The sequence below is a fragment of the Rhinolophus sinicus genome, linkage group LG05 (genome assembly GCF_036562045.2).
Source record: "Rhinolophus sinicus isolate RSC01 linkage group LG05, ASM3656204v1, whole genome shotgun sequence".
Classification (NCBI taxonomy): domain Eukaryota; kingdom Metazoa; phylum Chordata; class Mammalia; order Chiroptera; family Rhinolophidae; genus Rhinolophus; species Rhinolophus sinicus.
In genome coordinates, this window is record NC_133755.1 from 49790928 (window position 1) to 50079285 (window position 288358).

Consider the following 288358-nt stretch of genomic DNA (forward strand, 5'->3'; position numbering starts at 1 on the left):
CACTGGGGATGGGGCTACTGACATCTAGTGGGTAAAAGCCAGTGATGCTGTTAAACATCCTACAATGCCCAGAAATCTCCCACAACAAGGAATTACCCGGCCCAAAATGTCAATAATACATTACATACGTATTTTATGGATTTTTGTATTTCCTGTGGCATAGTGATCTACAGTGACATTTTTATCATATTAAAGTTATTATTTACTATTGCGGTATGAATAAAACTTGACATTTTCAGAAGTTCATAAAAAAGATGTTATAACTATTGGGAGATAAATCTCCATGGGTTTTGTGTTTCTGTACATCTTCCAAGCAAACGGCATTGACAGTTTTGTTCAAGGATGTTTGAATAACAGGCAGCTTTGGAAAGATAAGGACAGAGACTCTCTGTAGAGAGATTTGGAGATGTCTCTCCCTAGAGGTATTCCAAGGTAGCAAAGCTGGAGACCTCGGCCTTATCTCCCTGGAGAAGATTTGCTTACATTTCAGGGTAGAAAAGATAAAACCTCTCTCTGGATGGAAGGGCAGTGTTGTTAGCAGTCTCCTTATAAGATTAGGAGATTACTAGGTTCATTGTTCCTCAGCTACGACACAGATCACTGTGTGCCCAGTATCCACCTGGACCTGCCCCTACACTGCCCCCATGGGGCTTGGAGGCTAAAGGGAACCTAGGTTGCCTGCTGTACTGTGAGTAACAAACTGTCTAAGTCTATTTGGGCTTGTTGTCTCCTTACCGGCTGAATCTATAGAAGTGTATTAAGATGATCTAGCAGCAGCAGTAATCTCTGCTGCTTAGTGATTGTTTGACAGTGACCCATTAGTAAGACCTATCTCCAATGTAGGAAGGGGAAGATGCACCGCTAATGTCATAGGTGTGTTTTCTCTAGTGATGGTGTAGTTTAGATACGGCAAAATTGTGTCTCAATCAAAGGTTCCAAAGACCTGCCCTTTAAGTAGATGGGTTTGAGGTGCTGGCCTGAGACACGCAGAGGAGCCAACAGCCACCATGCCACTGTCTATCTTCAAATTCACAACTTAGTTGTACTCTGATCAAAGGCCTACCTGGGTCTACCAGGCTGCCAAAGGAATAGTACAAGGCTTAGTTTGATCCCACTCAATACTTGAAACTTATTTCCTGGAGGCTGGGTCCCAGTGCTGCTCTTGGGGTCCTGGGTCCCATACAATGACTGGATCTTTGTTACTTAATGAGCTTCAGCATGCCTGGCTCCTTTCCTCCTTCTTGCATGAAGTTTCTCAGACCTCTGGTGGACCATTCCCACCAACTTTCCAGAGCTACCCAGACTTGCCTGAAACTAGCAGGGGCCACAGCCTCAGTTCGAGCTAAAAGCCCCTACACAAAATTACAGTAGAAGATGGGCTACCATGGTAACTTTCACCCTGTACTATTTGCAGCTGCTGTGATTTTGTGATTACTAACTTAACTACAGCCACTTCAGACCTGGAGTCTTTTTGAAAACAAGTGAGGCCATGTGGATTCCTATAATCCAAGCTAATTCTCATAATGATGGTTCAACTTCACAAGGCACATATATGATCTTCAAGACAGCAACAGGAAAGGTACAAGCTAGAAGAGCAAATGTTTAAAAAAGTCAACAATCTTGAAGGAAAAATACCTTTCTCGGCAGTGACCATGCTTCTGAGTCAGATGAGGGGTAAAGGTGGGGCACACATCTGGAGGCAGTGATCTGCAAATGCGTTGTCATTTGACTGCCAAACTATGCTGAAGCTTATGTTGATATCATGCAAATTATTGACCGCCCTGTGGTCACATCAGGTTGTTCTTCTGGTTGAGCTACTGCAGCTCACAGTTACCAAAGCAAGTTTTGGAGAAGAAAGAAAAGATGTTCCCCTTTCGAAGCATAGAAAAGGGAAAATAGCTAATGCAGCTGCTTTTTCTTCGCTATAGTTCCTGTAGACTATTAGACTACCTCCTGTTGGGGAATGGCCTTTGCTCACTATGTCTGTCTGTTAGGCCAACATAGAGTTCTGAGATTTTACTATCTAGAAGTGAGATACAGTGGACAACAGCTCTTTCCAAACACCAGTGAAGTTCACTGAATGAAGATTATTACAGTATCCAAAGGTTGTGCTAATCTCAGGCATGTGACTCATCTGCAGCCACACTCGCCTTAAATTCCTTAGCATCTTAGACCGGAAGTGAAACAAGCTGTGTTGCGACCTTCTCCATGGAGACAGTTATCTGCTGGCTCAGGTTTGAGGAGATAGGGAGAGGGGAAATGAAGTGCTAATAAAGGTAGTTCTATCACTACCATTGGGCCCAGGAAGGGGCTGTCCCAAAACAGACCTGTCTTCCTGTCTATCTCTTTCTCACTGTTTTTTCCCTCACTCTCAATTTAGCAGGTTGGAAAAACAGGTTTTCTTCAAGAGAATCCCTTATCATGGAGAAAATAAAATGGAACAAGCATTGCTAAGAGAGTCACTTGAAAATGGAGTCAAGAGACCATTGAAGAAGTGGGGCTTATGCACGTCTCATGTCTCAGCTCTTGGAACTATTGTTAAGTTCCTGAACTGTTGCTAAACACAGCTCACAGCCAAACACAAACATCCTGGATCAATGATTGCTACAAGGATATATATGGATTTTACTTCCTCCTCATCATGGTGACCAGCCCATCTGCATTCTTCTCCGTAAAAAGAACAAATCCATTTCAACAGCCAGCACCCTCATTTACATACTAGGTCTAACCAATCCTAACTGACCTAGCCATATGCTTCATTTACTAGGAGGACCTTAACGAGAACAGCCTGTATGGTTTTGCCCTTTATAAACCCTGCTTTTCTTGACTTTGGAGCACAATTTAGGTTGCTACCTGAATCTGTGTCCTGGATTGCAATCCCTCTTTGCTCAAATAAATGCTTTTTATTTTTTATTATACAGCCTATGTATTTTTTGTTAACACCCTCTTGCAAATCTTTCATATTTTTTTTTATTTTTTTTTTCAGCAAACCTAATACACTGCTGTGACTTGTGATTGTGATGCCCTATTATATAACCTCAGGAATCATTGGATTCTAATAGTCCCCAAATTTGTTTGTGCCTAAAACAGCACTAATTGCCTGACAGCAAGAGGGAGAGAAAGAAGAGATAGAGAATTGATGTTCTTTTTACAACAAATCTTGTAGAACTATTTGCCTCTTAAAACTATGTGTACTTGTAACTTTGATAAAAATAAAAGCTATTAATATATTTTTAAAAATTTCGAATATGGGCTGAATAGAAGGGACACAACTGAAAATAGAATTAATGAACTTGTAAGATTAACTCTAAGGATTCTCTCAAACTCAGCCAAAGGATTAAGACAAAAAATCAGTAATGAAAGAAAGGTTAAGTGACATGGAGAATAAAGTCAAACATTCTTACAGCATCAAATAGAAATTCCAGAACAAAAGAATGGAGATAATGGAAGAAAGATAACATCATAGAAGCACGTTTCTGAGTTTGGAAAAGATTCAAGCCTTCAGAGGAACAGACCTTAGAGTGCAAGGCAGGACTAGTGAAACAGGTCCCACTCCTAAACACATTTTTTAAGGGAAAGAGGAAATCTTAAATTTTTTGGTGAGAAAAACTAGATTACCTACAAAGGAACAAGAATCAGTTTGACATCAGAGTTTTCTCTGTTACCAGTGGATTCTGGGAGACAATGGAGAAATATCTTGAAGGATGGTGTCAAAGTTAATTTCCTTTAGAACCCACAGACATGGCATTTATATAATTAGGTGATAGCAAATACTATTGATTGGGGAAGGGAGTGATTGGTTAGAACTTTTATTATTGAATTTTAATTTTATTTGACTGTGATCAGAAAAATAGCCAACACTAATGTAGAGCCTATGATGAGCCAAGAAATCTTCAAAAAATTTTATATATATTAAATCATTTAATCCTTATGTCACCTATGAGGTAAGTATCATTATCCCCATACTACAGGTGAGAAAACTGAGGCATAGAAAAGATAAGTGGCATTCTTAAGGTCACCAGCCAACAAATGGTAGAGCTGGGATTCAAACCCTATTTTGATTTTGAAATTTAATGAGGTTTTCTTTGCTAATAAATATTTTGTCAGTTTTTGTAAATGTTTAGTATATGATTGAAAACAAGGTGTTTTCTCTGTAGAATATTGAGTCCAGTCCGTAATTCTGCTAATTCTGCCTCCTGAATAATGTTATTCTGATTACTTCTGTTTTTTGGTTTGTTTCATCTATGAAAGATATAGCAGAGGCTGTTTAAAATTTATTTCTGCTTTATTTTATAAAACTTAAAAAAATAGTTTCTTCTTTTACCTCTTAGATGCTATATGTCTTTCTTATGTTCCAGAATTTTTTCATACTTCTACATACTTTTTTATGCTTACTCATCTTTGAATGTTAAAGTTTTATGCACACTTTGCATTTGTTCCCAAACAGGATGAGCTCATTCTTCTTGGCTCCCAGCTTGTCTATTTGGATGCTATTAGGATCTTCTTCTCATATCTTAGGCTGCAGAATTGGTTACCTTCCAGCAGCCTAAAAGGATCGTGGAGGGAGCCAACTGGCAAGGAATGTCACCCCTGCAAGATTTCTTCTCAATGTTTTACGAAGCCACTGTCCCAAGGGGCCGAAGGTTCTCTGGCCTTTGTTCTCATGTCCTTTGTGGTCAGCGGCCAGACTGGATGTTTACATCCTCAGTATCAGAGAGGAGCTTGTAAATCAGGGTAAAAACTCCCCTTCTTTATGTGCCATGGGCCATTTCAATGGGTATTGAGAAGGAAGATTCAGAAGTCTGGGCTAACCACCCACTTTTAACTGAAAGTGTTCTTGGTTAGCTATTGCTCCATAAAATAACACCCCCATTTTGAGGTAGTCACATGTTATTGTTACCTGTCATGATTCTGGTGATTGACTCGGCTCAGCTTGGTGCTTCTCACTCAGGATCTCTCATCTGACTGCCGTGAGACAGGGATGATGCTGGAATTATCTCAAAGGCTTCCTCATTTACATGTCTGGCAGTGGCACTGGAGAGTTCAAACGTCTGGGGCTAAAACAGCCAGGGCTTCTCTGCCTCTATCTTCAGGTGGTCTACATGTGGTCTCTGCAGCAAGCTGGCTTCGGGCAGCTGAATTTATTATTACATGGCTGCTCAGGGCTCCAGCGGCCTATGTTCTGAGTCAGAGAACTAGATGGAAGCTGTATTACTTTTTAAGACCCAGCCTTGAAAGTCATATAGGTTTACTTTTGTTGTGCGTTCACAGAAGCCCACCCAAGAAGCCCACTCAGATCCAAAGAGAGGGGACAGAGATGTCATCTCTTGACCTGGGCTAGGGGGCAGGGTTTTTAAAAGAGCATGTGAGAGTGAATATGAGCATGTGAGACTGAAAACTACAATGTGCCACAGGAAGTTTAATACAATTTTGTTGAATTAATAAATGATTGTATACCATCAATAGTAATACCAATTGATACCTACTCTATGTAAGTATCTACCTCATAGAGCTGTTTTGAGGATTAACTGATTAAAATTGTATATCTAAAGCACTTAGAATACCGACTGGCACATTGTAAGTGCTTATACAAATGTTAGCTATAGTCTACAGTTAAGGAAAATTAGAAATCAATAACTGTATTGTTAATTAACCACCTTTCCCCGCTATTCAAATTTCAGTTGTCCATTCTGCTGTTCTTTTTTTTTTAACCTTCTTGGTTTACCTCATTTTGATGGAACACACCATTCGAAAGCTTCTTAAGAAACAGTATATGGAAGATAAAATTTTTAAAATCTTGCTTGTCTGAATATATCTTTATTTGCTCCTACATTTGACCAATAGTTTGGATTGGTCTGAAACTTTATGTTGGAAATAATTTTCCCTCAGAATTATAAAGGCATTATTCCATTGTCTTCCAGTTTCATGTGTTGCTATGGAGAGATCTGATGCCATTCTGGTTCTTGATCCTTTATATGAAACCTCATCTTTCTGCCTGGGTGCTTGTAAGATCATCTCTATGTCTTCAGTCTTCCGAAATTTTATCATGATGTTCCTTGTTCTGTTTTTGTCCATTATGCTGGCCTCAGCAAGCACTTTCAATGTGGAAACACGTCCTTTAGTTCTAAAAATATATAATTGAATTATTTAGTTGATTTCTTCTCCTCTGTTTCCCAAAAGTTCTGGACTGGATTTCTAATTTTCTTATCCTTTCATGCCTCTTTCTCTTCTTTTTGCATTTTGTCTATATATTCTAGGATATTTCCTCAACGTTGTCTTCCTACCACTCTACTGAATTTTTCATTTTTGCTATCACATTTGTAGTTTAAAAGAGCTCTGTTTGGTTTTCTGAGTGTTCATTTTTTGGAGAATCTATTCTATTTTTATTCTGTTTCATTTCTCAAAGGAGGTCAGTAATAGATTGTTCAAAGTTTTTTTCTCTCCATATATGGTCTCTTTCCCCCAAGTTTCTTTTTTTTTCTTTTTCTGTTCTACGTTTCCTGTCATATTCTTCCTTTAAATTCTGATGTCCTTCAGCTGTCCACTCTTATTTAAGAGTGCCAGGTTTAGCAAAACAAAATAAAACAATAGAATACTTAGTTAAATTCAAATTTTAGATAAACAATTTTTAGCATGAATGTGTCCCATGCAATATTTAGGACATAGTTATAATATATAAGTATTTCATACCTTAGTAAAAAATTATTTTTTGTTTATCTGAAATTTTAACTTAATGAAGTGCCCTATATTTTACTTTACAACCCTCAGAGAGATCTAAAATGCTGCCTGCAAACTTTGTACGCGTGTATATGTGGGTGGGGCTTGACTAAAGTGAGTTCACTAAAGGGTTGCTCCAGTTTCATTGAGTAAGATGATAGTTTCTTTAGATCCTTACTCCTCCCCAAAGAAGAGTACAATATTCCAAACTCCCCATCTTAGCTGCCAGTATTCTAGGAGCCAAGTGAAGAAAACTGAGTTGCTCAATATTTATCATATTAAGTTTCATATAGATCTTCAATTTCTGTATAGTTCCCCTAGCCTCACGTGGTAGATTAAAGGTGGTGGCAATTTTCTTTGTGAGTCCCCCCCAGTCAGGAACGGAGCCTAATTGTCCTTCCCTTGAACCTAGGCTGGCCTTAGTATTAGGTCGGTGTAAAAGTAATTGCGGTTTTTGCAATTATTTTTAACCTTTTAAATCGTAATTGCTTTTGCACCAACCTAATAATTTGCATGACCTACAGGATGCAATAGAAATAACATTCAGGGGCTTCCAAGCCCAGATAATAAGAAAATCAGTAACTTCTTCCTGGATCTCTTGGAGTATCCTTTGTGGAATCCCTGTGCCTTCATGTAGGAAATCTGACTACGTGGAGAGTGTCATGTGGAGGGAAGACGCATAGGAGGTGTGACAATTAAGTTTGTGAACTTGTTGCAACACTGTTGCTAACCTTTTTTGATATCAGAGAGATTATTCAATCTGAATTTGTACCAACTGGACAAATAGTTAACCAAGTTTACTATTTGGAAGTGCTGAAAAGGCTGCATGAAAAAGTTAGATGACCTGAAATTTTCGCTAGCAATTCATGGCCCTAGCATCACGACAATGCACCAGCTCACACAGCACTGTCTGTGAGGGAGTTTTTAGCCAGTAAACAAATCACTGTATTGGAACACCCTCCCTACTCACCTGATCTGGCCCCCAGTAACTTCTATCTTTCCCCGAAGATAAAGGAAATACTGAAAGGAAGACATTTTGATGACTTCCAGGACATCAAGGGTAATACGACAACAGCTTTGATGGCCATTCCAAAAAAAGAATTCCAAAATTGCTTTGAAGGGTGGACTAGGTGCTGGTGTCAGTGCATTGCTTCTCAAGGGAAGTACTTTGAAGGTGACCGCAGTGATATTCAGCAATGAGGTGTGCAGCACTTTGTCTAGGATGAAGTCGCGAACTTGTCTGTCTTCATAGGTGCTCTGGTGGACAGTGCCTGCTGAGGCCGGCCTTCCAGCTATCCTTGCCAGTATATCACATGCTGGACATGTGAGTGAATCCTCCAGACTGGCCTCTCTGCCAGCTGAATACCACCAAGTGACCTTTGTTGATACTACATGGAACAGAACAATTGCCAAGGCAAGCCCTGTCCAAATTCAGACCCACAAAATCATGAGACATAATAAAATGGTCATTGTTTTCTTTTTTTTCTTTTTTTTGTTTGTTTGTTTTTGGGGAAGGGGAAGAGGACTTTATTGGGGAACAGTGTGTACTTCCAGGCCTTTTTTCCAAGTCAAGTTGTTGTCCTTTCAATCTTAGTTGTGGAGGGTGCCGTTCAGCTTCAAGTTGTTGTTCTTTCAGTCTTAGTTGTGGAGGGTGCAGCTCAGCTCCAGGTCCAGTTGCCGTTTCTAGTTGCAGGGGGCACAGCCCACCATCCCTTGTGGGAGTCGAGGAATCGAACTGGCAACCTTGTGGTTGAGAGCCCGCGCTCCAACCAACTGAGCCATTCGGGAGACAGCTCAGCTCAAGGTGTTGTGTTCAATCTTAGTTGCAGGGGGCAGAGCCCACCATCCCTTGTGGGACTCGAGGAGTTGAACTGGCAACCTTGTGGTTGAGAGCCCACTGGCCCATGTGGGAATCGAACCAGCAGCCTTCGGAGTTAGGAGCATGGAGCTCTAACTGCCTGAGCCACCGGGCCGGCCCCAATGGTCATTGTTTTAAGTCACCAAGTTTTGGGATAGTTTGTTAGGCAGCCTTCGATAACCAGAACATCTTAACCACACCTGGAATGTCCCATGCCAGAGATCCTCTGCTTTATCCCCTCCAGAGAATGTTTCCAATCTTCTGCCCAAGTTGGGAGGAGCAGTGCCAGCTGTGCAGTGTGGGAAGGGGTGGAGGAGTCTGATGGCTTCTTGTACAGACTTACAAAAAAAATCCTCCTGTTTTTACTATATACCCACTTTCAGAAGTACCTGGTGTAGCAAATTCCTGGGTATCCTGAGATATTCTACAATATCGTGTTACTTCTCACCTTTCCCTACTCCTGTCTTAGGAGTCAGTTTTCTCAAGTCTGCGAAGTCCATTATCACCTGTCTAACTACTTTCCCGTTTCCAAAGTTTTGTTATTTTTTTCCTCTCTTTTCCCCTTGTCCTTATGAAATTAAAAATAAAACAAAACAAAACTACTATTGTTTTAGGTGGATCTCCAGAGGAAGCTGAAGCAAATACATGTGTTAATTCTGCTGTCTTTAATTTAAGGGCTCCTTTGAGTCTTTCATTTCAACAGTTATATTAATTTTTAAAACACCCTGTCTTAGATCCGGTTCCTCGAAGCAGAGCCTGAGATAGGGATTCTTGTGTAAGTACCTTAGCGAGGGAATATTCTCAGGAGAAACCTGTAAGTAAGTGAGAGAAGTAGGGTAGCATACAGGAGGAAGTAGAGCAAAGATGTGGTTTCTGCTGAGATTTAGCCTCACCGTAAGCCAGTGGGAGCTCTGGAATATGAAGGGTATCACAGGTTTATCCCTGGCCTTCTGTACCCCATTAATGTTAGCTTCTGACTGTGGCTTCCCAACCTGGTCTAGTAAGTGATCTTGTCAAGGTGCTAACAGCGTTTGCTCCATTCCTCACCTTTTTTTTTTTTTTTTTTAAGGTAGCCAATTTGTTTTTTTGTGTTTTGTTTTTTTAATTTATTGGGGTGACAATTGTTAGTAAAATTTCATAGATTTCAGGTGTACAATTCTGTATTACATCATCTATAAATCCCATTGTGTGTTCACCACCCAGAGTCAGTTCTCCTTCCATCACCATGTATTTGATCCCCCTTACCCTCATCTCCCACCTTCCACCCCCCTTACCCTCTGATAATTTGTTATTTTTAAAGGGATGCAATAATCTCTCTGATCTCTCTGAGGAGATGAATTGTCTGTATTTCACTCTTTTTTCTGTTTGTCTTGTAATTTTGCTTTCTCCTTAGTTCATACACTGAAGTGCAGAAATTAAGTTTTCAAGCAAGAGAAAACCAGGTCTAGAATCCACATCAGTTTGATCCTTGCTTTTAACTATGTCATCCCACCTCCTTTAGCTACATCTGAATGAAATCACTTAATGCTACCTCTCCTGCTTTAAAGGTGCGAATAGCCACTTGGATTTTGGTCTGTTGGGTAGCAAACACACTTCCCAAAGCTACCTACCCTTTGTTAAATAAAATCGGAATTTGCCTGTAGATTCCACGGATTCATTCTGCAAGCATTCACTGAGCACCTACTATGTGCCAGAAACAGTACTGGGCACGGGTGCAAAGACCACCCAGACTCAGTTGGTGCCTTCAAGAGGCTTGCGTCGGGGAGACAGATACAAACACGTTAAACTGTATTAGAAAGGGCGAGTGCTGCGCGGAGGTGGAACCCAGTAGTTGCTGATTAGCACGAAACCCTGGTAATTTAACAGGTGAAGGCAGAAAGATCCGGGGTTCCTACTAAATCCTATCCCCAAAGGTTTCCCCAAGGAAAGGAAACTCGGTTTTCCTCTAGGGAGATGTGGAACTATTAGGAACTTTTTGGAATGCATGTTTTAACGCGCAAGAGGGAAACGAAATGAGCCACTCTGATTTGACTTTCCACTTTTCCGGCCGGTTTAGGCGTGAACCCCGATGTTGACCGAGTAGGTGCAGTTTTTCCAGGAGGAAGATTTGACTCGCCGCGGGACTCCGGACTCCAGCGCGGAGCTGGGCACGGCGGGCGCAGGGCGGGACGGGAGAGACCCGGGGGCTGGGACCTACGGAACGCGCGGATTGGGGCGCCCAGGGCCTCGAGAAGTGGACAGTGCAGGGGTTTGGACTCCGCGGGACAGGAGCGGGCTGGGCGGTGCGGGATCGGACGCCGGGAGAGCGGGACTGGCCGCCGCCTAGGGCGCAGGCACGTACCCTGTGCAGCCCCCGGCCTGGGGGCGAGGCGGTCCCGGGCCCCGGCTCCAGGTGCGCTCCGCTCCGGAGGATTTTCCGGTCTCGTGGGCAGAGGGACAACCAGGAACTCAGGCTCAGTCTCCACCCCGAAGTGGGGCGGGTCCGCCGGGGATAAGACCCGCTGCCTGGCCGGGACAAGGGTGTGACCTCCGTGGCTACTGAGAACAACCGCCGCCTCTTCTCGGCAAGAGAGGTAAGGGGTCCCCAGTCGCGGGGTCTTGGGCTCGGGGAAGGGGAGCGCCTCGCGGGGACCGCCCGGCCTGCGCCACGCCGCGCCGCGGAGGGGTTCTCGCCGCCCTCCTGCGAGCGTGACTTGGGCAGCATTGGGTGGAGGGGGAGGCCGCGGGCGGGCCGGGACTTGCTCCCTGTGGACAAGAGGGAGGCAAAAACGGCCTTTATCTAGAAGCAGCTCCACAGCAGTTTATACAGCTCAGGATGCCAATCGGGGGCCACAGCTGTTATTTATTGAGTTCATGTGCCAAGCACTATGCTGGGTTTGGTCGTTAGAAACAAAGGACTGAGTTAATATTCCGTGGAATTTACTCAGTCCAACACCCAAATTTTACTTTTTAATTCTTTCCTTGCACCTTTTAAGAACTTGACTCCTTTCTCCTAATTTCTTACCTTTTCTATCCTTCTGGAATATCTAATGCCATCAGCACAATGCCTGACACATGGGGATGTGTTATTATTTAATGAGATCCAAGTCCGCCGGTGGCTCAGTTTCATTATTTTGTCATGGCTTTTACCAGCTGGAGACTTTGGGACCAAAGAGGTGATTGCTTTTCAACAATTTGCCCAACTTTAAGTGCTCCTAAGTTGATGCAAGTGTTCTGTGAGTTGTTTGGAGCAAGCAGAAGAGAAAGGGGACAGGAATCAGAAATGGGTAACCATTGCCACCCAAGACCTATTTACTTCCCAGAGCCCTATCTAGCCAAGGCCAGAGCCCCTACATTCAGCTTAGGTCAGATTTCTATTGCTTTGGGGACATACACATGTACACACACACACACACACACACACACACACACGGTCATGTGCAAACCCACAACTACTGAATCAAGTGTATCTATGTATTTCCTTCCTAGACATTCTTGCATTTGTTAGGGATCATTTTTCTCCGGATGCAATTTATAGTGTAACATGCACAGTCACCGAGCACATCAGCCCTCAGTAGCTGAAGGCTGAGCTTCCTGGTCCTCCCCAGACTCATGTCTTATGGCCCGTTTCTTTGCATAGTTCTCATTTGTTTTCCCCATCGTGCTCCTCTTGTTTGTAGACTAAGCCTGCTCTTCTCCAAGGGAGATGGAGGTAAGTGTGGCAGGCACTGCAAATGGTAGGCGGTGGCCAGGGAGTACCTGAAGCTTCAGGATAAATAAGACGGGAGGGGATTTTCCTTGGGTGTCAAATTTACCGAAATATTTGAGGATAAAAACACCTTTTTATACAATCATAGATACATTCTGGAGTAGAATTCAAAGTTTATATACCTTTTTAATCTAAAACAAGAAACTTAAAAAAAAAAAAAAGAAAGAAAAAAAGAAAAATCACATGGGCCTTCAGCTGTGATTTGGCCCAAATCTAATCCTTGAGGGTTTGCTTTCACTGCAATTAGGGCTACTTCTGGAAGCAGTTTGATAGGCGCTCCAGCGTCCTCCCTGGAGGGACTTTGAGTAACAGTCATCTTAGGTTACTCCTTTAATCTTTATTTCAACCTGAAGTGGGGTTATTAACCTTGTTTTACAGATGAGGATCCCAAGGTTCCAAGTTGTGGTCCTTGGTCAAGGTCAGACCACTTATAAACAATGTAGTCTCTCTGTCTTACTGTGGCTCCGTCAGTGCTCAGTTTATAGTGAGGCGAGGTTTGGGTTTGTGGCTTCCTGGCTTATTGACTAAATCTTGACCAAATATTTTTCTCTTCCTCTTTAACTTTCTTCTTGTCAAGCTGACATGTGAGATATGTTTGAAAGAGCTGCAGCTGTTTCAACTAGAGAGGGTAGATTGAGGTGGGTGTGGGGATATATTTTAATGGCCCTAAATGATTGAAGGGCTTGGCTTGTGGATAAGGGAATCAACTCATTCTTTGTGGCACTGGGCAGAGCTGGGTAGGAGTTTTTTGGATGGTAGCTTCTGGTTGAATTTAAGGAGGTGACTTTTGAAACCCGTAGGCTGGGTGGGCTTGGAGTTGGCAGGAGCTCTCTCACCAGACGTTTCTAGGCAGGGGCTCCACATCCCCTTTCTGATGGAGCTGTGAAGGGTAGAAGGCTAAACTGACGACTTCTAAAGCCATAGTTTCCAAACTTCAGGTACATCTCCAGGAAGCCTGCACAACATGCAGATTTTTGCCCAACTCCCCAAATTTTATATCTAGAATGACAGAGTTGGGCCCAGAAATCTGCCTATTTAATAAGCCTCCTGGATGATTATAATTCAGGTGTTTCTTGGACCTTGCTTTGACAAACTAAGAGTTAGAAACACTTCTATGACTATGTGTATGCCTGATAAAGCATTAGCAAAAACACAGGACTTATGTGAATTTAGGCCTGTCGTCATACTATAAATTCTAGGTAATATGGTAAATGCTGAAACTGTCCCCATTCTCAAACTCTTTATTATACTTATCACATCAAATTTACCCTATAATTTTGCAGTGCTTAACACCTCTACACCAATATGGAGCTCCAACAAAATATTTTTTGTTTGTTTTTATACTTAATTGAAACCAAGGTGGCTCACTATAATTAGATTAATTTCCCTAAGATAAATAAGTACTAGGGATGTGATGTACAATATGATGACTAGAGCTAACACAGCTGTATGATATATAGGAAAGATGTTAAGAGAGTAAAGCCTAAGAGTACTTTTCACGAGGAGAAAAACATTTTTTCTCCTTTCTTTTCTTTTTATTATATCTATGAGATGATGGACGTTAGCAGAACCTATTGTGGCGATCATTTCACAATATATGTAAATCAAACAAATAAAAATAAAGTTTAATTTCCCTAGGAATTTAGGATTTTTATTTAAGGCCTGTTGTTGGTTTTATGAGAGTAACTTGTTAGTGTTCAGTTATGTTTGAACTGGACTGAGAGCTTTTGCTGTGGGAACCTGAACCACCACCTCTGAAGAATTCTTTTTAAAGGTTCAAGATGTTTGAGGTCAGTAAATTGCCATACTGCTTCTTGGTCTGGACTGCTAGGCAAAAAAAAACAAAAACATAGCGATGTTTTATTCATAATCAGCAGCAGAGATCAATTCCAGCTAAAGGCTTGACTGTAAATTACTCTGGAAAAGACCTTTAACTTTCCCCCTCAACACCATTAACCCTTTAAGGCCTAGATATAATGCAGCGTGAGCAGCCTGACTTGTCACAGAGCAGGCGGTCCCACGAATGGCCAGTGAATCACTATGAATTCAAAACTCTGGTTTAAGGCACTCACCTCCCCCCACCTTTCAAGAGGTAACAGTAAGTCATTATCAGAAACTAATGTAGAGGGACCTTGTGGTGAGTGGGAGCAAGGTCCCTGACTTCTGTGTAATTGAGCCATCTCCCCTGGAGGAGATCCTGTTAGATACAAGCCCAGTGCTGTAATCATCCCTCAGCATCCTTCCTCTTACTCCTCTCCAGGTGACTCAGGAAGGCATTTTCTGGGTCCTGCTTAGCACCAGCTTCTGCTACTGTTGTTTATTGATACTGTGTGACGACTTATTGACTCAGTGGTTCTCATCTTTGTCAGAGTCACAGACCCCTTTGAGAATCTGATCAAAGCCATGAATCCTGTCTTGAGAAAACTGAACACACATTTGACATTTTTCATACAGTGTCAAGGGGCTTACGAACACCCTTCTAAACCCAATCATGGACACCTAGCAGGTATGAAAGCATCATGTTAAGAATGGCCCTGAAATTGGGCAATGCTTGTCAGATTAAAAAATGCATTCACCTTTGTTCCAGCAATTTGAATTCTAGGAATTTATCCCAAAGATATATTAGGACATGTGCGTAGAGACATGTGTACAAGGTTATGTACATTGCAGCCTTGTTTGTTGCAGCAAAGGGTTATAAATGACCTAAATATCTGTCAGTAAAGGGCTGATTAAATTATGGAATAGCCATGGAGTGTGATATTACGCAGCTCTTAAAAAGTGATGCAGGGGGTGGCCGGTTAGCTCAGTTGGTTAGAGCGTGGTGCTGGGAGCACCAAGGTTGCCAGTTCAATCCCTGCATGGGCCACTGTGAGCTGCGCCCTCCTTAAAGAAAAACAAAAGTGATACAGGTTGGTAGAAGTAGATATAGGATGATATTGAAGATACATTTTTAAAAAAAACACAAAATATAGGTTTGCATGGTATGCTACCATTTATATAAGAATAATGGAGGTTATCTATATTTTTATATGCTTATTAAGCACTAAATCCTTCTGGGAGGATACACAGGAAAATTATAACAGTAGTTGCCACAGGGCTGGGGGTGATGTTATTATAGACTTATCACTATAGACCTTCTTATACTGTTTGTACATTTTTATCATGTAGTATCAGTTTTTAAAAAATAGAGAGTTACAGATATCACCTGCCCATTCTAACATTGTGAAGAGGAAGAATGAAACAGATGAAGAATGTAAGTTATCAAATTTTCCACCCTCAAAATTAATATATGATCATACACTTTCTTATTTGAATACAAAGAGCTAACATGCAGTTATGCTTCAGTTTCCGTGAGATGAAGTAGCAATCACTCATTCTTGTCATACATTTCAATTTGATTATTTATTCATTTGGCTATACCTTAGCTGGTTCCAAAAAGAATGTAAGATGCCATGAATTGCATGGCGGGGAATGCTCTGTATTGAAATTATCTAATCAGTTCCACATGTCTTTAGCTGCAGAAGCAGATAGAGGAGGTAGATGGGATAAGTCACAGCCTGTAGAGTAGATCGACCTGCTCGGGCAGGGCCCTTTGTTAGAGAAAATCCTAGCACTGGTATCAGATCATGGGGCAGTGAAGGGCCTGGCCTTAGCTCAGAGCCTGGACCGCGTGCCCCCCCCCCCCCCCCGCAGCTAGACTGTGCCTTAGTCTGTGAGGTCTCTGCCTCTGCATTCTGGAACCTCCGTGCTGCAGGTATTAGGAGCTAAGGTTCACCAAGTGTTTCTATGAACCTGACCTTGTGCCAAACTCCTGCAATGTTATTTTATTAAGTTTTCACCCACTTTAGGTGGGTTCTATCATCCCCATTGTACTGATGAGGAGACTGAGGCACAAAGGGGTTGGTTGAGTAATTTGCTCAAAGTCATTTACTAGCAAGTGGGAGAGCCAGGATTCGAACTTGACAGTCTGATTCTGTGTCCTGTGCCACTTTATTGTAACATATAATGAGCTAAAAGTGCAGAATCAGCCAGAAAAGGCAGGGCTGGGAGATTAACTATGGAGCTGGACTCTTTTGGAAGAGTAGGGTCTGTGTCCACACTACTTGTCCAAGATGAACTTGATGTTGACCTGGGTCATTCTAAGTATCCAGGAGATCCCAGCTGATAGGTGAAAAGTGGAGAGCAGATGTCCAACCAGGACAATGTGCCCATAATTCTGGTAGCCCATCCCCGTGGGAGCAAGACTTAGGGCAGCATCTAAGGCAGAGAGGCAGCTCACAGCACCTTGGGGATGGGTCTTCAGGAGCTAGGCAGGATGTCAGTGGCCCCTGCCAAACAGACAAAGGTTCATTTATTTATTATATAATATGACAGGCACTAGAAATTCAGGGATGGAACACAGAGTCCCTGTCCTTGAGGAGATAAACTAGCAAATCAACAAACCAAAAATTGTAGGACTGCACAATAAATGATGTGATACATTATGCACAGACTGCCCTAGAGCAAAGGGGAGGTGCTCCTGACTCCATCATGGGTGGTCAGAGAAGGCTTCCTAGAGAGGAAACCTTTATACTGAGGGTAGATGGGAGAAGGAGGGCTTATGCACAGGCATGGGGATGAGAAAGCAAGACCATGGCACACTGGAGGGGTAGCATGTCACATAATCAGAGCAGGGCTAGTCCCAGACGGCAGAGCGGGAGGGCCCTCAGAAATCAAGGTCATTCTGTAGGCTTGTGGAAGACAGGACCAATTAGAATTGGGGGACAGGTCCTAGAGAGTTCAAGGACCCTATATTAAGAACTACTGGCCTGGATTGTAAATCCTGTTATTTTGCATCTGCTACAGTGCTTAACACAGGTATGTAATGAATGTTTTTGACTAAAACGTGCTGGTTCCCAGGAAGGAAATCAAGGCTGAGATTCAGCTTTGGAGAAACAAGACTCTGCTTCCCTGTCCTACACATGACTGACTGTTCAAGGTTCAGCTTGGACATACCCTGTTTCCCCGAAAATAAGACCTAGCCGGACAATCAGCTCTATTGCATCTTTTGGAGCAAAAATTAATATGAGACCCGGTCTTACTTTATGATCCCACCTTATTGTGTCTGATTACAGGCCTGTGTCCTCCACTCAGCTTTGAGCTCCTCTGAGGACAGGGATCACATAGCCCCCTCTGGCCCGACATATACTGGGTGCTCACCAAAGATGTGCTGAATGAATGTACCATTTCCCATGGATGGAAAATTTAGTTCAACCTTTAAGCCCAGCCTGCTACAAAATGACCCAGTTTTGAAAATTCCTTTCCTGGCCTTTGTTTCCCACTGCTCTCTTAATGTCCTTAATCTTCGTCCCGACTCCAAACTAAGTACTCTTTTCCAAGTAAGTTTTACCATTCATAATCATAGCTAAGGCTTCATTTTGATTGTACTCTCTGCCTGCAAAACTCTTTCCCTATTGAACTCTTATTGTCCTTCTAAGCCTTAGTCAACTGAGAGCTCTTTGGAACTCTGGAGGGGGGGATGACTTTGTTTTATTCCCCCCCCCCCCCCGCAAATCTGGTAATAGTTACCACATGCTGCTTTGCCATTGGATTAGTTATGCACCTGTTTTGTTTCTCTTACTAACTTCCATGCTCCTTGAGAGCGAGATCATGTCTCCTCCTTTGTTTCCTCCCACAATGTTTAGTACCTGATGGGGACAAAATGAATATTTAGGTAAGGATTCTGAGTGTCTGTACACACGATGAGCTGCAGTTTTGGAAATGGGGTCTCATGCAGGGACCACCTGCGTGGCACTCAGGGCCTGGAACAGGGTGTGGGAGAATCATGGGGGTACTTACTGAAACCTGATTAAATAAGGCCTGTGGGCCCCACCCAAGATTTACTCAAGTTGTACCGTTTAGCATCCCAAAACTCTGTGGTATTTCTGAATGCTCCCAGGTGATTTTTGTGCACACTAAAGTTTGAGAACTTTCCCCAAGTGCCATGGGAGGCATTTACAGTCTGTATTAATCAGGATCCTTTTGAAGCCACAGCTTCAGATACAATGTCCTGACAACATCCAAACACAGAAGAAAGGGAGGAGTTAGCAGGTTGTCTTTTTACCTGGGGGAAATTTCTTTCTCAAAGCCTTTTGGCAGGTTTGTCTTTATTTCTCATTGGCCAGAAGTGGGTCACATGGCCATTCATAAACCATATGTGGCAGTTGGAAGGGGTTTGCCTTGGAACAATCATTATTTCCTCCTGCAGCAAGTACCTACTTCTTCCTTTTCCAAGCCTAGTCCTTAAAGTCATGAAGGTTCTCTTAAAGAGGAAGGAGCGTAGAATGGAGGTTGAATGTTGTTGCAGAAACCTGGCTCTATAGTCGCTATTCTCTGAGCTTGATGCTAGAATAAAGTAGCCCTCATAGACGGAGTTAAACCTGGAGGGCAAAGCAGGGACTGGAACTCTGCCCTTAGTTTTGGATTCCTGGCCTGCCACCTCCAGGCTGAACAGTCAGCACTCGCATGTGGGAAGATAATTGAATTTGGAGTTCCACAGACATTGTGAAATAATAGATCGGGCCTACCAGGAGTGATGCATGTTTGCAGTGAATGGTTTTGAGAACTCTACTGTTTAATCTTTGGCAAACACATATCTTGAAACATATTTATGCAGGTATTTTTTTAAAGAGTTAATGTTATAACCTCCCCCCGTTATTATAATTCCTCCTGTTTTTTCTTGTTGTTGTTGTTTTTCCTATTCCCTCATACATCATAGAAGATCATGAATGGGAATCTACACTTATGAAATACCCATTGGATGGTTTGGGAACCTTTTTAGGCATCAGTAGTTGGAATCTAGAGTCATTACTCCAGAGCAGTGGTTCTCAAGTTTAAGAATGTGTCAGAATCACCTGGTGGGCTTCTTAACCAAATTGCTGGGCCCCACCTCCGGAGTTTTGGATTCTGTAGGTCTGGGGGTGGGCTGGAGAATCTGCGCTTTTAACAAGTTCCCAGTTGGTGGTGATGCTCTCCGTCAGAGAACCGCTTTCACAACCATTGAGGTGTGTGAACTTCTTTTAGGTTGAAATACTGATGTGGATTTATTGAAAAGATAAACATAATGAGAAAGTCAATCTGCACATGGCACGGTCTACCCTTTCCAGGTTCTTTGTGCTCCCTATTAAAGGTGCCCTGGGGCCTTCCCATCAGTGCTATGCTTTGAGTGGACACTTCCTTGAATCTGGGCTAGGCTTATTCCTTGGAAGTGAGAAGGTGGAGGGACACCCACACACCCTTCCTCCAGGCCAAGCATGCTTGTCTGGACACCAAAGGTGGCCCTCAGTGTTGGTCTTAAAATCCTTCTTTCAACTTAAAAGGAATGAAATTCTGATACATGCTCAAACATGGATGAACCTTGAGAACATTATTCTAAGTGAAATAATCCAGACACAAGAGGACAAGCATATGAGTGCACCGATATGAGGTACCTAGAATGGTCAAATTCATAGAGACAGGACGTAAAATGATGGTTATCAGGGGTTAAGGTGAGGGGGAATTGGGGAGTTAGTGTTTAATGGATGCAGAGTTCTGTTTGGGATGATGGAAAAGTTCTGGGAATGGATGGTGGTGATGGTTGTGCAACATTGTGAATGCAATTAATGCCACCGAATTGTACACTTAAAATGGTAAATTTTGTTATGTGTATTTTACTACAGTTAAAAACACATTATGCTTTCATGACTGTTCTGTCTCCCAGTGGTATGCTGGAGCGTCCTTTGCATCCTTGTATCAGCGGAGTAGAGCTGATGGTTAAAATTTCAGGGGTTTTGTGAGCTGATTGTTAAGTATAGCCATTGTTAAAAAGTAAATAAGTAAATTATATGAACTTAGGAGTAAATAAATTATATTAAAATATAAATATTTATAAATGTTATATTTAAAAAACAATTCATCACTTCCGATTTTACTACCATTTGCTATTATATATGCTCTTGAGGTTATTTATGTCTATCATGTCTGTGCAGTGGAAATACTACACAATGGTGCACTACTGCCTGTCTATTCCACTCTCTAAGGTCAGTGACAACACATTAGTAACTTGAAAGCAGTCATGTTGGAAATATTTACACCAAAGAAATGCCTATGAATCAGGGATTTCTTTTCTTAGAGAATCAGCTGTTAAATTTATCAGCACATCCTCGTCTGACCCTGTCTTACAGATTGGGGAGGGTGGGAGTAATTTTGTAGGAATAAAGCCCCAGCTAGTTAGGATCTTCTAGCGAAACTTTTTAAATTGAATTCTAGCCTTTTCTAAATAGCCCTGCCTTTGGGTGTTTTTGCTGTGCCTGAAGAAGAAGAGGCTGTGGCCAAGTTTAGTGGGTGGGAAACAAGATGAGTCAGTAAGAGAGTTGCGTTATCCTCCCGGGCAAGAGTTTCCTCAACTGGGAACATGAAAGGGGTGGGAGAAAAACTTGTAGAAATTAAATTCACTATTCTAGCAATGGAAAACAGATACTTTTAAAAAAAGTTTTTATTATGGATATTTTTCCAACATATAACCAAGTAGAGAATAACAAAATGAACCCCAAAGTATTCATCACCCAGCTCAATAGTTATGAACATTTCACCAAAAAAGAGATTTTTCTAATCATTGAAGTAATAAAAGGGAGGAGTGCAAAGGAAAAGATGGATAAGACTGATTTAAAATTTTTCTTCCAAATTTTTACTATATTAAAAAGAGAATATTAAATTATGAAAATACTTAATAAATTTTAGATATAAAATACTGAATTTTATAATATTTGCATCATTTCTATAAATGTTAGTAAAGTACCAAGATCTTAAATATGGGCAAAAAATGCAAATAGGTAATTCATAAAAAAGAATACAAACAGAAAAAAAAGAGAAAGATTCAATGTTACTACTACTAATTTTAGAAAGCAAGTTAAACCAATAGTAGGGTTCAATATTACACCTAAATATTAAATTATGAATAATAAATAAAGCAAATATGCTTATGGCTGCTGGGCTTTGAATATTCTTATAAATCTGGAGGACAACTGGAAATATTCATAATCACCTTATATATCACAAGGAATAGGTAAAAAAAAGAATAAAATATCTACAAAGGTAATTACTATAAAGGTTGTCATGGTATAAAAAACATCAACAACTAATAGTAGGGACATTGAATAAATTATAATATATCAATATGATGGAAGAACATAAACTTAGTAAAATGATAAATGTGGTGATTGTGTGTAATGTGGAAAATTAAGAGGAGAGAGTAGAACACAAAATTATCTACATACTGTGATCACAACTGTTAAAAGGTTGGAACAAACAGAAAATGAAAGTAGATGGTAAGTTTACATTGTTTTAAAATGTCCTTTTCAGTGCTTAGAGTTGATTTAATAACTTACAAAATGAAATGAAAGGGGGAAATAGACGATTGCTAAAGGCCTTATAGTCTCTAAAATTCTATGAAAGTTAATTTTTTCCATTCGTAGACATTGCACAGATCCATAATTTTCAGCATTGCAGTGGAGCAGTCTGCCTCCACCCACGTTCTTTCTGCGGGTTGGGAAATAAGTTTGTCAGATCATCCAGGCAACTTAAATAACAGCTGGAAGGAAGAAGTTAATAGTCACAAGTAAAATTAGCACCAACTGTCCAGGGTCCATACTTAATTGTTGCCATCATAAAATCCCGAGGTTGCTAAAACAAATGAAAGGAGACAATATATTTTCTGCCATGTACATTTATTATCCTTAATATTAAAAATAAATAAATAAAGGTTATTTTTTAAAAGCTAACCAGCATATTCTGTTTCATCTTTTCTGTGATTTCTTGAGGTGTTAATATTACATTTTCTATCACTTCTGCAGATAATCTCTATTTCTTTTAGAAGGATTCATGCTGGAGGATTATATTTTTATAGGGGGAAAAACAGTTTAGTTGAAACCAAACAGTAGTGAAAAGAATGCTATTTAGATATGATTTCTTTTAAATATTCTATGGCTTTGTTCCTTTTTCCTTGTTCTCTAGCATTTTGTCACAGTGTGTTTTACTTTCTTTTTTTTTTTAATAAATAGGGAAATGAAGGCACTAAGAAGATAAACATTTTTTTGTTGTGAGACTTAAAGTGATAATCTGAATATTCATGTAGTGTTTAGAACGGTATCGGATACGTAATAAAATAAGTGCTCAACAATAGCTGTAATAATTATTAAATAAAGTGAGATATGTCTAGAGCAGTGCTATGCAATAGAAATATAAAGTGAGCTACAAATGTAAGTTTGGATTATCTAGTCACATTTTAAAAAGTAAAAAGAGAAAAGTGAAATTAACTTTAATAATAGCGATTATGTTACCCAATAGATCCAAAGTATTATCATTTCAACATGTAGTCAATATAAAAATTACTAATGAGATATTTTACACTTTTCACACTAGGTTTTAACAGCCTAGCAGCCTGATATGTAATTTACACTGAGAGAACATCTGAATTCGAATACTAAATTTTTATCAGAAATACTTGATATTTAGATTTTATAAAATTTAGTTTTCACATAGTTTAACATACCCAAATTATTTCAAACATACTTAAAAGTTTTCCAATATCTGAATTGAGTACCAAAAAATAATTTTCCTTAAATATTTGCATCCATGTTGAAAATATTGGTTCATCTTTTTTAGAATTAATTTGACTTTGAAGCTAAAAGCATAACACTTTTAAAACTGCATCTAAGTCTTATTCCAATTCGGTCTCTCTTATTCCACATTAGTGACATGCCTTGTTTAAATTTTAAAATATGTCCATACTTGTTTTTTAAACTAGAAAATAATTTGTGATACTTAAAATAATAAGTATCTAAATTTAATTACAAATAATTTTCATAGATGATCACTGTTAACTTGTTACATATGTAAAAACATACAAATAAACACATTAAAAGTGTTGCATCAGTGCAAAGAAAAATATTCAAAGTGAATAAATCTGTTGACACCAACTAGGTTGGTGATATGATTAGATGTAATACTCAAAAAGATGCAATGGGCCTGACGTGTGCACTGCACCGTGCAATGTTTAAAGGAAAAATATTTTATACTGCTTCAATTTTAAAATTTAATTAAAATTAAACAAAATTAAATATTTGGTTTCTCAGTCGCACTGGCCACATTTGAGTTGCTCACTAACCCACGTGGCTGTGTACCTCGTACAGTGCAGCTATAGGAACTATATCTGTTAAAAGACAGGGTGAGCAGAACATCTAAGTCCCACCCTGTGCACCTTTTTGTGTTGACATCAGCCTTAAGCAGGAGAGAAAGTTGTTTATATGGTGTGTTGTCCAATTCCCAGTTTCAAGCTGGTTTTCTCTTTGTTCCTCCCTGCCTCTGACGCAGCATCTTTTGCTACCCCCAATGCTGGTCCTCTGAGCTAAAAATAGCAATAAACTTAATATATACCTATAGTACTTCCCAGCATGCATTTCTGCTAGGGTTCTTCTCATTGATGGTGTTCACTCCCAACATCTCTTGGCTGGTTTGGGCATGACTAGGGTCAGTAATAGGTCCATCTCACAGCTCAACTCAGGTGGTAGGCTGGGGTGGGGTTTTCTAGATGGATTCCCCACATCAGGCAGAGCTGGTAGAGAGGTATAACCCATCTCTTCTCTTCTCCCCTCTCCTTCCTCCCCCTCCTCGTCCTCCCCGCCCCTCCCCCCCAATCTGCCTTAACTTAGTTTCAGTTCTTCTCAGCTTCTGACGAGATAATGTCAGTCCTAGTCTTTTTTGTTTTGTCATGACTTTCTTCCTTTGCTTCCCCATGCCTACATGAAGTTTTTAATGAAAAATTGAGAGAGGCTGCATCAGAAATAACAAGTTCCCCATGTGATTCAGAAATCCCCTGTGGAAGCCTTTTAACAGTTCTGTTTTTGTATTTTTCTGCCAGAGTCAGCTTGAATTCTGGAAAAATTTGTAAATAGAACCCTGTCCTCACCCACTGAAGGAGTGGCTGATCCAGGGGGAGGGGGAGATGCCCACAAAGCTAGAATATTTGCATAGCATGGGAGGCATCGGAATCAAATGGGACACTTGAGAGCAGTGTTTATTGTCAGCTCACTTCCAGATCTCCATGGTTGAGCCAGTGTAAATCTACAAAGGAAAACTCAGCTGCTTTTCCTGCTCGTCTGGAAAGATGTTTCATCTCTTATGGCAAATAGAAGTGGTCATGTTGGTGAAGAAAGGACTGGGCTGCGTAATACCTGTTTTCCTACCTACAGGCAAATAAGACTTAGGACAGCAGGAAGCCTGGCTGCATGTTTGGCTTTCTCACCGGACTCACTGCAAATCCCTTCCCTCCTTGTACGGTAGTCCCCCCCTTCTCTGCAGGGGATACATTTCAAGATCCCTAGTGGATCCTTGAAACTGTGGATAATACTGAATCTGATATATACTGTTTTTTCCTATACATACATACCTATGATGAAGTTTAATTTGTAAATTAGACACAGTAAGAGATGAACAACAATGACTAATAATAAAATAGAACAATTATAACAATATACTGTAATAAAAGTTATGTGAATGTGGTCTCTGTCCCTCTCTCTCTGATAACCGAGATAGCTGCTAAGTGACTAACAGGCAGGTAGCGTGTACAGCGTGGATACACTGGACAAAGAATGAGTCACATCCTAGGCGGGACAGAGTGGGTTAGTGCGAGATTTCCTGACGCTATTCAGAACTACACACAATTTAAAACTTATGAATTTTTCATTTCTGGAACTTTAAATTTAGTATTTTTGGACTGTGGATGACCGTGGGTAACTAAAACCACAGAAAGCAAAACCGTGGATAAGAGGAGACTACTTACTGTATTTTAGTTTCTTATTCAGGTTTAGTCTGTCTATTTCCTTTCTGTATCACAAGGATTTTGTAAAGAAAGATGGAGTGGATTTTAGAGTCTCTGGGAAAGATTATATGAGAAAGACCAGATACTAGATTCAAGGTTCTTTTTTTCTGATGAGGTGCTCCTCTTGTTATATCCCTAAGACTTCTGATTGCTGAGGCAACAGCTATCAAGAGTACTGGTTAACCTTGGAACTTAGGTCTCAGGATATGATGGCCTGTAGTTTGTGATTCATAAGGAGAGGCCAGAGGTGACCCAAGTGCAGGTGGACATATGAGACTTCCTGGTAATAGAACAGACGAGAACTGGAGATAATGCCCGTATCTTGTGATCAACTAGTTGGGGTTCCCGCTTTAGATTCTTACTTGCCTGGAATGGTTTACCTGTGGTGTTTCTGAAGGAGGAACATGGAATTAAGTTACCTTTCATGTTTCCTTGAGGATATTTGACTCTAACAGAACTCTGAAAATGGATCAGGAAACATGATATAAACTGTGGCAAAACCTAACTGTGCTGGACAGATTTTTTTTCTTTGAATAATTGTTATACCCGAGGAGACATGATTTTACCCATGATGCTGTATGCTGTGCAAATCTATATAGATTTTTGGATTCCACTGAGTTTGCCTTAGAAGTTTGCCTTAGAGTGGATATTGTTTGCCTTAGAAGTTTGCCTTAGAGCGAAGGGTAACAGCTATATGCTTTCCCTGAGAGGCCACTGCCAACCTATAAAACTGAGGCCATAGCCTCTTAGGTTATATATATATATATTTTTTTATATATAAAATTTATATATATTAATTATATATTAATTATATAATTATATAATTAATATATAATATATATTATAAAATATATATAAAATTTTATTGAGCTATAATTCATATACAATAAAATGCACAGATTTTAAGTGGTTAGTTCAGTGAGGGTTTTTTAAGGAGTTCACATTTTTTAAAAAAAAATTTGTAAAATATACAGAAAATAAAATTTACTGTCTTAACTATTTTTAAGTGTACAGTTCTTAAGTATACAGTTAATTATTTTTAAATACATTTACATTGTTTTGCAACCATCAACACCATCCATCCACAGCACTCTTTTCATCTACAAAACTGAAATTCTGTACCTGCTAAACTATAACTCCTTATTTGCCCCTTCTCTCACCCCCTGGCACTACCATTCTACTTTCTGTCTTACGAATTTGGCTACTCTAAGTACCTATTTTAAGTGGAATCATACAGTATTTATCCTTTTGTGTCTGGCTTATTTCACTTAGTATCATGTCCTTAAGGTTTATTCATGCTGTAGCATGTGACAAATTTCTTTCCTTTTTATGGCCTACTAATATTTCATTGTATGTATGTACCACATTTTTTTATCCATTCATTTGTCATTTGACACATGGGTTGCTTCCATGTTTGGGCTATTGTAAATAACACTGCTGTGAACATGGGTGTACAGATATATCACTGAGTCCCTGCTTTCAATTCTTTTGAGAGAAAAAAATACACACACACACACACACACACACACACACACACACACTGGGGGTGCCAAAAAAATGTATGCAAGTGGACACTTTAGTCAACTTTGCTCAAGCAGTAGTTTGCCATAATCAGAAGTATCTGCACCACTTTGAGCACCTCTTGTAACTGCAGAAATCAAACGTGACTTGTATTCATCTTTTGTTATTGGTATATATTGAGTACTACAATTTTAACAGTTTTTCTTTCTTAAAATGTGTATACATTTTTGGCACTATATATATATATATATATATATATATATATATCCAGAAGTGTATATATATCCAGAAGTACATATACCCAGAATATATACCCAGAAGTGGAATTGCTGGATCATATAGTAATCATTCTGTTTTTCAACTTTTTGAGGATTCAGCATGCTATTTTCCATAGTGGTGGTACCATTTTACACTCCCACCAGCAGTACACAAGTGTTCCAGTTTTTCCACATCTTCACCAACTCTTGTTATTTTCTGTTTTGTTTTATAGTAGCCATTAGAATGGGTATGAGGTGAGTTCAGTGAGTTTTGACAAATGTATACATCTGGGTACCACTACCCCAATCAAGATGAGGACCATTTTGATTACCCCCTAACATTCCATTTCGTGCTCCTCTGAACCCTCTGCTTCATCACTTCCTCCCCAATCCCTCACCCCAGGCAACCACTTGTGTTCCTTCTAGCAGTATACATTAGCTTTGCTTGTTTTAGAATTTCATATAAATACTTTGCTTGGCTTCATTCACTCAGAATAATGTTTATTTATCAATATTGTCTTTTATGGCTAGTGTTTTTTTTTGTGTGTTCTAAGAAATCCCTGCCTACCTCAAGATAGAGAATACATTCTCCTATGTGGGTGGAAGATAAACCCCAGTGTAACTGGAGTAATCAAAGCTATGCTAAGGTTTCTTTAGAGAATACCACGGGGCTCAGAAACAAGTGAGAGGAGACTGGGGAAGCCTGGGAAGGGCCACGGGGGAGAACAGGCCTCCAAGGAAGCCCAAGGAGCCAAGGCAATTAATAGCGTTCCTCTGGCTGCAGGAGCATCTCGTTTCATTAAAGTCAGTAGGCATTTCTTGTAGGCACACAGGGTGCAAGTCACTGTTAAGAATTAGAAGCAGGAAAGTGGGGGTCCAGGATGGGAATATGGTAAGTACCAGGGAGAATGATGTCTTAGAATTTAGACCACTGTGCGAACAATGATTTTGTCAGAGGACAGACACACACAGAGGACCTCATTGACTTGGTGGCCAAAAGAACCATAAGGGAACCCTGGTTTGATATGTTGGTAGACATGAAAGCCTGAACTCTGTACACCACAGCTGTTTTTAATGTGAGTAGAGTTGGTAACCCACACCTTAACTCACTAAACAGGTGCTGCTAGAATGTGAAGCTGTGGGGGATCCTTGGAGGGAAAAGGAATAAAAAGAATAGCTAACATTTGTTGAGTACGTATTGTGTGTGCCTTTCTAAGTACTTGACGTGATAAATAACTTGATTACTCTTTACTACAACCCTATAAAGTAATTATTGTTATTAATTCCATGTTACCAATGAGGAAATTGAAATACAGAGAAATAATAACTTGCCTCAAACCATACAGCTAGGAAGTGTGTATAAGAGGTTTCTGAACCCAAGTGTTGGGGCTCTGAGCTCCAGCCACTTTGTTGTGAAGGAAGGGTGGTGTGGTCTTAGAAGGAGGACATCCTGCCCCTTCGGAATGGCCATCGTGTGAAATTAGCAACCAGGCTGTGAAGTTGGCTGCACCGACCTCAGATTTGGACCTACCCGCTGCTGTTTCTCATCAGAAGGATTCTCTCTTCCTAGTGGAAACCTGTACTACACACAATGCCAGCACCTGCCAGACCTCAGACAGACGAGCAAACCTAACACGTTATTACCACACACATTACCCACCACTTAGCTGTAGACAGGGCTGTTTCCTAGCTACAAAACGAAGGGGTGGGCTGGGCACGCTCTAAAGTCTTCTTTACCCTGACAATCCAGCAGAAACGAGCTCTCTTAGGGGCAAACATCCTCTCTCCCCGCATTTCTATTCCTGCTTTCTTTATGTACATAAATTTCAGCCTTAGAATTGCTCTCACCTGTGGTTAGCCTAACATTTTGATCTAGAAAAGGGTTAAAATCAAGTCTGGAAGAGCAAAAGAATAGTTGTGTGTTAGGTCTGGAGGGGCACTGCCTCTAACAACATAAGTAACTGCCATCTAAGGCTTGAGAGAACATGCCAGGGCTGTGCCAAAGCCATAGCTTTAAATGAAAGCCCATAATATTTTTGGATCATAGCAAAAGCTAGGGGAGCTATTTCTGGCATTCCTTCTTGCTCTCCCTACTGGTGCATACTGGTTAATATTTTTATTATATTAATATGGTTAACACTAGTATAAACATAATCAAACAGGGTCACTATTTCTAATCTCCTTTGAGACTAGCTCCAGAGCACAGAACAAAGAGTACAAGGCCAGCTTTCCCGATACTGAGCCACTTAGCAGTGGCCGAGCCTGCCCCGTGAAGGAGTGAGTCCTATGACCAGAGGAAGGATGACTCAAGGTTGTGAGATGACCATTCACAAACACTGTAAAGAAGCCTTGCACTGAGAAGGAAGTTCAACGGAGTCATCAACAGCCTTCAGGGTATTTTTTTAACGAGAGGCTATTCTTGAACAGACAAGGCATAGAGGATAATTTTCTGTTATTGCATAGAGTGTATAAGTAGAAATTAAAGTGTGCCTTTTAGTGCCTAGAACAATACCAGGCATAGGGCAGGCATTCAGATAATGTTTGTTAAATGAATGACCATGAAACATCAGTGAAACTATCGTATCAGTCTCATGACTGTGAGCAATAATCAGTGTTACGAGCAAGCAGCAGCTTGTTTCTATGGTCACTGGCCTGAGAGGAGGGGAATCTGGTTTATCTACAATGAAAAGGCAGAATAGTTCAAAAACCCTACCACCAACAAAAAACCAGCCAACTAGAGTTCCAGAGTCTCCAGTTCCCAGGTGGTACCAAGAGTCCCTCGGATAAGAAAAGAATATCACTTAGGAAAGTCTGAAGCACTCTGCTATGCAAACTGAATACAGTATCCAGAGAGCCCAAGTTAGGGTAGCTACATATAATTTATTAGAATATGCTTTGAGTTGTTCCCTACCTGAATTGTGCCTGGGGAAACCCAGGTATTAAGTGAAGTAGAAATATATTTAGCAAGGCAAGCATTGAACAGGGTGCCGGACACAGCCAGCTCCCCATCAATCATTTCGGCCATCTCAGCGCTCTTTTTATTTTTCTAATCTCCATGACTCCAAAGGTTATTGAGTAAACTAATTAAGATAATGTAGAGGAGTATTTAATAATGTTCCTTTCCTCCTTCCCCCGCCAAAGGAATCATTGGAATAGAGTAAACAAAGGAATCATTGGCATAGAGTGAAAACTTTAATAGACTGGCCTGATACAGGGATGCTAGAGAAGGAGTGGGGATATTGTCAATTATATGTAAAATATGTGTTTTAAAATTATTTGTGGATCAAAATTATTATTACTATTGTCCCCCACAATGCTGTGAATAAGTAGCTAAAATCTGAACAAAAGTCTGTCAGTAAGTTACTTGCCAGGTGCTGAGTTGGAATAGATTCTTTTCCAAGGTTACTTAGGAGGCAGGCTTCCAAATTTGTCTGCATTCATTTAGCTTACACACTTGGCCTTTGAAAATGTTTATTTCTCTGGACTCAAACTCCATCACTGCAAAAAAAAAAAGAAAAGAAAAAAAAAGCCACAAAAAACAAACTTACTTTACCTTTAGAAGAATCCAAGTTCCAAGGAAAAAGAGTTGCTTTCATGTTCCTATTTCGTAGACAGTTTTGAAAACCCTAGTGCTCAGTCACACCCTCCACAAATCCGCAGCCTAGAAGTTTAAATTTGTCTTTCTGTGGGATGTAAAATGAAACCATGTACCAAAGAAAAATGGTGAATGACTCACTCACATGTGTTCTTCTGAGGAAGCGAGAGATTCAGTAAGAATGTGCCACAAGGACAGCAAATCCCTTCATAATGAACGTTATGGTTTCCAGTCCTGGGATGTGGGTCAATGTTACGAATTTGAATGGAGGTCCCAAATTAAGTCAGGATCTTAAGAACAGCATCCAGTACCAGGGTGAATTTATTGTGGTGCCACATTCAGCAGAACCAGAGAAACTGTATTCATCGGCACATCAAGAAGGGATTCAACACTTAGGGACAGGTTCATATTTATGGGCTTACCACACACACGTATTCACACGCAATTACACACTCTGCTAATTTATTTACATTAAGAAATAGAATTGTTACTTAGACAAAAATCCTCATGCTCCAGTACTGTGTAGACAGGGCTATATGGGAAGCCAGACTCGAGTCCAGAGGTTGGTTGGCAACCATAGAAGCAGAACAAAGGTTTTAGGTGGCTAAAATTCATCTTCACATATCTGACCCTGGACTGTTGGATCCTGGAGCCAAGCCACTCTTTCCTTAGGACATGGCTTTGATGACTATGTCAGAGTAAGCCTCTCTGAGGACTTTGTGTGGAGCTTGCATTGCCAATGGACACACTTTTTCTTTAAATATGCTAATACCTTTCAGCAAGTTGGCTTTAGCTCAGGAGCCATTTTTTCTCCTTGAAATGAATTTGTGTATCTTTGTTTTGATGGTTATTTGCTGATTTTACTAGTCTAATGCTCAGGGAACAATCTAATTTGTCTGCTTTCCAGATTCTGGGTGTGTGGGGAGGAATGTACCACACAGATGCCTCCATGTATGGTGTACTGAAATATTACTTGAAATCAAAGGTCCTCATTCCATATACCTGCCGTATGCCACAGGGACATAAGGAACTTTATACTTGAGTCAGAACCTGGCTTGTCAATTTCTGGCAGTGATACAGTAGGGCAATTTGTGGGATGGTGTCATAATTACCCTTCTAGACATTCAACGGAAAAACATTATGGATGTGTTCTCGACATACCTAATTTTTCTTTACAAATCCATGATAAGAAATGATTCCTGCAAATTTTTGTAGTCTTACCTGATATAGGTTGAACTTATTTACAACTTATTATAGCCTTACATCACTTCTATTGGGGTGGGTCTCTTATGTTTAGTTCTCAGGTTTCTTTTCAGTTGCTCTAAAACTGTATCTTAAAAGCTTCAGGAGCCCTACCATGAGCCCTCCTTTTAGAGTTCTGATATTATAAAGAAGTTGCAGTTTCCCACCCACATACTGCCTAATCCTTAGGTTTGTTTTTTTTTTTGGATGTTACAAACATATGGTCCCTTCAGTCTCCATCTTTCCATCTGGAAGAGTCCTGGTGCTTTTAGGGTCATTTGAACCACACCCCATCTTGAGTGTGTTTGCATTTTACAGGGGTCAAAGCTGAGCCACAGTTGCTAATTATTTTGCCCCACCCATGAGCAGCCAAGGAGCTTTTCAAACCCCAACACAAAATCTGAGCCATTGTGCACTTGGTCATATTGTTCAGTTTATGGAATCGTAGGCCGGCCTTCAGAGAGAGGAAATAAATGAATCAAGGAAGCTGAGGCAGAAAAGGATTCCTGTCAGGAATCCTTGGTTCTGCAGGGCGGTGGGAAAGGTGAGAGGACTTACAGGTGGAGCTTCAGGGAGAAGGGCCTTTTGTCCCCTGGGAGCTGACCATTTGTGCAGTTAAGAAGGGGCCTACAGCAATTTTGTATTTGGGGGAGGGGTTTGAGGGGTTCCTTGCTCTCCTTTCTGCTCCTTCCCCATACTTGCCAAGAGTTACTAAGACTTGAACTGGGCGCCAGACGTTTGTGCTAGTAAGCATTTGTGTGGATTCACTTTATATGGATTATCTGATATCTAATGAAAGAATCAAGGAGTACCATTTACTGCATTCATTTCTCTTATTTAGAAACTTGTTCGGTCCTAGTAAATGAAAAATATACAGTAGCTGTCTCTATATAAATTGGCTTACACTGTGTGCTGTCCAAGTTTCAAAATAAATTGTCTGGCTAAAAGCACCCTGTATTCAAGTATGATACATTTTTTCCTTTAGTAAAATATTTCTAGCTCGTTGAATATTAACACTCAGTATTTCCAGAAGGCTCTGCTCAAACAGTCTTTCCACTTCTTGATGTGGTCAAAAGGACCAGGAGTGTTTGTATTATTGTCTGGCTTTTGTGGGAGGTGTCCCCATTCCCTGCCTCCTTATTCCATTCCCTTCCTTCTCACTCCTTGTCATTTAGTCCAAAACTGCATGGAAGCAAAGGGAGGGCCCTTAGTTCTAAAAGCTGCGTCTGCCAGGTTGTCAACCAATCAACAGCAGTTCAATCCAACTCACATATTACTTATATTAAATATGGATATGGGACTATTTTGATAATTTACATGATATGAAATAGGGCCTCCAGACAAAGGAGTGGCTAAGGCCCATTAAAGTCTCAAAAAGTCCCATTCACGGCTTCCCTAGTACATGCTGGGCAACTGAGAAAGACGCACCTGTTCCAGCCCCCATAGTTGGTCCTGGCCCTTCTCCATCCCCATCTCATGCTACTCTGACCCTTGTTCTTGAAGCTTTTGTCCAGCCCTCAAACATGGTAAGTTTATTCCTGCTTCAGGGCCGTTGCACCAACTGCTCCCTCTGCCTGAAACTTCTCCAGAACTTTGAATGGTGAGCCCCTTCTCATTCAGATCTTAGCTTGAATGTCATCTCCTTGGAGATGGCTTCCCTGATTGCCCTGTCCAGGCCAGCTCCTTTCCAGTAACCTGATTCCATCATCTTCCAAACCAGGGTTCAGCAAACTTTTTCCGTGAAGGGCCAGATAGTAAATACGTTGAGCTTTCTGAGCCACACAGTCTCGGTCACAACTACTCAGTTCTGCTGTTGTAACTTGAAAGCCGCCATAGACAAGATGTAAACGAGAGAGAGTGACTGTGCTCTAATACTATATTTATGAACACTGAAATTTGCATTCATATAATTTCATATGTCATGAAATATTGTTCTTTTGATGGTTTTGTCAGTCATTGAAAATGTAAAGACCATTCTTGCCTTGCAGACTGCACAGAAACAGGATTTGGCCCATGAGCTGTAGTGTGCTAACCCCTGCTCCATTTCCTGTTGTATTTCCATCTTGCTGGTATCTGCAATTATCTTATTTACTCATTTGTTTATTTGTTGTCTGTCTCTCCTGGCAGACTGTCAGCTGTGTGAAGGCAGGTTCTTTGTCTTATTGTCTCCATCAAATACAGCAGTGTCTGGAATGTGGAGGTGCTTCATGAATATTTGGTGATTGAATGAATAAATCCATATAGCCCATGCACCACTAAGTCCAACAAAGAATTCTGCCACATCTCTCTCATGTGTGTCACACACACCCTACCCATGTCTTCGCCTCTGTCTGTCTGTCCCTGTAGTAGTATCTCAAGCCTTCCTGACCCTTTGTCTCTCGTTCCAGGCTACCCTGCAGTATAGTACCTTGCTAACGTCTGTCTTTTGTTGTATCATTTCTCTTCAAAAGCCAAAACCTTTTCACAGTTTTCCCGTTGCCTACAGTATATAGTCCAGCTCCTCAGTTGGGCTCTTACTAATCAGTTCCCTGCCTGCGTTTCCAACCTCATTTCTGAGCCTTCCCTGGAATGAGCCCTCTGCTCCAGCAGCCTTATCTCTTCACTGTCCCTGAAGCCACTGCTCATTTCCACCTTTGTTCAGGCGGTGCCCCAGAACCAGTTGGCATTTCGCCGCAGGAAGGCATTCCCTTGTGTAACCTGAGGTAAGTCTGCAGTGAATGATGGGAAATGGGAAGAATGGAAATGAACCTGAGGAAAGCAGGAAGGTGAAAAGTGAATGTGGCCAAACGTGAATTAATTGATAATAAAGTGGGTTAAGTAGGATTTAGTTATTTTGGAGGAATAATTGAAAAGTGCTGTTTGGTAGGGTTGTCTGGGCCAGCGCTTTTCAAACTGCTGTGCAGACAAATATTTGGGGAATCTTGTAAAAATGCATATTTTGACAGTGGGTCTGGGGTAGGGCCTGAGATCTTACATTTTTAATAAACTCCCAGGTGATCCCCATGCTTCTGACTCTAGGTTGATTCTTGGAGTATCAAGGATCTAACTAAATGCTTAGGAAAGGAGCCTTTTCCACGGGACTTAGATATGGAAACAGGAAGTGAATTGGCCTGCCCCTGAGAGGACTGCCTATATATCATGAGAAGCCCCTGAGAGTCCCAGCCGACAGTGAGACATTTCTTACATTCTGAATGACTGAGTAGACATCTGATAATTCAAGTCTTCTTGATGAAGGAGGGGTTGCTGAAGAGAACTAAGGAGTGTATAAGGCTGCAGCTTAAAGGGAAGAAGCACCTTGAAGTCTTGAGATGGTGGCAATGAAAGTGGTTATTAGGAAATGAAGAGTCTAATGTTGCTTGGGCTGCTGGCCAGTCATTCTCTCTCTCTCTCTCTCTCTCTCTCTCTCTCTCTCTCTCTCTCTCTCTCACACACACACACACACACACACACTCACTCAGTGTAGGCTGGAGTGCAGTACTTTTTCCTGATGCTGCTGGATTACCTCTTCTCTCTAGGGAGGCAGCTCTTCTGATCTACTTGTTTAGACTCTAGGCTTGTCTTGAGTACACATAATGTCCTTCAAGGAATCATTTCTGTAATGTGTATCTCCCAACAGAAAAGCAGATAGGAAAGTATTTTGCTGATGTAATAGACTTACCTATTCAAACAGTTTCTTTTTAAATTATTAGCCTGGCCCTTGTATCTTTGGCTGATCAAACAGCTGGCCTTTTGATGAAATTGGGTGTTATTTCCCTGTGGTTTAACTTCATGCGAACTGTAAGTTATCCAGATTAATGATTTTAATGACATTTCCCTCATCACAGTTATTTCCCCTCTGTTTTATCACAGAAGACCTTCTGCTTGTGTGACTGAACTCCGACCTTGACGCAGAGTCATGGCCATGGTAAGTTGGGGAGTGCCTCACCCGACCTGGTGCCAGCCGCAGACAGGTACAGGGTGCTTCCTCAGGGGCTGTTGGCTTATGTAAAGGATTGTTTGCTCAACAGAGGTGGGGAGGAGGAAATGAAAAGGCAGTTTCTTTTTTTGTTTCTTTTTAACAACACCATTTTAATTTCTTTCCGGGGTGGTGAGTAACTTGACCCTGAAAATTAATTCAAAGAGAATCTTTTGAATGCTTCTAACATCCTGAGATACAGAAACAAGTTATAGTTTTCTCTCTCCAGAAGCACTGCATGTTCATTATGGAAAATGGAGGCAAAGAAAGGAAACACTGAAAATCCTGTAGATTCTACAACCAGGAGATGAGTGCCGTCCAAATTTTGGTGGAACCCCACCGTTACAGGCTCATCAAGAAGGGTGTATCTAGTCATAGGAGCTTGTCATCTGCCGTCTGCTTTGGGCTGTGACCAGACTCCTGGGAGCTTGGTTATCTGATCTTTGAGACAGGCAGGGAATCAGATCCCTTAGAGAGCTCCATAAAGTTCAATGCTGAGGTGGAAGCTGAGCCTGTTAACTGCAAACATGGCTACGCCTGAAGCCGGCCATCTGCTCTCCTTCTCCCACCCAAACGAGGTTTCTGAATAGGCGGGTGATTCTGATCCTCACTCTTTCAAGAGGGAATAATAGAAGTAGAGTCTTGTACCTGGAGAGGAACTAGAGATCCCACCAGTTCTAGATGCCTTCTTTTAGGAAGGTAGATGTGTAAACTATCCTGAGCAAATAGTAATGTACTCTTAATTTTTTTCAATTAGGCATTTTAGAATTTTCTTCATCATCCCTGCCAGTCAAAGGCAGACTCATGTCTGCCCCAAATCTCTTAGACTTTAATTTAAAATCCATTTCTTCTTAACTGAGTCTCCCTGGTCATGGCGGACATTTATTCAGAATTGTTTACAGTGCCCCTATTTTGTGCCAGACATGGTACTTGGCTCTGGGGACTTAAAATTAATGGGACACTCTTCCTGTCCTCTACAAGCTCACAGCCTTCCTACAGGTGATGACTGTAACCAAGTGACCCTTTAATGTACTTTCCACTTGAGGAAAATTATCTCAGTTGCTCTCATCTTTCCCATAATGACTATTATTTATTGGACAGATAAAGGATATTTTTAAAGGAAAGGAAAAGCACACGTAAGTCACAGTATTATAATTCCCAATTATTTTCCATCATTTTACTTTAGACCCTACTCATGTGTATAATGGTTTTTAAACAGTAGTAATAAGAGCATAAATAACAGTTAAGTATGTATTTAATCTTCTCTATGGTAACGTAGCTTATTAAAATTATTTACATGCTAGAAATACGAATTTTTAATTTTCTTCTTAAATTAAAAAAATTTCAAATCACTGCAGTGACTATATGATACATTTCTAAAAGGAAAACATGTTTTAATAGATACTATATTCAAGTATTTTAAAAAATTTTTTATAGAGATTTCATTTACATATAGTGAAATGTATAGCTTTTAAGGTTACTGGTAGGTGAGTTTTGACAAATATATGTACCATGTAACTTACTCCTCTATCAAGATAGACCATTTCATCACTCTAAGAAGTTCCTTCATGACCCAGAAATGCAACCATTGTTTCGATGGTTGTCACCATAGATAGTGATTGTTTTGCCTGTTCCAGAACATCCTATAAATGGAATCATAGAGCATGTACTCTTTGTGTGTGGCTTTTATTGCTGAGCATTATATTTTTTGCAATCCGTCCATGTTGCTATACATATCAGCCGTTTGTTCCTCCATTCTTTTTTATTGCTGATTAGTATTCCATTACATTGTGTTCTAATCTTTTTGACTTTTATCATTTTCATTATTTTAATAACTGAATATTTCATTAATTGTATAATACACCTATTTCTACGATTCGTTTTTGTCATTCCTCCCCATATCCTCCCTGTTTTCTTTGCCTGCTGCCACAAGAAGCCTTTCTGGGGTAGAATCCCCTGCCTTCCCAGAATGGGTAATGGTACATTATGCCCTGGAATTTAATCGATATGGACACTTTAGAGCAAACAGGAACAAATTTCCCAAGCTTATCTTTTTCCTGGAAAAAAAGAGTCTCTAGGAATGCTAATTGATAAGCTGAACCATGTTTGCAAGTCCCTGTATTGATTCATCTTGTTAGGTATTAATTTTAATCCCATGATAGTATCCCTCAGCAATGCAGTTTGCTTTAAAGTTGAATTCAGCAGCGTTTGAGTACCGTTCAAAATGTTTTCAATACTGGAGTTCTAAAAGAACATTGTGAAACATTTGGCTAAGAAAGCTGTCTCATGGTGGGCCAAGGGCCGACTTAGGCCATGTTGGAATTTTGACAGAAAATCTCTAATTTGCTTATTACTGCCGGTATGTAGCGGAAGAAAAGAAGTAAAGTGCCTGTGTTAATTTCTTAGGGCTGCCATAGAGACGTACCACAAACTGGGTGGCTTAAAATAGTAGAAACTTGTTGTCTCACAGTTCTGGAGGCTAGAAATCCAAAATCAAGGATTGGCACATCCATGACCCCTCTGAAACTTGTAGGAGATTCCTTCTTTGCCTCTTTCTAGCTTCTCGTGGTTTGCTGGAAATCTTAAGTATTCCTTGGCTTGCAGCTGCTTAACTCCTATTTCTCTGCTTTCACTGTTATGTGGTGTCCTCCCTGTGTGTGTCTGTCTTCACTTGCTGTTTTCTGATAAGGGCACCACTCACATTGGATTAAGGACTCAACCTACTATAGTATGACTTCATCTTAATTTGATTAATTATATCTACACTGACTCTTTCCAAATAAGATCACATTCTGAGGTACTGGGGCTTAGGACTTCAACATATCTTTCTTTCTTTTTTTTTTTTTTTTTGGTGAGGGGAGGTACAATTCAACCCATAAGTGCCTATAGAAATTAACGTCATAGATTTCTACATTCCTCTCATGGGTGTATGAGTGTGATAACTAAGTGCTGGATGCTGACCGTGTCTAGGAGCTGAAAGCCTGGTCTTTCAGCAGATGAGGCCCACCCTCTCTGCTACCTGAGGCCTTTGGATGGGCTTGATGTGGGCCAGAGAGGGCCTGAGAGGTCCAGGCCAAGATGGACTAGCTCATAGAGCTCAAGTCTGACTTGCTAGAGAATTGTCTACGGGTATAAAAACCATCCATTCCTTTAGATGGCCCATAGTACATCCTTGGAGCAAATTAAATCATTCAATTTAATCTTTACTATTTCATCCTTGTCCCTGGATCTTGACCCAGATTCTCAACTAGTGTCTGCATCACCCTACAGCAGCCTGAATGATCTTTTAAACATGTATCTGATCATCTCCCCCATCCCCTTGCTTAAAACCTGTCAGGGACTTCCCACTGCACTTAGAATAAAACATAAACTCTTCACCTGGCTTGTGAAGGCTGCTTTGTTCTGGCTCCAGCCCACCTCTCTACTCTTTCTTTTTTCCTTTCTCTCTTTCTCCCTTTCCTTTCCTTTCCTTTCCTTTCCTTTCCTTTCCTTCTCTCTCTCTCTCTCTCTCTCTCTCTGTCTTCCCCTCCCTCCCTCCCTCCTTCCCACCCTTCTTCTTTCCTTCTTTCTTTGAAAACAAATTTTATTATGCAAAAGTGTAAACACATACAAAAGTAGACCGAATATTAAAAACAGTCCCTTTGTACCCATCAATAATTATTAACTCATGGTCAGTGTTATTTCTTTTTCTCTTCATTTATTTCCCCCCACCTTTGTTATTTTGAAGCAAATTCCATATTATCTCATCTGTAAACTATTTCAATACGTATAAGATGAAAACGCTTAAAAACAATCAAAGCATCCCAATACCATTATCATACCTAAAAATGTTAGCACTGATTTCTTAATGTCATCAATATCAAGTCAATGTTTAAATTTCCAATTGTACCATAAATGTCATATTGTTTTTTACTGTTTGTTTGATTCAGGATCCTAATAAAGTTCACCCATTGTGATAATTGAGATGCTTTTTAAATCTCTTTTTAGCTATAGTTCCCCTCCATCTCTCTCTTTTCTAATTCCCCTTGAAATGTGTTTGTTCCCAACCCTGTGGCGTGGGTTAACATTTTCATGCCTCTTCTGTATGCGGTAAGTTGTCTCTAGAGGCTTGATCGGATTCAGGTTTGATTTTCCCCCTTTTTGTGTGTGGACTGTCGTGTAACTTGATCTTACCACTCTCCTTTGCCCACCTACGTGAGCCACACTGGCCTCTGTCCTGCTGCTCCCGTAAAAGCTAGTTCCAGCCGCTAGGCCTTTCCCTTAGCTGTTTCCTCGGCCTGTAACACTTCCCCCCATGATTTTTACACGGTCAGCTGCTTCATGTGATTGGGATCTCAGCCTAAATGTCACTCCTCAGAGGAGCACCTCCAGGACCTGTCTCTCTGCTCCACAGCACTTCTCACCACCTGGCACGCGGTGGAATACGTATTTGTTGGCTTGTTTACTGTCTGTCCCTGCCTCCACTCCCCCCTGAACTAGAACAGTCAGCTCCATGGGAGCAAGAGCCTCATCTCCCATGGTCCCTGCTGTAAACGCAGCACCTAGAATAGTGTCTGGCCCGTGGTAGGTGCTCAGCAAATGTTTGCTGAATGAGATGCCTCTGTGTCAGTAAGTTGCTGCTTCTCACTCGTGTCTTTCTCTGTGCTCAGGCAACCAAAGGAGGCACCGTCAAAGCTGCTTCAGGATTCAATGCCACCGAAGATGCCCAGACCCTGAGGAAGGCCATGAAAGGGCTCGGTAAGTGTCCCACTCTGTCATGTGTTGTGTGTCACAGAGTCACTCAGAGGGTGCTGTGTCCGCTGGCAATTATGAGTAGGTCTCACTCTAAGAAAACACAATGGGAACAAGTTGGCTTTTCAGGACAAATTAGATGGAAGGGCATTCATTACTCACTTTTACTACAGAATTTTTAATTTAATGTACTCATTCTGTATTTTCCCAATTGTTGAAATATGTTTTGCATCACCACATTATGAATCTATATCTAAAAGTTTAGAAATGTATTTGTTTTCCAATTAGTGCTGGGTGTGTATAGTGCCATAAGGTTTACAAAGCACTTTCACAAATATTATCTCAATGGACATATACAACGACCTTGTGATTTAATGAAAGCAGCTATTGCTAATGTTATTTTGCCCCATTTGATGCACGTGAGACCCAGAGAAGTGAAGTAACATAGTAAGTCACATAGTAAGTAGAACTTAGCCATGAGTCACATTCAGCAGAGCCCAGTGCCAAGGTCGGGCTTGCCCACTCTAAGTCCACATTCTTTCCCTTGAGTCCCTCTACCCGTTGCTGTAATGGGCACGGCTGCAGTCCCAACATGCAGTGTGTGGGGTTGTATGTGAGAAAGCTGTGTGTACACAACCACAAGGGCTTGTCTTCCAGTGCGTGACCCTCCAGTTAGCTTCCCGAGGGCAAAGGCCTCATGTACAGTCGTGCAGAGTGCACGGTGAGCTACCCTGGCCTAGTTCCTTGCTTGGGTAGACATTTGGCCCGAGAAGTGCCCCCTGGTTTAAAGCTGCTATTTAGAACCTCCTTGAGATTCAGATAAAAATCTTGACCGTGAGGCCTTAGTTCCCCAGTTGTTCTATCCAAGAAGAGTTCATTTCACTTTGCCCCTGTGCTCCTGAGAGCAACAATAACAATACTAGTCACATTTCTTAAGTTCTATGTGTCAGGCAGAGTGTGAACATGGATTATCTGTTCTAATCCTGAGACAGTTTGTTGGTGAGAACATTGAGATTTAGGGAGGTTGGCTAACTTGCCCAAGGTCCCAGAACTAGTAAGTGTTAGAGTCAGGATTCTAGGCATTTACAGGTAGTCTGACTCCAGAGCTGGCATTTGACCCACAGGGCTATCGTGCTGCCCACCTCCAAACAGAGCACTGTTCTAAATCTATGTATCTAGCTCCTCATTTTCCCTTTTTCATAAATAAAATGGAAAATGTACTGGGCCCACTCTTTTCTTTTCAGGTCTATCCTAATTGTTTGGTATATATCAAGGGCATCATAATTCAGAATGTGGTCCACATGGCTTTCAGAATTCTCAAAATCAGAGTCAGGAGACATTTGACACAGCCAGTGCTTTTCAGTGCCTGCTGTGTGGGGGCCAGTGCAAGGTGGACAGTTGGAGGAGATAAGGTTTGTAAAGCCTAGTCCTTGTGGTCAACTTGTCCATGGATGCTAGGTGGCTAAGGCATGTACAGAAAAAAACTATGACCAGTTCATACTATGATAGCTATAGGAGGGACACAAATAAGATCCCTTTAGGGTTCAGAGAGAAGATCTGAATTCCCACATTTCAAGGTAAAACATTTTGGAGAATGTAGAATTTGAGGTGGGCCTTGGGAGATGAGTTTCAATAACCAGAGAGAAGAGAGAATGTGCTTCAGGAGAATGGACTAGCATGAGCAAAGACATGGGATGAATGTAAGCATTGTCCCATTTTCCAGGTTAGGTCAGGCCTAAGGGCATCACAGTAAATACATGGAAAGGTGGCTTATAGCAAGAGGCTTGCAAAGCCAGAGTTGGCTGTTGGGCAGGTACCAAAGGGAAGTCGTAGAGGTGCTATTGAGAAGGCCACCTATAGACTCACAGACATGGAGTGGAGGGATGGCCCAGAGGCATTGGCCAAGAAGCAACTGATGCCAGAATCACGATGCGAAATGGAGGGGCTTAGGGAGACATAAACCGATAGACTGGTAGTGAAGGAGGTCAGGAAAATGGAGTGCAGTACAGTTGGGTCAAGTACAGTGATGCTAGAGCTAAGTCTATGGATTTGGCTGCCTGGTCTTCTTTTATGTGGCTATGTACAGTACTGAACGGGATGTTGTAGAGAGTCTCAAATGCCAGATTACAGTGGGTGTAGTAAATCCAGCAGACAGTAGGGAGCCATTGTGTATTCCTGGACAGGGAAGGGACACAGTGACTTTTTCTTTATAGGAAAATGAATCTTGCAAAACTTTGGAAACACTATTAGATGGTAAGAATACTAGTTAGCAGACTTTTGCAGTTGTTTAAGAAGAAACCATGAGATCCTGAATGGGTGTTGGTAGTAGTAGGAATTAAAAAGAGGGGACAGATGCAAAAAAGATCACAGAGCTAGATTTTGCATGTCTTGGCAGGAAATTTGAATGTGGAGGAAGAAAGGGTAAAAAAAAAACCCAAAGCTATTTTATGGGTTCAAACCTGACTGACTGGAATAAGGGTGGTACCTTTCCCAGAAAGCAGGTAAGCAAAAGGTGATGAACTTTCTCTCCCCAGCTGAGATTTCTGAAGAAAAAAAGAATGGTTGTGTCTATTACCCTCTTTTTTTTTTTTTTTTTTAACAGAACAGAAAGTAGGTCCCTAGGGTATGTACACTTAAGTTCTATAGTTTCTTCCCTACATCTCACAATTTTCTGGATCTCTAATCTTGCAAGCAATAACTGTGGTGAATCTGTATTTTTTCATTTCTCCCTGAAATATTTCAACAGAATCTCTTCTGTAACCCATCACAACTCCCACACAGTATAAACAGTGAGGAAACGGAAAACTCACCAAACACACATGAACATCCGGCTGTTACTAAGACAAGGGACCAATTTGCAAAACCAGAATAAAGCCCCCCTGTAAAAGCTGCTTTGCTGCAAGAAACAGGCAAACAAAACTTAGGACATTTCTAATTTGTAATTCACATCATAAAGTTTTGGTAGGAGATTGCAGCATGGGAATTCATTGGCAGTTATAAAAAAAGGAGCCATCTGAGATCAGGAAAGGCAGTTTGGAAATGAAAAACACAACTATAGATATTAAAACGCAGCGAATGCCATGAGCAGCCAATTTAGGCCCTGCAAAGTGCCAAGTGAGTGAATTAAAAGAGAAATTTGAATTGTTTCAAAACTCAGAGAAAATGATAAAGAGATTAGAAATGAGAGACAAGGCAAGAACATGGACATAGATACAGAAGATCCAAAGGACAGGGTAAGAATTCCAGAAGAGGAGGGAAAGCATGATCCCAGTCAACATTTATTTCGTAGGTGTTGGGCATTGTGCTCAGTAATTAACTTCATTGTTCTGTTTCACACTTGCAGCAGCTCTAAGCTCGTGATCACTCACATTTATAGATGAGGACCCTGCTGCTCAGAGAAGTTAACAGTTTTGTTCAGTGGTTAACAGCTAATGAAAAAGAGAAGCGAAGACTCAAATCTAGCATCTGTTTCCCCCCCAAAATAGACAAACCCTCTGACCAAACCTCTTTTCTTCGAAAGGTCACTGCATGTGTTTGGGTGACCCCGGTTTGTGCAAGGGAACCCATTTTCTCCTTCCTCTCTCAGATGACACTCACTCACTGTCTGTGCTCCCCCACCGCCAGGCACCGACGAAGATGCCATTATCAACGTCCTCGCCTACCGCAGCACGGCCCAGCGCCAGGAAATCAGGACGGCCTACAAAACCACCATCGGCAGGGTAGGCCTCAGTCTCTCTGATCTATCTTAGATTTTGCAGTGGCCCTGTGTTTTTAAAAGACGGATTTGTTGCCTTGTTTAAAGATGTTCTTGGGGGGAAAAAATGGTTGCAACATCTTCCCTCAGCTTTCCTTAGCAAGAAGTGATTTCAGGGAGCTCTTGATTCACAGAGCTCAAGGCCAAGCTTGGTCTCTTTCCACCCAGGTCCTCGCAGGGACTCGGCTGTTGAATGAACTCAGCCAGCACCCTTTTGAGCAGCAGACAGGGCTGAGCTCCCAGTGTTGCTTCCCTGACCCTGAAGAGGCCTCGTTTAGGCCACTGTGGATGAAGACCCTCCAACCTGACGAAAATATTTAAATCCAGTTTGTTTTAAATGATCTTCAGTTCCTCACCAAATTCTAGAATGGGACTTACATGTTTGTGTATATGTACATAATTGATCAGCTTCTGCTTTCAGAGGTGGTTCCCTCACCATGTTTTCCCCTTCCAGTTTGAATCCCACACCCCTCAGGAATCCTCTCTCTGTCTCTGTTTCAGTGACACACTTAACCAGCATCATTACACCCAATCATTCCACATCACTGAAAACCTACCTTTGTGATTAGCAAGAATCTTTTTATTGAGGAAACATCAGTGAGGGTCTCCAGCCTTGAGATACTCTCCAGCCAAACAAACTGTGGGTGCTTCTCAAAGACAGGCACTAAATTGCTGGGGGACAAGGCCGGCTCAGCTGTTACCCAGAGCATCTGCAAGGTGACCCTTGGCTAGGTACCCCAGTAGGGAATGGGGTCATTCATAGCTCGGACTATCTTCTGGGCATTTTAAACTCCTCTTCATCCCCAAAGAAATTTAATGAGCACAAATAGGCACGAACGTGCATGTGATGTGTGACCTAGAGACCTAAAGCCTGTTGCCACACATATTTGGGGTTGATTACGCTGCTTCAAAACTAAGCTAATCTCATGGCAGTTTGGTAAGATGACCCACATTAGTGGATGAAGCACTAATTTTTTTGTTCATTCATTCATTTGATATGTGGCTGTAACATAAAAATATGCACAATCGATTGAAATACTGTAGTATGTGTGGAATCAGGGTTGTGAGGGTCAGAGATCTGGACGTGCTCCTTATTGGTTGGTTGATCGTATTAAGCAGGATCTTAAACTCTCTGACCTGTCTTAGTAGGAAATGTAGAAAAATGTCTTTAGAATTTGGTCCTTTGTCCAAATAATTATATTTCTGATTCGAAATTGAGCCTTAAAAAAATAATCATGAATGATTCAAAAGATACAACTGTGTATGTCACAGTAGAAAAATAGAAACGGGGACTGGTTAAAGAAATTATATTGCATCTAACTGTAGGAATTTCTGCAGCTGTTAAAAACGTCATAGGTGAATATTGACTTGGAAATACATTCAGGGTATATTGTTAAGTGGACTAATACACTTAAGTCAGAGTTGACCAACTTTTTGATCTCGGGACTCCTTTTACACTCTTAAATCCTTGAGGACTTTTTGTTTTCTGTGGGTTATAGCTATTGCTATTTACTATATTAGAAATTAAAACTGTAAAGTATGTATTTGTTTACTTTTTAAGAAATCAATAAACCCCTCACAGGTTAATATAAAGAACATTTTTATGAAAAACAGCTACATATTCCAAAACAAAACAATTTTTTAGCGAGACAATTGGCATTGTTTTACATTTTTCAAATCTCTTTGATGTCTGGCTTAATGGATGACAGCTAGCTTCTCATATCTGCCTCTGCATCCAGTTTGTTTGCAATATGTGGTTTTGGTTGACGTATATGAAGAAAATCTGGTCTCGCACAGATGCGTGGTTAGAAAAGGGAGGCGTATTTTAATAGCCTTTTAACATGATTGTAGATAATGTCAAGTTGCCTTTGGAAAACTCCACTGTACAACTGTGAGAGAATGACAGTGAAAAGGCAAATAATGTCTTAGTGTTATTATGAAGACAGTTTTGACCTTGAAGGTCCCCTGAAAAGTTCTCGGAGACCCCATTTCTTTGAGAGTGGCTAGTTTAAGTTACTGTAGCAATTAAGCAAGCTGCTCTCTCGCACTGCAGGACCTGATAGATGATTTGAAGTCAGAACTGAGTGGCAACTTCGAGAAAGTGATTGTGGGGATGATGACGCCGACCGTGCTGTACGACGTGCAGGAGCTGCGAAGGGCCATGAAGGTGTGTGCTCCCCTCATGCTCTTTGCGCTGTTAGTGCAAACGCTGACGAGCTTTCTCAAGAAACTGTGATGAACGCCCTGTGAGAATGGGATGGATGAGGGATAGGGGAAAGGTTCTCCTGCATTTATGACACCTTGAAAACGTGACACTACATGATAGCAATTGTGACTGAAAAGTTGTTTTCCAGAAAGTTACGGAATCATTCACTCTTTCCTGTGGCTCTGTAGGGAGTGATTGTAGTGCTTTTGGTGCAGCTCCAGAAACTTCCTTTGCCATGTTAGCTACTTTTGAGATATGAAACTTTACACCTGACACCTTGGGGGTCTCTGGGTCTGCTGTAGGCTCAGAACTGTCATAAAAAAGGGGGGGGGGGATTCTCAGTCTCCCTACATACCAGATCCACGATGCCTTAGCTCAGGGTCTGCCTATTTTTAATGATCAAGTATGAAATTCAAAAACAAGTACTGTCCTCAACCGTATCAATAAATACTCAGTCTTGTGGAAGGTTCTGGGCTAGGCTCTGGGAAAACAAAGAGGTAACAGCCTTTGCCAGAAGATTCTGTCCTTCAAAGGAAAAGTACAAGAGGGGATCAAGGAAAGATTAAGCCCCCAGAGGGCAGAAACTGTCCCTAACCTAGCACAATAACCAACACATAGAAACAGCCCATAAATGTTTATTATAACAATAAACTATAGTAAACACATTGGAATTTGAGCAGGACAATTAAAAGTGAGCCAATCCTGTAGTTAGAACCCTGTGGGTTGTCTTTGTTCTCTGCAGATTCTTGGTTGTATTCCTTCTCTGTCCGGGACATGATTTTGTAAACTGACTCATAAAGTCCTGTCCTCTGGGTTTCCCATTTAGGGCGCTGGCACCGATGAGGGCTGCCTGATTGAGATCCTGGCCTCCCGGACGCCTGAGGAGATCCACCGCATAAGCCAGACCTACCAGCTGCGTACGTAGCATCCTCAGTAGCCCTGGCTGAGGTGTCACTGTGACCTGAGAACTAGACTAGCAGATTTGGGGGGGGCCGAGGGGCGGGAAGGGTTGGGGGTTACCCACTGATCAAACTGACCATGAGGGATCCTCCCTTCCAAGCTCTGCTTTCAGGCCGACCTCTGTCTAGGCAAGTGATTGTTGGAGTCTCAAGACTTCTCAGGAGAACATGTCACTACGTTGGCTACCCAGGGCAGTGTTTTATTACCCTGAAAGCTAGGCAGCTGTTCCTTGTTACCAAGTAGAGAATCAAAGGTGCTGTTGAAAAGTGGGGACACCAGTGAATCTTAGCATTCTAGGACATGGCCTGGAGGGGTTGTCTCACCCAACTTACCTTCAGACTGGAGTGTGTGTCCTCCAGCCACGTCAGAATGATAGCCATTTACTCCCCTCTTAAAAATTTCCATAGAATGATTTAGATGCATACCTTTTTGCCCTAAGAGTATGATAAAAAATACACAAAGGTTTAAATCCCACAGTGTTTATTTGGTATTGGTTACCTTAGCTAAAAATGTCCAACAATTTAGCAGATTGGCTAAACAAAACATGGTACACCCACACAATGGACTATTATGTAGCCAGCAAACTGTATATTAAAGGATATTATTAAATTACATTAAAGGGTATGGTATATGGATAAGTGAAAAAGACAAATCACAAAATAATATGCCATCATCCCATATTTTTAAAGAAAAAAAGACACTATATGTATATGAGGGAAAAGAGAAGGATATTCACCAAAATGTTATCAATGATTATTTCTGGGTGATTAGATTATGGTGAGGTTTTTTTTTGTTGTTGTTTGTTTGTTTGTTTCCCCCACCCCTTTGTTTTACTTCTTTATTTTTTCCTAAATTTTCTTTAGTAAACATGTACTGCTTTGGTAGAAAGAAAACAAAAAAAAAAATAATAGTTTTTTTGGTTGTGTTCAGAGCAGCATATTCTAACCTTGGGAGTTTGGTTCTAGCACCGGATCCCCACCTCTGCTGAATGCAGGAAGTCTCCCCCTACCAGCTGTGACTGTTTGGACCTTATCTAGGAGAAGCTCTTCAGCAAGTGATGGGGCAGAGAAGGCACATGCCAGTTTGGGCTTGGCAGTTCCCTGCTTGTCCCCAAACACGGGTTCTGAGACTCCACTCTATTTGCTTGTCAACGGTTACTGTTCTCTGCGTCACTGAAAACCACATTCAGAACAGACCCCTGGACAGTAGGAAGAGTGAGGATTGCAGCCCCAGCCTTCTTCGCCTCCCATTTTAGAGAACAGGAACATCTTGTTTCCATTATAATGACAAGCTAAACGTATCTTGACCATTTTACCAGAGTTCAGTTTTTTAAAAACTACGGTATGTGAGGTGGGAAGCCTCGTGAGGAGCTGCTTCAGTACACGGGCTGGTCTCAGAGAAAACAGAAGGCTCTGGACTGTGTCACAGTGTTGGGTAGGACTCTATCCTCATGTAGCTAATTTTACTTTCTTGCTAGAATACGGGCGGAGCCTTGAAGATGACATTTGCTCTGACACATCGTTCATGTTCCAAAGAGTGCTGGTGTCTCTGTCTGCTGTGAGTGGCCCCCTCTGTGTGTTGCGTCTGATGGGGGTTGGGTTTTGTTGACATGCTCACTGTCCCCTTTTCCAGGCTTTCTCCTCCTTTCAACCTTCCAAATGTGAATATTCCTCAGATGTTTTTCTTGGGCCTCTCTGGTGTTTTCTCTTCTCTCCTTGAGAGACTCTGGCTAGTCATGTATGCCCATTTGTTCCCATTTATATATATATAAATACCTAATACATTTCTGATACCCTTATTACTCAGTGCATTGAGAGTTAATGAGGATGATTAAGAGGCAGTTCCTGGGCTTTAGAAGTTTCTCTTGTCATAAGGGACTATATCAGGTCCACAAGTTGCTATAGTAAAGGCTTGAAAAGTAAGTGGCCAAGGAGAGGCACTGAGTAAAAGGAAAGTTCCAGGAGAATTTTGGTTGCAGAAATAAAGAAAAGTCTTCATGGCAGAGATCAGGTTGAGAGAGGACTTGGAGGGTTGGTAGTACTTCAAGAAGCAGAGGTGTGGGTGGGTGCATTCAGGCAGGAAGAACACTAAGAACAGTCAAGAAGGCAAGAAACACCTAGTGTGATCAGGGACTAACTGGCTGAGCAGTCAGGTTGGTAACTCTAGGAACAAGGGGAAAGGATGAACTGGGATTCTATGTTGGGAAGAGTTTATACTTTCATTGGAGAGCAGTAGGGAGCCACTAAAGGTATTGGAGCAGTAGAATGATGTGATTGGAAATGTACTTTTAGAAGAGTAATGTAATAGTCGGGTATAAGATTAATTGTAATGGCAAGGAATTGGAGGCTGGGAGACCAGGTAGGCAGTTACCTCAGTATTCTATGTGAGAAATCAAGAAGGAGTGGGCTAGTGTGGGAGCAGGGGTGCCAGAAACGAGCAGATGGATACATGAGCTATTTCACATGACTTCCCAATTGTAGCTTTATCCCCGACCTCCTTCCTGAGTGTGAGACTCATTTCTCACTGCTTTTTAGATGTTTCCTTTTGGATATTCTGCCATCACCTCAAATCAGTCCTCCTACACTAAACCTGAACTCATTTTCCCTCCAAACCAGCTCTTCTTCCTGACTTGTCTTTTTCTGTTAATATGGTTGCTGTTCAAAGCAAATCCCTGGAAATCATCTCCAACTCCCACCTCGTTCTTTCTCTGGTATTTACTTAATCATGCAGCCTGCTTTTCTTATTTCCTACCCATTTTTTCTTTTCCTCCCAGATTTGCCATTCTGCTGAAACATGCTTAGACCATAGACTATTGAGACAGAATAACAATAAAAACAGTGTAACAAACCAGAGGAAAATAGCTTGTTTTGCTGCTCTTTAGCATTCATCTAAGATGTCAACTCTGCCCTCCCAGTGCGTTGGTGTTGGTGAGGGATGGGGCGCTTTCATGTGCTCCTCAAGCCCAATCTCTGGTCCCAGACTCTTTCTATTCTTCTCTGTTCCCAACCCCTATTTGGCAGAATTGATCAATGTAGATTTGCTAGTTCCAAAAGTATGAGTCAGCTGGGAGGATTAGGGGAGATGAGGAAGGGGAGGAGATAATATTTGAGGGAGCAGTCAACAGGCAGCATTTGTTCTCCTTCCCTTTCTTATGTTGCAGAGACACCCATACAATAAGGGCTCGCCCTCTGGTTGGTAATGTTCTCTAGGCTCAGATCAGAGCCACAGGAATCATGCAAGCCCGCTCAGGGGACATCGGTCCTCTCTCCCTAGGCTGGAAGTGTGACCCCTTGTGGCATTCTGTCTAATTGCCATGGCCTTGGGTTCCCAGACATTGTCTTAGCCACATCTTCATGGCTACTCTCTCATTCTCTTTGGTTTGTTTTTCTCATCCCCAGGGTGGCAGGGATGAAGGAAATCATCTGGATGATGCTCTCATGAGACAGGATGCCCAGGTGAGTAGAACTGTAGCTTCTTTCTCTTTTGACAGTAAGATAGGCCTTAGTTGATGAAACCCTTCTCTCATATTTCAGTGTATATTGGCCAGCTGGGATATGTTATTAAAAAGGATTCCCACAGATGACCTTTAATAGCAGAAGTTGCTTACAAAAAAATTGATAGGGAATATAATGTACCAGGAATAAATTGCTCACTAAATTCTTTATTTAATTTAGGATTAAATTAAATCCAACTGCTCAGCCAGTAGTTCCCTGATCACACCATGTGTTTTCTGCCTCCTTGCGTGTTCTTAACATTCATTCTGCCTGGAATGCACCTGGGGCTTGGGGGTGGCACGAGGCATCATTATATGTGTACCTCTGGATTCTAGATTTCTTCACATTGGGACCGTGGTGTGGCTTACCCCAGAGAACCATGGAGTGTCTTCCAAATCACTTGGAGATGAAGAGACCTGCCTTTGTTTGATTCACGTTATATTTGTACTTCCCCAAAGAGAACATTTGATAGGACCTGTGTAATACAGGTTGGCACAGTGTGTACCCTGTTGGGTAAAATTAATACTAACCCCAAGAAGCAGTTGCTTCCTTGGTACCAACCCCTGGTCTATTTACGTGGCCAGATAACACTAATAATAGCTAATAAAAAGTGAATCTTTATTAGGTACCAAGCACTGTGCTAGCTCCTGATATGAAGTATATCACTGCATCCTTGCAATAACCCTATGATGTAAGTATTGCTGTCTCCATTTTATGGACAAGGAAATTGAGGCTCAGAGAAGTCAAGTTCCTTGCTCAAGTTCAGACATATAATAAATGGCAGAACTGGGATATGAACCTAGGCAATTTGGATCTAGACCCTGTACTCTTCACGCTCATACAACCGTAGAGAGGGACTGGTCCCATTCAGTATGTGCGGTATGAACCTCTATGGATTCTGTTGCTTTCGCTAGAAGGAAGAGGGGTATGTGTCATAAGAGTTCTGAGGACTCAGGGAGGCCCATCGCTTACAGGAGACATAGGAAATTGCCTTCAATCCAGAAGCTTTGAGGAGGGAGAAGGCGTTGAAGACACTGGAACTCTTGGATGCTTATGTGAATTTCAGCTACCTCAGGGAGAACATTCTGGGCATGGAGGAAGGAGCCTCCATAGCCTAGGTGAATCTTAAATCAAACGAAGAGGTAGTGAGGAACTTATTCCTGAAACATGATATTCACTATCAATTTTTTGTGGGTTTACTAGGAGCCAGGCATTGTGTTGACTACTTTACATTTTTTCCTTACGATGAATTGGGAAGTAGATATTATTACTTCTGTTTCAAAGATTAGGACATTGATGGACAGATTTAAATAACTTGTCCAAGATCACAAAGCTGGTGGAATTGGGCTCTTTGAATCCAGGTCTGTCTGATTTTTTTGAAAGCATGCAATTCAGCAAACAAATATTTTTCAGCTCTTCAAGGAGCATAGTTCTCTTGGGGGTGTCCAGGTGAAAAAAATGCTTCTAAACAAGTTTAAGCTGGGGAAGTAGAACAGAGGGCATAGAACTCAGAATAGGGTTTTTCTGGATCTTCCAAGTCCTAGCAAGACACAAGGAATTTAACAACAACTCCAGCCAAGGTTTCAGTTCTTCCAGGATAAGACAGTAGGAAACCTTGTCCACCTTTGCTCTTTAATTTGCATCAGCAGCAAGGATATCATTTGCAGACTCTGGGTATTATAACTGGATTTTGATAGAAGAAAATAAATGAGTTTGAGATGAGAATGATCAGAGTAGGTAGAATTTGATAGTAAATACTTATAAAGGGTAGAAAATTTTAAATATAGAGAGGCTATTATTTAACCAGTCCATTTTTACCTGTTCTTGGGACGAAGCTTACCCTAAAGGAAAGAATAGGTACAGTTCAGTAGTTAACAATAGTATATTAGTTAACTGTATGTGCATTGTGCAACCAATCTGCAGAATTTTTTCATCTTGCAAAACTGCAACTGTTAATCCCATTTAACAACTTCTCATTTTCCCTTCTCCCCAGCCACTGGCAACCACTATTCTACTTTCCATTTCTATGAGTTTGACTACTCTAGATGCCTCTTATAACTGAAATCATACAATATTTGTCTTTTGTGTCTGGCTTATTTCACTTAGCATAATATCCTCAAGTTCATCCATGTTGTAGCACATGTAGGAATTTCTTTTCTTTTTTAAGGCTACGTAATATTCCATTGTGTGTATAGATCACATTTTGTTTATCCATTCATGTGTGGATGGCCATTGGGGTTGGGGTTGCTTCCACCTTTTGGCTATTGTTAATAATGCTGCTATGGACATGGGTTTGCAAATATCTTCTTAAGATTTTGCTTTCAATTCTTTTGGATATATATCCAGAAATAGTATTTCTGGGTCATGTAGTAATTCTATTTTTAATTTTTTGAGGAACAGCCATACTTTTTTCTATAGAGGCTATATCATTTTACATTCTCACCCACATTGCATAAGAATTCCAGTTCCTCCACAACCTCATCAACACTTGTTATTTTCTGTTTCTTTTTAATAGCAGCCATCCTAATGGGTGTGAGATGATATGTACAGTAGTTTTGATTTATAAATAATGAAGTTAAAGTGACCAGAATCAAATTCTTGTATTCCTACCTGGTTGGAATAGAAGCGATTACTGATGGGTCCTGGTTCTACTGTGAGACCTTCTGTAGCCCCGAACAAATCACAGATTATTCAAGAGCAGTGTTGTCCAATAGAACTTTGTGATGTAGAAAATGTGCTACATCTGCCCTGTCCAGGATGGTAACCACTAGCCACATATGGCCACTGAGCACGTGAAATGTGGCTAGTATGACTGAGGAGTTGAATTTCATTTTTTATTTAATTTTTTTATTTAATTAAAATTTAAATAGCCACATGCGGTCAATGGCTTCTGTATGGGACAGCCCAAGTCTTCTTTTTAACTCTTTAACATTCCTTTTAACTCTTAAGATAGAACTATGTACTCTGCATGTACAGAGCTGCTGGTGTTTGCCCCTAAGGCTAGGGTACCGTTAGCCTTATACCTAAGGAAAAATCCTAAGTCATTACCACGCATCGCCAATACCGCTTCCAGCTTCATCACCAACAACATAGAACTAAGCCAGCTCAACTCTTTGAAATTCTGGAAATATTTGGATATGTCCTGGCACTTTCTCTATGGTGTTTCAAATTTGTGCTTTGTTTGGCTTCAGGACCTTTATGAGGCTGGAGAGAAGAAATGGGGGACAGATGAGGTGAAATTTCTAACTGTTCTCTGTTCCCGGAATAGAAATCATCTGTTGCACGGTAAGGCACTTGCCTCGTCTTCCAAAGAAACTGTTTAAAAGACACTGAAAACTATATTGCCCATAATTAATTGATAACCTTTTCCCCTGTACGTGATACAAAGGACTGATTGTCCTGATCTGTCTTACATATCTTACCTCGGAAATGTATGAGTGCAACGCAACGACGTGCATGAGGGCCAATTTCTGAAAGATTAATCATGAATAATTAGCAGATACACAATGTATTCATAGAAGTTTGGCATTCCTATTTACAGGAAACTGACCTTCATAGTCCTTTTTCTAAAGCAGCTCAATTTAAATTTAATTACATAAAAAAACATTTTCAGTACATCAGCAAGCAGGAAAATAAAAATGTTGGTTGACATTTATTCCTGTTTAACATCCAAGTTGTAAAACTAGTAGAAGTGATTTCTTTAGGGGAGATGTTGCATCAGACGAATAGTGGATAATTTCAAGTTTTATTTCCTATGTGGAATGTTTCTAATTTGCTTCTGATAATGCTCGTCTTCATAAAGTGCCTTTAACTTCTTTGGGGAAAAGATAAACAATTGTACAATATTCGTTGTCAGGTTTATTTTCTTCTTGTAAACAGCAATAAAGGTTTAATAAGATCTTTCATCTTTTTTATAAGCTCTTTAAGTCTTTATGCTATGTCATAATTTTATAGACCCACTGTGCCCTTATAATCACACACAATTTACAAAACTTGTAGGAAATTTGAGAAGAATGAGTTTTCTAAATTGAAAACATAAAGTAGTTGAAAATTACAACACATTGGAAGTTGCAATTATTTCAGATATTCCACAGTGACAAGAAATAGGTGATTACTCCTGTTAATAAATGTCATGGGCCACTATCTGATGCACTTTCTGACTCAGCTTCTAATTTGCCTTCCCTGGCCGAATTACTAATAACACAAGTCTCCCCCTGGTGGTACTTTCCGAAAACTGCAGGTCCTCAGAAGCCGATTTCATGCAAATCCATTTGCAACTTTCACGTCCAGGCGCCAAGTCAGTAGTTAGGCAGTTATAAAATACTATATGCTTGTAAGTCACTGGAAGAAAATCTTTTAAGCACTCTTTGTATAAAGAAAACTTCATGAGTTTCTTACTAACCAACAATAGTGACGATTCATAAAAACTGAGGTTTTGCTAATACTCTATATTCTATGTGCAGTGCTAAGCATACTGTAAATATTGTTTGTTTCAATATTCCAATGGAGCAGCTATCATTTCCCCCCTTTTACAGTGGAAAAGACCGAGGCTTAGAAAATGTGTCAATTAGATATTTTTTATTCCAAGCAATATACGAGGTGTGATCAAACAATATGGTAAATGTTTAAATTTTTAAAAAATTATCACAGTAAAAGACAAATTGCCATTACTCTGCCTCAAAATACTCCCCCTCACTTCGAACACACTTAACCCATCGTTCTTGCCACTTTCTGAAGCAGTTGTGGAAGTCCTCTTTCGTGAGTGTCTTTAGTTGAGCTCTCCTGGCTGCCTTAATGTCCTAAACCATTTTGACTTTGGGGAAGAGCCAGAAGTAACACTGTGCCAGATCCGGTGAATAAGGTGGATGAGGATACACTGTAATGGTTTTATTTGACAGAAATTGCTGTACCAGAAGCAATGTGTGACATGGAGCGTTGTCATCATGGAAGATGATTTACAGCACACTTTAAAACATACCTTCTCTCAACCATAGCTCACACCCCACTGACTGTACTGAACAAGTTGAAACTTGTCACACACTGTTACTAAGGTTTGACTTGGCGCTTCCCGAATTGAAGAGCCCTGCCTTTCCATTGGATGGCACTCGGCAGCGGCATTCACTGCATTTTGTGATCACAACTGAAAAGCTCCATGATCACACATCATTTCTGGTAAAGCAATTTCTGTCAAATAAAAACATTATGGTGTGTCCTCATCCGCCTTATTCAACAGATCTGGCACTGTGAGACTTCTGGCTCTTACTCAAAGTTAAAATGACCGTGAAAGGTAAACGTTTTGAATCAATTCGGGACATCAGGGCAGCCATGACAGTGCAACTAAAGACACTCACGAAACAGGACTTCTAGAACTGCTTCAGAAAGTGGCAAGAATGATGGGATAAGTGTGTTCGAAATAAAGGAAAATATTTTCAGGGTGATTAATAGCAACGTATCTTGTATTGTAATAATTTTTTTTTTAATTTAAACATTCACTCGTACACTGACTCCAACTTAAGTTTTTTTTTTAAAAAAAGGGAAATATAGAACTGGACTAGAGGGAAAATGAAAAATATTGGTGGCTCATTGCATTGAAGGGAGAGCTAAACAACTCCAGGAAGAACAGAAATCAAAGCAGTTCTGGGGATCTCAGTAGGAGTCATGGATTTTATTTCTAAGGCAGAGTTTCCCTAAGTCTGGTCTCCGTGAAAAATGCTGATTCATGAACCCCTACTTCAGACTGGCTGACTTAGAACCTCTGAGAGGACACCCATGAAGTTTAACAGGTTTCCCACATGATTCTTATGTTTTCTGAAGTTAAAGATGACTCAGTGTTTTTGGCCATCCCCATGATCTACTCAATTAAAAAATTCCTAGGAGGGTAAGACTGATTGGTCCTGGATGGGTGAACTGCTCCCTCATTTGGTAGAACTTATGGTGTATGTTGTGGGGCAGGGTTGTTCCTGGATTGACAGCCCTGCGAGAATCATACTGTTGGGGATGGCAGCACACCAAAGAAGGTGATGTTAAGAAGATAAGTAAAACATATCCATTCTAAGAAGGCTCCAGGAAACAACAAGAAAGGAAAATATGTTCATCACATTAAAAAATACTTGGCAAAAAAAAAGAAATGTAATTATGTTAAAGTCTATTAAAAGATGCAACCAGCTGTTATCAAATGTGACGCAGTTTTGAAGAAGTTGAATTGCTCTAGTTTTGATGAGCCAAAAGGAAGATGAATACATAGGTGATTGCCAAAGCCAAAACTTACAAAAAGGCACATTCAGCTTATTAAGGAAACAATGAGAAAAGCAAATCTCCAGAGGTTATTTCCACTTTGTGTGAGAAAGCAGGGTCTCCGATAAGGGAAAGGACTTGCCTGATGTCCTCCTCTCCTCCGGCCCTTTCCACTTACCATACACCTCCGGGTTCTCACCCACATTGCTAATTAGTTTCCTCTTGAAATATGCTGAAGAATACATAGTGCGGTCTAGTTAAAAGATGTTCATTCTGTCCATAAATTTTAGTTTATTCTTTTTTTTATTATTTGTAATTCCATTCTGTTATTGTTTGTAGTGTTTGATGAGTACAAAAGGATATCACAGAAGGATATTGAACAGAGTATTAAATCTGAAACATCTGGTAGCTTTGAAGACGCCCTGCTGGCCATAGGTAAGCTGTTAAGGGGTGGAGAGTAGAGAAACAAGTGCTTACAGATTTTCCTCCTTGTCACCAGTTTGTTGTCATGGGATGTAGAATTTTTTTTTTCAGGGATGAAAAAAATTGTTTAAAGCACTCATGATATGATCCAAAATTTTAAACAAGAAATATTATCTATAACCTGATTGTTGTTATACCATGTGGCTTTATATATTTTATATCCTCTGTGCCTTTATACCTCAGGACATGGGAAAGATAATCCATACGAGCTGTATCTTGCAAGTCTGGTTAAAACAAATGGTAGAGATGGTAATCATTTTGAAACCATATGCTGCCTTTGGCTTTAATGGCCTTTATTAATCATTTCTCCAGGAAGTTGACAATAAACTGAGGGTACTTCCCATCTGTGAAAATGCTTTCAATATCGCCTATGTTCATAAAACATTGTTTGGCTAAAATGTTTCTGATAAAGCATTGAGAGACACTACTTCATACCTTATAGAAACAAGGAACTGTCACTTTTTTCTCAGATATTTTATCTGTAATCTTTTCATTTCTGTTTTTTATCTCTTGACAGTAAAGTGCATGAGGAACAAATCTGCATATTTTGCGGAAAGGCTTTATAAATCTATGAAGGTAAATGGCCTAATTTTTAGCATCTGAATGTCTCTGATATGTCTTGTGTCCACCTTCATAAGCTTACTTATATCCCCCAGGTTGGCCAAAATCAGTCTGAAATAGTTCAATTTATTAAATACTTCACTGAGTGTCTGCTAATAATAACGCTAGATAATATTTACTGAGTACTTATACTGTATGATTATCGTTCCTAATGCTTTATATATACAGATTAATTTTATCCCCACAGCAGCTTTATGGGGCAAGTATTGTTATCCACCCCCATTTTACAGATGAGAAAACTGAGGCATAAAGAAGATACGCAATTTGCCCACGGTCCTCAGTGAAGACGTAAACGAGCAGGGATGCAACAACTGGCAATCTGGCTTCAGATCCCAAGCTCCTAAGCCTGCACAGTACTCTGTGCAGGCACCCTTGCTGGGAACCATGGGAGGTGCAAGAAAGGTCAAAATGTAGTCCTTGCTCTCAAAGAACTTCTAGCTTTGAAGGGGAGCAGGTATGTGCAAAACACCAACAAGAACAAAACAGAATGTAATACAATAGTTGAGGATCCAAATATGGTAGGAACACAGGGGAAAGGGTATTTTTTCCCCAACATTTGTTTGTTTAGGGGATGAGGATCAGAAAAGAATATAGTTATTCTTTTATATAGTTTTTAAATTCTTTTATATAGTTATGTCTAGTGTTATTATTAGCAGACACTCAGTGAGGATCAGAAAAGAATAAAAGTTATTATGTTTGAGCAGGACTTTAAAGGAAGTTTTATATCAGAGGATTTTGGTAAGGTTGGGGAGGGAAGGATGACATCGGAGGAAAGAATCATTGCAAGTAAGAGAATACAGAGTATGCCTCTTACAGACAGGCTGGAGAATACATGGTATGTCTCTAGAATGACACAGAGTGGTCTCCTCTGGTCAGAACATGATGTGTTGGAAAAGTAAGCTGCTGAAAGCCTTGAACACCATCGCGAGGAGTGATATTCCACCGGTCTCTATGGTGGAGGTACAAAGGGCAGCAACCAGGAGAGTTGTCCGTCGTCTTGTCTTGACAGACTAAAGAACTGCACTATCTGGAAACCAGCTAGTCTTACATGTGGGCATCTTGTTTTCTTCCTTAGGGCTTGGGCACTGATGATGACACCCTTATCAGAGTAATGGTTTCTCGGGCGGAAATTGATATGTTGGACATCCGTGCAAACTTTAAGAGGCTCTATGGAAAGTCTCTATACTCCTTCATCAAGGTACGTCACGGGAGCCGAGCCTTGCCCAGGGGAAAGCTCTGATGAAAGGCTGGGGTTCTGACCTGGGTACTTAGACACTTCTTATCCTCTCCTTGGCTGATAGCATATCTTTTAAAAGTGGTACTCTAATTCAGTATTTCCAGTCTTTCTCCTTTCACACAGATATTTAAATCTCTGCCAGGTTAGAACCTGGCAATGTGTGCCTTGTAAATATAGTAATTATTTCAGGTTGACCCCAGACAGAAAGATTATATTTTAATGAATATGTTTAAGAGTATAGTTTCTTGGTCTACCTGCTTACAATGAGAAATAAGCAAACTGAATCAGTCATCCAGAACCCTATCCAGGGCCAGCTGAGGTATGTTGAAAATATGGGAAAGCATGTGAGTTATCCTGGATTGCTGTTCTTTACCTGGTACCAGACTTCTAGGCATCCCAACATGGCATGGGAGTGATGACAAATGATTCACATTCCTGAAAACCCTTCATTACTGGGATTTTGCTTCTTGAGGAAGCCAGAAGTGTCTCATGAAGTCAGGACCCATTTCCCTAGAAGCTGGTGATGCCTACACAACAAACTTCAAATCAGGGTTTGATCTGTGAGTTAAATACTCTGAATCCCACTGAGACCTTGGAGAGGTACCACTACGAGGTGATTTGAGCTGCAGATTTTCATGGTAGCATTATTTATTCAGGAACTTGTTTCCATTTCCGTACAGCCTATGAGGTAACTTTATTTTGCAGAGCTAAAGTATGACTAACTGTAAGTGAAAGACTTTAAAGATTCAAGGATGACCCTAATGAAGTTACGGGAAAATATATTTGTAACATATAGAGTTAATATCCCTATATTAAGAGCTTCTACAAATCACGAAGAAAAAAGAGAAAAACCCAAAGAGAAAACTGGGCAAAGGATATTAAACATGCACTTCATAAAAGATGAAACAAATATTCAATTTATAAAAAATGTTCAATCTCACTAATATTCAATGAATTGCAAATAAAAACAAGTCATCACTTTTCACCTAATACCTTCACAAAATTTATAGAGTTCATAACCAGCGTTGGGAACAGCTTGGGGAAAACTCATCATCTCTTATGGAAGGACTATCAACTGGTCTAACTTTTCTGGAGACAACTGGCAATAAATGTTTAAAAAATGAACTCTACCTCTTACTTAGCCATTATATGGTTAGGAATTTCTTTAGAGAAAATAAAAGTCCATTAACCCACAGAATGGGAGAAACTATTGGCAAATCACATCTGATAATGGCTTACTATCCAGAATTTATAAAGAACTCCTATAACTCAATAACAAAAAGATAACCCAACTTAAAAACAAGAAAGGATTTGAATAGACATTTCTCCAAGGAAGATACACAAATGGGGAATAAGCACATGAAAAGATGCTCAAAATCATTAATTATTAGGAAATGCAAATCAAAACCACAATGAAATACCATACTAGGATGAATATAATCTTTTTAAAAAAAAAAAAAAAAAGAAAAAATGTTGGTGAGAATATAGAGAAACTGGAACCTCATTCAATCCTGGTGGTAATGTAAAATGGTGCTTCCTCAAAAAGTTAAACATAGAATTACCATATGGCCCAGCAGTTCCACTCCCAGGTATATACTCAAAAGAAATGTAAACAGGGACTCAAACAGATACATGTACACCAATGTAAACAATAGCCAAAGGTGGAAACAACCTTTGTCCATCAACAGATAAACAAAATGTGGTATATACATACATCAAAAGAATGAAGTTTCTGAAACATGGATGAACCTTGAAAACATGCTAAGTGAAATAAACCAGACAAAAGGACAAATACTGTATGATTTCACTTACATGAAATATATAGAATAGGTAAATTTATAGAGACAGAAAGTATTAATAGATTTTGGTTACCAGGGGCAAGGGTTGAGGAGGAAATGGAGAATTACTGCTTCCTAGTAACAAAGTTTCTGTTTGGGGTGATGTAAATAAGGGTTTTGGAAATAGTGATGAAGGTTGCACAACATTGTGAATGTAATTAGTGCCACGGAATTATACACTTAAAAATGGCTAAAAAGGCAAATTTTATTATATAATATATATTTTACCACAATTTTTAAAAATCTATGAAAGAATCTGAATAAAATTGCTTTATGAAATGTGAAAAGTACAGTAAATATTATATTTTCACTGTAGCATTATTTGTTATTTACATTGTTTTACATAATTTATATTTGAATAATATGACATACTTTTATAGTGTATAATTTATTATAATTATTTTTATTAACCAATCGGGGATGACTTAAATAAATTATGGAAAATCCATGCAATGTAATACTATATAGACACTAAAATGATGGGGTACAAAAATATGTATTGCCCTGGAGAAACATCAATATAAGTAAATGTATATTACAATGTTTATATATGTAAGTATGTAAACATATGCACATACACACATTCACACAACACTGGAAAGACTAAAAATAAGGAATGTATTGCCCATTCAATAACAATTGTCAAAAGGATCATAATAGAAATATAAAATATGTAAATAATAGAAAAAAATGACAGAAGGTAAAAATGTTAAGTTACAATAAAAATAAGTAAACTCTCAGATAAGGTAAAAATATAAAATCCAACTCCATGTTGTTTATAAGGAAGAAGTACAGAAAACATTTGACAAATTCAAAAAAGAAAGTAGAGATTACACTATAAGTAAAAAAAAAGAATTTAAAGAGAAAAAGCATTAAATAAGAGAAAGTGGATCACTTTGTATCAATAAAGGCAGGAATTTACAACAGAGTAAATTCTCATGAAACTTTAGGTGCCAAATTGTATGTATTCAAATATATAAATAAAAAACTTGATGCTCTGAAAGAAGACACTGGTGGAAATACTATGCTAGGGAGACTTTAACATATTCTTATTCTTTGGCAGATCAGTGAGGCAAAGTATAAACAAGGATATATTAAGGTTTATTTTAATAGATAAATATTAAACCTTTGAACCCTATAAACAGATTCCATCTTTTCTAGTGCCCATGAAGCACTAACAAAAATTGATCTGTTAATTCAGCCATAAAATTTCTTTGTAGACATCATAGCACCTTCTGGAAGGCTATTTTGCAACCCACATCAAAAGCATTAAGAAAATGCATGATCATTTATCCAGTAATTGCCATTTTGTGAAAATTTATTCTGAGTAAATCATCAAGAAAATGCACAAAAATTTAACTATGTTTATTGCAGCAGTATTTATAAGAGTACAAAATTAGAAACAACATAAGTATCCAACAATGGGGGTGTGATCCAATAAATTATTTTACCTGTGTGCAGTGGATAATTGGTAATCATTAAAGAATGATGCTGTAGAAGAACATTTAATGAGTTAAAATAGGGAAATATTCAGGCTATATTAAGTAAAACAGAATACAGAAGAATACTGCAGTCCCATCACATAGGAATCTACTTGCATAGAAAAAAGTCTAGAAGGATATACACAAACCAAGATGTTAAGAATAGTAATCTCTAGCTGGTGGAATTATGGATGATTTTTATGTTCTTTTATGTCTTTATTTTCTCCATTAAACAAGAATTACTTTTGTAATAAAAATAACACGTGATTAAAAAAACAATCTCAGAAAAATGTAGACAAGCTTAAGAAAGTTAACCTAGATGATTTTGAGCTGTGTATTCCATTTGAAAACTCATTTTTCAGGGAGGAGGGTGGTAGATGAGGGTAAAGGGGATCGAATACATGGTGATGGAGAACTGACTCTGGGTGGTGAACACACAATGTGATACATATGGATGATGTATTACAGAACCATACACTTGAAATCTATGTCACTTTACTAAAATTGTCACCCCAATAAAATTTAATGAAAAATAAGTAAATAAGTAAAATCCATTTATCTGACTGTAACTGATTTCCTTGTCCTCTAGGGTGACACATCTGGAGACTACAGGAAAGTGCTGCTTATTCTCTGTGGTGGAGATGATTAAAATGAAATCCAGGAAAGATAAGAGGATTCCCAAAACTTTGAATTTTTTTTAACTTCCTTTTTCTACACCGCTATTAGCATGATCTCAGAATGCTTATTTCCAAATTAAAACGCCTACAGATGCCTCCTAGGATGTACACTTTCTGTATTATTATTCATCTATAATTACTCATTATGATGTTTTAAAGCGGTACTTGGCATTTCAAAGCTTATAAAACCTAAGAGGAGATTTAAAATTAGAAATAATAATGTACTCCATGTTTTTAACAGACCTCTTCCTCATTTGTGTTTCACAGAAATTGGAATATATTAAATTACTCCATGTTTTCTTCTTGGTGAAAAACTATTGAAATGGAAGACTGGAAGTCTGTTCTAAAATCACTCTTCTTCCCTGATTCTGTTTTTAGAGTGGCTAGTAATTTCTTGATTTGAAATTGTGAGCATCTAGTTAGTAAGAATATTTATCCAATTTGCTATTTCATATAGTTTGAAAGCATCCACGAATGTCCTTCGTTTAGGTTTTGTCAATAACGTTAGTTAAACTTTACTAAATTTGGTGTGAGTTACTTCCTCTATCACATTTTATGTTAAGATCACTTACTCTCTCCAGGTTGGAGTATACCAAAATCACCAACTTGTCTGAATAAATGAAATTCTAACTGCTTATACAGATCATATATGTGTGGTTACCAAACATAAATGCTGAACATTCCACAATATTATGGTTAATGTCTTAATCCAGCTTGAAGATGAATGGAAAAAAATTAAGTGTCAAACCAGGTATTCTGGTGATGTTGTGATGCTCTGAATTGTACTTAAAAGGAAATTTTTTGTGCTAAAAATAACTTTTTAAGTTATTTTGGATTTTGTTGATTTGCAGTAATTTACATTTGCACTGTGCCTTTTAACCCTAGAATTATTCTGACGGTATATCTCGATTTAATTCCAAAGTTCAGTTTGTATACAACATGGAAAAATAATTTTAATAAAACTTGGTGTCTTTAAAATGAGGTATATTCTTTCTCTGACTTTTTCATTTGTGAGTTTTTTCATCCTAGACCCTGAAAGGAGGTATTTTTGCAGGACTTGTGTTATTCAGTTTCTATTAGGAACTACAACATTAAGAAAAAATAACATATTTAGTCTTATGTGCACCTGCTGCTGTAAGACTAATGCTCACATATACCAAATGATATTACTACTTAATGATATAAAATAATGTATATAATTTATTCTCTGAAAATGAGTGATGCTCTCCATTCTACTAAGTAGAACATTTATATTAAATATTTGTCCTTTTTGTTCATTATATAATACCTATTGTACTTTGGTGGGTGAAATATAAGGATTTGTTTTTTGGTTTGTTTCTACTTGCCTATTATAAGTGCTTGAGTTATTGGTGAAAACTATTGCTGTGAATACTTAGTCATTTCAGTTAATTACAGGAAACAGTACGGTTGCTTCGGTACCTACACAGAAGAGTATTGAATTTCCAAATCAACTTCATTTGGCTTTGGAAGCATCACAAAGTTTTTGGTAGCTTTCTCTTTAAATTATATATGGCTTAGCCAAAATTTTAAAACAAATTGCATTTATTGACTGGAAGCTTTCTAGAGGGGAGGATAAAGCCACCCTAAGGGAATGTTTGTTAATATTGAACAAGCATCACGTTGGAATACAATTATGAAGCAACTTTGTGTTTCTCTCCTACTGTCCATTTCTATTTATTCATTGGGCCTAGTTCTTCTGTCTTTAGATGAAAATTCAGATAGAGGATAGAGTCATGACTTTTCTGGTCATTCTTAGATTATAAAAAGTCCTATTGTACAGTCTCTTAAGGTCATAAAACAGTGTCATTTCGGTAATTAATATGTCCAGTCAAAATTCCAAACTTGATTTATAGTTGAGGCTTCTCTCATTCAGCTCTGGCCTACTGCCAACAGGAAGCTGGCTTTTGGGGAAGGGGTTATGGTGGGTTTCTCTTCTTTCTGAACCCAGGCTTTCTTCCATACCCTACCCTCCACCACCCCCAACTTAGACAGGGTTGCAGGAGGAGGAGGGAGGACAGTAAAGGGGAGCCGGAAAGTTCTTACCTGACTGTCAGTGCTGTGGTTGTTGATGGTCAGCGCTGTGTGACGTTGGCAGATGTCTAAAGCTGATTCTTGTGAGCACTCTCCTGGTTTCTTTTATCAATCCACCAGGGAAGAACTCATATTCGGTTCCTCTGGCAAGGCAAATGCAGTTCTCTTTTTTCAGCCCCTAGGCATTAGATGATACCTTCAGGCTGTCTGTGCTGAAGTCTGTCCTTCCACCTGGGCCTCTTGCACAGGCTCTTAGGTGATCCTCAGCAGGATGTCTTATGGTGCCCACACTTGTTTTGTGGTAAACACTTGCACATCCTTTGCGCCTACAAATTCTGGCCATGCAGAATGGTCCTCTTGCAGCAGTCATTCTCTGGTCTTCTCCTACTCCTTCCCCTAAACTGCCTCCGCTAGCCTCTTGCTTCAGATTTCTCAGGGTGTCAAACACCAGTCCACTGGGTCACCCAAACTACCTATACTGCTGATGGGAGTATAAATTGGTTCAGTCATCTCAGAGAGCAATTTGACAACAGTTAAAGTTGAAAGTTCCCAAGAAATTTCACTTCTGGGAATCCACTTGATGAATCTCTTGCACATGGTGTTCATTACTGCTCTTTAAGAGCATTAAAGTAGAAACAACCTAATTCCTCAGTAAGAGGAAGGATAAACAAATCATGGGTTAGTCACACAATGAGCAGTGAAAATTAACAAGAGATTTGTCTGTTGGATAAGTCTCAAAAGTATAATTTTGAGAGGCTAAATGTGCAGAATGATAGGTATAGTATAATTCCATTTAATTATATGTCTAAGCATGAAAAAGAAAATACATTGCTAACAGGTGTAGGTATAAGAACAAGCATGGGAATAATATACACCATTCTCAGGTTAGTGGTCACTATAGGGGAGGAAGAGAGACAGATTGAGATGGAGATGGAGTTTCTACCTATCTATTTAAAAGAATGAAAGCAAGTATAATAAATTGTTTATTAAAATTTATCATAGTTGTGGTGGGTCCATATCATATTACTCTGAGTAATTCATTGTAAATATTTCACTTAAAATATTGCATTAGACATAATTTCATTATAAATATTTTATTTAAAAAGTAGCGGGAGGGGGTCAGGGAGTGAAAGCTGGCTGTCCAGACTCCATAGCAAGGGCTGCATACTCTAGGCAGACACCTTTAGTATTTGCTCAGATACTTGGGTAAGTTTTGTTCGGGCCTCCAGAAGCACTTTAAGCCCTGACAATCCCTGGTACAGACCCTATTCAGACGTCTCACTGTCGCTGGGTGGAAAGGAGTACAGGGAACGTTTGCCATAATCCGTCTAGGAGAGCGGAGACTTGATGTTTAAGAAATCCAAAGATTTAGCAAAGCTCCACCTTCTAGTTCTTCCCTCGGAAAGCCAAGCCCCATTTCTGCAGTGCGTGACCCCCGCACGTCGTGCCTCTTTCAAGGAAGAGCTCAAATAGCACTCTATCTTCTGGCCCCTAGCACAGCATAGGGCACGGTGGACATCTGGAACTCAGAAAAACCTTTGCAAAAACAATGAATGAGCTGTAATTCCCAGTCTAGTTAACACAAAGGGGAGTGCGAAGTAACGTTAAAAGTTAGGTGGGCCCCCAAATTTAGGCTAGAACGAGAGCCAGCAAGACCCGGCGAGGCTGGCCCCGTGTCGGCCGGTTCTGCGCAGGCTCCACCCGCCACGCACACCCACCTTTCCCCGCCCCTTCCGGAGGCTCGTCGCGCGCATGCTCGCTGCGGTCCGCGCTTTGTTGCGAAAGCGGAGGGGGTTAAGGTCTTGCGGTCCTTACGCGCCGCGCGGATAGACGCGGCGGGCGGGGCGGAGGATGGAGGCGGTAGTGTCCGCTGCGACGGTTGGGGCTGCGCGTGAGAAGGTGGCAGTGTAGGCACCCGGGCTGGGTGGAGACCCGAGGCAGCAGCCGGGTCATGGCGGGAGACCGGGTCCGCTGGGCTCCCTGAGGTGCGCTCCCTGAAATCCCAGGGAGCTGTGGCCCATGGGCTTGTTGAGCAGCCGAGTGCTGCGCCACCAGGGGCGAGCCCAGCAGGAGCCCGGTTCTGGGGTGGGGGGCTCGGCCCGGAGGCTGGAGACTGGCGGCGAAGCAGCCGGCCACGGCTTCTATTATTGCCCGGGCAGCCGCAAACGCAAGCGGAGCAGCGGGGCCCTCTGCTACTGTCACCCCGACTCCGAGACAGACGAGGATGAAGAGGAAGGGGACGAGCAGCAGCGCCTCCTCAACACCCCGCGAAGGTACGTGGTGGGATGCGCCCGCACCTGTTGGGCGGCTTCTGCGGCCCGGCCAGGGGAAGAGCCAGGCGCCCGGTGTGCTTGGGAGCCCCGGCGCTCTCAGCCTCTCCGGAACAGACGTGTCCTTGGCAGGGTAAATGGGGGAGCCGGCCTGATGCAGGGCGGATGGGGAGCGTCTTGGGAGACGCCTGATGCCCTGGATTATAAACCACAGACGCTGCCTGGGTGATGTTATAGACCCAAGATGAAACTGAGAAACGCCAAGCCTAGACTTGCGCCTAATTAAACCTTAGACACGACCGGCTGGTTGGTCTTCCCGTAATACACCTTTGTCCTCGCTGAGTGGGTGACACTAAGTTGTTTTGCATCTGGTTGCCTGAAATAGTACAGACACGCAAATTTAGTCTGTGAGATGGGCACTCCTGTGGTCGTCCACTCAGTGGACGGGGAAATGATTACACACAGTTCTCCTTAACTGTAAAGGTAAAGTTTGTCAATAGTGTACGTGTATGTTCTTTCCTAGAAGCAGTCTTGCAGAGTCTCTAGTGCTTGAGCATTGACCGTGGATATGTGTAAGGCTGTGCTGCAGCTTGCTTAACTTTTTTTCGAAGATTTGAAAACCAGGATATTTACTTGTGAACTAGAATGCAGTTTATAAGTAGAATGTGTTTTCACATAATCTGGTTGCTCTGTTTGTTTTTAAAGGTCATCAGTGGGATCACATGTAACTTTTTAAATGAAATTTTTTTTAATTCCAAAATTTTTGCGACACAAACCTTTGTATTGTAAAATAAAAGCATTGTAGATAACTTATGTTAATAGTTCGATTTATAAACTCTTTCATACAGTTTTATGTAAGAAGGCTTGTATTTATTCACAAAAATGGATCCACATTGTCAAATTGTTCAGTTACCTTTTTGAAGAGTCAACGTAGTGTAGTTCCAACAGCTCAGATTCTGAGTTCTAGTCTGTATTCTGCACGTAATAGCCTTATTTCCTCATAAGTAAAATGGAGACACTAATACTTGCCTAATATTTGTAGGGTTTGACAAATATTAGAATGCATACAATGCACAGTGCCTGGTACAGAAGTACTCGATAAATATTATGTCTCCGTGATGAACTGACTCCCCTTATCGTTACAAAATGCCTCTCTTTATCCCTGGTGATATAATCCCTACCATTTTCTTTTGATAAGTGTTTAAAAGGTGTATCTTTTTCCATCCTTTCCCTTTTTACCTGTGTCTTTATATTTAAAGTAGGTATCTTGTTGATAGCATAAATTGGGTCTTTTTTTTTTTACGTCCAATAGGATGATCTCTGCATTTTAATTACTTTTTAGGCCACTTATATTTAATGACATTATTGAAATATATGTGCTAGGGCCTATTTAAAAGAAAGAAATCACACAGTAATTTGAACAGGGAAAATTTAATATAACCATTTTTAGCAAGTAACCAGAAATAACTACTGAAGGTAAACCACTAAGGTAAAGAGATCTCTAAAAAATACAGGAATAGAAAATATAGGGAGCGGTTACTACTAGGGCTGAGACAGAATTCCCAAGGAAGGAACATATTTAGAATAGGGTCACCTTTTCCAAGCTGAGATTCAGAAGTTGGATGAGATATGGCTGTTGCCCATCAGATGGAGGAGAAATTTGCTTAGATGTGGTAGGCTGAGGCTGGCAAGCAGGAAACTGCTTGCTAGCATGCCGACAAAACTTGCTTGGAGCCTGTCTGGCTTACAAAGCTGAAAATATTTACTGTCTAGATCTTTACAGAAAAAGTTTGCCAACCCCTGGACTACATGAGTGGACTGGAGTGGAAAGTCTTTAAAGCAAACCTTTATTAGAAAATGCACATTGGAATTTAGTATATCAATGGAAGATGCTTGGCTTATTTAGCCCAGTGTGGATGAAGGGAGCAAGCAAATACTAAGACCTAGAATTTTGGCACTGATGTGCTTCCTGAGGTGGTCTGGTGTGCTAGCCCACTTCAGCCAGCTACTCCATGAAAAGCTTTGGCTTCCAGGCCTACCTTCCACCTCATACCTTTTGTCAACTGCATGTTTTATTATATGTTAACAAGACTGTTCAAACTCAGCTGTTCTGCAACCAGATCTTGAGTGTTTTATCCGTAGATTGTCTCTAAAACGTGAAATCTAGCAAACAGTATCTGTTACAATAACTGTAAAAAGTGTTCACTGCAGAATCAAGTCGTGTGCTAGGACTACGGTATAAATCACACTTAATAGGCCCAATGTCACAACTCTGTTTTTCTCTTGGAGAAATTTTCTAACATTCTGTCAAGTGCATTAAGTCAGCCCTGTTCCCAGGCCCTGTTATCTTATTGAGATAATGCCTTTTTTTATTGCTTTTTTATTTTCCTAGAGTTTCTGACTGCCTCCCCCCACACCCTCTTTGTTGACAAAAGAATAATTTTCCTTCATCATATCTTCAGGGTTTTTTTATTTTTCCAAACACACCTGTATGGACTCCACTTCTAAACCCAAGGCCTCCCTCCTGGGTCCCTCCACCCTTCTTTTCCAATCTGGATCCATTGCTCTCTAGGTCTGAACTTATCCTGGGACTCACTGTTTTTTGTAGCCTATATCTTTTTCTTTCTCACTCATTTTAGGGAACCACATGCTCAAGTATTTTCTTAAGAAAGGGTACAAAAGGAGGTAATCTGTGCTTATCTAAATGTAAATTTAGTCTCTCACTTTATTCATTCTTTGACTGGGTATGGAAATTTAATTTAAAATAACTTTTCATATCTTTGATGATATTACTGAATTGTCTTCTAGCCCACAGTGTTGATGAGAAATACGATCCTGGTCTAATTCTCTTTTCTTTTTAGGTGACCTTTTTTTTTCCTCTCTCTCTCTTTGATATTTTGGGATTTAACTAGAATGTGCTAAGTGTGGGTCTTTTAATGGTCTTGGTACTTGGTGTATACTTACAATCTAGAGACTACTTTGGTTGGAAGAAACTTTGTTCCATTATTCTCTTCCATAATTTCCTTTATTCTCTTTCTTGGACCCCTCTTAACTGAATTTTGGATTTCTTGGGCTGTACTTCTTTCTCTTTTCTTTTTTCCTTTCTAAGTCTTTTTTGGTTTATGTTTGAGAAATTTCCTTAACTTTGTCATTCAGCCTCTCTTTTGGCTTTTTAATTTCAGTAACCATTTACTGAATGTCTAAGAACTCTTTTTTTTTCTTGTTCTGAGTAATCCTTTATTAGCGTCCTGCTATTTTATAAATGTAATATTCTCAGATCTCTAGATGTTTTAATTAAGAGTGTTTTTGTTTGTTTTTAAGTTCTCTTTTCCCTGAATTATGTTTCCTCGGGCCAGTTTCTTTTAATCATCTTTAATATTGCTAATTTTCCTCAGGTTTGGTGGTCCTTGGTTGTCTGTTTACATTTAAGAATGAGCAACTGAGGTGTGTGTTTGTGCGTGGGGGGGTGTGGAGGTGTGTGGTGTGTTTTCTTTTGAGTACTTAGATCCATTTCTATTAAACCTCTCCTTTGAGTAAGAAGACTGACTACTAAGTTAGATATGAGTGGGGCATGCTTTGTTTTAGAGCAGAGATTCCCGAACTTTTTTTGTTTACAATACCCTTAGTGCCTCAGTAATTTTTTTGGTGGTGCCTCTGGTTCTAAAGAAATACCTCATAGTTAGGTCCAAACAACTTGATAGTAGTGGATTGCAGGGTATCTGAAAGATGTTGCTGTGTTTCCTTCAAATTTAAAATATTCCACATGCTTACCTGAGTTTGCTGTGGTGCTCCAGGTGCTTTGGCACAGTTTGGGGACCATGATTTAGGGTGAATAGGTTGGGAGCTACTAGGCATTTCCCATAAGCTAGAATGAGGATTGCGTCGTCTGGGCACCAACACCAACACTATAAAGTTTTAGGTCTTCTTGATAGATTTGTTCCGTTTCTTTCTAGAAAAACCTTGGAATCTTTGTGCCTGAGTTATTTATACTCTGTTCATAGAGAGTGGAGAAGGCCATTAAGGGAAGAAGTTTCCCCATTTTCTGCCTCACTTCCAACTTTTCCCTTTTGTTTCCCCTGAGACATCATCCTCCCCACACACACACATGCACACGCGCACGCACGCGGGCTCTGAAAGGCAGATGGGCTTCAGCCTTCATCCTAGACCTTCGTGATATTTTTAGGACTGTGGGTTTCAGTGCTCTTTCCATTCCAATTTATTTTCTAACTTCCAGATCCATAGACTTCTCTCATCGGGTGATAAGCTCACCCTCACCTTTTTACTATTGTGGGCTTATTCCTTTCTGTACTTTTATTCTTTTAATGTAAGTTGGGCAGAGTGCTATCAGGAACCGGAAACTGCATTGTCTCATTTATTTCTCACAGTAGCCCAATGAAGTGGATGCTACTGTATCTTTATATCTGGGGTAACTGAGCTGTGGGTGAAACTGGGACTCAAATCTAAGTCTCTCCACCACCAAAGCATGTGCTAATTTTACTGACTGTTGGAAAGAGATGTTAAATACACTGGTTCAAGATACCATCCGAAACAATTACTTCATTTTTAAAAAGATTAAATTTTTTTAACTACTAGGAAAGCTGTCAAGATTGGCCAGAAATCAGCCTCTACCTAAGGCTTCTCTTATTTACTGGACCATCTCAAGCAATGATTATCAAACTTAAAAAAAAAAAAAAAAATTATTCGTGTAAATGAAATCTTACACAGAAATCCAAGATGTTTACAGATAAAATATGTGATGTTGCCCTGGTTGAACTTTGGTTGGGATGCCCAGCATTCACTTTTTGCCTGTCCCTTGTGGCCACTGAGACACTTTTCCATTGAGCATAGTTTTGAAAACCTTTGGTCTAAGGCTGCAAATCAGTTGTCCAATGGGGGGAAGGACGGGGGCATTTTAACTAGATTTTAGAATACTTTGGTACCGAAATAAGATGAAATGTAAATTATTTTTAAATGGATGGATGAAATTTTTGCTCATGTTCTCCATTTTGTAGTTGTGTAGCGGTATTATTGCAATTGTATTGAGATCCTCCATAGTGCTGATTTCTAAATAAAGAAATAAGTAAAAATTACTCTGACTTATTTATTGAATGGGTAATTCACTTAGTTCCAAAATCAAAAATTGCAAAAAGATGTACAGTGAAAGGTCTCCCTCTCATGCTACCCCATCTACCCACTATTACCTTTCTTGGGAATAGAGTATCCCAGGGATAACCACTATTGTTAGTTTCTTATGTACTCTTTCATACATGAGCAGATTTAAATATATAATAAATATCCCTCTGTCCTTTTACACAAGTTGGCTCTATTTAATAAAGTTAAACAAAAGGAGTATTTTGAGTTATATGTAAAATGAGTAAAACATTAAGTTTTCCACATATATAACATTTGCATTTCTTTTAACAGGAAAAAATTAAAGAGTACATCCAAATATATTTATCAAACATTATTTTTGAATGGTGAAAATAGTGACATTAAAATTTGTGCTCTAGGAGAAGAATGGAGCTTACACAAAATATATTTATGTCAAGTAAGTATTTTATTTTTCTATTTGAGTAACCAAGGTAGTCATTTAAAAAAACTCAAACTATTTTTTTAAATTAAATTTAATGGGGTGACGTTGGTTAATAATATTATATGAGTTTTAAATGTACAGTATTATAATATATCATTTGTGTATTGCATTATGCACTCATCACCCAGTTTAGTCTCCCATCACCATATAATTGACCCCCTTTATACCCTCTTCTACCTCCCCCCATCCCCTTTCCCCTCTGGTAACCACCAGTTAGTCTGTGTCATTGAGTAAAAAAAACTCAAACTCTTTTAAGTCATGTTCTTATTGCATTTCACAGTAATCTTTTGCGTGAACAGTGGGTAAGTCCTGTCTTGATTTAAAAAAGCCTTGTTTTCTTAGAAATATGGCTAACCTTGTTAGTGAAAATTTGTTTGGTCTAGAAAACAGATTTTGAATTTGTCATACCAGCTTAGCAATACCTTTTTATTTTATAATAATAATCACTATTTCATTAAGGTGCTTATTTTAGTGCCTTCTGTTGACAAAAGGGAAAAAAGTTACAGAGAAAAACGTTTAAATTGCTGAATTTGTTTATTTTGCATGTGATTTTTTTAATCGGGTAAATTCAGCTGAAATGTTGCTTTGTAGTTAAGATTAAATGTGAATGGAAAGTTCTTGACACTTACTCTTCCTTCTCTGCTGGAAAATGCAGTTAAATTGAAGATAACACCAAAAAAGTATATAGCCTAAGTCATTTAGCTTATACACCTTTTTGATTTGTGTTCTGAAAATATTAATTATCATTAGACAGATTCAAAACTTTCAAAATAAAAGAAAATGTTGCTCTAATGGCTCAAATATTTTATTCACTTATTTTTTCATCAAATTTGTCTATTCTTTCTTCAAATCATTGTTCTAGGCACTGGGAATATAACGTGAACAATTCAGTTCTTATCCTGTGGAGCTTATATTTTCCTTCTCTTTTTCATTGTTTGACAATAATTATCAGTAAAACAGTATAGTTTAAGATTTTTCAGTAGAAATATTTGAAAGGAGTTTTTTTCTAATGTTTTCATTGTAATGTTTTTTATTAATTTTTTGAACAGTTTTGCTTCACCTTAATGTGTATAGATAGCCTGGAGACTATATCAGAATATTGGTGTCAACTTGAGGATATGGTCCACTGTACTTTCTTTTGAATCTCAAAGCAGTTTTGTGAACTTAAGGGTGAGAATGCCTCTGGCTAAGGCTTTTCCTCTCAAGAGAAATAGATTGATTGTAGCTCAAGCCACATGCTAATATAGAAGCTCCTGAGGACAAAAGCAATGTGTTTTATTTATGCTATTCTTTATTTTATGCTATTTATGCTATATTTACAGTGCCTTATATATGCTAAGTACTCAGTAAAATTTTTAAAATAAATTAGCTTGTCCTTGATCCATTCCAAAATCTAATAAGAAAGGTGCTATCTAGAAAGTAACTAAAGACTTCATCCATTCTTCTACCTTTCCAAGAATTCAGGTCCATTCTGGAATTTTCTGATTAGATAAAACTAAATTTTGGATTTTCCCTAATTTCTTGGTGATCATCCTGTTAATGTCAGCTCGGGGCTGGTCTGGACCCTTTACAGCCAGTGAGGTGCAGAAAGGATTTAACAGTTTGAGAGCTTTTAGTCTATTCTTTTCCTCAGTACATTTTTATATATTCAACCTTGTGTGTTGTCATATGTTTATGAGATACTTAAATTTATAAGTTTGAAAGTTATAATATTCAGAAGGAAAACATATACATGTAATCTACTCAAAAATTCTTTTAGCTAAGTAAAAACTTAATGAGGTTCAAATAGTAGTATAGCAATTCAGATAGTGATATGAGAATTTGGTTTAGTTTTCATTAAATTAGTACTAAACTGAAAATATTTTGATACACCTAAAAGTGTCCTTATCTCAATTTCTTTTCTCCTATAGACATTGGCAATTCTTTTTCTTCTGAAATAATAGAATGGATTAGTTTCCATAAGACAGTTGGCTTAAATTTAGAAATGGGGAAATAATTTGGAAGACAGAAAGTACTGGATAATTGTTGATTTTTTTCTTTTTTTTTAAGTCTGGCTACTTTTCTAGTATGTTCAGTGGTTCTTGGAAAGAATCCAGCATGAATATTATTGAACTGGAGATTCCTGACCAGAATATTGATGTAGAAGGTAACCACCACCATAATTATTACCACTATGCAAAATCATAAAAACACAACCTTTTTATTCTTTTGGTAGAAAGTAAATATTTTCTTCTAATCTTGTAAGCTAGAAAAAGCTCCATTTAATACCCCAAGGCAACAACATTATATTGATTTACTCCATAGTTTATCAGTTCTGTTCTGCCTATCCCTAATCTTTTTAATCACGTGGGCCAAATCAATCTGTTTACTTATGTTTATAAATAATATCTGCCTGGGATATGGAGGGTGTAGGGTGAAGGAAGGAAAAGTGTGACCATTTATTTTAATTACATAAAAAAGCTGGTAAATAATATTTATTATTCCCTATATATGAAGACCTTTTCTGGGAACAATAGGGTACAAATCTTATAATCAGTATTGATTTAGAGCTGTTCTTAGATGAGGAAGCTGAGGCCTAGAAGATTTAAGGGGCTTATTTTAGGTCTCAGAGCAGTTTAGTGAACCTAGGTCAGACTGTAGTTCTCCTAATTGATATTCCAGTGCTCCTTTTGCTCCCTCTTTGATAGCCCAAGTGGAAGTACCCGGTACTCAACCACATAGGCAAAGAGAAAAGTTAAGAACATTAATAAAGCAAATCACGTGGGACATAGATGAGAGGAGCAATGGAGAGAAGGATGAGCAGGCGTAGCTAGCTGTGGTGGCTGGGTGGGAGTGGGGCATGGACGGGACCATGAGCTATTCCACACTTCCCAGTGGGGAAGCACTGAAAGCACCAGGGCTGAGGTTATCATTGTGTCTGTGTGCTGCACTTAATGATTGGTCTCCTCAGGGTTTCTTTATAAAACTGTTTCCGACCGCTAAGGTCAAGATTAGATGTAGAAGAATCCAACTCGATTTGGTAAAATAAATGGAAATTTATAGCATTACTATTAAATTAGCATCATCAGTCAGTAACCATTACTAGCATTTTAATTAGTGATACTTCTCTTATCCTTTTAAGTACATATTAGATTTAGACATATGTCCTAGTGTGTGCAGACAGTTGTTGTTATTTTTATAATAATCTTATACATAGATAGTTATTTCATTCTACATGTGTACTTTTGCTTTCAGCCCTGCAGGTTGCATTTGGGTCACTGTATCGAGATGATGTCTTAATAAAGCCTAGTCGAGTTATTGCCATTTTGGCGGCAGCGTGTATGCTACAGTTGGTAAGTATGCACATTATTCAAACAAAGGATCACAGTTGTATCTTTGTTTGAAGTATCTATTCCAAAAACAAAAATTTTTACAATTTTTATAATAAAAATGAAATGTATAAATATGCCATTTGTGATGTCACTTAAAATGCTTAACCCAAAGCAATTTATTATGACTGAAAGGGTCATGATGTCTATGTAAGATGAATGCAAGCTATTTCTGTGTAGATATATAAGAATGATTGTAATGTAGACAAAATTTACTTGTCTAAGTCCATTTACAAATTTCTATTCATTAATGACTTATCTTGACTGTTATAAAACAGATAGCTTATAATTACTAATTTATTTAGCTCATGGGTTTGAAAAAATCCAGTGCTTGCTATGTAAACTTTTTCTTAATTATGAAATAATTGTGTATAAACTACATAAATGTATGTAATCTATTGGTAGAATGACAGATTTGTTCATTCATCAGAATTGTATTGAGCAATGTGCCAAACTAGGTATAAAGATCCAAAGGTAAATTCAGATATAGTCCCCACCTTCAAGAAGTTCACAGTATGATGAGTGTGAAGTCGGGGAAGGAGGGTTGATATGCAGACCCAAGTAAAGGAAGAGCTGTCCAATATTATAGTATGATAATAAATATCCTGTAGGATTTAGTGGATGCACAAAGCAGTTAGTTCAACCTGGTGGTGTCAAAGAAGGAAGTTGTGTTTGAGGTTTTGTCTTGAAAACTGAAAATATATTTCTTTTGCAAAGTAAGAAGAAAGGGAAGGGAAGAGCATTTCAGACAATAAACTAAGACCTAGAGATATGAAAATGGAGGATTAGAGAGTCTGAGTGGAACATGGCTCCAGCATAGAATATAAGAAGGTTTGGAGAGAGAGAGGCAGAGGCCAGATCATGAAAGTCCTCTCTGTACATTTTAAGAAGTTTAGACTTTATATGTAAGTACTTTTGGAAGATTTTAATCAGTGGAAAGGCAAAGTTATGTTTCAGAAAGAATGCTTCAGGAACAATGTGAAGAATGGATTGAAGGAAAGAAGAGTATAAATCCTATTGCAATAATCCCAGTGAGGGCCTAAATTAAGGTTCTACAGTAAGGTCAGCTAAATAAGCTATTGCACTAAGAATGGAGAGGAAACTCTTGAATACCAGAGAGGTTAAGCAGGGATAATCCAGCTTTACCTGGTGACAGATGAGATATTAATAGGAAAGGGGAGGAGTCTGGAATGACTTCCAGGTAAGTTTAAAATCCTAATGGAGTCAATGTTTTATTTTGATCTTTAGAAAAACTTAAGTTCCCTTTTATGTGGCATTTGTATACTGTTTTATTTGAAGCATTAGTTAATAGTTTATGTTAAATATACTTGGATGAAGTCATTTTATTTTTAAAATGTTTTGGTCCTTTCAGTATTTATTTCTACTAAGTATACTTTATTTTCTAACTTTAGTTCTGTTTTGGTTTTGTTCTAAATCCACTTCCTTCATTATCTTTATGACTTGCCTATTTAACTTAATAATATACTTGCATGAATATATTTCAGAAATTTGAGTAAAAAGTGGCAGTATTCTTTCCATATATTGAATAATGTTAGTTCATTTGAGATCTTCTGTATAAACCTTTTAGATTAAATTTCAGTGTAAATGTAAAACAATAATATATTTGATTTAGGTGCATCTCTTAGCTGTTGATAGGTATTTTAAACTTTAATAAACACTTTCTGATGATTAATAGTTTACTTGCCTAGCCCATCAATCACATAGTCAGCTACCAGTAATTGACTATGTAAAGAGGTCTTAATTCTAAAGGAACTGGCAAAACAGACAGAATAATGTTTAAATTTGCAAAGGTCTCAGGGAGGGGAAGAATAGAAAAAAAAGAGAATAGCAATATTCATCTCTACCTTTTACTGCTTTTACCCCCTCTCTTCCATTTTCAACTCCAAGTATTTAGTTGAATACTTGCTCAATTTTTCCAGTATTTTTCCTGGACTTATAAAAAACTTAGGCTTGCTACACTTAATGAGCTTTCTTTCTTTTCTTTCTTTTTCTTTTTTTTTTTTCACTTTTTAATATATAAAAGCACATATTCAGACCTAATTTTTCCCCACATGAAATGGGCCTTTCCAGTGCTTATTTATATTTACAGGATGGTTTAATACAGCAGTGTGGTGAAACAATGAAGGAAACAATTAATGTGAAAACTGTATGTGGCTATTACACATCAGCAGGGACCTATGGATTAGATTCTGTAAAGAAAAAGTGAGTTACCCTTTTTGTTTTTTCTTCCATCCCACTTTTGGGAATTTGGCTGCTTTGGTTTCTGAAGAGAATGTATAGCTATAAGAAAGAAAGAAAAAAGGATAAGTGAATGGAATTTAGTTATTTAAAAGTCCTCTTTTACATTTGGACTAATTAGTAAATTCCTCAAAAGTGTTGTCTTTGTACGTGATCACGGGCGGGTTATACATGCTTAGAAAAACTATGGTCACTCCTTCCAGTAGATTTTTCTATCAGATTCTTTCAATTAGTAAGCATAATAGATGTCATATCAGCAACTATTGACAATGTTTTTAACAATTGAGAATTGCAGTACCCATTTTCAAATAATAAAGACAGTCATGGAAATCTGTAAACCCCTTCATAAACCATTCAACACAAACTTGAAATGAGGTTTTCTCAATTAGAAATGCTCTTATTAATATAAAGGGAATATTCCCATAATGACTGCTGACAAAAGTAATACTAAATTTTAAATTGTTAAATTAAAAAAATTGAGCTTGTCCTAGCAAGACTAATGTTCTGTTTTTATTTTAACTGTAAGTCCTACTTAATAAATGATAAATATATGGTGTATAATGTAATTCCATGTTTTAATTTCAGGTGCCTTGAATGGCTTCTGAACAATTTGATGACCCACCAGAATGTTGAACTTTTTAAAGAACTCAGGTATTTGAATTTTAAATAACTTTCTAATTAATCATTCTAAAATACTGTTTTTCATTTATCAGAGTATGCAAGATATATTTGTGTAAAACAAAAATATATTGCTTATGAAAAAGTGAATAATTTAATGCAACATATCTTGACTGCATCCATGAACTGAAGAAATGCTACTCAAATTTCTTTGTTGTAAATGATATATATTATGTCAACTGTTTTAACCAATTTTAATAGAAAAATTCAGTGCTGCTATAAAATTTTAGGAAAGTCTCAAGTGCTACCTCACTTTTGTTGGGCTCTTAGAGAATCTAAAAGTTTCATTTAAAAACGATCTTTACCATTGAGAAGTTTGAGGAAATAGTTGTAAACTTTTTTTTTTAATGGATGGAATTTTTATTTTTTTTTAATTTTATTTATTTCAAGTGTGTTTTTCCATGACCCATCAGCTCCAAGTCAAGTAGTTGTTTCAGTCTAGTTGTGGAGGTCGCAGCTCACAGTGGCCCATGTTGGGATCGAACCGGCAACCTTGTTGTTAAGAGCACCACGCTCTAACTGAGCTAACTGGCCGTCCCAATGTTGTAAACTTTTTGATAAGCCTAATGAAATTAAATTCACAATTAGGTTGGTCTTTTGAATTAAGTCTGCTTATTATTCCTTCCTTCCTTCTGTAAATCCTTCCAGAATGTCCACTATGTGTAAAGGTCCTCTGATAGGGGCCATGAAGGATTCAGAGATGATTATGTCATGGTCTCTGCCCTCAAGGAGCTTATTTGTAGTAATGGGGGAGTCTGAGAAATTCAGGGTGGCAATGATCTTTTAGAGGCCAGTAGGCTTTACAGTCATTTTCAGACTTGCATTTCCTTGACAGTGGTGCTTCTGAGACAAGGGTACAAATGTCCCTAGTAGTAGGTGACATTCCAATGGAAATGTACAAAGCCAAAGAGTTTATGTTGCATAGCTTCCTGGGATGTCAGGTTTTACTGATTGGGGTTTGGGGGATTGGGTGGCATGGGAACTGAGAGAGTTAAACACATTTACGTTTAAATACATTATGGAATAGAGAAATTTCAAATTTTTTTGACCTTTCAAGATAACATACAAGAATTAATAGAAATGTTATTTTTATGGCTGGACCACCTCCTGGATTCCTGGGTCCTTTCCTTTTCTCTGCCCTTAAGAGGTTCTTTGGTAGGAAAGTTTGAGAGGCATTATTCTACCAAAAAATCATTACTTAGTGATGTCATAGCATAAACAAAGCTCTGCAGTATATTTGGTTTCAAAATCATTAGAAACACTTTAATGTTTTTCTTTTATAATTTCTCATTTAGCTTTTTCAAAAGGAAGATAGATCATACTGGTCATCTTTAAAATGCAAATGCTCTACTGGCTTTTTTTGACTTAAAGGAAAGACAGAAAAAGAGGGACGGGGAGGAAAACAACTCTTGGTACATTTTTACTCCAAATTTAACCTAACACATATTTCTTGATCTTACTCTCTTTAATAATAATAAAAACATGTTTTATGACTAAGCAATTCTCTTAAGCCTAGAGTTTAAAGGTTACTTTGAAGATACAGCTATTTCAATGAATTTTGACAAGTTTTTTTGTTTTTTTTTTAAAACATTGAATGAGGAGGAAGGAAAAGGGAAGGCTGCCATTTTATCAGAGAATACTAAAAGTTATCTTATTTTGGGACCTTGCTTTAACTTGATTAATTAGCAGGCCGAAGCTCTTCGTTTTCCTATCAGTACAAAAAAAGACCTTTCATAACAGACTATCTGAATGATCCGTGTATTCAAATAAGTTGTTTTCTGTCTAAGATTCTTTGTCTTGGGTAAAAAGACTGAGGTAATTTTTAATTCCACATTTCTTTGGATAAGAAAGATACAGTTTTCAGTTCCACCAGGCTCTTTTAGCCTGTGCATGAAGATAAACTCACTACCTCTGTTTTATTTTTTTCTAGTATAAATGTTATGAAACAGCTCATTGGTTCATCTAACTTATTTGTGATGCAAGTGGAGATGGATGTATACACAGCTCTTAAAAAGGTATTGACATAATATGATGTGTGTCAGGATATCACCTCAGTATTGATTATAATAGTGAAAAACTGGAAAGAGCTAGTGTCCAGTGATAAGGGAGTAATGATAAATATAAGAAAAGTAAAACGAAATATGTCAAAATGTTAAGTAGTCTTTACATTTAGTCATTTGGTATCATGAGTGATTTTAATATTGTTCTTTAATATTGTTCTTTCCTAGGAATACATTTCTGTTTTTTCCCAGATTTTTTTTCAACAACAAACATGTTATTGTTATGTTATTTACATAATCAGAAATGTTAAATGTTTTATAGTTGACTCTTGAACAACTCAGGGGTTAGAGGCACAGAAACCACCCCCTCAGTCAAAAATTTGACTCCGTAAAAACGTAACTCCTAGTAACTACTAATAGCCTACTGTTGACCAGACACCTTAGTGATAACATGCAGTCATTAACACGCATGCTGTATGTTACATGAATTCTGTATTCTTACAGTAAAGTAAGCTAGAGAAAAAATGTGAAGAAAATCATAAGGAAGAAAAAATAACATTTACAGTACTTATTGAAAGAAGTCCATGTATAAGTAGAACTGCACAGTTCAAACCCATGTCGTTCAAAGGTCAGTAATATATGGTTTTCAGAAATGTTTTCAGGGTGAAAAGGGAGAAGGGATTAAGAAATACAAATTGGTAGTTACAAAATAGTCATGGGGATGTAAAGTATAGCATAGGGAATATAGTCAGTAATATTGTAGTAACTGTGTATAGTGCCAAGTGGGTACTAGATTAATCGAGGGAGGGGGATCACTTTATTAATTATATCAATGTAACCACTACGCTATACACCTGAAACTAATTAATATAAAATAATATTGAATGTCAACAGTAATTGAAAAATAAATAAATGTTTTTCAAAGTTGAACTTTAGTTGAATTCATGGCTATCTGAGGAAATTTTCACACGTACTTTTTCTAGAAAACGTTGAAATTCTTCTTTTAAAGACTTTATTTGCACTTCAGGCATATGTTTTATGTCATCCTTTTGAAAGGTTTCAACATTTTAAATGTAATTTTAACAACTCTCTGAAGAGACAAAATGACTACTACTCTTTTTTTGTTGTTTTTAACTTTTTAATAGTAATTATTAGTCTATAGATACTAAGACTTAACATTCTTACAGTTACTAAGTGGCAGACTTGGGCACAACCCAGGTATTATCAGTCTTACTCTCTTGCTTTTCCCACTGCATAATTTTGCCTTTAACTTTTTGTACCCAGCGTGGAGTCTGCATTTAACACAGTAGTGAAACCTGGGAATGAGACACCTTCTAGTGTATCATTGTAGTTGTTTGTTTTTATGGTAAGATGAGATTCTTGTACTATTTTTCTTCAAGGAAGTTTAGTAACTGTGTTATCTGATCATTAAAGGAGTAGTAGGCAGCTCATTACTAGCTCTGAGCCACTGGTAGCATTCATTGTTTCCTATTGTTGGCACTGCTTTTGTACCAGCAATGATAAATGCTTAGTGTGTGCCAAGCACTATTCAAAGTACGTTACACATATTGTTTTACTCCTACCATATGAGGTAGACATTATCATGCTCCTTAAACAAAGGACGAAATTAAGGCCAAGAGAAATCAGGTAATTTGCCTAGCTATTAAGTAGCAGGGTCAGGATTTAAAAGTCCATGCTCTTCACTTCTCTGCATACTGGCTCAACAGCAATAAGACAGTAAGAAACTCCTTTTTCCCTTGTTTAATTTCTTCCTTTTATAATCTCACATAGTACATAGTGAAATCAAGTTCATCGGTGAGTAGAATAAATTAGTGTAAAATTGCTAATGTATACATATTAAACTTTTACCTTTTAATAGTGTAACTACAGTGTGTTTGAGACCATAAATACTTTCAAGGATTAGTTTATTCTTTATCACATGCTCACCTAGTTTTTATCATTGGACAATTAATGCCATGATAAATGACATGCTTAAATTAAATCTACTTCTTTCAATTGCTTGTAATGAAAATTAAGTTATTTAGGTATTATGTTTTAAGGTGACAGCAGTTTGAAAAAGTAAAATCGTAGAAAGATATAATCTTGTAATTTTTTTTTCTTATTTACTTTTTAACCTAGTGGATGTTCCTTCAACTTGTGCCTTCTTGGAATGGATCTTTAAAACAGCTTTTGACTGAAACAGATGTCTGGTTTTCTAAGAAAAGAAAAGGTATGCCTGAAAATTTTATTGAGAACTTGTTCATTTGTTTTTTTAATTGAAATTTATTAAAATCAGGCCCTGACTTATTTATAGACCTAGAGAATTTTAGAGCTGGAGAGTACCTTAGTAATTATCTAATTCAGCCCATTTACACTGAGAAAATTGAGGCTAGATAAGAAAAATGCCTTGCTTAGTAATTACTGAATTATTATTCCTTGAGCGAACACCATATTTTTATCCCCCAAATTACTATTTTTCCCTTTTTATCTGACAGAGCTTAGTGATAGCATTCGTCTTTTGTTAGACAACACTGAATTTTCCCCCAACAAATTAAATCCTGTGTTTCAGGTAGCAGTTCTTAACATGGGGGCTTGGGGGAGCTATAAACAGGCTTTGGGGTGTCACTAACCCCTAAAAGTGTATGCAAAATTTTGTGTCTGTGTGTGTTGCATTTGGGGGTATTGGGAGGGAGCTTCTATAGCTTTCATGAGATTCCCAGGAAAGTCTGATCTAAAATTGGTTAAGATCAACTGCCATAGATCTTTCTTATCTAGACAAAGGTGGAGCATGCAATATATTTATGTTTTTACTTTGCTAAAACAGATACAGAAAAAAATTTTAATGGCCCTCAAGTGCAAGGAAGTAGATAAATTACAATCCTTAGTTCATGATTTTCCTAATTTACTGTCATTTTTGGTCCATGCTTGGCTACCTTTTGTTTATTTTTAATAATACATTGAACCTCCAGAAATTAATCTTCAAGTACTAGATCATTAATAACTTCAGTCTACTCGTGTGCTTCTTTCCTTTTGTGTCCTTCTTTCTCCAACCACTGTCTTGAATTTTGCATTTATTATTTCCTTGTTTTAAAAAAAATAATGTTACTGCATTGTGCATGTATGTCTTGACATACCCCTTAACATAAGGGGCGTGCTGCTAAACTGGATCTCTGAAAAAATAATCCCTGGTTTGTAGCATTTTTTTAAATTTCCATTTTACAAATTCTCCCAACATGGCTGATTTCAAACTACCAACATGACATCACTGAATGCAGAGTTGAGAAGAAAGCATACTGTCAACTCCTGTGAACCAGTTCTAGCCAGCTTCAGCACACCCCTGGACAGCGTATCATTTTGTTTTAATTGTTATCGAAGTATTTCATATTGTGGTCTTGATTTTCATTTCCTTAAGATAAAAATGATTGAACAGCTCTTTATGTTTATTGGCCATATAATTCCTCTTCTGTGAAATGTCTGTTCAGATCATTTTCCTATTTTAAAATTGTATTTGTCTTTTCTTAGTGATTTGTAGGCATTCTTTATATATTCTTGAGAACCAATCCTTTGTCATAAATATGTGTGGCACTTATCTTCAGTTTGTAGGTTATCTCTTTTTACTTTCTTAAAGGTGTCTTTTTTTTTTTTTAAGGGGAACAGGACTTTATTGGGGAACAGTGTGTACTAAGTTGTTGTCCTTTCAGTCTTAGTTGTGGAGGGTGCAGCTCAGCTCCAGGTCCAGTTGCTGTTGCTAGTTGTAGGGGGCACAGCCCACCCTCCCTTGCGGGACTTGAGGAATCAAACTGGCAACCTTGTGGTTGAGAGCCCACTGGCCCATATGGGAATCGAACCATCAGCCTTCGGAGTTAGGAGCGTGGAGCTCTAACCGCCTGAGTCACCGGGCCGGCCCCTTAAAGGTGTCTTTTAATGAATAGAAGTTTTAAATTTAGAGCTCTTTGTGTCTTGTTTAAATAAATTTTGTAGAATTATTTTATGTAATGAGATTTCTTAGCTTAGAGCCAGATAAATTATTTTTCTATCAAGTTCATGAATCAAAAACATGTAAAGGACCATATCAATAAAATCTAACTTGATTTACTAAAGGAACAAAATACTAAACTTATGCCTTAAATCATGCTTTAGTGTTACATTATGGTAATTAAAGAGGGGTCAGAAAAATTAGGGATCAGAGAAGAAAATTTAAACAAGCAGAAGGAGAGATATAAAATCTGAAAGAGATAAAGGTAGGTGGAGAAGCTAAAAAGACAAAGGGACTCAACAGAAACAGTAGATGTTAGGTAAACGTTGACATTAACTTATGCTTATTTGAGCTCCAGAGTGATGTGTACCACAGGAAATCTATCAAGAGAGAAATGATTCTGTAGCCTAGGTGGCAGAAACGAGAAGAAGCTGTTGGTCCACTTCTGGTTTTCTCACTGTAGGCTCTCGTCCCCGGCCTTATTAGTGTAAAAGTATACAGTTTAAGATAACTTTTCAGGGAGCCATTTATTGCATAAAGCAAAATATATGTCTAATGCTCTTATTTTGAGGTCATTTCCCATAGCTTAAAAATTATAAAGATGATGAATACTCGAGAAATAGGACAGAAAAATCACTTGTGGTCCCCTCATCCATTATAGTTTGGTTTATTTCTCTTAGGTTTTCTTAATTATTAGACTTTTCAGATATATATTGGTGAGGACTACAAGAAAAAATAGAAATTTAGAAATTTTTTTGCAATCATATGTATAGATTGCTATTGAATTTGGCCAATGCAATTAGTATGGCCACATTTTGGTCAGCTAGAATCTTTAAAATGCATTTTTTAAAATTCCATGAATCCTTACAAAAGTAAATGAGTCAATCTCTTCTATGCCCTTGAAGAAAAGGCTTCATGGGATAATTTCCAGATTTCTATGAGGCAATCTAGAATTAGATTTTTATAACTTGAGTTCATGTGATGGAGTACCTAAGATAAGCACCTAAGCACCTATGATAAGAACATAATGGTATTCTTAGTACACCCCCATGAAATTGGCACATTTAATTCAACATATGAAGTAGAACTAATGTTATCACTAAAAAAAACCAAAAACGATAAGACATGTAAATCCACAGTTCCATGCCTGTTATATAACTAAACAAAGTTAACTATTAATTTTTCAAATGAGTTTACTACTTTCTTGCTTTGTTTGCCTGTAGGCAGGTGCCAAAGGAATACAAAAAATGTTTGGGATAAAAATTTGAAAATTGTGAGAATTCTTTTCATTAACTTGACTGTCTTTTTGCAATTTTCAAGAAAAAATTTATTTCAGTGGGCAACACCTCCTTTCTGGTTCACAGCAAACGTGTGTTCCATAGCATAGTTTGAGACATGATAGTCTTCCGTCGCAATGCTCAGCTTTTTTTTCCCTGTCCTTAATTGCAACAGGGTTCAGTAGTAGGTCTCCTATGGGTAGATCTTGTTTAATAGAAAACAGACTAGGGCTTATGCCTGAGGCCCTGTTTGACAGCAGTAACTCTAGACCTTTCCCTCCCACTCACAAAAGCACACTGGAATGCAACTGGGAGTAAGTATCTATTTCTAGAAATAACCTTAAATTCTCTCTAAAAGAAAAAATTTATATACTTCTTAAACTTGAATTATTTTAATAATAAATACTACCTATGTGTTGCAAATCCATGGCTACAATGTCTTTAAAGTATTTTAATAGAGAATTAATGAATTGGCAAGTGTTCATCACATGTAACTAAAGCATAAGTTAGAAGAATCCCAAGAGACATTCTATATCTTGCAAAGACCCTTGAGTGAGGCATTTGGGCTCTCAAGTTCCACTGGAGTATTCGTTCATTGCCTTGGAGAGGGGATTCTGGAGAGACACCATAATCCTAACTATCCTTCTCAAGCATTCCTTTCCCACCTTGCTGCACTGTAAGCTCCAAAGTTAATTTCCTGCGGCTTTTTTCTAAATCTCCCCAAGTTTTTATCCACACAACTAAGGTTTATAAAATCCTTGAAAACTTTGAAACTAGCTTATTTGTATTCTAATAGGGGTGTGTGTGTATGTGTGTATCCCTGCCCATAAAAACATTTAAGAATAAATTAATAGATTTGAAAAGAATGACTATTTAATTTAAACTATTTTTTTTATAGATTTTGAAGGTGTGACCTTCCTTGAAACTGAGCAAGGAAAACCATTTGTGTCAGTATTCAGACATTTAAGGTTACAGTATATTATCAGTGATTTGGCCTCTGCAAGAATTATTGAACAAGATTCTCTAGTACCTTCAGGTAAGAGAACATGATGAGATTATGATTTTAAGTAATATCTTTCTGATTATAATAGAATATGTATCATAGAAAAGATTAATAAATAGAAATTATCCTTAATCCCAAGAAGGTATACATTTCTATACCAAAGATATTAGGTTGGTGCAAAAGTAATTGCAGTTTAAAAGGTCAAAAATAATTACAAAAACCGCAATTACTTTTGCACCAACCTAATAAGTCATACTGTATAGGTAATTTTCTGTGTTCACATTATATATTTTGGGCATTTGCCCATATCATTAAATATTGTCTATAATATTTAAATAGCTATACAGTTTTCTGTAATATGGGTGTTCTTTAATTTTATTAACCAGTACACTATTTTGGACCAGACTTTTAAAAATGACTTTTATAGAATTATTTAAAGGTTATAGCGGCTTTTTCAATTAATACTCCTTAAATTTACTTTTCTTTTTTTCTTACTCTTAAACCTCATGTCAAAGCAAATGTAATATCTTCGCTAGGCATAATTTTAAATTTTTTTAAACAATTACTGATTTAATTTTTCTAAGTTAAATTTCTAGTGCTTGTATAAGATGCAGTTTAGTACTATATATACTTACAAGAAATATAAAATAGAATTTCTGTTTGAAGATTTATTTGTAAATTTGTAAACAGTAATTAGAGTTATCGATTTATCTGAAAAGTTGTAATTATTTTGATACCCCAATTTTTAATATAGCTGTGTGTTTATAAGTTTAAATTGTTCTTGTAATCTGTGTACTTAATTTGAAAGGTATTGAATTGAAAGCAAACCTAGAGTTAACACTTCTGGTATATTTGAAAGTAATGCATTTTTATAAAATCACTTTAGCAGGTTTATAGGCACTATTTTTCTGTTAATATTGTATAAATCATTTTTATAGTATTAATTTTAGACAGCCAAGATGAGAGGATATGTATTATATTTGCATGGTTGTGAGTTTGTTTTTTAAAGACACAATTTCTCTGAGGATTATATTCTCTATAATACAGCAGTTCTACAGTAGTTTTAGTATGTGTTATACACCAGGCCCTAGCAATGGTGTAATATTAGATGCCAAGGCCAGTTACATTCTAATTATACTTTTTAAGACTCTTTAGAAATGAATTTTCAAAGAGGTTAAAAAAAAGTGTCTTCTAAAGTACTTAGGTATGTCTGTGATTCAAGTGGATAAGCTTTTGTATTTTTCCAATGAGAGATGGATACAAGTATTTTTAGTCTGAAATATTTTATTCAGTATAAAATTGAAAAGAATTTTGATCCTATAGCTGACCAGATTTCAGCTATTTTTTTTTTTTCTAACTTAAAATTTCAGAGAGGGGTGTTTTTTTATGTTAGTATGTCCCATGTTACACATATAAATGGATAAATAGGTTTTCCTATATATCCAAGTAAAAGTTATAGTTTCAAAAGCAGAATATAAATTAAAATTATTTCCCATGCTGTTTGGGAGGGTGGCAAAAAGTGGCCACATAACTCATGCTCAAGATAGATTGGTGTGTGCTCTCAATAGCAGTGTAGCCTAGATTTGAAATAAATTAAAATAATTTTGGTTACTTAGCTAAAGTACAATGATCATTTTTTAGAAATAGTGCCAGTCATATATATAAACATTATTCAAAGTTATGCATTCTGTGGAGTTTTAGTACATCAATTTTGACGTCAGAAATTTTAGAAATATGTTTAATTCCAAGTTAAATCAGGACTTTGTATAGAAACATTCCATTTTAGGATTCAATTGTGTTAAGCACAGTTGCACTCCATTATGTCAAGGAATTAGAGTTCTCTTAGGTCAGCTCATTAAATCGACTTTATTCCATACTCAGTTATACTTCCCTCCCCCTTGATAACCTCTGACCTGTCTTGTCCCATTCCTCCCACACCTTTCTGTATGTGCTCAGGAACCAGGGTCAGCAAACTCTCATAACTTCATTTCTTCCTTCCATTTATTTAGCTCTTCTAGAAGATACTATTTTCTCTCTATATAGAGAGCTTTCCATCAGTTAAAACACCCTGCCCAGTATAGGAGTAGGATCTCCCCCCACCCCACCCTGCCCCCACCCCCCATGTATTAGCTGTCAGCATCAACATTACTTTTGAACTAGTGTTCTGTTGACTTATTTTTGGGCTGCTGCTACTGAACTACCAGTGACCAGAAAGATTTCTAGTACAACTTTTTACTCTTTTAGATTAAGGCAGGAAAGGAGGGACAAAAATATGTACCCACGTTTTTAACTGGTTAAAATACTTTTGGTTTTAAAGGAGATTATTCAGTTTTGGAACTTAAATTTTAAATCATTTTCATGGGATATTATCGTAGATGATATTTGAGAATATATATGTGTAAACTTTCATTCCAATTTTATAAATGAATCGTGAAAAGCGATATTCTGTCTAGCTCAGTGAATTTCAAACTGCAAGCGTAACCATTAGTGAATTGAGAAATAGTTTTAATGGGAATGGATCCGCTTTTTAAAAAAAATAAAATATAATAGAACAGAATTTAAAAATCTGAATGCTTTGCAAATAAGAGACAATGTGTAGTATGTCAGCTGAGTCACATAAACTGCTACTAGTCTTTACCTACTGAAGACAAATATATTTGGCAGTTATTCCTTACAATAGCAAGAATATTATTTTGGGGGAAAGACAGTCAAGATGTATTTATAGGTTTTGAGGAAAGATACCAACAAGTCGGTGCAAGTCATCTGTATACCTTTATTAAATAGAGACTTATAAAGTGAAAACCAGATTTTAATTACAATAGGGTTTCCCCCTTCCTTTAGGTAAAGATTGATCACTTAAAAAATGGAAAAACTATCCTTTTGGTTGGGAATCAGAGCAGAAAAATAAATACAGCGCTAAGCCGATTCTGCTTATATTTTTAATATATATGTTTTTATCTAAAATAATTAAAATTTCAGCTTACACAGACTTGTTTTGTGGAAAAATTATGCTTATTATTAAAGGAAAATATGTATAATTATAATTTTTATTCCATTTAGAATAATTTAAATTAAAATCTTTTCTCTTTAATAATAGTCATCTTAATCCAGGATGCCAAAATTATTTGAGTGTGCATAATTCATCTGACAATTTAGAGATGGTTTATTTCCCATTAATTAGCTATTTTTATATAATTTAATAAAGGAATAATCTATTAGTTTTCTGTTAAAGCTTTTGTAAAAACTGAAATATTTAGGTATGTTTCTCACAAATGAAAATTAATATGAATTATGAAAGGGAAACTATTAGTGCTTTAATATGAATTATGAAAGGGAAACTATTAGTGCAAGGATATACTTTTAACTAAAGATTTAAATTCTAATTTAAATGTATATAATCTAAGTAGAATCTATCTTAAGGCAAAGCAAGATGATATTTACCATTTTGAAAATCATTAAGCCATATTGTTACAGTATATTTGTAAAATATAAACTACCGGCTTTATTGCTATTTTAAACTTGAATTTAGAATTAGTAACAATTTTATCATCATCTTAAAAATTTGAAATCCTTTATATTCTTCCGTGTTTCTTATGATTATTCTTATTATATTTATTTATTTTTACATTTTAGAATGGCTGTTTTCCGTGTATAAACAGCAGTGGCTTGCTATGCTCCGGGCAGAACAAGACAGTGAGATGGGGTAAGTACGTTACATCATATTGTTCATTAGGAAAAAAAGAAACCTTTGGTATGAATTTTTTAAATGCATTCATTGTATTGAAAAATCAAAAGCTGTTAAAGTAGAAAAGATCGTGTGATCAGCCTTAATTTTTATATTTCTATAACATTATCAATCTTGTAAGTATTTATTTTTCTCATCAGTTAGTATAATGGCATGTTTTAATTGTCATTTGCTATATTAGTGAAATTGAGTAATGCATATTGTTTGACCTAGTGTTACGATTTTCTTTTAATGTATTAAAATATTACTTGGAATAATGCTTTCGTAAAGTATGATTTTCATTTTATGTATAAGTAAAACTAATTTTCTTACTTGTGGTAGTAGTGTCAAATTCTGATTAATAGGTTTTTTTGAAGACTTTTGAGTCTAAAATGAATTAACAGCATCTGGTTACAGATGCCGTCCCCAAAAGCATATGAAGCCCTGTAAAATATTTATGTACTTCCTTCATTTTAAGGGAAAGAAAATGATCTGTTCTTTCTTGTAGAAATACTTCCACATTTATTATTTTATCTTTATGCTAGCTCCTTGGTATGGGCAGCATTTAGGGATAATCCATCTGAGATATAGAAGAGACCTTAAGAAGTTTAATTTTATTGCCCCTGATCTCTTTTAACAATTTTTATATACCAAAGAACTCCCTAAAAAACTGCCTAGTTGTGTTTATTCCAGTGATTGTAGGAAAGTGCTGAAAACTCATGATAATGACTATGAGATTATCCAGGGTTCTTAGTTTCACTTTATTTATAATGTAAATCCCATCTTTTTCTAAATACATTCACAGCATACTTACTATGTAGAAATATAGTAAGATGGTTGAAACAGAAATAATCAAAAACTTAAAAATGAAAGTTAATGGAATTCATATTTGAAGCATTTTGTAATGTATAATGCATTTTATTAGTCATCCTACTTCTTGTGTATATTCGGTTTTTAAATGTTGGACGTTCTTCATTTTTTAATTCTCATCTGTATCCTTATTGAGTTTAATATAGAGTCTCACCTAAGAGACTGAGCTAGAATACGTGGTTTTCTTGTTTTCAGAAGCATGTAATCATATTACCCCTACTGAAATGCTCTATCCATAGTTAGTAAACAACTGCTCACTCCTGCAGGGCGACTAAAGTGAGGACTATATTTAAACAATGTGATCTTATTTTTATCTATACCACAAAAAGTTTAGTTTTAAATCTAGTAGCATGTTTTTCTGTTCTTTTTAACTCAATTCTTTTTCAATTAATAGTTTCCTATTTTCTGTGAGATTTCATGTTTTATATATATATATTTCTAGGCCTCAGGAAATCAATAAAGAAGAACTAGAGGGAAATAGCATGAGGTGTGGTAGAAAGCTTGCCAAAGATGGTGAAGTAAGTATGGCTTGTGACTCTTAATATTCTCATACAAATTATTGTACTATTGGTGCAAAATACACTTTCAGTTACAATCATGGCACCTGTCCTACTCAGAAGAGCTTTTTTGATACATTTCTGTACCATGATCTCCTGGACAAGGAGTTACACGCTCAGTGGTGATTGATTATTCAGCCTTGCATCAGAGTGGTGAACTTTTTGGGTCCCTTTAAGTGATATGAGAAGGGTATTCCCTCAGCAATCCTGAAATTAAGATAAGAAGTTATATGGGAGCTATTACGTAGTCTTAAAAGTAATTTTTTCTATTGTACAATTACCCTAAGTCAAAGACATTGAAACCCTTTGATAGCTACCCATATTAAGAATTGTTTTTTCATTACCACCCAATATAAATGTGAAACAAAAGTATTATAATCAATACTTACTGCTACTGTGTCCAAAGATTCTATTTTCTATTTAATTTTTTAAAAAAGCTGATTGTGACTCATTAAATTGATTTCACAAACCACTAATAGAACATGAACTACATTTTTAAAAACTCCACCCTAACTAATTATATTTTTCATCTTTAACAAAAATTAAGCCTAATGTAGATAACCATTTAGTTATTTTTCTCCCAAATTTTCCCTCATTGTAACTTTTTAATTTTTAAAAGTTAATTATTTTATGTTTGCTTTCATAATTGTGACAGATGTTCTCCCTCCTTGTCGCTGCTCCCATACCTTGTCCCTCCCCCGAGCGTACCTGATCCGCAGCTCCTGTGAAGCACATACTTCTATGACACCACTCACTACCCTCACTGTGGCCGTCGTTCACTGGGTTCACTTCTCATCACTACTCTTGTTATTGTCTTGGTGATTTCAGTATCTCTGTTCCCTGGCCTTCCTTCCCTCTTGATCTCATGCTCCCCCCTCAGGAACCCATTTCTTATGAGTATATCCTTGATTTTTGCATCACTCATTAATACACCCCTTTGAAAATCTCCATTTTCAAGCATACCATTTTCAGACTTTACCTCCTATTATCTCTCTAGCACTCTCCTGGCTCCAAAAGCTTACTAACTCCACTGGAATGTACAGTACATTGTTCATATTACTTTTTTCCTGTCACCCTCTTACTATATCCCTACTCCTTTCTTTACTTGACGCATTCTGTGTTCCATCTTAAAATTGGATTCTGGCTTACACTCTTAACTTCTCTTTCTCCTTTTTTCACTCTGTCAAACTTACCTGGTTAAATCCCAATTCTTGTTAAATCCCAACTTTCCAGACATTCCATGCCTGTTTCCAAACAGATGAATGTGACTAAAGAAAACACCATGCCCAAGTTGATTTCCTTGTATTTGTAACTGTAAACAGTAAGCAGGCCTTTAGTGTTACATGGCGATCCTCCTACATTTCCCTAGTGAATGTATCCTCTCACTCTTTGAGTAACTCTCATACCTTCTCAAAAGGGCAGTGCTACCACCCTCATTCATATGTGATGGTCTTGCTTCTTTCTTCATTCAGAAAATAAAAGCAATAGGAAGAGAATCTGTACATCCTTCCATCAACACTTCTGCCAATCTCTCTGCAAGTGGAGCTGTGTGCTGTGCTTTTCCTCTTACTGGAATGGATGAATTGTCTGCTTCTATCCCAGTCCATCCCCTCGTGGACTCCATCCCTTCTCACCTGTTCAAAAGCTTGGTTCCTACAGTTATCCCCTCCCTCTCCTGCATCCTCAGTTTTTCTCCTCTAATAGATCATTCTCATTTAGCGTATAACATGATACAGCATGCATCACCCATCTTAAACCATTCTCTGACCCCACATTCCTCTCTAGCTACCATTCCATTTCTCTGCACCCCTTTGAAGTAAAACTCACTGAAAAAGTTGCCTGTATTTGTTGTCTGTACTTCCTGTTTTCTGATGCTTTCTTGAATCCACTCCAGTTCATTTAACCCCAGCAAATTCCAGCGAAACTGCTGTGCCATTGTCACCAGTGATTTCCACATTGCCAAAGCCAGTAGTTTTTAGTCTTCAGAAAGCTCTTGGCAACATGACACATCTGTTCACTCACTCCTTGGAGATATTCTCCATTTGACTTCCAGGACAGCAGACTGTACTGATTTTCTTCCTACTTCATTGGCTGCTCCTTCTAAGTCTTTGCTAGATCCTTCTCCCTTTTCTTGACAAATGTTGGTGTGACTAAGGGCTCAGTACTTGGACTTCTTCCCTCTGTATGTTCACTGCTAAGTGATCTCACCTAGTCCCAGAACTTTACACTAATGACTTCTAACTCCAGTTTCATATATCCACCTACTCTCTTGACATCTTCCTTAGGATCCTAATAGCATCTCAAATATAAAAGTCCCAAGCTGAACTCTGATTTTTCATCCTCAAACTTCCTCCTTCCCAAATATTCTCCAACCCATAAATGGCTCTTCTGTTCATTCATTGCGTGAGTTCCAAACTTTGGATTCTTCTTTCTTTCATACCGTACCTGGTATCCATAAGAAATTCCTCCAGGCACTACCTTCAAAATACATTCTTCACGTGTCTACCACTAACACCCACGTCCAAGCCACCATTACCTCTTGCTTGGGCTTTTGTAGTAGCCTCATAACTGCTCCCCTGATTTTTATTCTTGCTCCCCTACATTCTATTTTCTGCACAACAGCCAAAGTCATCTTTTTAAAACGCTAGTTAGATCATGTCACTTCCTTCACTAAAAGTTCCCATTAGCCTCATCCCACACTTAGAAGAAATCCAGACTTTTCCTTACTATGGATTACTAGGCCCTACATTTTCTGTGCCCTGATTCTCCGAACTCATCTCCAGCTTCTGTCCCCCTCAGTTATGGCCCTAGCCACGTAGCCCTTCTTGCTGTTCCTCAGATATGTTAAGTGTGTTTTTACCTCCAGAGCCTTGTACTTGCTGTTCTCTTGGTCTAAGTCACTCTTCCTCAGATAGCTACCTGGTCCACTCCTTAGTTGACTCAGGACTCCACTCACCTAGCATCCCCTTAGACTTTCCCTGACCACCTGTCTGAACAAGCAGGCTCCCCACCTGCTAGCCCCCACTCCTCTACCCTGTCCCCCTCTCTTGGAATTCTGTTCTGTTCCCATCTCTTTCATTCCATTCCATGTGTATTATTCATCTACTCCTTTTCACACAAACATGTACACATATTAAAATACACAATCTCCTAGGGCAGAAACTTAATTACTGCTATTTTTTCAATGCCTAGACAGTACCTGGCACTTAATATGTTCTCAATACATATCAGTGAACTATTGAATTAGTGTTGTAATTCAGAGTGCCAACCAAACACTTGAAGCCCTAACTTTACTTCACTGTACCACACCATCTTACTTAATAGTCCTTCACTATTAGGTGATAGAATAAACAAAGTTGTGAACCTCATGATGGTACTTAAAATACCTCAGTTGTGTATCTGTTGGTTAATTACTTAAGACATTTTAGAGTCTTTTTGAAGCAAGGTATATTTTTAATGGGTTCTTAATTACCTCCATCTAGTCTCCTAATTCCCTAAGATATACCTACTTAGAGTTGCAGTGAAAAGCCATATTACTTATGATAGAATTACAGTGTGAATATATAATGAAACAGATCATAAAGAGGCAATAGTAGGAAAGTATCTTAAGGAATAATGATCATAAAGGCTGCTATTCTGGCTTTGATGTATACTATTCCTGTGTGGTAAACCTTTATATATATATTCACAGATATATTCTGTGTGGTAAGCTTTAAGGGAAAAGCACTGACAAAAAGTAGGGAAATATATGGAAATACATGGAATGAGTTAAAGGGAAAAAACATTTGTTTGTTCTTTGATTTGTTAGCATGATAAACTGAAGTAAATCTTTCTCTTTTGTATTTCTTAGTACTGCTGGAGATGGACAGGTTTTAACTTTGGCTTTGACCTGCTTGTAACTTATACCAATCGATACATCATTTTCAAACGCAATACACTGAATCAGCCATGTAGTGGATCTGTCAGTTTACAGCCTCGAAGGAGCATAGCATTTAGGTAGGTTGAGTTTCCCCCTCCCATTCCACTCACTCCAGAAGAAGTGAAATAAAACCCTGATAATTTACATCAATAATAGAACTTTGTTAAGATTCCGTGTGTGTGTGTGTGTGTATGGTCTTGCAAGGAAATGATAAGGCTCCATTCTTATGTAATGTGTTAATCAAAATCATAAGATCTATATGTAGTTATGTCAGGGAGAAAGAATAGGCTGGAATACGAGTGATGCAGAATTGATACTGGGCTTGAAGCTGTTGTCTTGCTGTTATTCTTAGCAAGTAAAAGGTCCAAACTGGAAATACAGCAAGGTGTATTTCCAGGAAAACATGTCTGGTATTTATTATCCTTCACTTTCTGTAGAATTTATGTCTAACTTTGCCTGATAGTTGAGCTGGCAGTATTTTTCTGGAGAGGGTGCTGACAAATTGGAAAATCGCCTAATAAACACATTTTTTTTAAAGTCACATATTTATACTTTATATTGTATACAAAAATTAATAAAAAATGGATCAAAGACCTAAACATAAGAACTAAAACTATAAAATAACTGTTGGAAGAAAACATATATGGGGAAAGCTTCTTGACATTGGATTTGGCAGTGATTTCTAAAATATGACACCAGAGCACAGACAAAAAAAGAAAAAGATAAATTGGATTTCATCAAAATTAAAAACTTCATCAAAGGACATTATCAACAAAAAAGCAACCCACGGAATGGGAAAAAATACATGCTAACCATATATCTGATAAGGAATTAATACCCAGAATATATAGAAATTGCCTAAAACTCCACGACCAACACCACCAACAAAAAACCCCCACCAGATTAAAAAGTGGGCAAAGGTCTTAAACATTTCTCCACAGAAGATACACAAATGGTCAATAAGCACATGAGAAGATGCTCAATATCACTAATCATCAGGGAATGCAAACCAGAAACACAAGGAGATACCACCTCCCATGCATTAAGATGGCTACTATCAAAAACAAGACAAGTGTTTGTGAGGATGTGGAGAAATTGGACCTTTGAGCATTGCTGGTAGAAATGTAAAATGAGGCATCTCTTGTGGAAAATAATATGGCATTTCCTCAAAAATTAAACATATGATCCAGCAATTCCTCTTCTGGTTATTTACCCAAAAGATTTGAAAGCAGGAACTTGAACAGATGTTTTGTACACTCATTTTTATAACAGCATTATTCACAATAGCCAAAAGGTGGAAGCAACCCAAGTGTCCATTGACAGGTGAATGGATAAGCAAAATGTGGTGTCTGTCTACAATGGAATATTATTCAGCATTAAAATGGAAGGAGATCCTGACAAATGCTACAACATGAACCTTGAGGACATTATGATAAGTGAAATAAGCCAGTCACAAAAGTACAAATACTATATGATTCCACTCACACGAGGTACCCAGAGTAGACAAGAAAGTAGGATGGTGGTGTCAGTGGTTGAGCTCGGGGGAAATGGAGAATTCGTGTTTACTGAGTCCAGAGTTTCAGGTGGGGCAGATGAAAAAGTTCTGGAGATGGATGGTGATAATGATTATAGAACAATGTGAATATATTTAATGCCAAGAACTGTGCACTTAAAAATGGTTAAAATTGTAAATTTTATGTATATAGTACCACAATAAAAAGACATTTATAAATTGTTTTAATATCATATATGTATAATAGCACAAGCTTGTAAATCTAAATGGAATCAGTTTATAGTTTGAAAAGGCTTTAAAGTCTTTTATCAAACATAAAAGACTTATCAGACTATGAAAGAAAAATTAATATTAAAGTGAGAGGGGGCTTGTTTGATCTGTAGTTTAAAAAAATCCTTTGTTTGTTTTTTTATTTGTGGTTTTTGTATCCTAGATTACGTTTGGCCTCTTTTGATAGTAGTGGGAAACTAATATGTAGTAGAACAACTGGCTATCAGATACTTACACTTGAAAAGGACCAGGTATGTTTATTTGCTTTTCTGTTGTTTCATTATAGTATTTGTCTTTTGAATCCTCTTTTCTCAATTAGAATTAAAATTCTTAAGTAGAATTAACATTTGATTTAAAGATTGGTTTGAAAGATATTTTGAAGGTGAAGGTGGAAGCACCATGTTCACTTCTGCATAATTTACCTCATTCGACTGTAAGTGTTAATTAAGACAAAAAACACACACAATTTGATTTAAAGGGCAGAGAAAAGCTTATAATAAGAAAATGATTGTCTATCCTAAATATCATTTCAAAAAGTAATGAATTTTGTTTTATCCATTGTGTTCATAAATGCAATTACTTATACATTAATAGCAGCACCTTGAAGACAACCCAGTATTCTCCATAGCTGCTGCATAGTAAGAGAACGTTAGCCTCTAGCACAATAAGTTTCTAAAATGACAGACATCTGTAATGTTCCTATATTCTCTCTAAAGCTATTTGTTTCTTCATATTTCACATGCATGTAGAAGTTTCAAAATGTCATGATGAGAAAGTAAACCATTTTCAAAAAGTATAAAATATTGATGTTTACGTATTTCTATTAAAACTAACCACCATTACAAAGGACATACTGGTTTATTAAAGTTCAAAGCCAATAGTTCACATAAATTATTAGAAATTAGCAAGTTTCTTCAGACTGAAAAGACTGTCATAGAACATCTGAATTTAGCATTGCAAGGAAACCTAGAAGTGGTCGTTCTAGCCTCACATACTCTGAGAGAACTCCTTGAACTGCATTCTTCCAGAGGGTCCTCCAACCATTGTTGGAACTCTGGTAACAATGCGGGAGGTAGGATTTGAGGAGTTAGGTATATAAGATGAAAGTTCAGATCTGCCGCTGTTGGAATTCTCTATTGGTCGCTCTTGTGCCCTCTGGAGCTGCATAGAAAATGGGTATCTTTACTTTCTACCTGGAACTTCATATGAAAATACTGTTGTGGCTCAAAGCAGCCAGAGACTTAAAAAGCACTAGGCCAGCATAATAGTTATATTCCAAGTATTCCTTGATTTGTTCATTCAGCAAACATTTGTGTCCCTACCACATGCTAGAGCTCAGAGTATTATGTGACAGAGGGAGAAGTCTTTAACTCTTACTAGGGGGTTGGGGGCTGGTGTGGTTATTGGGGGAGAAGGAGAACAGAAGACAGCTCAAGGAAATCCTCTCCTGGAAAAGTTGGAAAGTGAATGGACACCTGAACCAAGCCTCAAATGATGAGTAAGATGGAGGGAGGGAAGCATGTGTGTCGTTCAAGGAGCTAAAAGGTTTAGAAGAGTTCGGTAGGACTAGAGCTAGGGTGTGATAGGTTGTGGATGGAGTTTAGACTTCTTCCTGAGATCTGTAGAGTTATGGAAGCATTTTAGTCGGGGAGTTGTATATGTGTGTGTTTCATATAGGTTATAGATGTTGTGAAAAAAATAGAAAATATAAATAAGTGGAAATAAAAATCATACATATCCCACTTAGAGATGATACCAAAATTAGATCTTACTGTTAACTACAGAGAGTGCCAAAAAAATGTATACACATTTTAAACAAGGAACAAACTATTAAAATTACGCTGATGGTAACCACTTTGAGCACCTCTTGTAATTGCAGAAGTCAAACGTGACTTGTATTCATCTTTTGTTACCGGAAAAATTGAGTATTACAAGTTTAATGCAGTTTTTTCCTTTCTTAAAATGTGTATACGTTTTTTTGGCACCCTCTGTATTTTGTAAGCTGCTTTTTTCCCCACTTTGTTGTACATAGCTTTTCTTGTCAATAAATACACATCCACAACATCATTTTTATTACGTACTACATGATATTAGTTACTTTGAATATACCATAATTTAAATAATTCTTCCTTTTTTATTTTTCTTGGGTTTTTTCACTATTGTAAAAAATTTACGTATATCTTCATATATTTTTCTGATTTTTTAAAGGACAAATTCCAAGAAGTAGAATTCTTATCAGATAGTGTATACATTTTCTAATAGCCAAATTGCCCTCCAGAAATACTATCCAAATTATAGTCCCTCCAGCAGTATAGGAGAGTATACCCAACATAGTATATTATTCTTTCGAGTCTTTTCCCCAGTATAAAAAGTAGAAACAAATTATATTTGTTTTAATTTTCATTCCCTTGATTACTGGTATAGTTGGTTTTTTGTATGCTTATTGTATATATTGTGTAAATTGATACTTTGTATTGTTTATGTTTAAATTTTTAAGGTTTGTTTTCTTAATTTTTAACAGCTTTTATATATTAAAAGTAATAACATTTTGTGATATGCTATAGTTTTCCCATTTTTGTTATTTGTCTCTCAAACTTCATGCAGTCTATCACTTGAATGATTTCTTTTGGTGTGATGCTTAGTCCTAATTATTAGGATTATATAAATAGTCATTGTACTTTTTCCTACTCCTTTTATTTTTTACATTGGAATATTTTTATGATATATCTGAAGTGTATCAGATGTATCATTGTATTTGAAATGCCATTTTTATCATGTACTAAATCCTTATATACTTGGTTTCATTTCTAAACTTTATGTTATGTTTTATTGATGTCTTTGTTGTGGAGGCAACAATATATTGTTTTAACTAGACTAACTTTAAAATTAATTCTAATTCTAGTAATACAAACCTACCTTCATTGTTCTCTTCAAAAATCTCTGGGTTCTTTGTGTATAATTATTCTTCTGCAGGGGTATAGAATCATTTTGTCAAATTTCCTCTGAAAAATTCCTATGAGGACTTTTGATTTACATTTGTTAAACATGTAATTTGTGGAAAATTGATATCTTCCTCTGGAATATGGTATTTTCTACATTTATCTAGGTTTTCTCTTATGTCGCTAGAATTTATCATTTTCCTCTATGTTATTCCTGCATATTTCCTGGAAATACAATGCTTAGTATTTTATATTTTAATTGCTAATATGAAATGAATCTCTTTTTTTCTAATAATTTTTGATAACATATAATGATGAGAACCTTAATACCTTAATTTAAGGAAGGTAGCATTGGGGATGAAGAAATTTGACGGGTTCTAGAAATAAAGCAGAAATAAAGAAATATCGATGGATTCTAGAAATAATTGCGTGCAAGGATGAAAAAGAAAGTAGTCAAAGATAGTTCCTGATTTTCTGAGTTGGGCAACTTGATTTACAATAGTAGTTTTTCCTGAGATTTCAATTATAGGAAGGAAAATGAACATGACTTAAAGATGAGGACATGAGGAATTTGGTTTAAAGCATATTTAATTTGAGGGCATTAAGGTGAAAATTTGATAGGCTAGTGGGTAAATGGGTCTGGAAGTTACAAGCAATGCCTGAGTTAGAAATAATGATTGGATGACATAAACTACAGGAAATGTGTAGAGAATATGATAGGTTGGAAACCTAGGGAACACTGGTATTTATGGGGTGGACAAAAAAAGTCACCTGGTGAGACATTCAGGAGCTAGGATGGGAAGTCAAGTTAATAAATATGCCTTCACCCAGGTTATTGCTACAAACTTTGACTAGGCCAGGGTAACTCAAGCATCTAAAGGCCACCTATACTTTGATATCATACATCTCTGCTAACCCTATTAGCACCAGCAGCACAGGTGATTGCCTCACCTGACACTTCATCTTACCCATCTTATTCACATTTCCTGTTTTGGAGAATATTTATTTATAATATAGAGAGAGAGAGAAAAAAAGAGGGAAGGAGGGAGGGAGGGGAGGTGGAGGAGAGAGAGAGAGAGAGAGAGAGAGATTGTGTATTATTTATATATAGAGATAATGTGTGTATATGAGGGACATTTGTATTCCCTACCTTCTTTATCCAAATTTATCTTATTGCTCCTCCAACACAGAAGCTATGTCCAGTTGAGCCTATGTCAGTCATGCAAATGTTCCAGTTTTATTCCCTCTTCATACTAGAGCACATGCTTCAGTAAAAAATTAAAAACTCTAAATTTAAAGTGTTTAGTATATTCTCTAAAATATATAAAATAAGGTGAAACTAATGCATATTATTGCAGAGACTGTATCCATATATTCAAAAAGTAGAAGTTATCATTTCAATACTGCTGCTTTTACTCTGATGATGTATTTTGTTTACCAAGTGCTGCTAGTAAAGGGTTCCAAATAGGTCTGTAGCACAAGTGATTTGTGGCTCTCAGACGTAGTATCATCTCCTGTTTCTGGGATTTCAAGGCATTGTCACATGTATCGAGGGAACTGAACCTGAAATTGATTTTACATGATACTTTATGTTCCAACAGGCAAATAACATGTCTGTATTAGAGGCAGTGGGAAATTTTAGACAAGAGTGGGAACCATGTTTGTTGGTGATAATACTGACCTGCAACCTTCATCCCAATTATTTGCTATACATAAGAGCCATCAGAAATTGAAGCCAAATGAAAAGTCTACATATTTCTGGACTCTTGTCTGTTCATGAAATATGTAGGTACTTGATAAGAAATGTTTCAGTAATGAAAATAACTACCATAATTGAGTACTTCATGTATGTCTGGCTTTGCTGAGCCCTCTATGTGCATCGTCTCGTGAAATCCTATGATATAGGTATTCTTGTCCCCATTTTACAGTGAGGAAGCTGCAGCTGACAAGGTCAATGACTTGCCCAAGGTCACACAGCTAGTGGGTGGGAGTTTTGAGGTTTGAGCAGTAACTCTCAGACTCCAGATGCATACTTTTAACCACTATACTCTCTTCTTCAGTTCATTCAGTTCAACAGTTTGCTTTTCTGTTTGTTTTTTTAATATTACTATCTACTTCTCATTAAAGCAACCAATTTGTTTTACAGGAACAAGTAGTGATGAACTTGGACAGCAGGCTTCTGATCTTCCCTTTATATATCTGCTGTAATTTCCTGTATATATCACCAGAAAAAAGAACTGAAAATAATAATCATCCGGAAAATCCAGAAAACTGAGGATCTCATCAGTTGGAAACATTAGCACTTTGAAAACTTTTTTGGCCAGCTTTAATTTAATGGCCCTGTGGTGTTCACATCTAAGGTGACTAACAATGACAAAGGCCTTATGAACTGTGCAGATAATTCAGAAGACTATTCTTATCCTCATCACATTTCTATGCATATATGGAAACAAATTTTAAAGCCAAGAAAATATCTGTCAAACCATCTCTGTTAGAAAGATGTCAATTCATACTTTTAATTTAGCATCAGTAGAAACTCACTGTAGGTAAATTTCACATTTCTCTGCAACCAAATGTAGATTTAATTTTTAGCTTAAACTTTGATCCTGCCTAATGTTAATGAATCTTCATTATTGATCTGTAAATTTATTTGTCTAAAAGAATGCTGAAAGAGTAATTTGAAAGATCAATTATAAATGTTCTTTCAATTGGTGCATTTAAGGCTGCTTTAATTTTTTTCAACTGCTCTTTATGATTCCTCCTCCTTATATCCTTCCAATATGTAGTTGTTTTTTATCATTAAATACTTTTTTTGTGGCTTTGGAGACTAAGCTGAGGAAACTATTAACTTAAGCATTCTTATGCTATTTTATTTTTTCTTTTAATTTAGCTTTCCTAAGATTTTAACAACAAAAAATTCAGCTTTAGACTTCCAAATGAACTTGAATGGGGGGGAGAAAATGAGTTTGATTCTGAGTATATTCCTTTGCCTTACATGGTCTCTTTTCTTTGACATTCTGTACAACTTTGTTATTAGGTCATAAGATTACTTATGTACCAAATATTACACTTTAAACATTTTCATATTCTCTGCTCTTTAGAATTATTTATGTTCAAATTTTAGTTGGGAATCCTATTTCCTACTTAAGCTCAGGACTTTATAACCTCTGAATTGAGTGCCTTTGAGTTACACATGCTAATAGAAATTTCATAGTAAATGTAAATAAGGTTGGAGAATGTCATATAGAAGCTGGTAATAAAGCATTAATGTAAAAATAGAAATTATTTTTGTCAAAAATGAGATGTACACTTGTCATGATTTATATATGTTGGCTTCTTGTGTTTACTGCTATTTTGAAAATAGCCATGCTCATTGTCTTTCCATTCAGAGTGAATACTTTTTGTGGTTAATGTATATTTTTTAGTATGTTTTAAAAAATGGGAATCACTTTTATGTATCTGTACAAACAATGAATACCCATTTGGAAAAAGAATAAATAAGCTCTTACATAAAATGGACCAAAAAAAAAACTTAGTTGAAACCAGAATTTTTTTTCTCTCAAGTTAGATATTTTCTAATTAGATTTAACTTTTGGGATTTATTGATAGTGTTTCTTCCCCAGTAATATGTCTATACATTTATAAATGGCTTCCGTCCTTTCAAAATATATCCTCCTGATCAAAGGAAGCTTTTAAATGCCTCTCCCATCTCTGCCCCCAGAACTGTAGTTTAAATGTTTCTAATACAATAATTTGGCTGCATCAAGAGGCTACATTTCTTATTTTTATATGTGGCTATAATTATATCTCATAAGAGGCTTTTATTTTATCTTATAGCATCAGAGCTTCCTTGCCTTTTATATATTAAAAAATATAAGTATCAATCTTGAGTTATTTTAATAGTTGAATTTTTACAAATCTTGGGAGTAAAGATAAAATTTTGAGTATATTAGTGAGTAAAATTATTTCATTTCACTTATATAAACTAACCAAATTGGAATTATATATGTTTCTTGTCCATTGGTTCTTTCCTGGCCAAATTGCTTGTGTCATCCACAAACAAAACCATAATTTCGTCAGTCACAAGTAGGATTTGTTGTCATTTGAGAAATTGATAATTGTCAGCTAATACTTCACACTAATAGCAAAGATTTGCTTTTGTTTTCTTACTAAATACTTTTCACTTTTTTCAATAGACATATTTTCAATAAAGTATTAATAGTGTCAGCTGACATATAAACTATATGAAAGCTTTTGTGTTTGTCAGCATTTGCCTTATAGCCTTTGCCAACTCTTTCTTAAGCTGTTAGGGCTAGACAACAATACCCAGCAATAATCCTGTTAGCTTGGCTATCAGTAAAGAAGAGATCCTTAAGAGAAAATGTTTCCGAGTCTCATACTAAATTACTAAGGAGAGATATGAATGTACCTTTCCTTTTTAAATACACATGTATGTATTTGGCTTGAAACTTAACAACGCAAAGTTAAATGAACAGTGGTAGTCACTAGCTTTTTTACCATGTGTTTAGCAGCCAACATTTTATCAAATTTCAAGGCTTTGAATAGTATTACCATCATTCATGAACAATTTTCAACATCACATGCAAAAATAGGGTTATAAAGAGTCACTATGGCTATCTAAATTTAAGTTAATTAAAATTAAATACAACTTAAAATTTACTTCCTCAGAGACAGTTGGCACATTGTAAGTGCCTAGTAATCACATGTAACTAGTGGCTACCATATTAGTGCAGATATGGAATATTTCCATCATTGCAGAAAGTGCTATCAAATAGATTTGGGCTAGAGTATTGGACTGTCAATGTTGAAACTATGTCAAAAATTGTATTCCCTTTAAGATGAAACTACGTAAAGAACAGAAAAAATAAGAGAGCCAAGAGTGCAAATGATAGATAACTTGTCAGTCACCTGAAATTATATGTTGACTCATAATTTGAAGGAGTGTGGATCTAATCGCTTGACTGCATTACAAAACAAAAGTCCGAAATTCTTCCCAAGATCCAACTTACAGGGGTGTAAAAGCAAAAAGCCTCAAACATCACTCACTGTTAACTAGTGGTTAGATTACATCTAACTGGGGGGGAAATTACTGAGTCAATAGCATGCATCCATATATAGTGACAAAATAGAATACTTTTGTAAAGGCTGGTGATTTTATATGAAACAGGACTAGCAAAGTTAAAACAAAATTTAACCAAGCTAGAGATAGTACATTTGCAGAGAATCACTGATGGTTAATGTTGATTTTTACATAAAATACACACATTTTATTTTATTTTTTTATTTTATTTTTTTACCCTAACCCCTAACCCCTAACCCTTACCCTTACCCTAACCCTAAACACATATTTTAAATACAGTTTGTTTTTATTGAAAATAACTGGTTGGGGAAGAAACATAAGCAAGTGTAATCACAAGTGTTGACCTTACTCCACCCTCTTCACTCAAATTCTATCTAAATGGCCTTTAGAATGAGAGAACTTCAACTTAGAATGTATTGGAAACAGGATTTTCTTCCAGATGCAATGCTGAAGATATATGGTCCTGGATAATCTACATCCTGAGAGAGAGCAACTTGAACAGCAAGTAAATAACAAAGCCCTAGCAGAACCAATTTCTATTGCACATGTTAAAGGGGAGGAGCCATTTGGAGACACACCATTTCTTCTCCTGGCTAAAGTTGATATACCTTTAAGGAACTTAATCCTTTGGTTTTTTTTCCCCTTTCTATTCTGGATCTTTTTTTTCTCTATACTGATTCATTCACACCAATATTTAAATGGGCTTAAGTCTCTCCCATCTTTTCACATTTACCTCCATTCAGTGCCATATTTTGCCCTGCCTCAGCCAAACTGCAAAAGTTCTCCAAATTCTTCCTCTACTTCAAAAGCCATTCATAACTACATTAAAACTTCCTGAGTCAACACTTTGTTGCTCAATCCAATAGGTTCCAGGTGTTTTGTTTGTTTGTTTTCATTACTTTTAACTAACATTATAAATTAACTACCTTGTTCTTAGCAGCCTTTTCTCAAACTTCTCTGATGTCCCACTCATCCAGTTTTCCTTCTGTTTCTCTGGACACTCCTTAGTCTCCTTTTGGGGTTCTCCTGGCCGTCTCCAGGCACTTTTCTTGCCTGAGCCTGCACCAGCTGATTTCATGCACTCTAATGGTGTCAAGTGAACATCTGTATTCTGATGATGCCTTATTCTGCAGTTCCAGTCTAGCCCTCTCTCTTCTGAGCTCCAGATACACATCTAGTTGGCAGCTCCTCTTGAGTTTTAAACATGGCACCTCAAATTAGCATGTCCAGATCTGAATATATCTTCTTTTATATGCCCTAATTTAGCAAATAATGCTACCATCCACTTAGTTTCACAGACCAGAAACTTGGATGTCATCCTTGAGTCCTCTGTATCAAAAAATCACTAAGTTTTTCCAGTTTCACCAGCTACTCAAATTCAAGCACTTTCCACAATACCTACTGATACCATTCTACAAGCCACCATAATTTCCAATCTAAATCATTGTATCAGCTTCCTATTATATTCCTTCTCTAGTCAAGACTCATTACCCAAAGTGTACTCTGAATAAACTCAAATATGATTCCCTCCCATCCTTAAACCCTTCAAAGGTTCCCTATTGCCTTTGCCTCAGGACAACTCTATCATAGCTTCCAAGTCTATTCTAGCCTTGTCTTTACATTTCCACTCCTTGCTCCCCGCGTAGCAGCCATACTTTCAGTTCTCTACAAAGCCCATCTTTGCCCTTGCCTCTTACCCTTGCACATGCAGCCTCCTCAGCCTCAACAATCTCTTCCCACCTCTCCCCACAACAAACCCCATTTCACCTAATTTCTACTCACCTTTCAGGTGTTGTTTGGACATCATTTCCTCCTGGAAACTTTTCTTGACAACCTTTGCCCTCAAAACCGGTTAGGTACCAGTCTTATGTGCCCTCATAATGTTCTTCCCCTATGGATGCACTTTCATACTGTGTACCCTTCAGTGGCCAGCAATCTACTCAAGAGCAGGTATCTTTTTTCACTGATTAATCCTCTGGTACATACCGTAGGTGTGTGATAAATGTTTGTGTGCATAATTGTACTAATCACGCCTCTTTATTTATTTTCATGTTTTGACACCTGCGGCCTTGCTGTGACTGTCTTTCCCAGGGCTAGCTAATTCCTACAGATAGCAAATGTTTGGCCTTGGGAGAGTGCCTGTTATATGCACACCAGTCTACATGCTCCACTACTTTCTTTACCAAACTCTCACAAGCCAGGCAATGTTCCTCTGCCTTAATGACTCCAGGACCAGGTACCAAACAACTCTGAACAGCCCCTGCATCCCCAAACCCGCTGAAATTATTCAAATTCGCCAATCTTAAACCTTACTCTGCCTCTGCTCTTCTCTCCTGCAAAAACCACAATGAAGTCTCTTATCAATGCTTTTCCCTGGCTCCCGCTGCCTCCCGACCCACCCTGGTGCTTCCTCGTGTGGACTTAAACTGCTTGCAAATGCCGTCTTTAGCATTGGTTTGATATGAAATATTTTGTGCATGTGGAAAATGACTGGAAAGAAAAATGGGGAGAATGAGAACTGTGTTAGGGTGGTACGGATTTTTTCAGATTTCTATAATAACATCAAGTAGCACACTTTAATGCCCACCGTGGACACAAAAGATGGGGAAACCACCGCAAAAAAACCCGGGGGGGTGGGGCGGGGACTGGAAGAGCGGAGATGACAACTTGGTTCTCACCGGAATCTCTGGGCTCAGAAGTGGCGGCATCAGGACCGGGCTGGGTGATTCTGAGCTGGCTTAGCGCAACTTCGCTTCTTTAGAAGCCGGAACCCTCGTGAGTCGTTTCGACGTTTCCCAGTCGGCGGTAAAAGCTCAGTCCGTTCCCGGCCGTCCCAGAAGTTGTTGCAGAGTCGCTTCCGGGGCGGTGTGAGGTGGAGGAGCACCCCGAATGGGTCGCAGCCGCAGCCGCTCCCCACGGAGGGGTGAGTCCAGAAGCAATTCCGAGAGTTTGGGGTTCCGTTGGAGGCGCGTCTTTTTGTTGTTGTTTTTCCAGTACGAGGGAGGCGGAGAGGCGGGCCATTTACTCCTGAGCAGAAGAGCGAGGGGGGCGGGAGTGGATGGGGGACGCAGACCTGGGCCCTCCGGTTTGAAGGCAGTTTTTTTTGTTGTTGTTGTTGTTGTTTTTTAATCTTCTAAATGAGGGTTTCTCTCTTTGTCCGCCTCCCACAATAACTTTGGTGTGCTTGTGGCTGTGAAATTTAGAATCAGACTACGGTTCGTTCCCTCGCTTAATATCTGGGTGACCATGTGCAAGTCATCCGACCTTTCTGGGTCTGAATTGGAGGTAGTATTACCTACCTTTAAAAACTGGTAGGAGAAATAATGTCACGTTCCATAACACTCAGCATGCGACACTGACTGATCCTTAAATGCTCAATGTTAGCAGTTTATAATAGGGAAATCGATATTTAGAATCTTGCGTCCAGGGAGCGCACCTCGTAATGTCTTCTGGCCCCCAGTCCCGTAAATGAGGCAGTGCGATGTAAAAAACATCTAAATAGACCCTCGGTTATGCCTCTTCGGTAGTAGTTTTTACTACCTTCAACTAGTCAGGACTTGATTTTCTTCAAAGTTAAATGAGGCTGCGATCCACATATGGCTATTGAGCATTTAAGAAATGCTCAGTCAATTAAGTTTCGTTTAACTGTAGAATACACGCCGGATTTCCTTGATTTAGTCCGAAAAAAAAAGTAAAAATCTCGGTAATTTTTTATATTGAGTACATGTTTAAATGATAATAGTTTGGATATATATTGGGCCAAATAACATATGCTGTTAAAAGTAATTACACCTGTTTCTTTTTACTTTCTTAATGTCACTACTAACAATGGCCCTCATTATATTTCTGTTGGACGGTGCAGTTCTAGATATTTGAGGTAATTTTCGGCTTTGCAATTTTGTGTGTTTGTTGTATTAGAGCGTAGGCGGTCCCGGTCCGCTTCCCGGGAGAGAGAACGCAGGCGCCGAGAAAGGTCCCCCCGGTCCCGCGAGAGAGATCGGAGAAGGAGCCGCTCCCGATCCCCTCACAGAAGACGCTCCAGGTGAGTGCAGAAAATAACCAGAGGTTTTAGCACAAGTCCCAAAGAAACTAGTCGTTGCCCTTAACTTTGTTTTTATCACTTAGAATAAGGGGATTTACAATTGCATTAAATAAGGGGAACTTAAGTCCACCTTATTCTAAACTTAACATTTCCATTGGTAAATAAGGTTAATAATAGCTTCTATTCCCAGAGTTGCCTTAGGAGTAAATGAGAAATAATACATGAAAAGCACTTAACATGATGCTTGGCAAGAATAAGAAATATGTCCTGTATTATTGTTTTGTTTTTTATTAATTTTTTGGTGATAACAGTTTATTCAAGTTTATAATCAAGAATATAAGATCTTGGAAGTTTAGAATGGACTCTTGATTCTTAATAAGTATCCACTGTTAAAGTCAACTTTTTGTGTGTTTGTAATTGTCAAAAAACTGGTTATATTTTTTTGCCTTACAAAAATTTTTTTAGCCCTAGCTATACTGAGTGAGACTGATCTTAAGCAGTAAACTGTGTCTTTTGTTTTTTGTTAACAATTAGGGCTTAGGCAGAACCTTATAACTCATTCTTCTAGAGGGAATGGACTCTTGGCTCTCTGGAGCCTGGCTCTTGTTCAGCCTTTACGTTTCAGGCACTTATATATTTATCCTTGCTGATCAATACAGTAGCCAGGTATGTCTCTCCTGACATCTTATTAAATGACTTATTAAATATTAGATCCCCAAGACGACACAGATCTACATCTCCTTCTCCTTCTCGACTGAAAGAAAGAAGAGATGAGGAAAAGAAAGAAGCAAAAGAAACGAAGAGCAAAGAACGTCAGATTACTGGTAATGTTATCAGATAAATAACTCTAGGAAAAGTACAGCCTTGTTTAGATAACTTCATTCATGATAAAATTATAAAAGTATAATTTTTGAACATTGAAATACATTAAGTTTTTTACAGTGTTCATTGCATATGGTTTTGAGATTTTTGTTCTAATTGTACCTTAATGAGTTCCTGGTTCTCTCTGGTGCTCCTGATATAGGGAGGACAGTTAAAAACATGAGCATATTCTGTTTTGGAAGTACCTTTTTTTTTTTTTAATTTTATTGGGGAATATTGGGGAACAGTGTGTTTCTCCAGGGCCCATCAGCTCCAAGTCACCATTGTCCTTCAATCTAGTTGTGAAGGCCCCCCCATCCCATGCAGGAATTGAACGCGCAAACTTGTTGAGCGCTCGCGCTCTAACCAACTGAGCATCTGGCCGCCCCTGGAAGTACCTTTAAAACTAGGATCATGGCCGGCCCGGTGGCTCAGGCGGTTAGAGCTCAATGCGCCTAACTCCAAAGGCTGCCGGTTGGATTCCCACATGGGCCAGTGGGCTCTCAACCACAAGGTTGCCAGTTGGATTCCTCGACTCCCACAAGGGATGGTGGGCAGCTCCCCCTGCAACTAAAATTGAACACGGCACCTTGAGCTGAGCTGCCACTGAGCTTCCGGATGGCTCAGTTGGTTGGAGTGCGTCCTCTCAACCACAAGGTTGCTGGTTTCGACTCCCGCAAGGGATGGTGGGCTGTACCCCCTGCAACTAGCAACGGCAACTGGACCTGGAGCTGAGCTGTGCCCTCCACAACTAAGACTGAAAGGACAACAACTTGAAGCTGAATGGCACCCTCCACAACTAAGATTGAAAGGACAACAACTTGACTTGGAAAAAAGTCCTGGAAGTACACACTGTTCCCCAATAAAGTCCTGTTCCCCTTCCCCAATAAAATCTTTTAAAAAAAAATAAACTAGGATCAAGTCTGATACTAACTTCATTAATTCACTGTGTTAATTAATTTCAAGTTCTCCAAAATATGTCAAAACCCACAGAAAGTAATTACAGAATTTATATTTTTAAGTAAATACAGTTAAGGTGCTACATTTTACTAAAATAATTGATTAAAGTATAAAAATTTCCTATTGTTATTCATTCTTGAAAAACAAAAATATAGAAAAATGTGTATCTGCTTTCCTAAACTTCCTTTCTAGAACCCTGAGCTCGTGGGGTCAAGTTGAATGCCACAGTCAGAGGCATGGAAATATGATTCGATTATAGACGAATGTCAGAGCAGAAAGGTTGAAAGTGGTCTAGCCTAAAAGCTCCAAGCATGTCCTTTTAAGCAGCCTCTTCCAATGGAGGGTGGAGAGCACATTCCTTCCTTGCACCTTAAGTTACATTCTGTCCGATTGAACATGAATTTTTTTTGTTAGACTCAAGTCTTCAGCTAATTGTTTTGTATGTTCTCTGCTGACTTAATTTATTGCCACCACTTTATATATATAGATATATGCTGATAAAGTTTAAATATTATCACTTATTTTTGTAGAGGAAGACTTAGAGGGCAAAACAGAGGAAGAAATAGAAATGATGAAATTAATGGGATTTGCTTCCTTTGACTCCACAAAAGTAAGTAAAACACATAGCCAGTTAAGCATTCTAGTTTGAATTAATCCATTATGACTTCCATTTTCATATTCTTTTACTATCACTTGTGTAGTTTCTTCCATTAATATAAGTTTATTTCATTAGAAGACAATAACTATCTGTGTGAAGGGCTTTGAGAGCACAGAGAAAGAAGCACTGAGGTGCCATTGGAATCCAGGGAGTGTTTGCCTAGGATGATGTTTGAGTTAGATCTTGAAGGGCCAGTAGAGGTAATCAGACAAAGAAGAAGAGGAAGATCATTTGAAGTGGAGTGAAGAGCTCAGGAAAGTGCCATGTAGGCATGAGGGAACATAGTGTATTGTGCGAATTTCAAATTTCAGTAACATAAAAGGATGCTGATGGGCTAGAAATAGAGGTAGGAGGGAAGTCACAGAGGGCTTTTAGTATCCTTAGCCATGCTAAGGAATTTAAAGTTGATTCTTTAGGTGTTGAGAGGACGCTACAGTTTTTAAGAAAAAGAATGACAGGATATGTGTGTGTTTTAGGAAGATGACCCAGAGCAGATGGAAGGCAGGTTGGATTAGAGGCAGAGAGAACTGCTGAGTCATGCAAATGAAAGCTGATGAAGGCCTGAACTGAGGAATATTGAGAACCATTTAGCTGTCAGAGTTAGTGCTGGTGATGGTGGGAGTGGGAATGAGTAGAGCAGTCATTGATGACTCTGAGGGGACAGGCTGAAAGACTGGGTGGTAGGGTTAACCAAGAAAGGGTTTTGGGAAGCGGAAGTGCTGTGAAACAGAAGAAAGAAATTCAGCTGCCAGATACAGATGACACTGGGTAGCTTACATGCATAGTATATCTCATAGCTCAAAAGAGGTGTGGATTGGAGAATGAATGCTGTCTAGCCTTGATCATAATACTGGAGAAAATAAAGAAGTCAGAAGTTGGGAGGGATTTTGGATTGAGAGATGAAGGCAGGGATTATAGGGAAGGAGAGGGAAGAGGGAAGAGAAATAGGAGAGAGGGGAGTTGGAGAGAGGAAATGGAAACGGGGAAGGAGGGAGCTAGTAAGGAAAGACACAGGGAGAGTGTGTGGAGAAAGAATATATTTTAAATACTTTCTTTTCTGGAATTTTAAGTCCATTTAGTTTTTGCACATGGAAATTAAGATTTTTGAGAAAAAATAATCCACTTTCCCTAATCTTGTGTTCCACTAAATTGTGAATGGAGTGGAGAAATTTAAGATTCTGTTAAAAGTTTCTAACAATGTGATTGTATAGGGTTCACTTTTTTGTGGGTTTTTTTTGTTTTGTTTTCTTTTTTTGTTTAATGACAATGTGTAAACTAAGTACTGCAGCATGACTATTTTGAGGTGAGAAAATTAAGAATGAGCTCTTATTCTCACAAATGGTTATGTGAACCCCATTTTAGAATTTAATGCAATTTTTGAATCAGCTTTTTTTCCTTGAATACACCAAATCTTTGTTGTCCAAAGAGTATTTTGTAAGTGAAATGATTTATTAATGTATATTTAGGGTGAATAAAAATATCTCCAAAGTAAAGCAACCATAATTTTACTGTTTTTAGAAGAATAGAGAGGGAACTTATGAGAATTTTCTTTTGGGGTGAGTGGGGTTACTGTTGCCCAATATTATGTTTGATATTTCCTGAAAATCAAATATAAAGATGAAGTCTCACTTTGCTCTTAGATGTAGTCTGTATGAAGATGATGTTTATAAAGGAAAAATTAGGTGAGAATTCATAGATCCCATAAAAATTGTGGAGTACCACTAGAATAAATAATGTGTTGTTGTTTTTTTATGGCATCTACAAGGGTATTAATTTAGTTTGTAGGCAGTTAGCTTCATGACTATCAGTTATAGTTTCTCAGCTCACTTGTGTTTTTCCATCATGTGTATCTGTGATATTTGATCATTGATCTACGATAGGACCTTTTCATATACCAATATAGTCAGTTATTTTCCCTTCCATTTTTACATTTAAAAAAATTCAAAGTGTAGTTATGTTTATTAATAGATAATTTTCTAGTCCAGCATATAAATGAAAATAGGGCTAATAATATACAACTCTGTAAATAGTTTTCAAAAATCGGTAAGCCTTTAGGAATTGAACTTAGTAAAAAGGTTAGCATTATTTACTTTTTTTCCAAGCCAGTCTTTCCAAGTCATGCCTACCTTTTATTCTTGAGAGGTCAGAATCATAAAACTCAAGTAATTTACCCAGTATTCTCCCCTCACCCAAAATGTAGTCAAACAGCAATAGAAAAGTAAGACCAAACATATTTATTTTAGCTCCTCTTTAAATATGTACCTCACCTGTATATGCCTTTAGACCAGAGAATAAGAATCCTTTTTTTCCCCCCAACTCGAATATCTAATAAGTAATATCTAATAAGTACGCTACATAGAGTACACTCCTATGTGTAATAATTGGGGGGAGGTTGAGGGTCACGTGTTTTGTGTGTGTGTGTGTGTGTGTGTGTGTGTGTGAGAGAGAGAGAGAGAGAGAGAGAGAGAGAAAGAATGAGAGAGAGATATGACATTAATGGGTAACCCTCATTTAACAGTCATTTTCTGAGCACCTGAAGTGCAGTGGTCTAGGATGTGAAAATGCAAAGGTGACTCAGTCATATCCCTCCATCAAGAAGCTTGCAGTCTCATAGGGGAAATAACATCAAGTATATACATCATGATAATGCAGTTGGAACATGGGGGGTATTGTGAGGAAAACACAGTTAACATTCTATGGGAGTTGGAGAAAAGGGTGCTTCCTGCCAGCTGGATCATTTGAATGGGGCCTTGAATGAGAGATAAGAACCAAATAATTGAAAATGGGATGGGAGTTGGGAAGGCAGTTCAGGCATAAGGAATAGTAAGTGGTAAGTTAACTTGTTTGAATCAAAAGACCCATAAAGCAATTAATGAAAAAGAGGTTAGATGCCGCCTAAGAAAGGCCAAGATATAAGTGACAATATTAGCATATGTTGTTCTGTGTTCTGATTCTTGATTTAAAAATCAAAATTGCAAGGCCTGTGCAAGAAATGGGATTTATATGAATGGTAACTGTTCCAGCCATGATTTGAGAATACTGTGAGCTAAGGTCATTAGTTAAATTTTGTGTGAATGTGAATTTTTCTGAATAAAATATTCATAAATTGTTTGTGGTTTCAAGAAATTCTTTGACCAAAAAAAGTTAGGATCTGCTGCCCTGTTTCCCTGCATACCTTGTACGTAATGTATAAACCGTGTATGTTTGTTGGTTTGAATATTGTATTAACTGCTATGTGTGAACAGAAAGTGGTAATACTTGGGAGTTCATGGAATATCATCAGCATCTGAAATTTCTTTCATTGGGCTACGGCATTCTTAGATGGATCTTGCCATTTAAGTTTGTAGGATTCAGCTCTTTGATCAATGTTTTCTTCACCGATAACTTCCCTGTTCCCACATGCATGTATCCTTCCTGTTTTTTATATTTGTTTGTTGCTTTTCTCCAGGGGAAAAAGGTGGATGGCTCTGTAAATGCTTATGCCATAAATGTGTCTCAGAAGAGGAAGTACAGGTATGCATAACCCCCATTATTACATTTGAACCAATGATATAAATTATATGCTTGGGAAAGAATTTTTTATGGGGTAATCATGTTTGTAGGAAATGTAGCAGTTTTCCGTTGCAGTCCCTTGTTTTAATCTTCCTTGCCTATATTCTGGTATGTTAAAACAATTTCCAATTTATATGTGAACTAATAACTGTTATAGAGAAGGGTAGTTGGCTTAAATGTTTTAGGACTGTATAGATAGTTCTTCAAAACAGTTTTTTAAAAAGTTTTTAGACTTTAATTTCAGTATAATAAGTTTAAAATAGATCCCTCCTGAATAACTTACCTAGATTGATTATGTAAGGGTTTCAACTGTAAATATATTCTTCCGTTACTTATAGGCATATTTTATTAATACCACAGGACAAACTAATTCATACATGAAATCTCACTGAATTCCTAATGAACGGAAAAGTCAAGACATCTTCAAACATTGCCTGTTTCTCTCCCGATATCACTGATAAAAGACTAATGTTCCAATTAATTTAGAATATGAATAATGTGATTTGAGAATTCTGTGAGTTAAAGAACCAGAATTATCATTGACAGTCCTTTATAAGATTACCATCAGATAAGGTTTTATGGGGAAAACTTAGTACAGTGTCCAGTCGGATTTACTTGACGGGTATCTATTTTGGAACTCTTTTCTGTTTTCTTAAACTATGTGTTTAGTGTTACCTAAAATAAAAATGGATGTTCTGTTGATTTTTTTTAAGTGTGTAGAATCGTCCCAAATCATTTTGAAAGTATATTTCTATACTTCTGTTTGGATTTTAAAGAAACCTAAAAGAGTTTAGATTATCTTGAAAGTGAAATAATCTCTTTTAATTCAAGGTTAAATAACCTTGAATACTTCTTACCCTAGACTTTGCCATTTTAATGGTGATTTATAGATTTAATCTCTAAAGCATGTGATTATATTTTTATGAATCTGGAATTTATTCTTAATAAACATTGAATTTTTTCTTCTTATCATAGGCAGTACATGAATCGAAAAGGGGGATTCAACAGACCTTTGGATTTCATTGCATGAGAATTGAAATGTTGAAGAGTGATGTTCTTTTCCCTCATCTTAGTCAGAAGAGTGGATTTTGTATTTTGTATTTCATATGCATCAAAAACAGGATCACAGTCCTCCCTCCTTGTAAAGTAAGAAAATTTTATTTATGATATGTGCAGTTCACTTACCTTTCCTCAAAAGAAAAAAAGGTTAAATGTTACATTTTTTTCTTTTAGGAAATATCATTTGGGGCAATCATCAACCCCATTTTTTTGTCTTTATTCCTGTGGAAGCTGTAGGTGTTTTCTTCTTGGATGCTCATTAAGACTTTTTAAAACACATAAAAGTAATTTGGATGTGAATTTCTCAAATAAAGCAATATTTCTACCCCTTTGTATTTGGTAAATATTTTATTACTGTATAGAGTATCTCCCTACACATTTTATTTTTTCATACATAGATTTAGATATCATGACTCTTAGTTTAAAAATTAGAGTGAAAAAGTGTAACTGGATTTTTATATATTCTGGTGGGTTTTTTTCTTCAATAACACTTACTACTTTCTCCCCATTTTAAAAGCAATACATGCTTATTATTTAAAAAAAAAGAAAAACTTGAGAGAAACCAAAAAGTAAAAGAAAAGCTAAAATCACTTGCAGTCTACCCCCAGAAATAATTAATGTTAATATTTCGGCATATGTCTTTCCAGGTTCCTGTGGGTGTCTATTTCTCACTCCCACCCATGAAGTCAGAATATATATGCTGTTCTCTTTTGCTAATACTTTTTTCCCCATGTGCTGTGAATATATTTTTAATATTCTTTGGAAACAGCTTTTAGTAGGTACTTGGTTGCACCATAATTTATTAGCATCCTTTATTGCTGAACATTGGCTTTGACTTTCTGTGAGTAGTATCCCCGTTACATTTATCTTTTTAGTTGCATTATTTCCTCAGGTTCAGTTCTTAAGATGTGGCATTCCTGGGTGAGATAAAGGGCTGTGTATGCATGTTTAAAGGCTTTTGAGATAGGAAAAAAATACATATATATAGATATATATGTGTATATGTATATGGCTAGAAAGGTAACCACTGACTCTCATCAGTAAAGTATGAGCATTCCCATTTCATACACGTGCACCAATATTTTGGTGTAATCATTTTTTTAAAGCTTCCAATCTAATGGGTAAAATAATGGTATTTTGTTTTAATTTATTTAATTTCTAGGAAGGATGAACATTTAAAAAACGTGTTAGCCATATATATCATATATATTTATTTCTTTTGTGAAATGCTAATTCCAAATCTTGGATCCATTTGTCTTTTTGTAAGCTTTTCCTTATTTGAAGGAAGCTTTTTTTATATTGAAGATAATAACCATTACCCATTCTGTTTCACTTCTCACTGATATTTGAGGCTCTGTGGTTAGATTTTAAATGGGGGTTTGTTTTTTAAGTAACTAATACAAACACATGGAACACAATTCATGTAGCACAAAGGGTATTCAGTGTATCCTTTCAGCGATATTCCATATGTACACAAACATATATATCATATTTTATTGTTCTAATGTAAGCAAACTTTACACACTATTTTGCACCTATTCTTTTTTTTTACTTGTACGTCTTAAGGTTGTTTCTTATCAGTACAGGTAATATTGCCTCTTTTTTTTTCCCTAAGAGCAGCAATTATAGTCCATTATAGGATAGACTATGATTTATTTTTAACTAATCCCCTATTGATGGAAATTGAAGTTATTTTTAATCTTTCACTATTAAAAATTCTATAATCACTATCCTTGTATGTACATGATTTTATAAGTGTCTTAAATCCTTCATTGCATCTGAAATTTGACCACCTATTTTATAGTTCTTTAAAAGCTTTCCTGGCAAGTTATTCCCTATAAAGAAAATAATAGTAGTCTGACTGCGTTGTATAATACAGTGTACAGAGCACATTGGTTCATTTAATCATTTCCCTGTCCAATCTTCTTCTTGAGGCTTCCCCATCTCAGTAAATGGACGCTCCACTTACTCCTTTGCTCCAACCAATATCCTTAGGGTCATCCTTGACTCCTCTTTCTCCCATGCCCAATATCTGATTCATGCCCAATAGCAAATTATTTTGGCTCTAATCTGATAGTATATTTTGAATTCACTTTTTTTGTTGTACAGATTTATTGAAGTATAATTGACAAAATTGTAAGATATTTCAAGTGTACATCATAGTGATTTAATATATGTTGAATCTGACCACTTTCACCACCTATTCTAACCTATCACTATATAATTGCTCTTGCCTGGACTACTGCAGTGGCCTCCTAATAGGTCTCTTTCCTTCTCTTGCTGCCTCAATTTATTCTCCATCCAGCAGCAAAAGTGAATCTTTTAAAATGTGCTTCAGGTCACCTTGCTCCTCGCTGTGGTGGTTTTCTGTCATTTAGAATGAAGTCCAGTCGTTACTGTGGTCCGCAAGTTTCAACAGTCTGGACGCTAGCATTCATCACCACTATCTAATCCCAAAACATTTTCATCATCCCAAAACAAAACTCTTCACCCATTTACAATCACTCCTCATCCCTGCCTGCCCCAGAAACCACTAATGTACTTTGTCTCTAAAGATGTGTCTATTCTGGACAATTTCATATAAATGGACATTTCATGTAAATGGAATCATACAATATGTGGCCTTTTGTGTCTGGCTTGTTGCACTTAGCATAATGTTTTCAAGGTTCATCCATATTGTAACATATATCAGTACTTCATTCTTTCTTATGGCCTGAATTATATTCTTTCTATTCTATGGACATAGACATTTTTATTAATAATTCATCAGTTGATGGACATTTGGGGTATTCCACTTTTTGGCTATTATGAATAATTCTGGTATGAACATTCGAATACAAGTTTTTGTATGGACATGTTTTTAATTCTCTTGGCTATATAACTAGGAGTGGAATTCCAGGGTCATATAGTAGCTTTGTCTTTAACTTTTTGAAACACTGTCAAACTGTTTTCCAAAGCAGCTGCACTGTTTTACATTCCCACCAGCAATGTATGAGGGTTCCAGTTTTTCCACCTTCTCTGCAGTTTCCTTTCTTCTATAGCTTATCACTGCCTGACACACTCTATATTCATTTATTACTTTCTGGTTCTTCCACTAGACAGGAAGAAATGGAGCTTCTGGCACAGAGTAAAGCACTCAATATCTGTTGAATTTGTAAATATAGTTCAGTGAGCTTTTTTCACTTAGCTGCTTTCCTTGATTCTTTTTTTTTTGGCAGGATTTTTTTTTTTTTTAATAGTTTCAGGTGTACAAAACAGTGTAATAGACATGTATCATTTATATCCCTCACACAGTGATAACCCCCACCCCTTGATTTTTATGTTAACCTTTAGTTATCCAAGTAATAGTTGGACACATTGTTTTCCTGTAAAAATTTTAAAACATTATGACAAAGCCCTTTTGAACACTACCCCATAATCCTGGTCCTGTTGTCCCTTCCTCACTGAGAATCCTTCACACTGTTTCCTTCCAAACTTTTGTCTATGCATGCATGCATGTAAGAATTAGAAACAAGAATACTTTGGGCTTTTTTTTTTTTACACAATATGCTATAGGGATTTTTTTTTTTTAATTAGTCTGAGGTGTACAAAACAATACAATAGTTAGCCATTTCACCCCTCACAAAATGATAACCCCCCACCCCAATCTACTACCCCTCTAACATCATATATATCTATTACAATTCCATTGACTATTCCCTATGCTGTACTCCATATTCCATGACTAATATTTATATATATATATACACACACACACACATATGTATGTGTATATATATATATATATATATATATATATATTACATTATAGTTGACATACAGTATTAGTCAGCTTCACCTTCAGGTGTACAGTGCAGTGGTCAAGCATCTATACCATCCATGAAATGGTCTCCCTACAAAATCTTTACAACATTATTGATTATATTCCCCAAACTGTCTTTCATTTCCCCGTGGCAATATTGTAGTTACCAATTTATGCTGTCTAATCCCTTCCCTTTCTCCCTCATCCCTATCCCCATCCCCTCCCTTCTAGCAACCCTGTTTTTTTCTCTATATCTCTGAGACTATTTCTGTTTATTTTGCTCATTTATTCAGTTCTTTAGATTCCACATATAAGTGAGATTATATGGTAGGTATTTGTCTTTCTCCGACTGACTTATTTTACTTAGCATAATGTTCTCTAGGTCCATCCATATCGTTGCAAATGGTAAGATTTCATTCTCCTTTATAGCTGAGTAATACTCCATTGTATAAGTGTACCACAGTGTCTTAATCCAGTCATCTACTGATGGGCATTTCAGTTGTTTCCAAGTCTTGGTTATTGAGAATAGCGCTGCAATAAACATAGGGGTGCATATATTTTTTCAAATTAGCGTCTTAGATTTCTTTGGATAGATATGTAGGGATCATTTTACAACTAATTTAGTTAACACTGCCTTTGATATCTTTCCATACCAGTGTATGTACCTCTACCTTTTGTTTAACTGATACATAGTGTTTTGTGCAATATATATACCACTATTTGTTTAGCCATTGCTGTTTTTACAATCACAAATATTTGTGGAGTAACTGATTTTTGCAGAGCAGTGTTTTTAAAGGCTTTTAAAACTCAATGTGATATTGGATATCATAATACTGGAGTGTCCAAAGTAGCCACAAAGAAGGGGATTGATATTATTGAAGCAGAAAATTCCAGTCCTGATTTTTCCACTTCAAAGAACAAAGTCAGTTCCTCAAGAACTTAATAAAACAAAACTCATTTTAATGTCATAATGGTTAGGAGATGTCAAAATCAGTTATAAATAAGGTTTTTTAATTCCAGTTTGGGAACTTTTTAGAAATGTAAGGATTATAATACACCTTTGCCTTGCCACTCTAAAGTACTGAAGAGGCATCTGTCAGAACCTCTGTCAGAACCTCCGTAGCATTTAATGACCCTGCTGCTCACTCAACATTGGCATTTACATACTACACTATACCCACCTGCAGACTGAATCTTAGCTTTCTAAAAGATGTAGTAAAGATTATCTGACTGATAACAATACCTCATGTCTTTGTGCTTTCCCATTTTCAACATTTTCTTTCCCAATTCTATTAGGTTATCTTGATGCTTGCTTGGATATATATAAACTATTGTCATCCCATGTTAATCTTATTACAGATAGCTTTTTATGTAAAATTCTGGTCATAAAATTCAGGTTCAAACATTGTGGAATTCCCAATTTTTATTTTTGGGGTTGTTCCTATCAGTCGATGTTTATGTAATGTCTTTGAGGGGCAAGGTGCTGAGGGTCACCACTTCTACTTTGTTTTAGGATTTTCAATTCTTCAAAACCTGTACCTTCAGATTATCTTATTTTACTTGTCATATACATTGTGTAAAATAATATCTAAAAAAGACAAAACCTTTTATTCATACTTACTGCTTGATTTCCAGTAGATGGCACCAAATACCCTTTAATAATACATCTTCATGATACGACTTCCTGGTTGGTGTTGCTAGCTAATGGATCATTTCTTCCACCACCACCAGGGAACAGTAAGGGTCCATTCTTTGGTCTAATTCTCTGATTGTTATATAACTTTGTATTTTTGTTTGGAGTTTAAGATATACCTGTTTAAATTATTCATTTGCTATTTCTGACTCAGATTTCAACCTTTTCTCCTTTTTTAATTTTTTATAAGTGTGATTTTTTTCACTCAGTATGATTCTAGGGGGAGGATCATGAGATTGAAATAAGACTGGGTTTGAAAAAAAGAGTTGAGGGTAAGAGAGAAAGAATAAAGAGATACGTTGTGTGTTCATAATAAAATCAAAGAGAAAATATGAAAGTATACAAAATCCAAAATTAAGATAATGAAATCAAAGCATTTTCACTATTCAGTTTTGATACTTTAGTAGAATGATATTCATTTCATTATGATTTTCAAATTTGTTTTACAAATAACTTGCAGTTTAAAAACATTCCTTAAAATTGTTATATCCCCATTCTCATTCCTAATTTTTTGTGCTTTCTTGAAAACCTTACCTTTAGTGTATTTACTAATGTTTTCAAAGAATCAGCTTTTACATCCAATTAATCATTAAAACCAGAAAATGTTTCCTATATGTCAGGTATGATTTACTATGTTTATTCTGCTTATCAATTCTGTCAAGTTTATTTAATTTTAATGGGTTTGTCAACCATTAAAAAGAACCCTTTTAAAATTTCCAAGCACAATTACCTTTAAATTATTTTCTTTTTCCCGTGTTTATGACGCAGTTTAGAAATCTATTTCTTAACTATCTTGTCTTTTAAAACTGCCAATGGGAGCATTGGTAGCATAGGCTCTAGGTGAAACAGATCTAGGTTCACTTCCAATCTGTGGACCTCAGTTTCCTTATGTGCAAAATGTAGATAATTAACCTACCTATATTGAGGAATAGAGATAATGTATGTAAATTACAAAAGTAAGCTATTTTCATATATTTGCAACAATAAGCTTTTTAAAACCTTTGTGAAATAGAAGATGCCAAGAAAATGTGTATACACATTATAAGAAAGGAAAAGACTGTATTAAAATTGTAATACTCAGTATATACCGATAACCAAAGATGAATACAAGTCATGTGTATACATTTTTGGCACCCCAGATGTGTTCATGCTTCATTCATTTCTGTATTCAGGACTCTCAACTTAAACCAAGTTTTATTTCTACTTTTTAAAATGGAGATACAAGTATATTAACAGTGTAACTTGAGTCTCGAGATACTTTTCATCTTAGAAATCTTGACAGCCTTGGGGAACAATCCTTAAATACACTTTTTAGTTCTATACACATTTATATTAGTACCACCACCCCCCACACCCACACATAAACACACCATTTATAGTCGTCTTGAAAAGGGAGTATTCTTTTCAATGTTTTCATCTAGAATTGAAAGACCCTAAAACAGATTCAGATCAAAGAATCTCAGGATTCAACGTCATTCTGTAGGTACAGGAAGTTTCTCAGCTTTTAAAACCCACTTCGCGTGACGGTAGTGAGGAATGTGTTTGGAGAGGGGAGCTCAGTGCAGTATACAGCCCGATTCTAGCGTTTTCTGAGAGAAGAAAAAACGCAACGCTGGGAAGCGAGCATTTAACATGATTAAAAGCCAGGCTTTTTCCCTCAAACCCTACAGCCACGTGGCGCATGCCTGAGCCAGGAGCCCACCGGTCACTTGCCGGGCTGCCAGCATCGCTCTCCCTTCAGAGGGATTCGCTGCGGGGCCCTCAGCCGCCTGGATCCCGGGAGGCTTTGGAACCTCCGGAGCCGCGGCCGCCAGACCCAGATCTCCGGCCCCGAACCCAAGTGGGGCAGACTGCATAGGCGAGGCGCGGTTTCAGCCTTACACTCGAGGGACGCCCGGCAGGTACCCGGAACTTTTCCCGGGGGACAGGTCCCGGCAACAGGTCCGAGGCGGGGAGGGGCCGGGTGGAGTCGAGCTCCGCGACAGCCGGTGAATCAGTGCAGCCGGGCGCCCGGGTCGCCCTGCCAGCTGAAGCCAGATCCGGGGAGGAGTAGCCTGGCTGCTGACCACCGGCCACTCAGATCGCTGGGCCTGGAGAAGGGTGATGTCATCGTAGCTGGGAGGTTTCGGAAGACTTCACCAATGGGAGACTGGCGAAGTGGCTCGCTTTCTGTAGCTCTTGGCCAATACTAACAAAGCAAAAGGGGGCCCGGTTGTCGGTATAGAACCAATGGAAAACAGGGAAGGAGCACGAGGCGGAGTTGCGAATTCTGTCACCAATTGGAAAGGGGGGGTGGAGCCTGGGCCTTGTCAAGCTCGACCTACCAGCGAGAGGAGCGGCCTCCAGGGGGCGGGGCCGTAATGCCCTCCCCAATCGGACAAGGCCAGGGGCGGGGCAGTCTTTGGGGTGTCCAATGAGGAACGCAGCCGAAGCGGGCCTGTCAAGAGAAGGGACTGGGGGCGGGGGGATGGTGAGTCGGGATAAACACTCCGCGGCGGTGGTGGCTGCTGCTCTTCTCTGGGTTCTGTCACGGTGTTGACGGTGCCCAGCTCACCAGCCCCCTCCCCCTTCCTGCGAGCGTGATCGCCAGAGAGGCTGTCTCAACCCTGCTCTGCCGGGTCCACAGCAGGGCGCGGGTGTCCGGCGGCGGCGGCGAGCCCGTGGGCAGTGGGGGTTGGTCCCGTGGCTCCGGCCCCCGGTGCAGAATGGCGGCGGCGGTTCGGATGAACATCCAGATGCTGCTGGAGGCGGCCGACTACCTGGAGCGGCGGGAGAGAGGTGCACGGGGACGGGAGGAGTCCGACCCGAGCAGGGGCTGGGGGTCTCTCAGGGGCCCCGCTGCGGGTCCGGGCTCCCGGCCGCTCCGGGGGTGGTTGGAGGCGCGGAGAGCGGGACCGCGAGCGCTCCCAACCCCTCCAGCTCTCCCCACGCGCGGTCCGAAGGGAGGCCGCCCGCTGCCCCAAAGGCAATGAATGGAAGTAGAAAGGGGGCCGCTGCACCCCGGGGTCCCGAGGGTCGCCCCCACCCCAGTCCGTCGAGAGGGGTGCCCGGGGCCCCCTCAACCAGGCCCCTGGCTTACCTCACCGGGCTGGTCCCATCCGGCCCCCAGGTGGGCCTGGCGCCGGGTCTCCCAGCCAGAGGAGCAGCGCCTCCCTGTCCTCCCACCCGCTGCTCACGGTGTTTGCCTCGCATCTTCGCCTGAGGCTGGTCCCACTTAACACACCTGCTGGACGTTGCCAATGGGAAACCCAGGCTCCTTGCGCTGAGCGACTTGCTGGGTGTTTCTCAACAATGAGCAGCTGGAATGCTCCTTACACCTGCTCCGAACTGAGGGTGTTCACACAATTTAAAAAACAATTATTGTTCTAAGAATTCCACCTTGCTCCATTTAATTATTTCCACAATAGTCTTTTAATGAAAAATAAGTAAATTTTTAAAAGGAAATACTGTGGAGGGGAGAGAGTATTGGATGTCCTAGGCTCATTCATTAACTGGATCCTCCGGTTTTCTAGAAGCTGAACATGGTTATGCCTCCATGTTACCATACAATAACAAGGACAGAGGTGCCTTAAAACGGAGGAACAAATCCAAGAAGAATAACAGCAGTAGCAGGTAATTTGGTAAACATTTCTCTTTCCCTTTTTGATTATACTGCAGATGACACAAACTGCAGCATGAAAGTTACCTGTTGTGATTATAACCCAGTAAATTAAGTGGCGATCATGATTCAGTAATGCACACAAGGTCTTAAGCCATTGGAGGAGGCAGCCCTTCTGATTTGGTTGAGGAGATTGAAAAGAAAAGAGAAATGGATATTATCCAGAAATGGATATTATCCATTTCTTTTACTTTTCATAGTGAAAATTTTATAAACATGTTAAAGTATTTGACTTGGCATAGGTGGTAGGATTTCATATTTGACATGTAAATTAAATATAGTGGTTTGATCATCTAATTTGTCATATCTATTTATAATGGCAAAGAGGAATGAGCCAGGTTAAAATCTGCCCTTTTGGTGATGGAGGAACATGTAATATTAAAATATTAATATGTCACAACTCTTTTATGTTAGCCTTACAGTTCTTACTTCCTGGTGAGGTTCACAGGTTTTATTTGGTTAATGGCCAGTGAAATCATATATTAACGCCCTGAACATAGTTCCTGGTACATATGACTCCTCCATTAATGCCATTGCCCTTTTTCCCCCTCTTTTCTCTTAAAATGTAAGTTAGCTAGGAAATCTGTTTTATTAGATCCATTCAATTATACCTTTCATTCCAATAAAAATTATTGACATTTTCAACACTGACTTAGAATCCTTATCCCTTTCCCATCCTCATGAATAACAGCCTGCAAGTAACTGTATTTGGTTAGTCTCTGGTATAATACAGACCACTAAAAACCAGAAGGCTTCTACTTAAACGTACCACTCACTTGTTCTTGCTGCCTCTTCTTTGATTCACTCTGTTGTCCTTAGTGTTGTTAGAACCACAGGATGTAAGGAGCACACATGTGCTGAGCACTTGAATAGGAAGGCACCTGAAGGATGAACCTGGTAATTAATTACCTGGTGGTTTTTCCATTCCCTCCCATCTTTAGCATTACCTGAGGGGGTAGCCAATAGATCTGTGCATGGGTACTACGAGCCTTTAAGAACGATGTTTATACTGACTTGGATTATGCAATAGTATAAAACAATTTAGCTGTGTTGCATTTTGTTTCAGTATTAATTTTTAAAATTTTGTTTGGAAGAACTTTGAAGCCCTTTGGTTTATTTTTCTGAAAAAGTGTAGTCCATTTATTGCTTTTATTCTTGTTCACTCATGATTTGAGAGGAATTGTCCTCATTAATAGTCAAGGCTTAATCCTTAGCACTTTATTTTTTCCTAAGTTTCACAGGAAAGTTGTTGTGGGGTGTTCAGTGGTAGGGAGAGGGAAAAAAGAGGATGTTGTTGAAGAGAAGTGGCTTGGTCTCAGAAGGTGATTAAGAAAGAAAAATAATGGTAGTTGACAATTATAAGCCAAGAAACATATTCTTTTTTTCTCTTTAATATGAAGCATTATTCCTGAAAAAAGATGGCTGCAACTCCTGTTTTTTTGAAAAGCTCTATTCTGTTAATGGGTTTGGTGTGCTTTCCATGGTTAGAAACAAGAGGCTGTCACAGTTGTCCATATTCTTGACTAATAATGAATTAGTATAATATTTTCAGTCAGACCATTTTCTTAAGAGACCATGATTAAACCTGGAGTTGGCTCCAAGCAATCATTTGAAGCAAGAACCGGTTATTTTGTTTAAATGTGATCACATCCTTTATGACCTGTTTGGAATGACCCCTACCTGAGCAATGAGACATCTCCCCAGGGAATGCAGTAAGATCCCTTGATTTGAATTAGACTTATGTCCAAGGCTATGTATGGTCAGGATTTTGAACTGAGGTAAGGGCTATAGAGAGATTGCTGCTGGTTTACGTAACCATTGGATAACAGTTTATTCTTGTTAATTCATGTTGAAATGCTGTTCTCTTTGCATATAGAGTCCGGAGGGTACTTTTCCTTGGACAATAAAAAATAAGGTTTAGCCACAATATCAAACTTCCTTGGAACTGGAAATGCAGATCTTAAATTTCTCTAGTCGCTTGTTTAAAAAAACAAAAATAAATGAAATTGTGAACATTGGTTGGTTTGGAATCATCCACAGAACAACTGGACTACAAGGAGATGGAATCATTTTTCTCTTTCCTACTGATTTTTGAAATCAGTTACTAAATATTTAGAATTAAAATCCAGAGTTTTAAAAATAACGTTCTGTTAACTTGTTAAAGCAGGCTTTGGCACTCATGTGAAAGAGGAAGTTCAGGACTTGCCACCCATTTATTTTATGAGACAGTGGCTATATAGGTGACCTGACATGGGGAGTCTTTTTAAACCTATTCTCAGATACTCTGCAGTTTGGCTTAGTTATCTTTTAGTTAGAATATATATTTTAAATGGTGACATTTCACCTTCATTAGTGATTGCAGAATTATCAAATCTTTTCAGTAATCACATGGAAAATAATTTTGACACAAGGTATCCATGTATTTTTGTAATGCTTTAATTAAAACTATAAATGTTGACCCATCAACAGAATTGGCAGGAAGTCTCTGAACTGATCATTTTTTGAAAGGTCTGCTTTTTATTAAACACAAACTCAGTTTCAGTAAACCAAATGCACCTCGGTAATGCCCGAGCCATTAGTTATAAGTCCCCTTATAAAAATCACCATGTGTTCAATACCCTTAAGTAATCAAATAAGGTCTGAAGTTTCTAGAACTCTGTTCAAAGCTAGGAAGGAGTTGTGCTTCCTATGGAATTTGTTTAAAAGTTTATCTTGAAGACTCAGAATTTTTTTATATGTATTTTCAAAGAATGCAAAAATTTTTGTTAAGAGTGCCCTGTGTGCTGTTATTTTCTCTAATCAGCGACCATGTTCTTTTCAAATATCCACCCTCCTCTCCTCCTCCACCTTCTGAGTATGGTCCTTGTCTACAGGGAAATCGTGACCAGCTGTTGTCATATACTTTCATCCATTTAAAAAATCTGTCAGACTTTGAACTTGTTATTCCCTGTTAAAACTGAAATGCCACGTGCTTTAAAGCCAAAGGTTTGCAGTTGCAGACCAGAATCTTGTTACCTGTGATATCCTGCTAGTCACTGAAGGAAGTAAACCTTCAGAAAAACATGACTGGAGAATGCTGAGGGATAACCAAGTGAATCAACTTAAAGCTTTTAAGTTAACCAATCTGAAGGTTCACATATCCTTTATCTAGGAAACAAATATTCTAAAACTGAAAATATTGTCATTATTTTCTTGTTTTTCCTCATGAATAAAACTTGGTATCCCAAGAGCCTCGTGGAAGAGAAGTTTTAGTGCCAGAGTGGAAATTTCACTCACTCACTCACCCTGCCCCTAATCTCTAGTGTGAATGAACTTGGTGGTTGCTCCTCAGATATAACTAAGTGGCTGAGCATTCATGGAAGTAGTGATCCTCCATTTATCTCCAGGGCCCAGTAAGATTCTGATTACGGCCCCACAGAATTCATAGCCTGAGTGGGCGAAATCTCCTGAACTGGTTAGACTGCAGAGAATCTCCATAAGGTCAAGATTCAGTGCCTTTATAACATTGGGGACATTAGGGGCCCTCAAGTTCATAGCTAGTCAGGGAGGTATTGTGTGAGGAAGACACTGACGTGGCCACCTTAACTGACTTCTTGTGACTTTTGTGGAAACCTGTCCATAAATTCTGAGACCAGACCTTCTATTCAAGGACAGGTATAAACACACTAATATGGTTTCACGTCCACCACAGCTTTCATCCAAGGCTCTCTAATCACTTGTACAGTTGCTACCTCATTGATCCACACTTGTTCAGAAGATAATTGGCAATAAGTTTTATTCCCATTTTACAGAGGTGTTAACCAAGGACAGGATGGTACAAAATTTTATTCCACAGTACCAGCTGGACTCCAGCTGGCAAAGCTGGACTTCAATTTCACCGTAATTGCTGCTTTAACCAGTCTGTCATCTTTATGCTAAGCTGGGTTTTGAAGCCCCTTCCTAAAATCGTTGGGTAGCTATTCAATCGTAGCATCTTTCAGGAGGTTGTACATGATAAATTTGTTACTTCAGGGAGTAGAAAGATTGAGGGGTTATTTTTATCCATTTAAAAGAATCCTGTAGTCAAACAACTTAGCATAAAATTTGGGTGGCTACTGCACCTTAGAAAAAGCTGCGGAGCTGGGGTGGGGGTGCCACCTGCACTGTTGTACCCTCAGCCTAAAGAAAGCTTTATGGAATTATATAACCCAAATTCACATCGCACTGTGCAGCTGTTTTTCTCTTTGTATAAATAGACCCCTTTTATTTCCTTTCTTAAAATGGATTTTCCACTAGGGAATGCATGCCTCTGAGTTTGTCACTTCTCCTTGAACTCTGTTTTAGATATTTACATTTATGTAATTCTCCAAAGGGACTAATTTCTTTAGTAGAGCCCACTGAGGTGTTTTTTTTTTTCCTCTTTCTCTGTCTTCTCTCCTACCAACTTTGGAAAGAAAGAAGTTAAAATAATTTTGTTGGTGTTGTAGTCCTTTAAGACAAAAATGAAAATAATCTTTTTTCATATTGTTCCCTCTTTCAGATCAACTCACAATGAAATGGAGAAGAATAGGTGAGTTGGGGATTTGGGGGCTGCAATGGGGGAGCTTTGATACATTTCCTATTCATTAAGATGAGACTTTTGTTCCTCTTGACTCCTCCCACAAGTAGCACCTGATTTAAGAGTTCACTCTGGGCCCTCTAAGCGGAATTCACTTAGGTAGGCGAGGGGCTGGCCAGTTCCAAAGACCACTCCCCCAGCCTCACCCCTGTAGCCTGAGGGAATCCCTTTCAGTGTGACCATTCCACAAGCCAGAGCATATTAGGGCCTAGCTAGTGTTTCCACAAATTGTGTTGTTTTAAAACAAATTACATGCTACTGAATATAATTGGCAGTGCTGTCTTAAATCACGTACGTACACAGATAGATATACATACACATGCCTGTGTGTGTTTACAGTTTACTTGTGAATAAAGATTCTCAAAATTCAGGCAAATATATGCATAGCAGAAATTGGCCTGCCATCCTCACGGGGCTCCATCTTGTTGCAAGCCTGAGCTGACCTCTCTCACCTGGATTGCCTCTTGATGCTTATTTAAAGCTTTATTTTCCAAATCAAGTTTGCCCCACCTTCAATGATGTAGCCTGTGGTGGTTTTCAACTCTGGTTGCACATTAGAATCACTTGCAAAGTTTTATTGTAATGTTATTTAAAAGTATTTTTAACGATAAATACATTATACGTATACATTAATACATTCGGGAAGAAGAGAACATTTTATTTCTACGGATTTTATAAAATAACTTTTTATTATAGAATTTTTTCAAATATACAAAAATAGAGTGAATAATGTAATCATATCCTATGTATCCATCACCCAGCTTCAACAATTATCAACATTTTGCCAATCTTGTATAATTAAAACCACCTCACTCCATGGAATATTTTAAAGCAAGTCTATCTCTAGTAAAGACTTTGTACCCCCAAAAAAAACATAACTACTTGCTTTTACCATGCTGAAAACAAAAATAATGATAATTCTTTGTGGAGCTTTAAACACACACACACACACACACACACACACACACACACTACCCACACCTCACCCCTAGCAATTCTGATTTAATTGGTTTGGGTTGAGACTCTGCCCTAGTGGTTTTTTTTGTTTGTTTTTTAAGGGGAACAGGAATTTATTGGGGAACAGTGTGTACTTCCAGGACTTTTTTGGGGAACAGTGTGTACTTCCAGGACTTTTTCCAAGTCAAGCTGTTGTCCTTTCAATCTTAGTTGTGGAGGGTGCCATTCAGCTTCAAGTTGTCCTTTCAGTCTTAGTTGTGGAGGGCGCAGCTCATCTCCAGTTGCCATTGTTAGTTGCAGGGGGCGCAGCCCACCATCCCTTGCGGGAGTCGAACCGGCAACCGTGTGGTTGAGAGCCCCCTCGCCCATGTGGGAATCGAACCAGCCGCCTTTGGTGTTAGGAGCACAGAGCTCCAACAGCCTGATCCACCGGGCTGGCCCCTATTTTTCTTTTAAATCTCCCCAGGTGAGTCTCACGTGCAGCCAGGGCTGACAGCTACTGAACAAGCCTCATTCTGATCTCTGAACTCCCTTCAGTTTGAAATACGGGCTACCCATCCAGATTGAATGGCTTTCTTGGTGCCCTGCATGAACAAGAAGATGATATGTAATATGGCTCTGTAAATATATGTGGTTGTATCATGCAAGCCCTCCTCTGAGAGTCAGGATCTGCAGGACATGTTATGTCAGTGAAAGGGCAGACCAGAGCCTTCCTAGGAAGGTGAATCTTAGAAATAGGCGAACACGCAGCATTCCTCCACTGTGGAATTGATTGAGTGAGTGAGAAACAGAGACAGTAAGTGTGCCTCCCTGCACATGTGCTTCTCCCCATGTCTTCTTCCCTTTTAATTTCTCTGTGATGTGACTGTCTGTGTTTGAAGTCGGAGCTTCCTGTATGCTTTAGGAATTTATATATCATGAACTGGAAACTCAAAAGTATCTCTTCTTAAGGTGGAAAGGGAGTAAGATATGGCTTCTCTTTTTCATGTTTAGATCCTCTCCCATCTTCCTGCGTTTGGGGTGAACTGGGTAAACTGGGAGTTTTTCTGCTGAAAAGTCTTCTAGTTCTCCTTCTCCCCTCTAACATTGATTTAGGCATTTATTTTCATTATTAAAATTTCATCCTTTCAGGTGAGGGCTCTTAGGCTTACCACAGGTTTGTGCCTTTCACCTCTGCGGGAATGCCGCAGAATGTCGATTTTATCATTTATTAGAGCAGTTCAAAGATGTTTATTTTCTGCCTACAGTGTCCTAAGACCTTGGCTCAGCACTAGGTAGTCAATGAGTTCACACTGGGGTGTTCAATCAGCGCGGAGCCCATCTTAGAGAAATGCAGTTTGTCTAATGAGAAAGGCGCAGAGACAGTTTCAGTGAACATACTAAGCTCTGAGACTGGTAGGCACAGGGGCTCTGGAGGCCACGATTCTAGAAAACTGGACTTGAAGTCACCACTGGGCAAGCTGCTTATAACTCCAACTGCTTCTGTATGACTAGTCAAGTTTTGCTTGTTGAAGGGTTAACTTATCTAGTTTCCTTATTGTCCTTTGTTGTTTGGAATTTGGTCTTCTAAGGTCTTGATAATTCTTTCTCTAGTCTACAGCATGTGAACAGAAGAGAAGGAAGTAAGGACTCAAATTGACTTAATTTAACAAAGCATTGGTTGCTGCCGTTCAGGGGAGGAAGTTAAAATTGTCAGGTTCTTCTCCATTATTAGTGTGGGTACTTAAGACTTTAGGGTTTTGAGGTCAGTTGAACAACTGCTCTTGTAGTCTCCCTGGTTGTAGGAGCTGAATGCCATAAAACAATACTGCTTTGCTAAATGCTACTCCACCTTAGCCATTTTTCACCTTAACATCACGTAAAAACGATTGGCATGGCTCTCAAAAAAAAAAAAGTAGCAACTTAGGAAAAGAAGTTCTAACAGTGGGAATTTTCTTTTTCTCTTTGATATTGCGGAGTTCATTATACTTGGGTTAGTTTTTTTACACAGAAACCTCTTCTGTGGCACTTTAGAGATTCTGAATAATTGATGTTCGGGGACTCCACCATTTAAATAATCTTGGCATTGGTGGGAAGAGAAAAGACTTTGAGAATGGTGGAGGTGGGAGGTGCTGGTGGCGGCAGTGGTATTTTCCATTTAATAGACTTGGTCTCCGTGACCACCCATGATGCTGGGAGTACAGAGCCCAATAATGACCTGGCCCCTGGGGTGGCTGGGTGTAGTATCACCGTCGATATCAGAGTCTGCCATTGGCCTAAGCTTCTCTGCATTTTAACTAATTTTGTGGGTCTAGCCTCCTATGGAAACACCCTTGGTGTGTGTGTGTGGTGTGTTTCTTTTTTAAAAAACTAATCTTGTAGAAAATTTTGAGAAATACAGAAAATCATACAAAAAATAAATCATCCATAATTTTAGCAGCCAGAGGAAGCCAATGGAATTTTGAATTGTCTCTTTCCAATTATTTTTGGAAAACAACTTTAAAAATGTAGTTTAGTGTAGAAAATTGGAAAGTTCAGAAAAGCACAAAGAATATAAAAATCACCTGTAAAAGACCTTGCAGCAGGAACAACTTCTAACAGTCCTAAGTTCTATAGCCACCTAGACGTTTGTGAAGACTTTTTAAAAATCAATATGGGATCATATAGTAAATAATTTGCATCTTCTTTTAAAGCTACATTATGAACGTTTTCCAATATCATTAAATCTCCTTTTCTAACATTACTTTTAGTGAATGCCCAGTATTACATCATAGGGGTGTGCCATAACTCATATAACCAATCCCCTGTTTTAGGTTCTCCCCAGTATTTTGCTAATATGAACTTAATCTACCTTGGAGATAAATCTCTGTCCAACATCATAATTATTTCTTTAAGGTAAATTTATAGTTGTGGAATTAATGGTATACACCTTGTTATGGGTTTTGATATTGACCCACCAGGCAGGTTATAGGCTATATTTTCCTTATACCTTCACAAGTTTATAATTTAAGACTTCTATGAATTTGATAAGTAAAAAACAAAAACACAGAGACAACTTGTTTTGATTTGCATTTCTTGTATTACTAGTACAGTTCAACAATTTTCATATCTTGGTGTGTGTGAGAGAGAATTGCCTGTTAAAACATAGCCCAGTTTTCTACTGAGGAGTTTATCTTTTTCTTTCTTTTGAAAAGATTCTATAATACAAAGGATATAGTATATGAAAGAGATTGCCCCTTTGTGTATCACATAACTTGTTAAATTTATCATTTATCTTTACAGAATCAGTCTTCTCTCACTGAAGTTGCTGCCTCTATTTTATACTAAATTATTGTTTATGGCTGAGTCTGTTTCTAGACTTGTTCTTTTTCACCGATCCATCAGCTCTTCCTCTTTTAATCAGTTACGTTTTATCATGCACTTCAGGATCTTGTAAGCAAATCTCTACTCTTCCGCCCTACTTTTCTGATTTTACCATGTTCTTAGCTATTTTCATCAATTTATGTTTCCTGATGATTTTTGTAATCAATCCAATTCCCCATCCCCAAAGTTCTTTGGGGATTCTCAAAATCAAAATTAAATAATTCCAATATAAATTAACCTTAAAAAGTTTCCATTTATATATTAGATCTTTCCATCCAGGATTTGTTGTGTCTTCATTCAGATCTTTCTGTCTTGTAGTGTTTCCATGTAGATCTTGCACATTTATTGTAAACGGTATTCCTGGGTTTATGTATTTTTAATTACCACTGGTTTCCCATTGTTAATTACTACGTAATTATTATTGGAATATAGGAAATCTTTTGTTTTTGTTATATGCCCTTTATTGGTGATAATTCTGTTGCCTTCTCTTAGATGGAATTCCTCTGGTTTGAATGCCTTTCAATAAGCCCTTCAGCAAATGGAGATGAGTGAATGCATAGAAACTGCAGCCAGTGCATCAGGAGTCAGGTGCTAGAATGGACTCTTTTTTCAAAAGAAGACTCTAGTATCTCCTTTAATAGCAGCCACTCATTTTTCTGGAATGGTTTATGTACAGGTCTTCCTGGAATTAGACAGCTGGTCTAGAGAGATGACCTCTGCCAACATCTTCTGAACCCCATGACAAGAGATTTTTGTGTGGGCTTCATGAGGAGGACTCAGCCCCCTGATCTAAGCTGTTATTTTCATTTGGTGGCACTTTAGAGATTCGGAATAATTGGTGTTCATGAGGACTCCACTCTGAGGATATGACACAGTATTTCAGTGGCATCTGGTCCGGCATGTGAAACCATTTTAGTCAGATCTCTCTTCTGGCAGGATACTCTAATTCGTTGCAGGTCCCTATGTTCTTTCTTTTGGGCTTTTGGCTTTTCAAATGGCCAAGCTCCTTATATCAAAGGGGTTAGGGGCCTGACTTTTGCGTGGGGCCTGTTGTGCTATGCATTGCACCACGCTTACTGCTTCTGAACTCCCTTGACCACATTCAGATTTCACTGTAGGATGTTGTAACAAACCCACATTGCTTTGTTGCCACATGAGGGCTGGGTATTACAAAGGAAGGACACAAGTATCAGTGTGCAAATCTGGTCTGTGTTCATAGAGTAGAGCAGCACTCGACTTGCACCACTAGAATCCAGCTTTCCTAAACTGTATACTTCTTGGGTAGATGGCATTTGCCCTTGGAAAAACTTGGAGAAAAGATTATGCTGGTTTTTCGACCAATTTCCAATCCCCTACCTGGAGCATTGGGCACACTCCCTGACTTTTTGTCATAACAGTAATTGTCTAAGGGTGACACAGGGCTGGCAAGTACTAATTATCATACATATTTTGTATTTTTTTAAATGGGATTCTAGTGAGAAAATCTTAGTGAGACATATGTTTCATCCTTTTAATAGAGAAGTGATTTTATAACTTCAAAATGTAGCCACCAGGAATTGCTGCCTTGTTCACTGACGGCCATATTCCCATGCAGCTAGCATACGAGTATGGAACGACCTTTGTGTTTTTTACAGAGATTACTATCACAATTTTGAGAACTCCTTAAAACCTCCCAAAGTTTTAATTAAGTTGGTAATAATGATGCATTTGACAATTTTTTATATTTTGCAAAAAGGAGGAGAGTACTTTTTTCCCTCAAAGCATGACTTGCAGCCCTCATCTGGATTTTTTGTTTAACCCAGTAGGGCTTTGTCCTCAACCCAAAATCTAGAGAAGGTTAGAATCTCTTGTGACCTATAATCACTTTTAGGAAGTAATTTTTGACCCCTTAAGATTTGTTTCTCCTTAACTTTATACTAAATAACTTCTTTTTCTCACTATATATTTCACACATACGCATATCTGAAATTATTTTTATTCACCTCCAGTTATGCTATAGGATTTATGAAGCTATATAATTGGCTAAGTCTGTGTCCACACAAAGATAGATTCTTCTTTGGTTAATAATCTTCGGCCCAATTTTAGTGAAAACTAGGTGACACACTGGACTCGGTGAGGTCCAGTGTGTCATGTTCGTTAAGTAGGGTTTTCCTCAAAGAGAAGGGATAAATTACGAAAGATACCAGATTCTATTCCTAGGTCAGCATCCGCAGATGCATTATTATTTTTAGGCTAATGGGTTAACATAAAATAGAAGACTTGGTCTCTTCCATTATTTGGTAATGAAAGAAACAGAACAATTAGATACATAGGAGATTTGCCGCACATGAATGCATGAATAAATAAATGTGATCTATTTGAAAAATAAAAAAGCTTATGATCGACTATGAAAGCTTGACAGCCTTTATGGAGAAGTTAAGTCAAACAAGATGTGGGTGAGGAAAATGAAGGAATATGTTTGTTAAAGGGCAAAGGGAGCTCATTCTGGAACTTTCGGTGGGAGCTGATATTCGTAATGATCTGAAGATCGCTCAGATAAATAATTCTGCAATAATTTGTTTACATGTTTGATTACTCCAACTGGTTGTTAAGTACCCCAAGGCAGGGACTTGGTCTCACTCAACGTTACATCCCCTGCACTTAGGTAGGAAGGTAGCAGTGCTTAGTAATCCTTTGAGAGATGTTAGCGGAATAAATAAATGAGCCAAGTGTATGTTTCAAGATTTCTACCTGTGAACCTAATTACTTATCTACCCTCTTCACTGGCTGCCATCCTGTTCACTCTGCCCTGACCTTATAATTCCTTTTTGTGCCTTTTTTCACTTCGAAAATCTGAGGGAGAGCATTCGGTCACACCTTCAATAAAGAAGGGTAATCTCTGTTAACAATGCCTCCCTCACAACACAGACACACACATGCGCACACCTGATTTGATACCCGTCCCGGTCTTGACTACATGCAAGTCAGGAGGAACTTGAAGGGCAACACAGTAAATTCAGGGGCACTGTGTGCAGAGAGCACAGCCTACCTAGCATCTTACTCTTTGCGTTGCATCTATTCCGCAACCTATAAACCTGCTGGCCTGAGAGACATGGACAGATTCAAGGAAGCTTGAGTCTGGAGGCAGAAATGAAAAGAGCAGCATTAGGAATTGTCTGAGAACATGCCGGTGGGCCTGGGCGCCTTCCGTCAGTGCCAGAGCCCTGGCAGGTACCGCCTCACACAGCCCCGAGCCTCTTCATTTATGGCTTCCTTCACTTGCATGTTTAGTTTTCTGCGGTTCGTGGCTGACTAGAGTTAAGGAAAAGTAACAACAGAACGGTGTGGCATCCAAATATATTTTATATTTCAATCTTTATTATATTTAGAATTTATTTTAATGTTAATCTCCCCACTTCCCTGCCATTGTCTGACTAATCCATTCTTTTCCCCAAGAATTTGCAGTTATCTCCCTTATATGCTAAATTCCTAGGAATTTTTTTATTCTGTTCACTTGATTTGTCTTTCTAGTCCTATATTAATATATACTGTTTTTAATTATTGAATCTTTATAACATAGTTAATATCTAATACAACACATTCCTCCTCATTCTTCTTTTTCAAAAAAGTGTGGCAGTCTCTCACACATGTATTCTTCTAGATGAAGTTCAGGCTAATTTGCCAGCATTAAAAAGAACACTGCTGGGATTTTTTTCCCCCTTGGAATTATGTTAAATGTGTAGGCAAACTTGGTAACATTGACATCTTTACTTTGAGAGTTCATGTCTAGGAATGTGCTTTGTTTCCGTTTATTCAAATTTTTGTTCGTCTCTCAGCATAATTTTATAATTTTCTTCCCAGAGAGCCTTCCCAAACTGTTTTACGTTTGTTCTTAAGTGTGCTATCCTTTCTTCTTACTATTGAACGTGAGATATTTTAGGGTCTCTGGATATGGATACACATCTAGAGATGAGCTTGGATTTCCAAGATCAATACTTTTTGCCCGTTTTTATTTTCCTTTGGCCATTGCAGTAGAGATGTAGAAGGAAGACCCAGAGCATTTCAGACACTTGCCTCCCAACCCTGAAGTCCCTTCGTCCTCTCTTGTGTACTCATATATGGATGGCCATGGAGTCTCTCCTTTTGCATGCAATAGCTTTATAAAATCCTTGCTAATTTTTTAATGTAAAAAATAGTACCTTTAGCACAAGCAAGATCTGTATCTCCATAGAATACGGATTAGATTTTCCATGAAAATTTTTTTATATATATATTAAGAGATTTATTATAAGAAATTTGCTTACATAACTGAGGAATGGCTAGACATATCTGAAATCCATAGGGCAGGCTGGAATTCCTGGGCAGGAGTTGAAGCTTCTGTCCTCAGGTGGGATTTCTCCATGAAATTTTTTTAATGACAAAAGATACCTAGTGTTTTGTGTGTGTTTTTTAAAGGAAAAGTTTAGTGAATTAGATTTTATCAGACAGCCTCTATTTACCTAGTGAGGCACTCAGAGTTCCCTACCGATTTAAAAGGAATATTACAGTGCCATAGTTCTCTGTTTGCTCCCAGTAATTATCCTTCTATAGAGGAAGCGAGGCCTGAGAGAAAAGCTGCTCCCATATATGGAGCCTTCACCTGGCCCAGGGGCTTCCCTACCTTGTTTTAGTTAATACTCACAGTGGCCCTCTCAGCTAGATATTGTCATCCTCCTCCTCCTGCTGAGGAAATGGATACTACATGGAGTAAAGAAATTTGCTCAAGGTCACACAGGGAGTAGGTGGCAAAGCCAGGAACCTAAACTTTTACTCTTAATCACTAATCACTGTACTAGTATTTGGTTGTATAGTGATTGACAGATTCAGAATTAAAAAGTATGAAAAACAAAAATAAAATTTGAGATACTTAAAAAAGAAACCTACTGAAGAGAAGTTATAGTTTATCTAATTTAGTTATAGCCACACTTGATTCTGAGCATTAGTGATTATAGCTCAGATCAAAGATTGGTTTCTTTATGCTACTGTAGACCAAAGGTATATCAGTCCATTCAGAATAATGAAAGAGATATTTCTGAAGAGTCAGCAGGTGAAGATTGTCAAAGTTCATGAGCTAGGTACAAAGCAGTTGGATCAGGGCAAAAAGAAGAGGCAGTTGGGGGTAGGAGGGAGCCAGGATTTGGCACAACTCTTTTCTGCCGGGGGTGGGGAGCTGGAAGGCAGCTCTTGGCAGCAGCAGGGGGACTGTCTGAAGACGATAGGAAGGGAGGAGACCCACAGAGACGTCAGGTGGAGGTATTGAGTGGCTTCCTGTTGAAGATATGTGGCAAAGCCCTGCTAGTTCCCCAAAGGGGAGCTAGACCTGGTTCAAAACGGGACACTCAGCCCCTCCTAGAAGACCAGAGCTAGTGGCAGGAGCCTGGTCAGGACTGAGGAGAGAGAGCTGAGACAAGTGCTTGTTTGGGATCTGGGAGCCATGGATGCTTGGACCTGGCTGGAGGAGCCCAGATGCCAGGGGCGGAGAGCGTGTGTGTGTCAGGGGGAGGGGCCTCAGTGGGAGCTGCTATAGAGGTCTGTTTGCTTTTTTATCTGGTTCAGAAATTGAATTTCACTACTATGTGATGGAACTGAGCCTACTTCATATACCTCATCCCTCCCTGTGGTTGGCCCAGGCACCGACCCGGGGGTGTCTGCAGGCGGGTGACAGGTGGGCAGCAGGTGGGCAGGGCAGCCACCAGGCTGGAGGAGGTCAGGCAGGCACTGCCAAGGACAGAGGCTGGCTCTGGATGCTACAGAAATCCAGAAAGCGCTTCAGTCCTATTTTCATAGAACGGGGCCAGAAAATACTGAAGGAACATGTATTATCCTCAGATCGAATTAGTCAAATTGGTTATTTCTAGTTTCACAACTGGGAGTGTTCTTTGGAAACCCACATTTGGGTAGTGAAAATCATACTTTCTGGGCTAGACTCCCTGTGTCACTAGAAATGACGATGCATGGAAAGATGACTTTTTTATTATATTTTTACCAGTACACAAACTTCCTAAAAAATGTACATACTCATATCTGTAGATAAACCCACATAAGAAAAAGACTAATAGGACACTGTTCTGAATCATGCCGTCTTTGCAAATAATAAGTAGGCTGAAAAATGTCTAAATCTAATGTTAATTTCTGAGCTTTTTTTCTAACTTGACAATTAGTCTAAACTTTGTAGTAAGAAATAATTTGGATAACGATACAAGTGACTGATTGTGCATAGTAACAGGCTCTGTTTCCATCACTGTCTTTGAAGATTATCATCATCCAAGGTGAACAAGCACATCTTACACACACGCTTTGCTTTTCTCCCCACCCGGCTCCACCCCCCACCATGCAGTAGTGGAAGGAACAAATCTTTAATGCGAGTCTTTGCCTGTGACCGTAACACATGGACCGGTTTTCAGAGCGAGTGAAGTCTTATAAAATAGAAAGGCATTTGTACCATTGCATCTTCCTGGGTCAGGAATGAATGCTGTTCTCAAGCTTGTCAGGATTTAAAGGGCCCTAGGAGACAGCTCCGTCAAGATGCAGACGAGGAAGGAGGCCCAGAAGCAGATGAGGCAGGAGCTCAGAGGGTGTCTCATGTTAGATGCACCTCCCCGCTTCCCGAAGTCTTGATATGAAGGGTGTGAATTGACGTCCTTGGTCAGTACCGTACACATTGGCCTGTCTTCAAGCTTTCGGAAGCAGTTTTCTTCTTTTGGTCTGCGTTCCCAACTTTTGTTAATACAGTAAAATTTTTAACAGGGAGGAAAAGGACAAACTAAGCTGTAAGGCTTCTCCCGGTTCAGCCGTGAGTAGCCTCCCAGGCTTTCAGGAGCTCCGCGCCAGGGCATTGTGTGTGGGTGGGGGCCAGGTGGCTAAAGCCACAGGGCCCTGCGTACTGCTGAAGGTGCAAAGATGGAGTAGAGGTGGACTCTGTCCTCGAGGAGCTTAAAGTCTAGTTGCCTAGACGGCATCATCCATTCAGCACACATTGAGCACATGGGAGGGGAAGGCACTGGCAGCGCGGCAATGATTAAGCTGCAGCCCTCGCCTTCTAAGGAGTTTGCACTGAGTGGTTGAGTAACACTGCCCAACGGTTCAGGCAGAACAGTGAACTTGCGGATGAATAGTGTAGACAGACAAGTCCTCAGAACATGGAGGAGTCAGCACTGCTGGAATGGCCCGTGGAGGCTTTCAGGAGGTGGTAGGCTGAAACAGGCACATTGAGTCTTGGCTTTTTCTCACATTCATAGAATCTGCCAGGTTCTGGAATAAAGCCAAGGTTTCAGTGACATTATTCCATTTCCAAAATTTTAGGACCCCTTGTACTTCTGGGCAGTCTGTGATGAATGGCTGTCTCTCCAGTGGGTCACTGGCTTCTGCCCCAGCTAACCTTTCCCCTCTCCACTCTCCCTTCCACTGTGCCTTTCTGCGGGGATCACCCCTCTAAACATGCGGGGATCACCTCCAGCTGTCCAGCATGCTTGTTAGGGTAGCAAGACCAAGGATGTGCTTTTTCATCAGTTTTAAAAACTACATTTAACTTTTTGAATAGCAATAGTTTACATGGTTGAAAAACCGAAAAGTATCACAAATCATTTAGTAAAAATTATCCCCCTTTCCTTGTCCCAGGCGGACTATTCCCTGACTTCTCTCTACCCAGGCATTTTGACTAGTTTCTTATGTATCATTCTGCGTGTCATGTCCATACAAAAAAACACGAATACAGATAATTTGTCCTCCATGTTTTACCCAAAGAGAGCATGTTATATGCACAGTTTGATATCTTGCCTTTCTCTACTTAATATATCTTTCGTAATAGCACATTCTCATTTCCTTTTCATAGCTGCATGGTGCTCCACTGTGTGGAGGTACCACAATTTATTCAACCAGTTCCCTACTGATGGTCAGTTGGGTTATTTCAATTTTTGCTATTTCAAATAAAGCTGTAATGAATAACCATACCCATACGTCACTTATATGTTTAAATACTAGCTATAGTAATGAAACAGTTATAGTGATTTAGTGGTCCTGAATGGGGAAAGAGAAGTGTGGTGTTCAAAGAAGCCAGGGGTGGATTCTTCCCCTGGCATGTGGTTATTTTCTGAATTTGGATGTGTTCTCTTTGCTCACATCATTCCCCAGAAACCGGGAGATAACCTGAGAAACATGCCCAATAATAGCAGATATTAGTCCCTACTCCGACACCTGTTTTATAAATAGGCTTAACTGTAGAGAATCCTGGAATTTGCCTCCGCTTGGTTTTCATCAGTGTTGTCTGGTTTCAAAAGGTGTTTATTTGGCAAGAAGTTGTTGGTGGCATCTGCCATCACTGGACCTGGAGAATTTCAAACTCTTTTAGAACTTGTTCTTTAGGGGTGCCCTCTGGCCCACTATAAAATTCTCAAAAGCTACTGTGATTTTGTTTCTGTAGACGGGCCCATCTTCGCTTGTGCCTGGAGAAGTTGAAGGGGCTCGTGCCACTTGGTCCTGAATCAAATCGACACACTACACTGAGTTTATTAACAAAAGCCAAATTGCACATAAAGGTAAGTGTACCCTTGCGATGCCTTTTTATCTTTATTCGTCCAGTACGGGTTTGTTTGCTGCTATGACGATAGCAAATGTGTGTCTGCAACACGCTCCTCCCTCTGAGCTCTCCGTCCTGAATCACGGGCGTCCCAAAGCCAGCACATCCAGACCCAGCTGGGTATCTCTCACCCCTGGGTGCCAGAAGTTAAGTGGACCATCCAATTGTCCATCTGACTGCGTAAGCCAGAAACTCATGCTTGTTACAAGGCTCGTCCTTGCTCGCTCTTGCTCCTCAGCCATCTATATCTAAGTCGTCTCCGAGACATAAATATTTCAAAATATTTCACAGCCTTGTCTCCTTGCATTTTCACCCCGTCGTTGACTATAACAAACTCCTCAAGGCCTGCCTCTGAGCCGATCGCCATGCTTCCCAAGAATACTCCTTCCAAAGCTCAAATCAACGTGGCACCCTACTTAGAACTCCTCTGTGGGTCAGGCGCAGGACATTCCCTGTCACCAGGCCTGCCCCATGCTCCACCTGACCTGGCCCTCAGCTGTGTACAGTGTCACCTCGGGCTGTTACACCGCGTTCTCTGCCCCAGCCCTTTTTCCCGTCGCTAGCACTAGTTGTGCTCTCTGACCACAGGCCTTTGTACATGGTGTTCCCTCTGCTTGGTCTGCTTTCCCCTCCTTTCTTCACCTACTTAACTGCTTGTCAGCCTACAGAGCTCAGCACAGATGTCACTAGCTCAGGGAAACCTGCCATGACCTGGGGACCTCCTTCCTGCTACAGGTGGTGCTATTACTGGGTCGGTCCATCTCTCTCTCTCTCCCTCCCTCCCTCTCTACCCACCTGTCCCCACTTGTCACAGTTGACATCTGACAGTGATTTATGTGATTACTTGGTTGTCTCCATCCTTACAATGCAGACTCCGTGAGGGAGGGGACCAGGTTTTTGTACGCACCTTGTATCCCCAGCCTCTCCCCTCCAAGGGTCTGGTAGAGAGTCGGCCTCAGTACAAAGCTGCAGTAGCAGAGGGTGAGTGAGTTACATTCAGACTCCTCAGAACCACAGCCCCAGTCGCTGTGCAGCATGTTTTTATAGTCATGACTGGACAAATGTCACTTTAATTATGGCTAGTAGCCTGAATACATGACAACTCTGGGGGGGAAGGAACCTCTGTTTAGAGCAAAACAATCAAAATTAAACTTCTTAATGATTTGAAGAATATGAGAACTAGAGAACAGATTTGTAAAATCAAGTGATCTATGGAAATGTGTCTTCTAAGCTCTTATGTTGAACAATTTGGAATCCAGATGTCAAAAGGGATTGTTATTTCCTGCTAACAAACAGAAGTTAATTGAGATTTGGCGTGACACAAAAACGTGCCTATGTAATTGGGACATGGCTGTGAATCAGCACGCATCTGATGGACGTCTGTTCCTTAAGCTCCCATCACCTGCCACGCTCTACTTCAGAGATCAGGTATTCAGGTATCACTGCAGACGAGGGAGACCAGGTTGGGCCTTCCTGCCTGCAGTCTTTTCAGTATCAAAATTGAGGGGTACTAGGATGCTGGAGTGTCAGCTCACCCCAGAATTCCTGTGACAGTCCAGCTACTTACAGCCTGTGGATGCTGAAAATGTTAGACGAAGACAGGAGTCACTGGCCAGTCAGCTTCCTGTCTCTGTGAGAAGCTAGACAAGTGACACCCCAGATGGCTTCTAAGGAAAAGTGGCCCATTTCCCTGCTAGAGAGGAAGATGCCGGGTCATTGTCAATTTTGAAATCTGCCTGTGAGCTCCAACAACTAACTGCCTCTTTGACTTGCAGAAACTTGAAGATTGTGACAGAAAAGCCATTCACCAAATAGACCAGCTTCAGCGAGAACAGCGACACCTGAAGCGGCAGCTGGAGAAACTGGGCATTGAGAGGATACGGATGGACAGCATCGGCTCCACGGTGTCCTCTGAGCGCTCCGACTCCGACAGGGGTGAGCCCTCTCCCTGCGCCCTCCCCCACCCGCCCCCACCCACCCATCCATCCACCCCGTCCCTTTTGCTCTCCCACCTGCCAGCGGCAGAGCAGAGAGGGAACTAAGAACCTGCTTGTGATTTAGAGAAGTCGAGTCATGTGACCTCCAGGAACGAGGCCCTCTTTCCTGGTAGCAGTTAGGCAGCCGCCTCCAAAGCAGGGCTTGACGGGAGCAGCCTTGATTTTCAGCCTGAGTTTTCTAAAGCCTTCACCGCCGTCTCTCTTGTCCTTCCACAGAAGAAATCGATGTGGACGTTGAAAGCACAGACTATCTCACGGGTGAGTTGGACTGGAGCAGCAGCAGCGTGAGTGATTCTGACGAGCGGGGTAGCACGCAGAGCCTCGGCAGTGACGAGGGCTACTCCAGCGCCAGCATCAAGAGAATCAAGCTCCAGGACAATCACAAGACGTGTCTTGGTCTATAAGAGAGAGTGGTCGCTTCGGCTGCCCCCCGGATGGTTCTCCCTGTCGGATCTGATTAGGTAGTGTATTGGACCTGCCCACAATCCCCTTGCACGTAAACTTCAGTGTACCACCTTTACCAAAATCAGCTTTGTAAACGTCTTCAAGGAAGTGCTTAGGATTGTGGGTTTCTGATTGCATCCACTAGTTTCTCTTTCTCTCCATAAAAATTCGTCTCTGAGAGACTGTACATTCCAATCAATTTGAAACACCCAAGAATTCTTAGACTGAATAAGCAACTTTCACATCTCAGCAATTTCCCCCCCTTATTTACTGTCCCATGTAGCCTACCAGACCTTTCTTAAAGTTCTCTGGCTTACCGTGTTACTCGCCTAGCAGAAATGTACGAGTGTGTCTTGTGCTTAGGAAACTGAGGAAACAAACTTCTAAAGCTGAGATCCCGGTCTCAGAACTCCAAAGTAAGCCTTGAAAGCGGCATTTAAGAGCACTTAACCATGGACCTCACCCCCGTGAGGAGTCAGGAATACCTCCAGCAAACACACACCCCAGCTCCTTCCCCTCCCCGCGTGTGGATGGGAGCAGTATTTCTCACTCTAAAATGGACACCTGGAGAGCAGGTCTTTGGGGTTGCACAGCTGATAAAAGTTCCAATATTGTTTGTTCTCACAAACAAAACGGTACAATCTATTTTTGTGCGACGTGCTTGGGACCACGCTGTGTATGGCTACCCCCAAGGCCATTGCCCCTCAAAGTTTGTTATGCTACTTGTCTCTGGAACATTTTTTTTTCCTACCTCAGAGATAAATGAGATCTCCATTTCCACTTAACACAAAGTGATTATGCCTCTTTCCCCGCCCCCCCGAATAAGTGACATTTGGTCCAATTCTAATCTATTTTCCTATTTAACTTTCAGCAATAACTGAGCTTTGGCACTAGTTGAGCTAGTGTCCATCACCAGTGAAAGGAAAAGTCCACATTTCTACTCTGTGTTGCAGGTGAACAGGAGGGGATGGTACAGTGTTACTAGAATTCCTCTCCTTACTGATTATTTTTGGACACACCCAGAAACTTCTTTATGGAGGCTTTTGGGTAGATAGTGTGAAAGGCTGATGTTTCTTTTGGGCTATGATTTCTCCCTTAAGTGGTCTCCCACTTTGTAGCATTTTTATTTAAGCTAAAACAGAGCACATGTATATGTACATAAGACACATTAAATCTATAAATACTATTTATTCATTTTATATAAACTAATGTAATGGAAAACAAATTCTTATGACTTTGTGCTTTTATAGATGTTCTAGAAACTTTGTATGTAGGTATCTACCAAATTGGTTCATTCCCCTTAATATTTTTGAGGTCTTGGTGTCTTCAGCCTCTGGCAAATCTTTTTCATTGAATTTGAATCATTTGTAAAGTCTGTGACACTGAAACAGTGTATGTCACAGAGTGATGAGAACATTCCTGAAACCCACAGACGCACTGCAACCTAAGGGCTCAACGGCTGAACCAGTAGCGGGCGGCCTCCCTGTGCTCCACACTGGCCTGAGGTCTCTGGCACCCCATGGCCTCACCACGCCTCCAACCCCCCCACCTTCCACACAACCAAATGTTCAAATGCACTCTACACGGAAGCTCATTCTAGATATGAGGAGCAGTGTAAACAAAGCAAGATTACTTTTGCGTGTTTCTCTTTTTCATGATTCTTTAACCCATTAAAAAAAAAATTTAATTGGAAGTAGTGGATTGCTAAATGATCCCAGAGTCATATGGTATAACTCTTCTGTTTTTGTTTTGTCCTGTTTTTTATTTTTTCCTTCATTTCAGCTTTGGGTGGGGGAGAGGGGCAGGTGACACAAAGGATTTTTTTATTGTTGGAATCTTTTCCAATTACCAGCTGAAGATTTGCACTGAAATACAACTTGTATGCCTTTTGCATTTTTAAAGCCTGCTTCCTGAATTTAAGCAGAGTGATAGTGTTCAAAGAGCCAGCTCAGCCTGTAACATTTTTGAAAAAGATAAATCTGCACTTTGAGGTCCCTTTTGAATGCCATTCGCTAGACCTCTCAAGCATTTTGTTTAATTGCTACGTTCAAGCGCCTCACAAGTCCATGATGCTAGATGCTGGATGGCATCGAACTCAAGACTTTGGGAAAAAGCTTGTGGGCTTGCATTGGGGGAGGGAAGGGAACAAAATCTGTGTATTTGTTTGTTTAATTTAGAAATACGGCATCTGAGAGGTGGTGCCATTTTCTGTGTTTTAATTGTTGTGCCTTTGAGTTAAACTGCATTTTTGTCTTTTGGTTGAAATATGAAATGTACTGTCCCAATATAAAACAGTAATTATTTGACCTTTGCACTGTTTGTCTGGTCCTTTTCAATTTGCATAGAAATGTGGAACTTGATAGATCGCTATATTTTTAATGCGCTTGTGATAAACTGACACCAGGGTTAGACATTACTTTCAAAGCTCGAGGTAAACTGAATCAGCATGCTAGATGGGCCTCTCTCTGACCAAAACTGTAATCTTCAGGACCAGCAAACTCAGCCCAAGGCAGCTAATCCCACCTCCCTACGCGGCTGGCTAATCGGCAGCCCCGACTCACCAATCTGTCCTTTCATTCACAGCCACCAGCCTGACTTATGAGCTATACAGTCTTTTTGGTTGTTTTGGGTTTGTTTTTTGTTTGCTTTTTTTTTTTTAAGCAAAAGGAAAAACCTTTCTATTAGGGTTGTTGGGGGGAGGGGATGGGCAAAGATAAACCCCAGCCTTTAAGACTTTGACAATTGTACGTAAATAGAGATGTGTATAAATATAGGCACATGCATATTTTTATGTGAAAATTGATTTTAAAGAACTAAAAAGTAAACTACACTCTTATTGATACCATTGCAATGCAAATGGAAAAATAAGAGTATGTAGTCCAATTTAACTGTATACAGTGAGAAAATATACTGTGTTTCCCCGAATATAAGACCTACCCTGAAAATAAGCCCCAGTTAAGATTGTCAGCCAGACACGCATTTAGTACATTAGGACGATGTTCCAGAAGAAGATGACATGACTGTACTTGAATAAATGTAGATTGTTGTACATGAAAAAATAGGACATCCCCTGAAAATATGCCCTAATGCGTCTTTTGGAGCAAAAATTGACATAAGACCCGGTCTTATTTTCGGGGAAACATGGTATATGTGTGCTTCTGGTAACATCCCAGAAAACATAGCTGTTGCCTGTTGGCTTAGAACGGCAGGCTGAGCACCCAGGGTGTTTTCATTTGGGTTTCCCTTTGCAAAGCAGAGATCGTGAATTCAGCAAGGTGCTGATAGCGACTGCTGCTGATACCTTTCTCTAGTCACAGACATCGAATGCTAGTGAGTGATTCAAAGAGCATCACATCTTTGAGCAGGACGTAGATTCTTCTGTCAGCCCACAACTAAAACAAGGGCAGTAAGTAGGTCCCGACCCTGCCACGGGCCACTGGCGTGGTTTGGGTTTCTTTAAGATGGGCATTTTCCTTTAACCTTTACTTGTTTCAAAAGAAACAGGAGACCTTACCTGGGTTCCCAATGGGGCCTCACTTCTCCATCCCTGAAGTAGCCAAGAGCAAATCCTAGGGTGTGAAAAAAACCAGTATAAACTAGGTAGGATTGTGATGCTCAAAAGAATTGTCTAGCAATATCTTGGGGCTTGCTAAAGGATTTTGTGGGCTTTTGCTTGCCTCTCCCCCATCCTTAAAAGAGAAAACTTATTTTTGCAAAGTCTATAACATACACATTATTATTTAGGTTTTTATACTGTACTGTATTAGCAAGAATACCACTTCCATTGTGCTTTCTAATCTATTTCCCTGCATCTCGGTCTTTAATTGTTTCCCCAAGTTTCTTTGTCTTCCCCCTTTACTGGCTCTGTGTGTTGAGAACCAGGAAGCCAAAGGCTGCAAGGCAGTTTCCTGCATGGCAATCTCTTGTTTTTCTATGTCTAAGGAGACATTACGTTTAGGTAGCTGGCTACTACTGATTTTAAAAATCCTTCCTGGGAGAAGACGACCCAAAGGCCCTTTAGATGAGGTGGTATTATTTCTCATTCTACATGATCAGATCTCTTTGTTTTGAAGATGCCTGGGGATGAGGGGAGGGAGTGCAATATGTGATTTATCATGACTTTCATTAATATTACATGGGTGATTTTCTTATACTATATTCTTCTGAAAGAAGAAAGAATTGTCTGGCACTGCTAGAGTCAGCTATTGAATGGCTGAAGAAATTGAGTATCTTTGTCTTCTCTCAAAAAATCATAAAATGAGAATTAGTAAGGCAATTCCAAGACTTATCCAGATTTTTAAATTTTAATTTCTTATTCTCATTTGGGGGGTCTGGGCAGGAGGGGTGAGGGGGCATTCTTCATTTTAGCTTTTCCCTGAGAACCAGACTTGCCTTTACCCCGTCTCTAGAATTGGTGCTCTGGGAATGTTGCGTTAACCATCAATGTTGGGGACCCTCATCCTGGTGGTAAACAGCCTACACAGGGAGCAGCAGATGAGAGAGTACGCAATTCTGTTTCCAGATGTTTCTTTATGTAAATACGACGCCAATGTAAATCCTGTGTCAAGACATAGAGAATGGTGCTTTTTACTACAGTTAGCACATACATTTTTAGAACAACCACATGTTTTAGAGAATCTTTGCTGTGTACATGTAAACTTCTGTATTGTTCAACCGTTTAACAAATAATAAATTATTTCATTATTAAAGAAATTTTGGTCTTAATTGATGTTTTGTACCCCAGTTGAACCTCTCATGGTTTTTACTTACAGAACTGAGTTAACCGGATTCCTTTTTTCTTTTAATTGCATGGAAATTTTTACTGGCCAAAAGTTTTCAGTCCTTGGAGCCTGTGACAAGAGTTTTGATCATGTGGCTCCAGTTTAGCCCCTTTGTTTGTCAGAATTCATAACAGCACCGGCAGTTCCACTTACCCATTTCACCCACTTGCGCACTTGCTCTTGGCTCCCTCTTCACTGCGACATCTCGCATGCGGGGGCTGCACGACAAAAGACTTCCCGTCTTTGCAGCAGCCATGGTCTGGTGGGAAAGATAACACCACTGTAGTTAGTTGTGGAATAAAGTTGTACACGGATGTGCTATGAGAAATCACAGAGGTAGTGGCATTCAAGCTGGGCCCTGAAAAAAGAGTGGTGTTTGCTAAGAAAGGAGCCCTCGCAGGGAAAGAGGGCATCCGGTGCAGTGAGGCAGGTGCAGGGAAGGGACCAGCTCCGTGGTCTCGGGTATGGCCTGGAGGCCGGGAGCACATGGCCAGTGATGGGACATGTTCCAGAGGACACCATGCTGTGAAAGACCTTGGGTATTGCACAAGTCACAGAGGAGGAAAGACACCTGGTGTAGGAGGTTGGTGCTTCTACATATTAACCCCTTTGGTTAATTGACATTTATTCATTCATTTAACAAACAGGGATTGAGCACCTGCTCTGTGTCAGGCTCTGTCATAGAGCTGAAGACACACCAATGAACAAAACGCACAAAACCCTGCCCTCTGGAGCGGCCTTTTTAGTGTGACTACCTTTGGAGCACCGGTCCTGGGCCTGGCAAGTTTGCTGAGCCAAACACGCCATCCTGACCTGACTCTCCCCTCAGACAGCATTTGTTCAGACTCAAGAGGAAGCGAAAGGGTTTTTTTCACCTTGATCAGTGACTTCTTATTCTAAAAACTGCCTAAAATTTTATGAAAGGTTTTCATGGCACCCTCAATGCTAACTGTGATGGCACGCAGCCTGCAGGTCTTAAAAGGATCTTTCTGGAACTTCCACTTGGGAGACGTGGCCTAGCTCATCTGCTTTCTCCAAAAAGCAGCGGGCAGCATGCTAGGCCTGTCCAGGATTTGTGATTCTAGGATCCGTCTCTGTGGACAGGCTCCAAACTAAACCTCCCAGAGAGCGAATTGTCAGCAACAATAAAGAAAGTGACATCCAACTGCGGCGTCAGGGTCTCTGCTTACTGTGGCTGAGGGAGGAAGCTTTGAACAGCAGATAGTTACGAAGACAGCACTCACATAAAGATAGTCTCCCCCACAAGATGACAAAACGTATTTCCAAGGTTTCCTGACTTTGTCCACAGTAGCCTGATGGAAAATGTCCTTCGTTATGTTGTACGGGTCTTTGTCACAATAACGGTCAACTCACATGTACTCAGTGAGCTTTGAGTACTCGGCTGCAAAGTTGCCTCCACGACCTCTCACATCAGCCCTCAGCCCTGGGGCGGGGGGGTGGGGGTCTGCATGATCCCCACTTCACAGATGAGGAAGTAGGAAGAGAGAGGTGAGGCATTTTGCTCAAAGCCCACAGAGCTAGTGAGCTCTGCCTCCATGTTTGCAAGAGCTGTGTCCAACTATAATCAACTTGTCCAGGTAGGGTAACTTTTTTCTTTGAAGCCTTTGAATGCAGCTGCCCATTTGCTGTGGAGGGGTCTTAGATTCCAGTTACTGGGGCAGAAATTGGGAATGCACAAGACAACTGTGGGTTGTCATTGCTAAGTCATGGCGCTCCCCTCCATCTTTACTTCCCTCTCGGCCTACTGTGAGGAAGAGCCGCGACTCCTGAACATCCTGGGGGTCTGTGGCAATCACCCAGTGTGCTCCTGGAGGAAGACCTCCTACGCAGGAGGTGAAGGCATTCCTTCTATACCACATCTTTTCGGTTGTGGACTCCGTGGCATTACTTTACTTATTCAACCGGGATTTACTATGCGACTTCCTCTGAGGCCTTGGAGTTCCCATTATCAAGTACCACTTTGGTTTACCACTTCGACGTCACTGTGAGGAAGGACTTGCCTACACAAGGAAGGACATGCCACGGCTTTCTGCCAAGAGACTCTGGAACAACTCCTTGGGCCCACGACTCTCTTAGGTCTTGCCATCCGTTAGGAACATTCGGCTCCCAGGGGCTGAGGGCCCCACAGGCAGGGGCTCCACATTGTTCAGGGCTCAGCACTGATTGGGAGGGAGCTCCCTGCCCACCCTGTCCTATGTGGAATTCTCAGCGCATATTTGTGGAGGACTCACAAGGTGGATGGGGCTGCTGCCTGCTGACTGGGGGCAAGCATACTGTCCCGAGGAAAAGGAAGCTACATGTTGGGAGATAGTGACGGAAGGGCAGGCTCTGCCAGATGGGAGCTTCTGGGCCCTCCCTCAATGTGCACAAGGCAGCATCTCCAGTGAAGATAGCGGGACCACTGAGGCAAGAGCCAGCGCAGAAGCAAAGGGTATGGCCCCACGGCCAAGACAGAGCTGGGTGTCTGGGAGCTGAAGAGGGAGGAGACTTTTATTTTTATAGGATGTTCTCGGCCGTGGCTGGGGGCAGAGGTGAGCAATGACAGGCAAGGTAGGGAGCTTTGGGTCAGGAATATATCAATCTTCAAGGAACCCATGTGCCTGGGTGAGAAGACACCTGGGAGGGCCTGGGGGACAGAGGAAAGGGAGAAACACGTCAGCCTGACCAATCCTGTTGGCCACCCCATGGCCAGGCTGGGTAACAGCTGGGGGCAGTCCCCAGTGGGGACAGGAGACCCAACATCCATCTGCTAGAAAGGTCATTTAGTTAAAAACAGTGTCTGACAAACTCTTGCCTTGCTGACATTCCCATCACTCAGAAGGTAGCAGATGCTGTTATCATAAACCACTGGAACTAATGCTAAGCTACAAAGATGAGCGAGCTGCCCAAGAAGAATGGGGTGCAGATGGCATGGCTGCCATGCCCTTCACATACCAGGGAAGGGGGTCTGGGTGCAGATCAAGCTCACACACTCAGGTCAGATGGGTCCAAGGACCAATGCCAATTCCACCCTTTACACTCTGCGTGACCTGGTCAAGGATCTCGGGCTCTATTTTCCCAGTCTGCAAAATGAGGAGAGTACAGTCGTCCCTCAGTACCTGAGGGAGATTGGTTCCAGGACACTCCCCACTCTGATACCAAAATCCAAGAATGCTTAAGTCCTTTGTATAAAATGAGTAGTATTTGCATATAACCTATATTTGCACATAGACTACAACAGGATATGCCTACACATTACTTCATTCGTGTGGATTCAGTGTAATGCTTAGCGTGTGGCAAATTTAATTTTGGTTTTTAGAACTTTGTGGGATTTTGCTTTTAGATTTTTCTTGTATTGGTTGGTTAAATTCACAGGTATAAAACCCATGGATCGGACAGCTAACTGTACTTACTTCCTGGGGCTTTGGGGTGGGGTTAAGTGAGATAGGGTATTAAAAAGAGCCTAGCCCAGCGCCTGACATTCAGGAAGCAGTCAATGCATATGAGCAATTATGATTATTTTGCTAATAAGGAGAAAAGCTGGAGCACTGTCAGGAATGTAACTTAGATTTTCAGAAAACAAATTTTTGACATTGAGAAAAGTAATCAGTTTGGAAGGGAACACTCCATTAGATCATAGGGGAGTGTTCAAATATGTCATTCTGACTGTGCTATTTAGACAACAAATAGTGGGCAGGAAGTGGTTAAACTGAAAGGGGGTGCAGAGAACGGTGACTCAGGGACAGAATGTGGCCAACAGTGGGGATGGGGTGTTTTTCAGGTGGTGTGTCATCTAGGTGCTGTTCAGAAAGTCAAACCCTAAAACCCGTCCAGCCCTGCAGGGCAGCTCAGAGACTCTCAAAGAGAAACAAGGCAGTGAGGGGTGGTTCAGAGAGAGAGAGAGGCCCTTGCTAAAATGCCTACATTTTGCAAGAATCTCATCAGAAGTGTGGGAGATGCCTAATGCCCCATAATTTGTATGCTTCTTTCCAACAGAAAGAAAATTCAGAGCAATAGCAGCTAGAGCTCTAGGGAGACAATCAACAAAGACACCACACTTCAAGTGTAAATTCCGAGTAACTACAGAGGTTTTGACAAGTCCCTGCAACTTTGCAGTTAAAAGCTTTGGTCAAAGCAGCTGCCAACCAAGTGAAGACCAACAAGACATGGAACAGCATGGGGTCCCAGAAGAGGCATCAGGACAGGACTTGGGTCCTGCTTTCTCTCCACCACACTTAGATCCTCTAATCTTGGGCAAAACAACCTTTCAGAACTCAGTCCAGGAATCCCATTGCTTTCCCTGAAGAATGGGTCTGTGTTTCCTCAGTGAATCATTAAATGGATCATCTTTCTCTTCTTGTTTGGCTGCCAGGAAGCTCAGAGCCAAATTCACACCTCACCTTTAGTAATTATGTGACTTTTATATTTGTGTCCTAAACTCTCCCTAGTCTTTTCTCTGACCATGATATTTATTTAAAATTTTTCCTATTTTAATATATGTCATTTTGGAAGTCAATTTCAAATCCACCTTTGCAGAGAACAAAGGAGACATGGTTGTATAAAAGCCCTGCCTGTGTACAATAAAAAAATGACCTGGTCTTTTCTTTTGCAAGCAGAAGAGAGAGAGGTTGACTAAGCAAGAATAAGGTTATTGGAATCGAGAGTGTTGAGCGGGAAAGTGAGTGTGGGATTTTCCTTAAGTACTGGAAACCAACCCCAAAGAATAGAAGGGAGCTGCCTCAGAGCTGAAGGTAACCCTGACTGATCTAGGGGAACCAGGGTTCCCTGGGGGTTTCCACAGATGCCAGAGGCAGTGGCAGAGTTGACCTGGCTCTGAGTCACCTGTCAGAAGTGGAAAGACACCACCTTTTCTCCCCAACTGAAAAAGTTCACTGGATTGCAAATTGATGACAATAATCTTTTTTACAGGAGTAGCCTGGACTCTGCACTGTTGCGTATTTTTAAAAAGAAAATGACTTTCACATTCATTTTATTAACAAATTACTCGCGGCCCCACCGCAGTTAAATTAGCAGACGCAGTTTGACCTGCAAAAAGGTGTCCAATGTCGAGAATGGAACCCCGTCCCCAGCCTGTCTCATTCAACCTGAATACAATAATTTGGAGTCAGTTATGGATGGTACATTCCCCACATCTGGAGTGACCTCGAGGTAGCACAGTGGCACCCAGGTCGCCTGACAGAATAAGGACCCAAACTGTGTTTGACGGGCTGAAGTGAGAGGGTGTCTTGGACAAAATGCATTTTAAGAGAGAAGTGCGAGCTCCTGTACTTGGCCATGAATGTGCCAGTCACGGAGGTGAGTGCTGTTTACCGCCAGCGGCTCAGAGGGAAAAGGGGTCTCAGTGCCCAGTCTGCAGAGTGAAGGGACCACCACAGAGTGAAGGCCCTCAGTCACATGAAGAGGCCAAAGGGCAAACCAGAAGGAAGGAGGGGCCGCCAGAGGAGACAGGGCAGCACCAGGCCTTAGCAAGGCCTGAGCTGGTCTCGCGGCTTCCTCCCGGCTCTGCTCCCTGCTCCCCAGGCTGTCTCCACAGCCTCCAAGATCTTTTCAAAACAGACATCAGGTCCCAGGCTCCCTGGATGCAAAACCGTCCTGTGGAACTCCATCCCACTCAGCTGGACTTCCAAGTGTTTTCAGTGGCAAGTCCTCTCCTGATCCGGCCCTGGCCACCCTCTGTGATGTCCTGTCCAATCACCTACCCCTCACGCACTCTCCCCACCCACTCTGGCCTGTGGGCTGTTCCTGGAACACCCAGGGTCTTTGCACTCGTTACTCCTTCCACACGGAATGCCCTCCCCGACACCTTGACACCTTCACGGCTTGTTCCCTCGCTTCATTTGAGTCTCTGCACAAATGTCACCTTATCCACGAGGCCCCCACAACTGCCTCTGCATAACATTGCACATCCCCCATCACTTTCCATCCACTACCCGCCTGTCCTGATTCATTTCTTCTTACGGAGACGGGTTACTTAGCACGTCGCTAGGTTGACAGGGAGGTCCCTGGTGGAATAAACAAAGACAGCCATATTCTAAAACTCCAGGTTTCGAAATCACTCCTTTGCTTCAGGACAAAATGTAACAAAGCCTTGAGGTTAATCATAAAATTCCTTTTGGCCTGACATACTGAACAGACCTGATAGATAAGAGTGGGTTACTTTGCTAATTCCTTCAGGATGGGCAAGCAGAACAAACCTGGTAGACAAATTTCATTAGAAGGTGCCAGTCCCCTTCTTCAAACAGCTCCCCTTCCCCAAATAGGCAAAGGGAAGGTAAAAGAGTTAGAGTTTTTGCCTCAGTCATGGGGCCACCCCCATTCAGGACTCCCCCACACACTCGGGAGCTCTGACTCTTCGTTTTCAATAAACTATCCTCTTTTTAAACTTTCTTTGCCTCTCCTGGGTCCGTGTTTCCATTCTTCAGTCTCAGAGACACAATCCCTGCACTCACTCAAAAGTCTCCTACATCGTCTAGGGACTCACAGAGAAATATTCCTACTTCATTACCACCACATGACATGTTTTTTGTCTGTCTGATGCAAAAATGGGCTCTGCCAGCTCAGAGACTAAACTCTCCTTTTTGGCTCTGTCCCAGCACCTAGAACATTGCCTGGTATACAGTGGGTGCTCAGTGATATACATGGATGGATGATGGATGGATGGATGGATGGATGGATGGATGGATGGATGGATGGATGGATGGATGGGTGGATGGGTGGATGGATGGGTGGGTGGGTGGATGGGTGGATGGGTGGATGGGTGGATGGGTGGATGGGTGGATACATGAGAGACAAACTTCAGGCTCAGAACTGAGGCCTGACAATAGTCTCTAATGTCACACACCCCAAGGGCAGATGGTGAGACACAGGGAGGGAGGTTTTTATTGCAAATTAAGAACTTCATCACCATCAGCGATGTCCAAAGGCAGCATGGTGAGGACCACATAAAATGACTGGGCTTTAGCATAAACCAAAGAAATTTGATGGGAAACAATCTGGATAAGAACAAGTTGGGAGGCAAACAATTCAGCCCAAAGGACAATTTGGTCTAAAAGCATACTTTACATTATTTTTCAAAAATTGGGATTTTGATGTAGTATGGAGGTGAACTACATCTTTTTTGTGTCTTTTCAAGTATTTTGCTTAAATTTCAGAATAGTTTTACCTTGCTTTAAATTTCTAGTTTAATATTTCAGCCAACAATTTTAATTCTGTTCATTTCTTAAAATTTATTGTGAAAAATTATGCATATAGATAAAAGTGCACAAAACATTAATATACTACTTGGTGAATTATAATGTAAACACCCACATAAACACCAGTCGAGAATGAAGACACTGCTGGCCCCCAGGTGTCCCCAAATATTCTTCCTGACATTGCACCACAGCTGCCTGGCCTGGCTTCTGCCATAATCACACCCCTTCTTGCCTTTATAATTTTGCCTCCTGAGCTTGTGTTTCTACGCACTGTAGTTTCGTTTTGTGTGTCTGTTTTAGAACATTATATAAATGGAACCACACTGTGCATGTCAGTGTCTGGCTACTTTCACTCAACACAGCTGTGAGATTTGTGTATGCTACATGTGGCTGCAGAACACTCCTTTTTTTATTACTGTGCTGTGAAAAGCAAATGGTGGGAACGATTTGAATGTCCAAAAATAGGGGATTGGTTCAATCAAATACGGGTGTTTACAAAACAAAGTACTATGTAATCCTATGTTTGCTAAAAAGGAAGAAAGAAGAAATGAGAATGAGAAAAAGAGAAAGAAAGGAAGGAAGAAGGAAAATACATCCATATGAATGTCTAAAAAGAAAAGTCTGGAAAAATATGACATGTGTGACCTAAGGAGGGTGAGTGGGTACAAGGTTCTTCATGAAATTTCTTTATATATTTTTGGATTGACATAATTTTCTGATTTTCCGGGGGTCGGCCCGGTGGCTCAGGAGGTTAGAGCTCCATGCTCCTAACTCCGAAGGCTGCAGGTTCGATTCCCACATGAGCCAGTGGGCTCTCAACCACAAGGTTGCTGGTTCGACTCCCTCAAGGGATGGTGGGCTGCGCCCCCTGCAACTAGCAATAGCAACTGGACCTGGAGCTGAGCTGCGCCCCCCACAACTAAGATTGAAAGGACAACAACTTGACTTGGAAAAAATAGTCCTGGAAGTACACACTGTTCCCCAATAAAGTCCTATTCCCCTTCCCCAATAAAATCTTAAAAAAATAAAATAAAAATTTCTGATTTTTCGATGAGCATTCATTGCTTCTGTAGAAAAAAGCAAAATGAAAAAATACTAAAAGGAATGTAAATGGTTAAAAACTTAACCAAGCAGTAATAAGTAACAATCAAAGAAAAGGATCTGGAATTTTGTGGAAGTTGTTGTTCTTTTTTTTTGGTGGTGGGGGGAGTTTATCCCAGTTTATTTTCAGCCAATTATGTCTCCTCTACTAGTTTGGTGATTTTTATGAATTTTTTATTTTAAATTGATTACAAAAACAACAACAACAACAATGACTGTTTCCACGTTCACGAGCTTTGCAAATACTTTACACAACTTAGTTAACCAAGACCTATTTGTTGGACACTTCAGCCTTTCAAATTCACTTCCACTTACTTTGTCTTGCCTTCCTCTGTTTATAATAGATGAAAATAACCTGAATTCATTTTGATCAAATCTTTGTCCAGACTGCTCCAGCGAATTAAAGTGAACAGTCTAAGTCAGGCCAGCTTAAACTCCAGTTCAGCATTGAACTTTTGAGCAATTGACCGTTGGGCAGACAAACCTGGCCCCAGTTTCAGTTTCCTCATCTGTTAAATGGAGATAAAACCAACATTGCAGGGGTTTTGTGAGACTTAAAAAGAAATTGCCAAATCAGCAGCCTGTGAGTCACCTCAGGCCAAGTTCTCAGCCTCAGCACGATTGCCATTTGGGGCTGGAGAATTCTGTGTTGGGGGGGCATCCTGTGCATTGTGGGAGGGTCAGCAGTAGGTGAGTAGCACTGCGCCCCCCACAGTGTAACAACCATGAATCTCTCCAGACATCACCAAATGTGCCTGGAAGGCAAAGCTGCCCGCAGTGAGAACCACTGCCTTAGACTGGTCTCCCACATCCCATAACTAATACCCCCAGGCCCTGCTGGTTCCCCTTCCCGTTACCTCCGGAGTCAGTCCCTCTTCCCCATGGAGCCGCTTCGGCCTGCACCTGGACCAGCACAGAATCCTCACCAGACAACCGCCCTCCATCCAGTCTGATTCCCTGTTCCCCATCCCTGGACTGTGGGACAGGGCAATACTAATGTGTGCTTTTGCTCCCAATTCTTCCATCTCAGTAAGTAGCCTGGCCTTTCAGGGCTATCTTATGTTACTGGGCCAAAAGCCAGTATCGCCTATAAAACACGACACCTTTCTTCCCCATCTTTTGTACCTGCCTCGCCCCATGGATGAGAATCTGTTTGAGTGACCTGGTCAGGGAGGTGTGAGGGGGCCTTGGGATGCGTAAGCAGAGACAAGGAGCACAGATCTGCTGGATGGGATGGATGGTAGTCAGTCCTGCGGGGAACAGGCACCCACATATCACTCAGTGGCCTCACCCTGAGGAAGTGGCAAGACATCACAGGGAAGGGCTTCCTGGTGTCCCTAGGAAAGCAGGACCTGACACCCAGTCTTCTAATGCTTCTCACATGAAAAGCAGTACAGCCACGTGGCCTGAAGGGAACCTGTGGACAGGGACATGGGTGTCCCCGTGTAACAGTGCCCTGGGCGTCCGTGACTCGCATCCCCTCTCCCCCCAGTGCTTCAATGCTGCATGTGATTCTGGGACCTTTCTCTAATCCAGAGCAGGGAGTGCCTCCAAAGTGACAGAGTGACTGACTGTCTCAACAGGCTGGCTGAATGCGGACTCAGAGTTGGACATAATTAGCTTTAATTTCAGAAAAAAATATTTTAAAATGACATTTCTCACACCTCTTTGAGTTTGTGAACTGAGGCTCAGATGTATTAAAAATGCAGATATCACCATGTCACTTCCCTGTCTATAACCCTTCCAGGCTCCTCATTACTTAAGGATGAAGGCCCTGGTGACACACAGCAGGCACTCACTCTCCACACTTGCTCCCAGGGCAGACATCACTAATCAATCAGGCATCTTTCTGGCTGTGTCTGAACACAGTCCCTGAATCCTTCACAGCACCTCCCTCCAGGCAGCTACATGGATCTGACTTGGTACTTGAGCTGAAGTCATGTATTTTCTCTACTTTAGGACCCACAGTCACTACCAACCCCACACACACGTTTTACTGCTCTTAAATCAGGATATACCATTGGTACATACATTTATATTACAGGGTTTTTCTTCCTGCAAAAAATAATATTACATGTGTAATGTATGTTTTAATTGAGTGCATATTAGAGCTGAAGAAATGCAGCATCAGCTATCCCTAGCCTTCTGGAGTGTCCTCAAAGATCATACAGAATCCTCCACACCTGGCCCTCTGTCTCCCAACCCCTCACCCCTTTCCTCCCTCTCTCCCACCTGTTTTGGGAAATGGCCACTTGTCTGTCAAGGCTCAGCTTAAAACTCTCTGTGGAGCCCTCACTGACCCACCACATGACCTTCCCTGTGCCCTTGTACAGATGGGAAAGGACACAGCCCCAGGCCTGGCTGCCTCCCTCTTCTGACTGTAAATCCCTAGAAGGCAGGGCCCACTTCACAAGCAGGAAAATACTCTAACAGGAGCTCAGAGATGCACAGCAGGGCACGGCTGGCCCCAGGCAAGTCCTATAGGCAATGTGGGCCTTGGAGAATTCAGCCCAGTCCAGGCTTGGGCAAGGCTGGCTCACAACCTCTGAGCAGTCAGAACTGGAGAACCAATTTATGACCCCACAATGAGGAACTCCACGGGGTGGAGTTCTGTCAGAGTGGCCTGACCAGAATTTGCCCTTCTTGCAGCCCAGACAGGGAAGCCGCATTTATTACCCGGGGTTGCTTGGCAACAGGGGATTCTGGCTAGGACAGTGACTAATGGGACTGGAATGTGTGATAGTGTCAGTTCTGACAGCTGCCTCAGTGTGTCTTCAGTGGCTGAGGACCAGGTGGGCAGGCCAGGTCACCTCTATGGGGCACGGTGGTGGCCACTCCCTCGTGGCCAGTCCTCACCACGAGAGGACTGTGCCCTTCCGTCTCTGATTCCAGCTGCCCTCCTGAGGGACACATTATGTCCTCAAGATAAAGTAATACCTTCAAACTGGCACGGAAAGCCTTAGCTCTTCTTAAGATAACTACAGTCTGATGTCATAAGTTGTCTTTCTTATTGTTGTCAAGAACCACCCATGCTTGGCACCGAGTGGGTGATTAATAACTGGTTGCTTCTAGGTTTGTTTTTCATATGTATATGGGTTAGCGATTCTGAAATTACTTTCTGGGTATTCTAGGATTGAGCAAATGAGTGTCCGGGAGCCAGGTTTCTCATTGTTGAAGAAAAAATGTTACGAGTATGGAAAGGGGGGAAGGTTAGAATAAACCCTAGGATGCTGGGTTGGAATTGGAAGGATCAGTGTGAACTCAAAATTTTAATATAGAGAGCAATGGATATAAAAATATATACAGATGTACTGTATGTTTTTGCCTTCGCTATGATCACTGAGAGGACCTAGGAGTCATGACCCCCCGGTCGCAATGAGCACGGTTAACACCCATCTGCTGGGTCCTGCGTACCAGACTCCACTAGAAGGAACCAGGGCTCCTTGGAGAAATGAGTGATTCCAGGGCTGGTGCAAGGAAGATATGAGATGATCCTGGGACATCTTGTGACAGAAAATAAGGAAGGGCTCAGATTATAATGGGGATCTGCCCCAAGAAGACAGGAGCCAGTTTGAAGAGGCTCCTGAGGCCAAATCTAAAACAATTTAAGCATCAAAGTATATAACTGATTGAATAAAGTAAGAGTCTGAGTCTACAATGATATAAGTAAATAATAAAGAAATAAACAGGAAGGGATATTTCTTTAGAGTTGAGCGCCGGCTAATAAACATAGAGAGGTAGGATTAGAAGATCACCTTTGCAGGCAAGAATCTAGTGGGTGACAACCTGATCAGAAACAGGTGATTTATATATCATATGGAATATATACTATATTTTTTATAGTATCAACCCAGAAGACACTCATTAATTACACAGGGAAAAATAGTTTACAGTGGAGATACCTGGCAGACACCAGTTTGACCAACTGATTAAAGCTCACCAGTGATGGACAGACAGACATCACATTCTACACAATCAGTGGCCAGGTCTCTTCATGAATGTCAAGGTCATGAAAGACAAAGACAGACTGCGGATTTGTTCAGATCAAAGGAGACTAAAGAGACATAACTAAAGGCAATGTGTGGCTGGATTGGATCCTGGACCAGAAGACAATTGTTTTCTTTTGCTATAAAACTCATTAATGGGATAACTGGAAAAATGTAATAAGGTCTGCAGACTAGATAACAATAATAGTATTCCAATGTTAATTTCCTGATTTTGATCATTGTATTGTGCTTGCTTACATAAGAGAATTCCTTGTTTTTTGGGAAATAAACACTAAAGTATTGAGGAGTAAATTTATATTTGCAACTTTCAAATAGTTCATATACATACATATAGATACAGAGAAAGAGAATGAGTGAGATTAAATGATAACATGAATTGGTAAAATGTTAATATTTTGGGAAACTAGGTAAAGCATATGGAAATTTTTTGCACTATTCTTGCAACTTTTCTGTAAGTCTGAAATAATTTCAAAACGAAAGTTTAAAAATAAATGTTTGCTGGATAAATGCATGAGAAATTATCTAGCACTGTCAGGGGAATTGGTAGGCCCTCACTGGGTAGTGTCATTATTAGAGAAGAGGGGTCTCGAGGGGGCCATAAGTAGCCCCTTAGCTAGAGCCATCAGAATGTTCTAGGCCAGCGCTTTTCAAACATTCCTGAGTCTAAGAATCACCTGCCGGTCCTAGTCCGGGTCCTGGCGCGAATGAGGTTCTGCACCACTGCTCCCAGCTGATGCTCACGCTGCCTTTCTGCTGGTCCGGGGATCACCTTTGGGGTCACAAAGGGGTAGGTACAGCTGGGATTTACACCAGGGGTTCTCAGCCTGGCTGCTCGTTAGGACCACAGCTTTAATTGAAAGAAACAGCACTAATTGATCTTCCCAGGTGATTCCAATGCGCATCCAGGATTAGACCTTTACACGGATGCCTCTGCCTCCTTTCCATCATCTGAAACTCAACTCTACGCCGTGGCTTCCAAGCTGGAGTTTTTGTGCTGCTTTACTGCACCCTACACCTAGAAGCCAGACTAACCATTCAGGCCCTCCGCTGCTCAAACACTTGCGTGCAAGTCAAGCACAAGCTCCTCCCCAGGCCTCAAGCCCTGTGCGGAGGGCCAGCCCACTCCCTGGCTGCTCTCCAGGGGGCCCCCTCGATATGGGGCTCCCAGGAGAGAGAGCAGCGTGCACCACCCTGCAGCCCCGGTTTCACCTTCACACGTTTGCACACTAGTACCTATCGTATGTCTCACTTGAGTCAGTGAGACTTAAAGTAAGATTTAAGGTGCTCCAGGTAAGAACCACCACTTAGTTCCTTCCTCCATGGGGCCTGTACTGCAAATGTCACAGGCCCCTCCTCTCACCGGGCCCACCCTGGGTGCTCACTTTCCTCCAGGAGAGAGAGCTGGCGAGAGCCTCGTGGCTCAGAGAGGCTCTCCTCCCTCAGAACACAGAGGAAAGAACTCTGCAGCTGAGACGCTGGTCGCCCATTCTTGTTCACCAGCTGGCCAAGCTTGGAGAAGTGCAGGGAGGGGACAACCTGGGTGCTGCTCCAGCAATCCCCCATTCCCCTGCCCGCCTCCCCACCCACCCACTTCTCACCCTCCCTGCTTCAGCCCAGCTTGGGCCTATGTGCTGAAGGACCCAGAGGAAATAGGTCACAGGGAGGTGCCACCTGGGTTTTCCCCTCAGGGGAGGGTTTGACCTAGGAAAGAAGCAGCTTTTGTTAGGGGTTGAAAACTAAATTTGAGAAGAGGGATGTAGGACTTGGGGGACACAAGGAGACCACCTCTTTCCCTGGTTCTCCTACCTCCACTTCGAGGCATCTTGCTGGGCCTTCCCCTTCTCCAGGCCACATTTTCCTGGGAAAAGACTGCCTCCCATCACCCAAAGTTTCCTGAGGCTTGATGAGCTAATTCCTGTGAAGATGTTTGGCTGCCCAGGGCTGGGGCTTCAGTAATTAGGAGGCTAAGGGGCAGAACAGGTGTCTCAGTTCCCAGGGGAATCACAGCTGGAATTTGAGGGCGGAGCAGTGGTTCTCAGCTCAGACCAGCTCTGAGAGATCCAGAGGCAAGTCCCAGAGGCTCTTAGGAAGAAGCCTCATGCCTACCTCTGGCTCCGGGGCAAGTTGTTTGTTTCCCTCTCCGGGATGTCCAGCTAGAAACCTCAAGGAAAGGCTCATTCCACACTCATGAAGGAAAGATGGCCTTTCCCACTTCCCAAGGAAAGCTCTTGAAGCTTTGCCCATTCAGTCTCCCTTTTGGCTGGGGGTTTTCAGATTCCTGGTCCTGCTGAGTCCCAGAGAGAGGCAGGCACTTGGAAGCAAACGTGTGGTGGACCCTGAAAGCGATGGGCACCCCATTCCCAAATCTGGGAATGTCTCCTGACTCCATCCCGCCTCTGTAGTGTCAGGCTCACTCCAAGTCCCTCCAGGAAGGAGCTGTCCTCCCACCACCAGAGCCGCCACCTCCCCTGCTGCCACCACCTCCTCTGTCCTCCAGAACTGCCTTGGGCTGGCCCAGGGCAGGTCAACACTTGTCCCCTGACCTTGCTTTCTGCCTCCAACCCCTGGCTCCCAGGCAGCTATAAGAACCTTTTTGCCAAGTAGATACTTTCCCATTTGTTTACAATAACCATAATTTTCCAATCCCCCATTAAGACATCTCACAAATAACTTCAGGGTCACTTTTGGGTATAAGGGGCAATTTGGATGCTAAGATATTACAGTTTGAAATGACTAGTGACATGATTAAATAAAAAATAATGGCAGGAATTATGGAGGAAATAAGTTAAAATATTTTACATTGAGGCTGTCATTAAATCCAAGCTATATATAGACATTGTATATACATCCTCCTACACCCAGGTGAGGAGCTCAGCACATACTGGAATCTTCCTTCTCTTTGACATTTACTCCGTTTTCCCCACCCTCTCACATCCATCCCATTCATCACCAATCAACACATTACATGGTTTTGCCGTGACTCAATCTTTATTGGTTTTGGAAGTAATGAATTATTGGCACAAGGCTCCATGGGTTTCAAAGCAAATGACAGAAGGAAATATACATCGTGCAGGTGGGAAGAACCTATGGAAGAATCCCTGAGCAGCTGTGACCCTCAGCCAAGAGAGCTGGGTCTGGCTCATGAGGACCCTACAGCTGGCACCCAGCCCAGCTGATTCAGGCCACACAGACCTGAAGGTGACTGAGCCATGTCTCAGGGGATCAAAGAGTTCCCCTAGTCGTCTCTCAAAGACAATCATCTCTAGCTGTCTTGGAACCTTCTTCCAGCCTTAGAGTCTTTGCCAGCAATGGCAGCTTGACAACCATGAGAACCCTCTCTCCCTCTCAGAAAGCCAGCCTGCTCTCCCTCACCTGTGCCTTTTCAAATGGAAGCCTCCCCCACCAGGAGCAGATTAAGACCCCTGCAGAGGGAGGAGGAAGAGGGAGGGAGGGGGCAAGCCCAGTGCCCCCCTGAAGACCTGCCCTTGCCCTCCACTGTCGCGGGTCTTCCTCCAGTGTTTGGGGGGTAAGGAAATGGGGGTTTTCAATTGGAGAGCTGCTGCCGCCCCTCCTCCGAGGGCTCCTCCTCTATGAGCTCCAGGTCGAACTCATCCTCCAGGGCCCCTCCAACAGGCAGAAGGCGGAACTTCTTCCCTTTCAGGGTGCAGGTGCGATGCTCGAAGTCCAGGACGGCGTTGTGGTCCTGCAGCACGTCGGTCCCAATGATGGCTTCCTCCGCGCTGGCATTGGCCACCAGGAACTCGGCCTTGAGCTTCAGCTTGCCCAGCGACACCACTGTATCCCAGACGCCCAGGATCTTCATTTCTGCCCCATTGGCCACTTTTACGACATTCTCAAAGGGCCGCAGGGTGTCCAAGTCGCCATCGGTGACCTCCTCCCACAGGCTCGGGTGGACCACGGAGACCTGGGCCCCCGAGTCCACCAGGAACCTCACGGGCACTTTGCCAATCTTTCCCTTGAGGTAGTATCCCTTACCCATGCTGTTGGCAAAGACAATCTCCTTGGGCAGGTGGCTGTGGGCCGCCCCTGCCCCGCCGAAGGCCTTCAGCAGGGCGTCTTTCACAGCTCCGTAGCTGCCCTGGTCCTTGGGACTGAGTCCGTTGTAGACCTCCAGGGCGTCTCCTCTGAGGGACTCTTTCAGGAACCTTAGCTGGGTGCCCTGGTCCCAATGATTGAGGTCGTTGATGACCTCAAGGCGATGCAGCCAGAGGCGGGGAGCTACACTGGCTCCATCAAAAGGCTCAGGGGTGAAGGTACGCTTCTGGCTCCGGGCTCCGCTCCCAGCCATGCCTCTGCTGTCCTCTGGAACTGCGGCAGCCACCCACGCCAAACAGAAAAAGCCACAGAGCAGTGCCCGCGCAATCACGCTGGAGAACAAGGCCTCTCGAAGCAGAGTGTTGTTCAGGTGCCCAGCCTGGGGCGGGCAGAAGGGACCGGCGAGGGTTGTCTGACAGACTGCTGGGCGCAGTGGCGGGCAGCTGCTGTGGCCTGCTCACTCCGAAGAGCCTTTTTGATGCCTAGCCTGGGCCCCCAGGGCGCCCCATTCTCCTTTGTTCTGGATGCTCCGCCCCTGCTTGTCCCGCCCTCCTGCCAGCATCCTGCCGGACAAGCAGGTTCAGTGCCTCACCCTTCTGCATCCATCCACACAACTGGCACAGGCCAGCCCACATTGCAGAAAAGGCCAGCCCCAGTCAGAGGGGGCATTTTCAGGTACCCTCCCCAGCCTGTCTCAGAATAACAGATACTCATCTGTTATTAATGACACGGAAGGCATTATGATATCTAGGTGTTTGTCATCAGCTGGAGAAGGAAGGATGAGGCAGGGACCAGCGGCCCATCAATGTCTGGACTGGGGAAGCCTTTGGCCCTCAGCCCCAAATGACCGCTTTGAGTCGTTAAAGGAAAGGCGCTTATATTGTGCTCCTATTATGTGTGAGGCATGGAGTAGGTGCTTCTCACACCTTCTGAACCAAGTGTGGAATCCTATGAGAGAGAGAGAGAGAGAGAGAGAGAGAAGTCTCAGAATCAAGAATGCACAGAAATAGTTTTTAAATGACAGGACACACACACACACACACACACACACACACAAGCATTTTCCATGAACTCAATTGCTACAGTAATTTTTTGTCACTGGTCACACATAATTCAGACTCAGCACTTTTCTGGGCTAAGCCTCAGCCCTTATGCCCTTTTTAAGGCCCTGAAAGTGGGCTGGTGTGGTTCTTGAACTTCTGGGAGTGGACGCTGGACGCTGGGATCTGGGATTCGGGACCAGGTTCCAGCTGCAGCTCTTGGTCCTCCACATGTGTTGTCGCCTCCCCTGCTGGCAGCTCTCACTTTCCAGGAGCCCCTTCTCCAGGACTGTACCCACCCCACCCCTCATGTACACACACCTGATCATTTAGGAAGGGAGCAGCCAGAGAATTTCACTCCCTTTTGTTCTGAGAGGGGGAAATGTCTGCCGTGTTGGTGAAGCTGGGGGTAAGATTCTGGAAGGCTTTGGCTGGAGGAGGCTGGCCGTGTGACTTCCTGCTGTTGGGGCGCGGAATGCAGGGCCCCCCTGAGCCCCCCCATGGATCCCCAGAAGGCAGATCTGCGAGTCTTAGGGCTGGAGCCTGAATTGGATCCGTGCAGAGAGGTTGAAACTGTTGGGGGGGTCTCACTTTTACAACCCCATTCAAGTGTCCCCCCTCCCTCGAGCCCTTTACCCTGCCCCTCCAACACGTGCCCCACGGAGTGTGTGTTGAGTGAGCTGTGCAGATTTGTTCACCAGTCTGTCTCCTTTGATGAACCAGGGAGTGAGGCTCACACGTATCACTGTCTCCAGCCCCACAGAAACCTCCTCTGGGGTCAGCGGGTGCTCTCTGCTGAGCTCCAGGCCTGTGTGACCTGTCACCAAACAGGAGGGATTAAGACAGGAAAGGAGCAAGCACCAAAGGCACACGTGCGGCTCTGGGCTGTTTTTCCCGGCCCACAGGCCGCTCCTCACGGGCTCCCTGTACCACTCATCACCCAGTGACTGGCCGAATCCCAGGAGACCCTGGCCCCAGTCCTGCCTCTGACAGTCTCAAGGTCCCCAATCATGCCCAAAGACCCTCGGTCCCCGCTGCCATCTCAGGCCCTTCCATCTGACACAGTGAGCCAGCAGAGAGGCAGCTAGGTCAACACCTCTCATGACAGCTGCCAGGCTGAGGTGGGGCCATTGTGCCATTCCAGGAGCCCAGAGGAAGGGGAAATAGAGTCACTGGGAAGGTGTGAAGGGCAGGTGGGTCTCCGAGAAGATTACATTAAAGAAAAAAACTGCACCTGGAGAAATGTCCCCACCACCCGCAGGACCAGGAAATCCCTTCTGCAGGTGGACTTCTTTGGATAGACTCCCAGCCCTGGGATGGGCGTTGTTCTGTGGCCCATCCACCTGACCTGGTGGCTTCCTGGCTCCGTGGCATTCTTCACCCCCACACCTGGTCCCCTGGAAATGAGAATGAGTGAGGAGGCTGGCATGTAACCAAGAGATGAGAGGCAGGGTGGCTTGTTAGCTGTCAAACTAGGATGGCTGGATGCCCGACTGGCTCTTCCAACAAATGACCGGACACTGAAGTCCGAGTTTCCCATTGCTCTGCGCTAGAAACAGGCGGTTGCTGGAACTTGGTTGTGGCACTTCACTTGGCTGGGCTCGGTGTTTGTTTTGGCAGTTGTTTCACATCTGTCACGTCAGCGAGCAGCGTGACAACCTGCGCGGCAGACCAGCCCACCAGCTCTAGGATCTGAAGCACTAGGAGCTGAAGGGCTGGATGGCTTGCTTCGGGCCCCGGCTGTCCAATGCACAGAGCCGAGCATTTTGCAAATAAAGTCGGGGAAGTGGGTGTGCTGGGCTCAGGAAGGCGCACAGCTAGTCCCTGGGGGCTCGTGCTGTTGATGACAGTGATCTAATGGGCAGTGAGCAACAGCTGGTGTTTTTAAATATTCAAGACATTTGTGAGCCTGTTGTTAAGCCCATTGGTAGCTTGAAATTGGACTTTGTGGAAGTATTTATACCACAGAATTGGCAAATTCTAAGTCAGGACTCCCCCCACCCCCGGAAGCCAGATTAGCTTTACTTTCCTACTTGGGGACCATGGTCACTCTGTCGGTCTCTGGGGCAGGCAAAGCCCATTAACAAGTTTATAGCAATTGCCACTCGTCCCAAATCCCCTCTCTAGCCCACCTTGCTCCATGTTCCCCCACAACCTCTACACTTCTGGGTCCTTTACCTTGAAGCAGGTGGCCCTACTCTGGGAGGCCCTCCAGGCTGCCTATTCACACAGTCCCATCTGGGATCCCCTCTGAGAGCTGGAAGGGCTTGAGTTGAGGGGCCAGGCTCTGGCTAGGAGAGGGAACATGGTGAAGTGAGTGCTCACGCTCCCCTAACCCTTGGAGATGCCCACACGTGGAACACCCCAGAACCACAGACCTCAGAATCACTAGGCTATTGGTACACTGATGAGCTAAACCAGCCTGGGTCAGGCCAGGTGCCTCCTGCCGGAACCTCAGAAATCATGGCTAATTATTGACAAGTAGAGGTATTGGGGCGGGGCACCCTCCTGTTCCATTAGCAGAGGGTGTTCTGAAGCCGGCGCACAGCACTTACCTGAGACGAGACAAACCAGGACAGTAAACAGGAAGGACTGAGGCAGACCCCACCCTCCACACCCCCTCACTGAGATTTCCGAGCTGTGAACTCTGCCAGCCTGACACGGCCTAGCTCCCCAGCTCCCCTCTGCCACTTCTTCCCCCAGGAGCGGGCCTACTGAGAACCGAAGCCCATGGCGGGGTGCACGTGGACGCCTGGCGCCTCCTTCTCTGTTCTGCTTCTGCTGTCTGACCACTCACTTCTGGGAGCAGAGTGGGGGCTGGGGAGGAGCTTGGAGCCTTTAGTGCTGCGGGTGGACGGCTGGGCCCCGTGACACAAGGTAGGCCCGGAGGGGCCTGAAGCTGCTCAGATCATTCTGAGCAAAGAGCCGAGAGACACCTTATGGATTTGGGTGCCCCGGTGATGCCCAGACTGAAACAGGAGAGTCAGGAAAGGCACAAACGAGCCCCACAGTGCACAGGGCAACTGCTTCAGCTCCTCTCCAGGCTGCGAGCTCCAGACACTCCCAAGGTCAAGGTCTCCCTGGGCGCTGGATAGGGAGAGAGGAAAGGGGATTCAAGGACTTTTCATGGCAGCAAAGGTTGAAGAGAGACAGAAGGGCGGGCTTCCTGGGTATTTGACCCATGGAGTCTCACAGGGCTCTCACTCAGAAAGCCTGAGCTTGGTTTGATGCTCTGCTGTTGCTATCTTGAAATTACCAGTAATTTGGAATGAGAGACCCCACACTTTCGTCTTACACCAGGCACTGTAAATACGTAGCTGGTTTTGTCTCCAGCCAACTTGGTGGGGACGTCCCTCACACACACACACACACACACACACACACTCCTTACCGTACACCACACATACATACACTGTCTGCAAAAACACACTGTCCATACACCGTGCACACGTGACACATCCATCACACACAGTCACACCACAGTTCTCAGTGCAACACAGCTAAGAAATTGTGTAACTTGAATATAGAAGTCAGCTCCCACCTTTCATTTCACAGATTTATTTGCATACACATTTACATTGAGTATTAAAATCCTATTTATTGGAGACACCTGCTGTTTATTAGCCTCTGGGCACACTTGCTGGCTCAGAAAACTAGGCCGGTCCCCATCACCATGGCTTACAAGCTAATGAAAACAGGATACAGATGTTTAACCACCCAGTTTTGAAGTTTAAGACCAACGTGTATGTGCAGGCTGACCACTATGAAGCAGCCCGTCACAGCCACGCCGCTCTGAAAGTGGGTCATCTACCTTCTGGCCCCCACGCTGTGGCGCTAAGGGCATGATGCCCTCCATTCTGCCCGCCTCCGGGCACTCCCTGCCGCCAGCGAGGACCCACTTGCCTGCACAACCCCCGCCCCAGGGTTGGTGTGAGTGTGTGGATGTAGGGTTGAAGGCATAGCGCCAGCTGCTTCCAGGGTCTGCTTCCATGGGTTATGGCATCAGGCCCTCAAGCTGGAAAGACAGGCAAACAGGTGAACTCTGCACAAACATCTGGTTAGGGATGCAGTGCTGACCTGAGCCCACGGGAATCTAGGTGGGCTCTGACCAAAGCAAGGCATCTGGGGAAACCCTAAGTAGCAGCAGCTTCCTTATTCCCAAACCACAAACCTCAGAGACTAACGTCCCTGTTCCCAAGCAGAAATGACCCAGCAGTCACGTCAGTCACGGCCAGAAGCACGTGGGCAAGGCAGTTGGCCTTGCTGGCCCCTCTTCTCGGTCCTGCCACAGGCCGCACTGAACAGGCCAGTGCTGCCGCTGAGGGACAGAGCGACGCTGCCAGAGGGCCCTTCCCCGGTTCCCACTGTTACAGACTCTCTTCCTCCCGTCTGAGTGGCCCTCCATCTTTCACCACCCAGGCCAGAGCTCTTCTGCCCAGGAGCCACCCGGCTCAGCCCACAAGCTAAACCCCCTCTATCAGCAGACAGCCGTGCTTCATGCCCCTTGTGGCCCTGGAGGCCCCTGGAGGGTCCCAGGGGTGTATGGAACTGTCATCCCAGGCCCCAAAGCCATTACCAGCCCTCCAGGCCCAGGGTCAGGGCCAAGGCCGACAGGACTGATCAGAACAAGCTGACTGACTCCCTCGCAGTCCAATAGCCAGAACCCAAACTGCTTCTTGCCCTGTTTTTATCTTTCAATCAAATCCAAAGATTACTTAAGGTTCTGAGTTCTCCCCGCTCCACCCCTCACAGGCCGGCCCTGCAAATTGGGTTCCCGTCTTCTTCCCAATTCTTCATGCCCCTACCCTCGACCAAGCCCTCAAACCTTTCTGCTCCGGTTCCTGCCACCCTCCCTCCGTGCGCCAGATGCGCAGGGGCTTTGCCTGGACAGAGGGACGGGCTCTGAGGGACGACCCCATGCACATCACTGACTCCTCTCACATCTCACGGCCCCTTCCACTTCATTGAGGTTGGGAATGGGACTTGGAAGACAGTCGAAACAGCTCTGGAGACATTAATCCACTTCTGACAAACACCCCTGAAATTTATGAAATATTCAGGCAATCAAAGTATATAGCCTGCGTACTCTCCAAATACCGGTGGGTTTCTAATGACACCCACTAGAACTTGGCTCAGAGCTAGACACATGGGGGACTTTGGTCCAACTTAAAACACCTCAAAGACAGCTTTGAACTGATCCTGAAATAGTTTTAATTGCTGCTCATGATGTATTGTCAGCAATGCAAGCATATAAAATAGCCTCAGCGCAGCAAACTGCTGCTTTTGAATCCATTGCCGACTTAGCTTTGCTCCTAACTTACAGAAAATGGGCGACAAAGCAGGGCCACCTTCCCTCTGGCATGTGAAAGTGGTCTCTCTTCTATACCTTCCGGAAGAAGTAGGGGGAGGCGGGAAAGAGCAGAAGGAAAAAACAGCTGAGCCCTACCACGTATGGAAATCTCCAGGGTATTGGCAGCAGCGGTAACAAACATTTATTGAGCAGCTAGTGTACCAGACACCACACTGGTGGCTGTAAGTTAGTGTACGTCACTCGAGAGTCTGCAGCATAGATGGGGAGGGGCAATGCCCAATACGTGGGTTGATTCAATTCCATACATATTTCTTAAGGCCAGCTCTGCCTCACGTTGAGCAATGAGTCAGCCCTGAGCCCTACCCTCGCAGGTGAGCACTCAGGTGAGTGGGGGAGACAGACTCAGAGACAGAGAGATGAGGGTGGGAGCTGGGCAAGATGGTGGCCTGAGGAGCACTGGGCAAGTCGTCCCACCAGAATCAGCCAATAGTCCCCAAGAAAAACAACTACAACAAATGTTACCGGGGAGACCAGCACTCGCACTGAAACCAGGGAAAGGGGTCATCCACAAACCACAAACCTGGTGGATCAATTGTTGCCCACAGGCAGACTCTGTGGAGGGATGTGGGGTGACGGCCATGGGACAGCCCACATGGGAACCCCAGAAAGGAGTTCTCCGGGGGGTGGCGTTAGTCTCCGGATAAAATAGTCCAATTGAAAATACATATATAAGCATAGAAAAAAATAACGGGAAGGAAATACACCAAAAGAATGATTGTACTTATTTTTGGCTGGTTAAATCATGAATGATCTCAATTTTCTTCTATATACATTCTGAGAATATCTTCTCTAATAAGAAAAACATTATTTAAAAATAAAGCAACTTGTTCTTGCCATTTTCTGTTAAGCTTAAAGTTATGTCCAAATAAAACAGTTTTTAACCAGGGTTATGTGGGACATCTCTGTATCTTCTGTTCAATTTTGCTGTGAACCTAAAACTGCTCTAAAAACTGAAGTCTATTAAAATTTTTTTAAGTTTTTAAAAAGGTACTTAAAAGGGGAGGAATGTGTCATCAAATAACATTGACAATAGTAATAACCATGGGAGTTAAATGCTAGGTGTAAGAGGACCGATCGTTGGCATTTCCCACAACTTTTGGGTGTGTTTGAAAATTTTCCGTAGTAAAAAGTAAAATAATAAGTCAACACAAGCTCTGTGCCAAGACCCTCCCCAGCCTGACCTGTGCCGTTCTAGGCTCGCTACCTGGTTGTCTAGGACAGGCTGTCTCAGCCACACCTCAGCGTTCCCACTCGGTGTCCTCCCCCAGGCCCATCACAGAGATTCCCAGCTAACTGCCCTGCACACTGGGCCCCAGGCCCCCAGTCAGCACAGAACCCTGCTCCCCATCGGCGTCCCCCCCCCCCCCGCCTGGGCTCCCACCCAGCTACTCATTGCTGGTCTCCCTGTCCTGTTCTCTTCTTCATGGCTTCCCCTCTCTCATCTGAGCCAGCATGCACCAGTCTCTCACAGCTGAAAAAATAAAGCCCTCACATATTACAGCTTCCTTCTTGGTCGATGACTACTTCTCTCCTTTCTTCCCAGTTTCTAAAAGGACTGGTCCACACTCACAAGGCCATAGCATGTGGATGTCCCTCTGTGGGGCATGAGGGTGCTGAAATCCAGCCCGCACCCCTCTCGCCAAGCCAGCGTGTTGGGATGAGGGCTGACCTGCCTGGAGAAAGGGGCGTCCCTTTCTAACTCACACAAAGGTGCCATAGGGCCTATTAATAGATGCACCCTGCTCCCTCTCCACCTCGGTGTGTCAATCTCCATTCACTCCCAAAGTCCCTGGCCCCTGCCCCGCCACCCTCGGATGTACCCCAGTTACAGGCAGCAGTGGCCTCCCAGTGGCCACATCCAATGGCCCCTTCAGGAATTTGATTTTCTGAAGCATTTGCATCGCTATTCTTCCTCTTAGGTCTTTTCTGCCCAGTTGGCTTCTGTGACCCAACTTTCTGGATCTTGTTCCTCAAAGACTATTCCCCTCAGTCTTTCATGGGCTTCCCTCAACAGCCCTCTCTCTCATTCTGCCCTCTCCAGTGTGTGTCTTCCTGGCCCAGCCTCACTCCTCTTTCCAGCTGCCCACTGCCACATCCACTACGAGTGCCACTTTCAACAGTGAATCCGTTATCTTCTCCCCAGACCCCCTCTGACTTCTGCATTCTTCATCTGGGCAAAAGGCACTACCATCTAGCAAGCTGCCCCATCAGCACCACCGGCGTCACCCGCGACGACCCCTTCTCTCACTGCCCCATCCAATGATTGATGGGCAGCCACCTTCTGTTGGCTCCTCCTGTGGGGTCTCCCTCCCGCCCTCTGTCTGTGCCCCCAGTGCCCTAGTTCAGGCCCAACTATTGCACCAGTCATTCTGCAGGTCTCCCTGCCTCCTGCCCCTCTCCACTAATCCACTCTCGTCGGGGCAGAGTCCTGAGATGTAAGTGTATGCCTGCCATTCTTCGCTCAACATTCCTCCTTGGCTCCTCAGCCTCAAACAAAGTCCTGACTCTCAAGGTGACACATGAAGGCCCCCTCCCTACCTCATGCTCCACCCACACTAAATGGCTCATAGTTCCCTACACATGACGGGTTTCTCTTGTGCCTTTTCCCAAGCCACTCGCTTGGCCAGGTGAGCCTTCCCCACACCCCTGTTCTCACGATGAACCCTAACTCTTACCTCAGAAGTCAGCTAAGGTGTGACCACTTCCAGCAGTCTCCTTTGATTCCCCCAGCAGACTGAGGGGCTCCCCCTCCTCTAAGATGCCACCGCAGGGGTTGCGGTCGTCATGCTACTGGCACGCTCCCAGAGGCCAGGTCCAGACCCGCTCAGAGTTGGAGCACCGGCACAATCGAGGCCTGAAAGTCGTGGTCTTTCTGGGTCTTCACTCACGTCGTTCCCTCTGCTCATCCATAACCTGGGCGTCCTCTAAGCCCAGCTCACTTCACCCTTTTCCCAGGAAGCACTGCCTGCTCTTCCTCAGCGATTGCTCTCTCTGCTACGGCTTTGAACGTCAGGCCTGGCAGTGCTCTTTACCTGATAGAGCAGCGGCGTTCAAACTGTTTTCACTGTGATCATAGTAAGAAAGACACTTCTCATCATCGCCCAGTACACACATGCATTATAATATATTAGATAGACAGATAGACCTATCTATAAATGTATAAATGTATATATTTAATATATATTTAATATTAGTATATGGTATATAATAATTATGTGTCACAGATTTAATATCAATACATCATATATTATATACTTAATATATAAGTATATATTTATTTTTATATGTAGCTGAAACAAAATGTATTTACCACATGTAATATCACCTGATATTTTCTATTTCACGCCACTTCTTTTTCTTTTTTTAATGCTGGTAATGACACGTTAAATTAAGTTCCCAACCCGCAGATTGGTCCCCGCCCACTATTTGAAGCCTCTGCTATAGCCCGTGGGGATCACGAAGGGCTTCCAGCAGGAGAGGATTGTGATTAGAAGGGCGGGTTAGGACAGTGCTTCTCAAATGTTCTAAAGGGAAGGACCAATTTTTGGAAATTTCCAATCTGTTACGTATTTTACTCTTTAAAAATACAGTAAGAATGAACCATTAGAAAATAACAAAGATTTTTTTAAACACAAGCCCCGATTCCTATTATTAGCTTAAGTAGACACCGGGGAGTGGTGGCAGGACCGTGCTGGGAGGTGGACACCTGACCGGGGCCAGAGGCCTGAGGCAGCTTTGCCAGTCCTTTTGATGCCCCCAAGTCCTTGACAGGTGTCCACACATGCCCTGCCCATCTCTGTCCTGGACCAGTTCCAACGTGCATAGTCCGAGGGGCTTTGCTAAGGAGCAACAGATGGGAGGCAGGCTCCTGACTTGCCAACAGAGCCGGGCTGCCTGAGTTCGCATCCTGACTCAGCCACTAAGTGGTTGTGGGTCATGGATAAAGGAATTAACTTCTCTAAGCCTCCGTGTCCTCCTAGGATTGTCCTGGGAGGTTAATAAAGCAAATCCATAAAGTGGGGCTTGGCCCAGGGCTGGAATCTGGTTGACACCCCACCTAGCTCTCACGGTTATGATTCTGTTGTTGTCATGTTGTCATCTCCTATCTTTCTGGCCTCGTCCTCGCAGGTCCTTTCTGGCCTCTCACCCACTCAGCTCCTCGCTTCTTCTCTGCCTCTCACTCTCAGAAGATGGCTGGCATTCCATGTGGCAGAGAAAATAGTGTATATATGAGTGTATTATAAATTTTATTGATATAAAGGATGTTTAGCAGTTTATACATAATAATAAAACATACAGTACACTTTATTGTAAATTGCAAAGAGCAAATTGAATCTTACACATGCTTTCATTGATTTTTACCGACCTGCTGAATCCATAACTAACCTATAATTATAATTGACAAATGAGTGTAGTTCCTACATGAATACTGGTTGATATTTTTGTTTGTGCCAACTAGTAAGAAAAAGGTGAAACAGTGAAGATACATGTTGGAACTTCACTCCTTTGTCAGTGATATAAGCAACTTCTTTATGGAACCAGATAATAGTTTTTGAACACTAAAAGAACTTTTGCTTTGTTTTTCTGTGCCAGTCACAATGTAATGGCACAAATACACTTAAGTTTAATGTGCATAATTAATATTTTCTCTATAACTCATAACTCTAGACAGTCAACAAAACAATAAATTAAGCCCTGATTTGTGGGGTTTGCCAACTTCCACAGTGTAAATATTTCCACCATGGCTGATTTTAAACTATCAATATGCTGTCACTGAATTCAGAGTTGGGAAGAAGAGCACAGTAACACCTACAGTATTTCACAGACATAATAGATGGAAATAATCTTGAAAGTATAAACTATAAAATATTGTAAAATTCTCAGGAAGTGATGTTTTGAGTATTTATCTTTCTTTTTAATATAATTTATCTAATTGTAATTTTATATAATTTAATTTTTAAATAATAGCTAGGTTTAACTACCTCACAAAAGTCCTGAAAAATTGAGCAAAACACCCAAATCTGACCTCCGCCCTCCACTCTGCCTTGAAGGGGGCCCTCAAAAGGTTCTTCAAACCTGACAGCCCTTCCACTGTACACTTTCCAGCAAAACTCACAAGCAAAACTGAACGCATTCTCTTGCTCTCAAACCTGCTCCTCTCCAAGGCTGCCATCTTGGTGAAGGGTTCCATCCACCAGGAACCCAAGCCAGATCACAGCAGCACCACCCTTCAACCTTCACACCTCCTCCGGCACCAGGTCACTGCCATCTAAACCCCTGTCCACTCTGTCCCTGCTCTCTGTCCCCTGGCCTGCTCAGGGTCACACCCATCACCTCCTCCCTAGGCCCCCATGGCCTGGCACTGCTTTCCTCATGAAGCACTCTTTCTGTCCTGCTGTTGTATACTGGACAAAGTCAGGCTTCCCAGAGGCCAAGAGTCATTGTCTCTGGTCCCATTTCTCCAGAGCCCTCTCTGGCATGCCCTACACACCCAACGTCTGCTGCAGCTGCAGAACTCACTACACTTTCCTAAACACATCCGCCTCTCCAAACCCCCATGGCTTGCACATACGCACCCCTGTTCCTGGAATGCCCGTCTCCATTCAAATTCCTGCTTCACAAATCCTGAGTCATTCTTTCGGACTCACTTCAAATATTAACCCCTAGTGAGCACCCCCATCCCCAACCAGAATTCATTATCTGCTCATTCGTGCATTACTTCATTACTAGTATTTGTTTAGGGCTAACTCTGTGCCGGTCTGTGCTAGGTGCTGGGGATGCAGAAATGAGACCGGCTCTCAGAAAGCTCTCAGTCTAGTAGGGGAAACAGAACTAGGGCGATCAGCCCTCTGGTAGACAGAACTCTGCAGAGGGTGCTGGAGAAGAGCAGAAGGGAGACACCCTTACTCAAGCTCCTGGGGACTGTAGCCATTGGAGCTTTCATGGATGAGTAGGCGTTAGCGAGGAGAGAAATGGGGGAGAATGCTCCAGGCAGAGGGAGGCAGGTGCAAAGGCCCCGAGGCATGAGAGTGCAGGACGTGTTGGGAGCTACATGTGATTCAGTCTGGCTCGCCCTCGAAGGATCAAGAGGAAGGCAAGACCAGATCCAGAGTGTTTTAACTGCCACACGGAGAAAGCTTGATAAATGGTGAAGCTGGTAGTGGTGAAGGCAATGGGAGAACCGGAAATCTTCCCAGTCCAGAATCACAGGCCTTTCGGAAAGCTCCATTTGAGGAATGTAATGGAGAGATATAGGGTGAGAGGCAAGACACTGGGTTGAGATAGCGGAATCTGGATATACCCACCTAGCTCTCATGGTTATGGCTGAAGGCCACGTTCAGGGGCAGAGATGAGGAGAGCAGACAGATCAGGAGAGAGTGTAGGTGTAGAATCAGTGGTACCTGGTGACCACCTGGAGGGGAGGACTCAGGGGGCTGCCCCAGTTTCTGGCCTGGGTGACATGGAGGGTGATGGTGGCACTCTCTGGAGTGGAAACCCAAGCACTGGCTTCGTGGGGTGACTGTGAGTTCATCCTGGGACATGCTGGGTTTGAGGTACACATGGTAGGGCCAATGGACAAGTCCCCTCGCCAACTGGCTGCTGGAATCTAGACGTCAGGAAGAACTCCTGATTGAAAGATGGCATTTGAGAGTCATGAGCAAGTCAGCATTTGGGAATCGTCTCCCTCACGGAGGGAGGGAGGTGGCTGAGAGATGAGGGTCCCACACCAGCCCTGTGGGACACCAGCTTTGAAGGGGCTGGCCTTGGGTGAGGAGGCTGAGACGTGGTGAAAGAGGAAGGAAACGGAGAGCAGAATGGGGTCCCAGAAGTCAGGAGAGGAGAGTGGTTCAGGGAGGAGAGGGTGCTTAATACAGATTACGTGTGGCAAAGGTTGAGAGGTACCCAAGGATTTTAGCAACTTGGGGCTCACTGGTGGCTTTGGTGACATTGGGTGAAGGAAGAGTGGCTGGTGAGGAAAAGTGTAGGGCAGCAAAGGGACGGAGAAGGTTGGGAAGCTGGGATGACAGCCACAGGACTGTATGGGGTACAGCGGACAGTGAGCAAAGGAGTGGCTCCACAGCCCAGCTGAAAGGATTAGCTTCGGGCCGGCAGAAGAACTGCCTTTCATGGAGATGCGCAAGGAGGATGCGAGGTGGAACCAAGGCAGGTAAATATTCAGATGACAAGCCAGGAAGGCGGGTGTCAGTTGGATTATCTGGAAGGCAGATGCCAAATGGAGTCATAAGTGCAAGAGATTTAGTGTGGGGGGGGGTAAACCCTGTGAAAGAGAGGCAGAGGGAGCAGGAGGAGGCAGAGGAGGCAGGAGGATGGGCAGGCAGACCCTGATTTGGGGGAAGTGGCTGGGCCCTCATACCCATCATGCCACCGCTGGTTACAGCTGGGGGCTGAGCTGACCGTGCTTCCCCCAGCCCCTCAGTTTCCCTCTGGCAGGGAGGAAACGACTGCCATAGCAGGGGCTCCCCATCTGGTGACCTCTGATTGCTCAGATAAGTGGGATTTGGGTTGTTTGCCCAAAGTGTGGTGGAGAGGTTACGGGGCAGAGGACAGCGGGGAAGGCTTGGGACAATTCCAGGGAAAGGGAGAGGCAAACGCTGCCTGCTAGAAGCATGTGATTAGAGGCCTGGAGTTTGTAGAAGAACCAATCCCCGCACTGGGGAGCTGAGGGCAGCGGAAGGTTGTCCTGACCCAGAGCCTGGTTGGGGGCAGTGGAAGAACAGAGGCAAGAGGGGTTGGCAGGTTTGGGGAAGATGTGTCTGATGTGAAGGAAAGGGTCTGGACCTCCAGGAGAGGGAGGTGAGGACAGGCTAGGAGGGAAAGGTGCTGGGGAATCCTGTGAGGTCGGGGGCAGAGGTGGTAGGAGTTGTAGGTGAAAACTCTGGAAGGGAACAGGCTGGGATTGACGAGCGGGGATTCAGGAATTGTTTTTGAGCAGAAGCAGAACAGTTCTGGGCAATGACACATTGGATGGCGAGAGGGCAGGCAGCCCTCGGGTCAGGCTGTTCCCAGGATATGGGGTCAGGGGCTGATGGCACGTTTACATTCCTGTCACATCCCCCGCTGGCCAGCTGCCCTGCACCCACGTCTGAGACCCAGAGCAGGCCCTGGTCACATGCCTAGCAACCCCCTACCCCCATCCTTTAGGGAATTGGTAAATTTGGAAAGTACCCAAAATTACTTGAGGAAAAGATTGTAGCAGATACATACGAATTTGCCAAGGGACTTTGCTACCTGCTTCACACACTTAGAGACAGAAGCCAAGTCCATGGTTTTCTCCCTGTGATTCCATGTTTTCATTGGTAAAATGCGGGCCTTGCTGAATGAGAAAGGGGAAAGGTGTGGAGAATGAAGGAAACGTGAGCCAGAATGCCCCTCGCTCTGCCAGACACAAAGTAGGTGCTCAAAAAATAATTCACTTAATGATGGGTCCGAACGCGAAGGCCTGGCCCGGCCAAGGCTGCCTATTTAACACCCCCTCCACCCTTTCCTTGTGTCAGTGAATTCAATGAAACTGCTTTTGGGCGGAGCTACGGTCCATTTGTAGATGACCTTGGGGCCACAGGCATATGTTGCCAACTGCACATCTCAGGACACAAGGGGAAATACCTGTCCTTACTCAAAAGTTACGGGAAGTTGCTAAATGGGCCAAAAGAAGAACCAGCGGCTTGCTGCTCTCTTGTCTCCCCCCACACCCCAGCTGTTGGCTCATGGAGGGTCAAAACAGGCAAGATAAAATCTGTCCGACTCATAGCTCCAAAGAAACAGGAGTTAGCAATGTGACCCAACCGCAGTTCTGCCACACCCGGCCCCATCTCTTCCCACCATGTGGCCTGGGGAGGCCCTGACCCAGGATGGGCCACCTCTGCAGCCTGCACCCCTGCTTGTGCCAAGGTCTCCAGGCTTCCGTTTTCAGACTCTATTTTGATCTCTCATTAGTTCCAAATCTGCTTTCATTTCTGATGGTGGGCCCAGATGCTTTCATCTACTGTGACAAAAAGGCTTGTATAAGTCAGGGAGGGGTGGAAACCCATGTCCCTCCAGCCCCTGCTCTCGGCCGTGGGCTTCTCAGAGGAGCTGGGATGGCGGTTTTCCTTGGAACCAGGCCCAGCCCCACAGCACCTCACACGCTCCAATCTGAGTTTGGTGAGGCAACAAGGTGGATGGGCAGCCTTCACACTCCCCAACCCCAGGCAGTGGGGGGCCTGGAACCAGCCAGGAGTCAACTCTGGAGCCCTAAAAGGAAGCCCAAGGGAGGCTGTGGGGCCCCCAAGGAGATGGAGTCTCTTCTATCCAGGAGAGACTACAACCAAGACACGTCCCTGGATAGAAAACACATCCTTCCTGGAACCTGACACAGGGCTCTTGCCCAGCGGTGATTTTTCTTTTACTTACCAATTTTTATAAAAGTTTATTTGAGCCAAAACTGATGACATATGCCGGGGAGCAAGACCTCAAATGCTCCTTCCCACAGGTGATTTTAGATCATTTGTGAATGCTCTCCAGAATTACTTACATGAATGAATGAATGACACTGACATTGAGTCAGGCGCCTTCAAAACCTGTACCCTTCTGGGTTAAGAAAGCCCTTTCCCAGCCTTTTTCCTTTCACTTAGAGAGCCCACTTCACCCCCCCAGTGGACAACAATGGTGGACCCCCTTCTCCCTCCAGGTTCAAAGTGCCCCAGTCAGTACAGTGGTGCAATGTCTCCTTTCCACATGGGACCAGTTACCTCTTCCCCCTGCTTCATTTCCACTCTCCTCTGAGCCTGTCACTGTGCGTGCCAAGCACACCTGGAGAGTCCTAACCAAGCTCACTCTATGTGAAACTGTCTGAGGATAGAAAGTATTCGAATGCCCCCACAACACACACACACACACACACACACACACACACACACACTAAGAACAAACTGGGCAAACACGTAAGAATTCAATTTCCCCTAATCATTTATTTGTCATTATGGGATTTCTCAGTGTCTCAAAAGAAAAGGACAAACCCCAGACGTAAGTAAACAGCATAAAGGCTCTGGCAGCCAGCCTGCTGTGGGTGGGAAATCACCAGCCAGGGGAACTCTGCCCCCCCCCCCCCCAAGAGCTCTGTCATCGTTTGCAGAGGTGTCATTCCCGCTCCTCCAACCGTACTGGAAGTTGTGTAAGATGCTGTCAAAAGAGCACAGGGCTGAAAGGCAGGAACCTCAAGTTCCAAACCCACAATGGCCCCCAGGTAGCTGTTGACCTTGGGCGAACTTCTTAACATCTCTGAATGGTCCTGTTTCCATCTACAAAATGAAGGATGACCTTTAGAACTTCTGTCTTCGATTTCTACTGTACTCATGGGACCTGGCCCAGGGCTGCCTAGGAAGGGCTTCATAAGCAGACGTGGAAAGAAATGGCCCAACATGATTTTTGAGTCAATATACCCCCAAACCTGGATTAAATTAAAATTTGGATAAATAATGTACTGTTTCCCAAAAAGTTTCATCAGGAAAGTTGGACAGAATGCATCTTTGGGCGGTCACAAGATCTTGGAATTTTCTTTTCCCACAGCCAATTTTTAGACCCCGGGGTGAAGGGGAGAGAGGTGGAAATTAGAAGTAGGAGCAACTCTGTGGGGACAGTGGAGGGACCGATGTGACAGGATCACTGTGGGGGAGGCTTGTTGGTGGCACTCGGAACTGAACCATCCCAGCTGTCGTGGATCTTCTCTGGGTGGTAAGCCCCTGATATGGTTCCCAGCCCTTGGGTGGTGTGTGATGGCGGCGGCACATGTCTGCCCAGAGACCGGATGCAAGCCCAGACATTGATTCCCACAGAGGGAGCAGGACCACACTGGCCATGTGTCTGTCCCACCCCTGGAGGTCGGAGGACAGTTTTCTGTAGGGCGGGCATGCAGGCAGGGTCCTGGGCAGCAACCTCAGAACTCTGAGAAATGCTCGCTCTCACCCCCCAGAGAACTGTGCTCCCAACACTCTCTCTCCAGCTCTTCAGGATTCAGGGGACAGAGAACCTGGGAGTCTCTTCAGGGAGGGTTTCCCAGACTGGTTCTAAAGACAGTCACACACTCATCCCAGGACAGTTGCCTTCTGATTCCCTGACCCCTCGAGGGGACACAACCCAATGGGCAGGACAGCATAGCTTCAAAGCCAGGCCAGCTCCACCGTTCACCTACCTATGGCTCTGGGAACGCCACCGGCCTCTGTTTCCTCTTTCATCAAACGAAAACAATAGGACCAACCCAACAAGTAGTTATGCGGATTAAATGAGATAAATACACTGGCATGGAGAGCACTTAGCTCCTCTTTAGCATGAGCTATTATACTGAGCTTCGAAAAACCTTTCACAGATTAGACCAACAAGCCTCTCCTTGTCGGGTCACATGACTAGAAAAGGCCAGGAACTCCAAAATAAAAGAAACCCTGACCCTCCCAGAAAGTGGCCGACTCTTAGGACTGTAAGTGCCTGTGGCTTCTTTGGAGATTATGGAACCCAACCCCTCATTGCACAGCTGAGGAAGCAGGCTCAGAGACAATGGCTGACATGCCTGGGGCCACACTGCAGGTTTGTGACAGTATTTTGACAAGTGGACATACATTCCAATTTTTTCTCAGGGTGACCAGACTATTTTCTCAGATATTAATTTGTGTTTAGATGGTTGCGTTTTTCCTTTCCCTTCCCATTACAGGGTCTTGGATCGACTGTCCTCTTTAAGTGTTAGGGCCAGACAGAAGCCACCCCCAGGCTCTTCTCTCCTTTATTTCTGTTTTCTGGAGCCTGGCTCCTGGCAGACTCCGAGGGGAGTGTCTTGAAGACCCCCTGGGAGGGAGGAAATGAGAGGGAGCAGAGAGAGGGAAACCTGGGAGTGGGGAAAGGATTGAGACCTCCAGGGAGGGGCATGCCTCAGAGTGTGGAGGCAGGCCTCAAGCGTGGACTGGAGGCAGAGCCTGAGCCTCCCAGGGCACGGGGCCCATGAGAGTGGACAGCCCACAGAAGTGCCCCTTTCCTGGGCAGCACCATAAGCCTCCTGGATTCTGGGGTGACCCTTCCGAAGAGGGGGCCGATAATGACCATGATGGAATTTCCTCCCTGTCAGGCAAGATGGGAGCTCAGGGTTCGAACTAAATTAATTTCAGGAGCATTTCTTGTCCCTTGCGATGGTGGATTGAGATTCATACTGTCCACGTAAGGCACTGCTCGGTCCCCTTCGTGACATCGTTCCCTATGACCGTATCACTCACTTGTACGGTGCTTTACAAAGCACCTTCACAATCGTCCATTCAGTCCCTGAGACTGCCTGTTAACCAAATGAAAAACAAGAACTCAGGAAGATGGACCAACTGGCTCAAGTTCACATGGGTAGTAAGACAATTAGGATGGAACTCCAGTTCTCCTGACGTCTAGACAGTGCTCTTTACAATACGCCACTGCCCACCCTGCAATGCTCTTGGTACACAGCTGGCCTCCTGCTCTCTTGGAGAGCACACCTTGCTGTCATCCAGGTTCCCCAGCTGGGGCGGCCTCCAAGGGAGCTTCTGGCAGCCTGCCCTCCCAGTGCCCTTGCCTTAGTGAGTACAGGATGCAGTAACAGCTTTCTAGGTGCTCGCCTGACACTGTATGTCAGCCTGAATGGAAGCTGACGGCCTAGACATTGTTCAAACTCATATAGATGACTGGGAAATCAAAAACAAAACGAACAACTGCCCACCAAACAGATGGAAAAATCAGTAAACCCACTAGCAATTAAGAAATGCCCACAAATTACCTTGTTGTTGCTGTTATGCCTATTCGGTTGTCAGTCTTTTTTCCCCTAGAGTATTGGTAGGAGTATAAATTGATACAACTGTTACACACACACACACACACACACACACACACACACGCACACACATCAAAAGCCTTAAAAGTATTCACATCCTAAATACAACATAGTATCTTGGATTGGACAGTAGTAAGAAAAACTACTGAAAGCCAAATAAAACCTGGAGTTTTTTAATAGTAGCAAACCAATGTTAATTTATTAATTTTGACGAAGATACTCTGGTGAGGTAAGATATTAACATTAGAGGAAGCTGGGTGAAGCCTATATGGGAACCGTCTCTACGATCTTTGAAATTTTTCTGTAGATCTAAAATTATTTCAAAACAAAAGGTTTACTTTTTTAAATGTTCACATTCTTGACCCACAATTTCACTTCTAAGAATTTATCTCAAAACTTATCAGAGATGTAGATGGACATTTACGTACAAAGACATTGCACCACTTATGATAAGCACAAAAATGTGGAAATTACCTACATGTCCATGAATAGCAGATTGATTAAGTAAGTTGTAATGTATCCAAGGATGATAGTGTGGTCAGAAAGAATCACATTATAATATTTATTGACATGGAAAATGCTTACAATAGAAGGTAAAATGAAAGAATTAGGACACAAAACTATATATATTTTGAGCTCAATATAATTTTTTAAGTGATGTACATAAGCAAACAAGCAGGAAATACACCACTATGTTAAAGGTAGTTATTAATGGGTCATACAATTAGAGTGAATCTTTTCTTCTGAATACATTTATATGTTTTCTATAATGAATATATGTTTTGTTTATAATCAGGGGAAAAAGGTATCAAAAATCCCCAATTCATTGCAGTTCCTCAAAAATTTAAACACAGAATGACCCAACAATTCCACTACTAAGTTTATACTCAAGAGAATTGAAAACATATGTCCACACAACAAAACTTGTGTGTGAATGTTCAGAGCAATATTATTTATAATAGCCAAAAAGTAAAAATAATCCCCATGTCCATCAGGATAAACAAAATGTGGTTTATCCATACAATAGAATATGATTCAGCAATAAACAGGAATGAAGTACTGATATATGCTTCAACATGAATGAACCTTGAAAACATTATGTCACGTGAAAGGTGCCAGACACAAAAGGCCACTTATTGGATGAGTCTATTCATATGAAGTGTACATAATAAGTAAATACATTGAGACAGAAAGTAGATTACTGGTTGCCAGGGGCTGGGGGGTAGGGAGTGACTGTTAATGGATACAGGGTTTCTTTTTGGAGTGAAAAAATGTTCTTGAATTAGTGATGATGGTTGCATAACCTTGGAATATACTAAAGATCATTGAATTAGACACTTTAAAGTGTGAATTTTGTGGTTTATAGATTATTATTCTCTCAACAACAAAAAAAAAAAGAGGAAAAAAAAATTCCCCTACCCAAATGCCACATTTCACTGCTTCTCATAATTTTCTTTTTTTTTTTTAAATTATAATATATGGTGATGGAAAGAGAACTGACTCTGGGTGGTGAACACATAATGTGATATACAGATAACGTTTACAGAATTGTACACCTGAAATCTATGTAACTTTACTAACAATTGTCACCCCAATAAACTTTCATTTAAAAAAAATTGTTTTCCTTACTTTTAAATGATGCTTAGGCTAGTAGAGGCCAGCTGCCCCCCTCCCCACCCAAGCCAGGCCCCTGGAGGCAGAGCAGGCAGCCATCTGTTTACATGGTGGATGGAATCCTGGGAAGGTGTTTGTGATGGAACTCTCCCCTCAATCGGTACCTTCCTTCCCCACCAGTCCCTTCCCTCCCTCCCTCTGGTACTAGAGTTACACTGCCCAGGGGGCCCCCACAACAAAGAGCTAATCTTTAGAGTCACCCTTTCACATAGATGCTCTGTCCTATTAAATCTCCCCTATAAAATACAAGTTTTTTGGAATTTTAAAATTACTCCATGTGGGAATTGATTGGAGCCTTCTAACATATAGCTGGCTAGAAGGGAAGGAGACACAGGACAGCCAAGCTTTAATAGGGGCAAAGGGAGAGGAGAGGTACCTTTCGAAATGGACGAGTCTTGGTGCGGTATGATGGCTCTCGCACGAGGAATCCTCAGTATGAAGACAAATATGCTGACTTACCAGTCCTGAGAAGGTAGGCCTACTTCTCACCCTTATCAGGCCTAGTGCTGGTCCCTGGGAGCTATTAGGCCTCTGAAGCATGACCCCCTCAGGCCTGGAGGCCTTCATGACATCCTGAGTGGATGATATTGTGGCAGTAGAATACTGGGAGCAGAAAAGGGGAGAGAAGAAGGTCCCTCCCCCAAGCCCTTCCCTCCCACAGCTCCACAGAGGGCTCAGTACGTCAGGATACTGGGCAATGCTCAGTAGTCATGTTTTTAGTTTGTTTCTGTTGAGCCTCTTGGTCTACTGGAAATCCAAGGTCTCCTAGCAGCCTTCCTAAGAACATGTAGTAAGTCTTCACTTAACGTCATCAATAGGTTCTACAACTTTAATGAAATGACATATACCAAAACCAATTTTACCACAAGCTAACTGATGTAAACAAGAATTAAGTTCCTACAGCATTTTATCAACATTAGAATGAAACAATGCTGAATAAAACAACGTTATTTAAGGACCTGCTGTATTTCCTGAAGGATTGGGCCAAGAGTAAAGAGTCAATTTGTTTGAGTTTACTTTGAAAAAGCAAAAGGCAGAAGCAAATGAAAATTTAAAAACTTGCCTTAGCTTCTATTCTGCAGGGTGAAACTAGGACTACTCAGAGAGATGACTACCATGTCTAGAGTTCTGCAATTTAAAAAGATGGAAAGGGGATTCAGGTCCAGTTTGATCTAGCTTCCATGTCTGGGCTCTCTCTCTCCTTCCTTCCCTCCCTCTCCTTCTCTCTCGTTTGGATTTGAACCTTGCGACAGAGAGCTAATAAACCGAACTCTTCAGTTCCTGACACTTGATCACTATTGGTTCATGCAAACCCCCCTCTTGTTTTATTACCCAAGTTCTTCCCACTTCACCACACCACCTTCCCCCTGCCAAGGATTATGCCTCATATGTGTGTGACAGGGTCTGGCCTCTCACTAACAGGCACTTCAGATATTTGGGAGAGTCAAGCCTTGGGTTTCTTTGTCTCCTGGAGGATTAAAATCCAGTTTGACCTGGTAAACTTTTCCAAGTGACTCTCTAGCACTGCCAATAATTGGCCAAGCCATCAGCCCTGTTATGGGCTCAGCTCTGGGCTGGGCTGAAATGTGGAATTAATAAGAAGAGAAAGACCCAGGCTCTAACCTCAAGAAGTTTAAAACTCATACATACATCCACTCAACAAATATGTGCCAGGTCCAGAGATAAAAAGATGAATGCAACAGTTAGTGTCCCCAGAGAGCGAAAGCCTACTGGAGGAGAAGACAATTAAGCAATTAGACCCATGTCACAAGTCTGTGAGAGGGGAGATACAGGGAAGCCAGGCAGACAACGGAGCGCAGGCCTGGGCGTGGCTCGGACAGTAACATTAATCCAGAAGTCATGAAGAAATATAAATCGATACATACAGTTGTTTCTGCTCATCTGTCTCAGCATCATAAAATAACTATGGTGGGATTTTCATCAGATTTGGCGGGGTAGTGAGGGATGGCCATACTTAACATGCAGACTTTATGGCATGCAGTAAATTAAATGTGGGGAGCATAAGGGGACACTTCAAAGAAGGAAGCAGTCACACTAGACTAGACCTGTGGAGACTGGGGTTAGGGGAGGCCGGCCCGAGTGTCCAATGGACACAGAGGACCCCCTATACAGAGGCCTTCACTGGAGAAGACAAACAGGGCATCTAATATGAATCCCAACCAAAAACAGTGCAGGCTGCAGTCCTAGCGAGGCTGCTTCCCACATGGGTAACTTGACACGTGGCCAGGATAAGTGGCACTGGGGGCAGTTTAGCCATCAGTGGTGACTGGTCCTCCCGAGTAGCTCAGCTGCCCAGCAGTTGAGAAGGCAGCAGCGGGCACCCCTCCGAGCCCCAGGCAGAAACTAGTGGCCCAGGATGGAATCTGCCCACTGGGGGCTCTCCCCTGGGTTAGGTGAAAGCCTCCCAATCAGCAAGTCCTTATGAAGACACCTAAAAGGTTCTTTAACTCAGGCCTGCGTCCCCAGCACAGCTGTACTGTAGGAGGAAGCCACGTTTGGAAGTGGAATGGCAGTTTCCCAGACCTCATCCATGCAGCAAACACAGGAGGTGTCAGGGGTCCTGACATTAGTCCCCAGCCCCTTCTCACTTGGAGCCTGGGGACCATTTGACCCAGATGATGAGGGACAGCAGAACCCCGTTCTGGGGGCCTCACTGCTGGTCTCATGCTGACTGACTGTTTGGGGCCCCAGCGGCCGGTGTCCCTCTCACTGGGAGCCAGGAGAGTGGGAAGGGACTGTAAGGTCACTCAGTGGGGAAGACTCATCCGAGCTGGAGTGGAAGAGGGGTCCCCATTGGGCAGTGCCGAAACACTGCGTAGCACCATTCTCCTCCCACCCTGCCAGCTGCAGATGGCACAGGGTTGGGGCGTGGCAGGGAAGGGGATACAGCCATGGACAAGAGGTTTAAAAACCCCTGCCACAATAGTGAGGATGTGGAGAAATTGGAACCCTTGTGGATTGCTCGTGGGATGTAAAATGGTGCAGCCAGCGTGGAAGACAATGTGATGGCTCCTCAAACAGTTAAACATAGAATTATCAATGATCCAGTAATTCCACTTCCGAGTATCTACCCCCAAAGAACTGAAAGCAGAGACTAAAACAGGTATTTATACACCAATGTTTATAGCTGCATTATTCACAATAGGCAAAAGGTGCAAGCAACCCAAGTGTCCATGGACAGGTAAACAAATGTGGTCTATACATTCAATGGACTATTATTCAACCTTAAAAGGGAAGGAAATTCTGACACATGGTACCACACAAATGAACCTTGAAGACATTGTGTCAAGTGAAATAAGCCAGACACCAAAAGACAGTGTATGATTCCACTTATCTGGGGTACTTGGACTAGGCAAATTCAGAGACAGAGTAGAATGGTGGTTGCCAGCACCTGGGAGGGGGGATGGGAGAGAGGACGGTGAGTTATTGTTTAATGGACATAAACATTCAGTTTGGAATGATGAAAAAGTCCTGGAAATGGAGAGTGGTGATGATCGCAGAACAATGTGAATGTACTTAATGCCACTGAGTTGTACACTTAAAAATGGTTAAAAAGGTAGATTTTGTTATGTATCTTTTACCAGTTTTTTGTGTGTGTTTTTAATCTGCCACATGGAACTTACAATGCAGAGACACAGACCTGGCGAAGAGCTCATTAACAAGGAGCAGCGTTAACTCTCCCCACCTCAGAGCAGGGGTGGGGTGGTAGGAGGGGGTGAAGAAGGGTCCCCCACGTGTGCAGGCAGGGGGTGTATGGGAAATCTCTGAAACTTCTTCTTAATTTTGCTGTCACCCTAAAACTGTTGTAAAAATATAGTCTTTAGGAGGGGAAAAAAAAAGGTCACCACTGCTTAAAAACATGTTCTTTTCTAAACCGATGCCTTCCTTCTCTAAAATGATTGCTGAGAGAAGTTGCCGTGAAGAGTAAGCAGCAGGGACCACTTTGCAGGAGAGGGCCTCTGGGTACTTCGCAGGCAGGCACCGGCTTTGTGAGGAGGGCGCCGTGAATGGCAGGGACCTGAGGAACAGATCAGCCCGAAGGGTAGGGCTCTCAGAGCCCTTGTGGCCCTTCCCCTGGGCTGGGGTGCTCAGACATCGGATCTCTGGCTCCATCTCCTCCAGAGGGCAGGGCTCTTGGCTGAGTCACCTCTGGTCTTGCCCACGGTGGGTATGGAAACGGCGCCCGATTTTGGCCTTGGAAACCTTGGCTCCACGTCCCGGCTCTGCCCTTTATAAGACACTTAACGTCCCAGCCTGTTTACTTAGCTGTAAAATAGAGATAACCTGACGCCACCCAACCTCCCAGGATATGATGTGCATGACACAAGCAAAGTGCCAGGCACAGAGGGGGCACGCACAGGGAGCTTTAGTGTTCCAGCCCGAAAGCTCAGGAATGGGGGCTGTGGGCCCCAGCTGTGCCTGGGAGGCCTCAGGGTGGGGCCCTGAACCCTCAGACCTGCCCGGCTGGCCTGGCCAGTCCCAGTGTTTGCTTGGGGTGCAGAAGGGGTACCTCATGCACAGCCGCCCCCACAGCAAGAGGCCTGGGAGAGCACTGGAGTGATGAGACCTCAGATGCCTAAAAATGCTTTGGAGCCGAGTCATGGTTTCAGGAGCTGGTTTTTGAGGGAGGAGGCCCCAACCCACCACCCCTAGGAGCTCTCCCCAAACCCCATCTCCACATGTGACAGTTCTCTGCCTTCCACACTGGGCTGCAACTTCTTGAAGGCAGGAACTCAACTAATCATCGCTACTCCCACAGCACACAGAGATCAGTAACTGTGTGATACATCGGTAGTGGTGGTAGTGCTGGTAGTGGTGACAATGATGGAGACGGTGACAATTATAGCAGCTATCTGGGTACATGGCCCTTACCACAGGCATGGCACCTTCCCAAGTGCCTTGCTTTAACTCTGAATCTCACAAAAGTTCTATTTTTGATAGGTGTGTACTATTGCCATGGTCCTTATTTTTAATGAAGGGACTGAGGTGCAGAGAGTAACGTGCCAAAGGTCACACACACAGTGGCAGAAGCAGGAATTGAACCCCAGTGCGTCCGTCTGCCCTTTAACCGCTAGTCCAAAGTGCTTGGGCAAAGGAGCTTAGCTCCCTGCTGACTCCTCATTCATGGGAAAGGGAACATCTATGAAGGGACTTGAGAATCCTCAGGCCACTTTCCTAGGCAGGAGCTGCAGTGCCCTCTGTGATGTCCCTGGCAGAGAGGCCATGCCAAGGCTGTGCAAACCTTCCCTTGACAGGGCAGACACAGGGCATCTTTCTCAGATGGAACCCAGACCTGCTTCCCTCTAATGGGACCCGCCCTCTGGACATACAGAATTCTCCCCTCCTTCACCCTCAGGGGCTCTTCAGGTATCTGAACTCACCTTTCTGCTCCAGGCTGATGGTCCCTGCCTCATCACCCACTGCTCCGTCCCTAGATTCTGTCCCTCGTGGTGACATGCCCTGGACGTTTCCGACCTGGTAGTCTCTGGGACCGTGCCCCACACTGGACATCCATGAGGAGTGGGGAGTGGAGATGAGCTGTGTTCCCTGCTTTGTCCTAGGACAATGCCTCTTCTGAGCCCCACACTCCTGATTGACATGGAGCCTGTGGAAAATCAGCCCCCTGGGGCCCCACAAACCCACCTCTGGAGCCCCCATTGTGTACTTGGATGACAAATTTTGTTGAACCCAAATATAAAATGTTGTATTTTCCCTTGTAAAATTCCCTCTCTTTTTTTTTCCCCCCACCCTGACAAGACTGGTTTGAATCCTGACTTTGTCACTCCAAAGCCATTTCACTTGTCTCTCCCAGGGCTGTGTCATCTGCAGCCTAGAGAAACCTACCTGTAGGATCTTTATTGATTTTTAAAAATAAAAATTTTTGCTGGACAGGACAGGTTTCAGTTTCCTCGGGTGTGTTTAAATCTAGGGCTAATACATGGATTTGTCCCCTGCAGTGCTGATTCGGAGGCATGAGTCAACCCGGATGAGCGCCTTTGGGGAACATGACGGGTGGACGCTGCCCCGGGAAGGGGTGGAGGGGTTCCACTAACATCCCCTCTACTATAGGGAGCTACATGTCACCCCATGTGATCTTTGTTACTTCCCCCCACCCCCGCCCCAATTTAAGGACTAGTCTCAAGGGAGGTAGAATTGGCAACAAATGAGAATTGGGAGCTTTTTCTTTCTCTCTGACATTAACACCCTGTGCCTCGCCCTAGCAAAGGGCCTGCGTTTGTACTGTTCATCCTCTTGCTCGAAACAGATTTCAATAAGGAAGCCGATGAGCAGCCTCTGTGCTGGCCGGGCTGCGTTTACAACCACTGATCATTCTGGACTTTGGTCCTTCTGGATATTCTGACATAAATGTATCACACACAAGCTCTCACATACATGTGAAAAACCAGTACGGTCACTGAAAATTTAAGCTCATCTGTCTTCGTTTGCTGCTGTCCCCCTCCTTCTCCCTTTTAAAATCATCTGTGATTTCATCATCAAAATCTAATTTCCACTAGTTAGAATGTTTAAGCTTGGTAGTTTTTCTCTACCCCTGACATTATTATATTCCTACTGAAAAATATAATTCCATTAGGCAGCTTCTTAGAACCACCACGAGGCCAAGCCCTGTTCCCTTTCTGGCCTTGGGGATACATCGAGGAATGGTTCTGCAAACATCTGAAATCTCTTCACAGACTCCTGATGTTACCTTAGTTTATTATTGTTATTGTCCCCCATTAGGAGAAATGTTTTCATCATTTGTAAATATCCACAACAGAATGTGTAATGTATTACGCATGCGTAGTATATAATAACCTACTGGTAAGACAGAAACCTCCTGGGGGTGTGACACATCTCCAACCCCACTGCCTTCTAATTAACACTTTCTCAGACGCCCAAATATTCAGTGACTTTGTCCTGCCCTCTGGTCACTTAGGCCACGCCACCCAGGCCTGCCATCCCCAGGGAGTGGCCAGCTCAGAGTCCCTTCTCTGCACCTACCTTCAGGGCACCAGGGAGCTACTATCAGCAATCTTTCAGGCTGAAAAGGATTTATTCACAAGTTCACTGGTGAACCAAGGACTCCAGCAATAAGGACGGGTTTATAAGCTGTGAGGCAGACTAAGGCAGGGGGGTGGGGGCCTTGAACCTGAGATCAGTGTGCTTCACACCCATGAAGGGTATGGCGAGCCCTAATCAGAAGCAGCTCAATATCTCATGTACCCAGAATCACTTTGGCTCCCACGAATTACTTTTCCTGAAAAGTACAACTTCAGTTGCCAAAACACAGTTTTCACCACTTTAAAGGGAAATCGTACTACAATGTGGCCTGTGGTTCCCTAATACCTTAAAAAAACACATTCTTTTCCACTGAAATGGTCACCGTTCTGATCATTCTGGGCATTCCCTATGGACCCAGAAAATCACGTGATTGTTTCCTTCTCATCGGTTCTCTGTCCTTCCCTGCGGCCTTCGAGTTCCTGTTATCTACGTGTCCGTCTCTGAAAACCACCTACCGCCACCGCGCTTCCAGGCCATTTCTTTTCTTCTGCAGTGGGTTGGGAAATGAGGGAGCTACTCTCGTTGGATTAGTGTGCTAATAAGTAAGTGTGACCAGAGTTTGAGGCCCTCAGAGGGATAAAACACCTGGTTTAGATGCTGGGATTTTGATGTAGCTATTTCTGCAGGTTCTGTTTTTAATAACTCCCAATTGAGGGCTAAAGCCCAAAGGGAGGCACGGCTCCAAGACTTAATCCCACCTGGAATGCTCCTTCTATGTATTTATCATCCGTCCTCTAACTGGGAAGCTGTTTCCACTGTGGGGCTGCATGCAGGCGCTTCGTGTTTTGCTCTTCCTTTTTCTGTCATTCGTAGCCCGACAGGTGAGCCCCACAGGTGAGCCCCACAGGTGAGCCCCACAGGTGAGCCCCACTGGTGAGCCCCACAGGTGAGCCCCACAGGTGAGCCCCACAGGTGAGCCCCACTGGTGAGCCCCACTGGTGAGCCCCACAGGTGAGCCCCACTGGTGAGCCCCACAGGTGAGCCCCACAGGTGAGCCCCACTAGACCTGGGAGCTTCGACTCCATGAGGAGCCTCATCAAGAGGGCTGAGGTGCTCAGCCCCACGCACCTGACGTGGAGCGGCATCTTTCTCTCAGGTGTCTGGAGTACTTTAGAGACTTCAACCTCCTTGCACAGCACCAGACAGCACCTGTGAGCACGGCCACCTTACGACACAACCAGCTGGGGCCCTGAGAGGACTTGGCAGAGCACCACCAGGTACGCCCCCACCAGGAGCACACAGCTGCCGGGGCCATCATCTGCCAGCTCTTCAAGGAACCCGGAGGGTGACACCTGGACAGGGCCACTTGGCCTGTGTTTGGAGTTGTTCTGAGCAGCAGTGATTTCACTCTGCATTTTTCACCCTGTGGGTTGTGACCCATTACTGAGTTGCGAAATCAGTTTAGTGGGTCACAACCGGCATTTTTCTTTAAAAAATAAATAGAACAGAATGGAAAATATCCAAGTGCATCATGCATAGTGAGGGTAGGCATTATTGTTACAAAATGTTTGCTTCGGGTTTATGTGTCTATATGCAGGCATGTGTGGTGGCTGGGACGTGACACACATTTCCACAGGGAGTGGTGGTCAAGAAAGCCTGAAACGCAGTTAGCAAACACACATCCATCCTGCGGCTGCGTCTTCCTGAGACCCGTCCTTGCCACCTCCACCCCCGACTGGGAAGCCCAGTGGAATCTGTTCAAGGGCCCGAAAACGGGCCTCACCTGGAAGGCACAGGCGTTGAGGAAGCCTTCCTGGAGGAAGTGGGGCTTTGCTGTGGCATGAGCAGGAGCGGAGAGAGAGGGCAGCAGAGCAGAAGGCACGGGCCCTGTCTTGTCTTGGGGCAAGAAGCAGTGCTGCAAACGAGGGCTGGGAGAGGCCTGTGCGTCAGCTGTAGATACATGCCTTCTTGGGAAGGCAAATCAAGGGGCTGAGGCTAGAGCAACGGGAGAAGGAAAACGCACTGGATTTCAAAGACCTAGTTTCAAAGTTACCTTTGGAGAGCACTTGATAGTGAGGCATCGAGTGGGGTGTCAGGCCCCGTGCCCATGTCTCTCTCTCTCACTGATCCAGTAAATGCAACCTAATAGTGCCTGCTTTTCTTTTGTTAATTTAAATTTAACTTTAAATTAATTAAAATGAAAAATCCAGTTCCTCGGTTACACTAGCCACATTTCCAAGACTCAAACGCCACATGTGGCCAGTGGCTTTCATGTTGTGTAGCACAGATAACATTTCCATCAATGCAGAAAGGTCTGCTGGACAGCGACTAAGGCAACATCTTCCATTATTCCCATTACACTTGTAGTTCTAAGTGCAAACGCTTCTGGGAGAGATACTGAAATGGCTCAAATTCTTACCAAAGCGTAACGGGTTGATCTCAAGAGCCTGGAGAGCCTAAGATGCCACCCACCGGAGGCTGATATGTGTGACCGCCTGGGGTGAAGGGATGTCAGAAGATAAGACACTGCCCCTAACCAAACGTGCCATCTGCGGGTACTGATGGGTGGGATTAAGCTCCTCCATCAGAGAATACAGAAAACTTTGAGAACTGTGAGGAAAAGAAGTGACTCAGTTATTATTCACCTTCAAGTGGGAAGACTGATTTCATTCCCCAACGGTCCTCAGCAAGGGGGTCCTTACGTGAGAAACAAGTGCTTCTCTCTTTCTGGAGAGGGAATAAGAAGTGGATGAAGACCTTCCCAGAGGTGGATGCTTCTGAACTTGGCCCTCTCCTGTCCTCTACGTTCGCTCTATGACCAGGCTCATGGCTTTATCTACCTCCTGCACACCAAGGACTCCCTGAAAATCACGACATGCCCAGGCCTAGAGATCCAAATACTAACTTGTTATTTCCACCAGGAGCCTCCACTCAACAATCCCAAAAGGAATGATAACAATCTCTGGCCCACCACTCCCCGCCCCCTTCCAGTATTCCCCGTTCTGGCTCCTCCTCCACCTGCTCACCCTGTCATCCAGGTCACCCTGTGAGTCACCCCAGACTCCTCCCCCACTTCCTCGCTCCCCTACCCAAGGCCACCACAGCTTGGCCATCCCTCCACTCTACCTTGAGTCTGCCCAGCTCGCTCCTCTCTAGCCCTCACTATTGCAGGGCCACCCACTGGCCTTCTGGCTTCTAGTCACAACCACCTCCAGCCCAATGGTTCTAAACCATGGATAAGCCACAGAATGACGTGGAGTTTAAAATCTAGACTCTGACTCAGTATACCTGGCCAGGTTGAGCATATGAATTTTGCGAAAGTGCCCCAGGTGATTCTGATGTGTACCTTTCATTAAGAACCACTGCCTCCTCCTCCTCATTATTTATAACAAAAACAACAATTAACATGTTTTGTGCACTTATATGTACTGCCTCATGTAATCTTTGTGACAACCCTGTGAGGTAGGAACTGTCAACTACTCCCATTTTACAGTTGTTAAAACTGAGGCACAAAAGTCTCATGGCTAGTAAAGGGGTGGGCTGACACATGACCCACCACTCCGAACCATGCTGCTCCCCCCACTACTGTACAGACTTGACAAGTGGCTCCTTCTTAACATCCTTTGAGGACAGTTCTAGAAAAAGATGGCAACTTGGGGACATATTCACGATTTCCCTCTCCATCCAACCTCCCACCAACAGCTTCTGAACTCTAAGAGAAACACCTGGATTGGGGTGGTGATTACATAGTGTACACTTCTGTAAATATTCACTGATACGGGTACTTAGGATTTGTGACTTTACTGTATATTTACTACTCATCGATAAAAAAAGATGCTGAAAAAGTCACTCAAATAAGAAAGAACCTAACTAATGTGAATTAGGGTAAACATGCATGCACAAAAGCAACTAGGAAAAAGCCATCACAATGCTGGCAGGTATGAAGGATTCTTTCTGGAATAACACATTTAAGAACAGACTAAGAAGAGATCCCCAGAGCTAATCCGTAGGAAATCCTGAGACGAGAACAGAACTTGGAGAAAACACTGGCTGGGGGTAGGGTCCCCTGCAAGAGGGACAGGAAAACCCCAGTATAAGCTGGCTTGGCTACAGTGGGGGGTATATGGCTGGGTGCTGTAACAGCCACGGCAGCAGGGACACCGGGGCTCTAAGCGTCCACAGGACTGCCCAGGCCAGAGGCTGGGGGAACTCCAGGTGAAGGTCAATGAGGTGAGGGGCTTCTTCCTAAACATGCCATGTGATGTCTGCACCAAGGACAAAGTCCAGCCCCATCAAATCCAGCTTCTGACATGTGTGGTGCTTACGAATACAAAGGGCCCCACTGGAGTCACCTGTTTCCAGCTCCCACAGTGCAGTCCAAGGGATCAGGGCTTGACCCAATGATTTTGAAGTCCATCCTAAAAGAGCCAAGAAAATTCTGAGAAAAAAATAAGTGCGATGAAGTACACTTTACCCAAGCACCTATTAGGATGTATTTAAAGAAAACATGATCAAAGTAGATGGTACTGGAATAGGAACAGACAACTCACCGGAACAGAGCAGACCAGATACACATGGAAACATCAGGAGGGCGAGGGTAGATATTTTAATTGGTGACTTCAGAAAAAAAGGTTAAATCCTTAACTGTCACAATTCCCCAAAATACCACAATGTCCATCTAGATTAAGATTTAAACGTAGAAAACAAACACACAGAAAAACTAAGAAAGTATTATGAGAGCATTTATGTGAATACACAATTCTGTAGCAGAAAAAGCCTTTTTGAGCCTTACACAAAGACAGAAACCAGGCCAGACCTGGAAATCCAAATACCTCCAAGTTGTCTCCACCAGAAGCGTCCACCAACAATCCAAAGGGAATGATAACAATCTCTGCCCCTACGCCCCGCCCCCTTCCTATATTCCTGATTCTGGCTCATCCTCCACCTGCTCACCCTGTCCGGTCAGCACCCTGTGAGTCACCCGAGACTCCTCCCCGACTTCCTCACTCCCTGACCCAAGGCCACCACATCTTGGCCACCCCTCCACTCCAGCTTCAATCTGCTCAGCTCGCTCCTCCCCAGCCTGGTCCTGACTTTGGGCCTCGTCCTGCCACCCCAGTACCAGCGCAGGGGCCACCCATGGGCCTGTCTGCGTCCAGTCCTGGCCACCTCCAGCCCAGTGGTTTGGAAAGCCTAGGTGGACTACCTTGGTTACGTGGGCATTGCAGACTTATGAATGCTTGAATAGTGGACAAAACTAAGTGGCAAATGACAATTTAAGATAAAATATTTGTAATATAAGGAAGACAAAGAGTTAATAGCCTGAATATCAAGTACTCATAAATCAATAAGATAAAAAGAATAAGACACACTAAATAATAAAATACTGCACAAAGGAAATGGGAAAAAGAAAATAATATACTACTAGAAAACTAGATAAAGCACATAAACAATTTGTCAAAAAATAATTACAATAACTAACTGGCTTATAAAAAAATGAGTCTAAGTAATAAAATAATAAAAAGAAAACCAAAATAAAACAGCAACAATGAAATATTTTTGCTTATCAAATTTGCAATTAAACAAAATTAATACCTAGTGTTGGGAAAGAGATACTCTCATAGGACAAGTGATAAGAGCCTACATTGACACATCCTTTCTGGAAGACAATTGGGCAATATGTATCAAATCAGTCAACGTATGCACATTCTTTGATCTAGCAATTTTACTTAAAAACTATATCCCAGAAATAAAAATAAGGATGTGCACAACTGTTAGTAACCTAAAGGGGCAATAAATAAGGGACTAGTTAAAATCATGGTAGGTATACAGTAAAATACAAGACATACGTAAGAAGTTTATCAAGGAAAACTGTTCGCAATTTATTACTAAGTATAAAAAGCAAGTCACAGAAAAATAGGTATAATAATTTATGTAATAAAATGTGTATATGTACATATATATGGAGATATATATGTGTACATATATATGTACATATGTACACATATATATGGAGAAACAGAGAAAGAGATCTTAGAGGATATAACCAAAATAGTAACAATATGCATCTGACAAGCGTATGATTTTTTTCCTCTTTGTGTTTCCAACTTCTTTCACAAGAAACACAGAGGTATGATGCGGACCACCTGGTGGGGAATCCTGTCCAGAACTGCTGTTTGCTTTGAGCATCCACGTCCCATATATGTGACATATATGATATTTCTTGTGCTGCTGTTTAATTTTTCCAACTTAATCTTGTCGCCCCAATTCTCTATAAACTGTGGGTACAGTCTGTGCCTTATTGCTTATGTGTTCCTCTCAATGGCCAGTACACAGCAAGTTCTCAGCAAATGGCCCAGGAAAGATGTGTCATTTCTGTGCCTGTGCCCCTGTGGGCTGCCTGAGCATGGGCTGGTTGGCTCCACAGGTGTGGCATCCAAGCCCAGTTCCAGGTCAGGCTGGAGGCTGTGTATTGTGGGCCACCTGTCAATCTGGTCCTATGAAGATGCCCATTGTTGCTGCTAATTATTATTGAGTGATGGGGCTGTTTGTTCAAAGCATAGGTTACTGCCCCCACACCCAGAGGCAAAGCCAATTCTATGGCATCCTATAATTAATGAGCTATTAAGTATTTCCAATGGTGTGAAGTTGGCTTTGATCCAGCAGATCCCTTCCCACGTCTTCTGCCACCCTCAGCCCATTTACAACTTCCCATCTTGGCTGGTAGAGGCCTCCTTCGGAGTACCCCCTTCATCCAAACTATGGGTCTAGTCCAAACAGCCCTGGGTCCCAAACAGCCTGACTCACCAGCATCTCCTTGCCCTCCTGGATGATAAAGTTTGCTTTCATGTCTAAGCAAATCTCCTACCCCAAAGCATCTCAGACAGTAGGCCCAGAGACCTAAACGGCCCTAAGAGAACACTAGGAATGACAGAAGATTTTTTTCATGCAGATTCAACAAGTAAATTTTCATGGTTGTCCATAATGTCTACAATCAGTACTTACTTCAGTTACACCCTCTGGAGAAAAAAATTACAAAAGCCATCAGAAATGGAGAAGTCAGAATCAGGGAGAAAAGACCGATCAAACGCCTTTTTAATTTTTTCTCCTTGTATAGATATAAACCATCCTTGGTGCTTCCAAGGTTCTAGAAGAAGCAGAGGGAGGAGAGAAGTCCTGGAGCACTTGCCATGAGCACATGGGAGAGGCTATATGGAGACCAAGTCTAGAGTGCCACCGCCGCAGGAACCTTGGACTGGGTACTTTACAGTTCCATGCCTCAGCTTCCTCATCTGTAAAATGGGATGCTAATAGAGGAAACTGCCTTATAGACTTGTGAGGATTAAATGAGTTAATGGCTATAAAGCACTGAGAACAGTGGCAAACTACCGTGTTTCCCCGAAAATAAGACCTAGCCGGATCATCAGCTCTAATGCGTCTTTTGGAGCAAAAATTAATATAAGACCCAGTCTTCTATTATATTATACCTGGTATTATATATATTATATTATACCTGGTATTATATTTATTATATATTATATTATATTATATTATATTATATTATATTATATTATATTATATTATATTTATTATACTATATTATACTATACTATGCTATATTATATTATTACCCAGTCTTATATTAAAATAAGACTGGGTCTTATATTAATTTTTGCTCCAAAAGACACATTAGAGCTGATGGTCTGGCTAGGTCTTATTTTCGAGGAAACACGGTAGCTAAAAATCTGGGAACTTATGCCAATCATCTGGTGAAATACATGTGACACATCCATTCTATGGAATACTGGGCATCTTTGAAAGAAATGAAGTAGAACTACACCTATTTAAATAATACAATTTATTTAACAATAAAATCAAATTGTTAAATAAAGAAACAAATGAGTTGCAGGTAGGTATGTATGGTTTGAGATTATTTCTATATAAAAAGCTACACAGAAATAGATACATGTCTTTATCTGCATAAAAAACTTCTTGAACTCTCAAGAAGCTGTTAGCAATAGTTACATATCTAGGGAGTGGGAATGGAGCACTGGAGAACTTTTGCTTTCTCCTTTGGTTCTGTTAGAATTTCCTATTATGAGCATGTATTGCTTTTCAAAAAGAATAACATAAATCTGTATCTACTGCTGTGGAAACATTTTTTTTTAAATATTGCGAAATCTTTTTCCCAAAGTGGCAGAATATGAATAGTACAAGCCACAGGAACAAATCTCAGTTCACAAATTTAAGTATGTAAGAAACCAAACTTTCGTTTCTGTAACTCAACTCAATGCTTATGGTAAGCTTCCCTCCTGCCAACAGAAAACTGAATTCTAGGTGTGTCTGAGTTCTCCAGAAAACTGAGAAGTGCCAGGCATGGGACAGGGGAAGTGGTTGTGAAGTGGGCTGAGGCCAGGTCTAGTAGCCTCCGCTGCTCTGTGCCACCGTGGGCAGCCAGGAATCTTGGACCGACCTATCTGTGTCCCCACAGCTTGGCCCCACCACGTGGCCACCACTCTCTGGGATCTTACTCCTGCCTGCCCCGGTGAGCTGCTAGAAGGCAGGATGGAGACCACTGATCTTTCTTCTCGGTCTCTCCTGCCCCCAGCCTGAGGAGGGGAAGGCTCCAAAGAGTTGAGGGTCTTTCCACTCCAGGTGAAATCCTTCCTCCATCTTGTTTCTAGTCAAGGCACACAGACTGTGAAAGAAAATGCTTTTTGTTCGATGAATTATTTTGCAAATCGTGAAGTTTCCCTAAGTGCATAAGCTTTTTGGCACACAAAGCCAGACACTTGAAGACGGCTTCCATTTTCTAATCTGGGGAGCTAGTTCAGGAGGAAATGAGCTCCATGAATGCGAGAGTAGGAAAGGGGGAAATCTAGGGGTGGGGAGAGATTAATTTCTCAAATATTATGCATAAAGAGCAAAAAAGTCTGAACATATCCACCAGATAATTAACAGCAGGGTAAGCTTTAGGATAGGGGAAGGGGTAGAATGGGAGTTTTACCTTTTTATTCTATGTATTTCTAAACGGCTTGGAGTTTTTAAATGATGAAGCTATATTCAGTATTGCTTACATAATCTACTACTAAAACAAACAAAGATGTCTACACCTTTTCCTCCAGGCTGGAGATGGAGAGAGACGCAAGTCACACCTGTCTGGCCCACTGGTGGGCAGAACCTTGGGAAGCATATTTGCATGAGGGGCTAAGAAGCCTTTTGAGAAAGAACTCTTGCTAAGGGAAGGAGGAGAGAGGTATAATGAGCTGACCCAGAGACAAAGCTTTGTTCAATGGAAAGAAGGTAATTCTGAGCTCCAGTTTTATCCGTGACAGATATATCTGTGGGGCCAGACCCTGTGGCTCCGTGAGGTAATGGGGGTACCAGCAGCCCCACAGTCCTGCTCCTACGGTGGAGCTAGCTGACCTCATGCCAACAGGAATGTCAGTGGCTCCCGCCGGTGTGGGGTGCCTGATGGGAGAGGCAATATCCAGCAGAGCTGATAGCTCCATGGGGTGTGGCAGGGGCAAAGGGAGGTTGCAGAGCTTGAGAAGGGGAAAAGATAGCTGGGGTGGGGGGTGGTAACTGTCTAACCTTATCTACCAGCACATGGGAGACACCCCCCCGGAGGATGCCCCAAATGCCCATGGGGTGAGGATGTGGACCGAGGCAGGCCCTGCACTGGCAGGTAGGAGCCAGAGTCAGAGACACACGTGAATGAGCTCTAACAATGTGACAAGTGCACTGGCGTCCAGGTGTGTGCGGGGGGGGCACAGGACAGGGAGCCACAAAGTCTACATGGGAGGGTCAGGGAAGGTCTCCTGAGTCAGCTGCCTGGTAATTCAGTGGGTGGGAAGGGTGGAGAGCACGAGGCACCAGTGTACAAAGGCCTGGAGCTGTGAGCTGGGCTTTGTGGGAACTGAAAGCAGCTCAGGCAGAATGCAAGGGAATGCAGGGCAGATGAGGCCACAAAGGTTGTCTTCCACGGTAAGGAATTGGACTTCATCCTGCAGGCAGTGGTGAAGCTCAGAGAAGGGCCTTAAGTAGGGAAATGAGATAATCAAATTACCAGGAAAGCTTTGCACGCCACACTCAGTCCCTCCCACCTAACTCCCTCCCAGTGAGCAGTCTCAGAGTGTTGCTTCCTCCAGGAAGTGTTCCCTGACCACCTGTCACTCAGCTAGCCCTTAGCCAAGGCTTCCGAGGGTTCTCACATTGTCTTGATTACCTGTGCCCTGTATTTTTTCTCTCCCCTCGTATATTGTAAGTGCTAGAGACCAGGGATGATGTCTGTTTTGTTCTGTGTTATACCCCCAGCACCCTGCACAGGGCCCAGCATAATATGTATTCAATATGTGTTTATTTAATGGAAAACAATCTGAGAAGATAACTCTTGTGAGCTGTATAGATTGGAAGTGATGAGGGCCTCACCTGAAGCAGTGGTGGCAGAGCTGGAGAGCAGGAAGATGTTGGGAAATTATTTAGAAAGCAATAATGATAGGCCTGGGTGATTAGATGAGTGAAGTAAGGGGGCCAAATAAGGGGAGGCAGGCTCGTAGGCTTCTGTCGTAAGCAGTTGGGCAGATGATGGATTAACCGAGCCTGGCTAACTCTGGAAGAGGAAGCAATATGTGGGGGAACATGACTAAATCAGTTAGACTAGTTGACTTTGACATGCCTGCAGGGCACACAGGTGAAAAGGCCCTGGGGGCAGCTGGACTCATAGAACTGGAGCCCAGCACAGACATCTGAACTTAAGATGGAGATTTGGGAGGCGTCATCCTGTAGGTGATGGTTAAAGACCAGGGAGGGGATAAGATCACCCAGGGAGTGAATGAACAGATGAAAGAATAAGGAGGACGCCCACCTGTAAGACGTGGGCTGTGGAACTATGGAGGAAAAGGAAGATATGAGAGAGAGAGAGGGAGAGAGGGAGAACAGAGAGCAGTATCACAGCTGCTAGGGCAGAAGTGGCTTCAAGGACCAGCAAACAGGATTCAATAGTGTAGAGAAACTAAGAGCCCACCCAGGGCCCCCTTAAAATTGGAAAACGCAAGCCCAGGGAGGCTAACTGAGGTGTTCAAAGCCACGAGCTAACAGTGCCCATGGTCACACAGATTGGTGGCTCCAAAATTATGATCCCTGGACTCCGGGGTGGGGGAGGAGGGTCTCCAAGATCATTCCAGGTGGTTCAAGAGGTCAAGAACATTTTTATAATAACACCAAAACTGTCTATAGTATTCACTTTGTTGACATTTGCACTGATAATGCAAAAGCAAAAACTGGTAAAACTGCTGGGGCTTTAACACGAATCAACGAAGTCCTATCCCTTATCCCCACATACTTATGGTTTAACAAAGTCCAGATTCACATAAGAATGTCCATGATGGAGTAATAATTGTTAATTTTATTAAGATATGACCCTTGAGTACACATCTTGTTAACAGCCTATGCACAAAGCACTTCCGCTACATACTGACATCATGGACACATTTACATGGTTGCATTGAGAACTGAATTACTTGCTTTTTTCGTGGAACACCATTTTTATTAGAAAAAACAATTGGCAAACTATGATTATTCAGTTGGGTATTTGGCAGACATTTTCTCAAAAATGAATGAAGTGAGCTTGTCACATTAAGTAAAAGAACTCACAGTATTTTTTGCCAATGATAAAATTTGAGCTGTCAAGTGAAAATTAGACTTTTAGAAAACTTGTATCCACACCATGAGCTTGACAGCTTCCCAATACCTAAAGACTTTGGTGATGAAATCAGTAGTAATATTAACAAATGTGATATCGGGGACTGAAAGTGTCCACATTTGGAAGCTCTGCATAACTCACTGAGCCATTATTTTCCAAATGACTAATGCACGATGTTACAAAATCAGGCATGAATACAAAACCCATTCAAAGTATAAAACAGATCAATGGAGTTTTATTCAGCTGTGTATGAGATCAGGGATGTGGTGCAGATCCCATACCACAACTAATCTTTCAGAAACTGCCATTTGTCCAATTTGGGGGACATATCAGAGATATCCACAATTATCTGAAAAGGCTATTAAAAGAGTCCTACTTTTTCCAACCACAAATCCGTTATGAAGCTGGATTTTATTTATCTACTTCAACTAAAGCAACATTTTGCTACAGACTGAATACAGAAGCAGATATGAGAATCCAGTTGTCTTCTCTTAAGCCAGTCATTAAAGAAATCTGCCTATCTGTAAAACAATATGACTCTTCTCTAAATGTTTTTATTTTAGAAAATATACTTTTTATAAAATGTTAACATGTAAGGAATTTATTACTGTTACTTAAAAAAATAATAAGTACTTTTAAAGCCTCTGTTTCTAGTATTTGTTTCCATATTTGTTACATGGTAAATATCTATAGCTACAGACTACACAAAATTTTTCTGAATTCCTCAATAATTTTTAAGAGTGTAAAAGGGCCCAACACCAAAATATTAAGAGAACCACTGATACAGACCACCCATTCCTGTCTCCCAAATTTTGGGGCTTACCTAACCCTCCCACCCACTTCTCCAGAGAATACAGTTATAAAACTTAAAAAACAAAACAAAAAAACCACTTAACTGAAGAAGAGGTAAGACAGTAGGCACAGCTAGCTAAAGAGAGAATAAAACCCTTTTCTTCTCTTCAAAATAATGTTCCAATTTAAGGGCCAAGACCTGGTAAGCGGCCCTACCAGGCTATGCTGTTTTCATCCACAACCCACGTGCCCCCTACTGCCACCTGTGGGAAAAGGAAGACTGGGGTGGAGGGCTGAGGAGGTGTTCAGGTGCTTTATCGCCCTCACATTCCGTATTGATGTGACACAAGCACCAACGACGTAAGGCAGGTGGATCATGTTTTTACCAGTCACAGTTTACAGGGGAGGTCTGTGCCTTACCTAACAGCCGTCAATAAAAGTCAAGTTGGGAGCGGCAGCCTAGGACTTGGAGTCCAGGGTTCCCTCTACTAACTCGAAGATACCTCTCTTTCCCACTCAAGCCTGGAGGTCCACCATTAAAGATGCATTATTTTATGTGTAATTAAGGTCTTTTCCTATGTTTATAAGCCACATAGATTTTTTTTTTAATTGGGGAATATTGGGGAACAGTGTGTTTCTCCAGGGCCCATCAGCTCCAAGGCAAGTCGTCCTTCAATCTAGTTGTGGAGGGCGCAGCTCAGCTCCAAGTCCAGTCACCATTTTCAATGTTAGTTGCAGGGGGCGCAGCCCACCATCTTATGTGGGAACTGAACCCACAACCTTGCTGTTAAGAGCTTGCATTCTAATCAACTGAGCCATCCGGCCGCCCCTAGATTTCTTTTTTTTTAATCCTTTGTCCAGTCTTTTGGGTAACTAGTCATTTTATAATAATTTGTAAGAGAAAGTGACCCTTTGATGGGGGGGGGGAGACCCCCCTCCCCCTCCCCTTGTATTACTTTTCAGTTATAAAACAAGTTTTAAAATGATTAAAATAAATGAAATACAAGACAAATAAAGATAACACAAAAGCTAGTTCTTAGAAAATAAAATCGACCTCTAACAAAACTAATCATAGAAAGGGCATGAAGCATTAAATAAGGGATACTGGGAATGAAAAAGGGAAGATAAAATACAGTAGAGATGTAAAAACAAGAGAAGACTACAAAAATTTTATGCTAGCAATTTTTAAAACTTTTTTTTCACTTTTTTCACATTTTTGAAAAAAATTCAAAATTACCAAAATTGACTAGAGAAGTACTAGTCTTAGTAATACTTCTAGTGGTAGCAGAAGTAATATTCTGGGGTCTCCTCTTAAAGTGCGAACCACTCAGCACGGTAAGTGCTAGTGAGTTCCTTCTTCACTTGCCTCTTGTCACTAAGGAGATGGAGGGGTCTTTGGAGCCTGGGCCCATCTGGTTGGAAGGAAGAGGGTGCTGAGAGTACAGAGCAGGGGCTGGCACTGCCCCTTGTTTAGCATCCTGGTGGCCTGCAATCATTACCCCAAGGCTGTACCAGGCTGCCAAGACAGCCCCCACTTGCTTCTCCAAGACTTGGCCTCAAACACCAGATCCTGCCCAGCCTATCAGTCCCGGGGGGCAGACACACAAGCCTCCCCGTCAATCTGGCTTTGCTCAGCCCCAGGCTCAGCCTGCAATCCCCTCCTCCCTTGCCTCCTCTCCTCCTACCCCTCCTCCTCATTCCTCCCTCTTTCCTTCCTCCTCTCCTCTTCTTGCAGCTCCCTGCCTCCCCACCCTGCCCTTCATCTTCTGTTGGAAGACAAAGAGTAGCTCCAGGTGTGGCTGGAGTCACCTCAGGTGCCATACCAACTCTCCCCGCGTCCCACCTTCTCCCTACTCCCACTGCCGGGACTTCCAGCCAGAGGGAGTTGCAGCAAATAGGTGGAGTCCTGAGGCCTAACCCTATGCCTATCTCGGCCCATTCCCCAAGCGCACTTCTGAGTCTGCTGCCAAAATGAAACAGAGAAGAGGTCCCACAGGTGTGGTGATATGTGCAGTAAAGGGAGAGTTGTCTACACTGAGCCTTGGCAGGAGAGTTAATGTAAGACAGCTACCATTTATGTCTTACACTGTCTGTGGTCCAAATGAATGTCCCACATATACGCGTATAAGCATTACTGTCTCAAATTTGTCAATGCAGTTGGGTCAATAAAAATTAAATCTATTTAAATATGTTACTCTGTCCATATGAGCTTGAGACCACCAGTTATCTCAAGCAACAGACCTAGAAGCACCCCCACTAAAAGGTGTGTGGCTGTGTGCATGTGCGTGTGTGCATTGGGAGGGGGGATTCCATTAAGTATTTTAATGATAAGAGTGATCAAGCTTCTTCAGGAAAAGGATGAGGGTGACTAATGTACCCACCATTGCTGTGCTCAAGCTGTGATGTCTCCTTATGGTCCTATCCATGGGGGGTAAGAGTGGGAAGAGAATGTAACAGAGAGTTGAGTTTAGGGGAAAAGGGTTCATTTGTGGACCTTGCTAATGATTTTAGTCCTGGATTGACTCAGGCCCCTAGCAGCCCGTAAGATAGGTATTTCAGTGGACTCCTTACCTTGCTTCAAAGCTTCAGGGGTGGGATGGGATGTGGAGGGCAGATACTCACTGTGACCTCCAACTTCTGCTGACGACCTGGTGTGGAATGGCCAGCCTGTCCAGATAACAAAAAACTGATGCTGCAATGACACTGACCATAATAGAAGCCAGGACACTTGACCAGACATGTTCAAGTGCATCAATGGACACAGTGGATTGGAAGAATTAAAATCTGAGCCATACCAAATGTTTGGTGGTCCTTGTAGACTCGGGGTGTAAGTTAACTCAAAACCTCCCTCTGTGAGTGCCTCCGTATTCGGGAGGGGGGGGGAACATAGTAGGAAACCTGGTGTATTTCGATGTGAGCAATCAGCCCTTACAAGTCCTCCTTCCAAAAATATCCCCCCTGCTCCAGACTCACCTGACACCTAAAATTTCACCATTAGCAGGTCCTTAAAGTTACTCAATAGGTCTCTAGAAAAACACAAAGATCTTTTAACTCAGAGTGGGGGGTGGAGATTAGTGAGAAGTCACACAAACCAATGATAGCCCTGGAATTCATAGATGAGGGGCTTAGAGGTGGCAATCCAGTGGGAAGAGGGAGAGGTGGAAGCAACCCTGGACTCTACCACCGCAACAAGAGAAACAAGCAGAGCACCAAGACCACAGAAATCAAGACAGAGGAGTCTTGGACTTGGAGGGGTGCGGGCAGGATGTCAAATTCAGTCCCTTTCCTCTCTTAGCCATTTTGCCAGTCAGAAGCAGGCAAACACTCCAAGGCTGAGCTGAGGAATAGCCTCGAGGGTCTTAAGTCCTCTGAATTCTCTGTAGGCTCCCTTCTCCCCTCCAGAAGGCGGAGGAAGGGAGGTGTAGCACCTTGGGCCAAGAATGGCAGGAAAAGGGCAGAGTAAATTGTGGGCTGGATTGTCCAGTCACATGATTTGTTCTCACTGCTTCTGGTCACGTAATCTTTTTCCCTCCTCCTCTGGCCTCTCCCTCTCCTCCTTTCCCCTCCTTTTGCTCTGTTTTGATTTGGTTAAAATAGATGCAAACTCTGGTCTTTTCTATTTTTAATACCCAGCCATTACATAATCCACACCGTAATTCCTGACTTGAAAAACTATTGGCAACAGTAGAAAATCCCCAGAGTTTTAAACAGGAAAAGGATTATTACAGCACAAAGCCTTTGGCAGTTTTACTGACTGGTAACCGTCTGTAATCGTCACTTGCCAGTGGAAGTCATATGGGCCCTGGGAAACATTCTCCCCACCTCAGGGAAAGCCGGCTGGGGGAAGGGGTGAACTGCAGCCCCAGCTGGGGGGGGGGGGTCTTGGAGCTCCTGCTGGGCCCAGGCGAGGGCTGAAGGAGTGAGCTTCAGCTCAGCACCCCCTCCCGGGGCCACCTTTCATTGCTTTTGTTTCTTGCTTGACAGTGAAGTCTCCAGCATCCAGGACCTTTCTCTCATCAGCTTCTAGGCCTTCCCAGAGCCTCCAACACATCCCTGAGCAAGCCTGAGTAAAGGGGGACTATCCCAGTTAATACATGATTTTATAAAGACAGAGGAGCAAGGAAGACTGCTTGTTACCCACAGAGACCTGACCGGCTCCCCTACAAGGCTTTCCACAGATTAGGCCAACCACCACACTACAACGATCCAATAAAAATATAAGGACTAGAGGTTTTGTGAAAGGTTTAACAACCAAATCAAAATTATCTCATTAAGACCAAATTCTGTGTGTGTTGGGGGTGTAGGCAGTGTGGGAGATACAGAGGGGACGGGAATAGCTCTCCCTGAGTGCCAATTCTGCCGCAATCCTAACCCCAATAATCAAGGAGGGTCAGTCCAATTTGGGTAACTACGTGTGACAATTCCATCAGTACATGTTTGCTGAATGCCACACACTGGACTAGCTGCTGGGGCTATAACAGTGAGGAAAAATCACAGCGCTCATGCAACTGCCAGGTCAGTGAGGGAGATGATCAAAATACTGCATAAGCTTATCATCATTACAAACCATGACAAAGGGTCAAGAGGGAAAAACTCAGGGTGTTGGGACATGCAGGATAGCGGGACCTGATATGATCTAAGGGTTTTTTTTAATTCAGCACCCCACCTTCCTTCACTTCCTGTCCTCCCTGTAGTTAATATTTACTAGATTTCTTCTATGTACAGAGGATAATGCTAGGTTCTTTATATGCCAGTCTCATTTGATTCTTACAGCAAACTTACAATTCAGCACTTTAAGACAAAAGGACCTGTTGAGAAAGACCGAACCACACTTTGTAATGAGAATTGCATACAATTCATAACGTGAATAAAGACTCTACTGGCTGCAGGTGACAAAAATCCAAATCAAACTTTCAAAGGGGTGGGGGGGGGAGGAAAGCCCAGGCCCATGTAAATGAAATGCTCAGGGTTAGACTAGTGTAAGGCATGGTTAGATGCAGTTGCTGAGAAGATGTCCTCTAGTCTCCGTTTCTCTCCACCTCACAGCTCAGCTTTCATGAGTTGGCTTCACATTCCCCTTGGGGTGGGAAGATGGTTACAGCAGCCTTAGGGCTATGTACATTCTATAAGCTTGGCAACCCAGTTGGAAAAGAAATGAGAGTTCAGTGCTTAATAGTTCCAACAAAAGTCCAGAGTCATGACTGGCCTAGATTTGAGACCATGCCCATGCCAACTGCTGTTCTCTGACTGGCATATGTGTCCTCCATCTAGAGCCAAGGGATCCTGTCTGAGAACAGGGACAGAGGGGTCCCCCAAAGGAAAACCCAGGGACTCTGACCTAAGAAGGGAGAAGCGTGCTCGGCAGTCAAAGCCCGCTCATCTCCACTGTCCTCAAACTTCGCAGCTCCAGTGGATGTTAAGACTACACAATAGGTTCTTCCTCCCCAAGGAATGAGCAACAACACTTGTACAGTGTGGCACTGGCTACATTTGCCCTGGTCCCACTTCGGCTGCTTGGGGACTTTGGCTTCTGGCTTTCGGGCACCCTTTTTTAGGTCCTTGCTCAGAGCAGTATTCAAGTCCTAAGTCTTTGTGGCAGACTTTTCCTACTTCTCGTCACTCCCAAGTGATGTGTCCTACTCCGCGCTAGTGTGGCTGAACAGGCTGCAGCTCTCTGACTCTGACCAGTCTCCTCAGGACCTGTGTAAATTACAGGGAGAGAAGGGAATAACGAGCCCTGTGTTGGAAAGTTCTGCTTCCTTTTGGGGTCTGAAGTGAAAATTGCTTTCATTGGGCAGAAAGAGGAATATCAGGATAGTTCCTGGAGCATCCAACAAATAGACCTCCACAAGAGGGTCCTTGAGGGGGTGGGGGGCATCACTGTCAAATGTACTGAGTTGCATAGCACTATCACAATCAGGTGTCAGCTGCAACAACCCTGCGCTCGGGCATCTGCCTAGATCCCCCTATCCCAAATTCTAAGGTAAGTCCCATGACCCTCCCACAATTTCTACAAATCCCCGACAGCTAATGCTCTTAACAGTCCCTTTTGCCTCTGACTCCATCTCCTTCTGGACTTGTGATCTCACTCACATTTCATCTTCTAAGGCTGGTCTCCTCTCTCTGCTCTGAGCTGTCCCAGATGTAGGACTCAACTCCCTTTTCCCATGCTTTACCAAAAAGAAAAAATACACACACAAACTTACTCAAAACATCAGACTTTCCTGAAGTTATGGAGAGACAGAGGGGTTTTATATTACCATGCTACTTGGCACCTTCACCCTCTCTAGACGCTTCTCACATTTGGGAGGGGTCTGTCCTTCCCTCAGGAAACTAAGTTCCCCTAATATTATTCAGAGGAGCTTAGCTCTCCATCCTCCTTCCACTGATGTCCAAGGACCCACAGCTGGTGTCAGCCCCATTATGAACCATCCATTCCAGGTTCCACCGCTGACTAGCACTGAGGAACAAAACGAAGTTTGGAACTTTCACTCTCTCACTGTCACCATTCTGTAGTGATGAAGCAAATTTAATGATTCTTTCCCCTACAAATATGAATTATGCCACCCCTCTTTAGAACAGAACTAGCTGCAGTCAGTTTTAGTTTTAGATAAGTTTCTACAGGCATACCTTGGAGATAGTGTAGGTTTGGTTCCAGAATTCCTCAATAAAGTGAGTCACACAAATTTTTTGGTTTTCCAGTGCACACACAAGTTGTGTTTACACTACACTGTAGTCTATTAAATGTGCAATAGTATTATGTCTAAAAAACAAAGCACATACCTTAATTTAAAAGGACTTTACGCTAAAAGTGCTACCATCATCTGAGCCTTCAGTAAATCATCATTTTTTTGGTGGTGAAGGGTCTCGCCTCAATGTTGATGAAAATACAACTGTCTGAAAAACTCAACAAAGCGAAGCACAATAAAATGAGGTATGCCTACATTACTCAATGTAAACTTTCCAGCTCAGAGAAAAGCCTATGTTTCAAGTCCAAAACAATTCACATATACCTGTACTAGGGCCCACTGACACTAAGGATGTGATTAAGGAAAGCAGTATTTCTGTCCCAAAGGTGTTACCTGCCTTTCAAAGACAATGTTTATGTTCTTGTGCTGCCCTGTGATGAGATTCCTGTTGTTTCCAGGCTGGCGGTCTGGAGCCTCAAACCCCAGTGAAATAGGCAAAACTAGTTAGCTTCAATGACTCCTTTCATCTAGGTTGATGGGGCCTGAGACCAAGTTTAAAGCAGCTAAGAGGCTTCTCCAAAGGAAAGGCAAGGTCAAGTGCAAGGAGCGGGTTTCCTCCCAAGACCCAGGCCGGCTCTACGTCTTGCCTTCCTGGGCCACTCAAGTAATTCCAGTCCCTTTCCAAGAGGAAAGAGCAAGCAAGACCTCCCAAGCAGAGGACGCTCCAGCCCCTGCCACTGCATCAGAGGCTGGAGGCAGAGAGGCTCTGCAAGGCTGTGAATACTACTAAAAAGGAGCAAATCCTAGGAAGGGAGAGTGCTGAGCTTTGAATTCCTCTGTTCATCACACCAAAAAGTGCAACAGCAGACTTCATGGCCCACTAGCCTCCCTCAGGAATCCTTTTAGTTCCTGAGGAGGGGGGGTAGTGAAAGGTCCCTAAACTCTTGTCAGAGGTTAAGATTTATAATACCAGATTAAATAAAGAGAATAAGAAGGTGAGGATGAGGAATAAATCTTTTATCTTACATAAACGAAGATGAAAGTTGATGTTTCATTATTATTTGTATTCTTTGCTCATTTTCTATTGGGTTTGTTGTCTTTTCCTTACTGATTTACAGGAACCCTTTATAGATTTTTTTTCCATTGAGGAATTTTTATTTGCATGTATGTATTACATCCCTAGAAAAAAGAACCCCAGGATTTTCCCTCCTGTGTGTTTTCGTCTTGCTTCTTCATGGTCCCTGATGCCCACTGAGGTTGTCAGTACAATGAAACCAAATTGGCGGGACGGGAGCAGGTTGTTCTGCCATTTTTCTAGACCTCTGAGTTGCACATCAAATCTGGGGCTGATCACTCCACACTTGTTTAACCTGCCCGTGAGGTTCACAACAATTTTCCCAGATCATCAATGATTTCACATTCACCAATGTCACCATGCTTCATCATCACAGTTAGAAACCGGACAATGACCTTGGAGCACGGCCTAATGAGAACTGGCGTTTGCCTCTCTTCTCGGCATTGCTGATGCTCCTGAGAACATCGGCCAGGACATTCATGCGCACCATTATGGCCGTGTGGAAAGATGGTGGCAAGTGCCTTTCTAGATTATAGATGTTAATTTAATCCATTGTCTTTTACACGTATTGCAAAAATTGTCTCCCAGCCTCTTGGTTGTCTTCCAGCCTCTTGGTTGTCTTCCAACTTTGTTTACAATGACTTTACCCAGACAGAAGCTCTCATTTTTAGGTGGCAAAACCAGTTACAAACGATTTAGAAAGTACCACCATGGGAACGGCCCCTGGAGCTCTGAGACATGCAGCCTCTCTGCTGGGGGCCGCACAACCTTGTTTAGGTCCCTGTGGTAAATGGCGGATGAGGCAATCGTTTTCTGAGCTCCTCACATCTGGTTGTATAGCCAGGCGGTAGTGTAAATGGATCAAGTGAAGAAGGAGCAAAAAGAATTGTCAAGATTTTGTTTTCAGCTGTTTGGAGGCTTCTTTCTTAAATGGTTGGAGTCATGTACTAACAATGTCAAAGGAATCCTGAATCACTGAAAATCCAAAAACATTTTTATAAACAATAATCTGAGTGTTTTCAGACTCTTTCAAACTATGTGGGCCTTAGGGCATTATTTACTGTTACCGTACGTGGAGGTAAAAAATTCCAGACACCACAGAAATAGAAAGGCTCAAGAGTCCATGACTCCTAGAATTTTAAGCAGGGAACCTTTACAAAGTTTCCCTTCAGCCTCTCACAGAAGATTAGCACTGGCCCAACCTGATCCTGAACAGGTCAAAAAACCCTAATGGCCAAATGGGGTTTTGCCTGCAAGAGTACTTAGTCCCTGTTCCTGCAAACTCTGCGTGAAGGCCGAGTGCTTTGTGGAGGTCCTCCCACTTGGCCAGAACTCCCCTCCCGTCCTCCCCCAACTATGAGACCTCCATGGTATTTGCGCAGGCAGTACAGAAAGCAGGCCTAAAAGATGGTTCTGGCCTCCTTCTCCCCAGCTGAAACCTGACACTCCTTGCGGAACTTGGTTTCTGGGCAATGAAGGTTCTGCCATAACATCATTCAGCAGTAACCAGTGGTACCAAGAGGAGAAACAAAGCCATTATTCCTACAATCTTACCAAAAAAAATCCTTCCTTTGCTGAGGCCTGTACCAAGCAACTGCACTCCTCCTCATTGCTGTCAATGACTGACCTCTTGGTCACCAAGGACACGGGCCACCTGATCAGAGTCTGCCTTTCCACTCCAGTCAGACCCTTGCCTGTCGTGACCTCCTATGTCCGCCTATATTTCTTTTTTTTTTCACTTTATCCCATCTGATACTTTTTTTTAATTTTATTAAATCCAACTGAATGGGAGAAGATTTTTGCAAACAGTGCCTCCGATAAGGGGCTAATATCCAGAATATACAAGGAACTCATGCAACTCAACAACAAAAAAACAAACAACCCAATTGAAAAATGGGCAGAGGACTTGAAGAGACATTTCTCCAAAGAGGACATACAAATGGCAAATAGACATATGAAAAAATGCTCAACATCACTAACCATCAGAGAAATGCAAATCAAAACCACAATGAGATATCACCTCACCCCAGTCAGAATGGCTATCATCAACAAGACAAATAGTAACAAATGTTGGAGAGGCTGTGGAGACAAAGGAACCCTCATACATGGTGGGAATGCAGACTGGTGCAGCCGTTATGTCCGCCTATATTTCTACCTCTCCTTGTCTGTACTTCTATAGCTTCTGTTCTTCAACAGCATTGAGACGTTCAGTCCCTGATACGCGCTCCCCAGCACACTGCTGCCTATCCATCCTCTCCTGGACTCACTCATCTCTCTAGCCAACTAGATGACAACCACTGTTACCAATATCCTAGACGCCCCTCCCTCCAAGTCTACCATTTGCCCCACAAAACACAGCTCCTATAGGATAGAATGCCCTCTGCTTTAACCCCTTAGTTGCTAAGTGCTGCTAAAGCAACCACTGTCATGAGAGCTGCTTCCTCTAGAAAGTCATCATCTCCAACATTAGCTGGGTCTTCAGCACTGCTCAGCTACATGTCCACAGATTAGCGCCATTGGCACACGTTTTTAAAAACCAGGCCACTGTCCCCACTATTCCCTGCTCTTATCAGATAACCTCAACTCCTGCCTAGAGAAAACAAAACCCAACAGAAGGAAACTCCAACTTTCTGTCTCCCTAAAATCTTACAAAATTCCTCTGCCCCATCATATCCCTTGCCACCATCAAATGAGACTTAAAAATGCTCAACAGAGTGCTAGCAAATGTAGGAAAGTAATCAATGATGGCAGTGATAGTGGTGACGGAGTCACCTTACTGGTAGCCTCGTCCTTTGTTCAGTTCAAGTTGAATCTCTGCACCGGTGCTCAGTAGCCCCTTCTCCCCAGGTGACATGATCAATAATTTTTATTTCTTTCAGTCTTCACCTTCTCCCTCTTTACTAGCTCTTTCTCCACAACACAAGGACATGCTCGGGTCTCAAAAAATAAATAACCCTCCCTAGATCTTGTGTCGCTCCTTCATCAACTCTCCTCACTTCACAGACGAGCTTCTTGAAAGAGTGGCCTCCCTGCCTGGTCCATCCCCTCCCTCCAGGCGCTATCTGCAAAGGTTCTGTCTAGTAGAAGAGAGTGGACTGGCCTTATTTCCCAAAGGTCTGCTCTTTTGAAAATTTCTTTAGAGATTAGCAAAAAAGCACAGTGAAAAGGAATATATTGTGTTGCTATTAATTCAGTTTTAATAATATAAATGAGAATAATTTTTAATAGGAATGAGAACAGATTTTCCTTTGTATCAACACTACCTCTGACTAGAATAAAAAGCAAGATTAAACAAAGTGTTCTTTAACTTCCCTGATTCTCTAGATCCAAAAGCTAGAAACAATCTCTCCTCTCTCTGACCTCCCACAGTTAAGTCTATAGTTGCCATATCCTATCACTTTATCTCAAGTTATCATAGAACTCTCTGCAGTTAATAAATTTTTGATAAATGAATGAATGGACTTTACAAGCACCTATTATAGTTCAGATACTTCTGACTGCAAATCAAACTGGCTAATTAAATCAGCCCGATCCCACCCCAAAAAGCCTCCACTGACATTTTGTTAACTGAACATTAGTCTTTTTTTTTTAACACATTGGATATAATAAAGTTGCATTCAGTCATTCATATCCAATAATTTAGGTTTTCACTTCCCTAAATGTGCCTTGCAAAGTCTCAAGTACTCAAGTACCATGTCGTCTGGGTTCAGTCTGAAAGGACTAAGGTAAAAGCGAGCGAGGCAGGACTTACTCCATCTGAGGGATATAAGCAGGGTATCCTGGGGGAAGGAATGCATGCATTTTTTCCCTCCCTCACCTGAAAAATGCCCTCAAGAAATAGAAATGCTCTTCCAGGTGGGACTGAAACTTCCTCTCACGCAGTGTCTATTCCCCTCTGCTTCAATTTCTTTCACAGACTCTGAGTGTCACCTCCTCATACAGCATGGCTTTGCCCTTGCTGGACCTCCCAAAGTTTACTCTTTTCTCAAACAAGGAGGTTTGCCTGGAAAGTGTCAGAAGTTTTTTTCTGATGTGAATAACTGCACATTACTTACAGCATGAAAATCAAATTTTATTTTGAAAATTAGGTTCAACTCTTAAAGAAACCCAGTGGTAGATCCTTTCATGATATGAAGACTCTCCAGTCCCCCAACCACCCCAATGTAAGCACCAGACCATCCGCATGAGATCACTAATTCTCCTAACACAGGAGATGGAGACTGGCGTCCGGAGCACCTTCCGTAGCACGGCCACGCCTGCTCCCACAGTCCCTCTGAAGAAGCCAGTCCTTCTAGGCAGAATTACGGGCTTGGAAGACTGTGCTAAAAGTACAAAGGTGGCTGGGCATGCATGCCAGGAAACAGGGCAGGGCCAGGTGACAGGTCCCAGTCCTTCTGGAGCCACATCCAGAACCTCCCAGTTTTCTTAACCTTCTTAGAAGGTATAATTTCCAGCAAGACCAAAAATCGCCAATGGCACACGGCCAAAGGGCAGGGCCAGGCTGGGTAAGCAAGAGCCCGCAATGAGCCAGATGGGCGCCTGATTTAGAATCCACACACTGAGGAGGAAGCGTGGTTGTTGGAGAGCCTCCTACAGAGGACTTAGAAAGTAGCTGCCCTCTCTGGGTAAGATCCAGGTTGCCAATACCATGTTTCCCCAAAAATAAGACTGGGTCTTATATTAATTTTTGCTCCAAAAGACGCATTAGGGCTTATGTTCAGGGGATGTCATCCTGAAAAATCATGTGAGGGCTTATTTTCCAATTAGGTCTCATTTTCGGGGAAACACAGTAGGTAATCTCCTACCTCCAGAGCCTTCCTCATTTGCTCCAGAGACTTTCTCAGCAGCCTGATCTTTTTAGAAGGAAAGATCATGTGACTGGGACTCAAGTGACACTAGCTTACTGGTTTTGAAAACGTTCCTTCTCTGTGAAGTCATCAGCTCACAGAGCAGAAACTTCCCATGGTGCCTGCATTTCCTCCCTCCCCGCTACAAAACCTGAAGGAAAGACTAGTCCCAAAAGCACCCAGCCAAGCTGTAGTGTGAGGTTGTGGGAAGACTGTTCCACGCAGCTCAACAAGCCTCAGGAAGAAAGGCTCCTTCAGTCCTTCACTCACTCACTTGTTCACTCACTCATTCATTCAACCACTGCTTCCTGATTGCCCACTAAGCTCCAAGCACTGGGGTGCAAGGATGCTTTGTAGGATTCTTAGTGGACATTGGTCTAGCAACTGCCTGAGAACCTCTTTAAAGTGGACCCTGTTAAGAACTTCTAACAAGAAATAACTGCTTTTTGTGTTTATGCTATCAGAATGGGTTAGCTAAATAATTTAAAACCATAAATACGATTGTCAGTTGGAAAACTGAAGTGACTTAAGAGACTTTTGATTTTTTTACTCATTAAAGTGGGTCCTCTTAGGATCTCTACCAGCTAGCAAGCACACACACACAAGTGAATTACCACGTGATTCCAAAAGTAAACAAACCTAATGACTTCGTAAAAACGTTTTTTTCATGTGATTGATTCAGATAAGCCCTTCCCTCATGGGCCAAAGTCAATATGCTTTTACTGTATTACTTTCAAAAGAATGAAGCCAGAATTCAATAAACCACTAAGCCACTACACTAACTCTGCTGTAAATAAAACGGCCAGTCTTATTTCCAAAACACCTCGAGCTATTTACAGACAGATTAGGACTATTTTTCCCCTTGAATTCAACAGAGAGCCAACATTCTCTAGTTTAGAGGAATGTCAGGGCCTACCAAGGCCAGGGGACAAGGCAGTGACTCTGAGTGACATGGTGTCTTCCCTGGCACTCTCCTTCCTCCCACCTCTTAACTGTGGGTACCCCCAGCTCCAGGCTGCAGCTTTTGCTCTAGTCTTTCCCTCCTTAGAAAATGCATCTCTAAGACATGGATAGTAAAGAACTGAGAAATGGAATTTGAGGCCTGAATACCAGAATTTGAGTCCGAATTCTCCTCTTTGAGCCTCAGAAAAATGGTAACGCATAGCATACAGGATTGTGTTAGCTAAGTCACTGTATATAATGGCCTTTGTAAACGGTAGTGATTTCTAAGTAATGTCATGGCAGTTGTTTTTCTATGACGATGACTGCCCACTCCTACCTCTCCTCAGGCTCTCCTCTCAGGTTCCAGCTGAGACCAGTGCCACACACTCCACTCCAAGGTCCATCAAGGCTGCCAACAGGAAAGAGAAAACCAAAATATAAACACCCCTCCCTCAGGCATCTCAAGTCTAGAGAATCCCCACTTCTACCTATTTCCTCTAGTTTAGAAGTACCTTTCTCTCTAAGTGGGAATCCTCAGCCTACAAAACATTTCCTTTTGGATGTACCTCTGGCCCTTCAAATTCAACTCCAAGAAACAAATTTGTTTCCCCTTTCTAGAAGAGTGGTTCTCCTTTCCAGTTACCCCCATTTCCGTCATGACAAGTCATTTTCCAACTTCACAGGGTACACAGACACCTTTGCATTATCAGTGACTTGCTTCTCTTTCTTCTTTATCCTCTTCCTGCCTGACAGACTATCAAATCAGTGTTTACTTCCATGGACTGTCCCTCAGACTAATTCTTTTCCTTATAATCCCACCACTTACCCCAGTTTGTGCCTCATTATTTCAGGCCTGAACTCCCAAGATAGCTTCCTAACTGATTTCTCTAACCTCATTTTTCACTTCATTCATTTCACACATTCACACTACAAAACCTTCCGCAAACACTGCTTTTATCACCACTATTCATTACCTAGTCCACCAAAGTCAAATAACTGTACCCACCACCCTCAAGTCGGAATCTATTTCCTATTTTTTTGAAGTGGTTCTTTTTTTTCTGAATTAGAAAAGATAACTTATGTTACAATGTGCTGTATGAATTTTTAAATATATACACGTAGCTATGGCCATATGTATTTTTTTCAGCTAAAACAGGTTCAGATGCTATACATTTTTTCATGTATATATTGTAGCCATCTTTCCATACCAATAATTATAGATCTATTTCATTTATCATTGTATGGACATAACATAATTTATGACCAATCCCCTATTGATGGCCATTTTGACTGCTTTATAAACTCTATAGTAACAAATATCCTCATACATGTATCTCTGCACACTTGCCCTTGGGAGAAATACCTAGAAGTCAAATTGCTGCTTTAAGAGCATGTGCACTTTAAATGTGATACATATTCCCAAACTGAACTTCAGAGAAACTGTATTAATTATATTCCCAGCTACAGAGTATGAGTTCCTGTATCCTCAAACCCTCACCAGCAATAAATATTTTCTTCTTTTTAATATTTCTCAATCTAACAGTTGAAAAATTGTATCTTATTTCTATTTGTGTTTTCTGGATTCTAAGTGAAACAGCCCTTTTCTATATGTTTTATTGGTCATTTGTATTTATTCTTTTATGACTTTGGCCCATTTTCTTTTTGTGATTTTTATTTTTTCCTATTGATTTGTAGGGCTTTATGCACATTAGAGACATGTTGAAAACTCTTTGTAACCAGTTTGTCGTCTACTTTTTATCTTGTTCATGGTGTTTGTTGTAATTTTTTTTTTTTAGATACCTCATCACACTTTTTTCTTTATAGTTTCTACCTTTGGTGCCATGCTTAAAAAACTATTTTCTAGTATACATATTACTTTAGTTTTAGAATTAATTTTGCTAGAAGGTGACAGAAATATTTTTCTTTCTTTTTTTTTTTTAATAGTTGACATTTGTCCCAAACACTATTCTTTCCCATTGTAACTTAGGGCCGTTTCTGGGCTTTCTAATCTTTTCTGAGCTCTGCTGCCAAACAAGAATTCTTCTTTCCATTCGGACTAGCTTTTTCATTGCCCACAATAGGTTGCATGTAGGTTGTATATTTACATTGATGTCCTTAACTGCAACATCCTCTCACATTCTCTCCACAGTTCCTTCAAAGCAAAACCATTCCTGGGGTAATAAGAAGTAAATGCTATCGAAAACAAGAAATGCTTTCCAAAGAGGTAAGATAATGTAAAAGAACACATCATAAATTCTACAAATCCTTTGTGTGGCCAAAAAAGTGGAGAACTTTTTATTCAGCAGAGCCCTTACTTAGGTGGGCTGTGGACATACAGAGGTGAGTTAGGGAGGGAAAGTTAGAATTCAAATGCTTTGTATAACAGAGAAAGAAGTATTTGGAGTGCTTAGCGACAAGAGAACAAGGAAGGTTTGCTGAGAGGAGAAAGATAAGATTATAAGAGACCAAGGCCTTATACCTGGGTGATGTGAATAAGTGATGAATCCCTAATGGGAAGGTGGGCAAAAGTACTTTAAGGGACAGGAATAGACAGTATTAGAATTCGAGTTGCTTGCTTTACTACAATGTAATATACTCTCCATTACCCAAACCTTTAATAAAGTCTGCTACACGCACAAAGGCTTTTACTGGGAAATATCTGAGTTCTACATCTGGGTCACTGTGGATGAAAATCGGTAGAGCATGCTTGAGACAGTAAGACCATCTATAATCTGAATTAATTTAGTGAAAGCAAGAGCTCAAAATTAGAGTGACCATAAATACATGAGCTTCTAGGAATTTGAAGAAATTTGGGAGGAATCAGACTTTCTACAAGTTGTAGAATGACACACTGAGCCAAAATTTTAAGGGAAAGGATGGTTTCAGCTAACACTAGGATACTCAATCTTCACAACATTTTAAAAGGAACCAAACTGCATGAGGTTCAGTGGTGACTTACAGAAGCAGGCAGCGGGGAAAGTGCTAATTACTCATCTTGCCCAAGAACCAAGTTGAGGGTCATATGCCCCATCCCTTCTCCACGCCGCATGCTTCCAAAGGGGTCGTGTAATCCCTATCCCACCTAGGATATTCTTGGTCAACTATCACCTCTTCCATGATGCTTTCTCCCAAGGTTTTAGAACTTGGATGCTTCCTTTCCAGAATTTCCATTTTACTTAGAATCTGAACCTCACTTTAACCTTTAATTGTTCTTTAAGTTTTTTATTTTCAATCTGTTAATTGCTCTGTGAAATTCAACGACAGATGCCTTGCAGACAAGAACCACAACCTAGAAGGGAGAGAGGGGAAGAAAGATGGAAGGAAATCACCCACCCACATCCTAACATCTTACATTATACTCAGAGCCTATTAAATTTCTGGTGGGGTAATAGTATACGGATGTAATAAAAAAAATATGGTGAATGTTTAAATTTTAAAAAATTATTACAGTAAAAGACATATTGCCATTAATTCCCCTCAAAATATTCTCCCTCGCTTCCAACTCACTTATCCCATCATTCTTGCCACTTTCTGAAGCAGTTCTAGAAGTCCTCTTTTGTGAGTGTCTTTACAAGTGTTTAAGAAACGATGTGCAGGGACGGCCAGATGGCTCAGTTGGTTAGAGCGCGAGCTCTTAACAACAGGGTTGCTGGTTCAATTCCTGCATGGGATGGTGGGCTGCGCCCCCTGCAAATAAAGACTGAAAACAGCGACTGGACTTGGAACTGATGGGTCCTGCAAAACAACACAGTTCCCCAACATTCCCCAACAAAAAATTTTTTAAAAAAAGAAAAGAAACGACGTGCATAAAAAACAGCTTGAGAAATGGGCAAACGGTTTCATCCTCCATCACAACAACACTCCATGTCACACATTGCTTCTGGTACGTCATTTTGTGTCAAATAAAAACATTACATTGTGTCCTCATCCACTTTATTCATCGGATCTGTCACCATGTGACTTTTGGCTCTTCCCCAAAGTTAAAAGGACCATGAAAGGAAAATGTTTTGAATTGCTTCAGGACATCGAGGCAGCCTCAAAAGCACAACTAAAGACACTCACGAAAGAGGACTTCCAGAACTGCTTTAGAAAGTGGTAAGAATGATGGGATGGGTGTGTTGGAGGTGAGGAGGAGTATTCTGAGGAGAATTAATGGCAATGTGTCTTTTACTGTAATAAATTTTTATTTAAACAGTCATCATATTTTTTGATCACACCTCATAAGATAGTGACGTAGAAACAAGTTTACTAATGACCCTGGATGGTGATGCTCCTAAGTCAAAGAACAAAGGAGGAATAGAAATAGGAAGGAATACGAGAATGGGGAGAAGGGGATGGGTTGACAAAGAATATAATTTGGTTTCGGATATGTTGAGTTTAAAATGCCTAAGAGGCATCCAGGTTATGATGTCAACAGTGTTTGGCCACTGTGAGTCAGAAACTCTGAAGAGAAATTTAGACTGGAGATAGAGATTTAAGAGTTTCTGACATATTAGTGGTTGCGAAAACCGTAAGCATAAATGACACCAGGGAGGGAGAGAAGAGAGCTAAAAACAGAATCTTAGGAAATGTGTTTATGTAGGGAGCCTATTAGGGAAAGACTAGTAGGGGAAAATAGGCTTTCTGTTGTTATAGGCATAGGCCAACTAATACTTATAAGTGCCTATAGACTAACCAAATATCTGATTGGTTCTATTTAAGATCTCTAAATGCCCATTTCAAGCCCTCCTCCCACCTTTCTGTATGTTAGCTCACTCCCTGATTTTCATAGTTAAAACCATGGTCTTTCAGAGGAAGTGGCAGAAATGGACCAGTGCCATAGGCCAAGGCCCCTAGGGTGGGGCTTGTGGGTGGAGGATGCTACTTGTTGGATGTTCAAAGAACATCATACCTAAGGGTAGGGTCAAAGCTGAGCCTGTCTAGTTTGTTTTATGATTAGCTCAGCCAACTAAGTAAAGATCAGCCAACTACAGATCTTACTCATGACAGTAAAGACACATACCTCAGAGTCTCAAAGAGACCTAGTAATTTCTTAATCAAGAGTCTTAGAGATTTCTATCTGCTTCAAGTAGTCTTTTCCAATCTGTTCTGGTTGGGAATGGCATAAAGAGGGAAGTGACTGGCTTCTTCTCTGGTTACCACCTATGCCAGCCGGAGCTTCTGGTACTTGGTGACCCACCCTACCAGATTTAAATGACTCTCCGCCTGCAAAATTAACCTGGCCACAGAGCATGAGTTTATTTCCACTGAAGGGTTGAAAAAAAGTTATTATAGTCTGGACTGCCCAGGAGCTATAAAACAAGAGGTATTTCATAACGTAGAAAATGTACAGGCCAGCCCGGTGGCTCAGGCGGTTAGAGCTCCATGCTCTTAACTCCAAAGGCTACCAGTTTGATTCCCACATGGGCCAGTGGGCTCTCAACCACAAGGTTGCCAGTTCAATTCCTCGAGTCCCGCAAGGGATGGTGGGCAGCGCCCCCTGCAACTAAAAATTGAACACGGCACCTTGAGCTGAGTTGCCACTGAGCTCCTAGATGGCTCAGTTGGTTGGAGCGCGTCCTCTCAACCACGAGGATGCTGGTTCAACTCCCGCAAGGGATGGTGGGCTGCGCCCCCTGCAACTAGCAACAGCAACTGGACCTGGAGCTAAGCTGCGCCCTCCACAGCTAAGACTGAAAGGACAACAACTTGAAGCTGAACGGCACCCTCCACAGCTAAGATTGAAAGGACAACAATTTGACTTGGAAAAAAGTCCTGGAAGTACACACTGTTCCCCAATAAAGTCCTGTTCCCCTTCCCCAATAAAATAAAAAAGAAAAGAAAAAAAAGAAAATGTATAACGTCACACCCTTTCCATAAAAATGGGCTCCATCCCACTTGGCACTGATCCCCATATGTAAAGTCAAAATCCTAAACTACCAGTGAGACTTAGACTGATGCTGAGATAAATAGTCCAAGATAGTGCTAGAGAAATCCTGGAAGAGGATAAATGGGGGGAAAGAAGCCTCAGACAAGCCCTCCTTCCTTGGATTCAGAAGCTAAAGATCTTACTCATGACAGTAAAGACACATACCTGTGGCCATGATGTCTGTGGCCATAATGGCATCACCCCATCACCACTTCCTGTTTCAAATGCAGGAAAAGGGAAGAGGATCCAGATGTGGGAGAAAGAACGTAGAATCCCTACCTCCTCCCCACCTTACAGCTCGTCCAGGTCAGAACTGGCCTTATGCAGACACACAATAATGGTGTCATGCCAGCAGAGACCGTAAACGGGAGCTGTTCAGCAGGCAATGTTCAATGGAGAGCACAAGGAAAGATTTCCTACCCCCAAAGAATTTTTTTTACTGATTGTCACATTACCTTCACCAGGAATTCCTCCATTTGATATCCATTCTTTTGGGAGAAAGGCTCAGACTTTCCAAAACTATGCTCCACCAAACTCCACATTCTGTGAAATTCAGAAAAAAATGGTTCTCTAGTTAAAAAGTTTGGAAAATGTTATATTCTCTATCTCCCTTTTGGAGCTTTAGACATGCATATTTAAAGCTCTTTTTGAGGTACAGGCAGCTGGAGAACTCACATGAAATTCAGGACAGGGCCCTGACTAAGCTATGAGCCTTGTTGCGGAAGTGCAGCTGGACAGACCAGCATGATATCCAATTAGCCCAAAAAGTAGTGGGCAGGATTCAGGGTGGTCAACACTGGGAGACCTGTACCTGAGTAGGAAGGACTCTACCTACCAAAGCCTAGATGCTAGAAAAGGCTTTAGTATTAGAGAAGGGACCTGGCCTAATAGAGGCTGGAAAGCAATGGCCACGCCCCTGGTGAGGGTGTGACAGCAGAGCTGTAGTCCTGGACAGGGCTGGGGATCCAGGCAGGGCGACTGGACAGAGCTTGACCCTCTTAGGAAAAAGCCGAAGGTGACGCGGAGGGGAGGCAGAGACTGGTGGACAGAGCTGTCTCTCAGGGCACAGGACACATGCCCAGGAGACTCCCCGGGGGGTACTAGCTCCAAAATCTTGGTGAACAGATCCAGCTCCTTCACTAGATTTTGTGTATGGGGCTATTGGGGAAAGAAGAGCCTGCAGAACATCCAGAAACCTCCACAGAGTTGTGCTGATTTCAGTAAGGAATAAGTTCCAGACCCTGCCAAATTTAGGAGGTAAGGGGTAGAGTCAATTCCTAGGATAGCCCTCTAGGGAACTGTGTGGGAAGAAATGAGTAAGAACTCCAGAGGCGTAAATGAAACCAAAGGTCTGATCAAAAGGAAATGCTCTAGACTTAGGATAAGAATGTGGACGGGTAGAAGCTGAAGTCTGAGGGTGAAGAACATACATGAACCCCACTGTAAGGAGCTGGGAAGGCACTGAGATTTGATTTGGCCTGGGGAGGAAAAAAATAAAAAATGAACAGTGAACTTGGAAGGCTCACTCTCTTTGGAGGAATTCAGGCTAAAAATGTTATAGATCTGAATTATAGGTGCTATGCTGGCAGCCTCTGGATTAGCTACTTTTGCTTCACAAAGTTAGTGGACAAGGGGGAACTGGATCTTTGTATGGACACCCCAAGTGCTCTGTCATTGCTTTTGACATGGCTTATTTCTGCTTTCCGGTAAAGCCCTATTCTCAGCACAGCTCATTGGGAAATCAAGACCGGAAGTTGTCTATGACCAATGGCCACTGAGGAAGTGCCCTGCCCATGTTGTCTCTTTTACGACACCATTTTACATCATTTCTGCGAAGCTCCCTCACGCTTCCTAAAATCTGTGACGGTCCTGTCTGAGGACATCACCGCAAACCACAGACCCAAAGGTGCTGTGCTCCTTGTTACATTCTGTCAGCTATTCCAGGCAATACCGTGCCTGCACACCCAGTACACTGGTGGAAAATCGCTCTACCTCCCACCCCCCTTGGGATCAAGAGCCTCTATCCCTACTACCTTCAGCTGCTACTTTTTTTCTCAGACAAAACTATGAAGGAAACAGTGTTTCTTTAGGGACCTTTATCTCCAACTCAGTGGTGTCTCCCTTGTGTTCCTATGACTGGGGGGAAAGTGCCCCCTCCTCTCTGGCCCTTGCCTTAGTCTAGTTCTCAGTAACCAATCTCATAAACTCAATCACACTTCTCAATCACGTGACAAAGATGCATCATAATCAAACCGTTTCCTGGAGTCCCTTCATTTTTAATAGGGTCTCAAAGACTTAAACCAGAGGAAAGAAATTTCACTTGTGGAATTCCAAGCAATAGGAAATAGCTGAGGCAAGTCTTTGAGGGGGCAGGACACATTCTTGGTGCCCCTAAAATTACACCAATTGATAGACCAGTCCTATCTCTTCTTATTCCATCACCTGACACTCTCAAGCTGTCTCCTCTGCCAGACCAGAGGCGAAGCTCCCCTGGATCTGGGCCAACACCCACTGCCATCTGGTCTCCCTTAGAAAAGCAAAAGAGAGACACCTCTTGTTTACTCAGTAATAATTCACTACAATAGTCACATAACAGGTGCCACCAGCTCCAGCACATGCAGTAAGGGCACACCACACCCTCACCTCTGCCCCCATCATGGCTTACTCCTTGGGATACATCAACAGATTTTATTTGGATGATAGGACGGGGCCTCTTAAGCAATAAACCAGAGTTACCAGTGACGTTTTGACACTTGTGGGTTACACTGCAATGATGACCTAGAGGTAAAGAACAAAGGCTTTTTTCAATCCTCTCCTACAGCCCACATATGTTGTTGCAGCATCTCTATATATAGAACCTAGTAGTATGCTATAAACAGGATGCTCTGGCTAAACAGGTCTCAACAAGCAAAACTGTGAGGTAGAGAAAGGGGGCATCTCCCCATCTTCTCTTATTTTGCCCACCCTCCTTTGCTAAATCTTGTCAGAGATACAAGAGCTCTGTGAAAACAGCATGGGCTTTGGAATTGGACATACTTGAGGAGAACTAAATCTTAGCTCAGCCTTTTATTTGCTGTCTGACCTTGGGCAAGTTACATAACTTCTTTGACTTTCAGCTTGCCCGTGTGCAAAAATGGAGATACTTAATTGGTTTGCATTATGGTAACTAAATAAGAAAACATATGAAAAGCATCTAATACATTCCTGGCTCTCCAGGGATGTGAGTTTGTTCTTCCTCATCTAGCACATCAGGTACCTGCTGCCCTCATGTTACTCTCTGGCTGTCCAAAGCCAAGGTGATGTGCCCCACACAAACCTCTCCTTCCTTTCCTAAACACTATCAAAGTTCTCATTCCTTAAAAGAGCTGGTCTAATCACACTGCTAAAAGGGAAGCAATTCTAATTAAATGAATTCAAGTAAACTGTGAATATTGCTGGGTTTCTATATTTACTCTGTGTGTGTATGTGGTGGCGGAGGGAAGGGCCTGCATTTTTAAAAGGAGCCTTGAAATTCAAATGAAAGGAAGAACATCTAATGGTGAGTCTTTCTTAGAGGACAGGGGACCAGTGTATTGGTCTCTTTTCCTGCAAGCACAGCCACATCACTCTCTGCGCAGAGAAGAGAAAACCATCAGAGCTACAGGACATCATCTCAGATTGCTGAATGTCACACCTCAAATCAACAGGTCCAGAATAGAACTTGGGAGCCTTAGCTACCCCTTCTGCTCTGGCCAGCACACACTACTTCCTTAGCCAGGAGGTTACGGTGGTGCTCTTTTCCCCAGGAGGTTTCCAACACTATTTTAAACTCTGGAATCAAGCAGCAACAGGCTTTGATTATGATCATAGCCCTGGAACAGCCAGTAGGAGGCCTGGGCTTCACTTCAGAATCCCCCTTTACTTCTCTGAATGGTCTCAGATTAATATAGGAGGCACAGTGAACTTGCATCTTGACTTCTTTCAGTAAGCCAGAAGGAGGGCTTTCCATATACAGGATCAGGAAGCAGATTATTATGACTAAAAACGATCTAAGTGTAATCACTTGGCCCAATGTGTTATGCTGACTATAAATCCCAGTTCAGCACGGGAGCTCTCAGTTGGAGGCACTCCTTAGCACTGTGCATGTTCTACTCGACTTTCTTGGCAAGCCCCCAGGAAGCCCAGGGCACTAGCCCAGGATGGGGTCTCAGGAGCCAGACACGCCTGGGGGGTGAAAGAGGCTGGCTGGCAGCTTCAGCAGATGGAATAAAGAGGAAGATGAAGTCCAAGGTGACGAAGGGGCTTGTCCAGGCAGAATTATCCAACAGCCTGTGTTTAGGGAACAGGCAAAGCGGAGACAATAACCAAAAAATGTTTCAAATTATTTTATATTTATCCAAGTAGTCACCATGGTAAAAATTATTTTCCTTATGCTGTACCAGATTTCCTTATACTTCTTTTGTGTTTAATATTATTTGTGAAATATATGCTGAGGGCTGAAAGTATGAGGGACGTCATAATCGTTATATTGCTTAGACCTCTAAAGTTCTTAATCTGGTCCTTGGCTTCAACAAGAAGCAAGGAAAACCAGGATTCCAAAGCTTCAAAGTCAATATTTGTTTCTTCATTCAATTAACATTTCTTGAGGGGCTAGCTAGTAAATGCCAGGTCTTTGCTCAGTCCTGGGATACAGTGGCAGACAAAACAGGTATGTTCCTGAGTTCCCGGAGCTCAGTCTAGTGAGAGGAGCTGACAATAAGAGCAGGATCCAAGGCAAAGGTCTATATTGGAAAACAAGCAAGATTCTGCGGCCAGTAACAGGATTCAGAAGAAGGAAACCTTTTCTGGGATGCTGGCAGAAGAGACCATGGGCAGACAAGGAGCTACTGAGGAAGATGAGCTGGGTTAGAGAGCACCCGTATCCCCTCCCCCTCCAACCCCCTGCCATTGGCAAGGGGAGAGGCACTGTGGTGGGTTGAGTTCATTAAGAGCAGGTAACCAGGGGGACGGCCGGATGGCTCCATTGGTTAGAGCTCAAGCTCTGAGCAACAGGGTTGCCAGTTCGATTCCCACATGGGCCAGTGAGCTGCACCCTCCACAACTAGATTGAAGGACAATGACTTGGAGTTGATGGGTCCTGGAGAAACACACTGCTCCCCAATATTCCCCAATAAAAAAAAAATCAAAAATGTAAGAAAAAGAACAGGTATGCAGGGCTCTCACAGCCAGCTACCATGAAGATGTTCCTGTCTGCTCACAACCATGAACTGTGCTACCATGTCTCCCCAATCAGCTCTAATGCATCTTTTGGAGGAAAAATTAATATAAGACCCGGTCTTATTTTACAATAATATAAGACTGGGTCTTATTTAACATAATATAAGACTGGGTCTTATGTTAATTTTTGCTCCAAAAGACGCATTAGAGCTGATTGTCAGGCTAGGTGTTATTTTCGTGGAAACCGGGTTTGTGCTATGTGAGGGGTATGTGAGATCCTGAAAGCTATAAAGAAAAACAAGACTTGACTAACAGAAATTCTAGGAAGTATAGCAGGCCAGAAATGAAAAGCATAAAAACAATTGCCAGAAGAAGCTGAGTGACCCTCCCCCCAAATGTCACCCACATTTCTCTTACACTGCTGGGAAATGAAAAATAAAAGCCTGGTTTCAGATGGGACCAGGAAGAGATCTAGTGAAACGATCAGGCTACAGCCAGAAGCCTCCTGGGAAGAGTTTCTGTTTTAGGGTGAGAAGTGGCCAAGGATGAAGAAAGGCTGTGCCTGCTGTTAGAGAAAGCAGCCATTCCAGCAGCTCAGCCCCAGTGCTACCAGAAGCTGATGGCCGTGGTGAAGGTGGAAAGCTGACAACAGCAATGGCAGAAGCTTCAGAGTAAGTGCCCAGCCAGTAAAGCAGTGACCTGGAGAGACCTCCAAGTATTTGACCATTTGGGGCCTCAGTTTCCTTATCTATAAATGAAGATGATAATAAGAGGATATACTGGTTTCTTAGGGCACCCATAACAAATACTACAAACTGGGAGGCTTTAGCCAACAGAAACTTATTCTCTCATGTTTCTGGAGTCTAGAAGTCCAAAATCAAGGTGTCAGCAGGGCCATGCTCCCTCTGAAGGCTCTCAGGGAAGACTCTTTCCTTGCCTCCTCCAGCTTCTGGTGCTTGTCAGTAATATTTGCCCTTCCTTGGTTTGTGGCAGCATAACTCCACTCTCTGCCTCCATCTTCACTTGGCCATCTTCCCTCTCTGTGTCTCCCTCTTCTTATAAGAACACCAGTCATTGGATTAGGGCTCACTCTAACCAGTATGACTTCATCTTAACTTGATTATATCTACAAAGACTTCATTTCCAAATAAGATCACATTCATAAGTTCTGGGTGGACATCAATTTGGGTGGGGGGGGGGACACTATTCAACCCAGTACAGAGCATCTACCTCATAAAGAGCAGGTATAAGGTGCTTAGGACAGTTCCTGGTACGTAATATACGCTATGTAAGAATCAGCGACCCTTCTTCATCTCTGGCAGATAGGAGCTGCCATGGGATATGTGGATGTTCTCTTATAGAAGGATCAGCCTCCCTCTGTCTTGAGTCAGAAGCAAGAAACTGGATGGGACTAGAGTTCCAGAAAGAGCCGATGAAGGCAAAGCTAGAACACAGTGAGTTCATTACCATTCAATAACCCCCAAGCTGGAGTGAGGAAATATCTGCTACAGTCACTTCTTTTGTTTTTTGAACAACACAGAACTTATCATTCCAAACTAATAATGGCCCCTTCAAAACAGTCCCCAAATTAGGATCCACTTAGGAGGAGCCTCCAGAGCCAGGAGAGAACTGCCCCAGTGAGCACAGCAGTCTCATCACTTAAAGTCAAGTTGTGAGTTCTGATTGCAAAATGCTTTATACAACATATTCATCCCACATCGTCTACTGACCGAATTTGGACTACTGACTGGACCCAAACAGCACATTTATTCTCTGAAATGGAAATCTGTTGTTTGTAGGATAGCCTACTTTCAAATTAGAGAAAAGAATAGATCCTCCTGAAAGAGAATCCTTCCTGATTCTTGCTCCTGCTCCTGCTCCTTCTTCTTCAATAAATGGGCTTCAAACGCTACCCAACTGAAAAGAAATAGAGCTACATCTCAACTGCTGTCTTCATATCAAAATAAATTCCAGATGGATCAAAGATTTAAAAATACACACACAAAAATTACTTGAAGAGAATAAATGAGTAACTATGTTTATCATTTTGAGGTAGCAAAGCACGCCTTTTCTAAACACTGGCCTAGTAGCAAAGAAAACTACAAAGGAAAATATTATTTTGATTATCTAAAAATGTAAAAGTTCCAGACAGAAAAAGAATTGCATAAACAAAGTTGAAAGACAAATGACAAACAGAGAACAATTCTGTACCATATACAATAGTCAACCCTTTAGCTCATACAAATTATTAGGAAAATATTACTGGGAACGTGCAAAGGACATGAATAAGTAGCCCAAAGAAAAATATATATGTCCAAAATACATTTGAAAAGATATTCAATCTTTAATATTCAAAGAAATGTAAATTAAATCATATTTATTGAGTGTCCCATCTCAGTTACTAATTGAAGCATTTTATTTGGATTAACTGATTTATTCCACCATGAAATAGGTGCTATCATTATCCCTACTTTAACAAAGATGAAACTAAGGGAAGAGAAGTTAAATGACTTACCCAAGGTCACACAGTTAGCGGCCGAGTCAGAATTCAGGCCCAAACAGGCTGGCTCCAGAGTGACATTCTCAACTACCAAGTTACAGCGATAACACCATATCTCACCTGTCAGACAGGGAAGACGAAAACCACAAAACCCAGTGTTACTGATGATGTGGAGAAATTAGCAATCTCATGCCTTTGGTAGAATTTAACATTCTTAAGGGTAGCTTAGCTCCATGAATCAACATTTTAAATGTGCATACCCTTTAAATTAGCCATTCCATTTCTTGGAATTTATCCTAAGGAAATAAGTAGACAGTGTGTAAAGATTATATACCAAAGTGATTATCACAGAATATATATAATAACAAAATTATTGCAAATAAAAAACCCAGTAGGTACATCAAAAGTCCAAAGAATTCATTCATTCAACAAATATTTATTGAGCACCAATTGTGTGCCAGGAACTGTTCTAAGCACCAAGTATAGTGCAGTGGACAAAATCTTTGTCTTCATGGGGCTTACATTCTAGTGGAGTATGTTAGGCAATGAACAAATAAATTTTAATAATGTAGTATATCAAGTGGTGCTAAATGCTATAGAGAAAAATAAAAGACAGAAAGGAGACAGGAAAGGAAGGTTTGTTAGAATTTTAAGTACGGGGGTCAGGAAAGACCCCATTGATAACAGACAAGATATAGATTAAATAATAGAGAAAAAATGCATTGTGGTATAGCCACACATTGAAATATAATTCAACCACTTATTCTGTATTAGTTAACATGAGGATGGCCAGATAGCTCAGTTGGATAGAGCACGAGCTCTGACCCACATGGGCCAGTGAGCTGCGCCCTCCACAACTAGATTGAAGATAACGAGCTGCTGCTGAGCTGCCACTGAGCTCCCGGGTGGCTCAATGGCTCCGTTGGTTAGAGCGCGAGCTCTCAACAACAAGGTTGCCGGTTGGTTGCCACCATCCCATGGGACTCCCACATGGGATGGTGGGGTGCGCCCCCCGCAACTAGATTGAAAACAGCGGCTGGACTTGGAGCTGAGCTGTGCCCTCCACAACTAAGACTGAAGGAACAACAACTTGACTTGGAGCTGATGGGTCCTGGGAAAAAACACACTGTTCCCCAACAAAGTCCTAGAAATACACACTGTTCCCCAATAAAGTCCTGCTTCCCTTCCCCAATAAAATCCTTTTAAAAAACAAAAATAAGGGGGCCGGCCCGGTGGCTCAGGCGGTTAGAGCTCCATGCTCCTAACTCTGAAGGCTGCCGGTTCGATTCCCACATGGGCCAGTGGGCTCTCAACCACAAGGTTGCCAGTTCAATTCCTCGAGTCTCGCAAGGGATGGTGGGCAGCGCCCCCTGCAACTAAGATTGAACACGGCACCTTGAGCTGAGCTGCTGTTTAGCTCCCGGATGGCTCAGTTGGTTGGAGTGCGTCCTCTCAACCACAAGGTTGGTTGCCGGTTTGACTCCCGCAAGGGATGGTGGGCTGTGCCCCCTGCAACTAGAAAAGGCAACTGGATCTGGAGCTGAGCTGCGCCCTCCACAACTAAGATGGAAAGGACAACAACTTGACTTGAAAAAAAGGCCTGGAAGTACACACTGTTCCCCCAATAAAAGTCCTGTTCCCCTTCCCCAATAAAAATCTTTAAAAAAAAAAAAAAGTAAATCATGGAAAGATGTTTATAACACACAATCAAGTGAAAAAAGATTCTCACCACACACAAAAAAAAGTAAGCAACTGTGTGGTGATGGATGTGTTAACCATATTGTGGTAATCACAACAATATATATGTATATTAAATTATCACATTGCATACCTTGAACCTACACAATGTCATTACATCAATTATATCTCAATAAATCTAAGGAAAAAGTGATAAAAGATTACAAAACAGTATTAAGGTATGATTCCATGGATATGAAATTACATGTGTGTACATATTCATGCTTTAAATGGGAAAAGGGAACAACACAGAAAGATACTGATAATACCAAGCAAGGGTTCAGGCTGATGCCAGACAAGTGGTACAGGTGACATTTGTTTGTTCTCCCACCCCCTTACTCATCCTCCTCCCCACACCTACACTTTTGTTCCAGAAAACATTTAAGGACAGCAAATCTACACCCCTGCCAGTTCTTTTAACTCTCCCTATTTTCCCTCACCCTTTTCCCTCCTCTTCCCAGAAGCCAGGCCAGTGATAGGATGAAAGGGATAAAGGCTTAAAATCAAGGTAAGCTGAGGGGGCATAAGAAGGATGGAGGGAAGCTCCCACAGATCTGGATGGGATTCCTCTCATTTTGGCACATGGGAAGCAGAACCTGGGAGGCACACTTCCTCACTGCAGATCTGTAAGACTTAAAGCAAGGCTATCTGATTCAGAGTCCCTATTTCAGCTACTTAACCACAAATGCTTTGCAGGGCAGCCAGGAAGTGACATTCACAGGGAGGTGACAAGGCACAGCAGGGCAGAGGTCTGCACCCAGCACAAGTGCCTGTACCTTCCTATGAACAGAAAATGACACAGAGCTGAGCCCTTTTTGCCCCTCCCCTATCCATTCCTCCACGCCGACATCCACCAAGCTATCCTGGCTAAGTTAAACTCATGCCCAACCCCACACCCCCACTTCCTTACCACACTCCCCTAGAGATTCACACATGTCTCCACTAAGATTCTCAAAAATAGGTCCCTACCAAGAAAGCTGCCCAAGGTGACCGGATATGCTAGTTTGATTGGAACATTTTTAGTCTAGGGTGAGGCTTTAAGTAACCTGGTGGACACGGCCCAGATATATTTGCTCTCAGATATGTGGAAGCAGATTACGCTTCTCACCTGAGCATAAAGCCACAAACAAGGAATTGGCAGCTTCCCAAAGGTGGACTTCATATTGCTATCCCCTATTTCTTTAGCCTAAGGGTAGGAGTGGAGGCACATGAGTAGAGGTAGGGGATCTAGAGAAAGATTTGACTGTTTGAAAATATTTCTCACATACTCTGTGTCACCTCTTGGATACCTACTATATGCCAGGTCCTGTGCTAAGTGCTTTCATATACTATCACCAAAAATGACAAATCACTTTTATCCAACATTCCTACTATATCCTACTAAATTTACGAAGCCTAAGGCACATACAGGTCCAGCCATCCTGCTGACAGCTGAATTTAGGATGAGGCTTGAAATTAGGAAGAGGGCAGAAATCGGAGCTTCTCCTCGGGGCTGCACACAGAAGTCTCAGTACACACTATCAAGGCCCCATGCCAGCTTCTACTCTCTTTCCTGGGCTTTCAGCAGAGAACATCTCACACACACACACATACACACACACACACACACACACACACACACACACACACATCCTCCAACACACTTAGTCTGCAAGTGGGAGAAATTCTTCACTAGTGGAGAGTATAAGATGAGTCAGAGAAAACCAAAAGCAATCATCTCTTTAGCAGAGGAACCTCTTTCTCTCCACCTTTGTCTTGTCTTCCTTGAATATGTAGTTTTATGCAACTTCTATTATGCTCATCACTATAGGATATAATCAGAACACATGTCTCCTGCCTTTAAGAATTTACTCCATTTGTGAAGACAAAATCAACACGTAGGAAATATGTTATAAAAAAGGGGACCCTCAGATTTCTTGCATGAAACAGGAAGAACAGAGATACTAGTAAGACAAACAGAGGGGTAGGTGAAGTAAGACAAATGGTGGAGTGTCCTGACATACACAAATATCTTCAATTTCAAACATAATCTCCCCTTTTTTGGTTCCATTCTTAGTAAGAGATGTGTTTCCCTTCAAAAGAAAATCTTAAATACAAAAATCCAAGACATAAAGTTGGGGATCATTCACTAGACAAAAGGGATCTTTCCCTTTGCTATAAAGTTTATGGAGATACAATTTAATAATCCTCTAACCTCTGTCCCTATTGCCACACCACACACACACACACACACACACACGCACTGTTCACATACAAATTTTTGAAATCACATTTATAGGGTGAAACAAAATACTTTTTAAAAGTTAATAAAAGGCAACATATTGACAAATAGATAAGATGTGATATGTACCTAAAATGGAACATTCTTCAGCCTTAACAAGGAAGAAAATCCTGTCACACGGTACAACATGGATGAACTAAGTGAAATAAGCTAGTCACAAGAAGGCAAATACGGTATGATTCCACTTTTATGAGGTATCTAAAGTAGTCAAATTCATAAAAGTAGAATGGTAGTTACCAGGAGCTAGAGAGACGGGAAACGAACAATTGTTTAGTGGGTATAAGAGGTCCAGTTTTGCAAGATGACAAACTTCTGGCAATCTGTTGCATAACAATGTAAATATACTGAACAATACTGAACTGTACACTTAAAAATGGTTAAGATAGTAAATTTTGTTAGTTTTTTACTACAATTTAAAAAAGGCAATGCACACATGAATAAAAAATTTCAACAACACAAAAAAATATTAACAAAACAAACTTCCAGAGATAGTATAGATTTAACAAGTATACAGAGTTCTCCCCTTTTTCCATACAAATACTAGAACTAGCATGCCACAAAGACCATTCTGCACCTGGCTTTAGTTTTCTCTTAATTACAGATCTTAGAGATTGGTCCATATCAGAGTGTGAGCGTGTGTGTGTGTCTGTCTCACCCTTTTTAATTGCTGCATAATATGATAATATCTACCATAATTTACTAAATGCGTATCTTATTTACATATAGTAAGATATATATTTTAAGCAAAATGTGTTAAAAGCTTTGTACACAAATTTTGCATATTTTTTTGCTCAACAAAATTGTTCAGATTTCACTCTTTATCCTCCAAGCAACTATAAATGATGAATATTTGCTTTGGTTTGAATTTAATAATGTTTCACCTTGGCTCATTTCTACTAGGTTACATGTTGACTCTGTCATTGTCACAAAGAGTCCCCAAAGATATGCTCAAAGAAACACATGAAACACACATCATCCTCTAAATATCATGGTCGCCCTTTACTCCATCATCCTTACAAATGGCTCATCAATAATATACCTTTTACTGTGTTTATGAGGAAATTTTAAAAATATATTTGTATATACTTTTATTACCTAAATAATTTTTTTAAAAGCACCTCTTTCACTTCAGTGTCTCTGAGTGTGCTGTTTGGTTTCTCTTAGAGAGAACATACTGAGGTAGATGAGTGAGTCTACATATCAGATGATATGTCTGATGAGTCCACAGACATATCGTGGTTCAAATCTCAGTTCTGCTATTTCCAAGTTAATCCACGTTTCACAGCCTCTGGCTTGCCATGTGGTAAACCCAGGACAATACCATCTCTCTCTTACCCTGGGGAATCACCACGCAGGGTGAAAGTCCTTCCGAGAGGACCAAAGTGTTTCCTCTGTGGAACTACCACTGCCTCTGAAAGTCAAGGAATTGCTTAGAGAAGTGGTAAAGGACAAGGACCCCGACCGTTGATGAGAGGAAGGGGGCTTCCGGCAGAGGCAAGATCCCATGCAAAGGGTGAGAATTGTGCAGCGCCCCCAAAGCACCAACTAAGGTACCAACAAGAGCATGAAAGACAACTTAGTCAACAAGTACTTGAGTGCCCCTTGCGTTAGGCACTGAAGATACAACCATAAGCAAGAAGGTCCCTGTCCTCATGGAGCTTATAATCTAGTAGGAGGGAAAGACAAAACAGTAAAAAGTGATAAAATGACCTAATGGAAGCAAACAGGGTGCTAAAGTAACATGTGTGTAACACGGACTTGCTTAGTATGGAGTGGCCAGAAAAGAGGACACAATGCTTACGTGAAATTTAAAGGCAAGGAATAGGTAATGAGGTGAAGAGCAGGGTAAGGGTATTCTAGGCAGAGGCTGCAGCACTGCAAACGCCCTGAAGCCAGGGAGCTAAAGAAGAGGTCAAGGAGCTGCGAGCGGGGCGGGGCGCCTGCAGGAGAGGAGGAGGAGAGGCCTTGGGATAAGACCTGAGAAACAGGCAGGGGCCAGTTCCTGCTGGGCTGTGTAGGCCACAGTTTAGGCCAAACTGTGCAAGACTGTTTATTCCAACCTGACACATTTGGACTTGATTGTGTAGGTAATACAAATGCAACAGAGGATTTGAAAAGGAGAGACCGTTTGGGTTGTTTTATAGCAGGGAAGTGGCCTCAATGAGAGTGAGGAGAGCTGAGACCAAATGACGATGGCCTATACCAGGGCACTCTATGTACACAGGAAAAAGAGGCACCTCAGAGACAAAGCTGAGGTGCAATTAGCAGCTGTCAAGGTCTATATTCTCCTCTGCCTTCTAAGTCCAAAGTCAAAGCCCCCTGTAAATCCCAGAGGTACTGACCTGCTATGGGGGAGTCATTAAGGCCCTCAACTTCCTCGGGGCTCTGCGCCTACAATGGTAATGAGATGAGGTACCAGCACAGAGACAGCTATCCATTCTCCCCACTAGCTGACCAGTGACAGATTAAGGTTCCTAGGACTTTAGGATCCAAGTAAAGGTTCAAATCCCTTCTTCCCCTTTAGGAATTGGGAGGTCGGCAGAGTCCTTTCTTTTTTTTTTTTTTTAATTTATTTTTTAAATTTATTGGGGTGACAATTGTTAGTAAAATTACATAGATTTCAGGTGTACAATTCTGTATTACATCATCTATAAATCCCATTGTGTGTTCACCACCCAGAGTCAGTTCTCCTTCCATCACCATATATTTGATCCCCCTTACCCTCTTCTCCCACCCCCACCCCCCTTACCCTTTGGTAACCAGAGTCCTTTCAAAGTCAGAGTTTCTCCGAATATGGTCTGAACATGACGACTGGTGTAAGAGTCACCAGAAAGCCATTCAAAATGCAGATTCCCCATGCCTACTGAATCAGAATAGCTAGGACTAGAGACCAAGAATCTGCATTTTAGACAAGTCTCCAGCCCTCCTGCCCTTGTCCCCTGGGTAATTCTGATGTATTAAAGCTTCAAAATCATAATTCTAGGAAGGCGGCTAATGGAGGAAGGCCCTCACTTGAAGCTGGCTGGCAATGTCAAAATTAGGGGACTACGTAGAGCCAAGAGTCAAGCTGGGTAGGGAGCAATCTAGACAGAGGAGTCAGGATGGATTATGAAATTTGAAGGCTACAAAGCAGAAAACAGAAGGCAGGACATCAGAGCATGGCGCCTAGAGAGCAGAGGAGTCAAAGTCGGGGAGCACTCTTGGGGTAATCACTAACAACGGCCATGACCTTCAGCTCTCTTCGGTTGGTTTTCCCAGCGATGCCCTACGGAGGGAGTGCAGACGCCTTGCCTCACACAGGCCAGGTAACTGGGCCTTAGACTGCCCAGTATGTGCACACAATTACTCCATCCAACCTTCAAAATAGAACACAGCCTTCCTTAGTAAGTACTGTTTCTATCCGCATGACTCCCCCTCTGTACCCACCATTCTGCCAGTGACCAGGCAATCTGCAGAAGAGTTCCAGGCCGCGTAGAAATCCATCCAGGTACCTCTAAGAGTTTATGACTAGCGCTATTCACCAAGGTTCTCTACTTGACACATCAGAACCTCCTAACGCTGCCACAAACTCCAGGACCATTCCAGGTCAAAAACGTGGAAGTTCATCGCATACACAACCCAAATCCTACTGTCTATCATACCCAGACAGTCTGTCACTACGCTTTACTATGCCTCACCGATAAGAGTCCCACCCTATATTCTACACTCCCATGTCCCTCCCCAAAATTCAGAGAGAAATTCCACAGATTCAGGCTGGGCAGAGCATCCTGAACTCCTAAGGCTGCCTAGGTAACTCCTATGCCTGGTTTGGTGAGATGAGGGGGCCGGCAGGAGTGCTCCCCCAACCTGCATTGAGCACCAGGACGGCTGCAGTCTTCTGTACAGGAAACTTTTCGCAAAGACGAGCTAATTGAACCTACTACCGTGTTTCCCCGAAAATAAGACCGGGTCTTATATTAGGGCTTATGTTCAGGGGATGTCATCCTGAAAAATCATGCTAGGGCTTATTTTCCGGCTAGGTCTTATTTTGGGGGAAATAGGGTATATTTAAAAGGAGTGAAGGCAGCAGAAACTAAAGTATGTGTGTGGGGGAGGGTAAGGTAGGATTTCTGGGGATTTGACTTTAAATAGCACATAAACATAAAAAAGCAACAGGCAATCTAGTTCAAACCCTGATGTTTCCTATAATCCAAAAGCTGGTTCCACACTAAAGAGGTAAGAATGCTAAAAGATGATTTAAGTACTCTCCAAGATTACTTATGGCCCTAATCCTGACTGCTTACTCCATGCCTTCTCACACTCCACCCACTATCCTGATTCTCTGCGTTTCTGACCTAATGATTCAACTTCCTGTTTCGTCTTTGCCTCTCCTTTTCCCTAAGGCCTTTTTGCTTCCTTCCTTGCTTAGGATTCTATTCCACTCCCAGTTATTCTGCCATCAGCCACTCAGACTAAATAATCAACCCACCCAGATCCTCAGCCTTTATCCTCAGCACTCATGCCCCCTTCATGGACAAGTCGCCTGCCAAGCTTACCCTGATTTTATGAATATGTCTCAGAGAGACACAAATATATTCAGCCGGGCAAACACTGGCATCACTGAAGATGATGGAATAAGAACGACAATAAGTCAGGGTCGAATGTCTAGACCTCACCCTTACATTCTAAGACACACTTCGTTAGCACTCAAGTAATATCCCTGGTACTCCATCCCTCTTACCCACCAGCCCCACCTCAAGGGACCCTTCCAGCCCACGGCAGTTAGAACTAAGAATACATGGTGGGCAAGACATAGGCCTTTGTCCGACAGAACTCACAGTCTAGTGAGGGAGACAGACAACTGAATAATTACAATGTGTATAATTAAAGGCAATACACACAGAACCAGCCTGTAAAATTAAGAAAGCTAGTAAGGTGAAGTTACACCTAAGCTGAAACTTCAAGGATAAATAGGAGATACCCAGGCAGTAGCAGGGCTTTTAAGAAGGGTGTTCTAGGGAAAGGGAACAGCATATGCAAAGTTTCTGCAGCAAGAAAGCACACCTGAACAGATGGGAAGAGCTGGAAAGTGGGTGAGCCAAGGCAGAGAGTATACTAAGAGGCAGATGATGCTGGAGAGACCAAGAAGGGCCTCATAAGACATGTGAAGCTGTTTTACTCACTTAACAAGTATTCATTCAGTGCCAACAATGTGCCAGTAATACAACATGAATAAAACAAACAATATCCCTATTTTCAGAGAATTTACATTCTAAATGGAGGAGACTGTAAACAAGTATGTATATAAACCAGAAAAATAGCACATATTGGTAAGTGCTATACACAGTAGGTGATGTGATGTACACAGTAGGTGATGTGAAAGCATACAGGTGGCTACTTCAGACCTAATGATTTGGGGGAAAACCTGAAAAGAAGACACTTAAAAGCAGGTACCTCAATAAAAAGGAACCAGCCATTCAAAGATCAAGGGAAAAAGCATTCTAGGTGGGGGTAATAGTACATGCACAAGCCCAACAAAAAGATCACTGAAGTTTTTTTAAGTAGGGGAGTAAGACCATGATCCTTCTTACATTTTATAAAGATCACTCTGGCTGCAGTGTGGAGAATGGAATGGAAGTAGGAGAGGATAAAATCAAGACTGGAGGCAAAGACTGGGGAAGGAGGAGGAGGAGGAGACAACAATAATGGCAACACCTAACATTCACATAGCACTTACTGGGTGCCAATCCATTGTTCTAAGCATTTTATACATATTATTTCATTTAATCTTCAAAAATACTCTATAAATTAGGAAATGAAGGTACAGGGTTGTGGCTATGAAGAAGTAAAGAAAGCAATCAGATCCAAGAAATACTGGGGAGGACAACTCCTAGTGACAGACTGGTTGTCGGCTGTAGAAAGGGAAGGGAGGATTTACAATGGCTACTAGGCTTTGGGGACTAGCAACTGCATGGCGCAGTGATGGTATTTATCACTGACAGGACACTGGATGAGGAGCAAGTGGGGAAGAGCAGGAAGCTGCATTTTCCTGAGTCTGCAAAACATCCCAGTAGAGTTGTCCATATGAGCAGTTGGATATTCTGGTCTAGAGAGAGATGGGCATCATCCATGTGGAGATGGTAACTGAAGCCATCACAGAGGTAGAAATCACCTAGGGAGAGTGTGAGGAAAAGGGAAAAAAAGCCTAGGAACAGAAAGTTGACATTTAAAACAACAAGAATCATTCATAACAACAAAAAACTGGAAATACCTTAATGTCCTTCAATAGGAAAATAGCTAAATAAAATACAGTATATCTTGTCTATGAATTCTACAGTAGCCCAAAAGAATGAGAAATATCTTTCCGTACCGATATGGAATACTGTCAAGGCACATTACTGAATCAAAGAAAGAAATACCAGAACAATACCTAAAATGTAACCCCATTTGTGTAAATAAATAAAACACAAAAATAACACTTCGAATTTTTTCTGGGCTCATACATACTTATGCAAACATACAGAAAAAAAGAAGTCTAGAAGGTATTTTCCAAACCACTAAGAGGTTACCTCTGGGGAATACAGAAATAATTGAAATGGGGGCGGGGGCAACAGGAGTATTCAAAATATCTACAATGTTTTGATTTTTTGATATTTTACTATAGTCTCTATAAAATTAAAAACCGATTTCTCAAAAACTAATGGCAATCTGTACCTTTTCAACTTTGCTGTGAACCAAAAGTGTTCTAAAAAAAAAAAATAACTCTTAGTTAAAACAACAAAAATGGGCAGAAGAGGGAGCCTTATAAAGGATATCCTTTGCTTCAGATACTAACTTTTCTCTGTCCCTTCCACCCCACCATCTGCCCACATCTGTGATGCTAATACCAAGTCCCCTAATTTCATGCTGGATCCTGAATCCTTGGCGCCAGGCCACGCCTGGCCACCAATCCCCTAGCCTGGCCAGAACCCCAGGAGACGAGGTCAGACAGCAAAGTCCTAAGCAAACATGGAAAAATGAGTATAGATGCCAGCTTTAAGAACAGAGATCAGGTGGCCTTGCTGGCCAGCAGAAGTCTCAAAGGAGAAAAGGTATTTGAAGGTCTGGAAGCAGCTCTGCAGCGCTGAGGGATGGGGCTAGGAGACACTCAGGCACAATCAGGGGGAAGTGGTATGGGATGCTTTGAAGAAAGAGCCAATTCCACTTACAAAAATCCCAAGTGAAGTGCTGTAATATGGTAGAAACCAGGTTTACAGCAAAGGGAAGAGGGGAAGCTGCATTCTGTGAAAGGATCAGGAGTAGGGTATGGGGTAAGGTGTGTAGGGGTATCTAGAGGAGTCACCTCATATCAAAGCAGCAGTTCCAAGAGGCACAGTATAAAAGTTTAGAAGCTTAATATACATGTAGTCACAGGATGAGGAGTACAGCATAGGGAATAGTCAGTGGAGTTGTAACAGCTATATACGATGTCAGAGGGGTAATACCTTGGGGGTGGGGGGTTTTCACTTTGTGAGGGGTGTACACATCTAACTATTACATTGTTTTGTATACCTGAAACTAATAAAAAAAAATTTTGTAAATGTTTAGAAGCTGGAGCAGCAGAAAGCTGCCAGGGACATGGGTCTTTCTTGAAAAGAAAAGAGGTTCTACAAATGAGGAGAAAACACACTAAAATAAAGCCTTTCCTTCTTCAGTAAACCAAAGGTGGAGAGAACATGGCCGGTCTCTAGTGATTGTGCTCTTTCAACTTTCTGGGGCTGAAAGACAACATATTTGGTCTACATGTTTTCCTGGTTACCCAAAGAAATGATACTGCCTAGGCCTTACCCAACAGCTGATTCACCATCAATTAGTCCATATCACAGCCTGCTGAGCCTTATATCTCATGCTGTCACATGCCTGATGGCTCTAAAAGAAAACAACCTGGTGTGAGCTGTCAAAGTACTCTCGAGTACCTGACCTCACCCTCTGGGGTAGGTTTCATTTCAAAACCGAAAGGGACTCAAGGGCTGGGGAAATCCAAAGATCAACAGAGCCAGGAATGAGTGATTCCCAGCAGAATAGGATCCCAAGTTGAAACTCAAAACAGAAACCAGACCACTGATAAGGCAGTTTATGATGTCTGTCTCCAACCTTCAGATGCCATTTATGTTTTCCAATATTTACAACAGGGCATGACCATGCTTATCCAACTCCTGACAACTAAATATCTAATTCTCCAAGTGTTCAATCAACTTCCTGGCTTTAACTTTTAAAGCTTTGGGGTACTCCAATAACTGGGATACTCGGGGATTGGTGAATTTTACAGTCCTTCAAATGGGCCACATTTTAATCATAATGAATTTAATCATCTCTTCTTCCTTCCTCTCCCCATAAACCCTTGCCAAAATTCCAGTCTTACTAAAAAATTTCCATGTTGTTCATGATGGCCCTCTCATTAGAGCAACAGTCAATAAATACAATGACAGTCTAGCTCATAAAAGGAGTCAAATTATTTGCTAAAGATCATTTTTAACTAGCTGAGTGACCTTGGGCAAGTCACTTAACATTTCTGGCTCAATCTCCTCATCTATAAAGTAAGGAGGTTGGAAACACATAGAAGGAAAGCAATAAAACTTCCTTGAACTAAAAAAAGACTTAAGTTTTTAAGTCTAAAAGGTTCATCAAGTGGCAAGCAGAGGTATTTTAAAAAGACACACACCTAAGTATATCATGATGAAACACTGAGCATGAAGAAAGAATTTACTAACTTCAGAAAGAGAGAATAGGTTACTCACAAAGAACAAAGAATCCTGCTGGCATTGGACTTTCCATCTGTATCACTAGAAACTGAACACAGTAGAAAGCTGCATACAGTCTTTGTAGAGACTAAGATTACTATTCAAGAATCCTAAACCCAAACAAGATATCATTTATACATGAAGGTTAAAGAAAAAAAAAATTGGACATACAATAACCTTGAAAGTACCAACCATGCTTCTTTTTTAAGAAAATTAAAAAAGAAGCATCCTAATCAAATTAATATTTAAAACAGAACAAAGCTGGGAAAGACAAAGTAAGTGTACACAGATGGGTTCCCGCTCCCCACAAAAAACTTTTAGAGGTTGTACCAGATGACTTCTGATGGCCTTTCACGGCACAAGTAGAAACTGTCACGTACACAACTGGCCCTGGCAGTTCGGGTTTGAGAGTCGTTCATCACCTAGTGGTCTGATGAAGTAAATGCAGTTTCGTCAAGTGCCCGGATAAACTTCCAGCCATTTTGTGAGTTCCGTGTATAGGGCAGCACCTTACAAGAATAGAAAACTACCTCCAGACTCATATATAATTGTATAGATTCAGCTCACTATCCATTCATTCTCCAAAAATGTGGGAAGGGCCCAAATGTTGTGCCTAACTAATCACAAAAAGTGAAGCATAGATCTGTTGCAAGGTTATACTTACCAAGTAGTAAGAGACAGAGATTGCTTATAAACCAATCTGAATTAAATACAAGTTTAGATGCTACAAGAAAACTGCAAATATGCCTCATAAGTAGGAAGATTATCTTCAAACATTCACAAGATTGGCATGTATAAGATGGATTATATTTCTCCTGTATGGTTCCAGGGGAACCATATCGGACAGGTCTAGATTAGATTACAATTTAATACAAGAAATATTTCCTACCAACGAGAGCTATTCAATATAATGGGATCCTCAAGGAGTGATGAGCTCCCCAGCAATGCAAGTATTCAAAAGGAACCTGAATGATCATCTGTCAGGGGGATGACAGAAAGCATTCCTGTAACTAATTGGATGGCAGACTGGAGACAAGGAGACTGATCGTATAACCTCAAAGGCCCTTTCCAACTCCAAGCGTCTATCATTCAAAAAAAAAAACGAAACAAATAAACAAAAACTACTAATAAATAACTAAAGGGTCCTCCCTCTACTTTTTAAATTTTTTTAAAAGATTTTATTGGGGAAGGGGAACAGGACTTTATTGGGGAACAGTGTCTATTTCCAGGACTTTTTTGGGGGGAAGGGGGAATGGTAGTGTGTTTTTCCCAGGACTCATCAGCTCCATCCAAGTCAAGTTGTTGTCCTTTCAGTCTTAGTTGTAGAGGGCGCAGCTCAGCTCCAGGCCCAGTTGCCATTTTCTAGTTGCAGGGGGCACAGCCCACCATCCCTTACCGGAGTTCAACCGGCAACCTTGTGGTTGAGAGGACGCGCTCCAACCAACGAGCCATCTGGGAGCTCAGCGGCAGCTCAGCTCAAGGTGCCGTGTTTAATCTTAGTTGCAGGGGGCACAGCCCACCATCCCTTGCAGAAGTCGAACCAGCAACCTTGTTGTTGAGAGCACGCGCCCCAATCAACTGAGCCATCTCGCCATATGGGAGCTCAGCAACAGATCATTGACTTCATTCTAGTTGCAGAGGGCGCAGCTCAATGGCCTATGCAGGAATCGAACCAGCAGCCCCGTTGCCCAGAACTCACACTCTAACCAACTGAGCCACCTGTCTGCCCCCTCCTTCTACATTTTAAGCTCTCTTTTTTTAAGCTCCAACCAGGCATTATAACTTAGTGGATTTGATACCACTTTCTACTTAAGTAAATGTGGACAAAGTAACTTTATTTGCCTCACTTTCATTATCTGCAAATGTAGAACAAGTACCTATCTCATAAGATTACTATGAAGATTAAATAATACTTTGTAAAGTATTTAAAACGGTGCCTAACATACGGAAAGTATATAAAACTAACAACTTGAAAAGGAAAGGTAACTGGGGGGGGGGGGGGGGGAGAGGGGCGGGGGCAGTTTGGAAAGTGAAACCTAACTGTGCTGCTTGTTTTAGTTATCTGTACCCCTCTCAACCAAAGCATTCCTGACTGTTGCTGGCCAGAGGCTAGGTTCCCTTGGCAACCAACCTCAAAAAAAGAGCCCAGACCGTACCTTCTTCAGGAAGGCGGCTCATTCTCAGCCCTGAAATCTGGCATTTTCCCTGCACAAAACGGGCTCCCTAAAATCTCACAAATACCACTGCTTCAAAATCAAGAAGTTGAGCTGGTGTTATTCTCCTCACTTCACATGCTCAATCACAGAGTATCAGAGTTAGAAGGCATCTCAGACACCATCTACAGCAACACATTTCTTAATGACTGAGGACAATAGGCTGAGAAAAGTGAAGTCCTGGAGGGGGCAAGTTAGGGACAGGTCACAAGATCACAGGCCTCCTTTTTCTTAGCCCAGTAGTCAAAATCTTCCCATTTTTTCCTATGAAATACAGGACTGGCCCTACTAAACCACCTGGTACATACTCTGTACTTTACACAGGTAAGACAAGAATAGAAGCAGTATAGAGGTTATGAGCATGGACTCTGGAGCCAGATTGCTTATTCAAATCCCAGCTGTAACACTTACTGAGTGACTTTAGTCAAGTCTCTTAACCTTTCTTTGCTTCTATAAAATAGGGATAAAAGCAACTACTTTACAGTGTTATTTTAAGGATTAGATGAGATAATCCATGTAAAACGCATGGAACAAAGAAAGTGCTCAATGCATACACTGCCCTGCTTCTCATCATTACCAGTTGTATTATGAAGATAAACAATCATAATAACAAGAGAGACCAGACAAGCTTCTACTGCTTGTCCATAGAGCACTGGCAAGGACACAGGTGTTTATTTAGCTCCATTTCTTGGCCCCAGCCAGGGAACACCCAATCCCTCAACAGGAAAAGACCATAACTAACCCATCACTCATTCATTTCTTTGGATCTAGGGAAGAATTAACTAAGAGAATAACCAAGCACATGCTATGGTGATTAGATGCTTAAGATCACAAATAAAGGTTAGGTAGGTCCAAACCCAAACCTGACCTTTACATCTATGTTCATCTCAAGTTAGACAAAATGCAGTGCTTATCCAGTCTCTTCCCCTCCACCCACAAAGGTGGCATAGTATAATGGTTACGAACAAGAGCTCTGGAGTTTGACTGCCTGGGTGCAAATTCCTGTTCCATCATTTATTTGCTGTGTCACTTAGGCAAATAACCTTACCTCTCTCTAAGCCTTTGTCTCTCCATCTGCTAAATGTGGATAACAACTATTTTAATTATAATAACAGCTGACATTTGGTGAGTACTTTCTATGTGCCAAGTACTCTGGTAAGCACTTTACATGGCTTATATCATTTAATCGTTACAACAACTTTATGAGGCAGGTACTATTACCCTCATTTTACAGATACAGATGTGGAAAATGAGGCACAGTTGTCTTATTCAAGGCCACATGGCTAGTTACTGGCAAAGTTGAGATGCCAGTGCAGGAGGTCCGACCTCAGAATCTATGCTCCTTACTCTTAATACTGCTCTGCTTTTCACAGCACCAACCTCATATGGTTATGATGTTGTTAAAATAAGACAACCCAGGGGCCATCCTGGTGGCTCAGGTGGTAGGAAAAACGTGCTCCTAACGTGGCCGGTTCGATTCCCACATGGGCCAGTGAGCTGCGCCCTCTACAGCTAAGATTGTGAACAACAGCTCTCCCTAGAGAGGGCTACCATGTAAATAATCCATGTAAAACGTATGGAACAAAGAAAGTGGGGTGGGGGGAGGCCATGGTTGGGGAGACCATGGGCGGGGGAGGCAGTAGAAAGGGGGGAAAAAAGACAATCCACAAAAAGTGCTTAGCACGCTGCCTGGTGCATCAAGTTCAGCCATTACTCTTACTGCTGTTGTCATCATCACTGACTTCTTTGAGCCTCTCTCAAATGCTACTACCTCCTGAGTTCCAATTTCACCTAAAGGGAAATGGTTGCTTTCCTACCCAGATACCAGCTCACTGGGCAGCCTGGGGTGGGGTTATCTAGCATTTCATTTCCCTCATGCAATATAAGGGTAAGTATGTGGACAATATAGGGGTAAGTATGTGGGTGGAGAGACAAGAAAATATTTTCTATAAACCTGCTACTCTATAACAAGCAATCTATTAAATTTTTTGTTTGTTTTTAAAACTTTTTTTTTAAGTTTTATTGGGGAATATTGGGGAACAGTGTGTTTCCCCAGGGCCCATCAGCTCCAAGTCATTGTCCTTCACTCTAGTTGTGGAGGGCGCAGCTCAGCACCAAGTCCAGTTCCCATTTTCAACCTTTAGTTGCAGGGGCACAGCCCACCAACCCATGCAGGGAATTTAACCAGCAACCTTGTTGTTGAGAGCTCGTGCTCTAACCAACTGAGCCATCCGGCCGCCCCGCGATATATTAAAGTTTTCGTTTTCAAAAATAAAATCTTCATTGCTCTCTTTAGAAAAGAAACATATGCTTATTAAATTTTTTTCAAAGTAAAGCAGAAATATACAGTATTTGCTATTTTAAAAAAAAAAGGAATTCTGTCCTCTGCTTCTTCCTCTTTCCATTATCCTGTTCTCAAAACCATTATATCACTTAGTCGTTTAATCCTCATAAGAAGATTGGTGTTATTTATCATTATCTCCATTTGACAGGTGCAGAAACTGAGGTTCAAGACCAAACAGCCAGTAAGTGGATGGCCAGGGATTCTGGAAAACAATTTTCAGATATAGAGGAGGTAAAAATAATAAACTCTTTCACTTATCCTGAGAGGAAGTGGCTATGATAGGACGTTCCTAGGAGGTACCTGATAATGGGATTTTTAACAAACTCTTGCTGTTAACAAAGCAAGAGCAAACAGGAACTGTAACCCAAAAGCCAGTAATGCAGTTTGCTATCATCAATCCTGCCCTCCCAAAGACAGCACAAAGTATTGATAAGCCTGACAAAGTCGTATTTTGTCTCTGAAGATATTCATACCCTTGCACACCAGTCCTACCTCCCCAATTCCAATATGATGTATCAGTTTATCCTGCTAGAGATCACAGCATGGTTCAGGTCAATATAAGCATTTTTTAGACTAAGAAACTTGAGGGCAGGAACAATGTCTTTCCCTAATTTTCTGGCACACATATATTCAATATGTTTTTGTTTAACATTTGAATATATTTCTTCATTCAACTCCTATGTGCTAGACATTGTTCTAGGAAGGACACAGCAATGAGCAAAACAAAGTCCTCGCCATCATACAATTTATATTCCAGTGCTGGGTGACAAGTAATAAACAAACTATAGTAGAGATAGTCCCTAGAACTGGCACATAGTAGGCAGCACTCTATAAATATCTGAAGAATGAATGAATGAATGAATGAATGAATGAATACTATGTCAAATAGCAATAAGTTCTGTGGAGAAAAAGCAGGAGAGGCAGAGGACAGAAGATGGCTTTTACTTTCAATAAAATGGTCAAGGTATGCTTCACAGATCAGGTGACAGCTGAGCAGAAACCTGAAGGAGATAAGGGAGACCATCCTGATATCTGGAAGAAGTGCTCCAGGCAGAGAAAACAATTACAAAGGTCCCAAAGTTGTTTGGCATCTTGGAGCAACTACAAGGAGACCACGTGGCTAGAGCACAGGGGGAAAGTGGTAGAAGATGAGGTCAGAGCCGCTGAGGAGGGCAGTGCTGAAGATTCTATGTGCCCTTGCAGAACACAGAGGACTTTAGTTTTTAATCAGAGAAGGACCCAGTGGACAATTTTCAGCAGAGGCGTGGCATGATTTTATAAATACTTAAACAGGATTACTCTGGTCATTGTTTAGACCCAGGCGACTGAGAGCAAAAGGAGGAAGACCATTTAAAAGCTATTCTAATAGCAGAGGATGTAGTGAGAAGTGTTCAAATTCTGAGTGTATTTTAAGGTACAGCTGAGAGAACCTCCTGGTGGATTGGATGAGGAGAGTAAGAAAAAGAAGCGGGCCTAGGGAGAGTCCTCCGTATATTCAATACAACTGAAACTGAGATGGGGAAGAATTGTCAGAGATGAGGCTTTGAGAGAAATTCCGGAGTTATTTTTTTACAATATATTATGTTCAAGAAGTTAATAGATACCCAAGTGGAAGTATCCAGTAGGCAGTTGGCTATTAAGAGTCTTGAGTTCAGCGGAAGACATTCGAGCTAGTAATACACACTTGAGAACTGTCACGGTATAGATGGAATTTAAAGTCTTGAAAGAGAGCACTGAGGAAATACGTGTAGACAGAGAAGGGATCCAAGTACTGATCTGAGTACTCTATCATTGGAGGTTGAGAGGAGGAATCAGCTCAAAACAAAGTGGGGGGAGGGGGAGAGGGGTTGAGAAGGAGGGGCTGGTAAGGTACAGGAGACCCAAGGGAGTGGCATCCTGGAAACCGAGTAAAACTAGTTCACAAAAAGGGAGTGTCAAGTGCTACTGAAAGGTCAAGAAAGAAGAAAACTGAGAAATGACCACTGAATCTATGTGCTATTTTCTAAGCATGTTCTTCCCTACACCACACATACCACTTTTTATCTTTTAATTCCCAGGTAAAAATCCCAGTATTGGCCAATGAATACACGTAAGGTTTCTGTTTAATGTAGCTATATCGATGTCTCAAAGGAAACAAACAAACAAACAAAAAAACACAAAAAATCAATGCTCCTAATCTAGACAACAGATTTTACACAGTGAATAATGACGAACACACACTTTGTCTGGTTGAAGTAAGTGTCTCTCTGAAACAAAATCCCCAGGTACATCTTGCTTGTGCTCAGGAGGTGGGATCAGAGAAATGAACTATTTAAATAAATTTCTTTTGTTATGCTATAAAAGAAACAATTATTCTTTCCCTCCTCACACATCCTAACCCAAGACCTCAAATTTCACATATCGTAACCAAAGACCTCAAATTTCCACACACACACCCCTTTAAAAACAAAGCAGAACATAATCAAATCCAAAAGATTGAGAAAGATATGCCATGTATTGCACCTTCTTTCTTTTACTGCACAAAGGGTTAACAATCATTTACTAATTCAAAGGCTGTGCTTTATTTATATTTTGTCCTTAGACTCTCTAAGACAGGAAGTACAATTTCTGGTGTCTTCATCTTAGAAGAGAATTACTGCTAAGAAATAAAGATTTTAACTTTCTGTGCTCTAGCAAGAATAGTAAAGTCTCAATAATCTAAACTTCTGAAGCAGAACAATAATCACCAAAAACTATCATGCAAACGTATTTCATTCCCTCCTGAAATGGCTTTTATAGCTTCTGTATGGACTGTGCTCTCTCTGCCTTTGCTTCCTTTGCCTGGAATACCCTGCCCTGCCCTCCACCTTACAGTTTGCCAACCTGGGACTCAGCCTGAATGTCAAATTCTCTAGGCAGCATTCCTGGGTCCCCTTTAAGACTGAATCAAGGGCCCTCCTTTGAGCCCACAGTACCCTCTGCTTACTCATATCCTAGTATTTTAACACACTGTACTATATGAACTGTTTGTCTCTCTCTCCAGACTATAAACACCTTGAGGGCAAAGACAGAATCTTACTCATTTTTATAGCCTCAGTGTCTGGGACATATAAGCAATCAGTATTTGTTGAATGAATAAGATGAAATTTGACCTAGAATACCTTATGATTTTTATAGCACATTTTCTTTGATAAACCATTTGAACTGAGGCTGATATTAAAATTATTTGGGATCTGGGCCGGCCCGGTGGCTCAGGTGGTTGGAGCACTGCTCCTAACGCGGAGGTCGCCAGCTGGATTCCCACATGGGCCAGTGAGCTGCGCCCTCTACAGCTAAGAGTGTGAACAGCGGCTCTCCCTGGAGCTGGGCGGCCGTGCACTGCCATGGGCTGCTGTGCTGCCAGGAGCGGCCGGCAGCCAGCATGAGCGGCCGGCAGCTGGCAAGAGCTGCCGTGAGCTGCTGTGAGCAGCCAACCAACAACCAGCGACCAACTGCCTCAGCCTGGGGGAGCGCAAGGCTCATAATATCAGCATGGGCCAGGGAGCTATGTCCTAGATAACTAGACTGAGAAACAACAGCTTGAACCGGAGTGGGGTGGGGGAAAAGGCAGAAGAAGAGGGAAAAAAAATTATTTGGGATCTAATCACATTCCCAACTGATAGAAGAAACCTGATATTGGAAATATCCCTACCTGATATTGGAAATACAGGATTTAAAAAAAAGAGACCAGCAGCTCAGGATCAACTCAGGAAGAGTTATCTCACCAGCTGCTCTTCCTGGGTACAAGATAGCATCCTATGCTTCCCACACCACAGAAGGGGCTTGTGGACTCTGTACTGTTCTCTCTACCTCCCTTCCACTAATCCTGTAGTCTCCTCTTCTCTGCCCTACTCTTTCCTCTCTGTCCTTTTCTTACCTTTTCTTCCTTTCTCACTTTAGATACTTCGCACTTGCATTCTGTTCTCATTTCCCCTTAGCTTTTCTCTGCACTCCCTTCTTGAGCCTTATTTCAACCAGTGACCATAGGGAATCCATGGGCAGTGCTTTGCCCAGTTGGGAGAACTTAGGCCAAGGATGTTGCTGTATCTCCCCCTCACTTCTGTAAGGCACACCAACACATTTCTTCTGTTTCGAAGGAAACCTTGTAGTGACCCCACAACAGCAGTGTAGGGTTACCAACACATGAGGTCAAATTGTTACTATTCACAAAGTGGCAAAGACATGTTTCTAGGCTGCACTATGTAGTATCTGGAAAGTAATAGGGGAAAGGTCCTTTTAATTTACTATAATTTTAAATAAAAAAGAAATGGGAAGTTAAATGTGACGGGGGAAGAGAAAAATAAACCATGTTTTTCTAAAAAAATGTTGCATGTTGGTAGGGCAAATTTTAAAAACTATGGTATACTTGCTGGGCCAGGAAGGTTAGGGAAAAAAAATGTGATCCCTGCCCACTGGGAACTCAAGAGTCTTACTGAGGAATCATGCCAAACACTTCACAGATACATAAACATTAGAGAATAAGAGGGAAGAGATTCTCTTAAACCAGACGAGTCAGAACCTAACAAGTGGATTGGATGTTCTGAAACAGCAAAATGAAGACTGGGTAGAAAGCTTTCTGAGTTTAAGACAAAGCTATTCCATGTGTCATCAGAAGCCAAGGAAAGGAACATGCACAATTAAAAGTCAAAAGGCTCAGAGCCTAGGAGGCAGACAGTTGGTTAGAGCGTGGTACTCTTAACAAGGTTGCTGGTTCAATCCCCACATGGGCCAGTGTGAGCTGCGCCCTCCACAACTAGATTGAAACAACTACTTGACTTGGAGTTGATGGTACTAGACAAGCACATTTAAAATAAAAAGTTTAAAGAAAACAAAAAGAGGCTCAGATCCTAATAAGGTGTGTAAACCTGAGCAAGTCACTTCACAACTCTGATCCAAAAATGGCTCTTCCATAAAATGGGCAGAATAAATACCTTCCTGGCCACATTGTTTATGATGATTAAATAAATAATGTGAAATCACTTTGAAAGGTTTTATATAACAAGTCAATGTGAGGTAAGAGGAAGCAAAAAAATCCTTCTTCTGAATGGAGTATAAATCCTGTGGTTCGGTTTCCAAAGTCTAAGCTTGACTCACCTTCCCAACCTCATTAAACCCCTTACCAACCTGCAGTCACTGGAGTGGGAGGAGAAGAGTCATGTGTAAGGCTCCAGGGGTGGGGTGATAACTATTTAGTCAGTTGCTCCATATCTCAGTGGCTTCATCTGCAAAATGGATGGTGTGGAATTCAGTCACGTACCCACATGATAGTGCAGGTCTGAGGAAGGGAGTGAAGAATTTACCATAAGTGAGTAAAATATGTATTTTCATAACCCTCCCTTCCAGGGATAAATAACCAACATTAGCAAGTATCATCACGTCCTGGACAGAATTAGAAGGGGCCTTAGAGACCATTTAATCTCTTTTTTTTACAGATGGAAACCCTGAGGTCCACATAAATGAACTAGGTTATGGAAGTCTCAAAGCTAACTAGTGGTAGAGCTGGAGCTAGGAGCCAGAGCCATGGATTCCCAAGTCCAGCACCCTTTTTGCCAGATCTCAGGGTCACCCAAGGCACCAGTGGCCTGTATAACACATTATCAACACAAAGACATACTCTAATTTAATCAACAGCCAAACGTGGGCTACTCAAAGGAAAGCTGCAGGACTCTGGGGGAAGAGAGGATGCTGAGAGCTAGGAAAGGTAAGGCTTCATTGAGGAGGTGAGTATAGTCCTGGAGGTACTCAGCTAAGAAATTAAAGGAATGTTTCAGGCAGAAAAGCCTTAAAATAATAAGAAGTCTTGTGAAGAAAAACCCAACGGAGAAAATCTTCTTTAGGGAAAATATAGAGGTGGCAGATTTAGAGGACGAGAACTCTTTGCATCAGCATAATTCTTCATTATACGTAATTCAGTCCTTTTGCTGCCTCCTTAGTTTTTAACATTTACTAATATTTTTAATTCCCTAATCAACTCTGTCTCCCTGTAAGGGCCTCTGCAGAGACCACATCTAACTTAATGGTTGAGTATATAGGCTCTGGACTCAGATTGCCTAGATTAAAATCCTTGCTTTACCACTTACTAGCTATGTGACCTTAGACAAAATCCTCTACCTTTCTGTACCTCTATGAAATGGAAATAACATCACCCCCATCTCAGGTTTGGTGAGAATTAAATGAGAACATTAATCATATTGGTCACAACCTACTAATGGATTTTTCATCACTTTAGTTTTCATGTGCCCCCTTTTTTAATGTGAAGAAGAGAATAAAAATTACCAGAGAACATAATACGTAGTAAGAGTAACACTTTTGCAAAAATTATTTGTTATACACATGGTATACACACACACACACACACACACACACACGTCATTATGTAAAATTTATTTCTTAAAAGTGGTTTGCTTCTAAAAATGTGAGAACTGAATTAACACATAGAATAAAACTCCGAACAGTGCTTGGCACACAGTAAGCACTTAGTGCTATTATCGTCATTGTTGCTGTTGTGCTCCTACCTATTAAAGTTGTTTGTGGGACTAAATAAGGTAATGTGAAAGAACTTCAGAAAGTCTGGTATGTGAGATTAATGCAAGTTAAAGGAAGCAAAAAGTCCTTCTCTCCATCTCTAACACCCACACAAGCAGAGCCCTGTTTAGGCACATATTTGTTGCTTGGCCCACATTATTTGTTACAGTGAAGTGAACAGTCTACGGACTACGATTTATCTAGTACTCTGTCATGCTCTGTCAATATTTGCAGAGAAATGGACACTTGGTGCCAGTGTAAAATTATTTATTTTTACCTAGTTGGGGTGGGGAAGGCGGAAGTCAAGCCCATGGATAAATGAAGGAAGCCAGTGAGTCATAGAAAGAAATTGCTTGCTCCACAGAGCCAGATAGACTCAAGAGTGCCACAGACAGGGCTGGACTGACAATATACTCGAGCCTTTAGGCAGGTAGGCAGGGTTGAATCACTACCCCCTCCCTATCCTCACCCATACACCTCATTAAAAAAAAAAAAAAAGCATTTGAGGCCGTTACAGGTATAGCTCACACTAGGAAAAATTGGGAATTCCCAAGCAGATACAAATAGAGGGTAACCACCCACCAAAAGGTTACCTGAGGGATTCCCTTAAATGACAAGCTCGCCTAAACATTAAAACAGCACTTAAATTCTAAAATCCTGATTTACAGAAAAATTTGGAAATGCGCTCACCAATAAGGAAATAAGGTCTGGATTCCATCCTTGACACTGTGTGACCTTGAATGAATCACTCCATCTCCCTGGGACTAAGTGAATTCATCTGTTAAAAAAAGAGAGAGAGAGAAACAATACCACCTACCTCAGAAAATCGTTGTAAAAATTAAAGATGGTATGCAGTAAAATGCCTAGCACGGGATCTGGCACTGTTAAATCCACAATAAATGTCTGTCCCTTCTAAACTGAAAAGGAATACCAAGTGTGGTAAACAGCGTTCGCTGTCCAGCTGGCCTGTGAAAAAAATAGGCATCCTGTTGTTTCACGGAAATCGTCTTTTTTAAAAGAAGACTTATAAGATTATTTCTTGGTCTCTCTAGCACAACAAGCTGTGCTAGAAGTCTAGGAAAGTAATTTCCCATCTCATGCCTTAAGGAAGTGATTCCTAAACGCTTTGGTACTTGGTGCCCAAGTTACCCATGGGTATTGGCCCCCATTATGCATTAAATTTAAAATGAGCAAGAGACTCGGTATTATGCCTACATTTTATTCACGTTCCCGTTTCAAATTAATGGGAGAAGTGCATTAAAATTAACCCCACGAGATTTGAACCATCCTGTGGATGGTTTTATCAAAGTGGTTAAAGGACTCGCTAGGCGGGAAGGCCCCCAACCACGGCTCGAGGGTTGGGGGTGACGGCTGGGCGCATTCTAGAGCTTTCGTGCTGACCCCAATTTCTCGGCGACAAATACAGGCCACGTGTCGCCATTTTGTGTTCAGAAAACATGGCGGCCACCCCCGTGGGGAAGGAAGAGGGGGCGGAGTGCCACGTTAGCTGCTTTCCCTGAGGGAACAGGAAGCTCGTTGCGCACACGGCCTTTTCTGTGGGGCTTAGACAAAGGGGAAGCGGCAGAAATAACAACTGGTAACACCAGCTTGCCCAGCAACCTTTCTTTAGCGAGAATATGTGGTAGCGGCACTGACAGGAAAAGGCCTTCCAAGATGGCGGGTCGGGGACCGCCCTCGGAGTGCGGGGCGCAGCGACTGCACCAAGCGAGGAAAGGGCCGCTAGGCCGCAGCGGGAGGGTAAACTGCGCGGGGCAAACCGCTGGAGCTCCCCAGAGCAGTTGTTGGAACAGGAACCCCAAGAAGCACACCATTGTCTTAAATGTCTGAGGAGGCTGCGGAGGCTAAAACGACACCAGGGCAGGAGGCGGAGTTTCTGCGGGTTTAACGAAAGAAACTTGCAAAGTGCAAACAAAGCATTATGTAAATGGACGCCATTCTTTTTTAAGGCCACGTTTCTAGGACTTCCCAGAAACCACGAGCGGACCCGCGCTCTTGCGGCGGCGGGAAGTGGGCTTCGGTGTTTTTCCTCACCGGCCGCCGCGGCCACGGGGCCGAAACCAGGGGGGTGGCTAGCGCGGGGCTCCCGAATGCCGAGGACCAAAAGGCCCCACGTGCCCGCCCGCGCGCGCACCCGCTCAGCAAGCCTCGCCGCCCCTCCCCCCCGGAAGACTGCGGCTACCCCTCCCGTCCACCCACACCCTTGCGCATGCGCTCTGGCCGCCTCACGCGCACGTTTTAAACCCGCGGCGTCCCAGCTGCCGCCTGCAGTTACTGCCAGGGTTGCCCGTGTTCTTTCGTGACCAGACCGGTTTTGCAGGACCCGAAAATAATGTGTCGTCCCCATTCACAACACTTAACATTTCCAAACATCTGCCAGTGCCTCTAGGGTTAATAAAATACATGCTCGTTTTAAAACTTTGCCGGACTCACAGCTTCTGCCCATCGGGGCTCTACTTTCAATACTAGACTGTTAAGAGGTTTTGTTTTTTTTAAGTACCATGTATCGGTTGGCGCAGTCTTGTGACCTAAAAAAGACGGGTCCTCATTTTTTTTTCAAGGGGTCCTGCGCAGCAAGCACTTCCGGGTCAGAGGGTACGCGGGGTTGAAAGCGGGCTTCCCGCCCCGCCCAGACCGCCGAGGCTGCCGCCGGAGTCGCTACCGCCGCGCCCTCGCCCACCCGCCCGCCCGCCGCTCCCGGCCCCGCTCGCCCCCTCCGCCGCCGCCGTCCGCCCCTGCGACGACGCTGCGGCCTCCCACCCGCGCCCGCTCGCTCCCGCGGCCCTCGCTCGCCTCGCGCCGGCAGTTTTGGGCCTACACCTCCCCTCCCCCCGCCAGCCACCAAAGACTTGACCACGTAACGAGCCCAACTCCCCCGAACGCCGCCCGCCGCTCGCCATGGATGCCGGTGTGACTGAAAGTGGACTAAATGTGACTCTCACCATTCGGCTGCTTATGCACGGAAAGGAAGTAGGAAGCATCATTGGGAAGAAAGGGGAGTCGGTTAAGAGGATCCGCGAGGAGAGTGGCGCGCGGATCAACATCTCGGAGGGGAATTGTCCGGAGAGAATCATCACTCTGACCGGGCCCACCAATGCCATCTTTAAGGCCTTCGCTATGATCATCGACAAGCTGGAAGAAGATATCAACAGCTCCATGACCAACAGCACGGCGGCCAGCAGGCCCCCGGTCACCCTGAGGCTGGTGGTGCCGGCCACCCAGTGCGGCTCCCTGATTGGGAAAGGCGGGTGTAAGATCAAAGAGATCCGCGAGAGTACGGGGGCCCAGGTCCAGGTGGCGGGGGATATGCTGCCCAACTCCACCGAGCGGGCCATCACCATTGCTGGCGTGCCGCAGTCTGTCACCGAGTGTGTCAAGCAGATCTGCCTGGTCATGCTGGAGACGCTCTCCCAGTCTCCGCAAGGGAGAGTCATGACCATTCCGTACCAGCCCATGCCGGCCAGCTCTCCAGTTATCTGCGCGGGCGGCCAAGATCGGTGCAGCGACGCTGCGGGCTACCCCCACGCCACCCATGACCTGGAGGGACCACCTCTAGATGCCTACTCGATTCAAGGACAACACACCATTTCTCCGCTCGATCTGGCCAAGCTGAACCAGGTGGCAAGACAACAGTCTCACTTTGCCATGATGCACGGCGGGACCGGATTCGCCGGAATTGACTCCAGCTCTCCAGAGGTGAAAGGCTATTGGGCAAGTTTGGATGCATCTACTCAAACCACCCATGAACTCACCATTCCAAATAACTTAATTGGCTGTATAATCGGGCGCCAAGGCGCCAACATTAATGAGATCCGCCAGATGTCCGGGGCCCAGATCAAAATTGCCAATCCAGTGGAAGGCTCCTCTGGTAGGCAGGTTACTATCACTGGTTCTGCTGCCAGTATTAGTCTGGCCCAGTATCTAATCAATGCCAGGCTTTCCTCTGAGAAGGGCATGGGGTGCAGCTAGAACAGTGTAGGTCCACTCGTAACCCCTTTCTGCTGTTTTCCCATGATCCAACTGTGTAATTTCTGGTCAGTGATTCCAGGTTTTAAATAATTTGTAAGGGTTCAGTTTATACACGACTTTCATCCGCTAAGAATTTAAAAATCACATTCTCTGTTCAGCTGTTAATGCTGGGATCCATATTTAGTTTTATAAGCTTTTCCCTGTTTTTAGTTTTGTTTTGGGTTTTTGGCTCATGAATTTTATTTCTGTTTGTCAATAAGAAATGTAAGAGTGGAATGTTAATAAATTTCAGTTTAGTTCTGTAATGTCAAGAATTTAAAAATTAAAAAGTGGATTGGTTAAAAAATGCTTCATATTTGAAAAAGCTGGGAACTATCTTAAACTCTTTGTTGGTGGTTTTTTTTCCTTCCCTTTTAGTGCTAGGCGGGTCCTTGGTATTCTCTCAAGCCCTTTCCACCTTATTGGTAAGATTCCATTTCCTCTCTGTCCCAACAAAGGAACTCAGCAGGCTGAGCCTGCTTTGGGATGTTTGTACACTGAGGGTCTCGCTGGTGGAATAACATCCCTCCACCCACGTTGCAGAGAGAGGCCTTTGCCCATCTCGGGTAGAAAATGTGTTTTCTCACATGGGAAAATACACCCATTCGGTAGGACCTGAGTGGCAGTATGTCCTCCGGTCTAACCAGCCCACCACCACCCCCAGTCACACTTGGAAAACTCAGCCAGAAACAAAAAAAAATGTTCTCGGGTGGGAGGAGCCTGGGGACCCAGAAAAGGGGGAGGGAATGGCTCCCCGGGAGGAGGTAGGGGCCGGAGGTTGGGGGAAGGGAAATGCTAGGGTGGGTTTGAGGGCTTGGAAGAGGGCGACTGCTACAGGGTGGTGGTAGGGATAGGGGCCTGGGTTGGGCTGAAGGACCCGATGGGGGATGGTACCAGCGGGGTGCACGTGTCAAACATGCACCTGTGGCAAGCAGCCTGTCAGGATGTTATTAACACCTGCCAAGTGGCCTATGCAGAAACAAAAGAGGCCCAGCTTCTAATTCTTCAGCTGTTCAATATTTAGAGAAATCATTATACCAGGAAATAATCCTGCCTAAATGGGGCATCCTCACAGGCAAGAATATAGACTGAACCGTTGGCTGTGGCCTAAGAAAAACCTCTTAAAAATGCAGATTCTGGGGTCCCACCCCAAATTTAATCAGAAGACTGCATTTTTAACACTCCAGAAGGTTCTTAGATTTTGAGTGCCATTGAGTCTCTTCACCAGTGGACTAGGAAGTTCCTGCAGTGAAGACCTAACAAGCCTCATGTCCACATCTGCCAGTGGAACTAGGCTGGACCTGAGAGAAGAAAAATTCTCTACCATTAGGCAAAGATACACCAGAAACAACAGTACAGGACAATAGGTGATTAGATGCCAAAGTGTTCAAACCACAGGCACTGTGGGAGATCACTAACAGCAAAGAAAAATTTCAGTGGGAGAATGTTATCTGCGATAAATACATGTTGAGACTTACTCTCTACAGGGCATCTGCTTTTTTCAGAGGTACAGACCTACTTCTGAGATTCCCCGGAGGTAAGATTGGGGTCTGTTGTGCACTTTACACCACCTAATGTGGGGTCAGTCATGCAGTCACTGAAAGGAGCCCAGATTCTGGAGTTAAACCTGAGTTCAATTTTGAGTTCTGCCACTTGTAGCCTTGGGCAAATGGCTGTGCCTCAGTATAAAATGGTGGTAAAAGTACACATCATCTGGGCTTATTAAAAAAAAAAAAAAAAAAAACATGTAAAGCAGAACAGTGCTTACAACACAATAAACTTCAATTTAATTTAGATTGCAAAAAGCCAAAGGCCCATTGCTGTCCACAATATTTTGGGGCACTGAAGATAGATATTAAAAGATGGGGAACAAGGCAATGTGCACTAAATAAGCTGAGAGAAGACAATTGGACTGAGGGGCCAGGACAGGTGAGACTAGGGAAGACTCTGAAATGGTTCACTGTCTCCTGGAAATGAGCACAAATCAAGTTTGTGTGGGGTAAGGAAAGAATGGATCATTAGATTGGCCCTTCACAAACCAAGCCAAATGGTTTGTAAGGAGGAGTCCCTGAAACTCTGGGTGAATGGTCTACAAAACATAGGCCTCAAATTCTCAAACTTCCCTTAGGAGGCAAAGCTGGTAATAATTTGTAATTATTTAGGCAGCAAGGCATAGGATGAATGGCAACTTAATATGATGACATACACTGATAGAGCAGGGGCTCAGTAAGTACTTGTGGAGTGAAGATAGAAGCAGCAGCCAGTGAAGAAGGAATGGTCAAAGCAGCAGGGGCAAAAAACAGGATAGTGCCCTTGAGAAGAGTCAAGGAGGAAAGCTCCAAGGCTGATGGAATGACAATAATGCTACAGAGAGGTTTAACAGATTTGATTGAACATCTACGTGCAAAATACTTTGAACTAAAACTTGATGTTCTGGTACAATTAGAAGATGTGTAGTAGCTCCAACTATGTTAGAGCGTTGTATGTGGTAAAGGGAAGTGGAAGCCACAAATCATTTGAGGCTAAAATGTAAACAGCCTTGAATGCCATAATAAAAGGTTTAAGCTTTATCTTAAAAAACCAGTGATCTCCAAATATTTTTTTAACGTGTACCCCTTCAGTAAAAAGTCTTTGTCATACACCCTTTTTACATGTTTATTTATAAATTACATATATGAACACTATACTTATTTATAAACCATATACAAGCATAATCTAAATATACTAGAAAACAAAAACTTAAATGTTAACTGTTAAGATTAAAAACATTGAAATCTAATCTCTAACAGTTTTTTTTTTTACACCTCTTCTCCCAGTCATTTTAGAGACCACTTCAAGGGGATACTGGGGGTGACAATTTCAATGTCATAGGAATCTTTGGGAAGCAGAATTTTAGAAGAGTGATGGGAAGAAGCCAAATTGCACCAGGAGAGGAGGGCCTGGGGGTGAGGGGGTGAGGAAGTGGAGACAGGCGTGCAGATGGCTCAAACACTTCATGGTGCAAAGGAGAAAAAGAAATAGGACAATAACTTGGGGGGAAAGTTTTTGTTGTTTTTGAAAAGCACCTCACCAAAGGCAGATAAGGAATCAATAGAAGGCTGAAAATAACAGCTACAGGTTAGAAGGGACTGTGGCTGGAAGAGGGTCTTGGAGCAGTGAATATCAAGTGCCAGGCCAACTTGACTATTAGAATTTAATTCACTTGTCCCCACTCCTATGGGGACTTGCATTTCAGGATTTCTCTCCTTTCTCTTTGGGGCAGTTTGAGTATGTCCTGTCCTCTTTAGGACTGAGGACTGGAGATGGATGAGTCGCCTCTGCCATTGCTGTGTTTCTTGTCATAGCCCATTTTCTACCACCAGTATTAGGCCACAGCTACTGCCACAGTCAGGAGTGTATAATGATTTATCTAACCATTGACAAGCACGTGTTGTGTCGTAGCCATAGGAGTTGTGCCACGTGTTTAGAAGGCTCCTCTCCCCCCAATCCCCAGGCTCCTTCCTTGCCCTACTCAACATGCGCACATGGTCACCAACACCACATGCCCCACCCCAGGCAGCAATTTGGGCAATGAAACGCTAAGGTTCACCCCGAGAATAGTTTACTCTCTGTCAGCTGGAGAGTAAGGAGTGTTTGCCAAGAGCTTGAGGTTTGTGAGTTGAGCCCAACTCACCCCCTGCTACTCTTGGCTACACCGAGTAGAGAGCCACATACTGTTCCGCATCTTTGGGCCTGTCACCCCCTGCCAATGAGACAGCACCCAGCCGACATATAAATAGGCAGTCATCACCAGAGAAGCCTTCCACTGCCAAGTCTTCTGGCCACCTTGCCTGCCTGGCCACCTGAAGGCGCCTTCCTAGAATTCTGATCTAGCCACATCACTCCCCTGCATAAAGGCCATCAAGTCCTACGTCCACCCATGGCATACAGAAGAAAATTCAAACTCCCCACAACAGCTTCCACACCCTTCAGGATCTGCTCCCACCAGCCTCAGCAGTGCAAGCCTGCCTGTGTCTTCTCTGCCTTCCCTCCCATACAGAATGACTTACAGTTCCCCAAAGTCATTCTGTTAGGCATCCTTGGGAAATAGCTGTTTCTTCGTCATTCTGATCCTGGCTCTCTAATGCTTTATTACCTGCCGGGGGTTCTGGGGTTCCTGCTTTTAAGCATCAACATTCGGGAAGGAAAATTACACTCTGTTGAGGATCAGGAGACCTGAGTCTAGTCCTACCTCTGGCATCAACTCCCTGGGTGATCTTGGACAAGCTGCTCCCTCTTTCTGGGTCTTAATCCTCCATCTGAGAAGAGGGCATAATACCCACAATTCTCTGGCTGCCTTGGGAAATAATACTGCCTTTGTGGGCACCCATCTCTGCTTCTGCCTCTTGCCACAGGGCTGACTTCTGACATACAGGCCTTCCATAAGCACTCTAAGAAAAAAAAGCGGAAGTTAACAAAAAAAACAGCAGCTACAAGCCCCAGCTTGGCATTTTGGGTAACTACTCATTTGATTGAGAGGAAGCAGAAAGAAAGGAAGTGCCAGAGAAATTTGCTCTGAACATTTTTGAAGGTGCTGTCACCTTTAGACTTTATGGGGGAGAGGAGGGAGCAGTAGAGAGGAAGGCAAAGGGGGCATGCCAGAGAAGGTTACACGGAGGTGGAGTTTGTCCCCTAGCAGAACTGAGCCGCCTACCTCTTCTTCGCCTGCACTCTTGCCCTAATAGTCAAGGCTCTATGAGAGGCCTCCGAGTCTCCTGAATGGCCCCTGGCCTCGTGTCCACTAAAGTAGGGAGAGGGTGACTATAGCTGCCCCCTTTCTCCTCCCAGGACTCCAGACATCTGCCACCAGGCCGAGGACACCTTGGTAGGGAGCTAAAGCAACTGTACTTCAGTGACAGCAAACACTACCCAGTTCATCACTGGAGTGATGGAAGACACGAACTTAGTTATTCCCTGAGCAGTTCACCCACTGTGAGGAGTAACAGATGCGCTTTCATATACCTGCCTCCATGTGAATGAAAACCTGTGCTTTCATTTGTTGGTGCACCTCTGCTCCAGAAAGCATTTTCTGGGCTTGCTCAAGTGGGCCCTTAAGAGAACCTTCTCCCACTGGCTCCTGACAGGACCTTAGGTCAGATGTGGTCATTTCCCAGCCTGGAACCTGTGCGGCTCCAAGCAACATCTCCAGGACTGCCTAACATTTATCAAATTCTTGCTACTGTATGTGCAAACCACTGTTCCAAGCACCTTAAAATGAATTAACTCACTGAATCCATAGAGCCCTATGAAGCAGATATTATTTTGATGCCACTTTACAGGTGAGAAAACTGGGCACACAGCAAGGAGTGACTTGTCCAAGCTTACAGAGCAAGTCGGCAACATAGCCAGTATTTGAACCCCAGTGAGGTGGCCCCCACACTGCTCTCTTAACCACGATTCTGGACTGTCCCTCTAGGCCAGAAAAACTGCCTCGGGGAGAGTCTAAATGTATAGATAGACTGCACTTTGTTTTAGTTTGTCTTTAGTAACTTTTATTGCCCAATTTTTCAAGTAAGACAGCGATACATATTTTTATAAAACATATGTGAATATGTAATACCATGTTTCCTTGAAAATAAGACCTAACCGGACAATTAGCTCTAATGCATCCTTTGGAGCAAAAATTAATATAAGACCAGATCTAATATAATATGAGACCAGGTATAATATAGTATAATATGATACCCGGTCTCATATTAATTTTTGCTCCAAAAGACGCATTAGAGCTGATTGTGCCGCTAGGTCTTATTTTCGGGGAAACAGGATACATAGAAACATCCATATTGCTACTGTTAATATCTTCTATTCTTTGATTTATATATTACTCTTTTAAAGTAACATATACTATTCTTTTAAAATGAGATCATACTCTACACACTAATTTGTATGCTATTTTTCTTTTTATTAAATTCAGATATATACCATAAAATTCATTTTAAAGTGTACAATTTAGTGGGTTTTAACATATTCACAACATTGTGCAATCATCACCACTATCTTATGCCAGACATTTTTATCATCTCAAAAAGAAACCCATACCTATTACCAGTCATTCCTCAGTGCTCACCCACCCCCCTTTACCGCAGTTTCTGGCAATCAATAATCTACTTTCTGAATCTACAGATTTACTTATTCTGGATGTTTCAAATAAATAGAATTATACAAGATGAGACCTTTTGTGTCTCGCTTCTTTCACTAAGTATGTTTTCAAGGTTCCTCCATGTTGTAGCATATATCAATACTTCATTCCTTTTTATGGCTGAATATATTGCATTGTGTTTATCCATTCACCAGTTGATGGACATTTGCGTTGTTTCCACTTTTTGGCTATTATGAATAATGCTGTTATGAATACTCGTGTATAAGTTTTTGTGTGGACATGTTTTCATTTCTCTTGGGTATATACCTAGGAGTGGAATTGCTGGGTCATATGGTAACTCTATGCAGAATCTTTTGGGGAACTGCCAAATTGTTTTCCACAGCGACAGTACCCCTTTACATTCCCACCAGCAGTATATAGGGTTTCCAATATTCCCACCTTCCTGCCAATGCTTGTTAATTTTTTTCTTTCTTTCTTTCTTTTTTTTTTTTTGCAGTCACCCGACTGGGCATGAAGTGGTAGGTACCTCATTGTGATTTTGATGTGCATTTCCCTAAGGGTTTGCATTTCCTTCACTGAGCATCTTTTCTTGTGTTTATCAGTTATTTCAATATTTTCTTTGAAGAAATGTCTATTCCAATACTTTGCCCATTTAAAAAATTGAGTTATTTGTCTTTTTATTGTTGAGTGTAAGAGTTCTTTATATATTCTGTATACTAGAATCTTATCTGGTAAATGATTGCAAACATCTTCTCCCATTTTGTGGGTTGTCTCTTAACTTTCTTTTTTGTTGTTGTTTTTTGAGACGTAGAGGAGCAAAGATTTTTATTAAAGCGAAAGTACAGCTCTCTTATGAGAGGGGATACCCGAAAGTGGGGTGCCCTGTCTCTTAACTTTCTTCATAGTGTGCTTTGAAGCACAGGTTTTTAATTTTGATGAAGTCAAGTTTACCTATTTTTTTCTTTGTTGTGCTTTTGGTATTATATCTAATCCAATTCTAATGTTTTTTTCTTCTAAGGGTTTTATAATTCTACCTCTTACACTATAAAACTCTTAAAAGAAAACGTAAGTATAAATTTTCATGACCTTGGATTTAGGTCTTTCATCCATTTTGAGTTAATTCTTTTTCTTTTTTTTTCAAGGAGGGCACAGCTCACAGTGGCCCATGAAGTGACTGAACTGGCAACCTTTTGTTATTAGCACCATGCTCTAACCAACTGAGCTAATTGGCCACCCCATGAGTTAATTTTTATATATATGGTCTGAGCATGCGTCCAAATTTATTCTTTTGCATGTAGCTATCCAGTTGTCCCATCACCATTTGTTGAAAAAAATCTATTCTTTCATTATATCCTGTTTCTGAACTTAATAAATTGTGAACATCTTCACCATAATAAATATTTTGTAGTATTTTTTATTAGTCGTATGTACTCCATTACACTGATGTAATTTACTTAACTGGTCTCCTATTTACAGACATTTAAGTTGTTTTCACGTTTGTAAGTATATTCACCACTGTAGCTCCATTTTCAAGGCTTTAGATGCATATTAGCGCTTAGCTTGAAAGCCAGCAGTTTTCAAACTTTTCCCTTTACACTCTTAAAAATTATTGAGGTTTTAAAAGGCTTTTGTTTGTGTGGGTAATTTCTAGCCATATTAACTGTCTTAGAATTAAAGTGTAGAAAACTGTTAAACATTTATATATTAATTCATTTAAAAATAACTATAATGAAACCATTAAATGCTAATACAAGTGATATATTTTTATTAAAAATAACAATGTTCCAAAACAAAAAATATTTAGTGAGAAAATTGGCAGTTTTATTTTTTTGGTAAAGACGTTTTATCTTTAATGGCTGGCTTAATAGAATATGCTCTGAGTCTCATGTCTGTTTTTTCATCAATCTGCTGTGATATTCCACATCATGCAGCCTCTGGAACACTGCGCTCTATGCCAGTGAGAGAATGAGAATGAAAGGGGCAAATAACGTCTTGGTATTATCATGAAAATAGTTTTAACCTCTCAGACTCCTGAAAGGGTCTCAAGGAGCCATAGGGGTCCCTGACCACTCTTTTGAGAAGTGCTGCTCTGTAGAAAGATTTTTACCATAGCTCTCTCCTTCACTGTGCCCCTTTCCCTGCACCTACACTAGCCCTGGGCATGATCCTTTTTTTTTTATGTTTGCTAATTTGTTAGGCAAAAAGCAGGCTTTGTGATTTTAATTTGCATTCTGTATTTCTAATAATATGGAACCTTTTTTCATGAGTTTTCTAATTTATATTTTTCTTTTATAAATTGCCTCTGTATCATTTTCACATTTTTTTGCTTGGATGGGCATCTTTTATCTTAAGGATTGTAAGAGCACTCTTTATATTCAGGGTATTAGCCCAAAGTTGAATAAATTGTCCTTTAATTTAATTTCCTACCAGCAGTGTGTGAAAGTGATTGTTTGGCCTTAGGAAGGCATCAGGAGGGAACTGATTAGCACTTTCATCATATTTATAAAATCTTCCCCGTTTTATTCTGTTGATTATTTGGGTATATAACACAATGAAAATGGAATCACATCTGAGCCACAATGAAGATGATCTTTGATGTCATCATCTCAGGACACCTGCCAACTAAATGTTCTTGGGGAGAAAACTCCTCCTCACCCAGAACAGGGTGATAAATGTGAAGTTGATTGTTTGTGTGGCAGGTCTCACCTGCTCAGAAGGCTGGAGACTTGTAAGTCTCCTGTTCCTCACCGGGAGGAGATGACCCACCTGGGTGGGCCTCCTGGCCTCATGCCAACACTGTGGTGCCCAGCAGGGGGCTGTCTCATCTACCCTGAGGTGGGGCCAGTTTATACCCAAAATTTTAACAAGGGATTTGGGTTATCCAAGATATTAGGGGATGATAGCCTAAGCACTCATGACCCATTTCTTAGGAAGACACATTTTAAAATAAGAAAAGGAAACTAGAACTTAACAGTCTGACAGGATATTCTAGCTAACCACAAATTTACAGAATTATAGCTTAGCTACAGAGATCTCCTTTCACAACTTTTTGCAGATCTCACCAGTAAATGCTACCTTTTATAGCTTGACTGCTCTCTGAAAAAGGTAACCAGAAACCATTACAAAGTGGATTTTGTGTCCAAGGTGCCTAGGCCTCATTAGCTGGGATTTGCTCAATATTGTTTCCCACATTCTTAACCACACTAGAGATCTTTCTTTTGACAGTTTGGCAGATGAAAAAAATGTCATAGCATTGTGTCAATTTTTATTCTTTAGATTACTGATGAGGAGAAAAAACTATGTTTCTCAGCTGTTTACATTTCTCCTTTGGTGAATTACCTATTAACATCTTTTTCACTTTTTTCCATTGCCGTGTTTTTATTTTTTCTTATTGAGGACCTCATTATATAGCAAAATATTAACGCTTCATTATATATATACTGCATGTTTTCCTTAGTTTATCAGTTTTCTATTAACTTCTGCTTTATAGACATTTCTAATGATTAAGTAGCTAAATCTATCAATCTTTAACTCTGGTTTCTGTCTTAAGTGTCATGCTTGTGAAGTTCTTCCTTCACCACAACAATTACACACACAAGTAAAAAAAATCCTCTTTTTTCTTCTAGTATTTTATGTTTTCATTTTTTATATTTAAATCTAATCCACCTGAAATTTATTTTGGTATCTATGATGGGAAAAGCTACTTTCCCCCCCAGAATTGCTGTCTAGTTGTCCCAATGATATTGAATAATCCAGGAATGACAAATATGTGGCCTGAGTGTAGTCTTCCAGTCCTGGGCCCCTGGAAGACATTTCTAATCAAATGCAGAACTCCTGGCTAAGACTATATTAGGCCTGACAGCCCTCCCAGAACTTCATGCAGCCACCGCCTACCTGTGAGTTTTGGCATGAAGATGAAACTTTTTGTCATTCCCTAGACTAATCCATCATTTTCCCCATCGTCGTGAGAGGCCTTTATTAGAAATACATTCTTTTTTTATTCTAGACTTTTTGTTTTATTGATAAGCCTGTCTTCTCTTATGCCAGCTCCACCCTGTTTGGTTATTGCATCTATGTACTAAATGGTAATAACTGGTAGCACCCTTTTCTACCCTTTCTTGAATATTTTCTCTCATTTAAACTTCTGACTAAATTTATTGCATTGAAGTACCTTCAAAATAAATTAATTAAGATTTAAAATTCATATTAGATTTTCCAGTTTAGGTATATAGTATTTCTTTCCATTTTTAAAGATCCCCTTTACGCCTCTGAATAGTTTTGTTCTAAGTCATACACATTAGTGGTTAAGTTTATTCCTAGATATTTTATATTTGTGGGGGCTATTATAAGTGGAAACTTTTTTTTTTAATATAGTATTAACTTATAGAATGTAAGCTTCATGACAGCAGAGATCATATATCTTTTATTCATAACTGTAGCCCTACAGCTTAACAATGCCTCCATATTGTAGGCTCTCAATAAAAGTTTTGAAATGAATGAAGGAATAAAGGTATAAAGCAATGCTATTGTTAGTGTGTCATTAATTCGTAACAGGCAACCTTGCTAAATCATTTGAGTAGCTTTGTTTTTCAAGTGATTCTCTGGAATTTTCCACATCTGTAAATATTGATTACCTCCTTTCCAACATGTATTGTTCTTATTTATTTTTCTTATAAAACTTATTGAATTGAATAGATCTTTGTATTCAGATTTCTATTGTCCTTTCAGTACAATTCTAATAGTGATGGCAGCAGACACATTTTCTTGTTCCTAACTTTTATAGTAATACTTCTAGTGTTTCACCATTAAGTATGATGACTACAGGAAAAGCAAATTTGATGGGAAAAATAAAATGGATTCCATTTTGGACATGTTCAGAGGGGTGTTCATGTGGAGATGTCCAGTAGAGAGCTGGATATACAAGATATCTGGGTTAGACAACGATTTGGGAGTTAACATCATATAAGTAGTAGCTGGATCCTTGGGGTAGATAAACTCACATGGAAAGAAGTCCAAGGATAGCACTGGGCTTCCTTGTGCTACTGGATCGGGGAGCACCACACCCGGGCTAAGTACAGGAAGAGGAAACTATCAAAGAGATGAGTGGAAATCAGTAAAGAGAGGAGTCACAGGAGACCAAAGATGAGTTTCAAGGGAAAGGAAGTGATCAACACAGCCCATGAGGGAAGAGAGAAAGATGGAAAATAGACCAAGGATTTAGTACCTAGGGGATCACCAGCGACCTTACTGAGTGTCAGCGGCAGCAGTGTTGTGATGGGGCTGAAGTTACTTACAGTGGTTTGAGGAGAGTTGAGAAAGTGCCGACTACCCTAAGGCCTCCTTCAAGAAGGAGTCCTTCTCTTAGCAGGGAAGGGAAGCAAGAGATAAATTGCTAAACTGAAAGGGAGACGGAATTGAGGAAGGATTTTTCAGGTGGTACAGTGGTTCCCCACTTATCCACAGGGCATATGTTCCAAGACCCCCAGTGGATACCTGAAACCGCAGATAGTACCAAACCCTATATATATATACTATGTTTTTTCCTGTAGATACCTACCTATGATAAAGTTTAATTTGTAAGTTATGCACAGTAAGAGATTCATAATAATAAAATAAAGAATTATAACATATTGTAATAAAAGTTACGTGAATGTGGTATCTCTTGCTCTCAAAATATCTTATCGTACTGTCCTCACCTTTTCACTTATAGCTTCTCTTTGGCAATTGACAGCGTCACTACTGTTGGGGCCATTATTAAGTAAAATGAGGGTGACTTGAACACAAATGCTGAGATAGTCAATCTGATAACTGCGATACTAAATGACTAATGGGAGGGTAGCACATATGCTGGAAAAAAGGGATGATTCACATCCCGGGCGGGATGGAGCGGGATGGCGTGAGATTGAGATTTCATCACGCTACTCAGGACAGCACACAATTTAAAACTTATGAATTATTTATTCATTTATAGAATCTCCCATTTAATATTTTCAAACTGAGGTTGACTGCAAGTAACTGAAACCATGGAAAGAAAAACTGCTTGGGGGGTACTATAGTGATATAATGATGTTCATAAGCTGAAAGGGAAAAGACAGTGCAACAGACTAAAAGTTTGAATAAGAGACAGAAACTATAACCCAGCAAAGCACAGAGTGTGGAAGAGATGGGCTTCCTTGCTGGGGACCCTTTTAGCCTCAATCTCTGCTTTCCCTGAAGCGCAGGAAGGAAGTATGTAAAATGAGTTTCTCAGGAAAAAATAATTTCCCACCTCTGTCCTTTCTCGACCAGACTGGCAGAGGAAGGAGAGAGCAGTGGAGGTGTGGAACCACTGCTCTGGGGCCTGCTGACTCAGGAGGAATGAAGTGCTGCTGGGCAGAGGTTGGGGTTCTGGCTGAAACTGGAAATCATAAATCCACCTGGTCACAGAGTAAAGGCCTCAACAGATTCTGATTTAATGGGTCTGGTTTTTGGGCTGGGCATCAAGAATTTTAAAACCTACCCGGGTGTCTCTAATGTGCAACCATGGTTGAGAATTGCTGGGGTCAAAAAGTAAATTTGGGCAGATGGAGTTTGAATCTCCAACCCCAGTGGGGAGGACAAGGGGAGGCTCTGCTGCCCTGGCTGGAGCAGGGGGTGTTGTGGGGTCTGTGGCCATCCCCCCAGTCACAGGAGGACGACTTCCTTCCTTGTCCTGCCCTTCCATCAGGATCTGAATTCCTCTACCACCTCCTACTTTAAGTTAAACCACAGAGAGCTTCCCTGACAGAGAGTCCCAGCGACTCCTAGGATGGCCGTGGAGGGCCAGTTTGGGGAATATGATAGTAGTTATGACAAACAATATGCTTCCCTGCTTAAGAACCAAACCCTCAGCCTAGTTCTCAGTGTGTGTGTTGTGTATGTGTGTTTCCAGCTGCCAATTCAACTGAAAAACAAAAGGGGCTCTGAGACTGGAGCGAGGTTTAACAAGTGACCGGGCTGACTCATGCTGCTTGGCTGTGAAGGCCACCCGGGGGCCACCCACAGTTGGGCGGGGCCTGGGAGGGAGGAGTTGCGGGTACCGTGGCTCCTGGGAACTTCCCACCCTGCCTATGGGCAGGCTGCCTTTTGGGTCAACCAAATATTTTTGTAAAAATTAAACCAGAAAATGTAACTTTCCTCTTATGGGCACAAATTTCCTGACATAAGCAGGCAAGCTGAAGCAAGAATGAGGCTGATGTATCTTGCAAAGGCATGGAATGTTCACACAAGGATCGGAGTCTACAATACTGAGGCAATCATTGGCCTTTTTCCAAAAAGGCTCAGGTTGGAACAAGAGAAGGCCTGGGCAGAGCATAGATGCCCCTGTGAGGAGGGGTCAGGAGACAGGACCAGCCCAGACGAGCACATTTAATGGAAACTTACAATGTGCAGGTTTGGGGACATGTGGGAAACATTAAACCTGCGCTGCCCAACACGCAGTCACTGGCCACATGTGGCTATTAAGCATGTGAATGGCTGGTCTGAATTAAGATTTAAAATATACACCAGAGTTCAAAGACAGTACAGAAAAAAAGATGTAAAATAGCTCATTAATAATGTATTAACGCTATTTTATACTGACTACATGTTGAAATGATATTTGGATATATTGACTTAAGTGACTTGCGTTATTAAAATTAATTTCACCTGTTTCACCTTACTTTTTAAAATATGACTACGAGAAATCTGTAAGGACATCCATGGCATCCATATTTCTGTTGGACAGAACTGCCTGTGCCCATCAACCAATGAACCTCTACTGAATATCTACTTTGCCCAAGGAAACATGAAGGGACAAAGTCAAAAATAATAATAGTAATACTACTACACTAATAGCTCCAGTTTTTACAAGGTTGATTACTTACATGCACTTTGCACTGATTTAGTAACTTGTCCGAGGTAAGAAAGTGAGTTGGATTCCAGAACCCCCATTGTTAACTAGTTGGCCTAACTGCCTTCCTGGCGCAGACCTTGATGTCTAGTTGGGGTGCATCACAGATACGTGCCCTGACACAACAAAGATGGTGTCACACGGCAGAGAATACCCAAGTTAAAAACCTACCCTCAGAAACACACACACTTTCAATGTTTTTCAAGGTGATTGAAACACACAGCAAGCTATCTGCATTCTCTTTCCCAACTTCTTTTTCAAAGATTGAACATTTTTTTGACATGCTGGTCAGAATAAGAGGTTCAGGACATGACCTTGGGAAAAAGCAGCAGTTTTTCCATCTTGGCTGCCCAATGTCATCACGTAGGGAGTTTCAAAAATCCCTGCTGCCACCCCAGAGATTCTAATGTAATTAGTTGGGTTTGGGGCCTGGTCTTTGGGAGTTTTAAAAGCTGCCCAGGTGATTCTAATGTTCAGCCATAAATGAGAATCACTGGAGTAAAAAGTTAACTGGTTCATATGGAGACAGGAGCCCCCAAACTCCAACTCCCTCTTAAAGGCAGAGCATTTTAACTTTGGCTCTTTCTGAATTAGTGCATATAAAAAATATAGCTACTTTAGGGCAATGTGTGTTCATTTTTATTTATCTCACAAGTTTTATTTATTATAAACCTATACCCACATACACACATATTAGTGGATGAAAGCAGTAGGAGATTGTGGAAAGTACACTGGATATAAAGCCAAGAGTACTTGCAACGAATAGTAAATAAGCCCGAGCGATTGATTAATTGGTTGTATTTATTTTTTTAGCCCTAGCGATTTAGTGCACAGTATAGTAAATATAGACAACAATATTGTATTATAATCATCAAACAAAATCTCTGCCCAAGAAACCAGTGTCACCCTTTTCTTGGTCTCTAATTGCAAGAACAGCTGAGCTGGAGCAGCTACTGTTGGCCATTTGAACTTAATGATTCCAACCACTGAAAAGAAATGACAATTTTGTTTGGTGCTAGAGATGCTCATTATTAATATTACTACAATGGCAATCATATTACAATATATAAATGTATCAAATTAACATGCTGTATACCTTAAATTTACATGTTATATGTCAAATATATTTCAATTAAAAAAAAAGAAACGCCAAGAACAGGTGTCTTCAGTCTGGTAGGACACGTCTGAGATAGTAACTTCCCCATCTATAAAACAGGTGGGTTGGCCCAGATAGGCCTAAAGCAGCTTCCGGCCTACACATTTCAGGATTCTAGATTGAGGTCAGCCTCTAATCCCATAGGCAGAGAATAGGGCTGGTGATCCCTTGCTAGTGATCAAAGGCTGTGAAACAGAAATTTCCATCTGCATCCTATCATGCCTCTCTCATCCTCCCCACCTCCACCCCTCCTCATGTAAACCAGCCTGGGGAATCAGATCTTGGAGAAACTTTGATCTCTTTATCTGAAAGCACAAAGATAGCATTGCAAAACCTGCTGCTGGTGTGGAGGTGGCATAGTTAGGAATGCTTCACATTTTTCTAGCAGGTTTCATTCCTTCGATTTTCTCAGAGGAGGGACCTTCCTCCAGCACGGCTGTGGGGAAACTGGCAATGGAATGAGGAAAAAGAAGGCAGACTGGGTGGGAAGGAGGCTTCTGTGAAAGGAAACATCAGCACATTTTGAAACGCAAAGTTTTGAAAAATCCTTCATATCACAGTCACTTCGAAAGAAAACTGAGGCTGGGCTATGGACTTGGCTTTCTCAGTGTGTGATTTTAAAAAGACATTTCATGTTTCCAAGCTACTGAGTGCAACAGGCCTCTCTCCCTGCATGCTCCTCCCCCCACCCCCGTCCTCCTTTGTGCCTCTCCAGCCCACCATCTGTCTGCATTTGCTGCCAGTGATGGCACTGAAATACACATCTGACTGTGTTACTCCCTAATTTAAGATTGAACTCCAGCTCCACTCCCACCCCACGGCCTCCATTACCTATAGAAAAATAAAATCTACACTCTTCTCAGTGTCATCGGTAGCCCTTCAAAATCGGTTCCTAGGCTACATATTTTGATCTCATCTCTTACAGATCTGTACCTTTCTCCTCTCCAGCCCACAGAAACCATTGCCCCTGCCTTGGGACAGCCATGAGCTCCTCCAGGAAGGATGGTGGCTTGGCCACTCTGGCTGCATCCATCCTCTAGCACCCATCCAAGTCCCTGGGACACAGGCTCAGTAAAGGTTTGATGCCTGAATGACCAACTAAATGGACAACCATGCAAATGAAGGCCCTTGGACTAGACAATTCCTAAATTGCCTTCTAGCACTAACTTCTAAGAACTGTTTCTGGGGACAGAGCTCAAAACTGCTTAGAACTTGACCCAGTTCATACTGATAGTCACTACAGTTCCCAATCCAGAAAAATAGACACAAGTGGTCTGACAAAGGGTTTAAATATTAAATTACAACACAATTAAATATTTTAAATCACATTAAAAACAAGACCATCCTATGGTTGCACAATGTGAATGTACTTAATGCCACTGAACTGTACACTTAAAAATGGTTATGATGGTAATTTTTGTTATGTGTATTTCACCACAATTTTTTTTTTTTTAAAGAACCATTCTGAAAAAGCAGTTGCTACCACCATGCTCCTAGCCTTTTGGTCCAGTGAGATTTCAAGGTCATCAAACAAAACCTCTTTGAGTAGGAAAAGTATTAAAACTCTTTATTTTTTATTTATTTTTTAAGGAGGGCACAGCTCACAGTGGCCCATGTGGGTTTTGAACCAGCAACCCTGGTGTTATTAGCACTGCACTCTAACCAACTGAGCTAACCGCCCATACCCAAACTCCTAATTCTTAAAGAAGATGGAGAAAGAGAGTGTTCCTGGTGTAATAAAATGTTCAAATGTAGTGATACTTAAAATACCTTGATAGCACTAATTTCCAGAAGCTTCAGCTATCTGTCACGCAGCTCAGGACTAAGAAATAAGACAAAATAGCCTCTGAGTTATCAAAATAAATGTTAGTTGATTAATTAAAGAACCGATTTTATGACATAGTTGATCTCCACTTCATAGTCAAGAAAATTAAGGCTCAAAAAGGGTAACATGCCTAAATCTATACAACTGGCCAAAGAACCAAGATTCAAAACCACCCTAGGTGTGGCAAGAGTTAAAAAAAAAATACTAAAACCAAAGTCCATGCTCTTTCTACTTCACCATGCCTCCACTTCTTAGATGATATAATATTTATAATGGTTTCGTTGTTTGGCTTGGTTGGGTTTGGTTTTGGGTTTTTTTGAGTCCTTCCAAAGCATCTTTAATGACCTGATCCAAATGGGACTTTACTGGAAGGAGACTGCAGGGTACAGAGAGCTGAAGGAAGAGCAAACAAACAGGGCCAGACCGGCAGGAACCAGACAACTGGGGACCTTCTCTCTAGAATGCAGTGGCTCATGTGACCAGGCCCCAAGCTTGCCAGGCTCCGAGACTGTCCGTTCAGGTTTCAAATTCCCAGGAGAGAATCTGGTTTGCCTGCTTGGATTAGGTGTCTACAGCCCTGTCAGTCAGCTCTGCCCGGGGAAATGGTGTCCTGGGCCCCAGACATGACCACGGGGGCCTTAAGCTGGGTGTCAGCTCTTATAAGAGAAAGAGCTGTGAGCCAGGCAGACCGCCGGGTGTGTCCCAGCAGGAAATTTTCTAAGGGAGGGAAGAAGGGAACAGGAGTGCCCTGTCACCCCGAGAAGCCCCTGTAATGTTCTGAGCTATAAATTCAGCCTAAGCTTTGCATATTGTTCCATTCATACTTTCATCATTATCCAGGGTTGCGAACTTTGGCAGCATATCTGCAATTTTAAACTCAGTGGACCCCTGACAGTGTTAAAACTCATCTTAACTGCACCAAAGTGACTTCTCTAGAGTTTGTCTTCCAAAGGCAACCCTTGGGGGTTAAAGGTCAGAAGGATGCTCAGGGCAAGGAGAAAGGAAGACAAACAGTCTAGACAGCTCAGAGTTGGCAGGCTGTGCTCACTCTCCATGAACCCAAATACTCTCTTTAAAAAAAAAAAATTATGCCATGCATTTGACTCCATTTAGCTGTGTGTTTGGGCTCAGTGCATAGAAACCCATCTATGCACAGCCAATCCTAACAAGCAATAACCAGAGGTGCCTGGCCTAAATTCCAAAACTCATTTAAGGCTATTAGAACCATTAGCACTAACAGGAGTTCAGCTATGGACACAAATCACTAACCAAATTAAATGGCCTGTAGTTCAGCCAGCCTTTCAAAATCAGGAGGCCTGGGTGTGCATCAACAGCAACCGTAACTACCATCGCATAGCACCTGACTGCTATGGTAACTGCATTTCTCTCGAATCCTGAGAAAGCTATTATTATAACCATTTATGGATGAGGAAAATGAGGCACAGGGGAGTTTTGACTTGGCCTAGAACAGAATATTAGGAAATCCAAGAGAGAATGAGGACTTGAATTCAGGTCTTCTGACCCTGAATCCTAGGCTGTTGTTTGTTATGAGGACTTTCTAATGGATTCATGACTTCTTTTTTTCCTTTGTGATGAGCCTTCTTTCAGAGTATGTTACCTAATGACGCTCAACCTTTACGCAGAGGTGCTGGCTTCTCCATGCCAGTGTAAATGTATGTTTAAAGAATGCATCAGATTAGTTTCTCTGCCCAAGAAAATAGTGTCACCCTTTTCTTGGTCTCTAATTGCAAGAACAGCTGAGCTGGAGCAGCTACTGTTGGCCATTTGTTGCCAAATCCCGGATTACATAGTAGACAAATGGAGTTTTCTAGGACTACATTAAAGTGAATATAGTTAGGGTGAGAATTTCGGGACCAAAGAACTATAAAAAACCTTTTTCTAAACCTCAGGATTAAAATCCAAAACCAGAGTTTCTGCTTTTACCTGTTAGATGACAATCAAAGCTTAGTTCAGCCTCAATGCTTGTACACTGGTCTTAAGTAATCTCTACGGCTTGATGATTGTCTGGACTCTCCATCACCCCCTTGGAGTGGGAAGTGAATGGAAGTGGGTAAGATTTGGAGAGAGAAAATCAGCCTCTTCATGGTTCTGATTTGTGTTTTTCAAACTCTGGGTCAAGGCTCCATTGATGGGTTAATTTACTAGGACAAGACTGACACTTTTTTTTTTTTTAGTGAAAGAGAATAGAATTAGTCAAACAGGAAATATAAGACTATATCACACGTAGTTAGGATAAGTAATTTTTCATGAAATACTTAAAAACATTTTTTGATAAATATTTTTGTGGGTGGTGATTTGCATTGTAAAATGTATTTTTTACTTCATGTCACAGGAATAAAAAAGTCTGAAAGCCACTGGGTAGGTGGATTGAAAGCTGGAAAGTTTTCAGTTTATAATCCTCTCCATTCAATACTAGGTCTCAGCTGTTAGGGAATACCATGGGCACTATTTAAAACTTGCCACCTAGAAGTCTGAAACCAAGACCAAAAGCTGCTAAGAAAAAGATTTAGAAGCTTGATTTCCTAGATATTTCTAACTTTTCTATGTTAGAAAGTGCAAAACATATTTGAAAGGTAAAAAACAAACTGACAAAACTTTCATACGTTTCAAAGAGTATATATTCTTCATATAAAAAGAGAAGAAAAAGTCTAATATCCCAATAGAAAAAAAAGGGCTGAGGCAAATCATTGAAAAAAAGAGAGATGAAAAGATGTCCAACTTCACCAATAATGTTAATTAAAACAGGATCTTTTTTCACCTCCCAGTGTTTTTTAAATACCCAGTTTTGTCAAGGATGTAAGAATATAAAAGGCATCTCATACAGCTGTTGGGACTATAATTAGATAAACTAAAGAGAAAATTGGCAATGCACACAAGAAGCCTTGGAAATTGAGCCCTTTGGCTCAATAATTCCTCTTTAAATAATTTATCTAAAGGAAGCAATCATGGGTGTGTGCAAGGTTGCCTACAATAGTAAAAACTTGGAAAACACCCTAACTGTCCAACAATAGAAATGTTATGATCTACTTTGAGTGAAAAGTTAAAAAAATAAAAAGAATAAATAAGCACATGCGTAGCAGAGTTCCCTATCAAAGCCTGGCCTGGGCCTAGCGTTGGGGCCATTTGTGGGGCTGGAAGCCAGGTGACTCCTCTGGAAGTTCATTTTCCTGACAGGTGAAGGCAGGAAGAGGGAGGAATTTGGGGAATGTAGGCTTGGGGGCTGGGAAAGGCAGACAATGGGACTGTTGATTATCAAAGGAGAGAAAGGTTTGAGACAGAAGTAGAAAAGCTGTTTTCATGAGAAACTTTGTGAGACTTGAAGTCTGGGGCATGGAATTAACAAAAAAAGATATAGATGTTGTGGTGAAAAGTGTTCTCTGGTGAAATGTAAAGCAGCTTAGAGGGTACAGGGAGCGTAGGAGATGGGGGCACTTTACAGGTTCATTGAAAGTGGTTAGGAAATACTCTTCTGCTGGGTTGACATTTGTCAGAGACCAAAAGGAAAGGTGAGAACTACCAAAGGAATCTAGGCAGAGGGAATAGCCAGTGCAAAGGCCTTGAGGCAGCAAAATTCTTGGCTGTGTTTGAGGAACAAAGAGGCAGTATGACAAGTACAGGGACCACAGAGGAGAGTGGGAGAAAACAAGGTCAGTGAAGCAGCCAGGTCAGGTCATGTAAGACGTTGCAACCATTTTAAAGATTTACCTTTTACTCTGAGTGAGATGGGGACTCATGGGGAGATTCTGAGTAGAGAAGGGACATGACCTGACTTACGCTGTTAAAGGATCACTCTGTGGAGTGCAATGTAGAGAACAGACTTGCGGGGCCAAACAGAGTGGGGGCTAATGAGAAACTGGAGACTAATGAAGAGGCCACAGCAATAATCCAGGCAGAATGCAGTGGCTTGGAACAGGGTGATAGCACAGGACGTGGTAAGAAGTATTCACATCCTGTGTATATCTTGAAGGTAGCCTGGCAGGATTTGTAAATGGATGGGGCAAGACATGTGGATTTATGTGTGTGTCTATGTGTGTAGACATTGGGACTCTCTACCTCATCCCAAGTGAATCTGACCCTCTGCAGATAGTTCACGGCATTTCTTAAAGCTCCCCAGGAGATTCTTATGTGCAACCAGGGTTTAGAATCACTGCTCTAGGTTGGCAAAGTTATGAGACTTTTATTCTTTTCAGTAGCCTTATTTTCCACATTTTCTACAGTCAAAATTGTAATAAGGGAGAAAGGATACTTTAAACAAAACACCTCCCCTTGTGAACACTGGGTACAAAATGACCACCCAGCCTTATTTTAACGGTCATATCTCCATTTGCTAAATGCTACCTTCTCTCTGGAGTCCATTGAGCTTCCCCAGTCATTTGCGACAGCTCATTTTTGCCCATTCCTGTGGCCTATGGACTCTCTCTTTGGAGCTTAGTTCTGCAGTGTTTGTACTTGGAGTCTGCTTTTTGGCTAGAGGGGGCCTTTCCTGTAACCCACCTCTGGAAACTGTCAAAGCAGGCCCTGAGGGGATCTATTTGGCTGAAGTCCACAGTCCAGCTGGGAGAAACGGTGCAGAGAGGACCCTGGGACACAGAGGCAGGTCAAAGACTGTCCCTGGATGTGGGGCAGGCTGTGGCCTCCCCTGAGGCACTAGGTTCCTGGTTCATCTGTCCTGAATCCCTGACTCATGGGAGGCAAGGAGTGAGCTATTTGTGTATGACTAGGGCCCTGCAATGTGTTCCAACCTCTCTGGCACTAGGTGCCCCACTTGGAGGCCTCACAGAAAGTTATGATGAGTGCTGGGAAAAGCCTCTTCCCCTTTTACACCTCCTCTCCACATACTCTATTTGTATCTTGCTTTTTTAACTTTTATGTTATGACTACCTTCCTATGTCATTAAATATTTTTCAAAAATACAATTTTTGGGGGCGGTCAGATGGCTCAGTTGGTTGGAGCACAAGCTCTCAACAAGGTTGCCGGTGATGGTGGGCTGCGCCCCCTGCAACTAAAGATTGAAAACGGCGACTGGACTTGGAGCTGAGCTGCACCCTCCAAAACTAGACTGAAGGACAACAACTTGACTTGGAGCTGATGGGCCCTGGAGAAACAGTTCCCCAATATTCCCCAATAAAAAATTAAAATATATATATATAATTTTAATGACCACACATTACTCCTATTAAGCATAATTTAATCATTTCATTGTTCGAAATTCAATTATTTCTAGCTTTTACTCTTATATTTAATACCACCTGGTAACTGACCAAACAAGAATAATTAGAATGCAGTCCCTAAATTCTGAGACTGCACCCAAAAGGAAAAACTTCATTTTCCAGTTTTTCCCTCCTTTCTTTTAAATTCTGCTTTGGAAAGGCAATCACTCTTGCCAGCAATAAATGAGTAATATTTAAATGAGTAATATTTAAATGTATAAATGAGTATTATTTATCTTTACTATTATTATCTACATAAGTACATAGCTTTACAGTTCACAAAGCACTTTCTCATATACACGTGTTATCTAATCGACACAACAGCAATATGAAGTAGGTTTTTTCCATTTTCCATTGGGGGACATTGAGGATCTAAAACGCGTGACATATTCACACGTTTAGTGTCAGAGGGGGTCCGGATCTTGGGACTCCCAAAACCACATCCTGTAGTATGTACAAAGTACTATGCTCGGGATCATAGGGGAGAGGTGGATGGTGTAGCAGCACAGGTATGGAACAACTCTACAAGGCAGAGTGGTTAGTGCCATTCGTAAGATAAAACTGTACGGACTGTGCCTTGCCAGGACAAAGCAGTTCCTTTCATTGGGGATACTGCAGAAGGCTTTTCGAGAAAAACCATGACTAAAAGGTCTTCAAGAAGGGGTCAATTCTGAATAAGGAGGGCTTCCCAGAGGCACAATGAGAGGAAATGGAAAGTGCGGCTGACTGGGGAAAGGGCCAGCACAGCGGCTGGAGATGGGGGAGGAGTGGAACTGTAATTGTAGCCTCACAGAGGCGAGGGCCAAAAAGCCTTGGAGATCATCTGGTGAGGAAACTAGAGATGTGGAGCGATTTGTGGAAGGTGGTACCGGGCAAGGAAAGGGCAGGTCTGGATTCTACCCTGACCTCTGGTTACCCGTGCTCATTCCATTCAATAAACTTATCAGTCTGCTAAAACTAAGGGGCACTTGCTCTGGACTACTGGATCAATAACCACCGGCAAGAAGAGGGATCAACACCAGATCTTGCGAGGCGACAGCCTGGAGGCTACTGCAGTGGCTTGGCAAAGTGACAAATGAAGCCTGAAGAAGATGGGGGTCATAGGAACAAAGAGGAAGGATTGGAGAAATAAATATTGCAAAGGCTGCACAGTCAGGAAGCAGCATCTGATCAGATATGGGAGACAACCCAGACTGTGGGACTCCATATGACTTTTCAGCCGCTTAGAGAATGCAGCTTCAGTGTGTGAGAAGAGCAGAGGGGAGAACGGTAAGGAGCCAGAGAGCTCCTCGGCTCCTCTTCAGGTAGACAGCCAAGAAATTATGCAGCATTGCAGAGCAGTCTGTGCCTTATGCTACTGTTTGTGAAATACACAGTGCTATAATTCTTCTGTAAAAATATACAGGAAAGTGGTATCACTTTGGGGGATAGGAATGGGTGGTTAGCAAAAAGGGTCTGCTGTCTCTCCCTTCTATATTATACCTTTGGGTTGATTATGAGCCATGGCATATCATATCTAACAGCAACATAATCTAAAACTGTTTTTCAAGTTGTGTAGTAAACGGACGGAAAGCAGTAGGACAATAACAGAAGGGAGTAGGAGGTTCTTTCTCCCTTAGGATGGGGAGATTTGAGCACCTTTGGAAGATGAAATTGAAAATGTGAGGGGGAGGGGTTTGGTGAAAGAAGGCCAAGGGAGTGGGAGGAGAGAAGGCTGAGGCCCAGGAAGTTAGTGTTGCAAAGGAGAGAAGACCTTCTGCAGGAAAATGGAGATTGCACCGTGGTGGATTCCATCAGGGCGGAAAGCAGGCGCTGATCTCGTGATATTTACACCCGTCGGACCGGCAAAATGCTCGTGGGCCTGAGGAGACTAGTTCTCAGACCTTACTGGTGAAAACTGGAATTGTTCCGGGTTTGGGGGCTGAATATATTCATGGCAGCGCCGTTTATGGTGCTAAAACTCAACAAAGGAAAGGCATAGACGACAGAACTATTAAATGAACTGAGACGCCTTTATGCCATAGATTAATATTCAGCCATTAATAGAGTGGATTCCATCTGGGATTTGGCGTTTCCACGATGTACTAAAAAAACAAGATGCAGGGTGGCGTGTATTACGTGATGCCATTTTGGAAAACAAAAGAAAACTCGTGTGCGTGTGTGCGTGTGTGTGTGTGTGTGTGTGTGTGTGAGAGAGAGAGAGCGCGAGAGAGATTTTTCATGGGCAAGGGGAAAATTGCGGAAGTATGTACTTATGCTGGTTAAAATTGGGATAGTGGAAGATGAGGAAGGGGGAAAATCCTTAATACTTACAGAGTAAAAGGAGCAAGTGCAAAAACAAAACCCCAAAACACCCAG

The 288358-nt window shown here is 41.8% G+C and overlaps 6 protein-coding genes and 1 pseudogene across 12 annotated transcripts; 5 read left to right on the forward strand and 2 right to left on the reverse strand.

Annotated features, from left to right (window-relative positions):
* Positions 1-10449: 10449 nt before the first annotated feature.
* On the forward strand, positions 10450-64485 carry ANXA4 (annexin A4). Of its 2 annotated transcripts, none has more exons than XM_019718517.2 (13): positions 10450-11148; positions 35683-35737; positions 40438-40525; positions 44144-44238; positions 46327-46440; positions 47306-47396; positions 48917-48996; positions 50838-50894; positions 54125-54218; positions 57507-57602; positions 58168-58226; positions 59347-59469; positions 63417-64485. In XM_019718517.2, the coding sequence occupies exons 2-13, from the start codon at positions 35729-35731 to the stop codon at positions 63474-63476; spliced, it is 966 nt and encodes a 321-aa protein (XP_019574076.1). In that variant the 5' UTR covers positions 10450-11148; positions 35683-35728; the 3' UTR covers positions 63477-64485. The 2 variants fall into 2 exon arrangements, with proteins under 2 accessions (XP_019574076.1, XP_074188214.1); XM_074332113.1 differs by lacking the exon at positions 10450-11148 and adding an exon at positions 34480-34535.
* A 2841-nt stretch (positions 64486-67326) lies between these two features.
* Positions 67327-105075, forward strand: GMCL1 (germ cell-less 1, spermatogenesis associated). The gene is made up of 14 exons (XM_019718526.2): positions 67327-67829; positions 73251-73374; positions 75469-75565; positions 76654-76751; positions 78898-79010; positions 79632-79697; positions 81655-81739; positions 83864-83954; positions 87876-88013; positions 91614-91683; positions 93017-93092; positions 96982-97127; positions 98997-99084; positions 103919-105075. Exons 1-14 carry the CDS (start codon positions 67576-67578, stop codon positions 104045-104047), a joined length of 1575 nt encoding a protein of 524 aa, XP_019574085.1. The 5' UTR covers positions 67327-67575; the 3' UTR covers positions 104048-105075.
* Positions 105076-109636: 4561 nt separating this feature from the next.
* On the forward strand, positions 109637-125401 carry SNRNP27 (small nuclear ribonucleoprotein U4/U6.U5 subunit 27). 3 transcript variants are annotated; one of them, XR_012496395.1, is made up of 7 exons: positions 109637-109796; positions 110792-110915; positions 111627-111739; positions 113267-113346; positions 116843-116907; positions 117922-118092; positions 125171-125401. XR_012496395.1 is itself a non-coding variant. In XM_019718550.2 (6 exons), exons 1-6 carry the CDS (start codon positions 109763-109765, stop codon positions 117974-117976), a joined length of 471 nt encoding a protein of 156 aa, XP_019574109.1. In that variant the 5' UTR covers positions 109637-109762; the 3' UTR covers positions 117977-118330. The 3 variants fall into 3 exon arrangements, 1 of the variants encoding a protein (XP_019574109.1); XR_012496394.1 differs by lacking the exon at positions 125171-125401 and adding an exon at positions 118180-118330; XM_019718550.2 differs by lacking the exon at positions 125171-125401 and having other exon boundaries at positions 117922-118330.
* An 18-nt stretch (positions 125402-125419) lies between these two features.
* On the forward strand, positions 125420-149394 carry MXD1 (MAX dimerization protein 1). The gene is made up of 6 exons (XM_074332117.1): positions 125420-126278; positions 127013-127112; positions 131678-131707; positions 144492-144606; positions 146423-146582; positions 146861-149394. The coding sequence occupies exons 1-6, from the start codon at positions 126206-126208 to the stop codon at positions 147046-147048; spliced, it is 666 nt and encodes a 221-aa protein (XP_074188218.1). The 5' UTR covers positions 125420-126205; the 3' UTR covers positions 147049-149394.
* Positions 149395-167157: 17763 nt separating this feature from the next.
* On the reverse strand, positions 167158-235960 carry ASPRV1 (aspartic peptidase retroviral like 1). Of its 4 annotated transcripts, XM_074332114.1 has the most exons (3): positions 228597-228661; positions 222571-222642; positions 167158-169195 (listed from the first exon to the last, which is right to left on the reverse strand). In XM_074332114.1, the coding sequence occupies exon 3, from the start codon at positions 168498-168500 to the stop codon at positions 167736-167738; it is 765 nt and encodes a 254-aa protein (XP_074188215.1). In that variant the 5' UTR covers positions 168501-169195; positions 222571-222642; positions 228597-228661; the 3' UTR covers positions 167158-167735. The 4 variants fall into 4 exon arrangements, with proteins under 4 accessions (XP_074188215.1, XP_074188216.1, XP_019574125.2 ...); XM_074332115.1 differs by lacking the exons at positions 222571-222642; positions 228597-228661 and adding an exon at positions 235853-235960 and having other exon boundaries at positions 167166-169195; XM_019718566.2 differs by lacking the exon at positions 222571-222642 and having other exon boundaries at positions 167166-169195; positions 228597-228685.
* Positions 215963-228656, reverse strand: LOC141571560 (small ribosomal subunit protein uS8-like; annotated as a pseudogene).
* A 26356-nt stretch (positions 235961-262316) lies between the features above and the next one.
* PCBP1 (poly(rC) binding protein 1) lies at positions 262317-264083 on the forward strand. The gene has a single exon (XM_019718535.2). The coding sequence runs from the start codon at positions 262631-262633 to the stop codon at positions 263699-263701; it is 1071 nt and encodes a 356-aa protein (XP_019574094.1). The 5' UTR covers positions 262317-262630; the 3' UTR covers positions 263702-264083.
* Positions 264084-288358: the final 24275 nt, after the last annotated feature.

Bases quoted from the DNA above. Each gene is read 5' to 3' on its own strand.
- MXD1 (XM_074332117.1), top strand. From the start codon at position 126,206: ATGGCGGCGGCGGTTCGGATGAACATCCAGATGCTGCTGGAGGCGGCC. The intron at 126,279-127,012 runs GTGCACGGGGAC...CCGGTTTTCTAG, and splicing joins CCTGGAGCGGCGGGAGAGAG to AAGCTGAACATGGTTATGCC. The intron at 131,708-144,491 runs GTGAGTTGGGGA...TTGTTTCTGTAG, and splicing joins AATGAAATGGAGAAGAATAG to ACGGGCCCATCTTCGCTTGT.
- ASPRV1 (XM_074332114.1), bottom strand. From the start codon at position 168,500: ATGGCTGGGAGCGGAGCCCGGAGCCAGAAGCGTACCTTCACCCCTGAG.
- SNRNP27 (XM_019718550.2), top strand. From the start codon at position 109,763: ATGGGTCGCAGCCGCAGCCGCTCCCCACGGAGGG. The intron at 113,347-116,842 runs GTAAGTAAAACA...GCTTTTCTCCAG, and splicing joins CTTCCTTTGACTCCACAAAA to GGGAAAAAGGTGGATGGCTC. The intron at 116,908-117,921 runs GTATGCATAACC...TTCTTATCATAG, and splicing joins TCTCAGAAGAGGAAGTACAG to GCAGTACATGAATCGAAAAG.
- GMCL1 (XM_019718526.2), top strand. From the start codon at position 67,576: ATGGGCTTGTTGAGCAGCCGAGTGCTGCGCCACCAGGGGCGAGCCCAG. The intron at 67,830-73,250 runs GTACGTGGTGGG...TTCTTTTAACAG, and splicing joins CTCCTCAACACCCCGCGAAG to GAAAAAATTAAAGAGTACAT. The intron at 99,085-103,918 runs GTATGTTTATTT...TTTGTTTTACAG, and splicing joins TTACACTTGAAAAGGACCAG to GAACAAGTAGTGATGAACTT.
- PCBP1 (XM_019718535.2), top strand. From the start codon at position 262,631: ATGGATGCCGGTGTGACTGAAAGTGGACTAAATGTGACTCTCACCATT.
- ANXA4 (XM_019718517.2), top strand. The intron at 46,441-47,305 runs GTGTGTGCTCCC...TTTCCCATTTAG, and splicing joins AGCTGCGAAGGGCCATGAAG to GGCGCTGGCACCGATGAGGG. The intron at 48,997-50,837 runs GTGAGTGGCCCC...TCTCATCCCCAG, and splicing joins TGCTGGTGTCTCTGTCTGCT to GGTGGCAGGGATGAAGGAAA.